The 242,542-nt window shown below is 31.4% G+C and overlaps 3 protein-coding genes across 11 annotated transcripts; 2 read left to right on the plus strand and 1 right to left on the minus strand.

The window, feature by feature from the left end:
* The first annotated feature begins 592 nt into the window (after positions 1-592).
* On the plus strand, positions 593-118,621 carry LOC134717621 (uncharacterized). Of its 6 annotated transcripts, none has more exons than XM_063580118.1 (20): positions 594-1,109; positions 61,316-62,195; positions 78,873-79,072; positions 87,358-87,422; positions 88,107-88,220; positions 90,067-90,146; positions 93,001-93,167; positions 97,642-97,682; positions 98,635-98,733; positions 103,673-103,828; positions 104,963-105,058; positions 105,778-105,879; positions 111,773-111,889; positions 112,479-112,653; positions 113,423-113,538; positions 114,064-114,157; positions 114,536-114,618; positions 115,554-115,692; positions 116,339-116,436; positions 117,075-118,621. In XM_063580118.1, the coding sequence occupies exons 1-20, from the start codon at positions 722-724 to the stop codon at positions 117,294-117,296; spliced, it is 3,432 nt and encodes a 1,143-aa protein (XP_063436188.1). In that variant the 5' UTR covers positions 594-721; the 3' UTR covers positions 117,297-118,621. The 6 variants fall into 6 exon arrangements, with proteins under 6 accessions (XP_063436196.1, XP_063436188.1, XP_063436223.1 ...); XM_063580153.1 differs by lacking the exon at positions 594-1,109 and adding an exon at positions 25,301-25,653; XM_063580138.1 differs by lacking the exon at positions 594-1,109 and adding an exon at positions 37,204-37,317.
* A 3,262-nt stretch (positions 118,622-121,883) lies between these two features.
* LOC134706870 (pleckstrin homology domain-containing family G member 7-like) lies at positions 121,884-197,291 on the minus strand. Of its 4 annotated transcripts, XM_063566205.1 has the most exons (18): positions 197,168-197,291; positions 196,152-196,288; positions 152,758-152,883; positions 150,513-150,589; positions 148,272-148,423; positions 146,308-146,348; positions 138,387-138,485; positions 137,236-137,388; positions 136,810-136,905; positions 135,902-136,003; positions 134,837-134,953; positions 133,422-133,596; positions 130,970-131,085; positions 125,888-125,981; positions 124,850-124,935; positions 124,325-124,439; positions 123,197-123,294; positions 121,884-122,188 (listed from the first exon to the last, which is right to left on the minus strand). In XM_063566205.1, the coding sequence occupies exons 2-18, from the start codon at positions 196,266-196,268 to the stop codon at positions 121,967-121,969; spliced, it is 1,986 nt and encodes a 661-aa protein (XP_063422275.1). In that variant the 5' UTR covers positions 196,269-196,288; positions 197,168-197,291; the 3' UTR covers positions 121,884-121,966. The 4 variants fall into 4 exon arrangements, with proteins under 4 accessions (XP_063422275.1, XP_063422265.1, XP_063422293.1 ...); XM_063566195.1 differs by lacking the exon at positions 197,168-197,291 and having other exon boundaries at positions 196,152-196,582; XM_063566223.1 differs by lacking the exons at positions 196,152-196,288; positions 197,168-197,291 and adding an exon at positions 172,492-172,613.
* A 40,369-nt stretch (positions 197,292-237,660) lies between these two features.
* On the plus strand, positions 237,661-238,861 carry LOC134687693 (uncharacterized). Its single transcript, XM_063548476.1, has 2 exons — positions 237,661-237,749; positions 238,578-238,861. The coding sequence occupies exons 1-2, from the start codon at positions 237,665-237,667 to the stop codon at positions 238,859-238,861; spliced, it is 369 nt and encodes a 122-aa protein (XP_063404546.1). The 5' UTR covers positions 237,661-237,664.
* The last annotated feature ends 3,681 nt before the right edge of the window (positions 238,862-242,542 follow it).

Raw genomic sequence — 242,542 nt, forward strand, 5'->3', positions numbered from 1 at the left:
CCATTTAAAGCTCTTATTTTGCATTGACCATAATGTACTAGTGTAAATTAGACAGTTATCTACGTGTAATACAATGAAGGAAATTAAATGCTATCACGTGACACTACAATTCTCGTTGTGTCCAACAGGAAAGCCAGTCATGCCAGACAGATTTCGCCACTAAACTATATAACAAAAAATTGAAACTCCTCGATAAAGATTCAAAACGTACAAAGAAAAGTGATGAACTCTTATTTAGGATGTCGTGTAATTTCAAATACAGTTTGACAGTATAAGAAGACAAAATTGTTTCCTGTTTCAGATAAGGTGTCTTGAAATATTATCATAAAGGAACGTTGGTCATTAAATGCGTTAGTTTTCTTATATTGTTCAAGCCTATGTTTTACAACAGACGATTTTTTGAGTAATAGTTGTTTAATTACGGGTAAAACACTTTTATGGTAAAAATAGTATCTCTCGTGATTATAAATCGTGTATTACAATTGAAAACATACGTCATTCAAATAACTGATTCTTACTGAATAGAAATGATAAAATCTAATTGATACGGCTTATCCATTTTCAGAAATGGATTGGAATGGTATAGTGGTGAAACAAAATACTGAAAGACCAACGCTTTAAAGGATTTACATCTTCATAAATTGTGAAATCCTAAAAAAAAACATATTTGAAAATTGATATATTCAGCGGATTACGTTAAAATATATAAGCAACTGTAACAATGCCACGTGTTCATCCGAACGAAAAGAAAGAGGAGAAAAGTAAACGATTCAGGCTTAAATCTAAATCTTCTGAGTCAAAAGAAGAGAGTTCCGAATCGGAAGAAAGTTTATACAACTCTTGGAAAAATAAACTGAAGAGACTAAAACGAAACAGAAGGATAAACAAAACTGAACAAGATAAACAGCATCAAGCAGAGGATATATCAAAAACCAATGGATGTAATCCTATAAAATCTAATGTAAAGACTAAATCGAGAAAGAAAAAGAAAGAAAATGGAGAAGTGGACTGGGAAAGCAAAACACCGTTTGTTTTTACTTTTTCCCCAAACAGTTTCCCGCCAATTGCAGAAGCAGAAGAAACATTCTTCATTGAAGACACCATTCCAGGTACGTTTTCTGTTGTTACCCGGCTCGTGCATATACATTTATTTACATATTCATTGAAGAATTCCTGGACTCTAATATGGAAAATCTTCTATTCCGTTTTTACATACAAGAAAAGGTTGATCATTCATATTTCTTTCGGTTTGCTTTGGGTGTTAAATGAATATACATCATGGGATTGCGTTTAAATCCCAAGTTCGAGGATATAGGTGTTTACCATTGTATGATAACTTAGTATTTCAAAAAGTATATGCCTCTCTGGAAATAATAAGAAAAAGGCATTTTCTGTGTTGTTTTGGCGGATTTTTTTTAAAGAAAAATTTAAACAAATAACGACTACAATTCATGCACACAGAAAAAAAAATGTTTAGTAGTAACAGTACTAGATATTAAACAATGTAGATGTGCATTTATCTTATGTCATGGATTTCCAATTTCTGAATTTTCTAACTAACTTTAAGTTAAATGTATTACAAGTATATCGTAGTTAAGTATACACGTAGAGTGCATGTCCGCACTAATAATTCAAGTTTCAACGACTATGTTTATGTCAAGTGTTTGCTAAAACCTTTAATTTTGTCCAAGCTTTGAAAATATACGATTTTTCATCTTTTGGACATAAGGCATTATAGTAGTCCCTAAAACACACACACACATCTTTTTATTATAAAACAGCATCCGATTTTTCTTTTATTTCTACCATTTTAAAACATTAACCACTGTACTCTTTGACATTAAATGCAGAAAATAATGACACTATACTGGATTATATTCTATTTACATTTAATCTCTTAAACCAGTATTTAAGTCGCAAAAGTAAGGCATTGTCCTAATAAAAATTGCATCTCAATGTTATGCTTACGGCTGTTGTTGTCATGCGAATATGATTTTAAAGACAATGTGCTTGTTTTATCCAATTATGTTAACGTTCGAAAATACTGATAAGTATATTTATCATATACTTAGCATTGATATGATAGCTTTTGCATATGTGTAATGAGCGGAAGTACACAAGCCATAATCTCCCACCCAGGCTGATAACCCATATCAGCCCGGGCTGATAACCCATATTAGGGGCGTCTCGTGCAAAAAACCCATAACAGTGCTTCTCGTGCAAGTTACCTCCGTTGTTTCTGGTATCGATTGTTTACTTTTCCATTGTGACGTGAGATATTTTTTATGACGACGTCAGATATTTTTTGATGACGACGTCAAAATTTACGGGATAGTTTAGTACTTGCTAACAAACGTCATTGACAATTAAGAATCATATTATAGTACAACAAAGATGGAGTAATAATGATCATAAAACTCTTCCAAATTTTCAATGTTTCAAAATGCCTCTATAGGAAATGTTACCATACATATTATATTGATGTAGTGATGCTGCTGTTGGACAATTATAGTATATTTGATTCATGATTTAACTTCTTTATAAAGTTTTTGACTGTTTTAGTTATTGCATTTGTTTATTTGCCTCTCATAAAACTATTGTCGGAAGTATATGATAAAGCGATTAAAACATGGCCTTTTCCATATCAGCCTGGGTATCATCCCTCGACCCATATCAGCACCTCGACTCCGTCTCGGGCTGATATGGGGGTCTCGGGATGATACCCAGGCTGATATGGAAAAGGCCATGTATTAATCTCTATATATCACTATTTGTATAATGTAGCATTTGTTCACCACATTAAGATATGATAATGTCATTCTTTAATTAAAATATAATATGGACAAAGTAGTTCTAACTGACTTCCAATTTGTATTGTGTTTGAGCCTGGCGCTCGGCAATGTGTGTAGAGACTAGTAAGGTACCCGCGGAAAGTAGAGAAATAGACATCAATAAAAAAATGGTTTGAAATTGCCGAGTTAGTATCTTTTCTATGTTATCATCACATTTGTAAAGATATTTAACCACAGCGTATATTATACTAGCTATAACCTCTTTTTAACAGCAATATATTTTGATTGACCAATGATCCTAAATCGAGATGGTAAGTCCCTTTGTGCCTGTACGTTGTAAGGCTCACGTTGAGTACTGAATATCACGTCACTGTAATTTCGCGGAGAAAATCAACTGATTGGATCATATGTATACGCAAATAAAGTAACAAAAATACAGAAGCAATTAGGCTTTTATTTACATCTCCTCATATACATAAATTAATTGACCACACATATTCAGATGTGAAAGGAAATAGCGTAGTCATGTAATTAGTTCAAGGGAAAAGTCGACACAAGTAGTGAATTAAAAACACAATAGTTTGTCTTTGTGCGAGTAAGGCCAAGGATGCTTTATTGTACGACACTGTCCTCTGCACAAAAGATAAATAGATAATAAAAAATATGATATATGATGACATGTTTATTGATAATGTAGACATAATAACTCATAAATAGCGATTAACGTGCTGAGAATAGGAAATCGAAGATGCATTAATTTAGACCTTTATAAAATGGTTTGACTAAATGCACCATTGGTAAGAGGACTGTTTTCACGTAATGATCGTTTACTTTAAAATTTGTTTTAACCTTAATGTTTCTAATACGTGATTATTGTCATATTCATAGAACGTATTGACATTTATTTGTCTAAAGCATGAGAGCGGATCCAAATCCTCAATGATTTCTCTTGATATCGGTTGCTATTTGCTTGGTTTTATCAAGATTTTGATTTTTTGCTAAAAGACTCCTGGTTTTGGTTTACGCGGTTATTCTAAAACCGATTTGTTACTTGACTTCGTTTGTACCATTTCGTCATGCTCTTCGTCAGCGTCCAGCTAAAAAGCAACCCCTCTTATTAACAAGTGTTTTTTTTTCCAATTGTGTTTCATCATCCTTAAGGCGTAATACCACCAATGATTTTCCCTATGAGTCTTTATTAAATTTGCACTTTTCAAAAAAATGTGCAGAATTTATCTTTTTATGCCCCACCTATGATAGAAGAGGGCATTTTGTTTTCTTGTCTGTACCTCCGTTTCTCTGTCTGTCTCTTCGTTCGTTCGCGTGTCCGTACGTCAGTTCGTCCCGCTTCAGGTAAAAGTTTTTGGTCAAGGTAGTTTTTGATGAAGTTAAAGTCCAATCAAGTTGAAACTTAGTACACATGTTCCTTATGATATGATATCTCTAATTTTAATGCCAAATAAAAGTTTTGACCCCAATTTCACGGTCCACTGAACATAGAAAATGATAGTTCGAGTGGGACATCCGTGTACTGGGGACACATTCTTTTTTTTGAAACGAGTAAAGTTTTACCCTGTCCAGTACTATAGAAAAAAATTTCATGTAACATTTTATTGCAAATAAGAAAATAACAATCACTGGAAGTTATCCAATCCAAATACCCCCTTATTTAACCTGTTGTACAAGATTTAGCAACCATGTTAGCTCAATTTTTCAAAATATTCTATAGAAACCCCAGACAAAAAAATAATAATGGTGCTCTGAAATACCTAAGAATCATGTTTATAAAAATGTTTTACTGCAATAAAATATAGGATTAATTACCTACAACTGTCAAATTCATGAAAATATTTTTCCGACCTATTTTCGTTTACAAACGGATGTGACGTACCATGATTTGGTTTATTACACATTTAACAATATTTCAGAGGAAATAAATTGTTGCATGATACAACTTTTAGAATTCTCTTCATTATTAGAGGAATTAAAAAAATGCATGTTAGCCTCCTCGGTACAAGTTAGATTTTCGACAATCCCCAAAAAATCAGATAAGTCACTTTTTTTTCACCATTCCTTGAATGTATTTGTGGTTAATCTCATAGACTTAAAACATTACTTCCGAATCGTAATGAATTCCAGGAATAATAAGCAAGACAATTGAATACACGAAGAATTAAATACCAGACAACAAGGATATTGATATAAATTTTAATTAGAAAATGACTTGTCGTCTGTGAATTCTAACGCGGCATCCATCTGCAATGATTCAACAAGCGTCGCAAGACATCTGTTGGATCCCAGGGAAAATGAGATGGTTTTTTTTCACAAGGTTCATCAAGGTATATTTTTTGTTTGAAAATTACATAAAACATTTGATAAATGCTTGACAGAGGAACTTGAGATTCTCTAAACATGGATGTACATATGACACGTCGACACTTAGAAAGAAATAAAATTCCTTTTAGTTTAAACAATATGTTTTCAGATAAATCAATATTAAACGATATTATAAAAATGAAACAATATTTAAGGTTAAGAAACAAGATTTTTTTTAATATCAATTGTCTGTTTTATGATCATTTGAATTACAAGAAAATGAATCTTTATTCACCCTGGAGGATACGAAAATGTGCATCTGTCTCTGCAAATTGGTCCATTAATTGTTTCACGCAATATCTGTCAAATTCCTAAATTTAGTTTTACTCTACGGACAATCGTGGATCATCTAATAGGAACGTTGAATGTAATGCTTCAGAATCAATGGCGTTTTGTTGTATTTCTGTGAAAATTTTTCACATAAACGTTTTGATTGGTTATAAACACTCCACCAATGACGTTACGGTAATTTTGGAGGTACGAACAATGAAGTTACCCATACTGCTTTGGATTCTGAAAATGTCAATTGACCTAGTGCATTTACATTTAAAGGTTCTTTATCCTAACAGTACATGTTAATTCAAATTATTAATGCAACTGTGTTTCATATAAAACTATAAATATCTTCAATGTGAAAGGAAAAACATTTCTTATTCCAAAACCTCTTTGATGTTAACCAAAAGTGCTGTTTAGTTGATCAATTAGTTATGAGATTCTCCTCTTCATCAAGTGTGAAACGATGTTTCTCCACGCGAGATTTTCAAATAAAGACGTAGATGATAACGTCTTTCTTCCCCAATACGCTGCAGTAAGTACCGATTATCAGGTTGTCTGCGAACTGAACCATGATATGCAATTTTATTAAAAGCTGAGCAAAATGATATATACAGTGGGACGCCCGATAAGATGTGTTCTATTATTTTTATTTGACGTCAAAAGGGGTATGATCGCATATTTTTTTTCGTGACATATTGGTTATTTCAGTGATTAGCAAAACGTTATTATAATCTTATTTTGAGTAATGAAGAACTAAGACAAAACGAACCATCAAACTATAAATAAGCCACCCACAAGAGAAGCGTCAATATACATATTTCATTGAGTGAGAGCAGATGCAAACAGTTGGGTTTTCTGCTTTCCTATGGCTTTGTTAGAGATAAGATCAGATGATTCTATAATTTGTCATTACAAAGGTATATTTAGACGAGCATGTGGAGCATTATTTTCACCATTGTTTTTTTTTCTTTATTTTTTAAGATGAATGTACTCTTGAAGGATGAAACCTTCAAATAACCTTCGAAAACATTGTAAGATGATAACAATGTATTAGATGATTGATATTGCGTATTACCTCTGTTGTTTGTTTTCGATGCTTGCAATAGAATTTATAGCTGTAATTTTTATTTTTAAATGCCTAATTATCAAAATTCTGTTCCATCAGAGCACAAATTATATGAATCAAAATAGAACGTTAAGGTAAAAGTCATTGCTCTACGCTCTTTCCATGAGTTGACGGAAGGATATATACCCAATTCTGTTTTGAACGTGAAAAGTACAATAGTTTTACAACCCTTGAAAAATAAATTGAAACATCTTATGGCATTTAATTGGTTTCAGTCTGACAACCTTTTCCATAAATTGATGGAAAGTAGTCTGGTAAAATATTGCCTCTAATGTTAAACAGAATTGAAGACCTATTTGATTTCAAATCTAGTTTAAATATGCTCGATTAACCAATAGTTCGGAAAGTTTACCTTGTTATGAAACTGGTTTAAGTGTAAATAAACCATTTATAAGATGTTTTCTGTTTTTAAAGAAAAGAAACAAGACAAAAATAATGAAAATAGAAATACTTCACTGGTGTTGGTTGTTTATTTTTTGCTATATACCATATGAATGAATTGATATAACGAGCATACATGTATGAAAAGCATACATATTAGGTAACTGAAAAACGGATAGCAAGGTACTCAACGGCACATCCAAGAGATCTACAATCATGACCAAAAGAAAACAAAATGTATTATATACAAGGTAAGTTCACATTTTTGGTCGAAGTCAGTACGTTAACATTAGTGATATATATAAACCAAATCATTTGTAAAAAAAATTAAAAACTCCATGGAAGTCGCAAAAAAGAAATGCATATCTTATAAATCTAAAGAACTTCGAATAGTGAAGAAAGGAAATGGGAGATTTATCCAAACATTGTAAGGGAACTCATAAACAAAAATCAGGTAGAAAGAAATTATATTCATAAAATCATTTCATTGACAAATCCTTTACAAATGACGTATTTTAGACTATATTTGAATGATTATTGTACACCTACACATCAGGTTATACGGTTTCGTTGTTGAGCTTCAAACGATTCAAAGAAGCATGCGAGGCAAAACAGTGATTCTTCCCTTTGTATTATGTAACAAAACCCTTCGTCAATGTGTTTATAGACACAAACTAGATAGGAAACTAATACTATAGATCGAAGGTTTATATTATATAATAACGACAGTAATGAGCAATTGTTATGTTACTGACATGTCAGAACAATACAACAGCTGACTCTTTCTTCTTTGTTTACATTGCTGTTGCCAACATAAATTGCATGGTTTTACGTCTATGTCATCCAATTGTACCGTGTTTTAATAATTTTCCTTTTATGTTTGCAAATTAGTTGTAAGTTCTGAAGAGTTGTGTTATTCAATACTTAGATTTGTGCATTGCTAGTGAGTTATTCAAGTCGATTTATGGAATAAATGCATTAAAATGGCAATGCAAAGTATGGGAGATGTAATAAGGTGACAGTTTGTTTGATCTTTTATTGTTTTATGTATGTTTTAATAACAATCAACAAGGTTCTTTTCTATCTTGCGCTGTGGAGCGTGCTTTATCATAATCTGAACAAAAAACTTATTTCAACTTAACTTTAACCCAGTTTACTATGTGAACAAAAATCAATAAAGAATTGCCACATCGTTGAAATGCAGTAAGGGCGTTATCATTTGATTTGTAGGGGGAAAAGAAGGGGGCGCTAGGATAACATATTTTGTTTTAATCTCAATCCTGTCTATTTATTTTTCACTCTTTTTGGTGCAGTCTTTTTTTATATGTTAATCAATAGTTACCAGGATTATAATTAAGTACGCCAGACGCGCGTTTCGTCTACATAAGACTCATCAGTGACGCTCATATCAAAATATTTATAAAGCCAAACAAGTAAAAAGTTGAAGAGCATTGAAGAACCAAAATTCCTAAAAAAATGTGCCAAATACGGCTAAGGTAATCTATGCCTGGGATAAGAAAATCCTTAGTTTTTCGGAAAATTCAAAATTTTGTACACAGGAAATTTATAAAAATGACCACATTATTGATATACATGTAAACACCGAAGTGTTGACAACTGGGCTGGTGATACCATCGGGGACGAAACGTCCACCAGCAGTGGCATCGACCCAGTGGTGTAAATATTTATCAAAGGTACCAGGATTATAATTTAGTACGCCAGACGCGCGTTTCGTCTACATAAGACTCATCAGTGACGCTCATATCAAAATATTTATAAAGCCAAACAAGTAAAAAGTTGAAGAGCATTGAATAACCAAAATTCCTTAAAAAATGTGCCAAATACGGCTAAGGTAATCTATGCCTGGGATAAGAAAATCCTTAGTTTTTCAGAAAATTCAAAATTTTGTACACAGGAAATTTATAAAAATGACCACATTATTGATATACATGTCAACACCGAAGTGTTGACTACTGGGCTGGTGATACCCTGTGGGACGAAACGTCCACCAGCAGTGGCATCGACCCAGTGGTGTAAATTGTTATCAAAGGTACCAGGATTATAATTTTGTACGCCAGACGCGCAAGACTTTTTTACATAATTTATCATCCTACTTTTGTTTTGGCGAAAATGCTCATCTTCTGCATTTTTTTGTTCAAATTTGAACCTTGCCCCTCATAAAAATCAAATGATAGCTCCCTAAACATCTGAAGATTCAGACAATTAACGTATATGGTATTATTAAGTCTTAAGTTATAATATACAAGTATCCTTCAAATTTTAAAATAACTTATTTTTCAAATGGCACAACTTCAGGCTCAAAATGTACGTGTTTAACTGTTGTTCTATTACTAGTATTGCATTTCTGTGTTTTAATGTAATATAAAAGGCATGTTATTATATAGCTTAAATCAGTATTTAAATTCATAAGACAGTAAACAATTGAACTATGATTTCGGAAAATCATTTTCTTGACTTTAGGCGATTGGTCCGTTTATATATTGTTGGAGTCCGTAATTTGTCCCTAGGCTTTTGTTGAACTCTAAGACTGCGATTATTTTTTTTTGTCTATTAATATTGCTGTTCCATAGACGACTATCCAACATCTCCTCTCGCCTTCTTATATTAAGTTAATAACGTGGTTTCATAATTTACATCCATTCTTTTTTTTCGTTGTGCTGTTTGATGTAAAATTTTCTTTTTTACCCAAACAACTGTCAATGTGGAGACAAGCGAAAAGAAACCTTGATATTTTGATAAATGGTGAATTCATGTATTACTTTGGAATGTTCACTCATGCATTTTCTTTCACGTAATTTCCTCCCCATAATTGTGCTTAAAAGTTCGCCCGAAAAGACCGTCGAAAAATTTCAAATCATTTTCTAGTTTTCATTTAAATTTTGTCTAGGTATACATCTCGTATTCATTTTCAATTAAAGTATGTGACATGACAGAACCAAACCATCTACTAATTTTTTTTAAATTTTTTTTAAATTTTTTGACTTTATCAAAATTTAAATTTTATCCGTTAAGTTTAAATAGTATGCACAACACAAATGTTATAACAATCTTCAACAAGTCAGCAGTAAGATATTAGTGAAGCCAAATATTTTAAAAATGCTTAGATTAAAAAAATCCGAAATTGGTTTAAACTAAAGTAAAACAGTCTTGCATTCAGGCCAAACCTTCTTTTATCGCTTCAGTACGTCTACTTCGAGCAGTGAGGCTAGATCCCAGGTTTACATAAAAATATCATTCGACAACTGAGAACCAGAATGCATCGCCTATTTTGTTGATGAAAAGAACCATTTTATCTTACATTCTACCATTTTGCCTTACAAATAAAGATGAAATGTATTGCAGGTATAAAGATAAACATTAAGTAGTGGATACAATCAATGCAAGGTAAAAATATATACGGTCAATGTTGGGAAATAAACAATGTATTTGTACTCGTTACGAAACAGGAGTAACACTTGACGAGGCTCGTAAATTTCATCATGTTTTTAAAGCTCGGAGAAATAAATTATTTATTTTTTGAACATGCTTGTGTATTGTTCATCTATTATCGAATGATTATTATGCTTATCTCCCAAATAGTGCATTGCTACAGCTATAAACACCTGAAGTTGTAAATGCAAAATAAAATAAATAATGATTTCCCCTTACTTCAACTTTAAATTACATAACAAAATGAGTTTTATTTCTTATTGAGATTTTATTGACAATTTATTACCTAAAACCAAGAGAAATAATTGATCTTGCTATTTCGAATATTCTTTCAGTTGCTATTAAGTAAATCTCTTATCAGAAATAAAAACAAAGAACTGTCACAAAAAAGTGGTTTAAATAGCATAAATAAAACTGCTTGGGACAAATGGCATCCGCCTGAATATCAAATTGAGATAATATTTTCATTATCTATCAGCAGCACCTGGTATCAAGTCACTCATTAATGCTGTTTTATGTTTAAGTTGTGTCGCGCTTTTTTTCTTTTTATGCTTCTGGAGATAGTGTATCTGAAACATGGCTTGTGACTTTTATGCAAAAAAAAAAGAAATCCTTTTATTAAATCCTTGCACGCAATTTGAAATTATTTTCTTCACACATATTTAAATGGATCTTAAAATATTACTCATTCGGCAATACTAACGTGAAACTAAATTGCCACAAACAAGTAAAACATACAGTCAAAAAATAATAAAAAAGAAAAGAAGGATATTACACCATTCGAATTTAAACAGTGATATTAACCACATTTGTGACAATCCTTCTTGCACTGATTCTCATCATGGTTTCATATCAAGCTTTTACACCTCTGTCTCGGATAAGGGAATAGACCTGGAGAATTGTTTGCCACAATCTGTTAATGTCTGTCCTGAGTCAGTAGCCTTTCATTCAGTGGTAGTCGTTGCTGGCTGTCTATCGTATTTGTTATTTATACGTTTGTTGTTTTATACACAAATCAGACCTAAAATATTTTATAAAAAAGTTCACAACGACAATTGTCAATACAACAATATCATATTCAAAGAAAATGATAAATACATAATGCCTCATGAATGATTGCTTTTCAAAGCCTGGCATTTGTATAATATAAAAAACGCGAAATTCCGTCAAAGCCTTATATTCAACATTTTAATTAACCTGATTTGATAAATATGCCAATGAAAGCTGCCTCATAATGAGTTCCAATACAAATAAGTCTTCGTTCAATATTAAACCTTATCTTTTGGGTTGCATAGTAATTTAGACTTCAGATTTAGACACTTATATTAAGGTCCTCAACCTTGACTTCTTATAATTGATTTCATTAATATTTTGCAATATAATGAAATTTACAACACGAACAGTCCATTTTTTCATGTTTGACATGATTGATCAAATGGTAATACAAACGTACATGATTTTGAGGATTGAAAAAAAACCAAACCAAACTTTCATTAATAATAGATAATTTGATTATAACCGAGGACAGAGGTTTACGAACTTCTATTATTTAATAAAGAGGGTCTTACTATTAGATATTGTTTCGGATTCAAGAATCAAACCATTAAAACGAGTGATAGTTGTCCTTAAATCAAATAAAAAATATGTTACGTCGTAAAAACGCTCGTTTATAATCACTTTTTAGCAATGAAATTAAACTTCACCAGTCAACAAATAGAACTATTTTCTTTTGAGTTCTCAATTTGTCCCACGTACTGATAGGACAAGGATTGATATACATGAAGCAGAGACCGATGGTTCATAATGGTTCACTCACGACAAAAGTAAGTCATTTTATGTTTTTCTATTTCTTTCTTTTATATCCTGGAACTGTGGTGTAAATCATAAGAAGAACGGTAAACTTTAGTAGCAAAGGTTTAAATCAAAAGATCGGTACCCGGCACAAAAACAGTTAAAATAAAAAACCAGAACAACAGACCACCGGAATAATGAACTCGGAGTTACTGAAAGCCAACTCAAACCCAACTACAATTCAGGCATACATCATATCCTTGTTTAGATAAAAGAGGAACACAAGAAGATACCAGAGGACACAGTCAAAATCATAAATCGAAAATAAACTGACAACGCCATGGCTAAAAATGAAAAAGACAAACAGACAAACAATAGTACACATGACACAACAGAAAACTAAAGAATAAGCAACACGAACCCCACCAAAACTAGGGTTGATCTCAGGTGCGCGCCACGTTCTCGGTACATTGAAATAACGAATTATTGTTAGAACTCTTAAAAAGTGCGTAGATGTATTTTTGTAAAGCAACATAATTGCCCCTGTGCTAAAACTGAAATTAAATGACAAATGCAAGTTTTAAGTCTTTCATCACGATAAAACTAATTTGTACATAAAGCATTCCTATCACTTTTATAATTCAGTTGTTCTCGCCCTAAATATGCTTGAAATATCCCCAAACGGACATTATGTAATAACAATCGATATAATATGACACAGCCAGACTGATTATATTGATAGAGACTTCGATCAATACATGTGAATGCATTTTTTTTTTATTTAAACCTGTTTCATTATTATATTTTGATAACCCATTGTACTAGTTGCAATTTTAGTAATGCCTGTTAAAATCTAATATTTTCTATATTGTTATATTCTGCATTAACTCGTTTCAAAATCATTTGTTTGATAGAAGTTAAACATGCATGTTTGTAAATAGATTTATTAAACGGTTAACACAAAGCATTATTCCATTAAACAGAACAGTTTGATTGATCTTTTTCACCATTGTGCTGGTTTGAAAGACATTTTATCAACATATGTGAAATCAATAATCATACATTTATCTTTTGTTGTGCTGCTGTACGCATCTGTATATCTTGGGCTATCTAAATTTTCAGCTTTGTACGGAACTGATTTCTCGGTCTTTTTTGTCCAAATAGAAATGCATATCGACCTCAAGAAATCAAATATATATTTCCGCTACATTTTTGTGTCTGTTCCAAGTTAGGAGCAATTGTCCTTTGTCAGTCTTTAATGTCTTTTTTAAAATTTCGGTCCATCTATATGTTTCAGAGTTTAGTTGATCTGTTTTGCACCGAACAAGTACACATTTTTATTTAGGGACCAACTGAAGCCCGCCTCCTGGAACGGAAATTTCACACGGTGTTGAAGATTAATTGTTGTGTTTGACTGTTGTATATATATGCTCTTTTAGTCGGATATTTGTCTCTTTGACACATTCCCTATTTATAATCTCAATTTTAGTTATGTCTTTTCTAAGATTAACTTAGTATACCACCTGCTAGTTGTTATGCTTTGCCACAAGAAGTGATTTAGCCTGACATTATGGTGAAATTTGAGCTGATTCAATGTTTAAAGAAAACAGAAGGCGTTGTTCCCTCGAACAAATTGAACATATATTTGATAATGATAATAGCACAGATCTTTTGCCTTTTCTGTGTTGTTTTGTTGTGTTTGTACTGAATTTGTGTCATGGATAGATACCCGATATCCTTTGTTTTTTTCTTTTATATTACGGACTTGACACTCTTTTTAGAAGTGTCTTTTAATTTCATTGCAGAAATTATATGAATAGAAAGACGTGTTCTCAAACACGCTGATTTCTTGTTTTATGATATAAGGTCGTACAAAGTTTAATTGACCTTACTCGTGCCTAGAACGTTAAGTATTTTCTACTTCAGAAACTCTTAATTTTACCAGTATTTTCGAACAGATTGAATTCATTTATGGGAACGAAGTATTTGCCATATTGAATACAACCAGGACACTTACTTTATACAATGTAATGCTTATTCAAATACAGCAATTTCCGATAAGAAGCTGTAGATTAAAGAAGAATCTGTTCTTCCATCTTTCTGAAATCCCACAGTTGTCTGATTTGTTTCCGTTAAGCCTGTATAAGGTTGATCTATATTAGAATTGTTAAAATCGTGAGTATCGGATCGAGTTTGTGTTTATTTTTGAACACCTTCTGTTCATGAAATTACTCAACATGGTCATGCTTTATCAAATATTCTCATCAAAACTACCTATAAATGGAATCGTTCTGCATAAAGCATACTGAGAGAGGAATAACAGCTATCCCTGTAAATAATACATTGTTTTTAGCGTGAACAGTGAAGTATTTGAATATGGGCATTTCAAATAATCTACAGAGTTTAACCTGAATAAAGACTTTATTTAATATTTATTTAATGAAAATAACTTCTCTCTATTTAGACTTTGATCGAATTTTGATAGTTAGTATGTTCTACACGCATGACATCGGGTTCAATGGACACAACAGGTGAATCTGGAACACACTTCAAAACGGTAAAATCTAGATACTAAAATTTAAACAAGATGGCATAAACAAAAAGCTTACTTTTGAAACGTCATCCTTTATCTTAATGTTTTCCAAAAAGTTAAAAGATTCATAATCTAAAACATTACATTGAAGATCTGTCATTCAAATATCTCAATCTTTTTGCTAGGTGGTACATTCAAATTTAAATGAGTCAGTAGATCAGATTGAATCAAATAACTTTATCTGATACTTTTCATACTTTTTCAATTTTAAAACAGTTAAAGTTAGTGGCAAATTTGCAGTTTATCATTTAGATTTGAACACAGTTGCTGCATAGTTTATTTACTATGTATGTATATTTAACTTGTTTGTTTGTGTGCAAAACCTGTATATTTTTTTTAATTGAGGTTGTAAGTTTTGCTAAACTGCTTTTGAAAAACAGTAACACGATCTAAAATATTCAGTATTGTTATTAGACAAATTATGCCTCACTAAGAGATTGAAATGTTCATATTTTGTTTTTTGAGACAACAACGTAATTACATTGCGAATTGTTTTATTGATTGAAATGACGAATCTCTGCATCTTAGCGTTGATTTTGTAATCTGGGTTATCCCGCTTGTCATGCCTTGAAATAACAAAATAATATTGAATATTGATAATGCATTTATAACCGTCTTTTTTAGTATCACACAATGTAGTCAATTCCTTTAGCAAACACATACAGGTCGTATCTACTTATCTTGTGTTTAAGATAAGTAACTTGCTGCAGATAGCAGATGAAAGTATTTTATTCACAATTAACCACGTATTTCAATCGGCACATTACTTATAATTTTTAAGAATAGATACACAACTTGTATTTATGTATCTTTATAAATAAAGGCAACAGTAGTAAACCGCTGTTCAAAACTCATAAATCACTCACAAGAAATAAAATCGGGGTAACAAACTAAAACTGAAGGAAACACATTTATGAAAACTGACGACGTGAAATCCACGGCTAAATTTGTGCAAACGAAATAACCTTCAAGTTGGTATTCGGTTGTAAGCGTGTTTCGAAATCCCCGCAAATGATCATTGATAGCATGAATCAATATATTTCAAGGTCATCACAATAATAAAAAATGAAAACTGAAACTAATGATTCTCATGAACTGAATTTGATTGAATTTGTTTTCGAAAGATACTTGCTTATTTCCATTAATACACCATGCCTATTATTAACTGCAATTCTAAATTAATTGACCATACTAGTTTACTAATATCTTAATCATGGTTCAACCGTGTATTCAACAACTATATTCATATATTTTAAAGACATATATTCAATATAAGTTTTTGGTTAAATGGATTTAATATGGTAAATGTATCGATGGTCTTGAATAAGTTACGGATTTTTTTAAATAAAGCTCCCAATTTGTTCAGTAAAATATATATTAAGTGGAATTCAATACATTAATGTCTAAAAACTTATAATGGGATTGATCTATTCAAAATGGCAAGAATTGGTCAGAATAGAGGCTAGCAAAAAAAACCAATGGAAATCACGAAGTTAAGCATAAACATATAACTCCAATGGTTGTAGAGTGCTGGTCGTCGGTTGGTCTTTTTCCGTTTTTGCCATGACATTGTCAGTTCGTTGTCGTCTTTAAGTTTGACTATCCATTTGATGTCTTTCATTGACTACCCAACAGTGGTATCATAATTCTTAAATGGTGGACTTAAAATGTACTGATAGTTGATACTAGAATCATAAACCCTTTAAAATGTATGCATGGACAGAAAATTGATAAAAATTCACAAAAAGACTTTAAAACAATCGTAGTTGAGTTGAAAAAAGAGAGCAATGCAAAGATACAAAAGAAACCAGTAATTATAACTTTTCTGGAAGGTTAATAACGAGGAATAATAGATACGCAATAGTAAAAGTAGCCCTACTCTGACAAAAAAAAATAGTGCTTTTGATGTCATTGTTTAATCCAACTCAAATTTTGGTGAAAGGGAAATATATTTAGACCCTTTTGAGCCATAACTCACTTGTCTATGAGTTTACATTAAATAATTTTGTCAATCATGACAGAAAATTAGTATTGATTTTAATTATTAGATTGTTTATGAATTTTAAGAAAAAAACAATAATTAATGAACTAGATAAAAATGAAAATTATCATACTGTGGATTCATTAATATTCGTTGGATACCAATTTTCGTGGATTTCGTGGGGACAGGGGAACCACGAATTTAAATGTTCAACGAATTACAAAATTCCTAAAGGAATGTATGCAGACTTTGCCAAAACCACGAAATTAAATATCCACGAATATTCAAGTTTTCTTCAAACCACGAAAATTGGTACCCACGAAAATAAATGAATCCACAGTATATGCAATTACGTTTTTAGATATATTAACAAAATGTAATGTTTTAGTTTTTTCAACATTTTTTTTATAAGGTATAACAAATGAAAAAGGACACAAATTAAAGTATCAAGTGCATACTAAATGTGAGGAAACATACAAATTTCATCACAAGTGCATGAGGTTTAAATGAATCAGAAAAGGCAAAAAACAAATCACAACAATTAACTCAAGTAATTAAAAGAAATTGAAATGTAATTCCTTATTACATGTCAAAAAAGCAATGGCATTAATTACTTTCAATTACATGTAATTGAAAATATGCTCAATTACACATGACATTGCATTTCTTTCAAAACTGTTATTACAGCTGATAACAATTACATATTTTATAATCCTGGTCTGTAATTTCAAGATCAGAATTTTCTTATAAGACTTTAAACATGGGTTGAAATTTGCCATGAAGAAAGGTGATACATGTACATTCAGGATATACCTGGGTTCTTTGAAGTTAAACTTAAGATAAAATATTTAGAAAGCTGTGGAAATTGCAAAATTTGGTTGAACATATAGGGATTTTTAATTGGTGGTCTAACACTTTTTTTTGTAAAATAGACATCCATACAATTTGAACATGAACGTACACGACCAAGTGTGAGGTTTGTACAATGTACGCACGAAAAGATTTTACTAAGGCAAGTTAATTTGTTAATTTGTTAACTTGACCTGTTGATACCATTTGTAATGCTTTTTTTGTTATTTAATGTTAACTTATTATGGGTTACATGTGGTGTAAATACCAGCTTTGATAAGTGTTTGGATTTACTATAAATTTTCATTTTATCATACTATGAACATCTTAATTAATTATTTTCTTTACTCTATATAAACTATATACCTAGTAACCTAACAGCAAAATTATTTTTATTTACAAGTGTATAATATTATTGCAAATGGAGGATTTTTGTTCAAGCTTATTGTTGTTTTCTAAAATTGTTTGACATCTCACAGCAGTAGAAAATTTATAGATTTTGTATTTTACATTGTATCATAGATCACATTTATTCGTTCAGTGTATTTTAACTTGTGTGGTGATATGTCTTATGATTGAGTTAAGCCATTTCAATTTTAAAGTCAGAAATTTGATGTTCATAAGCGTCTTTTGTTGATATGGTTCATAAGTGTTTCTCGTTTCTGTTTTTTTTTATATAGATTAGAGTGTTGCTTTTCCCGGTTGGATGGTTTTACACTGGTAATTTTTGGGGCTCTTTATATCTATAGCATGCTGTTCGATGTGAGCCAAGGCTCCATGTTGAAGACCGTTCTTTGACCTACAATGGTTTACTTTTATATATTTTGACTTGGATAGAGAGTTGTCTAATCGGCACTCATACCACATCTACTTATATCAAGTTATTCAGATGTGTTGTTCATTGTTGGCAAACATTCTTAACAATAAAAGTTTTTGCTACGAATCATAATTAAAAAAAATCAATGCAATTGTTTTCGGAGGATGTTGTTTGGTAACTGTCTCAATGACCACCCATATATCCTTATCTATCAATCATTGTTACAGAAACATCAAATATATATAGAATATACATTGCTACAGCTGTACGTTATTACAAGTACATTAATCAAGTAAGCTAATTTCATTACTGCACCAAGTTACTTTGAGGGTAATGAATTACTGCAAATGAACGCACCATAATCTGTCTGCTATCGGCCATTATTTAATAATGAAAATTGAAATGATCACTTCCTTCCGGGGTGATGTATTAGTGATGTCATTAAGTAATGTCCCACGATAGTTCATCTGGACTTCTCAAATGCCTTTATCGTGTCGTACATGTTGGTCGAACAATTCCTGGTAATGGTTGCCGTAATCCTTTAACATTTGGACGGAAAATGAAGTGAAACTTTTATCTTTTTTTTCACACCGATAAAGTCTAGACGGACAAATGAAAATTTTAACTGCACATCAGCCACGTGACATCAGCATCAATCATAAAATCAATTTCGTCTTTTATCAAGTCAATCACTCGAAATACGAACATGTTACATCATGAATAGTGATGTAAGAAACATAGAACAACTGCAAGTGTCATGACATTAAAATTGTAAAGAATGAGTCTAATGTAGACACTTGAAGTTACAAACGTGTCAACTCATCCCGGTATTAAAGGAAATGGTGTAGCGACACATAGAATGCATAAGGTAAATAGGCCACTTGTGGAAGGTCATCTAGCGGTCAAAAAACTAATGCGATGTTCTGGAAATTGAACATTAAAACAATTAGACCATCTTATTTTCATTTCCGCCCCGGTGTATCTAGAAATTGGAAATGAAAGACATTGACTTGCAAAATAAAAATTGACTACATCGTCGAACCATTTAAATTCCTGTAGAAAATAACGATAACATCAAGACGATGTTTTAAAGTGTAAAATTATTGATACAAACACTTTCCGTTTGTAAAATAGTCAAGAATTGGTTCTTTTTGTTGTAAAAAATCAGTTTTTCAACAACCATGATAGTAGTTATCTTTGTAGTTTAAATGTAGCAACGAGGTGTACCCACAAGGAGAGAATTGTGGTTTACTCTGTATTTTTGGTTTGTTGCGTAAATTTTGACTTATTCATTATACAGTGTATATTCCTATAGTTAATCTTCCTTTTCTTAATATGAGTGGATGGAAATGAAGGAAATAGTTAATGATACAGCGAACCAACAACGCTCAAAACATAAAATACTTTGTGTTGGTGATCATTGTTATATCTACATTTCAAAGTGTTCGTTTTGAAAGAGTTTACAAAATTGTTGAGGTTTTAAGTAACGTCATAAATTAAAGAAAAACAAGCGCAAGGTGATCAGTATTAACAATGATTCTAATTTAAATAATATATTTTACTGTTTCCACTATTTCATTGTACTTCTTCTTGTAAACTTTATAATAGATATACTTTTTCAATCAAATCATAGTTTTGTTTGATTAGTTAAATCAATGATGATTGATGACAGCCAGACCAATTTATAGAGAAATGTAAAAATAACCTGATATAATTGAAATCAGGTCCTCCAAACTTAAATCATTATTTTCACGAAATTTTAGATTACGGTAACTTTTATAAAACCGGGAGAAGACAGAACATTTTTCTCTCTTACTTCTGCAATTTCTAATCATCTTAATACACTCAATTCATTTCTTCATATTGAGATTTTTTTTAACAAATTTTCTCTTGTCTTTAACGAAAGAAAAATGTGTTTTCCAGCACTGTTGACTGCAAAACTACATAGCAAAACTACTTTTTTTTCGGTAGATCGACCGATTTATATATCACCAGATAAAATACTAATGAGCTTGTTTTCATGAACTTGTAATCTTCGTTGATACGATATCATGTAGTATTGCTTTGCTTCATCTGTTTTAATGAATTCCCACTTTACAGAGTTGCGTGTCTTTATTGACTTATTTTGAAATAAAATAGTCATTGATACCTTGAAGACTTAAATCACCCTTATTTATATATGAAATTGAGTTGTCAACTTCTACGCGCATTTTACTAATGTACTAAATGTTTGTGTATTATTCAATAATCTAGAAGTATTTGACACTGACAATGACCTGTTAATAAGGATAGAAGAACCCTTAAACCAGTTGTTTGGTTCAAATCAAGGAATCGAGATATTCAATGGTGGTCTTCGATGTTTTGACACTAAATATCATTCCAAAGAGATTTTTAGTTTCGATTTTTCTTCAACTTTTTGAAGATTTCCGCATGGTGTGAGTTAAGACCATCGATGAAGATAACATTCATACATATCGGCAATTGTCTTATGCGGATACAACATCAATTAAAAAAAATCATTTATGAAGCAATACCACTTCAAAACAAGATCGCAGCGATAATCTTTCAATCAAATCATAGTATTGTTTGATTGGTTATATATCAATGATGATTGATAACATCCAGACCAATTTATAGAGAAATGTAAAAACTAGGAGATTAAAATCGAGTGCCTAAAATTGAAACCGAGTTGATTGATATTCATGCAAGACTATGTAAATTTTAATCACGCATTCAAATATATACTGCACTTCGTAATTGACGTATAACATCAACTTACATATTGAGATTTGTGGATAAGTTAACTTTGGTCATTACGGAAGAACAACGTGTTTCAAGCACGGTTCATTGTATATCTATACCAACTATACTGTATTCGTTACAGAGCGACCGATTTCTATATCAACAGATACAGCTATTTTAAGTTCCTATGATTTAGTTTTCATTAACTGTTATCCTACTGTGATACGGTATCATATAGTATTGCTTTACTTTAGTCAGGGTGTTGTCTCTGACATAATCCCCATTTCCATGCCCATTTTTTATTTTGTACTTTTAAAAAACAAAGATTTGTTGACTGATCCTTGCTAATATTTGATGATCTATTTTGATTTCAATTACATTTTGTTTTTAATTTCCGAGTACCACATACTTTATGTACATTCAGCTTTGTCTGTTCTCTTGTTTAATATTAAAGACATACATATTTTAACCTCTGTAGATATTTTTGCTTTTATTGCAGAATTTGGTTGCTAACTGAATGACGTACACGTCATGGATTCTTTTATTAGTATTGAATTATAATGAAGCTATCATGCTATATGATACGAAAAACATATAAAACCATTCATGATATTTATAACTTCTTTGTTGCCGTTAAGAAACATGAATGATGTCTACGTAATATTATATGTTATAAAATAGATGTGACTACTTTTAACCAATTGAAAATCCTCATCAGAGAATTGAGAATTTAAGAACTTAGACAAATTCCTTAAAAAAACCGTCAATATTGTTTTCTAATATTAACAGTAGGTGTTCATTCAAGTGATGATTTTTATTAGTTTAAAGACGAATCATTTGATACCGCCATATGTTTTAATTTCGTATGAAAACCAAATTGATTTGCAGCATGAAAGCAAGCCAACTTGTATATGTCTTTGGACATGTAGACAAAACGCGCGTTTGGCGTATTAAATTATAATCCTGGTACTATTTGGATAGTTTATTATATGCATTCCATATTGTCGTAACTATCATTTGTGGGAAAAAAGTAAAATCACAAAAATACTGGACTCCGAGGAATATCATAAACAGAAAGTCTTTAATCAAATGGCAAAATCAAAAGCTAAAACACGTCAAACGAAGGGATTACAACTTTCATATTCCTGTCTTGGTACAAGCATTTTTAACCGGATTTTTGTGACAAAAATGTCGGTTATTGATTTGGGGATGTACGGCGGTCGGGCGGCCGGGCGGGCGTCCACCAAATGTTGGCCGTGCATTTACTCATAAACCGTTCAACCAAACCTTTTAAAAATTTTAATATGTTGTTACTGACAACAAAATGAAGGTCAAGTTCAATAATGACGATTTTGACTTTTACCGTTCAGGAGTTACGGTTCTTGAAAGTTTAAAAAATGTTGTGTCCGTGCATTTACTCATGAACCGTTCAACCAAACCTTTTAAAATTTAATATGTTGTTACTGACAACAAATTAAAATGAAGGTCAAGTTCAATAATGACGATTTTGACTTTTACCGTTCAGGAGTTATGTTTTTTTGAAGATTGAAAAATGGTGTTTCCATTCATGTTGTTGCATTTACTCATGAACCATTCAACCTAAGCATTTCAAATTCTAATATGTTGATACTGATGACAAAATTGAGGTAAAATTTGATATTGACAATTTTCACTTTCACTGTTCATCGGTTATGGTTCTTGTGATATTGGCAGGACACAAATAAATGTTAATAAATCCGGTTTGCTGTCGTTGTGACAGCCTCTTGTATCTATATTTTTTTGTTTATATTACTCATATGGCAATCGGAAGGTATTCGGGGTCAACTCGACGGTTAATTAGATGGAGCCTAGACCCGAAACGAAGCTACATATTATCGAGCCCATGCCCGGTATATTTTGAATTTTATACTTTTTATAATTTGGATACATTTTTTACATTGTTTTAAATCAAAAATAAGAAGTTGAGTCAAATATGAGAACATGAATTTGACAGCTAGTCACCTTTAGATTCTAATGCAAAGTTATACTAACCTATCTTTTTGCATTGATACCGTTAGATATGTTGGATAAATTGATCAGGTCATAAATAATAAACCTAATATGATGGTTAAAGTTTCATTTTTACTCACACCATGATGTTCTTTCTAAACCGGAAATGCTATAAGAAAATATTATTTAGGGATCTTTACATCACACTGTACTTTTATTGGTCATTCCCATGTTTGCCAGTTAATGGCAGTTTTCAGTGTACTTGAATATCACAGTATTTTGCCTTTATTCAGCGACTTTGAGATAAATTCACATATTTCTTATTTAGTTTTGCAATTAGTCGATTGTTCAGATGTTGAGATGACCTGTTACAGGCACATTAATCACTGAAGTTAATAGGATATATCATTCAATGTGTAGAAATCTGATCATTAGGTAATACAAAATGTCATTAACCACATTACAATTGATAATTCTGTGGTTAGAATTAATTTTATTATCTGTGCTTATTAATTGAACCTAACTGCGCAAGAGGCCCAATGATACATTTTGTAGAAGTTTAGAGTCCAGAAGTTTTCTTTAAGAAGATTATTTCTCAGCAACGCATTTCGCATGAAATCTTACGAAAAATAAATACTCGTATGTCAGGAATATTTCAGGATAAGTTAGCATCAATATTTTTGGAAAACATTTTGTGAAAAGAGTCCAAGGCCGTTTGTGATATCTTTTGAATTGTTACATATTTTTTTCGGAAAGCCTTTTAAACTTATTTACAATTGAGGCCCTTCTCTTTGTTGAAGCGCATACTGTGACATATAATTCATGCATAACACATATTCTTATTTTTATAGAGTTAAGGTTTGTGATATATTGTATTGGCATATAATTGCTTATATCTACTTCAATTGATAACAGGTGGATAGTTGTCACATTAGTTATAATATCTAACATAATCATTATCATTAAATAAATACAAAGCAAAACAAAGCAGTAAAGCAAATGTCCCTACCATAGAATGAAAGCAACTATTAAAACCAAGCGAAACGTACTTAACCTGTTGATATGCTGTTAAGCCCTTTTACACATAATTAGCGACGTCATTAAGAGTGCATGTATCGAAAAATGATCGCAGCTATACCGATAACAAGCGACAAGAACTTAACCTATTGATAACACATCGTTCAATCCTACATATTTTTTCTACCTCGACGGCTACTGACGCAGATGCGTGTATCAAAGACTGATCGAAGCTAAACGCTAAGAATATTACTTATCCTGTTATATGATAGCATGCACTCCTACACTGAAACTATATTTTGACGGCCACTTTTCGGATAGCATTTCATATGTATCAACGTCAACGACATAAACGGTGCACGTATCCAAGACTGATAGGATCAACATAAAGCTTGACCTGTTGATATGACATCATTGGATCCTACACTTCAGTATTATTTATTACGACGGCTGTTGAAGTATATGTCATATGCCGCAATGTTATTATAAGTTCAGGTATTTAAATGGTATCGCAGCTACTAAAAAGTACTTTACCTGTTGATAATATAACGACGGATATTGAAGTAGAATTTATATGCCGAAATGTCACAATGACTTCTAGTGCATATAGACATCAGAGAAAATTAATAAATTAGAAAAAGTTGTCACTCTATGGTTAGAAAAGGGTTTTTGACGCATATAATTTATATAGTTACCTCAACTCTATTAGTCAAAGTTGATAATAGATGGTTTAGGCAACTATTTTTGAAGGTCCTTTTGAACATGTTTGTTTCTTCTACATTAATGGCTTTCAGGTTTTTGGCTTTGAGCGTTCCTACTGACGATAAACACAGAAACGTGTTTCGGATGCATACACACTATAAAGTTTCATTTTCATTTATTTTGTTTCAACTATACATTATCGAATACTTGTTTGTCATGATATATATTACCATGATACAAGACATGTGATTACAAAACAAACGTATCATTATAACTTATTTATTTTGTGAGTTTGTGTTATTTAGTCGTTGCCTCATTGGTGTCTATCTCAGCATCATTTTATTCAATAGCAATTCAAGAAATGACATAAATCCAATAATTACAGATAGATACATTTTTTTACCCGAAAACAATTAACGCAAATCAAGACTGGCATTTATCAGATACAAAGATAACAAAGCATTATACATAGTATCTTACAAGTGTACTATTACAGACCACGTAATCTTCACAATCCTCTAGAGGAATTGCATTATACAAAGAACATCTTTTCTGAAACGTCACTTATTTCCAAGTTCTTCAATCTAATGGCTTAAGAAGTGAAGTAATGAAGAATATGGAAATTTACAATATCTACTGTGATTTGATTTATTTAATCGGATTTTAGTTTCCATGATTTCAATTTTATTTGTAAAAGCATAAAAATGATGTTTGAATGGATTGTCAATACCAAACTTAAATCAAGACTCTGGAGAACGCTGACGAATAAAAGTGAGTAAAATTCTACAGTTTAAAGTTTTAATAAGGTTTATATACACATTTGATTTATATAACAAATAATTATTCATTGGAACTTTATGAATTTAGATAAATTGAAATCTTACAGCTAACAATTTTTACAGAAGAGAAATTTGTTCTTCTTTGCCTTTTTTATGCCGTGGTATTTTCTGATTTTTTGTTTGTCTTTTGATTTGCTTTTTAAAAAATTTTAAAATCGTATTGCCTCATATGAATAAAAAACCATGAATAAGCAAGTATATACCCAAAAGTTGTCATTATGATACAAGGTAGAGTAGCTGTAGCACAGTCGAGTTTGAACCTTGCGTTTATCATAATTTAAAACTTATATCTGAATTGTGTTTGTTTAAAGGTCGCTAGAAATACTACAATTTTGAAAGATTTGGTATATTTCGATGATTTAAACAATAACTGAATAGGAAATGCAATAGAATAATGAAAAATTATCAAAGATACCAGACTGTTTATTTTGCACGTCAAACGCGCGTTACGTCTATTTACGACTCACATGAGACGCTCTATTTAAAACAGTTTAAATAGTGTACAAAGTTGAAAAGGATTCAGGACATAAAATTCAAAAAGGGTTTACCAAAATGGTACACAGTTAGTTTATAAGTATGATATGTCATGTCAATACATTTATTTATTTGTTGTCTTTAAAACAAACCTAACGAACTCAATTTGAATTCGTTCGCCATTTAAATAAAAAAAATCATATGGAATATATAATATATATCAACTACATCCTATTAAAACGACTCTGACTTGTAAGGTGTAAGTTTAATTAACACTAAATTTCTTTTTAGAGTTTACACTAGTCTTATTTTAGAATGTATCTACGTTTAGAAAATGCCCATTGTTATATTATAGTTCGTTTCTGTGTGTGTTACATTTTAATTTTGTGTTTCTGTTGTGTCGTAGTTATCCACTTATATTAGATGCGTCTTACTCAGTTTTAGCTTGCAACCCGGTTTTGTACTTTTCTCAATCGATTAAGGTATTTCGAACAGCGGTATACTACTGTTTCCTTTATTTAGCCATGGAGTCTGATTTGGCAGTTTTTATCTTTTTCATTTTTGTTCGTTTCTATGTATGATGCATTGTCGGTTTTTTGTTGCACTTCAGTGTTTCTGTTGATCCGTTGTATTCCACTTATAGTTGACGTGTTTCCCTCGGTGTTAGTTTGTAAACCGGATTTGTTTGATCTCAATTGATTGATGATTTTTGAACAGCGATATTCTACTGTTTATGAAAAGTTCTCGAGGAGAAGATCTCGTATTCCGTCAACTTTCATTTCTAAATAATTCCAAAGGTCACTTGTAAGGAATAAGTACAAAATGTATATTATATGGTTACATCTACCCTCGAACAGTGAAACCTGTGAGTAAGAGTTCGCTCACTATGCCCCTCGTTTGCGCTCTGTAACCGAAACTCCTGTGAAACAGTGCCAAGAGTCAGAGAATCTCTTAAACACCGTGACATTGCACACTGTTTGCTTAATGTATTTTACTGAAATTAATTTTGTGTTTCTGGAAGCATCTTATATCCGTAGCTCCTCCTTAATCTTTGAATTATTCCGGGTGAAAGTCTTGTAAGCTTTGTTTTAAAATGCCATATGTGCATCTTCATTTGAATTGTTGATTTTTGATACTTTCTATAGGCGTGCATCTTTTTGATCGTTTTTTTTAAATGTCATGTACCAAAGCTAGGAAAATGGGAGTTGTTATCAATTTGCCCGGTTTTTTTGTATGATGTTTTAGCTTATGCTTTTGTTACATTTTAGTGATTCTGTTGTTCCGTTGTTTGCCTCTGATGTTTTCTTTCGGTTTTGGTTTTACCCCGGATTTGTTTTCACTCAATCCATTTTGAAAAGCTGTATACTACTATTGCCTATATGTATGCACACATTGTTAAGAATAAACCAATAGCTTGGGTAAGTTAATACAATTTCTATTGTTGTGACCAAAAAGTCAGATCATTCAAAGATAAAAAATAAATAGTTAATCATATGCACAATATATTAATTCTGATACAAACTGCATGAAAGGTATGATAAGGCATTTTTAGCATGCTCATTCTAGTATCACAAAGTCTATAAAAACAATCATTGCATGTTAACAAGACATTGGTATGCTCGATATCATCAACAATACATTTGTATTTGTTGTATACCGATAGTTGATTTACGGTCAAACTTCTAAAAAAAATACTGAAATTGCCTCAGTGACGTTTTGGATTTAAGAAAAAATATTTCAAACGGAATAGCACATCCAAATTGTTGTGGTGTTGTTGTCTATCGAGCTCGGAAATTTAAATAGGATCCTTGAACACTTATATCAATCCTTCAAATCTACGTATTCTGAAAGTTAACCGATTCAATGCTGTAATTAGATCTTTGAATAATTTTTTTATTGGAATTAATATTGATTTTGTTATATGTTAGAACCGTTAATAACATTAATGTTATACACATATATTTTCGCATTGCACAAGGTCAAGTTTCGCTCGCACTGTTAATGGCCTTTCTTTACTTAATCCATTTTATGTTTGATATGTACTGGTTGGTATTTCAATCTAAGATACATGATTGTATTATTACTAGCTGCAGTAACTGTGATTGCTATCGCTCTGTACATTGTGTCTTTTTGTTTTACAAGATGTTTTAATACCTGGCCACGTCTTGTTTGTTTGTTAGATGTTTATCTGCTTTGTATCGATCTGATTAGATGAGCCTTTTTCAACCGATTTTTATATTTAAGTCTCTCAAACAAAGTTTTTGGTCAGTTCTTCTTCTTCTTCTTCTTCTTCTTCTTCTTCTTCTTCTTCTTCTTCTTCTTCTTCTTCTTCTTCTTCTTCCTCTTCCGCCACTTTAAAAACGAACTTTTCCGCAGCGGTTCTCCTAAACGGCGTGTCAGATTTACTTAGGATTTTATAATATGTTAGACTAACATGTCTAAGGGAGTCATCAAACTTTCGTTTGCGCATTGGGGTCTGTTAAGGGGTATTTTGAGGGGCATAAAGAGGGGAGGGGTTTACTATAGAACCTTATGGGATTTTATTTGTAAAATTTTTCAAATGACTATAACTTAAAAACTGTAATTGATGAACACCTGCAGTCTTCAGAAACCCCCACCTCTTTAAATTTGAGAATGTGCTATTATCTTGTAAACGGTCCAGATCCCCACCCCTAAATAAAAGTGAAAATACAATGTTTTGCTACGAAGTGTTGGAATTGACATATCTTTATCATTAGAATTTGGGTTAAATTTAGACATAAATCATTGCGTAAATGACAATTGAAATTTTGCTCCACGTTGGATTGGACTATATAGTCGTATTTTTTCACCTATCAGAATAATAACGTATTTTGAAAGGATTGAAGAATAAAACCATGTTTTTTTCTTCAAAGCATGGCCAATCTGAATACTGATTCTTTCTGTAATATGCAACCATTTCTAATTCACTATCTGTATTTTTCAAAATAATTGGTACAAGTAATGTCCCATACGAGTCTTGTGACTGGCTCAAAGATTCTAGCCCTCTGACGTAAGTTTCCATTTGATCATAGAATTGTCTCAAACTGATAAGATGGTTTCGTGGTGATGGAATATCTAATAATGCTTGTATGTATGCTTGCGTGATTTTGTGTGTTTGTCCGAATCTTTCCTTCAATAAAATAATGGCGTCCGCATAGTTTGCATTGGTGAGCTCCCAGAAAGTTTGCCACTCTAATATATTCCCTGTGAATATTGGAAGTGAGAGTTTGGGTAAGTAGTGATTCTGACTGCTTGCGGATGTATACGAATTTATATTAGTACTCACTGCGTTACTAGCTTGAGAGAACGGATTTTGTGACGACTGCGTGCATGAGTTTTCTGTGAGGTTTGCTGAGACGAACGGTTGAGAGTCAACATTTAATATCTGGGATGAAGTTTCACTCTGACGTGTCTTTGATGTGGTATGAGTATCTTGAACAAAATTTCTTATGTGTCTGATCTTGGTTTCTAACGTAATACAATACTCATCTGAATTTAGAATTTCACTTTCAATATCTTCTGCTTCCGCTAGGTTGAGTATCTGCTCGTTCAAGTTGGTCAGTATCTTTTGTTTCTGGAGAAGGTTTTCAAATGTTGCTGTCAATTCTTCTGGATCGAAATCTGTGTCTTGCTTCGCTGCATCTATCTCCGAATAAGTTTTGTAACAGCACTTCTGTTCCCGGATCTTATCGATTTGAGCTTGCTTAAATCCTGGTCACGGCACCATAAATGTGGAGGTTAAAAGAAGGATATTTTCGCTAATATAAACAAATACGTCTGTTCAGCCATAGCTTTTAATAACAACTCAAATAGCCCACGGCGACGTCACTGAAGTCGCCAACGTCGCCAATGGTAATGTACAAACTTAGGAACGTCGTGATCCCGCGGTAATCTCGACACCATGTTTTTTTTTCAAAGCATGGCCAATCTGAATAATGATTCTTTCTGTAATATGCAACCATTTCTAATTCACTATCTGTATTGATGAACAGACCAGTTTATAGCTAAAATTATTATTGCATTGAAGCACAATATTAATTTTCTGTCAGTGTAAAACGCTAGATGAATAAAATTCTGACAAATCACTGCAATATTCCCATTTTTTCCAATCATTTCTTGATGTAACCAACTTTTCAAAAATGACATTGTACGTGGGAAATCTATATATCAGTTGGTTAAATCACTCGAGATATAGCAGTTATTGAATCTGATGACGCTATAGCGTATCATCAGAGTCTGTTTCGAAACAAGAGATGATATTCACAAACACCAAGTCGAGTGCGACCTATCTAATTACACAGTGTGTCAAGGACAAGAGAATTGCGACACCAACGCTTCCCCATTTATTTATTCTGTCTTCTTCCTAAAATGCCAAAGTGTTTCTGAAACAATTAAGTATACAATTTCCTTTGTTGCTAATAAAACGATAGCTAGAATTGATAATGAGATTTTCTCTTAATAAATGAATGGTTCACATCCAATATGTATTCATTTTCCTTACTCGTTTAAGGTCTCATCTTGGTTGTTCACTTCCTTAAATCTAATTGAAAAGTAATCAAAAAAGTGGAAAGCAATATTGTGTCATTTCCTTCGACACAGTCATACAGATTAAATACAAATAGGTCTATGACAGGAAGTCTATGACAGGAAGTGTCTGACCAGGTATTTTTTTATGGCTAATGAGAATGTTCAAGCAAAACTGTCTAACTTGGGATTTGTATAACTCACAAAATACTGTTGATTCATTAATATCCTTTAGATACCAATTTTTGTTGGTTTCTTGGGTACAGGTCAACCTCGAATTTAAAATATTCAAAGAAAACATATATTCAATAGACTGTGTATGCGGAGATTGACAAAACAACGAAATCAAATATCCACGAAAATGAAAGGTTTTAGCAATCCACGAAAATTAATATCGACGAAAATAAATGAATGCACAGTATAAAGAAGTAACTAGTAACAGATAGTATGCACAAAATATACGAATTACGCAATGATGTTTGATAACATATACCTATCATCATCATGCAACTATTAAATTTGTTTTGATCGAAAGAGGCAAATACCTGATACATTATCTTACGGTAAGCCAATGATGAAAAACATTGTCGACTTACAAAAAAAACCCTAGATTTGAATATCTTCGCACAGTCGTTGTTGGAACTTAGTATATGTTGATATGTACGTTTTTGTAAACAATGTGACAACTAGACACGAACATTATTGTCCTTTAAAACATAATAATTCAAAGTTTGGCACGTTCTTCTTGTCTTAGTTTTTGTGGATTCTAACACATGATAAATACGGCAATAAATTTACTAAATACTAGTAGACTGAATTTATATAAATAAGCACCGCTTTTTGAAACGAAAAATTAACAAATATAAAAAATCCAGGTAAAGAGATGTATGCAACCAATGACACCCAGTTAAGAAATGAGACAATAAAAAACATATACCGAAAACTTTAGATTGAACAATACGTATCTCTTCAAAAAATGGCAAATCTATAATATTTAGTTTTATTTTTTTGTTGGTCTGACAATTAGAAAAAAATATAGGAGGTTTTATAAATAAAGCCATGCAGAAAACAATTTTTCACTATGCATAGAAAAAACTTAAGTAAAAGCTGTTTAACTTAATATAAAAATGTTTCTGATATTGTTGTATTTTGTTAGTAGAATAAATGCATCGATTTACGGACATCTAAAAAAACATATACAAGAAAACGAAACAAACTTAACTACAGTTGTCTATAATTGTTGACAATCACTTTATTTGAAATTTGGTTGATAATTCTCTTGTTGGCAATCATTTCACATCTCATTATCCTTATATTAATACAGCTATTCTCTATTTCTTGAGTTAGGATGATGAAACATTAAAAATATTATTCATACACAGTTAAGAAATATATGCAGTTCTCTGAATGCATATAACGACCTCATTGATATCAAACCCAATCCTGTATATATTCTATCTGAAACTACTTTATTAAGTGACCTTTCCACTATCAACTAATACAACTATGTATTATTTTAAAATTTGGAATGATTTTTCCATCCTTTGAACTCATTAATCAGAAGACACCTTCATGACGTAGTTCTATGATTTTGTGTTTATTTTTATCTCTTATGTTTTAAATTTGACCACTCTTTTCCTTTTGTTTAATTTTCCTTAAGTTATTTCACTTACTTCATTGGAATATTTTTACAATGGATGGTCAATTTATAGATTGTGACTACCGAATTAGACTATTTACCGGATTTGTTATAACATGAGCAACACGATGGCGCCATATTTGGAGCAAGATATGTCTTCCCTTCCGATGCACCCCAGAACACCCCCTGTTTTGGGTATGGTTCATGTTGCTTAGTTTTTAGTTTTCTGTTCTGTGTCTTGTGTACTATTATTTGTCTGTTTGTCTTTTCCTTTTTTAGCCATGACGTTGTGAGTTGTTTTTTATCAATCAGTTTGACTGTCCATCTGGTGTCTTTCGACCCTCTCTTTTAATTCACGCTTAATTCATTTGATCGAATAGTTCTAGTGCAAATGACTTTAAAAGAACATGTGTATCCAGAATACATATGTTATTGACGTTCATTTCAAAGATTATACACATATCATTATTTTATCTGCAGATTTTCATGTCAATAGAGTTTCAGAATTTTCAACTTTTCGTAAATTGCTATTATAATATCTTTCTCAAAATTATTGTAACTTTTTGTATGCTATTTTTTTTTCTATACAGACAAGTTACAATTTGTTATTGTAATACAGCTACAAAGTTATGACAATCAGTCATACGAATCTGTATTCCCATAACGTCGATTTCTTGCTTGAAAGTTCAATGTCTCATCTCAGAAAAAACTTTCCAACTCATTGCATTTGTACAACTATCATTTCCCTCTCTGTTTTTGTCAATTGTTAACTGTATTATTAACCTTCGACCACTGGACATCAGACCCGCTATACAATTGTCTATATGATCAGTAGACAGAACTGAAAACTGAAACCGGCTAATTACAAATCTTTGCGATAAGACAGACTGACAGGCAATCAATAGTTCAAACATGGTCAATGTTTATGCATAGTACTAGAAATTTTGGCAAGATTCTATGAAGTAACGTAAGTGGTTATAATTATATACACATGCATAAAGTATATTCATGTTTATCTCTTTTTAATCGAGTCCTCCTTTAAAATAAGAAAGAAAAAAAACCCCAATAACATCAAACACCTGTTTGTGCCAAATTCTACTACAATAATACAGATATACTCGTGAACTGTCTTACGTCGTTGAGTCTTATTCAAATTGAGCTTTGAGGTCAATAACGTATTCTGTAAATACACTGAGACTTTTAAATAGGTTGTTTCGTACTTTCATCGGTTGTCTTGTTAATATAAAAATTCCTTTTAATAACATACATGTTAACAGGTGTCTGTTATTCAAAGTCAATATTGGTATTCCATTTACATTATGGCACTTTAATGCAGTTATTTCTATTACATATTTTTTCAAATGCAAATACATGAGGTAAAATTAAACGACTGGAAAAGTTAAATTGCAAAAGCATATGCTGATTAACGTTGAAGTATTAGCTCTTTTTGCTGCATTGTGACATTAAGCTCCCAGGGAACGTTAAAACATCATTAACAAAATCTCATTGCGTTAATGAACTGTAAGGCAGAATTCGGTTGAAAAGACTTTGCAGGGAAATCAATTTCAATGAAGTTTTCCCCAGTAGTTTGAATCTGGAATATCGTTTAATTCAATTTAATTGTTTTCACAACTTGCTCGCTTTGAGTTTAAGTTAATCTTCCAAAAGGTATATAACAGGTGTACCGAGTAAACATGTTTGAAATGTGTCATTACGTACTATTTAAATTGTTTTGACAAATTTGACGAATTTCAATTATCACTATAAAAGTATTTAGTAATCTGTAATATCAATTAACTACAAAATTGTGAAATTCGTCGTGGAAACTAATCAAAGATACCAAGTTTATAATTTGGTACGCCAGACGTGCCTTCGGTCAACACACGACTCATCATTAACGGTTGCATCAAAACAGGTTGAGAGCCAACTGAAATAGAACAGCATAGAGAATCGGAAATTTTGTTTTACATACCGTGTAGAAATTTGAATTGAAATAACACTTTACAAATTTAATGCGTTCCTTGTAATGAATAGCTTGAATTATCCGAGGTCCAATGTGCCTGAGCGAATTTAGGGGCGGATCCAGTCCAGGATAATACTGGTTGGGATGGGTGTAGGTTCATCCGTATTTCCCCGTTAAAACTCAATGATCGCCTAAAAAAAAGGTTGGTCGAACCCCTGGAACCCTCCCACTGGATCCGCCACTGGTATTGGAATCTACTGTTTCCTATATCATGTATATGTGATAATGAGCCTTGTATCTCATGAATTCTGGAAACCGTTTTGACATTTTTGAGAAAGAATGATAATTATAATAGATATAGTCATGCTCTATCATTGATATTGTAAAACCAATAAATTTATAAATTAGCTGTCTACAAAACTTTTGACTTTAAGCGTTCCCGATTGAGGTTAGTACAGAAAAGTTCAACGGACGCATTCAATTTTCAAAGTGTTATTGCATTTCTTTAAAAAAAAAAAAAAAAAAAAAAAAACATCGACGAAATCCAAAAAAATCCAAAAAAATCCAAAACAAAAACTAAAACATTATTCAGGAAACTTTTTTAATTGATTCAACATGAACCTCACAAAAACAAAGCATGATAAAATGAAGGGTTCAAGATGTATCTGCAATTCCAGCTTCACTATTAGCACTGATCATGAATTTCCTGTTGCATTCTGCTGATAAGTCATATCCGTTGATAAGATATTATCAATTACGGGTTGGTAGTTATTACCCGGTTTGTACTTACATAAGCAACACGACGGGTGCCACATGAGGAGAAGCATATGCTTACCATTCATGCTGGCGTTTTGTGTAAGGTTTATGTTGCTAATTTTTCAGTTTCCATGTTCTGTATTTTTGTTATGGAATTGTGAATTCGTTTTCGACTTATCTAGATATAAGAAGATGTGGTATGAGTGCGAATGAGACGACCTTTCCACCCAACATACAATTTTACTAAAAGTAAATCATTACAGGTCAAAGTACGGTCTGCAACACGGAGTCTTATTTGTTTGATTATCGCTTTGATATCATCCGCCTCTCTTTTACATCTAATTGGAACATTCCAGTGCTAATCGGTATAATACTGAATACAAATTCCTAATATTGTTATAGTTTAATCAATTCGTACATGTCAACACAACATCTAAGGAAACAACACTTGCAAGAAAAGTTATTTACTTTACTATGTAGCTGTTTTCTGAAATTTAATACAGACATTTGTGGCAATTGAACAAATAGTTCTAATACAATGAATTTTTAATATCTTTTGTATATTTAGTTCTTGCAAATTATCCAAATTATAAAGTACAACATTTTTTACAAATCGTGATTTCTACTCAACACATTCCTTTTTAAGGAAAATCTTGTAAGTATACTGCATACTATGGTTCAATGGTGGGAGAATTTAAACATAATTGAGAAAAAAAAAATGAATTTATGGATTGAATAATTATTGTAAGCAATTCATATAAAATTCGTAGTCGTTAACAATCAATCGTTATGTATTGGTTACAAATTTATGTATATTTAACGATATAATTAAGTTATTTATAATTCTAATGAGAAAATGAAAGGAAAGTTGCAAACTATTTTTTTTCTCTCGATAATATAGATGTTTGATCATCAAGAATTTGCAATATCGAAACAAAAGAAAGGATTTCCTTTAAATAGCCTTCCGTTCACGGAACAAGACTGTGCTTTAATTAAAGGAAGGTTCACATAGAAGTTATCAAAAATAAAAATAAAAAGACAGTTGTAATGGAGACAGGATTATATGACTGGAGTTATTATTTTCTGTAAAGTTTTACAGCGATGAAGCAAGTGTCACGAATGTACAACAAGATCATCAATTGAAAGTAGATAACAATTCATTAATTGTTGATACGTTAACTTTGAGTAAAAGAATATGGTCTTTATACTCTACCCGACGTAATATTCGTGAAAACCGTTTATTCATTGGATAAAATAATATCCAGATGAGGATAAAATGATGTTATAGGGAATAATGATCGAAACTAAGAGGTATGAAATACCATTCAAATTGGATAATAAATTATTAATATAGTCAATACCTTACATATGAAAAACTTTTTTGTCGTATAAAAATGAAATAAAACAAAATTTAATGATCTTCTAGTTGTGATTTAAACATTGTTGGAATATGTAAAGTGTGAAACTATGCTACCTATGATTGTTAACTTCATTGGACAATCATTTAACAAAACTCAACTAAGAGGCGAAGTTAAAAGGCTGTTTTAATAAATATCTTTTTATCACGCACAAGAGCTTCTTAGTTTATTATTATTCTTAACCATTTGGGGTTATGCAAATGCATATTGTATAGATAACTAAACACAGACATGAATGATATGAATTAAAAACAATTTTGAAATAAAACAGCACGAGAAACGTTAACTTAGACAATTATTAGGGAGGAAAATGACATTGAAAGTGATGGTTTTTGTTGATTTTATTGTTTAGGGAAAAATAACATATGAAAATAATGTTGGTATCTAAATGATTAAGAAAACATTTGCAGCCAAGGAAAAGCTATTTATTCTACTTATCAGTTAATAAAGTTAGATTAAATAAGTTGGCTTTCGTTTGACTTGATATTGTATTTGTCCGGACACTATTCAGACAAACAGATGATTTACTACAACAAACGATATACACATAAGAGAATTGGTAACTATTCATTTGTGGCTGAATCAATATAGAATATATAGGAATATTTACGTGAAATTTGTCATTTCCATTCCTGGATGATTTGTATCTTGTGGTTAAATTGGCCTTCGTCATATGCCAGCAATCTCTTAATTTGAAAGGCATAATAAATAATAGTTGGAACAGCATGGACAGTGTCAGTTCGGATTCTGTCCGGAAATTATATAGCCAATTGTATACTCTAACATTGGGACACTCGAAAGGTAAGCAATGAATTGTTTTTATGTAATTCAAAAATGCATTAATTACTGTGTATGAAAAATAGATAGAACTCAAACTTCAGACATGAAAGATTAAATGGCAAACCAGTATATTTGTGATAGCCTGTAATATACACCTGAGTACTACCTCATAATTAAGTTAATTACGTATAGCAACATTCGACATAAAACAATGCAGCTATTTCCTCATTTGTCTGTTGTTAATTTATTTCCCGCCATGGATATATATATTTGCCTAGAAACAGAGTAACCCCCTCCCCCTCCCCCCAAAAAACAACGTAAAAAATATGTATTTAAAATAAAATTCTGTATCATTAATGCAATTGTGTATATGTAGGACTGTACTTAAAATATTTTAACATGGAGAAAATAGGATAACAAAATTATAGGAAGTATTAAATTTTACTTTGCCATACAGGTAAGAGGTTAAGCTATGAAAGTTTTATCATATTCTATATAAGGAAATGCCTGTAACAAATCAGGAAATTGACATTTGTATTTCATTCGTTTGATGTGTTTGAGCTTTTGATTTTTCCATTTTATAAAGAACTCACTGTATAAGATTTTTTTTATTTTTTTTTTTATTGTTTTAACATTTTGCTGGGCATTGATTTGTTTGCAATTTATATTTTCTTTCCGATTCTCAAAATTTTATCCTTATCATTTTCAAATTTTTCAAAATTGTTTCGCATTGAAAATACTGCAGTTAAAGAAAACGATATCTACAAAACAAAGAATATTTAAAAATATTGAAATATTCTTTCACCTGTTAAAATCATTATTTTTTTTCTAACTTGAACATTTTTGTATTCTCTTTAGACACACCCTTATCTTCATGTTACAAACCATGCGTTGTAAGTAGTAGTATAATCTAGTCAGTTACCTCCCTTGCATTTAAAAAAGCTTAACTATAGAAACCATGTAAAGTAATTACTAAGTCCGTCTGTATCAAAAAGAACGCTGTCAACCAAATAATACTGCCATGTTCTACATAGTATTTGATTAAACATATCCTAGTTCAAAGAATAACAATTTCAATAGTAAAATAGATCAGCAATGAAATGGTAGCTATTTATCAATTTAATCAAATTTGATATACCGTGGTAAGGATGTAGAGTATGAAACTAATGACACAACACTTACATCAACATATCTCCTGACCATCATTAATAACCTTGTCTAGAATGGGACTGTCATGAACTCACTGCGAGATGAGAGTTTTGCATGATGTTGAGAGTCTTACAGTGACATGGAGATAAAGAACAGGATTAAAAGAAAGGTTCATTAACTTTGTTGCTGAGTGAAGCTCACTCAAAAGTTCAGCGATCTTTTCAGTATCATCAATTTAAACACCATGAGCCTGCTCTGAATAGCTGCGAGCATTGATTTCATTGATATAATATCTTTTTTGGTAAACATTTGGCTTTTGTTTTACCGAAAATTAAGTTGCGTTGATATTGTAGTTATATATATATATACATATGCTGACTAGGAATGAAGCTTTTTGTTCGTACTTGTATGTCCAAATTTATTGCCATTTACTGTCTAAATGCCATATACATTTAACATTTCTATTGATTCATATGTGTTTACTTTAATAACATAAATTAAATATTAACTTCAGACAATTATAAAAAAAAGCGGAATCTAAAACATTAAAATTTACATATTTTGAGTGTTTATTTTTGTGTGTAATAACATTTCTTTCATCAAAGGTATTTGACAAATATCTTTTATAACTAATTCACACGTTACGCTGAGCTTGTCATATATTGTTCTATATTGAATAATATTTACATCATGAATGTGTGTCCTTGAAAATTGTTTTGCATACAAGATTTAAATCATGTAATAATCAAGCGATTGAGATGAATCTGTAGGGTGTATTTATTTCAATTTTGAACTTTTTTTTTATTACAATAGCAAGTAGGTAGTGAACGAAAAAAATAAAGTGGTGAAGATCTTTATTTTGGACATTTATTGCACATCTACAAATAGTAGACGAACTTCTTTATCTGTTACTATTATCATTAATATTCTTAATCTCACGTTAACACTTTAGTAATTAAATTGACTTTCTTCAAAGACATTATGCCTAATAAAGAACATAAATAATTTAAACGTTAATTTGTTTTCTCAGCTGAAACTATCGTATTTAAAATCTTCTCGTTTCAATAGTGTAAATAATAGTCTGCCAATGTCAGATACATAAGAAAATGCCTGTACAAAGTCAGGAATATGACAGCGGTAGTCTATTTCTTTGGTGTGTTTTAGCTTTTCGTTTTGTAATTTGATTAGCGTCTTTCCGTTCTGGATTTTCCTCTCAGTTCAGTTTGGTTTGTGATTTTACTCTGTGATTCTGTTTGTACTAAGTATATGACATTTTTTTTAAATTCATTTGATGTGCTGGAGCTTTTCTTATTGTCATTTGTTAAGGGATTTTTCATTCAGTTTTTTTTATTATTATTTCCTTTTTAGGACCGCCGCTTAAAAACCATGTTACCTCTGGATAAACTTGTCATTAAAATATGTTTTGTTTTATCCTTTATCTAATTAATATTATCTGTGTTCAATTGATCCAACATTTAGACAAACTCTTGATGGTCCATTGAACTAGTTTTTGTTTGTTTTATTACGTTTGTTTGTTTTGAGAAAACATTTCAATAACACATGAAAGAATAAAAATAAGAAAATGTTGTCACTTCACTTAGAACTTTTGTTTTTGTGTAATGAAAATTAATTTATTGTTGTTTTTATATTGAAAAGGAGGCATCTGTAGAAAAAAAAAGGGATGTTCACTATTTTCATTATGTTAAATGGGATGTGCATTCATAATTTTAGGATATTTGGATTGTTTTATTTTTTTAACCTGCTATAAAATCATTTCATCCACTACGTATTTCTATAATATCCTCCATCAAGTCCGTTTGAAACAAACGTTGTCAGACTCGTATGTAATTCAAGAAGCTCATATATATATAGTAAAAAGTGTTAATGAGAAGTACAATTGAACACATTTTGGCAGGGCTATATAGGTGAATGCTCACTGCTACATAAGTGCCAGGTGTAAAGTAAAATTCATTTTCTAGATAAATGAATTGTATTAGTGTTAAATGTTTTAATAAAAAAGTAGGGTGGTATTGCTACTGTTTGCTTTAAAGTGTTTTTATTTGCCATTTCTTTTCTACGTATTTTCACACCCTTTACTTTAATTTTTATAGTTTTGAGCATTTCTGATTAAGTTTAATCGGATGTACGAAATACGTAATGTTTTACTTTGGTTTACTTGTGCAAACATTTTTGTCATTCTTTTATTGTTTAAGAATGTTTGTGAGATTCATGACAATATATATAAAAAGCGTATTGCATTTAAATTATAATAGAAAATCATAAAAACTTCCTTAAACGATAACATGTAAAATCATCATGTATTAAATGCATCGTATAGGAATGTCAACTTAAGTAACGTGGTACAGGATAGATCACTGAACCTTATTCAAATTTAAGACTGTGTGAGTAAAAATGATAATGAGTTAAAATTTGCGTTCCGATAAGGATTGACGATGTCTAACTGAAGGTAACATTATAATGTATCAAAAGTGTTATTAGAACACTTCTAGGTAAATTGAAACTTATTTTGGAACGTTGGGTCCTCAATGCTCTTCAACTAAAAAAATATTTGGTTTTCTAACTATTTCAATCTGAGATTCACTGATGATTATTATGTACAAGAAACGCGCGTGTGTCGTATCAAAATACAAGCCTAGAACCTTTGATAACTATTAATTTTTTATGTATGTTATTCACAACCTTCAGTATGATATCTTTGTCCAGTAGGGGATATATATTAAGGCTTGTCACCTGTTAAGGCGATATTTAACCAGTACGGGAGATCTATCGCCTCAGTCTATGAACAGTTTCTCGGATTAATTTGCACTTCTAATGAGCCCAATTGGTGCAAATATTTTTAAAGGTAAAAACATCAAACTTAGTAGTAATATTGAACACGTTTCTTAACTTTGAACTTAATATGTTTTTGGTAACTGACATAGATCAAAGAAATGTGGACAATTAAATACCAGAACTTGAGGACATTAGTGTTCTCGTTTACAAACATATCACATCTCCGATGAAAAACCAAATGTAATTATTTCGAATGATTTGTATTCTGCGATAACATTTAAGATGCCTCTATTACAATCTTACCCATTTTGGTATAGGTTCGCAATGTTTTTTGTCATCGTAGGTGCCAACAACAAAAAGTTGAATAAATTATATCATAATAGGAACAGCCAACATAGTTTTTTTTTATTGCAAAAAAATGTATAAATATCATTGTCGGTTGGCGTGGTCCTATTACACCATTTTTGTAATTAGCAAATTGATACTGACAGAATAGGTTGTATATTTGTGGCAACATGACAACTGTTTGATTGGTTCCTTCATTGCCACGTCAATTATCAATGTATCTTCATTCCTGTCTCAGGTGTAGAGCATTTAATTTGTAAATATATGTGTTGTTTGTTGCTAATTGGAAAGCAAGAGTGATTGAACCTATATGTGAGGTGCACACAAGCCAAGTGTACCTTTGATTATATTTTAAATTGTAAATTTTCTATTTTGTGATAAACTTGGGTTTAGTTTTCTGTAATTAGTTAATATTTCAGTTTCATTATGTATATCTCTTTCATATTCATTTGTTAAAATTAACTGTTTGTAATAGCATTAAGTATTCTATATAATAAGGATGTTCTTATCCCGTGCATAAAAACAATGCCGTATTTGTCAAAACCTTTTCAACTTTTGATCTTCAGTGTTGTACAACTTTGTACCTTTTTCACGTTCGATCTTATATATCTAGGCGTTATGGATTCAGGTTTAGTTTTCTGTAATTAGTTAATACTTTAGTTTCTTTGTGTATATCTCTTTCATATTCATTTGATAAAATTAACTGTTTGCAATAGCATGAATTGTTCTATATAATAAGAATGTTCTTATCCCGGGCATAAAAACAATGCCGTATTTTGCGAAACCTTTTCAACTTTTGATCTTCAGTGCTGTACAACTTTGTACTTTTTTCACTTTCGATCTTTTATATCTGGGCGTCACTGGTGAGTCTTGTGTGGACAAGGCGCGTTTTTGGCGTATTGAATTTTAAACCTGATGCTTTTTGTTATCTATTAATCATGTTTTTCTGTGTCTAATATGTTCTCCTATTTATTTGTATTGTAGTCCTGTAATATTATGTTGTCATTTCAATGTTATATTTAACTTTGCCATTAAAGTGCGAGGTTTGGCATGCCTTAAAACCAGGTTCAACCCACCACTTTTATCCCCCTTTAAAAGTGTCCTGTACCAAGTCAGGAAGATGGTCATTGTTATAATATTGTTCGTTTCTCTTTGTGTTGCATTTTAACGTTGAATCGTTTGTGTTTTCTCTTATTTTTGAGATATTGAGATAAGACGTGGCACGGTACTTGTCTATCCCAAATTCATGTATTTGGTTTTCATGTTACATTTGTTATTCTCGTGGTGTTTTGTCTGATGATTGGTCTGTTTCTGTGTGTGTTGCGTTTCGGTGTTGTGTCGTTGTTCTCCTCTTATATTTAATGCGTTTCGCTCGGTTTTGGTTTGTTACCCCGATTTTGTTTTTTGGTCCATGGATTTATGAGTTTTGAACAGCGGTATACTACTGTTGCCTTTATTTATATTCGAGCGTTAAAATGTCTATGTTTTATCAGTATTTTGATACGTGAGATTTACATGTTTTCCTAGTATTTTATGATCTATTGTGCTTAAAAGAGATTGATACTTTTATTTGATTTAAGATAAACTTCACTACAATCGTAAACTAGACCAAGATCTCACCACAGATAAACAAGTTTCGTTTGTCTATGACTTCTCTTGGCTCGACATAACATCTATAAATCAACCACCACATACGGCATATAACGCTAGTTCTTTTTTTTGTGAATGTAATTCAAAGTCTGATTTTCGCTTTGTTATTTGCCTCCCTCGCAATTTGAGAGTACGGACACTGGCAAAGTATGGTCTCAAAAGACATATTATGTTTTTATCGAATCAATTTGATTTAGAATAAAACTCAGTATTATATCAGTATCATTTGTAAAAAAAAAAGAGATCGCAATGTCTCATACAAAAATGAGTATAGTATGAATGAATAATTTTTAATTTAAGGCAATGCTCATATCCATTGTATAGCAACGATTTAGCCTTTGTTCTGCTAATGCGGCGTAAAGAAATTACCAATCAATCAATCAGTCATATCAATTTTATCATACAATATTTGTTATCAATCCGTATTGTTGATAAATAAGGCATATGAATGTTTTAACGTTGCGTTATAATGAGATGAGCAATCGGAGTATGAAATCAGTAGAATGGTCATGACCATTATGAGATCAAATCGATAACAACTTCCGTCTTTTTGCTTCCGTTTCCGGTATACCAAAAAAAGTCTTAGTTGTCTGGCATTCTAGCTCAATGTTCGTCAACATAAGTTAAGTCAAATTTTGTTTGTAACAGATGCATTGATAAAGAAACACATAATATGAATTCCATGAAGTGTGTACTGATAGTTAACAGTTCTGGTACGCATTAAATGCCAATCTTTCTTTATTTCTTTTTTGTCTTTTTACATATAGAAAGGAACAATTTGTAACGTACTTGCGTTAAAGTCATAAAATACCTTAAATTAAAAAAAAAATATGCATATGATTTTTATAAGTAAATGGATAGTTTGCATTATACAACTTATGTACATATACTTTTTTCGGAGGAAAATTCTTTAATTTGTCTACAATTAGAAAAAGTTTACTTATTTTTAATTGCTTGCTTCCAGGAAGCAATCCGCCGACATATTTTCCGTATGCATAGTGACCCGAGCGTAATCCTCCTCGTAAAAATTCGGTGATCGCAAAACGCATGGATCTGTCATTAAAGTAAACAAATATATATACATGTTAAGGTGGTATGGGTGTCTTTCGCCATCTTGGATTGTAAAAAACAGAGAATCTAAGGTCCATATTTTCTATCAAATTAGCAAAATTTGATGCAAGTATGCAGATTTTTCATGTGTTTTTACATTTAAAAGTTCCAATTTATAAGAATATAACTTATAAATATAAATATATGTACAAGTGTAGATTATTTTTGGTTGTTTTTAAATATTTTGAAATTGTCATTTTATGGGGAGGTAACTCTAAAATAGTGCATTTTCTGTTAGTTTGTTCATGGAATTTTCCTACTTTGTATTTTAGCCGGAAAAAACGCACGGTGACCCTATCTTTTCTTTTGATATTATCAAAGCATTGTTTGAAAGCTATATTTTCCTAATTTATTTTACAATTCTATCATTTCGTTTAGTTTCTATTCACAAAATGGTGTTTTTTCCTGTATAATCCATACAAAATGTGTCATTTTGTCACGACCCGTAGCTTGAAAAAATGCACGGTGACCTATCATTTTTATAATATTTTTCAACATGTATCAATAGATACTACATTTTGGCAAAGTATGAACAAATTCTATCATTTTTATTTTAGACTCCCATACCACCTTAAACACGTGCTTAAAACCCATGCTTTTTGTGATTTGTTTACTATAAGGTGACAATCGGTAACACTCTGCTTCAAAACACGGCATTTAATGAACAGCCAAACTTGTTAAATCATAGCAAACAGAGAGGAAAAAAATTTGATGATTATATGATATATTTGCGAAAATAATGATAAAATTGTGAACAGAGAACTTAGTTTATGATATATACATGCATTAGTTCAAGAATTGTATAAACATTATTTTTCACCACTCACTCGTTTCATATGACTTTAAAAATAAATACGAAAGATGCCGAAGGATAATTAAAACTCATAATGCAAAAAAAAAAATAAAAAAAAAAAAAAAAAACCGACGCCATGTGACATATCTGCTTCAAATTGTTAACCTGAGTTTTATAACCACCTCGTGATGCATATGGCGTCTGTGAAAGTTTCGAAAGGATGTAAGGATGTTCTCAACATCACGACTTCGAACTCTTGATTTAAAGGCTTTATTCTATCAAGGAAATTATGATAGGAAATACAAGATCTGAAATATAGAATCAACTTGGAGATATATTCTCCGTATGCAAGCGCTCCTTGGATGTTGCTACATTGAAATGGAAAGTTCACAACTGCGAAGTTACAATCATCTCTTTTATTGTAAATTCTAAAATCTAAAATCTAAAATCTAAAAATAGCAAGGACGGTGAAAATGCAATTAAGTATATACTGCTGTATTTTGTAAATTCATAACTTACGGTTTAGCGCATTAAACTGTGGACGCTTTAAATTATTTGTTTAATTTTGTTTGTTTGTTTACGTGAATAAGGCTATTTGAAGTGTAAAGATATACTGACAAATTGTGAATCTGAAATAAAAAGAAATGAACATTATTGAAAGATCATTTGTAGAGTAAAACAAGGGAAATACGTTCTCAAAATTTGCCTTAATCGACCTTTTCTATTTCTTGATCATTGACAGACATTCACGCAAAAAATAGTCAAAGAATTTTCGGGTAAACGACAAAACAAGTAAAAATTGTGGAATCTAAAAAATATGTTAAACAAATAACTGCCCTAAGATAGTAAGACAAGTCAGTACTTTAATTTGTTCTGTAATGTATTTATCCATTCCTAATTTAACTAAGTGATAAGAAAGATCGAAACAGTCCCAGATTAGTCATGATTATTAATATTCCTCGAAAAATTAATGCATTATATGAGTGAGAGTAAGAAGTAATATACATGCGTTACTCTTGGTTTACTAAATCAATATGCATATGAAAAATCCTTGCTAAACACAATAAAAATTCCATTATTTGTTTGCAAACGACAAATGGTTAATTAGTTCTTTCTAAGCAATGCTAATAAGATGTGTATCATCATTCCAGTACTGCAGGTGCATAACTATTTATTTATTGCTAAGTAGACATTTTTGCACAGAATTTGGTTATTAATACGCTGTTGTTATTAATCAGTCATTTCATGTCATGTCAGCAATCGAAATCATACTCCGATGAACTATTCATCAATCATTGATTTTAAGCTTTATAAGCGATATGCAGATTAGTTTTGGGTTTCTAATAAAAGTGTTGGGGAGGCACGTGATAGAAACATATATATTCACGACTGATCTGTATTCGTAACTGGCATCATGTTCACTTCTAACGTAGCTAGTTTCGATCAATTGATGTTAATGATAATTTTACAACTTTGAACTAATTGACCTTATCTTTGAAAAATAATTAAATCTTTAAATCTCAACACACGAAGCTTGTTAAACTTAAATGCATGTGAAGAGTTGAAGGATTTGTAGTTGAATGATCTTATTAAGATGCCGTTTCTGTTTACGACACCAGTAACCTGTTAAATCAGGCTTTTTGTCTGTTCATAAATATTGCATTTCATTCGGATATAGAATAAAAACTTTTGAAATACCTCGTCCAATCAAAATAACGGAATTATATGCAACACATTTGAATTTGATTTTTTCTTGATCAAAATAGATTTTTGAAATCCCAAATTAGATATTGTTTTCCCAACTTCTACAAAAGACCAATTTATGAATTTTCCGCTGTACGTCTGTTTAGTTACACGCTTCTGGTATTATTCAAAATGCAATGTCATTAATGGTACGGGGTGTGAAGGCTACGATCTAAGGTAGAAAATAAAATTGAGAAAGGAAATGGGGAATATGCCAAAGCGACAACAACTCGACCATAGAGCAGACAACAGAAAAGTCTTGATGCAATCTATAAATACTGACTTTCGATCAATCCTGTGTTGGCCCCAAAAACGAATAGACGTGAATTAATCAAAATAAGATGACCATTGTAGAATGATCCAAATATATTTATTGTTCCCCGTGCAACGAAACTCGCTAGTTAAAATTAATCTGATACACAAAATTATAGTGGTGGTTTTAAACATATATTCTAGTAGTGTATATCAGAATAAAAGTTAACACATGGACATTATACCATTCATAACTCCCTTATTTTTTTTTAGTGAGATATAATTTCCTTGATCTTAATACGTTATACACTAACCTACCGGCGAAACAGAAAGGGCGTATATGTTTGCTTTTCGTACGTTCGTCGGTTCATTAAACGTATGTATGTTTCATTTTTTTGAACGTTTATTGCACTTGAAAAGCTTGAAAGACCAACTATCATGTCTTTCGTTTGACCCAATCATAATCGAAACCACGATCACACAAAGACATATTCGATGCGACCTTTTTTTACCACAAGTACATTGGGACAGTTAGAATAATAAAGGTGAAAAATGCCATAACCATAATTAAATATGTCAAGAAACATGAAAAAAATTAAATTTTGTAGAATTTCCTATTTTTTATCTTCGTAATAGAGCTGCCATAAAAAAAAACCTCTCAAATAAATAATGGTACAAGAGACACACGATATATACATTTAGAGAAACTAAATTTGTTTTATTATCTATGAGAACAATTTCAGATTTTCACAGACAGGAGAAAAGGGTATCTCATTTGTGTAAGAAATGTCACCATTGATTAAGAGTTTATAAATACATCGATTTGTCTCAAAAGACTTGTTATCTAATTCAATATAATGATATGTATTTACTTTAAATATTTGTTCATTCATTAAAGACTATTTCATCAAGTTGACACATTCACAAATGAAATCTTCATATAACAAATTAAGTGACAAATTCGTTTAAAATGTTTTCCTGTGCTTAATACATGATGAGATATTTCTATATCTGAAAAGATATACACATAAAACATTGGAAAGTCATTTATAAAGGACTCAGATATGTGTCCTTTGTGTTTCATTGAATGATACTATCAAACAGATTTGTTTTCATTCAAACATTCTTGTTGTTAGTTTTTATTGTTTGGTACCTCTTGTATAGTTTATCAGTATCGATATGTGCATTACATCTATGTTACTTTAACATGTACTGTCTATTTTGATAGAGCTGGACTTGTCTGCGTTTGTACATTGATGTGTAAATAACTTAATTTGTCTGGCTGAACGGCATTAATTCTGTTTCTACATTTTATGTTTGGCTATGCATTGAAGTATGCTTTTATTTAATTAAGCAATTATAAACTTCAAAAAGATGACCTGTACATATTTAATGAACATGACTGGAAATTGACTGAGGTTGAGGGTACTGTCCCTCGAATATTATAGATCAGACGTAATTTGAAAGCCATAGAATTATGTATTCACTGTCTTCAACACTTTGGCGGCATTCAATGCTGACATCGCACATTTATGGTATTATAAAATTAACCATGGATATCTCCTTGTATAGATTTCTGAATTCCGTGAAGGTAAATTTGGATAACATTTCTGTCATTACAGGAATTTTCCGATAGAAGGTCATCTGTTACTGAGGTTAAATATTCCATTAATTCCTTAGCCACTTTTGAACTGCTTTTCAACACAATATTGTGTTTCGATGAATTGTATTATTTCCCCGGATCCATGGTAAAGTTTATGACATTTTGTTATCAAAGTGAACAAGCAATCTCAACATAATTCCTTACGTAATATTCCATTTAGTGCCATTAAAGCGAAAGTAATCATACTACAGTAACAGTTAAAGACATTAAAAACAATTTGCATTTGTGTTTGAAGAGACGTTATTGCATTAATGAAATAAGAATTTTAAACATATGGATCAAGTCAATGATTATTATATTCTAAAACTTTCTAAACGATGTAATGTCCTCTATTGATTGTCGTTATCTTATGATACTTTTCATGTAAGGGTAGGCTGGCAGACGGACGAAGAGCAAACATGTACGTTCTTTCTGTTTCGTCGGTCGGAGGCTTATTTCATTACGTGTCAAGCAAAAGTAATAATATCGAAATATTGAAAAAAAATATTTATGAATGGTCAAGTATCCACCCGTTAACAATTTTGCTGAAATTCTGAAATTTAATAATAGGAATTATCATTACAATTGTGTGTGTCAGTATCATTTCAACTAGCGAAGTTTTGTTGCACGGTTGGACAATAATTCTACTATGTACATCATATTCTTATTAATTCGATTGTACTAATTAATCTTTGGCAACAACCAATACATTGCTAAAGTATGCCATGTAGTTATGATTTAGATCAAGACGTTTCTTCCTTAGATCGTAACCTTGAGATCAAACCCAATACCAATAATTGCATTGTATTGTATATAATAACAGTAGCAATATGTTTATATTTTATAATCGTAAAACTTGAGCAATAAACTCAAGTATACTCAATGCCTACTGTTGCAAATTCATGAAATTTGTGAAAAACAAAAGCTAAATTTGAATATTGACAGATTTAAATCTTTTCTGAACAACAAGCAAAAAAAACCCCAACATTTAGAGGTGAAAAAAAATATATTTGAATATTACACACAAGAAAATAGCACGTAAATACTAGTAGTAGATTATCAAAATTAGTAAGTTTTAAAATCAAAGGTTTGTTTATTGTATAAAAGACGTCCGTAGGGTTCTATTCTTATCATTTGTACACGCACAGGTAGTAATCAATAAATGGAGATCGGTAGTTTTTGTTAATTTACTTTTTATGCAATAGTTTAATAGCACATTAAGTTTAAATCCAAATGAATCTGTCTTTAAAATTAGGTTCATTTCTTTAAAGCTCATCCAAGATATCATGATCATAATGTGTAACGCTATATATGTGCATTTCTGCGGCATAATACTAGCATTAGTATAAGATAGTTGGATAATCAAACAAAGATAATGAAACACAAAAAGAATCCTCATGAAAGAAGGAGATAAACCTCGCTGGTCGTGTTTATTGTGTGTAATTATAATTATAGATCAAACTACATAACCAATATATAAAGAAGATGTAGTATGATTGCCAATGCACAGGGGACCAGATGACACAGAAATTAACAGCTATAGGTCACCAATACTTGTTTTTGTAGGTTTTTATGTATACAAGCTGTCATATACGTGCCAGAAAAAAATAATAGAATAGCTGTATCACTATGAAAAGAAAAAGTAGATATATAGAAACTCAAAAATGTGTATTATATGGTAATTACTTCAGATTTTGTCAAACAGGAAAAAAAGTCATCTCTATTGTATAAAGAAATATCATCATTGATTAAGGCTTTACAAATACATTGTAGTGTGGCAGAAGACTTAATTTAGGTGGTACAGTATAATAATATGTGTTGACTTTAAATGTTTATCCATTCATTAAAGACTATTTCATCATGTTGACACATTCACAATTGAAATTCTCAATATAACAAATTAAAGTTACAAATTGTGTTTTAAATATTTTCTTTCACTATATATATAATAATACTTTTAAAGTTTTCTGTTGATGAAGGATTGAAACAAAATAGAATATGGGTAAGCCGTTTTAATTGTTTCAGTATTCGGCACTTAATGACATACACGGTGTTGGACTAAGACCTTATTAGGTTGTGTTTCTAGGCTAATTTTGATCCTCATTGCTCTTCGACTTTGTACTTGTTTGGCTTTATAAATATATTTTGATATGAGCGTTACTGATGAGTCTTATGTAGTCAAACGCGCGTCTGGTGTACTAAATTATAATCCTGGTACCTTTGATAACTATTATAATATAATGCTGGTTTACTGCACACACAAATATTGATATGAATACTTCTCTAAAGAGTTCAACAACACCATTATTCAGTCAGAATGAATATTAAATATAAAATACAAAATTTAGTTATAGATATTTTGGATAACAAACATCTTTTACAAGTACGAGTTCTATGTTAAATGTTTTGATGGAGTGTTTACAGAGATGTTTAAATAGCTCAGTCCAATTATCTGTAAATATTTGTTTAATTGTACTATAGTTTTTTCACTGGTCTTTTAATGGAAATATATTTTATGTTTGACTAACCATTCATGTATCTTTCTATGATAGAATTAAAAAATAATAAACTACAAAAAGATTATCTGAACATGACAGGCGAATTGGGGTACTGTCCCTCGGACAATAAAGAACAAAGTGTTTTACGAAAAAGCATCTGATTGTATGTTTAAAGCAACACTGACATCTGATGAAAATTGATATACATTTAAAAAAAAATTGACGTCAGACACTCAAATCAATCAATGTGTTCGTAGATAGTTGATGTTTTTGTGTTCTGTTAAATTGTTCCTTTTAAAATTGTTATACGATGATGACTGATGTACCCATATTTTGACTATTTTATTTATTTGTTCCGAATTGATTTTCCTCTAAGTTCAGTATTTTTGTGATTTTACTTTTTAATTGAGAAAGATACGTAATGTGTGAAGGTTTTTGGAAAAACAAGTTAGGAATAAGCATGGTAAGTTCAATAACTCTGAATTGACATAAAGAACCCACATGGAGAATAATGTATTTTAAGCAAGTAATTATGTCACATAAATCATAAAATGAAATAATGAACAAAAATTAAAAGTTATTATAAATCATGTTCAATAATAATAACAATATCGTTAAACGGACATTGAAAGGGATGGCATTTGGCCATGTAAGAGAGAAACTATTGACCTGTACTTATTTGACGCTTGTAAATGTGATTTATGTTATATTTAATGTATTGCTAGTTGAAAGCTTTAGAGAATCTCTCAAAAGTACACGTCTAAATTGTTGATCCCTTAATATATCCAGTGCGGATTCGTTTTTTAAAAGCGCGGTCCCATCACACGCAAGTCATATTAATAGAGGCCAGGGTTCCTACCACATGTTCCCAAACAAAATCATAAGAAATCAAACACAAAGGGTATACTCTATTACTATTAGTTATGAATAATGTGTACCTAAAAATATCTGGATTGTAAATGAAACGAGTATATTAACATGTTTGAATATAAATTTTGTTTGTTCAAATGAGTATGCATTATGGCCCTTTTTGTGCCGCGATGTATTTTCTGATTGTTATTGCTATGATTGAAACTTATCTAACAACAGATTTGAAAACCCAAGCTAATGCATATACATTTCATACAGAGTTAAGTAACACATAACTAATAGTAAAATATAAAAAAATCGTCTCTCGAGTTTTGACTAATACCATAGATTGCACTTCGTTTAAGTTAAATATTTTTGACATTAATTATGCAAATATTCAAGCATCTTAATTTATAGCTACGTACATGTACCATCTTTTATATAGATTTCTATTTAGATACCTTGAACTCATGATAATAAGTTGAAACTAGATGGTTTAACCCTCTAAAAAATCTCGTTTATCATTACAGTATACGTATGAGCGTATGACAAATTGTGCACAATTAAAAGTCTTTAAAATTGTTTTCTTTTAGGCGTATATGAAAACGAAAAAAAGATGCAAATCAGGAGTCAGTTATCATCTTTAAGTATTGTATTTTATTTTTTTGCATAATTTATATTTATGCAATGAAACTTAAACTAACCATAAATCATAACTTAAGTCATCTAGAAATGTTAATTGTAAACTGATATATATTTAGGTATATATATAGATATGTATATAGGTATGACAATTTTATATATGAGTGAGGCTGTAAAATGCACGTTGGGCTTTCATGTAATTCATGGTTTCAAATGATTCGTTTTCAAATGTTGCAAAAAAGTAAGTAGCTATGATTTGAATTATTCACACTGATTGAAATTGATATTAGAAGAGTTGTCTTTCGCTTATTATAGTCTACATAAATTATACCGTTGAATTGTTTAAAATTTGTCATTTCGGTGTTTTGTTTTGCTGACTATGCGGTATGGACTTTACTCATTGTTGAAGGCCATTCGGTGACCCGTAGTGTTAACTTCTGTGTTATTTGGGCTCATGTGGAGAGTTGTCTTATTGACATTCATAACACATCCTCTTGTTTTTATAATTACTTATATGTTATAACATCATTACAATTAAAAGTTTATTTAAAAAAAATTAATTCTGTATTCCATCATTGTCCGTTACTGTTAACCTTACAACAATATTTTTTTCATTTACCGGTATATATTGTTTTCTTTGGCTGCATGTGGTCCAATGTTATGGTTGTCTTTCTGATACCATTTAACATCTCGCCTGTTATTACATTTATTCGTACATAGCATGTGCATTTGTTTGTGTTGGTATATCTTTTGATTTAGTTAAGCCATTTCAATTGATATTTTATAGTTTTTTCTTTCTATGTTGTGATGTTAAACTATCGTTTCAGATAATGGTGAGAGTTGGTTCCTTTTAAAACGTTTGAACCGCTGCATTTGTTTGCACCTGTCAAGAACCTATATTCATTGACGTGTTTGTCGCTTGTTGGTGTGGTTCATAAATGTTACTCGTTTTTTTTTTATATAGATTAGATCGTTGGATTTCCAGTTTGAACGGTTCTACACTAGTCATTTTTGGGCCCTTCATAGCTTGTTGTACTTTGAATTATAATGGTTTACTTTTATAAATTGTGACGTGGATGGAGAGTTGTCTCATTGGAACGCATACCACATATTCTTTAAATCTAATCATAAGTATTAATATAATTAATATAAATCGACCTAAATATCGGTACGAAAGTTAATTCAAATACAGAATTATATATTCATAAATAAACAAAAGTAAACTTTAGTTTAAATGCTTTTAACAGTCTAGCCACATTAATCTTTTCCATTCAGGCGTACTTCTTTAAGAATTCTTTTGTGAATACAAAAATAATTTAGTCTTATTCATCATGATACAGTATTTCATAGATGACAACTGATATTTGGTTATAATAAACTCATGTCACACGTATTTATGTTGATGATTATTTTATTCAGCAACAATTTAAATCTTTTAATACCTATATTTGGGGTCCACCTTCTGTATATGTATCATTTCTGTAACCTTTGTGTGATTCAAGAACAGATACTATTTCGGGTGATGACAACTGTAAGTTATTTTTTTCCTTTTGTTTCATATATCTATATATTAAAATTGAAAATGTGATTGCTACATTATATATGTGTCGTATATATTATTGTAGGATTAATTCAAGACGTTTGCAATTTTATGGCAACACAATTGTTTCTATGTTAAACTTAAAGCAATTGAAATAGCTTTAAATAAGATAGTCCGCATCGACTGTCCTGAAGTCTCGTGTCATCCACGAGTTCTCTAAATTTTTTTTCTTATCTCACGAGATCACAACTTATGTGTGGTTGCTGCTTCTCTGACAATGCAATAGTATTAAGGAGTTTAACCAAGTAAAGTGACATAATTCTTTTGCGGACTGTTACCAATAGTTGCGCTTTAAACGTTGCAACAAGTCTGTAACTGCTTGTTTCCCTAACCTTAATTTCAGATGTAGCTGGGATACGATATTGCAAAATACGTTTTAAAAAGGCCGATATTATTCTGAAAGAATGTTGGTGACCGAAAGATTTATCAATATATGAAACAACGATGCATTGCCTCGGTGAATGAAAATAATCATTGCTGAAATTAAAATGTCGTCTAAGTATTTTTTCTTAATTAAAAAAAAAATGAAATTCCATATATTAAAATATTCAGTAATTGTTATGACTGGATGTATAGCTTTATTAATAATAGTAGTAGACATTTTGATAGTACGGCGTCGGTTAAACTCACTAAAGGCTCCCACAGTACTGTGTTTGGATTATAGCTAAGTGACACAGTAGCACAGTTTATATCAAATTGTACACTAATCGTCCATGAACTTTTGTGGTCAAGTATACACATTGTATTTAAGCGTACGGATATTGTAAACGACATTTTGATAACATGTAGATTTGGACATCACTTTATCAAATATTTAGATAATTACTTGATTATGCTTCTCAATATATTTTTGTTACACTTACAAAAAGGGAAATGAAGCCAATGGAAAAAAAATTACTTTGATTGAATTGAATATTTTCAGACAAGATGTTTTAAGTTTTTAGAACTGTCATTTGATGAATGGATATTTTTGAGACCTAATTCTGTCTTTAGTTTTTATACGACCGCAAAAAAAAATTTGCGGTCGTAAATCTTGGTATGAAGTTGGGGTCGTCGTCGTCGTCCGAAGACACATTGGTTTTCGCACTATTACTTTTGTTTAAGAAAATAGAAATCTATGGAATTTAAACACAAGGTTTATGACCACAAAAAATGAAGGTTGGGATTGATTTTAAGAGTTTTGGTCACAATAGATTAGGAATCAGGGGCCCAAAGGGTCCAAAATCAAACTTTTGTTTGATTTCATCAAAAATTGAATAATTGGGGTTCTTTGATATGCCGAATCTAACTGTATGTAGATTCTTAATTTTTGGTCCCGTTCTTAAATTGGTCTACATTTAGGTCCAAAGGTTCCAAACTAAACTTAGTTTGATTTTAACAAAAATTGAATTCTTGGGGTTCTTTGATATGCTGAATCTAAACATATACTTAGATTTTTTTTTATTATAGGCCAAGTTTTCAAGTTGGTCCAATTCGGAGTCCAAAATTAAACTTTGTTTGATTTCAACAAAAAATGAATATATGGGGTTCTTTGATATATGCTGAATCTAACCATGTATTTAGATTTTTGATATTTGGGCCCGGTTATCAAATTGGTCCACATTGAAGTGTAAAGGGTCCAAAATTGAACTTTATTTGATTTTATCAAAAATTGAATTCTTGGTGTTCTTTGATATGCTGAATCTAACCATGCATTGAGATATTGGATATTGAACCATAATAGGTAAATGTCCAAATTGAAATTTTTAAGTTTTTAAGTTTAAGTTCTTAGACCACATTCATTCTGTGTCAGAAACCTATGTTGTGTCAACTTTTTAATCACAATCCAAATGCAGAGCTGTATCAAACTTGAATGTTGTGTCCATACTTGCCCCAACTGTTCAGGGTTCGAACTCTGCGGTCGTATAAAGCTGCGATCTATGAAGCATCTGATTTTGAGTACATGCACTTGAAATTTCCAAATTTGTTTTTAAAAGAAGGTGCTGGTATATTTCAAATCATACGTGTGTCAAAAACCGATATTCCTGTGTAATTGTCTTGCTTCTTCTGCAATGACCGGGCTATATAGTAAAAACTGTTATGGCGGGGCGCCTTTTCATTGCAATTCATTTATTCAGCATATGATTGGTTTATCCGTTATTGTTGAATAGACACCGCCTGCCTTGTGTGATCCTACGTCGGAAGTAAGTATACATAAAAGATGATTAATGATTAAGGCATAACATTCGAAATCGATGGGAATGACAAAAAGGACAATCGGAATACATTTTGTTTTCCGAATTATCCCCCTACTAACCATAAGGGGGGATAAGAAACTACAGTTTACACACTACCTTTGGAGTAGAGGGTCTAAATGAATAACTTGATCTTGAAGACGAAGACTTGACACACAAACACATGTTGCCTCACAACTTAAAAGATATAAGTAGATGTGAGTGCCGATGAGACAACTCTATTTCAGTCACAATTTGTAAAGTACAACAAAAAATGTAAGCCATTATAGGTCAAAGTACGACTTTTAATACGGAGACTTCGCTCACACCAAACCGCAAGCTACATTTATAAGGGGCCCCTAAGTTTATATTAGATATCATTAAATGACTCTACATTTAATATTTTACAACACTTTTTTATATTCTACTTATTAGTTGTAGTGTAAGTGAGACTTAAATAAAGAATTTAGCTTGAGGTAAAGATAAGCGGAGTAAAATGTCTATGTATCATAATATTGTTATAAATCGTTTCTTTTAAAGGATTAAATTTTAATTTCCGACGAAGAACGATAAACTAAAGAGTTTATACAGACATAATTTAGTCGATTAGTCTTGGTTTTATTTTTTCTTCACTTTAAAGTTTATAAATTAATTCTGGTTTTGTATCTACTTTGTTAAGTACCTTCTCAAAGATTTTAAACAATATATGTAAGGAAAACATTCTAATAATAACAAAATAAATATTTATATTACCGTTTTTCGACTCTTTACGCTTAAAAAGTCAAGTTCAGGACACTTTATTTAGCCAATTAAGCCAAAATAATAACACGAATTTGTTATTAATTTATCATAGTGATAAATGGTTAAGAACTTTGGCTCTGAGGTTATATCTTGAGTGCTAGTGATAAGAAGATAATGAGGCGAAATAGTGAACCAGTATTGGGTAATTCTGAACAAATAAGGGTACCTAAGAGATCGAATACGTTAGTGCATAGACTATCTAAACCACTAGGAGTTAGAAACATCAGATGGGAATTATTAACTATGCCGCGTTTATCTGAAGGTAAATATACTGCAATCATAAGACCAATATTAGTGCGATTCGTATAATAAAAAAAAAAGGATACGAACCAAAGATCAACCATTTTCGCATTCTCAGTTTCTGTTATATGAGAGTCAAAGACAATTTATCATAACAAATAACTGAGAGACCACTGCTACCCAACTCTAATCATGTGCATGGTACAATACAACCGATAGATAAAAACATGCATTTATGTATGGAGAAAACCATGCTAATGACTAAATATGATGCCTCGTGCAAGGATACTGCCACGGCCTTTACACGTTACGAACTTTGTGTTTCAAGTGTTTCCCGGTTTATACTCACGCAAGCAACACGATAGATGCTACATGTGGAGCACATTCTGCGTATCCTTTCGAAGCACACGATGTCAACTCATTTGGTTGGGATCGTGTTGCTAAGTCAGGCTTAACTTTTTTATGTTGTGTTTTGTGTACTGTTATTTGTCTTTGGTAGTTTTTATTTTTTGCAATGGTATCGTCAGTTTGTTTTCAACTCACTCACTCACCTTTTTCAGCTGGACTTTATGATCTTAGAACTGATTCTAGGAAATGCAATTCATTATTTATATTGACTTATCTCCCTTATCTTACTTAACTCAAAAACTAAACAATGTAATAAAAAAAAAAGAACATGATTATTATAAAAGGAGAAAATATTGGTTTTGCAATGATTTGCTATTATAAAAAAGAAAATATTACTTAATTACTAACACCTAAATATACGATACTATTCGTGATGTCGTGCACGATTATGTATAACGTTAAGCTTCCTGCTGAGACATATTTAAGGTGGTACCTAACACTACAGGGAGATAACTCTGTAAAATCAGCTAAACGTTTTAATTACGTTGTGTTTAAAAGGGAACATTAAGCTTCTCAATGATCAAAATAAGTATTTGTCAAACTGCTATATGACCAGTGTATTTTTTCTGATAAAACGGTTGGTTCAAATTTTTTGAAATTTTTATATTTTTGTCAAAGGGTCAAAGTTAATACTTTGTCAAAATTTTATGAAAATTAAACGAGCCAAATTAATTTTATTTAAAGTGTTGGGTACCACCTTAACAGTGGCGGATCCAGAAATTTTCATAAGTGGGGGCCCACTGACTGACCTAAGAGGGTGCCCACTCCAGTCACGCTTCAGTGATTCTCTATATAAGCAACCAATTTTTTTCCCAAAAGGGGGGGGGGGCCCGCCCCCCACCACCTAAATCCGCCTCTGTTTAACTTAGAATCATCAAGGACAATAAAAAAAAAGTCATGTACATCAAGTGTAATTTGGCTCGTGGATATTTTATAATGGTCAATATAATACCTCCATGAATTTATATTACTTTCTCGATACAAGCATGACAAATGAACCCTTTCAATTTAACAATCAATTAGTTTTGAAATATGTTTCATAAATTCAAATAAATGACAATTTTTATTTTCAAATATATATTTTATGTTTTATTTAAATACATTTTGTAATATAAACCTGTCGATGTATTCTCGTTAACACCTCTGCTTACCAATTCATCAAGATACACATCAATGATTTAAAGTGAGGGTTTACCACAAGCAAAACCATACGGATTATAATTGTACGCAGCCACCCATTTTCAACAATAAAAATAAACAATCTTTTCGCAGTAAAACGATAATATAGAATTTTCACACTTTTCCCAAATCATTGTGTATTTCACTATTGAACCAGATATTTGTTACAATTTCAAATCTAAAGGATTAAACTCGTTTGAACTCGGTCTGATACAAAAGATTTTAACAAGCTAATCTTTCCGGCTATTGTGGTCTATAATTTTAAGTGCGATGTGAAATTAAATTGTAATGAAGTTGAAATGACCTCTTTCACTGTTATACCCTGCTAATGGACGAAACTCTCGTAGCTGTTTATAGCCAAGACAGCCTCGGGTAAGGAATTAATCATTCAAAACATAAATACTGCAGATATGTGATCACTTTATGATATGATTTCCTTTGTATAGACAGTGGTGACACGTAATACACTCTTTCTTACACGTAAAAATAATTGGATTATTAAGTCATATTTCATACTTATTATTAGATGAATTATGACTTGTTTTATAAACTGTTTCATAGTTGAACGTATACGAAAAGCAACGGACATGGGACAAAAACTATATGGTAAGAACTTAATTTTGAAAAGTATTGAAATTATAAAAATGAAAAACTCTTTCGTTCGTACAATTGCTTGTAAAATGTTGACGGACATACAAGTTTAATGATGAGTAGATTACAACGTACGTCTATAGTAACACTTTAGAAATCTTAATACATTTTTTAAGTTTTGTTTTAATTTTTACCTCTCTTTCCAATTACAAGCAGATTTGAAGAAAAACAATATACAATGATCCGTCTTATGCTATTACATGTATATAACGTGAAATTAATATTAAACCGGAAAATATATGCTTATAATCGTTTATTTAAAAGATTAGTTTACAATCATTTGATCAGTAAACAAATAAATGCATTATCTCCTGTGGTATACTGGATACAAGTTTTGACATAAAACTTCTAGCCAAAACATGTAGACCATTAATTTTAATCATTGTGTATAATTTGCACCCGTCGATATATACTAGTACATGCAGTAGTGTTAGTTGTAATATGCAATCAAAATGAAAGATTTTTGTTTGGATAAAAAATCTATTTGACTGATCTCCCTTAGTCTGCTTTTTCAAGGAATAATAGTTCCTTAAGATTCGTTCCAACTGGAAACAGTCATGCATTTCATATTGTTTATTGCTGAGTAAAGCATGTATTATAATGTTTCCTAACATAGGAAGAGATATAAAACAAATGAATTTTTATTGAGTTTCATGAGAAACTTCTCGTAGGAAATATACAGAAATATAAAAATAAAATGTTTTTCTGTTACACATCAAGATGTTTTGTTTTATGTGTACATGTCATGCTGCCCATCAAGAGACCTTGATTTGAATAATAAATATTCTTATATTCTTTTATTCTTATATATTCTTAGGAAAAACAAATACACGTTAAAACATAACACCAAACAAGTGTTAGACTGAATAGAAAATAACTAAGTTATCAAATAACTTATTTACTACATGCTTTTAGTATCAGGTCCGTTCGATTGGTCAATTTAATTGAAATCAGGCTTTTAATTATTGAAATATACTTGATTTATATGAACCTACACTAGAAGGAACGGACAGTGAACCACAAACCATAGAATATATATATATATTAGCTGTCACACAAAGTTCAAATTTTATCAACTTTTATTTGCATGTTAACACCTATTAAATCAAACAATGACCGTCAGTCAAGATACCGTCTGAATGCGGGTCTAGAGGGCGGTCCTTGACTTCTATATTTGTCATTAATTACGCTCTTTTCCCATATTATTTATATTTTTTACCCATCATTCTCTATAGTTCTTTATATTGAAGCACTTCATCAGTATTCTTTATTTTTTTGTCCGTGTTTCTCTAGTCTCAGGCGTTTTGCCCATAATTCGCTTATCTGTAACCCCATCCACATTCTCTTGAATCAAATGACAGGACAATCAAATGACAGGACAATCAATTAGTACTACAGCTATAATTTGATTATAGCTTGTTGCTGATTTTATAGTAATGAAACCTTATCATCTTTTTACAGAGAAAGACAAACACAAACAGTCAGACGTTTCAAATCCTGCATATGAGGAGGAAACAGTTGAAACGGATAGGCCACCACCTTTGCCTCCACGAAAAAGAGTTTCAGATGTGGATCCAAAGTTGAAACGTCATTCCGCACCACCTTCTCCTTCGTGGAATGCACAACAGGTATATCCTGTAAATGGTAGTTCCTCGCGAGCACCTTCTAAACGTAAACGGGACAGTTTTCAAAAGAAAAAATACGAATATAAACAGAGAACAAGAGCGCACAGTTCTTCTTCGTCGTGTTGCTCAATTGAGGATTACAATGACAATAAACACAATTTTGATGAAGAAACGAGTAGCAGATCAGGTTCCCGGACACCAGATCCGGATCATTATAATAGGGATATATTACTAAAATCTGCTGAGTTGTTTGCGCAACCAATGCAGAAAATGACACAGTCAAAACCATCACTTAAATATTCACCTAGTTCATTATCATGGCCGGAAATGGAAAGTGCAAATCATATAGATTCAATTGACAAACTAAGGAGTCTAGAAAGGATATTCAAAAACAGACGGTCACCAACTTCACCGTTGGACAACCGAAAAATGGAATTTACAATAGGACATAAACCAATACAATCAAATTCAGTGGATTCAAGTCCTGCTCAAATTCACCGGGACAAGACAAAAATACTGAGACAGCGGCCACATTCATTTGGTCTTTACGGACAGCAAAGTCATGATGGAAATATGTTGCTAGATTTACGAAATGCGTTAAAACAGCAAAAGAAAACGGACTATTATAAAACCAAACGAAAACCTCTAATGGTGCATGAAGATCCTGGTTCTGTGTCTGATCTTGAATGTATTATGGAAAATATCAAAGATCGCAAGTAAGTTATTAACATGGTTAATTCTTTATTACTTTGCTAATAAATTGTAGGTGTGTAGTTAAGAAATGAAAACCGATGGCTTCATTGCTGAAGATCGCTTGAAATTTCTGTATATTAGAAGGTTGATTTTCACCCTTCAACACACATCTCTGGTACCCATACCAGAGTTTAAACTAGAATGGGTACTTTAGGGGCCTCGGTTGATCGAAGTGGCCTCCGTCTTTGACAAGGACAGGAATCTTAAGATATCTCTTCAGTTTGTTTATTTCCACCGAGTTGCCCGGTGGTTCTCGCAGGGTACTTCGGTATCCTCCACCATAATAACAGACTTCCCGGTGTCCGACCACTCCCATGGTGTTGGATTTGGAATTTGGTGGTGGGTTGAACATATGTTAGTGAACATCTCATTTAATTCTGTTATGGAGTCTAGATGGATACCACTTTACCCTCGCAGTTTTAGAGCTGAGCACCGAATAACGGAGTTATCAACACGAAAATACTTGCATCGCCTAAGCCTTAAACAAGCTTATTAAAAATAAAAAAGCGAGAAGTGTACGAGAAGACAATCAGTACTAAAAATGATTTGAAAAGGTTCTAAAAGATTATAAATGTCAGTTTGAAAAATTCCTATACGAAATTGCAAAATTAAAAGCGCAAACACATCAAACGAATGGAAAACAACAATTAGTACAGGCATTCCTTCTATAGAAAATGATGGATTAATTCTGGTTTTATCGCTAGCTAAATGTAAATTTCTCACTTGTATGCCAGCTGCATAAAATTCCAATCAAATGAATTTGTGTATAGAATGGACTTCATGACTGAGTGAATTTCAATGTCAAACAACTGCCATCCGGGTCAATCTACAAATATTGGGCTCGACGGTAACATTCAATCGTGATGACAAAAAGCTATCTTCTTAGGCAATCAGAGATAAATCATTCTAGCCGTTAACCTAAATTCGATTAATTTCGACTTTTGGTTTCCACTGTTAAAAGAGCTTTTGACGTCATCATTGAAAAAAAAACCACGCGAGCAAATCAATATGATGTGGTAGAATATAGTCTGACACAAGAATTAATGGCAGCATACCAAAAATAGTTGTCAACATTTAAAACATTGCATAATGCCTCATCTTTCCTTTGATAAAAATATCTATCTATTATTTTTAGAACTGAAGTCAGATATTGGTTCAAATATCATTAATTACTTGCTCTTTTGCAAGGTTTCAGTAGGAAGCAGATATATCATAGTTAATCGTCTAAGTTTCTTATTTATAGCTTAAATTCACGAGGTTATTTCTTGAACATTCAGATGGATTTCTATAACACAAAATGATTTAGAAGCGTAAAGTTCCTTCCAAAGATTTACGAAGCCATAGGAAATTGTAAAAGATTTTACTTTTATGGCTTGTTATGCAGTATGATTATTTGTAAACAATTCATAACACCGAGTTATAAATAAATGTGACACCTGCTTAATCAAGTTAATATTATATCGGAAGTTTTCAATAGAAAAAAGGAGATTTCTAACGTGACATATATTCACAAATCAACAAACACAAGAAGCGAAGATTAAATATTTTCAGGTCACCGTAAGGCCTTCAACGATAAGAAAAAACCCAATACTATGTGTAAGCTAAATAAAGTCACAGATATATTTGTTTGTTAATAAGTTTAGAAGTTTACAAACATATTTTTTAAAATTAGTTTTAATAGAGACCAAAAAGGTTTAAAAAGCTTTATTTTCATACTTGTATTTGTTTGGCTTCATGAGGTCTTACGAGAGCTGTATTTTGGAGATGGCAAACTTTATTTTTCCTATTGGATAAAAATGAATTTGCAACCATTGCGAAAGAAAGAATATATATTTTGTCGTAAATAATGTAGTGTGCCCAAAAAAATATATGTTTGAATATTTTAGTGTATTTGATATCATAACTGCAGAAATCATTTCAAAATACTGTAGCAAATCAACTATGACGAAATTGTCATTTCGGACCTATTATTGACAACTATGCGATAAAGGCTTTACTATTGGCGAATGCCTTAATATTGTGACCTATAGTTCTTTTTTTAAAATCCACGTATATTGAGTCTGGTTGATAATTGTTTCATTGGCAAATATACCACAACTCATATAATATACTTCGCCAATAAGACAGCAACCCCCTACACACTTACCCTCTTTAAAAAAGAACGTATTAATATACTTCGCCAATAAGACAGCAACCCCCTACACACTTACCCTCTTTAAAAAAGAACGTATCTTTCATCAGTAACAATCTTACTTTATTGTGTATAAACTAATTAATGTCTCCATATGTCCGATTATAGATGACTATAATACGATTCATGAAGAAGTCGGTGTATTGTACCTATTGACAATACAAGTGCTTTTAGTTCTTAATTAGTTACGGACTATCCGCATTATCAGTTGAATGACCTTGTATTTCTACGAAAGCTACCCATGCCACCAGTGTAAAATTATTATTGTGTTTAATATTGCAATGCAATGTGCTTGCGTATGATATACTACAACAAACTGGCCACATTTCATGTCCATGATTGAAATGCTTGTAAATACGTCCAATTTAAGAAGGTTAATTCGCCACTCTGTTTCAAAATAACAAGCGTTTTTTGAAAATCAATATAAATAATTGAAAGTACAATTCATGAAAAAGGGGTAAAAAATAGCAGGAAAAATCGAGTGTACATGTGCGCGTTTTTGAGATACACATGCAAGCCATTGAAAATTTGGCGGGAAATGATTCTCTCTAGATGTTCCTTACATTCAACTTTGGCGCTTTTTATGTGTTAAATACTATCAAGTCCTCTTTTTTCTCCGCCAGTCTTAAAAGAAGGGATACTGGGTCGAAACCCATTTGCCACACTTATGTTAAAAGTAATGACATAATGTTATAAGTGACTTTTAAAAACGGTATTGTCTACATACTTGCGTTTCTGACTAAATTCTGCAGAAAAGGCTTTGTCTGAAAGTTGTTGAAAATTACTTGAATTTGCGTATTACAGATTTTTAACTATATTCTTGAATGATTTTTCAACAATTCTTTTTATACAATAATCCTTAAAAACAAAATATTCAGCGTAAAACATTGCAGTTGAAATCAATATTGATATGATTATAGTGCAAAGAGTTTTGTATAATTATGCATCGAAGCACACCCTTAGCCAACATTGATTAATTCCTTAAGCGATCTGAAAAACAATTAAACACAGTGTATTTCCTTTTGTGCTTTAGTTTTTGGTAAATAAGCTCCTTATCATTCTCTGAAAAACCCAATTTACAGTTCAAGCCTTTTTATGCCGTTTTAATTTGATTACATGTTCCGATATGCAACTTAATGTTCATAGAACAGCAAACTAAAGGAGTGACTTAAGGGCATACGATACAGTTTTGATCCTGTATTTACAAGTTCATGAAAATTTGCATATAGGCTAGATTTTACCTGATTGAATCAAATATGTAATAAAAAAAATATACCTTCATGTGCTACTTTTTGAGTAAAATGAGATCGAAATTTTGTATATTTGCTCAAAATTCAGATTTGTGGCCGTAATTTCTTTTTCGAAAGAAAGACATAACTTTTTTGTTATAAGAGATAAACACAAATTGTTTTTGTTAAATAATCGGTAATTTCTGTATTTAATAAATATCCTAAAAAAATATGCAATTTTTTTTTCAGAAATAACTCATATTTATCAAATGTTCATGAATTGAGAAAAAAACGTCATTTTTTACTGCCTGTTTATCAAAATTAAAAAAAATCCTCTATTTACAGTTTTATAAAATTTGGGTCACATAATCTCCATGCAAAATGAAACAAAATGATGTTTTGAAAAATAGGGGTCCATGAACTCGTTTTCAAATTAAATCAGTTTGAATGATGAAAATCAGTCGAAAAATGCACCTTTGCCCGATATGTCACAGTTTGACGTCGCGAAAATAACAAATTACGTTAGCAACGTCATTACCTTCCCTGTAACTGTATCGTATGCCCATAAGGTTGTATTATATACTAGAAGGCGTTTTGGAAATGACCCTGGTGTGACACAAATTCAGGGGTCCTTCTTTACTCCATCAGGCTTACGACCATGTTTTAAGTGAATAAAAAGTCGAGTTATGAAAAAATAATCTCTAGTACTAATAAACTCGGGGAAACATAATTGTGTCTTGTCTTGTCTTCATATATGTTGTGTTGTTTAAATAAACCATACAGTACATTGTTTTTGTTCGAATGGTGCGCGTTTCTGTGTATATCACAGTATACCAAATAACACAGAAATTAACATTATAGGTCACCATACGGCCTTCATGAATGAGCATATTACCATTACAGTACAATTGACGTATATTTATAGAATACCATTATTTTCACCTTTAAATTTCATCCCAGTGTATCAACTCAGTTTTGTTTTAAAAGTACCCATACGTAAGATAGAAACGACTAACAGTTCTGTTCCAATAATGTCGATGTATACGCCACATGATAAGCTCTCTTATAGTATGCATATGCAATTATGTACTGATAAACTAAAAGATTGATTGTTGCTTTTAAAATAATCCTTCAGTGACAATTATTGCACACATATGCTGGACGAGAAGAAACTAACAACCAAAACAATAGATATTAAAAAGAAGATGTGGTATGATTGCCAATGAGACAACTCTTCACAAGAGAAATGACACAGAAATTAACAACTGCATGCCACCGTTCGGCCTTCAACAATGAGCAAAGCTAATAAATAGTTATCTATAAAAGGCCCCGACATATGTATGTTCTTCATTTAGGTGTTGAAAATTTTAATTCCCTTTTAGGTTTTGCAGCATATATAGATATTCAACAATAATTAATTTTTCTTCTTATCTGTCATGTTGTCGTTGACATGCATGTTATAATCATCTGTTTACAGACAATGTGATAAGAATTTAGAATGAAAGACAAAAGTTATTATAGAAATGATTCAGAGAATATCTATAGCCCTAAGATAAAATGTCCTTTATACCACTAGAGACTCTTAGATATTGTAAATGTTTGACGCAATCGTCTAAAATTTGTAGACATGTAAACTTGAAATCAATTATTGTTGCTAAACTTCAGACCCGAAGCAACATATGGTTGTTATTACGCCACAGTTCATTGTAGTATCTCACTTATATTATCAGCTCAATAGATTTATTTATTGGCCTGATAAGTGCAAATCATAATCTTGTAAAACTCTCATCACAAAACAATTTAACACTGTTTGCGAACGATCGATTTTAATGTTATAAAAAGTATGAATTATCTACCTCAAACTAATGATGATTTTTTTCAACATCATCTTAACGGAAGGAAGCTAAGTAATAAAATGAACACAAATTGTCCTTAGATATATTAGATAGGACTGACCATTCAAATCACCTTAGGGAGCAGACGACAGGAATTGGCGGAAGTTAATATGGTTTTTTTTATCATGTTTTCAAGGTACAACTGTTTTCTACTGTTAGATTGCTATCATGGAATGAGGTGCTCTTTTTTTATAAGGTTTAAAAAGATTTACTAGTTGTTGAATTATTTTGTTTTAGAAAATTACTTAAAATTGTGAATGTCTGCAATATTTCACAAAATACCCCATTATTGAACCTGGATAATCATTCTCTTGTAAAACAGAAGTAAACTTACTGAATATGTGCATATGATTGTGGTATCTTAGATAACTAATAACAGTACAATGTCTTCATCTTAGTTATTCGTCGAGCTTTGGCCTACGTGGTATGTCTGTCAAATGCTTCTTGAAGTAAACAAGCTTGTATCCTTTTATTACGCTAAACATTTATACATATTGCTCATGATGTCCAAGTAGGCATTTGTCTGCCCTCCCATTTTTATGATTTTTTTTTATCATTTTTGTTTGCCTTGTCAATTTAGTTTGATGACACTCTCATAATTTCTTCATGTATTCCGCTGGTGCCAGGGTACCTAAGTCTAGTACGTCCTTTCTGAAATATGGCATTAGTTGTTATTAATGAAGAAAGAACAATGGCAACGACATATATTAAACAAACAACAATTTAAAAAAAAAACCAAAACCATAGAATTAATACATGGTTGTTAAACGTCCAGTTTCAATTATTACAAACAATTAAACATTCAAGATGAGAACATGATGGTTACATATAACTCTTCTTTGTTCAAAACTGACATGTAAAGTCTGATTTAAACGGCTAATTCAAAAGCAAATTTCTTTGGACAGATTCAATAGACACGTTGTGTAAATAAAGTGGTTTTATGGATTTTCAACCCATGAGTAACAATATTCCTATGTATGTGAAAGAAACACTATCGAAAGTTTACCCTTACATTATTCTCTATACGGACCGACTAATCTCTTTTCCTGAATGTCACATACTTAGCAAAGAAGCAGACAGATTTGTTAGTCTTTACACAGAACATATCCTCAGTTATGAAAACATCCTACTTATGATCAATTCCCTATAAAATTGAGAATGGAAATGGGAAATGTGTCAAAGAGACAACAACTCGACCATAGAACAGACAACAGCAGAAGATCACCAATAGGTCTTTGGAAAAAAGAGGGCGTGTTATGATTGCCAATGAGACAACTCTCAACAAGGGACCAAAATGACACAGAAATTAAGAACTATAGGTCACCGTACGGCTTTCTATACATATTTACCGATTATGTATTCGCATTGCGGATGATGTCTGATAGCAGATGATGGCTATTCTGTGGAAATACCCCTTCTTGTTCCCTTATTAGTTCATGGGATTCCCGTCAGGAACAATATATGAATCTTTAAAAAGGGTTTTACGAGTTATTAGCATCTTGACCTTCTGCTGCCGGTTTAATATTTATGACAAGTTCAAAAATTCAAAATTTAGAAAACAACGGGGGGGGGGGGGGGGGGGGGGGGGGGGGGGGGGGGGGGGTGACTGTTAAAGACTTTCAATTATCCTGTAATTTTATTTATGGATATTTGGATCTTCAAAGCATTATCCATACACTACATGTACCTCATTACAAGGCACTTTGGAAATTGGAATGTATTATGAAACTTTAAAAATTCACCAACTATACGATTTAGAATAGAAATGGGGATTATATCAAAGAGACAACAGCCCGACCAATGAGCAGATAACAGCCGAAAGCAATTAATGGATGCTGCTCTGTTTAACAAGGTTTTATCACCACTGGTTCATATATTTAATATTTTTGTTGATGTAAAAAAAATAACATATTTAATAGTTAAGATGTATTTAAATTTTTCACCAAAGCCGTCAGCGATATAGAATTATATTTTATCTATTTTATTCAAGAAAAAAGAAATTGAGGGAAAAAATCGATCGGAACCAAGGGCAAATATAGAAATAAATCATTTGGTAGATCAGTTTGAAATTAATCATTCAATTTTATAGTACACGTTTTCACTGTTCCTATGGCCACGTTTAATATGGCAAAATAGCCACATAACATAATTTGAATTAATACGACAAATCAAATAATGTTTTACAAAGATGGTTTCGTTGCTGATTTACGATGCCATGTTGTTCTATATTAAAGTTATTGATTGGTTCACTCTTTCCGAAGACTCTGTTGATAAACATTAGAGTGACTCCAATCAGATATTGACAAAATGTGACATCTTTCTAACCACGTGCGTTAATTTTGACTGTTCAAAATGGATTATTTGATTTCGATATTGTTATGATTTTACATATGCAGAAGTTTGGGACATGTTGTGTTTCAATAAGGTAATTAATTTTTAGAAAATATTATGTAATTCATCAACAAGTACGAAGATAACCACATAATTGTACAGTTTTAAAACTTATGTATAAGAAAAGGATAAATATTTTTATGGTCTCCGTTTATTTTCATTTCAATTTCAAACTATTCTCCAACATTTCTATATAGCTTATATGATTGCACCGTCTTAATTTTGTCTGAGCACCTTTCATTGCTAATTTGAAAATATATCTTCTTTAGGTTTTGGGAGATATTGTTGCGATTTAATATTTTATTCGAAAACGATAACTGTACGTTTTGCAGTAAGCATTGTCATCTATGTTAGTTACAAATCTAAAAATACTACATACATATATATTTCTATGTATTCATGTTTATGGTTCATGCTCATTTAGATGCAACTTTTTTCTTTTTCTTCTCTGTTTCTGACTTTTTATCAGGTGACATGAAGCACTTGTTTGTATCACGCTTGTTTTCATGGATAAAGTGTTCCTGCTAATATATTTAAACGGAAATCCATTCGTATCGGATCTTTAACTTTTGTCAAATATATATACATTGGTTATATTTATAAAATCATTTATTGAAACTAATAACTAATTGATTAAATAGTCCCCATGTATTTGATAAACATGTAGTTTCATCGTTTAATTATAATTCTGATGGGACATATACAAAGACATGTAATGAATATTTTATTATACAGCGGTACATTACGGGTTCATCAAACAAACCAATTTAGTTTTAATATTCGTTTTCTGTTTAAGTAACGATTATATATGAACATGGATTGATTTAAAATTGTTTAAATCGAAGGCTTTCCGGCAAGCTGCGGTTGTTTTCATTTTTTATTGTCATGTCCTCGATTCGTTGATGTAAAATACAGTTGTCTCATTAGTAATCATACCACATCTCCCGATTTTTATATGAGAACGATGTTTTCCCTGACACTGACGGCTTTCCTTACAATTGATGCATACCTATGATAAAACGTATTTGCAAATGCAACTGATTGCTTAAGTTTAGTTGTATATGAAACTGTGAGACACAGTTATCTACTAACGTGATGAATATGTTCTTTTCAATTGTGAATCTCCCATTTCTGAGTTCAATAAACCATGGTATCATTAGACATAGTGTTTACTAGTCTAGTTGAATTCATACATAAATTATGTTCTGTTCTTACACAGGATTCGGCTAATTTCGGATTTCATAAACTACTAATTGTGATCAACGAACAATAAAACGGGTTCAAAATGCATTACAGTGAATATTTACAACCTCTTAGCAAATGATAATTAAATGCAAAAACCTAATTTTTAAAGCAATTTTTGGCTTTATTTTTGTATTGTCAGCGTATAAACTGGTATTTTTCAATTTGGTGCATGTATATGTCGTGTACAAGTTGCGATTTTGTACAGGTTATAACATGTACAAAAATGTTGTACATGTTATAACTTGTATAATGCAAAAATACAAGTTATAACATGTACAAAAGTACCTCATACATGTTATAACCTGTACAAAATATTGCTTAAAAATGGTTTTAACTTGTACAAAATTTAAGATTAATCTTAATGAAGTCAAAAATACATTTAAATTCACTAATGCATAAAGAACAACTAAAATATTTTTTCTGTAGAGGACAATGATCACAAAATTTCAGAAATATATGTTTTATGACTTATGTTGTCAAAATGTGTTTTTATGTAATTGTATGTTTTATTCGTTCCATCATGGCTTAAATAAGTGTGACACTATTTACTAAAAGCTTGCATTTCCCCAATGACAATTACATTATATACTACTAACTAAATTCATTCAAAAAATTTAAGAACAATGACTTATTATTTTGGGTAATACTCCTCCCTCTCCTTTTATAGCATGCAAAGACTAAAACATTTTCTCATATGCTTACTCTGTGAAAGCAAGAGAAAGCTGAAATAGTTTCATTGGACCACGCTCCATTGACAATATATTTGGATCTACTCTTTAACATTTTTGGACTTCAGCATGACTTATGTAAATTTATAACTCAATTTTTATTTTATAAACTATGAGCTCATTGCATGAGGCGAATGTCATTTTGATTGTTTTAAATATATGTCCTCTACTTTGAAAGCATTTATTTCTGGCCTTTGGATATTGTCTGCTCCATCGGCGGGTTGTTGTTTTTTTAGACACATACCCCATTTCCATTCTCTATTTTATTTGTAAACTAATCTATCCTGGCTATCCTCAGACATATATATCTTATGACAGGTCTTAGCAATGCTTCAAAATACCGACCCCTGGACATTAACTGTATCAAAAAAAGGACAAAACACACTAGCATGAAGGAATAATAAAAAAGTTATGAAAATATTATTGAGGTTAATAACATATGTTGCAATAATAGAAACATATCCTTATTTTTCAATTTTGTACAAGTTGAAACCATTTTTCAGCAATATTTTGTACAGGTTATAACATGTACGAGGTACTTTTGTACATGTTATAACTTGTATTTTTGCATTATACAAGTTATAACATGTACAATATTTTTGTACATGTTATAACCTGTACAAAATCGCAACTTGTACACGACATACATATTGATCTGTCACTATAACGACCTTGACGTTTTTGTATACCTAAATGTATCAGTCAAGTTTAATTGTTTTACGAACTGGTGGTTTTTCGTCATTTAATTTTGAATCAAAATGAAAAAAAGTTTGGAAAGTTTTGCAGTCTATTTTGTCCTATGCAATATCTCCATAAGAGATCGGTAATTAATTCTATAGACTGGAGTTTGTTATATAGTCAGAACCCATTATTGTTACTACCAGGCCCGTAGCCAGGAATTTCCAAAGGGGGGTTCGTTGGACTCACAAACTCGACTTTAACAGTCACAATTCGAACAGAACATTGACTTTAACAGTGCTTATTTGGTTTCAGGGGGGGGGGGGGGTCGTCCGAACCCCCCAAACTCCCCCTGGCTACGGGTATGGTTACTACAATGTATGAGTCCTGATGTAATTCGATCGATGTTGCTGTAGATGCAGTTTTTTTTATGGAAAGTCAAAATAACTTTTTGTTTATGAGGGAATGAGGTCACCACGTATGCCCCGGATGTCGGCTCGCATGACACATGTATCCATAATAATTATCATCACGCGCGCTCTAAATAAACAAATTTTGACGCCAAAGACCTTTAAAAAACTTAGTTAGAAAAATGTATATTTTAAACAAAATTCAAAGTATATCGTGCAAGTAGTACATCTCGCTTCAGACTTATAGTATTTTTGTTAATGCAGTCTGGACGCATTTTACAATGGGATGGTAGAAGTAATAAGAATAATTGTTACGAGTAGCCTGCACGCAATTCTAACCACAAGTCGTAAGACAGGTCTATCGCTATCTCTGCAACCTTTCTCGTTGTCTGATATAAGGTTGTGTTATCTAATTACTTTTAGCTGAAGAAAACTTCAATATAAGAAAGAAGATGTGGTATGATTGGCAATGAGACAAATCGCCACAAGATATAAAATGACACAGAAATTAAGAACAATATATCACAGTACGGCCTACAACAATGAGCAAAGCCCATACTCAATGTATTTTTTTCAGTTCTTGCTTCGAGTAGAATAAAATTAAGAGGTTAAGGTAAATTTTTACGGTCGATTTAAACACATGCTTTTGAGGAATGGAGTTTTTGGTTAGAGACTTATTTAATTTCAGAAACTAATTCCGAAACTGTATCCAGGAAAAATAAGCCTCATGTGAACTTCAAGTGGCGTTGAACATCAATTCTGGACAGTTGCAGCATCATAGCATTTTGTTAAGTAACCCCCTCCCCCTTTCAAAAAATGGTTGTTGACTTATTGCTGTTAATAATATTTTGATACATCACTAGTATGGCATTTTCTGTAGCCACTTATGTTTATGTTTTTTTTTTAAATTCACGAGGAAGTAGCTTTTACCGTTAGAATCCTTAGATCTTTCAGGTGGAAGACGAGATCCAATTATTAATTGGATATAAGAAGATGTGGTATTAGTGCCAATGAGACAACTCTCCATCCAAGAATTAACCACACATAATATCAATTATGGCACATATGTTTAAGAAAATGAACAAAAATTTACGTATCATCAAAAGATAGAAACGTATCATGGGGAACTGTACATGTCTGATTTCAAGTTTATGTCTCTAGTCTATATAACTTAGAAAAGACAATTCTAAGTAAAACGAAAATGTCATTTATTGAGTAATAATGCATATATTTTAATGGCCAAAGAAAACAATTGCATTGATGTGGAGACGTTTTTAATAACCACAAAACCAATTGAGCTCGATTTAGAGAAAATTCGATTTTTCAGGAATTGACAACTAGTTTTATGGCCGAATAATTTAACCAATTAAACATTAAAACATTTGCACTTAAATTTTAATGAACTTTAGACAATAAAACCAATAACCGCTAGAAAACAAAGAGAAATTGTAATTTACGAGGAACATCTTGTTTATGAAAGCAATGTTGATGTTACGCAATGTAATATTGAAAATTTTTGTATGCAGAAACTATGTAAACTCATGAATAAATGATCAACTACCAGTCAATATTTGAATCTGTTGAAAATAAAAGTGCAGGTAACCAAAAAAAAACAAAAAAAAACCCAAAATCCAAAACATCCTCATAAATAACTTACACTACCGCATAAAAAAACGTGAGTAAAAGCGAGGCGAAAGATACCAAAGGGGGAATCAAATCATTAGCTGAAAAAAAAATGACAACGTCATAGCTAAAAAAAAAGGCGATCAGGCAAACAACAGTTCAAAAACACAACATAGAAGAGAAAAGACTGAGCAACGTGAATAACATCTTGACTTAAGAGGTGATTGCGAAGGCTCTGAATCCTGCTCCACATATGGTCCCCTAAGAATTGAGACCGATTTTTTCAATCCATTATGGCGGAATACACATTCAGCTTTAAAGACGCATTGCATCAATATTAGGTAGATATCAGGGGCTCAGTGTTATTTCTTTATTGACATGAATCTTTTTGTTATGACATGATGCCATTGCTATTGAGTTTGCAATGTGACGCAACAGTCCACGAACACATTCACTGTATTATTCATTCAATTTGAACTATCCACATACATATACGTGTAACATTGATATTACCAAATACATGTTAGAATGTTTGTTAATAGATTAGCTACGTATTTGTGTGACTTAAAGTTTAACGTATTTTGTATCATGTCACAATTGCTATTGATTCTATCTAATTAGAATACTACAATATCTTAGAAAATTTCACACGAGACTCTCATTTAACATATTTTGGCTGTAGCATTGTCGTCTTAATATAGAATACATGGCTGGCTTAAAACTTAATAACTTTAAAAATGGATTCAAATCGTAAAGAATGTTACTGGCTTGGTTTATTTTCAAAAGCCAGCATTTGAGAAATTGAATGCTTAAGTTGATTCTGTTCAAAACTCAGGACTTTATTTAACTCTTACACAAATAACATTATTTGCTCTCCTAACTTTTGAATTGTGTTATGAGAACGAAAATGATAGCAATAGTTGTGACTTCTACATGGTCGGTATCGCAGGTAAACGTCCAATCCAGAAGCCAATGAACCGATATTCACATACTAGTACATAAAGTTTATAAATCTAAAACATACCACGTGAACATACAGCATTTGATATTCAAACAAGGCAAATGAAGAAATATGAAAACAAAAACGTTTCGATGCTGATTTTAACTGTGATTAACGTTTTGACATTTGGTTATACAATTTTAACGTTGTAAGTTTCAACCGTATTTATATTCAATTGTCTGTCACGTTTGATTTTCTTTGTCTCATCTTTTGATCAAATATCTCATATTTCACATCTGTGTTTGAAATTAACTAAACGATCGTGACTCGTCGTAATTGAGAATTAATATTATTGAAATCCAATTTATTTCTGAAAGACAATTACATCTTATCTATTAATATCCTAAGAAGTAATTATTCACTGCAGTAACTCTTATATTTGACTTTTTAAGATACAATTCTATTTCTTTTATTTTAGATAAGTTATTTATTTTCTCAAGAAACTTGATATACATCACCATTGTAACAGCTTTTTGTTTGATAAATTCACACATTTGTATTATCAGTTGCAGATTACATGTTTGATTAAATTGTCCATAAATTTCTTTCAGAATTGACTTGTTTTGTTCATTTCAATTAAAAGTCAACTTTGTGAATTGTGTAATACTTGGAGGAACAATACATTTTATTTGTACTTTATATTTGTTTTAACATTGCAAGAAATTGAAATTCAATTTACGACGAAGTACGCTTTGGCAATCATACCACATCTTCCTTTTTTTTTAGTATATATATATACTGAGTATGAAATTAGAAACAACTTAACATATAAAAAAGAAGATGTGGTATGATTGCCAATGAGACAACTATCCACAAAAGACCAAAATGACACAAACATTAACAACTATAGGTCACCGTACGATCTTCAACAATGAACAAAGCCCATACCGCATAGTCAGTTATAAAAGGCCCCGATAAGACAATGTTAAACAATTCAAACGAGAAAACTAACGGCCTTATTTATGTAAACAAATGAACGAAAAACAAATATGTAACACATAAACAAACGACAATCACTGAATTACAGGCTCCTGACTTTGGACAGGCACATGCATAAATAATGTGGCGGTGTTAAACATATAAGCGGGATCCCAACTCTCCCCCTAACCTGGGACAGTTTTATAACAGTACAACACAAGAACGAACTATAAAAATCAGTTGAAAAAGGCTTAACTCATCAGATAGACAAAAAATACAAGTGGACGTGGCCGGGTACTTATACATCCCGACAAAAAAAGACACATTGAACAGATCTGAGTACTTGCAGTTATCTGACAGCTAGTCCAAAGCCACTAACAACTAATAAAAAAATCATGCCTCTTAGACTTTACACTCAACCCGTATACATCCAACATACGATGGATTTAGTGTAAAGACGTCATAAACAGCCAGAGAAAAACATGATCTTGTGCAATGCCAAGTTACATGTTTACCTAAGGAATGACAATTTTTCTTTCTTATAAAATGTAAACCACTGTAGAATAACAATCTCTATTACAATTGTTTAATGTAATTTCGTTTTTTATGGAAGATAAGAAAAATATTTTCTTTCATTTATTTGTTATAGTTCATGTATAAACAAAGCTGCGTGTTTTAGCGAAAACAGTAGCGTATTTTTTTTGTATCAATTTTTAGTTAAAGAAATATTCGAAGGAGAAATAGTCACCTTCAATCTCTATACCAATTGTACATTTAGAATGTATTTTACTAATGTTTATAGAAAGGTCAATTCAAAAAGGAAAGTCCATTAAAAACTAACAAAATCAAACATTTATCAACCAAAGGAACAAACACAGGCGTTTTACGAATAAAATTGCAGTTTTAACCTTGGTCTATAGAACTCCCTCTTGTATGACAGTTGTTTTTAGCTAGCTAGAACTCCCTCTTCTATGGCAGTTGTTTATAGCTAGCTAGAACTCCCTCTTGTATGACAGTTGTTTATAGCTAGCTAGAACTCCCTCTTGTATGACAGTTGTTTATAGCTAGCTAGAACTCCCTCTTGTATGACAGTTGTTTATAGTTACGGTATAAAACCTACAAACGCAGGGTATATATATAACATCAACTAATCTGATGCGACTATCATACAAGTGAGAAGTTTACCTAGCTATAAAACCAAATTTAATCCACCTTTGTCTACATAACAAAATTTAAAAAAACTGTACCAAGTCAGGAATAAGACAGTTGTTATCCATTCGTTTGATGTGTTTGAGCTTTTGATTTTGACATTTGATTAGGAACTTTTCGTTCTGAATTTTCCTAGGAGTTCAGTATTTTTGTGATTTTACCTTTTAACGTACATGTTATCTATTAATATAAAACAAAATCAATTTGACAAACTTTGGTAAAATTAACGTCACTTTAGATATCATATATATTCTACTATGTGATTTCCACATTAACCAAATAAAAACTGTATAGGATCAATACAATTGAGACTGGAAATGGGGAATGTGCAAAAGAGACAACAACCCGACCATAGAGCAGACAACAGCAGAAGGTCACCAACAGGTCTTCAATGCAACGAGAAATTCCCCAACCCGGAGGCGTCCTTCAGCTGACCCCTAAACACATATATACTAGTTCAGTGATAATGAAGTTTTCTCCAAAGTACTAAAACATATCAAATCGAAATCGAAAAGTTCATCACTCATCAAAACTGAGTTTATGTGTAATAATGAACAGATGTTTAAGAGGGATATGCGTATATTGAAAATCTCTTTAGTTGACAGAACCATTACATCTAATTGTTATTATCAGGACATTGTAATTGTGACTTTCAAGACACATTATTCTTTGGCGTGATTACATCATATTGCGGCACATTTTAGTATAATTACTTTGGTGAACTTTGGGAATAAAACATTGGTCTAGTTACGAGATCGGATGTGTGCAAATAACGAGACCGGATATCTGCAAATATTTACAGCATGCACATATACAAACTTGTAAAATGCAAGGCTAACATTTCTTTAAAAAAGGGATAGGTAACAAAAGGGGGAAATAGTTTCTTGTCTTGTAAAACACTGTCTATCTGATTTGTTTGGATAGTATATGAAATAACTATAAAGATAACAATAGCAGTGTTTATCATCATTGATACAAGATGCAGTCGCATATTACATGCATAATAAATATATTTAAAACGAAATATTGCACAAAAGAAATGATCAAACTTTAAGCACTAAATTAGGCAATCCTTAATACTTCTTTCAACTAAATAATAAGGTAATTTAATTTTTTGTTGTAGTTCGTTTGACGTTTCCCGAGAGAATAGTTTGGTATCTGAAGAGGAGGTATCTAGTATATGTAAAGACTTGTGTAGATTAACTGTTCATAACCAAACAGAAAACGGATATGTGAAAGTATTACCATCTCCACGTGTTTCCCCAGATATATTTAGTGCTGTCCCAGGTGTCATAGTAACATCCGATTCCGAGGATACTTCCGGTAAGATTTTAGTAAAAAAAAGTAATAAATGTTCGTTCATTTGTAAAAGTATAGAGGAACTAACATACGCAGTTTTTTTTTATGAAGGAAACATTAGTTCAGTTGCTATTGTTAACCAGAAATAACATACACATGTATATGTATATAGCTAAAATATTAGGACTTCAACAATTATTCAAGTGGATAACTGTTTGAACAAATATCATATCTGTCTTTTCGACGTCTTTTTAGGCTTCCTAAAGTACGGTGTGTTTACCTATTGTATCGCACATAGATTTATATCGAATCAAAATACATGCTTTCACATATTATCAAGGGTATAACTGTACATAAAAGGGAAGACTGGGAAAAAAATCCCACTGCCACCATCTGGCAATTTATGATGACATTACTATCAACAATTTAATACCAGTGGCTATTTTGCCATTTTAAAAAAATATATTTGTATGCCCATAACCTATAAAAAGTGCACCTTCGGTTCCCTGCATTTTGTTCGTTTTAAAAATCAATGTTTAACGAAAATTAGATTTAATAAAATCAAGTAAAACACACTGAAGTTTCATAACGACTTGTGTCCTACTTTGTATCTCTAATATATAACAGAAGTTTGCACAGAGGGTGCTTTTGAAGTCTGAATATTATAGAGAACTCCGATTAAAAACGGTAATAGAAAAGAACGCACAATGTTTTTATAAAAGTTTTGCGGATAAACGCTTCGAAGCAAAGATCTTTTATTGATTTTTTGTTAACTACAAATATTGAAATAATTAAAGTTTGAGACAATCATTATAAGGAGCAGCACGACATCTATTCTGTAGATTTGCAGGAGAAAAATCAACTTTCTTGAACCGAGATATATACGGAAATCTTGTCTAAGCCTCGAGTTCTCGCGTTATTCTCTTAAGTAATTTGATCAGAAAGATGTCTGTCATCATTATTACCTATTTTCTCATTAACTATGTTTTATGTGATCAAATATTAACAAGATTAGATCTGTCCTAAGCCATGGAATGACAAGCTGACACGATTAGATTTGTCGAAATTTAACGGAGTGTATATTGCATTATCTAATTAAATAAGTTTGTTTAGTACGGCTTTAACATCAAATACATTAAGTAGGGGAAAATCGGACATTCCGGATGAGAATTATGAAGCTTCTGTATCATATATTTCACTCTTCGATTACCTTTATATATTAGTATCTTGAGTGCTGTTATATCACTGCCTTCATAAATACGAAGCATTGAGCGCCCACATTCATGTAACCCAGTGACAATCGATATGTTACTACCCAAGTCAGAAGCCTGTTATCTATGCTATGTGATCAGGGTTGCGGATTGTCATACTCATTGTAGGGATATAAACCGTATTAGTTTTGCTTGTTGTTGAAAGTTACAGATTTTATTTTTGAAAGTTACAGATTTTATTTATCTGTTGTTTTTATAGCATCACCTTTTTTTCCTTTTTTTTTCTAAAAATATTGACACCAGGTTTTAATTGAGGTTAATGTTATGTAGACATTTTGGTGCTTCTTTTATTTCCCTTGTGAACGGAGATATATAGAATATTTTTCCTGGTTTATCTTGAATGCCATTGCAAGAACTGTGTGGACAAATGCAAAACTATCCTGTAGCAAAGAGTATTTGCAACGAGATTTAGTAGAATTTTAACACATGGTATCAATGGACTAGATGTCACATAGAATAATGACTATTTGTTAAATATACATTTTTCATGTCATCGATATGCAATATTGCTTACATATAACATGATCACACAGTGTGAAAAACAAAATGAATTGATTCCTGTTCCATGCCATTTTTGAAATTGAAACGGAAATGGTTTCTCCATATGCACTTCGGTTAGACGTATTACAATATAACCCAAAGTACGAATAGACAAACTGGTGGTTTTGAGTGCATTAAATCGTGACACAAACCAGAAATCAATTATTTATTCATTCGAGCTTTATAATGACTATGTGTAAGAGACTATTTTAAAAGGATATTTTGCGGTGACAGGGGAACTTATGCAATTTGATTTATCTCGTATTCGTATCTAATTTGAAAACGGATATCGCAGTATAGCGACACCATTGGTTGACCGATACGAAGTGTCTGTATTACAACTAGCGAAAGAAAGTTTTTCGTCGGTTAAGATCTTAAATAAAAAAAGTCGTTCTTATTGAAATAAAAATACCGTTTGGGGTGAAATCCCCACCCTTAAGCTCTGTCGGAGTCTCGCTAAAAATGGCCGGTGTATATGTTCCAGACCATATGAGTATTTGGACCGTACGCGTACGGTCCGGACCGTATACGTATACTCGTACGGTCCGACCATACGCGTACGGTTGGACAGTATGAGTATACGCGTACGGTCCGGTACGAGCTGACCATAAATGTTATTTTATCATATAGGCAATACATAGCACCTTTTCTAGTTCATGCAATTACCTCAGTTATTAATAGGTTGTATTATACATTCAAATTGGAATTTTACAATTTGATCATTGGTTAACTATTGTTGTATCTTATTTGTCTGAGAGCTTCCAATTGTAGACGAGAAACAGCTTCTTTGATTCATCGTTAACTGTTTAGTATTGACTATGTATATTTAAAAAAGTTTTTATTCGTACGATTGTTGTTTTTTTGACACATTCCCCATTTCCACTCTCAATTTTAATATAGCTCTTTTTAAAGTACGACGCAGTCAACACTGATCATGTACATGTAGATACTACGATGGTCATACAAAACTTCTCTCTACACACCCTTAAATATAGAATTAAACGTGCAAACAAATAAGAGAACTATATAATCATTGTTGTATTCGAATAAAGTAAATTTTAGCTTAAATACATAGTTTGTACCATTGGAAAACAACGGCGTTTTCAAAGATTTAAGTTCTTTATACAGGGAAAGAGTATAACCATACAACAGCAAACATGTTATCAAAACACAGTGAAGGATTTTTTAACGTTTTGCATTAACAGATTTCGCCCACTCATAGTCTTTAGTAGTATCAAAAGTGATAAAACGTGATTGTGCAATACTTTGCAATCAACATCGCGTCCAGAAAATGTCAATATCGTTTATTCGCATGGTCTGCAATGGACATTTCTTGCAAATTACACCGCGAACGAATGTCAGAAAATTCTTACGTTCTTACTGATATCCTTGATTAAGTTAGTAGCCTAAATGACAAGTATTATTTAAGTATTATAATTATAAAGACTATACTTTCACTAAATCTTTGGTAAATGTCTGCAGACACAATGCTCTGTTTTATATTGATAAGCAAATTACACGACACGTATTGATTATCAATACTTTGAACAAGGATGACAACCTGTACTTGTGGGCTTCAGTATTGTCAGCTTACAGAGATTTATTAATCAACTGCTTAATACATATATCCAACGTTGATGTCCATTTAAAACCTTCGTATCTGCTAGAATAGAAACAGTAGGTATGCTTATAGATGCTATAGTTTGGGATGGCGATAAGCTAACAACGACATACATTTCCTATTGACTGTTATGTCGACACTATTTCTAATACCAATGCGTGTTTTTATTGACTGAAAGTGACGATGACAACATTTATATGACCCGATGATGTGTTTTTCCTTGGTTTTAGTTTGTAACCCAGATTTGTTTTCTCTCAATCGATTTTTTGCTTTTGAACAGCGGTACGCTACTGCTGACTCTACGTATATTGCTGTCTATTTTGTGCGTTAAAAACAATTTTTCAATGAAATGATTTATATAGAGTCAAAAATTTGTCTGTGGCGAGACAATCTTGTTGGATAGTATTTCCTTAGTATGATAATTGTACACTGACTACTGATGTCCAGCAAAGATAACTAAATCCTACTTAGCACAGAGTCATGGGTTCTGTCGGATATATATCACGTTTATTGAACGAATAATGACGTCTAGACTGTTAGATATTCCAACTTGAATTAAAGCATTGTATATCTTGTTTAGTATCAATGGCCAATAAATGCCATTTGTTTTAATATCATGCACTATTTGTGTTAATTTAAAATGATAAATAAGGTATCCAACCGATAATATTACGCACAGTCGGATAATATTTATATAAATAATAAAAATTGAAGACATTTTTAAGAAACACAGATGTAATCACCAATTTATCTGTGTTTGAGCTTTTGATTTTGCCATTTTAATAGGGAGTGTCCGTTTTGACTTTTCCTCGGGGTTCAGTATTTTTGTAATTTTACTTATTTTTTTTATAACTTTGGGAAATACTTCGGAGCCCGGATCTCAGGAAAAATATTTACATAAAACGCATAACATTAATCAAGTTTTATATCAGCGTTATACATCTGTTGGTATGTTTCATGATACATGGTTTCAGTTCTTGTCCATTCGTTTTTGATGCGTTTTGTTTTTTGATTTTGCCATGTGATTATGGACTTTCCAAATTGATTTTCCTCTGAGTTCAGTATTTTTGTGATTTTACTTTTTAGTATAGTCAGTACTGTTGTGTTGCCATGAATAATCATTGATATGGTCATACTTTTAAATTATCTTTTTTCAAACTTTAAATTTTTTAAATAAAAGTTCTTTTCTACCACAGGAATAGATTACCTTAGCTGTATTTGGCAAAACTTTAAAGGATGTTTTGCTCTCATTGCTCTTCGTCTTTGTGATTTGTTTTGCCCTGTTAACTTTTATTATTCGAACGTCACTGACCATTCTTTTGAAGAAGAAACGCACGTCAGACGATAATACAAAATTTCAATCCTGGTTTCTATGATGGGTTTGTTATTGAAAAACTCTCTTTACTGTTATGAATAATATATACATGACTTTAGAATAATCTTATAGGACATATATTTCAAAGGAACAAACACATTTTTTTATACTTGTTTGCAATTTATTTTCTCTGCTTCTTAGCAATAAAATAAGAATAAAAGAAAAGGAGTAATAATTGGTAATGCATTGCATACAAATTCATGTTATAAACATTTAAGTTACACATTTACATTTTGCATTTTAGTATATCAAAATAGATCATATCCAAAATGGCAAACTACTTGCATGTTATTATATATAACTGCTTATAAACGACAGTTACATCTGCACAAATTCGACTCCCGATGTTTTCACTTTGTCTTGACCTTGAATCCATCGATAGGCTTCCGTTGGTTTTTATACGACCGCAAATTTTGAAAAAATTTTCGTCGTATATTGCTATCACGTTGGCGTCGTCGTCGTCGTCGTCGTCGTCGTCGTCGTCGTCGTCGTCCGAATACTTTTAGTTTTCGCACTCTAACTTTAGTAAAAGTGAATAGAAATCTATGAAATTTTAACACAAGGTTTATGACCATAAAAGGAAGGCTGGTATTGATTTTGGTAGTTTTGGTCCCAACATTTTAGGAATTAGGGGCCAAAAAGGGCCCAAATAAGCATTTTCTTTGTTTTCACACTATAACTTTAGTTTAAGTTAATAGAAATCTATGAAATTTTGACACAAGGTTTATGACCACAAAAGAAAGGTTGGGATTGATTTTGGGAGTTTTGGTTTCAACAGTTTAGGAATTAGGGGCCAAAAAAGGGCCCAAATAAGCATTATTCTTGGTTTTTGCACAATAACTTTAGTTAAAGTAAATAGAAATCAATGAAATTTAAACACAATGTTTATGACCACAAAAGGAAGGTTGGTATTGATTTTGGGAGTTTCGGTCCCAACAGTTTAGGAATGAGGGGCCAAAAAGGGACCCAAATAAGCATTTTTCTTGGTTTTCGCACCATAGCGTTAGTATAAGTAAATAGAAATCTATGAAATTTAAACACAAGGTTTATGACTATAAAAGGAAGGTTGGTAATGATTTTGGGAGTTTTGGTCCCAACAGTTAAGGAAAAAGGGGCCCAAAGGGTCCAAAATTAAACTTTGTTTGATTTCATCAAAATTGAATAATTGGGGTTCTTTAATATGCCGAATCTAACTGTGTATGTAGATTCTTAATTTTTGGTCCCGTTTTCAAATTGGTCTACATTAAGGTCCAAAGGGTCCAAAATTAAACTTAGTTTGATTTTAACAAAAATTGAAACCTTGGGGTTCTTTGAAATGCTGAATCTAAAAATGTATTTAGATTTTTGATTATTGGCCCAGTTTTCAAGTTGGCCCAAATCGAGGTCCAAAATTAAACATTGTTTGATTTCATCAAAAATTGAATAATTAGTGTTGTTTGATATGCCAAATCTAACTGTGTATGTAGATTCTTAATTTTTGGTCCAGTTTTAAAATTGGTCTAAATTAAAGTGCAAAGGGTCCAAAATTAAACTAAGTTTTATTTTAACAAAAATTAAATTCTTGGGCCTCTTTGATATGCTGAATATAAACATGTACTTAGATTTTTGATTATGGGCCCAGTTTTCAAGTTGGTCCAAATCAGGATCTAAAATTATTATATTAAGTATTGTGCAATAGCAAGTCTTTTCAATTGCACAGTATTGTGCAATGGCAAGAAATATCTAATTACACAATATTGTGAAATAGCAAATTTTTTTTTAATTAAGAGTTATCTTTCTTTGTCCAGTATAGTAAGCAAGAAATATCTGCAAGAATTTTTTTTAATTGGAGTTATCTTTCTTTGTCCAGAATCAACTTAAATCTTTGTTATATACAATATACAATGTATCTTCACTTTTTACTACCAACTGATAAATTTAAATAATCTTTACCATTCAGTGATTACAAGCAGTTTTTTTACATCTTAATATTTTATGATGTATTTAAATGAGTAGTAATTGTTGCAAACTCCATTAGAATATTTTAATTGAAATTAGTTTTGGAATAAGGGAAAGGGGGATGTGATTAAAAAATTGGGTTCAATTTTTCTCATTTGAAATTTCATAAATAAAAAGAAAATTTCTTCAAACATTTTTTTGAGAGGATTAATATTCAACAGCATAGTGAATTGCTCTAAGAGAAAACAAAAATTTTAAGTTCATTTGAATATATTCATTGTGTCAGAAACCTATGCTGTGTCAACTATTTAATCACAATCCAAATTTAGAGCGGAATCCAGCTTGAATGTTGTGTCCATACTTGCCCCAACCGTTCAGGGTTCAACCTCTGCGGTCGTATAAAGCTACGCCCTGCGGAGCATCTGGTTTGGATGTATCACAAAGACAATAAAATTTATTAGAGGGGAGGTTCACATTATTAAAAATTATTAAAATTCATTCTTGTGATGTGTTTAAGCATTTAATTTTGTCATTTGCTTATAGACTTTCCCTTCAGAATTTTCATCGGAGTTCGGTATTTTTGTTATTTTACCTCTTACACATAAATTTCCTTGACACTTTTGATTGAGGGATTAATGATTTTATTTTAATTTCAAATTTCGACAAAAAAATTTAGCAGCAATATTTATAAAAAATATACTTTTGATGATTTGATGAGAGATCACTGTTACCAGCCGTCTGGTGATATTTCTTTCATGGAGGCACACATATCCCACTAGACATGGTTAATGCTTTGGTAATTTCATTTTTATTTGAGAATTGAATATTGATATAACATGTCCCTTCAACAGAATAAATTGGCATGTTTATTTTTTTTCTATCTTTCTGGTTTGTTGATACACAAATGATGGTTAAGAAGAGCCGATGTATTAAAATAAAAGTTTATTTCACAGATTTCATTATTCTTCCATAAAGCTAAATTGTTAATAAATAATACATCAACAGTTGCTGTTAATAAGATATGTCGCAAACGAGCATGAAATTCTAGCTGCTTATATAACAACTGTTTGTTTAAGTTCACAAATTGTCATTCTGTTACCAATTATTACAAGGGTAACGTTCTTTAAAAACCTGTGAGTTTACTTATGCATAATGTCATCAATTGAGTTGAACAAACTAAAAATTTCTCTTGGGGATTCAATATCATTAACTATAACAGTGAATGAGCTAACGCTTAACTGTTCATTGTACAGAAGTATATTTTTTTAATTTATATTTATTCAAATTACTTTATGTTTCCAGAACAACAGAGTTACATCTTTTTTACCCCTTTTTGTACTGTCAAACTTTTGTTTCACCATGTTATCATTTTCTATCAAAGCTTTACGAAGTTCTATAACTGATTGTCTTTAAATTTTTATTGAAACTTGTTGTAATAAAAAGGGTGTATTGGGTATGAAGAACGATTGACTCTTCTCTGTTTTATTATATATTTTTATTTTGGTAGAAGTTTAAACAATTTGTCAAGTTTTTAATCAGATGATTAAATTTTGTTATTCTTTAGATTCTCAAAAAGGAAAATCAAATAGTCCACATCGAACACATCAATTCCTGTCGGTACCGAGAAAGGTAGGTGTTTTATCAGATGTAGTAATTGGTTGCTTAATAATTATAAAAAATTAAATGCTTAATTTTAAGAAAGAGATTGTCTATTGTACAAGAAATGTGTTCATTTAACTAGAAAACACATACACATGAATATAAATTAAATGTCAAAAATTAAACTTGTCTACTTTCTTTTTGAATTTGTTTATCTGGAGAAAAGGGTTAAAATTGAAAACTTCCAAACCTAATAAGAAAGAAAGTATTCCACAAACGACCATATAATTAAATTTCTTATTGCGAGATATTGATTACTGGGAAATTTATCACTTTTATTTTTCTTCGAAAATGTTTTAACTTAAGGAATGAGGAATTATATGTTATATGGTTGAACTTGATCTTAAATGTTTATTTGTTACATTCCCAATTAAGGTCATTCAATGTACGTCACTTTGGTTTATTTCCTAAACAGTTCTGTACAATCGGAAAACAGAAATAGGTCAATATTAAAAACTAAATGACTTGCATTTACGACAATAGTTTATGCCATGTGGCTATTTTCAAGCCGTAAGAAGATAAAGTTATCAACCCAAAACAGAAAATAATGAACTGGTGTAAATGCAATTATCATATTTTGAATAGTAATAAATGTACGAATAACCTTTTTGTAAATACCATATACCAGTTAAAATCTATCGTTCTGTATTGCAGATCAAAAGAAGTCGAAGCTCTGGTAGCGTGACCAGTGGGTCGGACGAAAGCGACAGTGAAGTATCACCACCATTATCCAGACGAGGTCGAAGAGCTGCAATCGTGGATACTAAGGTAAATCGGCCTACTGTTCGATTTGTTTCCCAAGTAACCCATGTGTTTATATAATATCTTTACCTACTGGTCTTGTCATACCGTACAGGACAAATTTATTAAAACATAATAGGTTTCGTTTTTCTTGTTTGTTTTGAAGTTTCTTTTAGCACAATATGATTATTTTTTTAAAGGGACTTATCAATTTATTATATAAAATTTGTTTTTTTGACAAACACATCTATTGCTATGATTTTCGGATTTTCGGATTTGTTTTTTTGTGTTATTCGGCTCTTAAAATAAAAAAAAATGAATTAGTAAGTCAAAACACAAGTTTGCCCAATTAGACATTGATGAAATATGTACACAATGTTTGTTTTATTAGGCAACATCCTTTCCGAATGCTGTGATTGTCAACTACATCAACCAAAGGACTTTCGAAGAGAAAATTCAATAATTCGGAATATATCTCATTAATATTCAAGTTGATTGTTTTTAAAGGATCAAACACATTTTGTTTTAACTTTTTTGTCCATTATATGTTATAGAGGGTACCTTTTTGTAGTATATATCATGTTCAACAAGATCCGGTTTCCTCATACCATCTTTTATCTTATCTGAATGGTTCCGCACTTATACAGGATGCACCTTCATTTTTTTGGACAATATCTGATTTTCTATTCTCATCATACATCCTTTGAAGAACCTAGTTTTATTTTCAAAGAGTGTCCCTTATATTGAAATATAATAATGTCACCAATTAGTCTATTCACAGATTAAATTTGTACTTTAAGCATCATTCATTATTTCCTATATAAATGTTTGAGTGATTTAAGTATTGTTTCTTAATCGGCTGCAGCCGGGTTTTATCTGTTTCCAACAGAAAGTATTGATTTTCTCATTTAGACATTAGTCGGTTATTACAATACAGAACTCGCCACCTGCAGAACTCGTCTTAGAAATTAATTGACATCATCTGGCTTTGTTAAATATCACATGGCAAAATATGCTTTTGATCATCTAAAATATTTCTTTCCGATCTAATATCGTTATTTCATTTCAAAACGGAATACTGAAAAATTAGTCGTAGCCTGTGATTGACCTCAAATAAAGGTAACAGTATTGTAATAGTGTTCAAAAGTCAATTGAGAAAAAAAAATCCGGGTTAAAACTCAAATCGAGGGAAACATATAAAATTTAACAAGAAAACAAAGGAACATCAGGAACACTGATGTGTAAAAAAACAACGCAATCATACATGTACATAGCAACGAACTATTTGATAAAAACTGCCATTTTCCATACTTGGGACAATTCATTTGACGAAAAATTTATATCTTGAACCAGATTTAATGGCTAACCCAAAATGAAAATTTGTTAAATGAAAAAAATAAGAAATTCCACAATTTTATGGTGTAGAAAATAAGATCACTGAGAGAGCCGTGGTGTAGCGGTTAGTGCATCGGACTACTACCACAAAGGTTCCTGGTTCGATTCCTGTTCGGGATGAAAATTTCAGGGACTCAAATTTCGGCTCTCTCCTGACATCATTGGAGAGTATGGTCTTGAGGAAACGATGATAGTCAGTCGGAAGGGGACGATAAATGGCTGAACCGTGTTAAGAGAGAGACATATCTCTAGCACGTTGAAGACACCCTTGTAGATTATTTCGAAAAAGAGCAGGCTAATGCCGCTACAAGGCAGCACTCGCATTCGCTAAGTGAAGAGGATTTAGATACGTTGAAAAACTTTTTTCCCAATCCACTATAAAATAAATATGTTAAAACTAAAAGATAAGATAAATAAATTCAATCATTATACTGATCCTGCAGCACGTATTTTAAAAAAAACATTTTTTTCATTGCAGAATTTCGGAGATGTTTCTCCGTCGAATTTGTCACCTGAATTATCACCTAGTAATTCGTGTGATGAAGGAGAAACCGCCAGGTATGTTTGATTAAGAACAATTACTTAATACCTGTATATAAGAGGTGAAGATAAATAACACAGCAAAACTCAAAACCGACATTCATGTTGCAATTATGTGGAGACCTCTTAAATGGGAAAATTCTATTTTATTTAATATTCGTATAAACCTTAGCACAGCATGGATACCATAAGGTAATTAGGATAAGACATTACAATATTATCGACACACACATTCGCTCAAACCGGTGCTCAAGGGTCGAATGGAATTAATAGTTAGATCAAAGAGATTGATTTTCATGGAAGATTTAGTCAAATAATTTAGACAAAAATCAAGCACGAAAGGTGTATACAGTATTTTTTGCAGTTCATCGACTCTTCGTCGATCGCAGGATAGCTTTATATTCATTTAAATTTAACAATAAATGCATAAAAAATATTCAGTGTAAAACTAAAAAAAATCGGTTTCAATTTGATCTACACAGCCGCAAAAGCTTTAAACCATCGACCAATTCTATCAATCATCTCTAGGAGTGCAAGCATGTGCTTTCATTTATACATATTTTTTTATATCAGGTCATTGGCATTATCATTAGTCCTAAAGTAAAGCTATAATTGCTACACTAAAAACCGATGCTTTTAAAAGATGTAACCTTTATCGTTGCATAACGTAAATTGCAAGGAGGATTTAGTTTAATTGATCGTTAAAGCATATAAATTAACCACATTAAAATAGAGGCAATTTCTTGAAAACAATGTCATCCTTAAAATATTTCAATTAGATTAAGATTTATTGATCCCATTTATGTGTTACGTCTAATCGTATAGGTGTACACATTATCCACTATCACATTAGAATAAAACTTGCTTTTCAAGCCATATTACCATTAAAACATTCATTTTAAATTTTGACATTCTAACTATTTTCAACCACTGCTCAATTAGATAGATTAAAGATTTTAAGTCATTTCCTGTACATACAATGGCTTACAAATGGTACTTAAACGGTTGCACAAATATAAATATTTAATGTTACAAGGCACATGATTCAGTAGAGCCATATCACACCACCTACAGCTTTTGACACAAATATTTTAAAACCAAGTAAAATCGATGTCTGTATTCTTATTGAGGTTAAGACTGTACAGTTATGTTTCTTTAACCTCAACCAAGTAACAAGTGGTTTATAATCACAGGCTTAATGTAAATTTGTTAGGTTTTATTTTTGAAAAAAAGCATGATATAAACTACATTTTGACAAACTATTAAAAAAATCTATGGATTTTCATTCCATCTACCTTAACGTCATTTAAACAATAGTCTAATCACAATTGTGACTACACAAGAGCTAGAAGCCTTCAAATACTAGTACTATTTATTTTGTTTGATGACTTATTTATTTGAGGAACCACAAATCAAATACTTCAAATGTCTAAATATTATCAACGAGTGACCGAACATTGTTTTAAACCTCAAGATCGCGCGTTTATAATTCTGTTAACAAAAAATAAATTTCATAAACATGGTAATACCCTGTGGTCATTATAAATGAACAATGTCTATACAAAGAAGTTATTTATAGAGTATCACCATATCCGTATTTAGGGTACCATGTCTTCATACTATTAAGACTCAGCACAAGTGTTTCAAAATCACCTGCCTTATTAATGTTACTGTGTCTAAGAGTCATTGACTTTGATTCTTCTGACGTTTAAGACGATCTGTCTTTTTATTCGGTATCTTAATTGGTTAGGAAACGACGACATAATAGCTAATAGTTATTAAATAACCATTCACTGCAGTAGACGTATGCTCTTCAGAAACAAAATAAATATGACAATTTACTAATTAGGTTTGTCAAATCGCTGCATTTTGTCAAATACAAATTATTTTTCATATCGAATTATAAGACGTAACATTAACCCTTAACATTAAGTAAATATAGGGGGATGGAAATAAAACGAAAGAAGAATAAACGGTGGAGAAATTTTTTTTCCTGCCCTATTGACAAGGAGTTTCTCTCAGTGTTAAGTAAGACACAAAAACTTCCACATAACTTTCAACGATATGACCTCAATTTTAATCTTAACTACATCTGATTGAGGAAATGTCTTGTCAGAGGCGATATCTACTAAGGAAACTATCATACGGAACTCAACCTCAAGATTATAGTATCAATTCCAAGATAGATAGTGAACAGAAAATGTTGCTACATACAGGAAAGAAATTATAGTAATTCTTTTAGTTCTCAGCTAGCCAATCCTCAGTGTAAATCGTTGTAATAAAAAGTAAAATTCCAAAACTACCAAAAACTCCGAAGAAATATCTCTAGGCAAATTGCAAAATCAAAAACTCAAACTCATCAAACGAATGGATAACAAAATTCATTTTCCTGACTTGGTACAGACATTTTCTTATGTAGAAAATGGTTTAACTAGCTATAAAACTAGGTTAAGTCCACTATTTTCTTATGTAGAAAATGGTGGACTTAACCTAGTTTTATAGCTAGTTAAACCTCTTACTTCTTCAACTTCGTATTTTTTTTTGGCCTATTTAACTTGTTTGGATTCGGGCGAAACTGATGAGTCTTTTGTAGACGAAACGCGCTTCTGGAGTAAATACCTGTATACATTCACCTATAAAACATGTAAACGGAAGAATGCGAGAGCATAAAGGGATCGTATTGCTATCTTTGCGAACAGGATACACCATATTAGCTGCATACAAATTTCAACAAGAAAAGACTTGGCTATGAAAAGTTAAAATCTGGTTTGATTTAAACTTTGTTTTGAACAATTGTAAAAGCAATACGACATTAACTTTACTTAAACAATCATGTGCATTTGATTTAATGAGATGCATACTTACGTTTCAGTAACCTGACATCACGCCTGCGGCGAAGGCGAAGTTCGGTCGAGTTGGCAATGAACATTTACCCCGGTGATCTTTTAGTTCAGGAACACCATAAACGATTACTTAAGCGCAATACAGTAGCTGATTTCAACACCTTACGGAACGGTTCTAGTCAAAGTATCAGCGATGGTGAGTAATATTTACGCTGTCAGATTTAAGAACTCACATTATTCAAAGCATTTCTTCAAATTTGAAGATAAAAGGATAACAATATACTCATTGATTATATACCACAGCTGGATGTATGACTTTGGAATTAACCTTTTCAGACTAAGAATGATAAAGAATTTGTTTTGATATCGAATTCAATGCCATTTGTTAAAGAGAAACAACGTGGATTCTGACGATCTATATTGTATTTATCTCTGATGTCTTGTTGTTCTTGTTAAATCAAGGTCTCACAAAGTATAAACATTCAGATTACTCTTAAGATGAAAAACTGGACCCTGGTTTTCGGAAAAGTAGAATAGAAAAAATGCCGGACTCCAAGGAAAATTCAAAATATCTAAATGGCAAAATCAAAAACTCGAACACATAAAACGAATTGATAATAACTGCCATATTACTGACTTGGTACAGGCATTTTCGTTGAAAAATGGTGGACTAGACTTGTTCATGTCTTGGACACAACATCGACCTGATTAATGTTTCTGGAACATTTTATGTTAATGTAAATCATTTATTTAATCACAAAGTAATGTCATTAAGGAACATGTTTGAAGATGGTTGCAAAAAGTATAAAAATGCTTTCCTTTTAAAAATGTGTCGAGGACATTTTTGTGTGATACATCCATGCAGTCTATTCATGCTTTTAAGGTCTTATATAACTTTGTATTTTATGAATATAATATTGTTATGCTGTCAATATCAAATCATAAATGTGCATTGTCCTTTTAATGCTTTTGTATGTCATTTTTGTGTAATGCTTACCTGTCTTAAAAGTTAAATCACAAAAATACTGAACTCTGAGAAAAATTTAAAACTGAAAGTCCCTATTTAAATAGCAATTTTCGTATATTCATATATAACGTTTTGAAAGGAAAAGAATGAGTTTGGACCAAATTTCCCCTCAAGATGATATACTGTTCAACAATTTAAGATTTAAAATAAAATACTTCACGAATTAAGATTGATTTGTTGAAATGTACATTAAGACTGACATGAACAGTCATGTAATGATAACCACTTTCTTAAGACAGTTTAAGTTGACAGTCTAAATTTATCACAGGATGGTCTTTTGTTGATATTAAAATCTATCAAAGGATACATCTAAACTAAACTTTTAATACTTTAGAAAACATGGTCAAAGGCAGTCTGAGAATAACAAACATCAAAATCACACTCATTATTCGATTGCTAAGTATAATAAATAAGTCATTTTTTTGACTAATGTTTCTAAAGCGACATCAAATTAAAATGTTTACTTTCAGACCAAAAACGAGGTTCTTTTATATGAGTGTTCCTAAGAAAACGGTTTATTTATTTTTAAATGGTGTACTGAGAAAAAAAGCTATTCTCTTCAAATTTTTCTTACCGTCTAAACTAAAGTAGAAAAAGGACAAGTGTCACCACTCTAGACATATCTGACAGAACTAATCAATAAAGTGGAAATTCTTTACACTTTAAAGGTTCCGTTTCATTTTATTTTTTTCTTCTTAGATACTTCATCCGTTCTGATTAACGTATTTACAGATTTATGTGTTTTCGTAATGAACATTTAAGCTATATATTTGACATGTCAAGTACGTTTTTGATTTTTGAACAACTTATACAAAGGATTCTCTCGATGAAGAAAAGACTGCGTTAGATATATGTTCAATCTAGAAAAAGGGACCACAATTCATACAAATAAAAGTGTTATGTTTTACTTTGACATTTTTACCTTTTGTGTTTGTTTGTTTTGTTCACGCATCGTTATCAAAATAATGAAATTTTACCGTCATACAAGTGAGATGTTAAGCTAGCTATAAAACAATGTTCAATCCACCATTTTCTACGAAAGAAAATGTCTGTTCTAAGGCAGGAATATGAGAGTTGTTATCCGTTTGTTTGATGCGTTTGAGCTTTTGTTTTTTTCCATTTGAATAGGGGCTTTCCGTTTTGAATTTTCCTATTTTTTGTGATTATACAATTCATTACTTAAAATACTTGCAACCAGCGTATTGACGACGTTCAGTCGAAAAATTTTCGGGGAAAAGTAAAATCACAAAATTACAAACTCGTCAGTGTTTTGCCGGGCAAAAACTGTCTCGTTAGTGTTGCCCGAAGCCAACATTTTTGCCAATCTGAAAATTTATCTGAGGACCGAAAAAAAATATATAATAAAAACAAAGACACAGAGCCAAAGCCCATCAAAAGATTAGAACTTTTAATAAAAAAAAAACCAAACTGGATCAGCTGTAACATGTTTAATTTGATTGCACTTTATAATTCTTACAACTTCTAACAAACAGATTTATTTCATGTATAAAGGTAGAAGATTTACTAAAGTGCATTTTACCTTGAAAGATCTCTTATAGAATGATAAAATTGATGTTTCCACTTAGTTATTTTTATGAAGACTATAGAACGAAGAATTTCAGAGTAGTTCTGCACAAATGTGCTAAGAAAATATTAATAAATGAATTCTGATAAAGTTAATATCTGTTATATAAAATTTAATTCTGATAAAATTCCATTCATCAACACTCATTAGCCGAATTCGGTGCGTTTGACAAACATTTAATTGCAACACGCATAGCCAGGAGTAGGGAAATCGAATACTCTCAAACGATACAGACACCCTAGAGAATACAAAATCAAGATTGTATACAAACATCCTTCAAAATTTACTTCTGTATGAAGCACTTGATATGGAGATATTATATTAAACATAATTATTCATAACTGTTTCCAAATGAAAGTCTAAATTCTAAATGACACTATTAAACGACAAATGAGTAATATAACGTGTCCATTGACAATGCCAGTTATGTTAGGACTGGTACATTTTTACGTATATAAGGCACAATCAAATTATCAAAATCTCTATATCCCGTAATAAATGTATCAAATGTCCCGAAAGCGTACTGCGCATCACTAGATACGTCTTACAAGTTCTGTTGCAATCCCCGAAAAGTAAAATGCAATTCCAATTTAAATCTCCCAGTAGTAAACCGATTTTCAAACGTTATAAATCGATTAAGAAGTCACATAAAGATATAAAATGAAAACTGAGAAATGGCTAAAACCCCAAAAGGAGTGTGACCTGGTGCACCGGAAGTGTTATCTTTGTTGGCCTGAGATTACTTTAAATTAAGAAAGTGTTGCATTTAATAATGGAATTTTTTAAGAATGGACAAGCGATGTTTTGTTTTACAATTTCAGGAAAATCTGCCAAAAACATATTAATCAAATACAGAATACAATTTCTGTGATACAAATGTGATACTCACATATTTGTATTATTAGCAGTTATCATTTCTTAACATATGCATGTTGCCATGTATACTTGTTTGTTGAAAAATTCTATGGTTTAAAAAAACCTATACATTTCATTGTCATGTTTCAAGTATAAAATAACATTTAATATATATCTCATTGCGCACGACAAGGTCTGAAACAACAACTAAATAGAACTAAAAGTGTCTCTAAGCAACCTTTTTATAAGAATATTATGGAAATGTAATGTTGCCGAAAGGCAAGGACTGTGTACGTAATACATAATCCTTTTATCACTTGAAGGTCGCTTTAACTACAGTTTATCTTTCTCCAATAATAGAAATGGTAAAAATACCACAATTATTCCAGGAGGATCAATACTCAAAACATCTGATTGTCGTAAAAACTTAAGAATAGCTACATAATATGGTTACATTGACATATCACTACATCATACTCCATTATGTATTATAAGTTACAGAATATTAGTGCCAAGCATGCTCCAGGGAAAACAACAATTTATCACTAAACAACAGTTTAATAATCACATATAGATAAATAAAATTGGAAGGAATTAGGCATATTTAACACGTTTAATTTGCGGTTTGTTTTTTTACCAAACTTGTCGCTCTTAATCAGAAAAGGTACCACATAAGGTGGACTGTAACCTAATGAGCCAGCAAATATTTCTTTGTTGCATATTTTTGTTTTATAATGATTAAGGTTAACACACAATGTTGGCTGCTGTACCCTAATTTATGACATTTTAACCTATAATGTCTGTTTATTTTGTTCACATATCAATGTCAATATGATGGAATTGTATGCAAATGTCATACAAGTGAGAGATTGAGCTAGCGATTAAACCAAATTTAATTCACCATGTTTTACATACAAAAATGCCTGTATCAAGTCAAGGATATGACAGTTGTTATCCATTCGTATGATGTGTTTGAGCTTTTAATGTTTTATTTGGATTAGGGACTTTCCGTTTTGAATATTCCTGTTCTGGTTATTTTTCTGTGGTACTTGTTTTTATATAAATGTGTTTTTATAAAGTTCTGTCAGCACCCATTTTTACTATGTTACGATTTTACTACGACCTACGAGAGGTAGACTTCCGCAATTCATATTTGTATTAAAATATATAATTCTACTTAATAATTGTTTCCTTTGCTTTTAGATGGAAAGAAAGGGAGACAGTCGTTTTCCTTACTGAAACTTGTAAGTCAATTATATGTTCAAAAGTTTAAACTTATAATCAGATTGAAAACTCAATTCAAGTAATGATCAGAATATGCTGATTAGTAACTTTCAGCAAATTGAATGTTGAGATGAAAGACAGAATGTAAGGAAGGAGTTGGTGTGCATGGTTAGAGACAGCAAATGCATACTGTAATTGTACTTTTTTCGCGTTGTATTTATTTTCACGAATTTTGCGGTTGGTTTATTATCGCGAAAATAAATACACGCAGATCCAAATCAAACATTTCAACAGACAGGCAATGATTATAAAATCGCGAAAATAAATACCCTTGAACGTGTTTTAAATACACAATTTGCGAAAATAAGTACCCGCGAAAAAAAGTACAAGCACATTATTTCTTTTTATGTCCGGATATATGAACAACTAAAGAGTTTGATATAATTTAAAAATAATTTTGCAACGTGGTTATCGTCTTCATATAAAAAAAACACAAAATAAACCCATTTAGACAAAATAGCTAACATTAACACAAGTGTGGGGATTAGGTTGACCAGCTAAAACAATTCTAATCAACCACGGTTAAAAAAAGAACATTTGTTATTAGTTAAACTTAAGTTTGAAAAAAGGCATTAAAACAATAACACAAACTTATAATTCACTTTTACTTGTACTTTTAATTATATCTGACAGACTGGTAAGTAAGGAAATCAGATCATGTGTAATACATTAATGGTGCTTTGTGATTTTCCAATTCTAAGATTATAATTCGCTTACTTGTAACTTCCCCTTGCAATGTGTCAATATAACAACACAATGATTTTGGTTAAAAAGCTCTTTACAATTTTATGCATGCATGAATTGGGAGCGATAAAAATCTGCTTTACATCAATAATAAAATGAAGAAGTAACCGGCATTGACATTTGTTTCTGATGTTAATTTTTAATTCCATTATTGTAATTTCTTTGCAGATGAGATCAAGAAGTAAAGAAGCCATAGCAAAACTAGAAGATCTCTTGAGCGTATTAAAGCCTTCAGAATTTAAAGATAATCACCTCTTGGCATATAAGGTTTGTAATGTTACATAAGTTAAGAAAACTAAAGCAGTGATTTTTTATTTGCCACAAACATTATGAAGGCAATATATTGTGTATAGAATATTAAATGCTTGCCATAACTTTTTTTGTGAAGTCTGATTTATCAATACTTAAATTGTAGCAGCACAGTTTCTATATACTTCATTTAGAATATGACAGTATTCACTTACTATAGTACGGTGACCAGACACAATATTTTTTAGATTTAATCGTCAAACATACTATATGGCTATATTATATATCATTGGATTCGGAAAAATGTGTACTTTTGAAATATCGATGTCGTCAAAAGGAAATGTGGTAACAGTTTTGCATAAAATAAGGTCAAAGATCAAATTCCGATATTATTATTTTTTCTCCATATTTTCAAAATTTTAAGATTTCTACAGCAATTAAGGTTAAATTTCAAAAACAGACATTTTTATAAATCAATTAGCAATGAATTATCTCGAAAATGTAAAAAAAAAAAAGAAATAAGGACGTTGATTTATTCTGAAAATTGGCGTTTTTCAAACACTTGTAAAATATCAACACATATTCTATTAAAGTTGCAGTTGTTACCTTGCTGTCTGATATTCAACATCATCAATAGATAATAAATATTATTTTTACCTGAAGCCTACTATCTTATGTATCATGAAGGTGTATTTTGCAAAATCTCATTAATGTAGTTTATTCAAACTAAAAACCACTCAATACCTCTAAAAAAGTTACAATTTAAACCCAATCAAAGAGATCCACACAACAAAATTGAGCCGTAGTATGCTCTGGATCTCTGTCAAGTAACATGATTCGAAATTATTTCTACATTATTCTAATCCTTTACAGGAGCAAAGCTCTGACCAATTAAGGTTTTGTTGTGAACCAACTAATGACTTTTACATGAACATTTTCCCTCACAAGATTCTGAAAGAATTCTGCTGACACCTGCCCTTTAAAATACACGGGATGTAATGAATCATGTAACTTGCGCCGATCGTATATATTATAAGCGTGACGGAATATGGGGTTCAGCAATGTGTAATGTGTTCCAAATATTAGTTTGAAACGAAGCACGTAAAACATGCTGTTTCAGTTCCGCTTCACAGGGAGTGAACCTGACTAAACTTACATCTTCATTGGTAGCAAGTTTGACGCACATTGTATAAATATCATGATGGAATGATTTAAAAGGACTTTAAACAGTGTTGATTTAAATAATTTTGACAATTTCAGGACTTACAAACGTTCCGGCTAAGTAAAGGTCACAATGAAGTCGAATCATAGGGGATTTGTCAAAGTTTTGACGAATAAAACTGCAAAAGAAATTAAGGAGAGTCTGCTTGTGTTCTCTAACAGAAAGAAACTTCTTCCAATCAGGAATACTTCTCCCTTAAATACTAGTAGTCTGATACACTTTGGGGGAAGCTGTAGTCTTTTTTTCGTAGCGGTCACACATATCTGTTACAGTGTGCGCTATAGAAAAGTATTGGGACATATTTTTGTGATTGTCAGCTGCAAGGTCACCGAATGTTTTACTTTTCTTATCATCAATACATTGAACCAATTCCATACCATCTCTGAGGTAAGTTTGAGTGATGGTACAAAAGAAGGTCGAGAAAGTGCACAAGCTGTGATCAATAAATCTTGAAGATCTATTGTAGCATGTATTCCACAAGAGATATTGATAAGACATGGAGGATGGGACACCACTTCAAAGGGATAAGTCTAAGTTCATTCAGATTGTTTAAAATGGCAATAACATGTTTTTTTTTCCAAAAAGGGAGAAGGTTGTGTACCATTAAAACGTTAAATCCCGCTGCAACTATTGGCACCTGTCCTCAGACAGGAATCTGATGTTCAGTGGTTGTCGTCTGTTCATGTAAATAAAGGCAACAGTAGTATACCGCTGTTCAAAACTCATAAATCCATGGACAAAAAACAAAATCGGGGTAACAAACTGAAACCGAGGGAAACGCAGTAAATATAAGAGGAGAACAACGACACGACAGTGAAATGTAACACACTCAGAAACGGACTAAGCATCAGACAAAATCCCACGAGAATAACAAATATAACATCAAAACCAAATACATGAATTTGGGAGAGACAAGTACCGTGATACGTCTTATAACAATGTGAATTTACACTCAAAAATAAGAGAAAACAAACGACGCAACGTCAAAATGTAACACATACAGAAACGAACAATAATATAACAATGGCCATCTTCCTGACTTGGTACAGGACATTTTAAAGGGGAAACAATTGGTGGGTTGAACCTGGTTTTTTGACATGCCAAACCTAGCAATTTAATGGCCATGTTAAATGTAACATTGAAATGACAACATTATATTACAGAACTACAATACAAATGAATAGGAGAACATGTGGTTCATAAGTGTTTCTCGTTTGTATATAGATTAGACCCATGGTTTTCCCGTTTGAATGGTTTTACACTAGTAATTTTTGAGAGCCTAATGGATTTTAGGAAATGTCTAGTAAGGGTCCATCTAACAAGCGCAGACTATTGATTTGTTATTTTTATACATCGCCACCGGATCCCCTTGAGGCTATTATAATGGTTTTTTATGTTGCCATGTCGGTCCATATACCGTTGAAATGTCTGGGAGTCTGTCTAATAGCAAAGTCACCATCTATAAAAGGTGCTCAATATTCTCAGAAAAGTGAAGCATATCGAGTATGTAAACTGGCATACACCGTCAGTAATTGATACAATTGGTTACGAAAGAATACGGTAAGATTTGAAAAGAAGTTTCAAACAGTTACCCTCTCGTTATATTTGTGATTCTCATCGGATTTTGTCTAATGCTAAGTTCGTTTATGTGTGTTTAACTTTTTTATGTTGTGTCGTCATTCTCTTATATTTAGTGCGTTTCCCTCGGTTTTGGTTTGTGAGCCGAATTTGTTTTTTTCTATAGATTTATGAGTTTTGAGCATCGGTATACTACTGTTGCCTTTATTCTGCTCTAACATTTGACAGCAAACTGTTTACTGCTTTAGGGAACACATTTCAGTATTCGAATATAAGTAATACAACTCAATCAAATGGCTTATATGTATAAGAGGCTGTATATAGGCTTCGAATAGCTCCCTCATATGAGCGTTAGGACTTGTGTCTGGATTGAATTGCTGAAAAAATGCTTCTGAGATAAATTAATTTGATATTATTGATTATTAAAGGTATGAAATATCATATAAATGTTGCCTATTTTACATTTTGCGTAAAAACAAATGATTAAATTGTATTGAAACGTTCTCTAGTAAATGCCCAATATTCGTAGTGTCAAAATTTTACAAAAACTCTTTAATAACGGATTAATTTTGCTAAACTTTGTTTGAAATGGTTAAAATCAGGTGTAACAATAAAGTATATATTAACAGAAACCATATCACGGATGTTCTTTTACAATGTGAACCTCAAAACTTTTTAAAGTCGATTTTTCTTCTAAGTAAATAACTTACTAAAAAGCCCATTTTACAAAAATTGCACCGTACGATTTTTTTGACGACAAGTCAAATTGTAAAGTTTAACCTTTAAACTACCAATACTGTGATTTGTAGCTATATAGCCCGAATGACGATTAAACTCCTTAAATAAACGACTTTTCCTTACTTGGTCACCGTACTACTAAGAGTATTGTAATAATACGTAAAAGGGGTTTACCAATGACATAGTTTTACCACATCACATACATACGATTTAACACTTTGCACGTGCTATATTAGTAGCGCTGATTATTTCACAATAGTTTTTTTCCTGGTGCAATGACTTGTCTCAAAAATCAGCCTCTTTCTTATTATAAACTCTATGCGTTGTATATGTTCGAATATATTATATTAGCGCTTCAATAGTGGTAAATGATGTTTAAAATGTTTGACATTGTTTTGATTCAATGTATTGACTTTCATATATACGATAATTGATTATAATGAACGCAATGGATATTATAAAAAAAATCAGATAAATAGGGTTAGAGAGTGTAAATCATAATTATTAATTAATATCTTTCATTATGTTTGATATAGTTATCATGTTTCCATTACTTTCAAGCTTTGATAATTCTTAGTTAAGATAAAACATCAATTATGAAATCCAAAACTTCTCGGAAAATATTAATTTCTTCTAATCAATATGAATAAATCTTCAGGCTTATTAACTTTCAAAACAAAAGCTATAGTGTTCTAATCCTTTTTATCATATGTCGTTTACTTTAGACTTTGAGTCCAAAGATTACATTAAATATCTACTGAAACAGGAAGAATATCAAAATGAAACACCATGTCGAATTATTAATTCGATTCAATACAATTCGTCGCTACATAAGGAAATATCTGTACAAATTCAGGAATGTGACACTTGTTTACCATTCGTTTGAAGTGTTTGAGCAATCGATTTTGGCTATTGGTAAGGAATTTTCCGATTTGATTTCTCCTATGAGTTATTTTTAACTCTATGCCTGTTTTGAATATATATTTTGCTGTATAGGTTGTACTTGGCTTAACCTTTAAAATTTTTGGTCATAAATGTTCTTCTACCTCGTTCTTTATTTGGTAATTTTTATTCTAGCGTCACTGATGAGTTTTTTGTAAACGAAATAAACGCGCCACTAGCGTACTAATATTGAAGCCTGATAACTATTATTAGCTAAGTAAGGAATTTTGATTGCCATTACATTCAAATATGTAGTGTGTGTCCGAATTCACAACCATATAACTTAACTTATCTTTTATAATTTTCAATATTTTTGTTATGGGTAACTATTATAATTTTTAATCTTTTGATACGGGTATCATATTTGATAACTTTGGCAATGCAAACGATTTATAAAATTGGAGAGTTGTTAAAGACATCAACTCCACTTATTCTTCTAATTCAAGACAGAATGATTGCATTCTTCGTTTTTTTTAGAATCTTCATTGGTCAGATCTGATAGCCTGCTCAGATAAACAACCGGACCACAACGAACAAGTTATAGGTATAGAAAGGAAAAGAAGGGAAGCTGTTTGGGAGTTGTTTAAAAGTGAATGTGTATTCCTAATAGACCATCTCATGGTGATTAAACATGTATGTATAATTTATCAATAATATTATGGTGGTTTATGTAAAATGCAAGCATGATAGGCACTTGGCCTGTAATTGTTTTTTATAATCTTATACATCGAAAACAAGTCTCTTCAACCTTGTACTTGTTTGGCTTTATAAATATTTTGATATGAGCGTCACTGATGAGTCTTTTGTAGACGAAACGCGCGTCTGGCGTACTAAATTATAATCCTGGTACCTTTGATAACTATTGACACCACTGGGTCGATGCCACTGCTGGTGGACGTTTCGTTCCCGAGGGTATCACCAGCCCAGTAGTCAACACTTCGGTGTTGACATGCATATCATAAATGTTGTCATTTTCATAAAATTCTTGTTTACAAAACTTTGAATTTTTCGAAAAACTAAGGATTTTCTTATCCCAGGCATAGATTACCTGAGCCGTATTTGGCAAAGCTTTTTGGAATTTTGGATCCTCAATGCTCTTCAACCTTGTACTTGTTTGGCTTTATAAATATTTTGATAGGAGCGTCACTGATGAGTCTAATGTAGACGAAATTATAATCCTTGTACCTTTGATAACTCTTATAAGGTATAGCGGCTTAAGTTTTCGCAAATTAATCCTTCGATCATTCAGAAAGATAGCAATATGTAAGATCAATGTCAATTTGTTACATTGTATTCTCAGGACTATTATATCACGTGAATACAAAAAGCATATAAGAAAGTTTCAAGTACTTTCCAAACCCGAGCCGAAATGTTTTAAAAATACATAACATATATGGTTGCAACCGTAGTAAGTGTTCGTCGCTTAAAATAAAGGTCTTACATAGCAGTGTGGTATACATGTTAAATTCACCTTTTAATTATGTGACCATGGGACATTTCTAAGTTTATTTGAATAATTAATTTAAATGAGAATGACATATAATTTTATTAGATTCAATTGGTTAGCTTACAATGATAATGGCAACTAGTATAACCGCGTTATGTGAGCAAATATGATTTTGACATCCTCGTAATCGAAAACGGATTTTAGCACAAACATATAACAGCAAATGCGTTGTGAGTACTTCTTCCGATATATTAAGTTTTTGGTTAAACAAAGAACGGTAATGATTGATCAGGAATAATAAAATCATAACTTTGTATTAGTGCTTTATGGAACCACTGAAGAAGGTACAAGTTGAAGGACATCTAATGTATGCTGAGCCACAAGACATTTTTGGAAATCTTGATGAAATATGTTATGTAAGTTTACATCATTTATTTCGGAAAATATCAACAGGCTAAAACAAAGATATAAAGTAGGCCTTTTTTTACCCCATTGAAACTACCAAAAGTTTAAACTTTCGAAAACTGTAGAAATTTGAAAATACATTGATAAGATTTTTTATTGTGAATAGAAGATTTGTCACATAGTTTTGGATAAAATTGAAGATGAGCAACATAATTTTTAACAATTTTTTTTTTGTATCCATGTATGAGACACTTTTTTGGCTCATGCCTTAATATTTATAACAAATAAAAACATTGATATTAAAATGTTAGGATGACATTTGCTAAAACATGCAAGAAAACAAATATTCATTTTAGTTGCTGACTTTCATTTTTATAAACTTTAACAATTGTTATAATTCAAAGACTGCAATAATGAATCTATGAAAATAAAGAGAACAGATATTGTGTAGCTGCACAATAGTAGAAGGAGAGTGTATATACCTCTTTGCAGTTAAAACACGTTTACAGGAATAAAACTAGTAATAATGCATTTCGCAGCAAGGGATTACAAACATGATGTTTTTCTTTAATTATTAGTATACACTGACCAATGATTAATTCATTTCCTAATTAGTTCAAGGGCGATCAAATTATACAAAAAGTCATTTGATCTTCGAGCATATTTGATTCCATATCATAAAATATAAGGACTACGTATTTTATTTTAATGCTACTTTTTTTACTTTTAGGTGAGTTATACGTTCTGTAAAGACTTCATTGCAGTTTTATTAAAAGATATGAGTTCGTCAGGATTTGGAAGTACCCGAGCATTGCTGAAAGCTTTTGACAGGGTAAATATTTATATGGAAACATGAACATAAACACTGTTATTTCGTTCATTTTTTTTACATAAATAAGGCCGTTAGTTTTCTCGTTTGAATTGTTTTACATTGTCTTATCGGGGCCTTTTATAGCTGACTATATGCGGTAAGGGTTTTGCTCATTGTTGAAGGCTGTATGGTGACCTATAATTGTTAATGATTTTGTCATTTTGGTCTTTTGTGGATAGTTGTCTCATTGGCAATCATACCACATCTTCTTTTTATATACTATACTTTTTATCCATATCATTGGGAAAAGAGTTATTCTGGAGAGTTTTAATGCTTTCAGTATCTCTCTCTGTATCAAGTCACGAATAAGATAGTTGTTTTCTATTCGTTCCGAATGATGATATAGTCGAGTTTTGATTTTGTCCGGTTTTACGTATAAGTAATTCTCTCTTGAATTTACCTTATAGTTTGGAATGTTTGTAACTAGTTATACTTTTATGATGTTATGTCATCTACTTGTATATAAACTGTATGATAAAAGTGCTTGTCACATTCATTTGCGTGTTTGTTATCTCTTGTTTAAATCATGAAGGATATAAAAGCATGGTTGATAATTACAGGAATTAACTTTCTTCGGTTTTTGAAATTTGATCAGCGCAACGGACAAGTCAATGAATTTATTGCATGCAGTAGTTAAAGTCAATTTATGTTTTCCTTATATAGCTTCTCATTTAAGATTCTTTATGATAGGAACTAGGTCAAGTTTATACTGATGGATGTCTTTTTAATCTGTACTTTAATTCTTGCTCGTTCTTATAGCTGGCTTATTAAAAGTATTAAGACACAAGTAAAACATGGAATATATCTGTGTTCGATGAGGTAATGCAGTATGTAGAATAAAAGAACACCCTAAACTTATGCAGGTCTGCTTGGATGTTAATAACTACTATTCAATCTCAAGCCGAGGGTCAGACTTCCTCACTGTAATAATATATCTTGAACATTAGAAAATATCAATAAATGTTTAATCTATTAAAAACAAAACGATTATGTGCATTACATATTAGTTTGTTATAAATCGAACAGATAAATATTATGCTTCAAGCAGATAAACGGAAAGTGTTGTTTTGATCAGCATTTGCCATTTAGCAGATATCTGTAACATGCCTGTAACCAACAATACAAACAGAAAAGCTTCAAAACCGATACTAGCTTTCTGTGGTTTTAACACTCAAAGACACAGTTTCAAATTTCATATTGTTTTACGATTATGAAAATTCCCACTTTGCTCACTTCAGAGAAAAATCAAAGTTTGCTTTGAAATTGAAAGGTAACAGTTTAAACATATTGTTGTTTTCGGTTTTTGTTTTGCGTGGTTTTGAAATACATATTTTTCTAACTGTATAAACACAACGTCAGTTTATATATTTATGTCTTTACTATGGATGTAAAACTGGCGTTTCACATGTTTTGTCGTCCTGAACATTCGAACAAATTGAAACATTAGTTGTTAAAATTTGATCAATCATGTTATCAAAATTCGCAAGCAATTTGAAAGGCAAAATTATATAGTGCAACTAAGACACAAAATAGCATAATTTCCTTAAACAGTTAAAAATATACTTAATTTACATTATACAGTTGCTATGCATTATCGAGTCTCGCGTTATCAAGTCTCGCGTTTTCAATAATGTGAATCTTCTAACGATCGATTTAAATTTCATCAAATTTCCGTTTCTGTGATTTATGAGACCATCATAATTATTATGTTATATTGCTTAAGTGAATATCATGGAATAATACAACTCGTTAGTTCGTATACGAAATAATAAAACACTATTGTCGAAATTGTATACGCAATCAATATGAAGAATAAATCTCATTGGAATTTCATTTTGCCAACACACGTATCAATAACCAAAAATGAAACCTACTAATGTAATTGCTACATAACGTTATTCGTTTATAAAGTTGTTCTCCTGAATATGTTCCATTTTGTTTAGAAACAGATATCACCATATTATGCTCGTTTGTGTATCTCATTGCAATGTGTTGATTAAACGTTTTTTTCTGCATATTATAAAACGTGTGAATAATAGAATATAATTAGTGAATTCAGTCTTATAACCATGTCCGACCGTTATTTAAATAGTGAAGAACGTACTTATGTTCAGCTATTTTCTCGAGACGTTGTCTCTTTGACGCATTCCCCATTTCCATTCTCAATTTATACTAGTATAATAAACGAAATATACTTCCAAACTATAACACATAAATATTGATAGCATTTGATCATTCGGCACACTTCTAGAGATCCAACTTCAGATTAGAGTATTGGAATCTATCGTGATTGTTCGTTTTGAAAATGAGCGTAAAAGTTAAAAGTGTAGGTAAATAGTCATTAAAGAGCATGAACATGCATGCCATTTTATAGTTCGTCATTCCGTCAATAAGTCCTCCTGTTCCCATGTTCGTCGTTCTGTTTTAATTTTGTATCCGCAATTAATCTCCAACTGCTTAACAAAATCTAATGAAATTGTCGCAGAAAATTATTAAGGGCTAACTTTATGGACATTGTCATATAACCATTACCTTCTGAGTTCCGAGTTCTACATTGTAGCGGCATTAGCCTGCTCCTTTTTGAAATCTACAAACGTGTATTTTACATGCAATATTGGTCTCTGTTAACATTGGTCCGCCATCCATCGTCCCCTTCCAATGGAATGCCATCGTTTCTTAAGACCATACTCGCAAACGGTACCAAGAGTATGAAATGTTCTCCCCGAAACGAGGGTCTTACCATGTGTTAGTAGTCTGATGCGCTAACCACTACACCACAGCTATTATATGTATCTTTTCTTATCATAAAGTTTAATCAAATATTTCAAAATCTAGATCATATTATGCCATATTGTGGTTCCCGTTTTGTTTTTGATCTATATTATTTTAAGGGTTTCCCCTAAAGTCTTTTCAAGAGGCGGACGTATATACGTAATTCTTTGAGCTATTCATGCAGTACCTCGAGTTTGGTCTTCTCGTTTTTATAATTGTTTGGTTCTTCGACCTTTGCTGTTTGCATGCACTCTTAGTATTATTTTACTTTAAGTAGAAAAAAAGCCACTGAAAATCATTACACAGCACCACTACCTCTTTTTAAGTTTTACTTGTGACTTGATTATAGTTTACATCTCTGTAATCAGTGAGACAAACTTAAATTATGAATCTATGAAACATATTATCTGAATAAAATTCGTCTAGAGTTTCTCTAATGGACATTAATGTAAACTAATTGGCGTACAATTCCCATTAATTTCGGATTGGTAGAGAATTCGTTGAAATTTCATGTGTTTCATTTAATAGAAAAAATGAAAATTCACTTTTGTTTGATTTGTTTCTTTTTCCTCAATTGCATAAGCAATAAGTATAATGAAGGCAATTACTGTTTTAACAAATCAAACTTGATAATTGAGGAATTATAGAATGAGACTTAAATTAATATGAAACCAGGGATTGGTGAAAAATTATGTTGATCCAATTCTTGAACCAATGCATATCTATATCATAAACTTAGTCTTCTGTGCACGACTTTATAATTTTTACGCATCCATAATGTAGTATCGAAATCAAATATCTCGGTCTGTTATGATGTAAAAATAAGGCAGCTAATTGAATGTGCTTTGAAGCCGAAGTTTATCGATTGTCACCTTTATAGTAAAAAATCAACAAAGAAGCCTGGATATTGAGCACATGTTTAACCTGTAGAAAACGGTAATAGTTTATTTTAACAGACAATTACAAAAAGTAAATTTCTTCTAAATAAACGAATTATAGTATTTTCCTGAGAAAAAAGTATAGGTACATAAGTTTATATTATGGGGACGAAGTCCCCAATAACAGTAGAAAATTCAATAAAAAAAAAAATTCGTGAAAATTTCCCGAATTTTTCATTGTACTAATGAACTCAAAATCATTCAATTTTTTTTATGTCATGTTTTGAAATCCCGGACCTGCGCAGAAATCTACAATGTACTTCCTTTTTCCGGTTTTGTTTGTATGAATCTTTAAGGAAAATATATATTTACCAGTCTAGTATAAATAGGAAGGAACGCAATACCAATTTCATTTTTTAAAATAATTCCTTGATATGAAAAAACGTCAACTGATGATAGCGTTTCTTTGTTTACATTGCATATGACGTCATAACTTAAATAACGTCACAACTAAAATCCCTAACAACAGAACCAAAATCGGAAACGTTACGGTATTTCCGTTTCTTCTTTAACAAATATTTAATATTCATACAGACTCAAGTTCGTCCCCATTTACAGGTAATGCCTGCCTCATATTAAAATCTAGCTTTACAGTTATAAAAAACGTATGCATCATTTTTTTTAAATTTGAAGTTTCATATGATATAAAGAAATGCGAACGAAATATGATATATTTTGAGAAACACTATTCGTACACAAATGACATAATATAACTACGTCATAATCTGTTTATTGTATAGAACAAAATATTAAGATGACACTCTTTCATAACCCTGTGGTTCTAAACCATACTTATAAACACATATCTTAATTCCTCAAAGTGTCAGTTTGATCTACATCATAATCTGTTATTTTGTCTGTGTGCTGCTACTTCATTCTTATGTTGACCTCAATATATTATGTTGTGACATATTGCGTTTCTATAGTGATTGAAAACACAACAGAAACTCTAACAATCCACGAACCAGAATGTTTTTTCTTCATTAAGTTGTCAGATTGGTATAAAAGAATTAGAATCAGTATTGTATGGTTTGTAAAATAATATTCATCTTGTCCTAGCGACTGCAATCGATAAAGAAAACGTTATTATAGCAACGCACAAGTAGTTGCGTCTTCCTTTATTACAGTAGTTTGGATGTTCAACTGAATTGATTGTCATTTAGCAGTAACAATCTGATATTTTACAATTATTGAAGTATGAAAGACCTGTATAAATGATAAATTGTGACATGGACCTTTATTATGTATCTATGTTGGTCGTAAAATAACAATGAAGTAAAATGTCAAGCCTTATAGCGGCATTAGACTACAAGGGTGTCTTTTACATGCAAGAGATAAGGTTCTCTCTTATCACGGGCCAGCCATTTATCGCCCCCTTCCGACAGACTGGCATCGTTTCTCAAGACTATACTCGCTAATGGTTTCAAGAGAGAGCCGAAAATTCAGTAACTGAAATTGTCTCCAGAAGCAGCGATCTAACAGGAACCTTTGTGTTAGTATGCCGATGCGCTAACCACTTCACCACGGCTCTCTACAATTCAATCAAAAATACTACATGTATATGTTTGGACTGCGTACTGATATTATGATTTTTAAATTTTTTGTTTTGTAGTCTGATTTATTTAGTTAATTGTTTGGTTTCGGTTTCCGATCCTCACTGGACCTTTTATGTCTGCATCCGTTTAGTTCTAGGAAAAAAGTTATTAAAATGCTTAATCCATTATCGACCACTAATTAATATTGGTACAATGCGATTTACCTTCAAAGACATTTGTTTGAGAGAATTAATATAATATCTTATAACTTGACAACTAATATTTTTCAATCAGATTCAATTCAAATGCTTACAAAGTTTAAGCACTGTGTAATGATGTTCCTCTCTTTCATTTTTCGTAAAAAAATAAAACCCATACTGTTTACATCTATCAAAACTGAATATTTTGAATTCAACATTATATGTTGTAATGTATTAAATACTAGGTGAATATTTTGAGTATTGCCAAAATAATATTCCTTACATCATGTTTTAGTGTAACTCAACAAAGTGATCGATGATTTATAGCTACGAAACTCCAAAATACAAACAGTGAGATTAAAATAGAGCTTTATTATATTTTATCGGATCTTTATACTTTTCATTTCAGTTCATAACACATTCAAAGGACGGTGGCGTGTACCATACTTACTGCCTTAATTATACAAATGCCCTCACATATATAGATAAACTCAGGTGTCGTGATGATTTTGCAGAATTTGAGAAGGTAAATTACAGATGATATATATAATAGCATGAACATTTATTTACTTGCCACACCGTTTAATGTTCAATCTATAATATATTTGCTGTGTAAAGCTGTATTTCTCTGTTAAAGTCAAATTACAATGACTCATATTTTGCTCTCATTTCTCAGAATATACTAAGCAGAGTACATTAAATAAAGTTCTTCTTCTTGAAATAACACATAATGCATGTTAGACATTTTAAGGTATCATTTTTCTGGGTTAAAAAAAATGTTATGTCTGAAAAACACGTCAACAAAACTGTACATTCAAACATGTTTTTATATCATCGAAGAGCTTAGAAAATATACCACAATATACACGGCTTAATCTCCGTCTTTAACTTTGGGTAATTCTTTATTCTCATTTAGTTGATGCACTCAGTCTCGCTTTGCTCAGACTTAAAAAAAAAACCTCTGAGATTTTATCTATGTATAAGTTCTATATTAAAAGGTTTAATGATTTGTTGCTTCTTATATATTGGCTATTTCTAAGAATAAGTTAAAGTTCATGTCTGATGTTTTAAATGTTATCGTCGTTCTTTAAACGCTTGTCGACTTTGTCTTTCAGTGGTGCGAGCAAGACCCGCGCTGTAAACGTTTACAACTTGCTGATCTTTTAGTGGCACCAATGCAACATGTAACCAAGTTCCCCTTGTTATTGGCAAACATTCGGAAGTATACAGAGAATGAAGAAGAAATCGCAATGTTAGCAGATACGATAGATAAAATGGGTTACTCATTACGTAAGTCACTTGACAGGTGGAATTCTGTTTTTCTTTCATTAACGTGCGTTTGCCAAGACATATAGAAGAATCTTATCTGAGGTAGGAAGTATTATTTTATCAAATACATTTGTACAGATTAATAAATATAACATAAAATCTAACTTATACAATCGAATTAATATGAGTATAGAGTATTATGAAAAACGAAAATATTTTAATATATTTAATTTTATCTTTAGAAAATAGAAGTTCCTTTTCTGAGGATCTGTCTCCTGTATATAATTTAAAAAGTGGAAGTTGATACATGTACATATTTTAGTTTATATTAAAGATAAAAGGTCAAATTTGTTAAAAGCATTACTGTTTTATTTCAAAACTTCACCGAAATGACAGAACATATAATGTAAAGTAGATATTACAGATTCAGCTCCGATAGGAACTCAATCATTTCAAATATTACATTCATTACCAATTTTCATGATTATAATTTTTCCTTTTGTATTCATCATATATATAAAAATATATTTGTTGCTGAGCATGCCAAAATTTTTATATACGTTTTGCTCAATACGTATTATGTTTGATAGTAGGAAACATATTTGTAATATTTGTAACTGTGCTGTTTCTACATCCTAGATAGTTATTTCAAATGTATTATTTTGTTATGTGATGATTTTCGCAACACATATTGTTTTAACTGGCTACATCTGTTTATCTGTTTATCTAGATTACACATGTTGTATGTATGCGGTACGAATATATAAAGTATGATATTTTTAATTTTTAGAACAAATGGAAGACAAAATGCGTTTGGCAAAGAACTATGAACGGTTGCAAGATATTCAAAGACAGTTAGTATGGCCACCTGTTACCGATTTTGACCACAGAATATTTATTCCAGAGGTACATTCATATTTTATACAAGTAATGCCATAAAAATCAACACCAAATAAAGAAAGATAACTGTTTTTGTAAATATAAAGTTGGCAATGTACATTTCTCAATTTTAATAATAATCCGACGTAGCAAGGTTAAAATAAGTAGATTACGAAAACTTAATATAATGCTTACTATTACCATTCGTTTATCGTGTTTACGAAGCCATGATGAGTCTAATAGTGGCTCAAACATTATTCAAATCCTCATCACTTCATTTCAGTAACTTTAACAACTTGCAAAACTTAAAAATTCATGTAATCCATTATATTCTACATAAGAAAATGCCTGTACTTAGTCAGTAATATGACAGTTGATATTCACTCGTTTGATGTGAGTGAACTTACGACTTTGCAATTAGGTAAGGGAATTTTCGTTTTGAATGTACTTGGGAGCCCAGTATTTTTTTATTTACGTTTTGTTCATTGAAATAAATTTTGCATATGAAGCTCCACATTAACTATTATATTACTTTCTATTTTTATATTGTAGTATTTGAAAACAACACTCTTACGACAACCCTGTGAAAAGTTATTATGTTGTCCGACCAGACAATTGATTCATGAAGGGCCATTAACTCTTGTTGGTTAGTAGGTTTAGAAATAAATGTATCGACACAGTATTTTTCGCTATAAATATTCACTGAAATTTGAGCATCAAGTGATATGTTCTATCTTACTATATTTTATATACATCGTTTGAACAACTGATGCAAAATGGATAATATGTATCTTCTTAAAATTTGACATTATTACTTATTATATAGTCATTATAAAATTGTAAGTATCAAATCGTTTCAATAACAGTTTTTTTTTTATTCATCTTTGAATCTGCGGACAATTTGAGGCATTATTCCCTCTATGATATATGGAAAACGAAGATAACACTTAAATATTGATTAAGCTCTTAAAAATTATACAATGAGCAATTTATAATGCTGAATTGTTTTTTTTTTTTTTTTTAGAGACAACTAAATCCACAGATGTGTACTTGTTTTTATTTGATGATATTTTGTTAATTACCAGAAGTAAAAAAGGAACCAGAAAAGTAAGTAGAAAAGAAGGTTTATCTCTCATCGATGTTGTTAATAGCATAGATGATCCTTTCAACGCATGTGATATTTGAAAGAGGAATGTGGGTTTTTCCCGATTATTTTCTAAAAGTTGGCAGGATTATATATGCTTACAATGTAAAGGTTATCATCTCATTGACATTGAGCGTCCATGACGAAGGTAAATCCTGAAAAGTGCTTCGAACGAATGAAATTATTAAACGTGTTAGTTTTCAATGTTTAACAGTACTGGTTCGATACCTCTGCAGGTGGACTATCATCAGCTCAGTAGTCAGTACTTCGGAACTGACATGATTTATAACAAACCTTTCTAAAATTGACCATTGATAAAATTTGGAATTATAAAGAAACAAAAGTGTCTACTCCCTAAGGCAACGTGGACATTAATTGGAATAATGCGATTTATTAGGTTTATTTTTGTCACATAGCTCTTCAACTATTTTAGTACTTAAATATTCTCGGCTTTAAGATATTTGGCCTTTAACTTTTCTGATGAAAGTTAATCCAGAAAAGCATGCAAAAATTAAGCGTCCTGTTCCAATTTGTTTTCTCAGTTTTTATTATGAATTTATCTGTGTCCATTGTTTAATATGCACATACACCAAGGTGAGCGACACAGGCTCTTGAGAGCCTCTAGTTTTATATTTCGAATCTTTTTTTAAGTGCCTTTTATCAAATATGAAATTGACTGATGTATTTGGAAGAAATATTAAAAAATACTTCAAATGAAAGACATGTAGATAAGAAATACGCAAAATGGATAAGTACATTTATGATGTTATTCATTTTATCTTAAAGTACAACTACATGTACATAATAGTTATCAAAGGTATTAGGATTATAATTTAATACGTCAGACGTTCGTTTCGTCTACATAAGACTCATCAGTGACATAACTTCTTTCTTTCAGAAACAATCAATTAATGAACCAAACCTGATAAAGCTACAATCCTCTAGTCAGTCGGATAAAACCCAATACACTGTACATCGACAACCCATTGCTCTGGACAGATTGAGTGTCCATGATGTCTCCCAATCGGAGGCTGCAGGTAATATCACTATTATTTGCTGCAGGTACCATATCACTATTATTTGCTGCAGTTAATATCACTATTATTTATTCATTGCTGGCTGTTTTATTTTATATTTGATGTTGCATTTTAAGTTTTCTACAAGCTTGCACTCTGCAAAAAAAAAACCTGCGTCAATGTTAAATGCATGTTCGAGGTGAAGATTTTTTTTTATTCGAACAAATGGCAAAAGATACCTTAAGGACCTTTAAACTCATTAGTAAGAAACAATTTGATAATAATGCTGTGGCAGTGGCAAAAAACGAAAAACGAGATAAAAACAAAGAATAGTATACAAAACACAACATAGAAAACCAATGGCATAGAATCAGGTAAGATATCAGGTGGTCCAAAAGGTATGTAAGTGTATCTTTAAATTTATGAAATGTTAAACGTGACTACCGACTGAAATAGTTGAAAACAGTAAATTATGAAACACAAAACCGACTACACAAATTAACAGTGGTAAATGTTGTCGTTAAATCGCATTGTGACAAAGAACCTGAGTAAAATAAATATTATTAATATCACATGTTTATATTCTTTGAATAAAAAAAAAAGAATTTCAACTTCACAAATTGAAATGAGTGAGGGACACATACATAAACTCAGTTTGTTATTTTAGCGAACGGAATAAAGTGTGCCTTTGTGATAGTACAGATTAGCAGATTTCAACAGATAATTGGTGTTTATACAATGAGCTGTCCAAGTGATGCCTCAAAGGTACCAACTATGATAACTATTTAGTAATGATCATTTGTTGAACCTTTCTGTGAACTAGTCAGAATACAATAGCGTACATGAGCTGTTCTGTTAGAGTTGGTTTTGTATTTATAAAAAGTTAAATCACAAAAATACTGAACTCCTAGGAATATTCATTCTAATCATATGGCTATTTTTTTTTTATATAATTGGATGAGTATTGATTCACATAGTATCATTTTGTAAAATTTATAAGCAGACTGGCGCGGTGTTAATTAATTTAAATGTTTCTCCAACTGCGATTCTAACAGCAACCTATTATTGTATGTATTTACATATATGATGTATTTAAATATGGTTATGTGTTCAGGTTGGTAGTTTAAACAATAATAATTGTGTATTACCGAATTAAATTTGATACCGACGGAGTTTCCACAACTTGAATTTTGATAACGAGAATATTCTGTGCACATAGGTCGATTTTTTGAATTGAAAGTTAATGGTCTACATTTTACTTATACAACACAGTCATGAATTTATTCATATTTGTTGCGTTTTGAAATGAGTGTTTCCCATTTATATAAATCAATGATTATAGTTCTAGCGCATCAGCATGTACATGCTTATGTTTTATTTTGAAATGAATTATTGTGTTTCAGAATGCATGGTTAGAAAAACTAGCGCAGGCGAGGGGACAGTTTTCAACTGAGGATTTTAGTAGCAGCAGTGGCAGCACGTTTAAAGACAATGACATGTCATCAGTGAACTCAATAGAACGATCTATATCTCATCCATCTACTTCTCCCGGCAGACATCAAAGACATATTGTATTACATAATCATCATACTAAATCAAACTCCGTAGATTCTGTATATATCTAAAACTTCCTATGGAAGACATTTTCATTCCTTATATTTTTGTACCTATAAGTGCTCCAATATTCATTGTAAAGTCTTGAGAATTGTATATACTATTACACTACGGAATATATCATATTTTAAATATAATTCGATGTAAATCAATTTAAACTGCTAATATATCAATATTATATATTCTAAAAGTAACCAATTCTGAATCACAAGCTCAAATTGTAAAACTTGTTTGTAAGATATATTTCTGCATTCTCAATTCAAATATATGTTATCTATGTACTAAGGATATATATAGGATGAGAATTAAAAGTTAATCCAGAACACACCAAAAAATATTTAAAAAAAGACATCACAAAGTTATTACACATTAAAATGGTTTCGGTGAAATAAAATAAGATTAGAAACAAACAAGAGGCAACAAACAGTAATGCCCCACGTACCAATTACTATAAAAACTATTCATAGTATATTATAAATCTTAAACTATGTAAACAGAACTAATTGGCGTATTGTCTTTGTCATCAATAATATATTTTTAAACTAGAGGACAGTATATATAAACTTATTTTATATAGATTATAAAAATAAAGATGTGTAGTATTTTTGCCAATGACACAACTATTAACTTAATTTCAAATAAAGTTGTTTTTAGGTTTTGATCAATAATGATCATTCAAATCGTTAAGGGCAATGTTTTATCGATTTATGAGTTTTGAACATCGGTATACTACTGTTGCCTTTTTTATTTATTGTAGTTGATCAATGACATTTATATTTACTTCCTTTGTTTTTGTAATTATTATCTTTTTGTTCTTTTCATACACTATAAATTGAAGAAATAAGACATTTTTTCATATCTTCTTACAGTTTGGTTTCCTTCGTATTCTACTTGTAACCCAGATAGACTCATAATCAATTAATATCTTTTTTACAGCAGTATACTACTGTTTCCCTTGTTTTAAAGACATTGGTTCTTTGAGTTATGATGTTTGTAACAAGGAAACAGAATAGAGAACTAATTTGTATATGAATTGTTATATTTTTTGTTTTAGTCCTTTGTACACTTTATCTTAGATTAAATAGTATTAATAACTTTACCTCAACAAAATGCTTATGTAAATGTGTTATTGCTTTCAAGAGACAAAATACCGCTCACTCATATTAAAGCGTTACCAAACTGTGATCTTAGCTTTCAAATGTCGTAATAAATGTTAGTTTAGATATAGGGACAAAGTCCCGGGTCCCTCAGTTCCGAATCAGGGATAACCCATTTGTACCTTTGTAGTTTGAAATACATGTAAATGTTATCCTTGTTGATATTTTTCATCCTTTTTGTTTCTAATTCCAGTCGAAAATTTTAAGTCATGGAAAAATTTCTGTACTTTTATTATTTCATGTTGAATTTCTTCAGTATAAAAAACATTTGTGACTTTTTAAAATCGTAAAACAAAAAAAAAACCTTTTTAATATATCTACGTTGTTGTACAGATGGCCCTTTATTTAAAAAAAACCTGTTTATTTTAAAATATCAATTTATCAGTTCATAAGAAATTTGGTATCAGATTGATGAATGTTTCTATAGCTTGAATGTGTGCACGAATGATTATTTCTCTTCATATTCATTTTTTTTAATTTATCTTATGATTTAAGTATTCTCTTTTATTAGGTCTTTCCACTTTTCTGTGGAAAGACCTATTGTTTTTCTTCTGATTATTTTTTTTTTTTTTTTTTTCTTCCGCCTTATTTTGTTCTTTCGATAAACATTTGTTTCGCAATATGTCGCTTAGATATTTTGTATATGATATCGAACAGTTTATGCGCTTTTGAAATTTACCCTGCGTAAACGAATACTTTTCTTTGTAGGAGTTATCTCCCCAAACACTGTTTTCCTTGTTAGCGCATCTCCTTCGCAACCGTAAAAGATTATGACAAATTTATTTTACAAAATTGCTCGTTATATCCCTCGCATGATTTGTCCTATTTTTACTGAAGCGATATGACCGCTCCATATGAGAGTTATTTCCCCTTATGCATCTGATATAAGTGATATGAATTTCTATCTTATAAATCATAAGTGATAGAGACCTAGGATCTTTTGATTTGAGGTCCTTGGTCCCAAAAAATGAAAATTAGGTCAAGGTCAAAGGTCAAGGTCATATTCTGATATTTGAATTTGGCTTATTTTCACTTATATCCAAAGACTGTATAAGATATCAACAAATTATTTTTACTAAATTGTTAGTTGCGACATGTCGTAAGATGTAAATTTTGATTGCAAGCGTACGTTGAATGTAAAAGGGAGTTTTCTCCCCTCTTGTATGTAAAAATACGCGTTTGGTGATATAACTCATTAACTAAATATAATCAAGACCTATGGTATTTTGATTTGAGGTCCTTGGTTTATGACCTTGAAATTGATCTCAAGGTCATAGCTTAATTTGACGTTCTAGATTTTGACCTTTGCTTTTATTCTATATGTATACATGATAAAGATATACAACTTTTAGAAAAAGGTATCAAACCATTTAACCTTGAAAAAAAACAACCGGAAGTGACCTTTTGTAAACCGGAAGTAGCCATTTTTTTTGTACTTTATTAATATAAAAGTATATAGAACCAGATATTTTTGGAATCAGTGTCAAGTAAATATTCAAATATAATCGGAAGTAATATTTTTCAAACCGGAAGTAACAAATTATCTCCCTTATTTAAAAAAAATGTATGGAAACAATATATTTTTGGAATCAGTTTACTAGGAGCTATCATTTGACGATTGAAATGACATTTTAAACTTAGTTTCACAACTTTTCATATCAAAATACATTGTTTTGATGGAAAGACCTTCAATTGTTCTCTGAACAATTGGTTTTTAATTCATATCTAGTTTGCTTTTTCATATGTGTCTTTCTTTTTTTATGAATGAATTGGTAATAGTTTACTTGTTCAAATCATATGTACATAGTAAAAGTATGTATATATATATATATATTATACTGGTGCAGTGACACCCTAAATTATTGTTATGAAAATGTTGTCTGTTTTCTTATTTTTTAAACATGACAATCTGTTATTTGTTTCAATTAAACTTGTACGAACAATTGTGTATGTGTGTTATCAAACCCGATCCCATTCCTGTGTTTAAAAGCTCTTGTTATAAGCTCATTAACTGGTCATTTGATAACTATCAATAATACTTGTAAATTTGAATGAACGTAAAAATAATCAAAGAGTCTGAAATCCTAACAACAAAACAGTGAAACTAAATTGTTATTGATAACATCTGATTGAAAATGTAAGGTACGAGTTACTAATGGTCATTTTCATAGTATATTGCATTTGGATAGACATGAAATCTTGAAGTTACTACGTAACACACGCTGGTTTTCATTGGTTGCAATGTGATGTGGGAAAGATTATTTCGTCTTAAAAGAGATAAGGAATGTGGAATATGCCAAGGACAGGAAAATATATTAGCTACGGACAAAGTTACAATATGCGTTTTCAAGAACCGAACCGATAGCCGATCCATGAGTAATGGTTTAGCTTGACTATATGATGCTGAAGCAAATTAAGGTTGATTAATAAGAAGGTGGACAGAGATGAACAAGTTTCTGAGTTAACAATTGACCTTATATGCATTAACACCAAATGATATTCAAATTTTTTATCGGAATGCAAGAATTCCTTGACAAATTGATATATACAAATAACAAGTTACGCAAACGGCACTTGAAACTAAAAAAATTGCTTCAGAGTGGTCATCAGAATGATCTGAAATATCTTAGAGGAATACAATCACATGGAATTAGTTTTAGTTAATCGAGTTGTAGAAAGTGTTCATGTAAATATTTTACTTTACCTTAATACGTCAGAAATAAGATTGGCTTATACTACAACAATTATGAGTATATACACAAAGGAGATATATCACATATATCTATGCTTATCCAACCACATAAACCACATCGTATTTAAAGGTATAGCAAATGAAGCACTCCAAAGCATTCAAGAAGCACAAATTTGTTTGTTTTATCACCAGTAGTACGAACAAGGAAATGATATTAATGGTAAGCCTTTTAGAAATCAGACAATGCTTAAGAACTAATCGTATATACACAAACAAAAAGTTGCTGATTCATTGTGAGGCTTGTAAATAATAAAGAAGTATCTTATATGTTAAATATTCAAATAGCAAACTGCCTATCTGACAGCCACACATACTCAGAAAATATCAATTATAAATTTGCTTAACAGCCTTTAACACGTTTGAAATTTCTGTCTTTAACGAAACTGTTGAAATTATTCAGGCCTATTGTTTGTACAATTATATTCGACATCAGAGTGTTTACATCTGCATAGTTCAAGTTAAAACACTTGCAATCAAGTCTTATACAGAACACCTTAACAAAAAGACATTTGAATAAGGGCAAAAGAAGTATATCACTGTTCAATAGTGATAAATCGCATAATTGAAACTAATCCAAGTCCCCAATCAAAACTGAGGGAAACACATCAACTATATGAGAGAAGTAACTGAAGAACAGAAACACCGAACTACAACAAAACCTTAAAATATAAGCTGTTATTTTCATCCATTTAATTTTAAAAACAAATACAAACAAAACATTTAAATATTTAACAATTTGATTGCCATAACAAATATCACAACACAGATACAGTTATATATACACCGTATCCATAGAAAGGGATTTTTTGTGATGTGTTTTCACCATTCTTTCCCGTCGTTGCGTTCGAGGAGAAACCTCTGAGTCATCACTTAGTTGTGTTTCCATACTTGGTATTTTGGGACTTTTCTCCTTACCAGAATATTTATGAAAAATCATACAATGTTTGCAGTTAAATTTGTCTTTTGCGTCCATAATTTTTTCAATCCATTTTTCCTGAAATTTAATAAAACATTATGCATAATGAAAAGAAATGATGTTTTACTATGTTCAAGGGCGGCGAAAAAGAGTAAAGGGGTAATCAAAGTCGACAATTAACTTATAACGCCATGGCAAAAACGGTAAAAGACAAAATGACAAACAAAAGTACAAAAACACAGCAGAAAACACTAAATACTTAGCAACATGAACACAGCCAACATACAGGGGGTGATCTCAGGTGCTCATTAAATGGTACGATGCATACTTTCATATGAATATAAATAAAATAAGTTAAATTTATGTATCTGACATTTAAGCTTAATACCGTTAATACGATGTCTATTAATTTTATAACTTCAAAAAAGGATTCATATGTTAAATATCTGGAGACAATTGAAAATCGGTTCATCTTAAGTCGGATCGTTTATTCAATATATTGATATTCGAAACTTTGGTGAGTTTGTTACTGTTTTTATTTTCTAAAAGAAAACAAATGATTTTATTCAAGCAATTTTAATATATAAATATCTAAGCAGTGCAGGTTGCACACAAAGGGTCCACAGTATTTTAAACATCATCTCTTGATCATCGGAAATCATATTAGAATAACTTGAATGGATTTGCATAATTTTGTAAATTAAATAAAAGCAAAAAAAGCCAACATTTCGAAGCATCAGACCCAAACTTACCGCGAACAGATCATATAAATTTCCACCTCAAAAATTTAACCTTATTACATAATATTGTCAATAAACTTAATTTCAATCAAAATGTATTATTTTAAATCATGCGGAGTGGGAAAGTTGACAGATTTAATGAACAAAATTGTGTTAATGAATTTTGACAGTTATATAAACATGGAAATATTGATAGAAACAGTGTTCCAATTATTAGAGAATAAATGCTACACTAGGTTTGATCAACTTGATTAAATTCATTGAAGTTTGTAAACGAAGAGTATAAACACCATAAATGTTATAACAATGTTATCTATAATATTCTGTTAGAGTTATGTTTCTTTACCTTATTATTATCACAGCTCGCTTGAAGCGTATAAACACCAATTATTTGTTGAAATCGACTTATATGCACCAACACAAAAATGCATTTGAGTCCACTTACTGAAATATATATATTGTATCAATTAATATTACATTTGGATATTTGTCTATAAGTTCCAATATTTCTTTAAATTTTCCAAAATTAAAAAGTTCTTCACTTTTTATTTTTATTGAAATTGTCAACGAACAGAATGAATGTTATTAATATGCAACACTTGAATGGTCATTCAAAATCTTGCTTTGCGAAGAACCACACTAATTCCAATAACAAATAAACTGGTGATGAAAAAAAAAAATCGATATTCCAACTGGTCATGTATTGTGCGCAAATATCGGCCGATTTGTGTTCGTACTCTTATGAAGCAGAATTCATTTTGCAAGCTTTTTTTTAATGTTCTTTAATTTCAGTTTCATATATATTAGTGCTGCTTTGTCATTTAATAATCTTGTGTTAATAATTGGTTACAGCTCATATGTAAGTGAACTTGAAATTAAGGATACTGAAATTAGAAGTTCTGCGCGATATTGTGATATTTTTGTTGATATTGACTCAGATGGACGCCTTAAAACTCGAATCTATTATACGCGTGATGATTTCAACTTTCTAATTGTCAACTTCCAACTCCGTATCAAAACATGTCATTCCTCTGCTCTATCATATGGCGTCAACATACATAAGTTAATATCCTACCTTCGTACATGTTCACACTACATGCACTTTATCAACAGTAGATTGATGCGTATATACAAACTGATCTTACTAAGTAATGAGGAAGAATGACTGACATATAAATGAATACATCGAATGTTTAACGGTCAACACCACGAATTAGTTGTCTGTTGCGATGTGTCAGTGTTTTAATTGACTTGGGTTATGTTTATGTGATCTTAGAGCTCTAGATACATATAAAGATGTCTTATCTGTCATTTTACCGATCATGTCTTATTCCAGATTGTGACATTTTTATTTTGTGCAAATTCAAAAGGCGGGTGATGCCTGTCTTGCTTCTTTTGGTGTACAAGCTATGTTATCAGTAACCTTTATGTGTATCTTCCTAATCTATAAACTAACGTCTCCCTAATTTAATACCTGCTGCTTCTGTCGAACCGACATCATGCATACTAAATCTATCTAATGCTATCGGTTGTTGATAAACTTCATAAAATGCATGGTCTGTTTGATAGTCATCTGCATTGGACAATTTCTGAAGATAAACCAAAGTTTTTTTGGTGAGTTGTACAGAAAGATTTACTGTGTAGAATAGGAACGAAAACTATAATGATTTTCAATGAATAGAGAAGAAAAAAAACATGATAAAAAAAAGATAAAAAAAAAAGAAAGATTTTTTTTTTAAACAAATACGTTTCATCGACATAGTGGAATATGATTTATATAATAATCTATTGAATTTGTTTTTACTGATATCGTCATACCCTTAAAGAGTTGACGGAACCATATATTTGGCATCTTTGGAACAAACATTTTCATTCCTTTAGCGATATCGTTTAGTATAAACAACAATTTAAAATATTAGAATAAAAATGAGTGTCAAGATCTCATATATTCCTAACAATTTCAATAATGATTTCAATATCACACTTATTTATTGTTCACCTTTCGAGTTGGTCGACTTTTCGTTTTGGTAATAATCAGGTTATCGTCAAATAAAAATAATTGTACTTCTACTGTTTTCGTTGATTCTGGAAAAAAAACCCAAAAAATCAGAAATAAACATGATGAAGGTTAATCAAGCAAAATTTTGCGTTAATCAAAAACATGTATTTGTAAAAAGCATGGTGTAAATGTGATCATATGTTAAACGTCTTTAGGGAAGAAGCACTTAGGTGAAAAGTTCATCTTTATTCTTTATTGTAATAATCAATGCTTGTTTATAAACCCCGCTTGTTTAAAGCCTTTTATCTTCGTTGAGGTTTTACAAACGATGTATGGATACCATTGCTGATTGCGTTTTCGTGCGCAAGGGTATGGCAATTCAATAAGTCACACGTCATGAGCTGACATAAACAAATCACTTGATACGTTCATTTTGTTTTTAAATGTACTGTTCATTTATGCATTGTGCAGCCTTATGTTATCTGTAGATTTTTTGTTACGCAATTTCTCTTACATTTATATAAAAGTCTTAAGTTATAAACCAACTTTGATCCACAACTGTCAGTATTTGATCTGAAAAGCTAAGAAAAGACTGAACAATAAATTATTTGGTTATTTTCAGTTTTCTCGTAATAACTTTCAGAATGTTCGGACGTCGTTTTTCAGTCATACACATCAGCAAAAGACTTAATAATGCTGATTTCACCACAAGCGAACTGCATGAACAGTACTGAAGGTCTGCAATTTGGACGAAAGCGTAGCTGATGAGTCTTGTGTAGAGGAACACGCGTCTAGAATACATAAATCGTATTCTGGTTATGTTTTACTATCACTTTGTCAATACTGGTTTCACATAAAATTATTTCCCGTCTTCTTTTCATTTGAATAGGAAAAAATCATTCATGTAGGAACAGTATTTGTACATTTTATTTCAATGGACACATCTGCTACATACAATTTTGTATGTACAAAAGGTAGTTATTTAACCAAAAAATAACAGTGTTTTATTTACACTTCTTATCTTTTTAAATTGCTTACGTATTAAAAGAAGTGGTCCTTCGTGTACGAGTTGGCGATTTGGTGCTGATAACAAGTTAGCTGACGGTTGACCTGTTAAACATTGTTTCAAAAACTGAAAAGACAAATGCAAAAGTTGTGTAAAATGCATAAAACACAATCTCACAAATAGGTATAGTCATCGCTTCTTTTTTTGATTTATGACGTTACGATTGCTTTAACGCCGTCAAATGTTAACCCCTACATATCAACAAATGGAAGTTTTTAACGACCTTGACCAGCTATACAGCCCGTGCAGGTCGGTAATAAAAATCAAAAAGTAGATTTATACTAGGTTCATGACGTCACGTTAACAATAGTGTTGTCGTTATCGATTACTGTTTTTGTTGTATTTTCTTATACATTTCTTGTGTAATATACAATTGTTATACAGTTCAATACTGACTCCCTACTCATTCATAGAGGTTATTGGTTAAGAAAACCAATAGGGGATTCTGAATTCAACCTCACCCTTATAGATTTATATATCTTAATGGATCTGTAGGTGTTTATTAAAACCATATACTTTATAATATATATTTATAATAATATGGATATTTAATGATGATAGATTGAAGTATCGGTTTAATCGGTTGAATACATTTTGATAATAAAGTGTAAGTTGACTTCGATCAACCAAGTATTCAAATAGTTCAAAGAAACACAAAATGTAGACAGGAACTATCGAATCACTATAAACTAGATCAATATTGTTGTTGAGTAAATGTTTTGCATCTGTAGTGTAATCATAGATGTATTATGCATCAAAATAATTGAACGGAGGACTTTTCACAATTTCAATAAAATGTAAAAACATCTGATTCCACTCATCTCTATAAAAGTAGTGAACCTAAAGTACTATCTATAAAATGACTTGATATGTTATCTGTTATAAGTCAACGAAAGAACTGATGAAAGAACGTCGATAAGTTACTTATTGAATTATGTCTTCGTTACAAAGAAGATTATTTCATTGACAATGCTATTTGATTCTTTCTCAGCTGAGCAATTGTTTTCTGAATGATATGTGTGTGAATGATTAACGTAATTTATCATGTAAATAATTGCAACTATAAAACCTGACCTTATACAACTTTGAACATTTCTTGAATGACAATAAGAATACTTGAATTGTTTTATTCAACAGATTTTCACTGAAATGACGTATTTTCTAATAACTTAACAAAACATGTGGTATGATTGTCAAGGAGACAAGTTTCCGCAAGAGAATTAAGAATGCCGGTTCTTACAACTATAGGTCACGGTGATCCTTTCATAAAAATCCCCATCCATACCGTAGTTAGTTATGAAAGGCCCATGCATATGTGAAATAGTCTAATGGAATGCAAATCAACCACCTGATTTGCAATAAACGAAAAACAGAGTCAACCACTTAATTTAGACTGATGACTTGAATCAGGCAATTAAAAATATTTCGGGGTCAAACATGAATAAGGACTCTCAACCCATCTGACCTTTAGAAATGGTTTAACAGTACTAAATAAGAACAAACAAGAAGATTCTATTGGAATGTAGTCAAAATAAAAATGTTTGAAATCATTGAGAATATAAACATTTGATTTAAGATTCTTTAGATGATCTAAAGAAATAAAAAAATAAATAAATCCAAATTTAATTGAGACCGCTAATTCAGTATATGTTTTATTGTCAATATGTTTTTTTAACATCTAGACAGTGCGGGTACATATTGTTCCTTATATGGACGTTAGTGACGTCTAAATATTACAGGATAAGAAAGAAAAACATGTTTTGACAGAAAATTCCTGAACGTGTTAGCTTAACGAATTATATCAACATTAAAGATGGATGAGACATACTCTGCAAGAATAACAGCAAGAATATCAACATTTTACTGCTATATTCATGATGAAAAATAAATAAAATAGTGATTTTTAAAGGTTAAATCTTTGTTATTATGTGTTTCTATTCATGGATGAAAATAAAAAGACATAGAAATAGAATTAGTTCAGTCGGTCATGCATTTTAGTATGAACTATACAGTCAGAATTTCGAAAACAATGTCTTTAGTCCATCAATTATGAGCATTTAACAAATATGATATTATATCAATTTAGTAATTGGAGGTCTTTTGGTAAAACATATATCTAGTAATGCGTCATAGTTTAGTCCCCCTAAAAAAACTTAGATTCAGTCGAATCAGAAAAATTGAAACAAGGACAGTCAGGTTTTTTTTATATTTGTACTTTAAACTTAAAACACAAAGTTTTAATTTAGATATCGTTCTGGTGAACGCCCATGTGTTATTATAATAGCCAACGCTTGAAAGGTTAAATATTGATATGCATCCATTGTCTGTTTACCCTTCCAGAGCACCTGAGACCACCCCTAGTTTTTGGTGGGGTTCGTGTTGTTTGTTCTATAGTTTTCTTTGTTGTGTCATGTCTACTATTGTTTGTCTGTTTGTCTTTTTCATTTTTAACTATGACGTTGTCAGTTTATTTTCGATTTATGAGTTTGACTGTCCCTTTGGTATCTTTCGTCCCTCTTTTAAGCTAAGACAATTGTTTAAGTCTAACGCTTGTAGATGATGCAAAAATATATCAGCATATGAAACATAAATTATTCAGTATTTTGTGATTTTACTTTTTATTACCATCGTTGTGCTATGCCACCGAAACATTGACAAGTTCTAAGATGAACAGTTCACCAGCTATAATGTCTAACTAATCAATGGTCCACTTGGTAAGATATTGAGTCCGTAGTGTAGGTCATTGTGATCTTATCGATATTGATATGGATAATGACAAAAGTATCAAAATCAGAATGAATATCTGTATTACGTGTACAAGATATTTAGAAAAGGAAAAAAACAAACTAACTTGATATGCTATTTGTTATTTGTCAAAGAAGAATTGATGAACGTGTTCTGATTAGCTACTTATTGAATTCTGTCTAGAGACTAGGAAGATTAATACATCGAATACGTCTACTTGAAAGAGTCATTCTCAGCAAGATAATTGTTTTCTGAATGATGAAACAGTATTACAAAACATACCAAACTTTCTAATATGTGTGAATAATTTACTTAATTTAACATGTAAATGTTTGAAACTCCAAACCTTTGCCTTGTGCTACTATTATTAATTGTTCTCGATTGCAAACAAAAACTCTTAAATTGTATTGTGGAACAGACATTTCAAGCATTAATTCATGTCTCAATGAATAAACCAACAGAACAACATATCCTTTGCATCCACAACAAATAGGCACAATTTTTCTGACCTAATGAATAGTGATGTATCGTAGAAATAAATTTTGCAACACGACAGGTCGTATTTTGACTGCTTCCAAATAATGATCAGGGCAACAAAAAGATTCCAAAGACGGCTCATTCATATTGGTCATGAAATAGAAAAAAAAACAAAAAAAACGAAGGTTGTTGCACCCGGGGGAAACTATTTGGAAACAAGTTTTCCAACTTATATTAATCCCATCCACCTTGCGGGTGCAAGTGCTGCCTTATAGCAGCATTAGCCTACTCGTTTTCGAAATCTTAAAGGGTGTCTTTAACGTGCAAGAGATTTGGATCTCTCTTAACAGGGTCAGCCATTTATCGTCCCCTTCCGACAGACTGTTACCGTTTCCTTACTTGAAAATGGTGTCAAGGGAGAGCAGAAAATGAGTTCCTGAAATTTTCATCCCGAACGGGAATCGAACCAGGAACCTTTGTGTTAGTAGTCCGATGCACTAACCACTACACCACGGCTCCATGCGAAGCGCCTTTACATTCATCCCCATTTCGGATTTTGAAATTTTGTTTCGGTGTTTTGTTATTGAATTTTTAATTCTGCTTTTCGTCAAGGAATTAATCGTTCTATTCCATTAAAAGATTATATTTTGCATCTCCTTATACTTTTATTGTTATTGTATAAATATTGAAAAGCCGACTGCATGCGTGCTGTTTCCTGTTTTGATGGCGGCGATGTCAAAGTTTGTGATTATTATGCAAGTTAGGAGATATGGTATGATTGCCAATGCGACAACTGTCCACAAAAGTTCAAATGGAGTGGATATTTGTTAATATAGACAACCCGTTCAGCCGTCAAAAGATGAGAAAACCCCATACTGTATAGATAGCTATAAAATGCTTCGAAATTAAAAATATGAACCAATGCAATTGAAAAACTAACGACGTAATCTATGACAACAATTTACGAAAAACAATTATGAAAAACATAAACCTACTACAGGAACTGAATTATAGTCTCCTGACTTGGGACAGGCATATATAGAATGTAGCGGGGGTAAACATGTTTGTAATTGCTCAACCCTATCTTATATTTGATGTGCTTTCCTCAGTTTTAGTTTGTAACCCGGATTTGTTTCTTTCTCAACCGATTTATGAATTTCGAACAGCGGTATATTACTGTTGCCTTTATCTATCATAACCTGGGACAGTGGCACAACATAATAACGCACTGTAAAAAATAGTAGAACAATGCTTGACTTATTAGATTTATACACACAATAGTACAGGACTTGACAGGGTATCCATCCTTCCATAACAATACAAAAATACACTCAATACAGAGTCCGCATTGTTACTGAACAGTTTATAAAACAACTTATACAAACATATTTGTTTATCAGTCTTAAATATCAATTAGTTCACACAGCCAACATGCATTGAACTAAGTGTAAAAGCGTCATTTTTAATATGAGAAAAGCATGTTATTGTTAAGGTTTCTGATTTATTGAGTTACAGGGGAACCATGGTATTACATACCTTTAAAACATATCTCTGCTGTTTTCAATATGTTATTCGTACGAGAAGATAACGTATAGTATTCGATTATTTACCAAAAAAACAAAAATAAAGTTTCTTCAGTTACATGTTTCTCCGAATTAGGAAAAATCTTATCTTACTATCTTCTTTTGTCTAACTTGATCGTATTTACATATATTTTTATCAAAAAAAATCGCTCAAACTATTTTTGTTGCTATACTTATTAACGAAGTAAAAGCTATTCATCTGATGCAAGAAATGATTGTCTAAATTCAATGCCATATTAATGATCATACCTCTGGAATGTATGCCTTCTGGTCAATATCTGTTATCGATGGCCAAATAAGATGCTCCTGAATCTCTTGTATTCTTTGATTATTTCTCTCTAACCTGACCTTTTCATCCAGTTGATCTATAAAATGACAAATATCTCTCATTTATTGTTATCTAATTATCCGATACTAATACTGTCTAAACTGACATGATACAAAGTAGTGGTATCAGAATCTGGTGACTGCTGTACATGAAAATCATATTAATCAAGGGATAAACGTCTACGTTTGATTGCCTTTTCCAAATTGAAAATCTTTTTAGTTCAAACGATATTTAGAATCAGTCGTTAGTTTCATTTCTGTTAATAGTATTTGCAATTTATCCTTAGATTCATAAACTTGCATATTGATTAACTCAGTCATTCGTAAAAATTTTGCTAAGTTTTATCAAATTTAATTTAGGCTCATTTAATTTTATAGACTTAGATGCCGTACAAAACATAGCTCAACTGGTTTAAGACATTGACACAGATTTATATTTTAAGAATTCAAAAACAAAGTAGAAAATAACGAAAAACAGGAAGTGTCTGCCCTGTAGATATTAAAATCAGGGTACAGCTCAACATTATAACTGAAGTCAGAATGTGGTAGTTGCTATCTTATAGTTTGTTTCAATGAATGTTGCATTGTTGTTAGTTTTTGTTGCATTTCTGTGTTCTGTTATTTCGTTGTTTTGCTGTAACAGTTGATGCGTTTCTCTCAGTTTTAGTTTGTAACCCAGATCTGTTTTCTTTAAATTGATTTGAATTATGACTTTTGAACTACGGTATCTTACTTTATTTAACTTTATTTCGCAACATTCCTTAACAATGAATATGTGTAACGTGTAAGAAACACCAAGAGACAGACAATGTCCTTGCAGTAAATCAACCACTCCGAAAGTAGTAGTCTATTTGTTAAATATTAGATGTCAAATGCATTGGTATGAAGTGTATTAAAGAATAGGTCCCACGTACATCCATTAGTTGAGTATCTCCTTTAGACAAAGATTTAAGTTACATGAAATAATTGCCTCATTAAAGAGTTTTTCGAACAGTAAATAATCATAGTCGTCCATAGTGGTTACACATAAGCGCGTTTACATAACACATTGTAGAGAAACCAAATATGTTATGTCAGTGTAACATTTTCTCTTTTCAGCGTCTTTTGGGAATATCATATTTCTCTTTCTAAATCAGGAAATGATATACTGTCTCTAAATTAAACTTTCAGTCCTTAAATTTCTACGCGGTTCCGAGACAGGCAATTATTCATATGAACATTACGATTGGTATTCTAAAACGATTTGATCATATATCAAGATAGTAATTTTAGTCTTACATGATCTTGGCATAATGATAAGTATACTTCCTTCCATTAATATTTATAGGTACTTCGTATACTCTCAAGATACTCATCAAATGTGTTTACACCTTAAACATACATGTCTTCACTAGACGATAAGTTGCTTATCTTTTAAAAACATTTGTTTTGAGTGGCAGAATTCATTATTTTTATTTTTCTATATATCACTGTTCGTAATATTTCAAATTTAAAGCCTAACATGAAAAATGTTATTCTGAGACCGGTGAATGCGATCAAATTAAAACTTCGATTAAAAAAAATACTCTTGTCAAGGGTTGAAACAAGAAAAGTTATAGCGTGTGGATTTTTATAAATGTAAAACTAGAAGTCCATAGACGATGTAAAACTTAGTGAACATAAACACACACTACCAAACCTTTCTAACTTATTATAGAAAATATATTCATCTGTAACGACATACAGAATTCGATACGAAAGAAATCTATGTTTTGCAATTTATTTTTTAATACTTTCGTTTTCTTGTATTTTAGGAAAATGCATGTACCAAATCTAAAATATGGCAATAATTTTTGATTTGTTCTGTCGGTTGTGAGAGTTTGATTTGTTCTGTCGGTTGTGAGCGTTTAATTTGTTCTGTCGGTTGTGAGCGTTTAATTTGTTCTGTCGGTTGTGAGAGTTAGATTTGTTCTGTCGGTTGTGAGAGTTTGATTTGTTCTGTCGGTTGTTAGAGTTTAATTCTGTCAGTTTTTGTAGATTTCTCCTTTTTGAATTTGTCTGGGAGTTGTTAATTTTTGTTACAGATAATGCTTTCTTTCTAAACTATCTGAGTTCATCGATGGTGTTCGTGCTGTTCAAGCTCACGTTGTCTTCGTGTCGTATAAATGTGTTCTATTGTTTATCTTTTATAATTTTGTGTATGCCATGATGTTGTCTTTCTTCGGCGTTTGTTAAATGTTAAAATTATAATAGTCTTAGGTATTGTCTTTATTGTAAGCCAGACATTAGATTAAATCACTTTTTTATCTCTTCTAACAAGTTTTACTTTTTTACCAAAAGAATTCTAATTAACTGTCTTAACATGCTAAACAAATAAAAGATAACAGATACATACGTAAAGACTCTTCTAGCTTGCCTATTGCTTCTGTAAGCAAATTCCTATCACTTTCTTCTGTTGTATATTTCCTTATTGGTGCTAGCAGTAGCGGTAGTTTTGTTGTGTGCTGAAGTGGCGCTACTAATAAATCGTTTAGTTTTAGACGGTTGCATCTTGGGTCCTGCTCACACCACTATTAAAAAATAAGTTGCGATGTTTTTAAATACATGTACCAAACAATTAAGGACAGAAAATGAATCTAGATTGATACGCGCGATTGTGACTTAGATATTTCTCTTTGCAATTGAAAGTTGAAAAAAACAGTAAGATCTAATCCACATATATAATCAGTTGTAGTTGAAAGATATCAAATAATTGTATAACATATAAGATTAAACAGTTTCATTGGAATCGTTTTTTTCTTATAGCCTTGAATATGCATAATGTTAATGAATGATGACTAACTTGATTAAAAAAACTAATAAAAACAGAGTTGAGTAGAATATACGCGTAACGAATTTCCAAGTATAATTTTTGTACAATAAATAAATTGACATTAACAAAAGGTGGGTTAAATATATCTGCTTTAACCAGGGATTTAACAGAGGGTTTAATTTAACCACAGGATGAACAACAAAAAAATGACCACGGGCTATGATATTTAACCCTTGGTTAAAATTTAACTGAGAGATGAACAACTGGGTCAAGAGTGTTAAAGGAGTAGGTCCGGTAAGGGCCGATTTTGGGCTCAAATTTCAGGTTTATCTGAGGAAAGATTTTGAGCACTTTTTAAACACTTAAGTGTCTATTTTAGTTGATTCAATTAGTTTATGTGAAGTTTTTAACTGATTTACTCATTATGCTCCGATTCAAGCTTAAATATGAAAAACCGATCAAATATGCCATACAATGTCACTTTTAAGATGTTTTTTTTGTCAAAAATGAAAGAAGCCGCTCCCGTGATTATCCTCAACCTTTATATATGCTATGTATTATCACCAAATACAATTTACATTTCAATATTAAGATTGAACACGAATGTGGCCACTTTCATTTAAGACGCAAACCGTATTAAATTTAATAAAATTCTAAGATTGTGAAGATTTCAGTAACTTAGCATGACTTGATGATGCCAGTATCAGATACATGTAAATTGTATTATAATAAACAGCCCATATTTATGTAGCAGAGGCATTCTACTTTACTATAAATAACTTAAAATTTACCTTCTAATTATATTGTAAAACTGCTATATTTTGGGGCCAAAAAGGGGTCTTACTGGACCTACTCCTTTATCTGTTATAACATGCCGACTTTGTGATAGGTGGACTTGTTCATACAAAGACAAAGCTGTGGTTTTATTTGATTTTGATTATTAAAAAAAATGTTATTTACTAAGATTTTGAAAATTTAAATTATCTGCATCAGAATACCTTTTCAAATTCACAGAAATCATCATTTTTTCTCAATTTTTCAAGAGCATTTGCTGTTTTTGAAAAGTTGACACAGTTTGTGTGGAACACTCCTCCTTCGTTAGATATCTGTGCAAACTGTAAAAAGAAAAAGACGTCTGTTATTATTGAATAATGTATTTGTCCTGACAACAAGATAGACGTACAACTCATTCCTAAAAGAAATTTAGCCTGCCATGACATACATAATCTTTATAAATACTAGAAAATAATGTGTGTTTTCAATAAGTAAGATAATCAGACTGTGAAGTGGAAATAAATCGTTTGCAATTGTGGTAGACAAAAGTTGATATACTGGAATAGGTAATAATCTCTCAAGATTATGGTTGCAATTAATGAATCAATTTTTCCCACTATATCACTTTTTCATAACTGAATTATATGAAATGAAATGAAACGCTAAAAATGTGTGTTCTTGCCCGGGTATCATACACATGTAACCGATCTTCTTCAGTATTATATTAACAGACTCAACTGACTCTTAATATCGAACGAAAATAGCATTTGGGAAATTCAAAATATGAATGTTAAAAAATACATTCAGACAAAAAAAAAAAACCCAGCTATAGCTACAAGTAGATATATCATATTGCTTGAAATGTTCCACAAGTGTAAACATTTCCAATCTCAAGTGTCCTTCGTATTGTTAAGCATGATAGATTGCGGAAATAAGTTTTATCCGGTTATAGGAAAGGGTAATGATTTATGTTCTATAGTTATGATACTTCGTTATTTTTATGACATACATTTCTTTGTTCCTTTCGACAGTTTCTGTTAAATTCTTTAACAACTTTTATTTTAAAATTGCTTTGAACTTAATGAGAGGATTTCAAGATGTCTAATGAGGCAAATTTCGTTTTGTTGTCTGTTTATATCCATTTAGATGACTGTTTATATACTGCCAGTCACATATCACAGCTTATAGACTTGACAACTATTTTAAATGAATATATTTATTTTAGCAGACCCTTACCAAAGCCTTTTGTGCTGCTTGTTATTTATGTCAAGATATTTATATAAACTTACCCTTTCCAAAGCTTCGACTAGACTTGATGTATTCCAAATAGTATCCGTCGTCAAGTTACGTAACAAAACAGCTATCAAATCTTTGCAAAATGTATAACTAATCTGCAAATATCATATAAAATGTAACACAAGTCGAAATTATCGTCATTCTTAGTAAACTTAGGTGTCTGAGGTACGTTGTTTTGCATCTTGTATAACTAAACATAATATTAACATGTGAAAAGTCAATCCCTATGGAGCTTTATTTTCGAATCAACTTATTCAAGATACATTTATTGCACATGTCGGAATGAGTATGTCTGTCTGTATAAATCAACCTCTTTTTGTTATTTTCGTATTGCACTTTGTACAATACCATGTAGAAAAATAAATACGTTACTTTGTCTTTTTTTTTTTTTTTTTTTTTATCTTTTAGCAAGTATAAGATTTATCTACGAGTAAGATACCATTGAATTCTAGAGTCAAAATGTTGACTTTGTAGCAATCCTGTTTACATAGCCTTGGAAAATTATATTCAAACGTGTTATACATTACATGGTTTTCTAATGTTTTGAGTATCCTGGATTATATTATGTTAAAACGTGTCATGCCTTTTACACTGTATATTTGCAATTGTCTACTGCTAGTGTTTGTATTCTGTTGTAACTTAAACTTGAAAAATTGGAAAAATTCCCGTTCACTCTAACAAATAAAATGGAGTAAATTGTCGTTTACGTTGCACATGAAGTCGTTAAGATTGATTTAATTTTTATAAAACTAGTACACAATTCTGTTTATGAGCCATCTGGGTTTTTCTCGCTGTGTTGAAGGCCCATTGGAGGCTGTTTTCTGCTCTATAGTTGAATTGATGTCTCTTTGAAACATTCGCCATTACCATTCTCAATATCATCTATAAATGTTAAACTTACATAACACAATTCATCTAAGTTACCAAATATTTCGTCTGGTTCTGCGTACATCAGATGGCCTTCAACTTGCACATTTTTCAGTGGTTCCATGAAACACTAAAAAAAAAATTTTAAACCAAGGTTACACATACTACATAGAAAGTTTGTTCTGCGTAGGTCTAATCATTTGACATGACTTATAGATGTTTCTTTACAAATATATAAAGACAAGTGTTAAAAATAGAGCTGTATAGAAAAAATAAATTATTCAAGTATCAAAAATACCTTCCCGTTGGTATTGACATCCAATGATAAAATAGATAAATTGAAACTTGAAAACAAGTTTTTTTATAACCCACAAAGAGAAAAAGAAATGAATTTGAACTTCGACAAATTATATTCTTATCTAAGAAATAATCAATATAATTTAAAAAAAATTATGCTTACATGTTTAAGTACCATCAAATGGTCAATAAGAAAGTTACATTCACATGTGAACAGTTCCCATATTGCCTCTCGTCTTTTCCGTTCTGTTTCTGTTATCTGTATTGGTTTAGTATTGTTTTCTGTTTGGGCAATTAGATCTGACCAGTGGACACTCTGTTAAAACATTGTCTTATTTTCACGTATTTAAAATGTGTATACAGGCCTATCTTTTATATTTAGCTAATCATTTAATACATCATTATTAACAGGAACCTGCATATATTATCTCTTTGTCAAGTATATCAAGCATTTAACGTGGAAAAGAGTCTGATTTATTCTAGAGCACTAGAAATACCCATCAGGTGAGTAAATCGTTGGTGTTGCTCAGTCTTCTGTTTTATATATTGTGTTTGTGTAAACATTTTTTTTTCTTTCATCGTTATTTTATTTTGCCATGACTTTTTTACCTAGGAACTTGACTATTGGTATCTATTGCCTTCCTTTTTTTTTAAGGATTTTTACCTGCAGATTTATTGTCATATGCTTTGTTAAACTGTCGGTTGTTCGCCTATTTTGCACCTCCCCAATTTGTTCCATGTATTTGTTGAAAAATATAAAAAGATGTCTAAGGATCTAGACAGAGGAAAGATTATATTAAAAATAAAGATCTCTACCATACTATATATATAAAATCATTTACATTCTAATAACGATAACATTACGGACAGTCTTCTGCTAGCCTTCTATTGTAGTGAATAATTCACCTTCAATTGAGACAATATTTTAATATATCAGTCTCGGTAACTTAAATATAACAAACTTGCTAAATTGACCAACACCTTACTCATTTCGTGGTTTCAAAACCTGTTACGCAGTGAAGAATGAAAATGCAATTGATAACAAAAGTATTTTAATCTGATTCAAACTAACTCAGTGAAGAAACAAATCATTATACAACATTAACTGTCCACAATGTCCAATCAAGTTAGAGTATGTATGAACCATTTCAAGGTTGTAGCGCAGAGATCAAGAATTGACGCTAACACTGCTCCATTCACAGTTTTACAGGTCACAAAACTTTAAAAAAAATAATCTATTTTGATAGCATTTGTACCAGTGGGTCAAAAAGAAAACAATTATGTTTTGTTACGTTGTAAATTGTATTTTCATACCTTATAAGCAGCCAGTTCTGCGTCCTGAAAATGAGAAGGCTTCAATTTTGAAAGAACATCTCCTAACTTGGTTAACGACTCTTTACTACGTGTTTTCATCTGTAAATAAAAAAAAATATAAACAAATAAGAAAAGTTATTAGAGGTGAAAGGTTTATGAAATAATACATAATAATGTGTACGATGTTAAAAGGATAATACGTATTTTTATCAAATACATATATCCTGTCAAAGATCAAGGAACACTTTTTACTACAGACAACGTATATTGTAAAAATGTTGTTTACGTCAACGTTTTATTTAATGTTTTGCACACTATAATATCGGGCACAGGACGTTTGCGCTTTTTTACCTGTAAAACGATAGGACATTTGCGCTTCAAATACTATGGACATTTGCGCTTTTAATTTTGATTCACCTGTATTAAATTGACCGGACATTTGCGCTTTTTACCTAAAGTGGTCTACCTGTAATCTTAATGAGAAGTAATCATTAAGTTAAAAAAAATAACTTATATTTGTCATTATAGTTAGTTCACATTTACACAGTCTTGAACATGGAGTTTAAAGTTATAGAGACTAGTAAATGAAAAAAATGTTTATGATTAGGTACATTAATGAACAGGCTCCCCAAACAAGAATTGAGAAGTAGAAACTCGATCATTTATTTAAGTACCAATCAGGACAGATAACAAGAGCAAGATTTGTTCACTCATTGGGCTTCGAATATCAAGCTATAACTGACCTGTAATTGTGATGACAGTACATGCATGGTTTTATTTCATAAGAATGTGTACTTTTAGCTGTACATAAACTTTTAAACAAATATCAACAATATGACATGTTTGTGCTATGAAATGATTTTTAAACTTTTAACCATAAAGAATGACTTTAACTCTGCCCGGTCAAACCTGCCGGTCCCAAGCCCGGATAAAAGAAAAGGGAAGTCATAGATATATATATAAAAAAAGCGCAAATGTCCTATGTGAAAAGCGCAAATGTCCATTTTTAAAAAGCGCAACTGTCCTATGTTTTGAAGCGCAAGTGTCCACAAAAAAAAGCGCAAATGTCCTATGAAAAAGCGCAAATGTCCCGTGCCGATAATATCATGCATAAAACTATAGCTGTTCGGATATATAAATACAGTCGTTGACTTGATTGTCGATTTGTTTCCGAATGTCTTCCAAGAATATCCTGTAGCTCTAAATGAGTCCAGAAAACAAATGGACATTTGTCTAGAAAAGGATGTAATTAGGTATTACTAATATCAAAATAAAAAAATCAACCATTAACAGTACGAACTGTCGAGAAAACAATTAGCCCTCAAACTTCTTTTGTCTGTTCTTTATAATCAAAGATATAGAAAAATAGTTTCCTAATTTATTAGTTGTCTAACGGAATGGTATCTATTAAAATTGATCGATAAATCTACAAATTAATTTGCTTAATATTGAAAGTGAGTCGTTTTAGTGTTCATTAAATTTCGTGATTTCTGTGTAAATAGGTTAGTTAATTATGTTTGGTGTACAAAATTTCAAACTACGCAGAGTTTTAAAGACTCTATTTCTAATAGAAAATGTTAATCTATGTTTTGGTAGATTTGATATTAAGAGATTATGATATGCTTCTTATTAATTAAATCCTAACTAAAAGCATGTAAAAATCAAAGAATCTGTATTCCTTAGTACGTAATCATGGCTGGAATCGAAACAAGTTCTTTTCCTGTTGTAGAGGGGTAATGTCATGGATAAGTAGTTATTAACTTCTTGATTCGTCGACTTAGAAAAAAAGCTAAATTTGTATAAATAGCTATATTGGTCGCACGAAATCTCTTGAATTAAGTAAGACAGCCAAGTTACCACCTGGTATCTTCTGTCGTTTTGCCTGTGATAGTATCATTATAAAATGTTAACTTCCGTCCAGGTATCAGCAATACTTTAAAATTAGTTTTTGCTTCTTCTCAGCCAAGCTGATAGAGCTTTACATATTGATAAACATGCACATAAAGACGGATGTATAATAAAACGGACCAACCAGGATATTAGAATCGAGTATAGCGATTATAGCCGTTTCGGAAGACTGAATAGCTTTGTCGTAATTTTTTAAAGCAGGCAATCTGCAAACCACATTTTCTCTCATTTTCCCGAATATTCACATAATACTTGAAAAGCTACGATAATCAACTATTGAGTCAGAAAAGGTATGAATCAACTGAAAACATTTAGATATGAAAACCATTTAATGCAAAGTTTTATTAAGATATGATATCAATTTAATACAAAGTTTTATGAGATATGACAACCAATTGTAAGATAGTTACCTTTCCCAATTACAACTGGTACATCATAATCATAGAATTATGGAAAAGGACAAATTTTATTTTCGGCATAATAATGGTTTTAGAATTTCAGTGACAAGCTATTTCATCTATAATTAAATACACATTTTTACGTCTTTAGAATCTTTAAAAATAATAAGTTAACTGTTGGATTTACTGTTGTTCTGACAAATAAAATGCATTAATTTAAAGAAGCCAGACAATTCACACTAATGTCCGTTCTCCCGAGATGATTTGATTACTTAGAAAAGGGAAAACGAATTTGAAACCAAGAAAACATCTTTTGATATTTCCATATTGGAGTATGAGGAATACCAACATTTGAATTGATGGAAAGCCAGAAAATCAAACTTCAACAAGAATATATAACATAAAAAACTGGTTACGGTGGTGCTTTGCATTTAATATCTTGATACTAGTAAAATGTATTAATTGTCAGGTGTACACCAGTGCACAACTAATAAAAAAATATATCCAGAAGGAGATAAAAGATAATTGCGTATTATAATAGATAAAAAAATATGTTGTATGAGTGCAAATGAGACGACTCTCCGTCCCAGTCACAATTTGTACAAGACAATTCCGAATTTAAATGAGAAATTGGCATACAAAATAATTATGAATGAACAAATATAAAACTGGAAAAAAAGGAACAATCAGACATAAATAGGTTTCAAAATAGAAAGCCGGAGCAATACGAGTTTACCTGTCATAAAGTGGAGCCTGTTGTTAACGGAAGATTGCCTTGAGGTTTATCATCAGTTGTAAGTGACGTGTTCTTATAAAAACATATTTTTCTTTTGTAGTGTTTTCAGTGCTGACATGACTTATCATTGATATGGTTATATTTATAAATTAGATATTTACAAAACTTTTGAATATTTGAGATTCTAAGGCTTTTCCACCTCAGGAATATATTACCTTAACTTGGCAACACTTTTAGGATTTCTTATTCTCAATTCTCTTCAACTTTGTACTTTATTTGGCCTTTTTATTTTTTTTGAATTCGAGCGTCACTGATGAGTCTCTTAAAGACGAAACGCGCGTCTGTCGTAAATACAAAATGTAATCCTGAAATCTATGATGAGTTTATTCGAATCTTACGCAGTATGCATGATTCATTATAATTCATTTGATACCCGTTTTCATGCATTTTGTTATTGCAAGTTAACCGTGTTCAAAAAAAATGTTCAAAGAAGTACCAATTACCTACAGAATTTTTAGCAGACTTTTGTCAAATTAAGAATTAAGATATCCACTAAAAAATATTTTTCAATGCTATACGTTTTGTGGTAGAATCATTTTAAAGTTGTGATCGGCACCCGTTTGCAACAATTTAAAAGACATTCTCAAACCATTATCGGATAAAATTGAGAAGCATATTATAACTAAATCTTAACAGAAATTTCCAAGCCTATTTACAACTATTTAGCACCCATTAAACTCTTTCAAATGGCATAGGGATGTTAAAAATGACACCAAATCCCAACTTTTGAAAGTATAATTAATATATAACTTGTGAAAGATGTTTATTTTTTTTGAAGAAATATAGACGAACAAGCTGTTTATCACGTAACAGCTGTGAAGACTTCGAATCAAATATTAAAACGGGGCCGCTAGATATTTATTAGTGAAGTGTGTGAAAGCTTTACAAGAGAAGAATGATACCAAAAAGTAAAGTAACGAAAATATCGAACTTTAAAGGCAGAGAGTCCCTTTAAAAATGACAAAATCAAAACTTCAAAAACATCAAATAGACATAAAACAACTGTCATATACCTCAATTGGTACAGATAATGTTTACGTACAAAGGGACATGGCAAAACTAAATGGAAAATAAACAAGAGTATACAAATAAAAACACGCAAGTCTGATCTGCACAAACTCTAACAAAAACCGTAGTTGATCTTATGTAGGATGATCAGATCCTGCTTAACATGATGCTCCCGTCGTGTTGCTCATGTAAATACAGACTCGTTGAAAAGTCTAGGTCGGTAGATCACATTCGGGGAAAAAGAGAATAGCAGAAGAGGTTATGACAATTGGAATATATCCAATGTCATCTGTAAATAAGATATTTCGTATCGGTAAACCAATTGGTGATGGGGTCCATAACATGGTTGATTTTAGCTTCATCACTACGTATAACTCTAATGGTATTTCATTTCCTAAATAATGAAAACTTTACAACCGATCAACAGAGAACAATTCGGACCTTCAATTAATCAAAGGGAAAACAGATGAGCAATGTTTGAAACAAATTTTGTTATATGACGATGTAAATGGTCAAAACTAACTAAACGTATCTTATCAGACCTAGTTAAAACGTATACTTAATTATGATATACATGTTACTAGTCGTATAATTGTTTTAGCGATAACACGAATAGAATGTTGATGAAAGAAAAAACGTTAATTGACAGTGATCAATATTCAAACAATGATATTATGGACAACAAAATATGAATTGCTGAAAACTAATTTAATCACTCATCTGAGCAAATAATTGAAAAAGTACGTGTCTAGTATTCTAGGAAATACAAATTGCTTACTGTGTGATATACGACCATTTTAGAGGGATATTGTCAAATAAAACGTATAAACTATCAACATTTCAACGTTTCACGCGATTAGGTAGTCTGCTGGGATACACCAGTAAGTAATAAGAGACTGTAATATTTCAAACATGACCCGAATATCTATGAGGTATAATATCCTTAAACGATGGAAATATATTGAATAAGGACAAATTATTGTACTGTTACGATAAACTAGAAGGCAAGTAAAAATAATAGCAAAACGTTTTATGACTTTGACTGTCCCTCTGGTATCTTTCGTTTCTTTTTTATCATTTAGTGTCCCTTTTTAATATATTACGTCCTCAATGCTCTTCAACTTCGTACTTTATTTGAACCTTTTAAACATTGTGGATTCAAACGTGCGTCTGGCGTGTTTACAAAATTTGATGTTGGTATCTATGATGATAGATATAGGAAGATGTGGTGTGAGTGCCAATGAGACAACTCTCCATCCAAATAACAATTTAAAAAGTAAACCATTATAGGTTAAAGTACGGCGTTCAACACGGAGCCTTATTTATTCGTTTATAAAGTATACAAAAATTAATAAACTTTTATGGTATACATTGTAGTGATACACAATATCAGTAAATTCTAAAGATGACCGTTCAGTTAAACTATGAGAAATTTGCAAAAGGTCTTTTTATTTGACTACACTAGAAAACATATTTTGCAAACATACTAATAATTTTAATTGACGTCTGTCATCCTGATGATAACTAAAAGGTCATATACAATTTTTTCTAAAGTCATCATAAGCAATCTAAGTAAAACGCACAATTCTTTTGACTTCTTGCGACTTTATTTGTTAGGATCAACATGCTAACATTTTAACTGGTTGGATAGCTTAATCATGTTATACAATGATATCAATTGCTCAATCAACTATCTAGTTCGCAACCCAGCAGTAATTTTTGAATTAAGAATATAAATGTCGATAAATGGTTCAATTAGCGCTCCCCTAACAAAGGTTACATGCTGAAAAACCTTGAAAGAACGTCAAAAGGTAGTTAATCAGATAAACTGCAAAATGAGATTTAAATTACACTGAATTGAGAAAAATAGGAAACATCGTACTCAGCATGAAACTGCAATGATTCTGTTGGAATAAATGAAATATGCATAGTTTCCCTAACAGATGCATTTTTATGTCATCCACATGAATCAGAGTTGTTCCGTCCTGAATCACGTTGACTCTGTGTTGTTTTCAAAGAATTCCCGGTCATCAGAGGTCGTTTTAGCATAACAAAGGTAAAGGTACAAGCAGCGTATCTTATGAAAACGTGATGCCGTATATGAACACAAGAAGGATTATTATTAAAAACAGAGGACTTTCTAATAATAAACATTTAGAAAAAAAATATTGCTATTTTTATCTGCTAGATGTTTCGGTATACTTAATTTAGTCCTGGTTTCTATGATGAGTTTATTTACAACCACTGGGTCGATGCCACTGCTGGTGGAGATTTATTTCCCCGAGGGTATCACAAGCCCAGTAGTCAGCACTTTTTGTGCTGACATGAATTGTCATTGATATTGTTATATTTATAAATTTACTGTTTACAAATTTTTGAATTTTTTGAAATACTAAGGCTTTTCTACCTCAGGCATATATTACCTTAGCTGTATTTGGCAAAACTTTTGGGAATTGTGTTCCTCAGTGCTCTTAAACTTCGTACTTTATTTGACCTTTTTAACTTTTTTGGATTCAAGCGTCACTGATGAGTCTTTTGAAGACGAAACGCGCGTCTGGCGTAAATTTAGTCCTGGTATCTATGATGAGTTTATTTAGAATAAATAGCGTACAGTCGAATTTGTTCGAATTATCTACCTTGTTTTCGTCGTTGTATGACAATAGCGAAATATAACAGCAAGCTTAATTTACCAACACCCATCACAATTAGCGGTTTTTAGAATCTGATGAAGATGGAGAATGACAATCATGTATTATTAATACACATCAAAAGTAACTTATATACAAATAGAAAGGGGAAACATGATTTCCAATGTGATAACTTTTCACCAGAGAGGTATGTTACGGGCTAACTGAGAGAAGAACGTATTATATTGTAAGCATTTACTGCATAAAATGGTACGTCAAAGAAAATAATATTCCGATCCATCTACGCTTAGAAATTTGAGGTATTAGCAAAGCATTATGTTTCTAATATCATGGTCAAGTTTTTCTCTATCTCATTTCTAATTCGTATTTGTTTGTTTCTATTATAACTGCGCTTGCGCGTTTACCTTTTCAGTTTGTTATAAAAGCTAACTTATGTATTTGATTATTCAATATTACATATATTTCATATATCATTCTGATCGTATGCCGAGACATATATTTGACTCGTCGCTTTGAGCTATTGACCTTGGTATTGACAATTACATTATTGAAGTTATACAATTACTCATTAGTTACACAGTTAATATGATAAAAAAATCAATTGAAAAAAAACGAGATTTTTATTTAAGAATTGAATGCTTCTTTTTGTAAATTTATTGGGGTGTAAAAGCGTTGACCGAAGTACATTTTGTATGAAGCGCTTCATTCTAAAAATGTACGCACGGTCAACGCTTTTACAACCATATAAAGTTACAAAAAGAAGCATTCAATACTTATAATTACATTTTTTAGCTAGGATCATGAAAACACGATTTTTATCCAGTTTCATTTAATTCACCTATGCACTTTATTATGGGACCTCGTGTCATCATGCATGATAAATGTTATTGTCTCATGCAACTGTTTACGGAATAACATGTGATGTGCTGTTAGCCAATCAGAATAACGTATTATAATGAAACATACATCTAATGTAATTATTTTTAAATGTAATCGAGCTAGACTTTTCTCAAGCATGAATGTTGGAAACTGAATATTTACTATTTATGACTCTTGGATTTAAAGAAACCACAGCTATAAAAAAAAGAGTATACCTTGAGAAATATGCTGTGTACGCTATTTTTCTTTCAACACATAAAACTATTAACAAAATAATTACTTACGAATTTCCTGAATGAAAATGACTGCCTGTTCTTTTTGGTATCTATGAAATAAAGCAAAAACAAAGTATTAAATGGTTTAATTTGATTTGCAAACAAAAAAGTCTATTAGCTTAGTTCTTTTTAGGTTGATAACATTTTCATGATTTGCCTGACGGATTGACAATACAAACAAACCATGATATATGTATCATTTATATCACAAGGTTACTAACGTAGATTTATTTCATATCTTCAGAAAATCAATCGTGAGGTTTACTTTTTAATAGACAAAAGTCCCTACGGTAAAGCTTGTAGCAGAACCAAGCATATTTAATTGCACATACCAAAAGTCAGTAAAATATACTGACAAAAACATTATTGTAGATGGAAATTATGAATTATTCTCTGTTATAAAATAGTCATTCAAATAGAACTCAAGATTCAAAGAATATTCAAATTTTATTTTCTTTTTTTTCTTTTCTTTTCTACTTCAATATGAATTATGCATATTCTGACTCTGGAAACAAATTTGAAATATTTGCATGAAAATGTCTTTGAATAAACAAAAATTAAATTTGACAATCATTTGGAACAGATTTGTTTACGGTTTGTTTGTTTTTCTCGTAAATTACAATAATGAGTGCTTATACAATTGAAGGTCAACTGTTTGCGTAAATAATTCAAAAGCTCATAATTTCATTTTTATTTTTTTTTCAAAAATAATTTTCAAAGCTTAGAAAAAACAGTCTTACAACTGGATATTATATAATTAGTGTTGCTTTATTTTAAGTATTATGTAATCAATTTTCATTAATGCCAAATAAAACCCTATAGCTACATGTTTGATGATATGCAAAATGGTATTATCTAGAGAACTGTAATTGTATTTCATTATCTGTCTTGAAGACGTATTCCCCCCAAAAGCAACTGACCAGTTTATGTTTCTCTACCAATCCTCATGTTAAATTGAATCATCGACTACATTGCCTCATTAAACAAAGCTTCGTCTAAAAAATATAGGACACGTAGATATCAATGTTTTGTTTTGTGGCCAAGATTGTTTTTATTGCGAAGAACCCAACTGATTCCCAAAACAACCAAGCTGAATGTTATATCTTGAAATGTTTGACGTTTTGATAAAAAAAAATACAATAGGAATAAGACAATTAGATTTTTAATTAAGTGATACGTTTAATTTTGTCAGTTTTCATGGACAGCCCAATTCCTATATTTACCTGGAAGTTCGATAGTTTTGTTACACTGTTTGGTTGAGTTTGATGGTTTGTTTCGCCAGATAGTTAGTATTCAACGAGGGGTAATTGTTTTTTAACTCGTTTGGAGAATATTTTTTACAAACCTTCTCAAAGACAAGGATTATCTTGCAAAGTTCCTTAAATTTGATTTCTAATGTATTGAGGATAATTAACCCAATAACCAATATTTCAATGAGTAATTACATCTCACGTATCACACTTCACTTAATAATAAGGAGACTATCAAAAGAAAAATAATAAATTAATATCTCGACTTAGATATGTTCCTCGATTTTGAATTGATTTGACTTCAAAATAGAATCGAAGACAAACGTGATGATTTCAACTTTCCAATTGCCACTGTACCATTTTGATTCAATAACATACCGTCTAATCCATCGTATGTCGTTTTTAAAAATCTCAGTTAAGATGTTATGCATGTGCATTTTCACATTATGAGAATTTTGTTGACAGGGGAGTGCTCATTTCACAAAATTACCTTAATTATAATTATTATTTATAAGACTGCGACTACAACAGATTTATGATCATAATCGAAAACCGAATGACAGTTACAATGTGTCGGTGTCTCAAATCACTAGCAGGGCAGATGCCATGGTGTTACATGGTGCAAATGTATTAAAAAAATATGTCTTGATAGTTTGGAAGCTTGATATTATTGATATGTCAGTATAAAACAAAATAGCTAAATCAAAATATTATTAAACACACCATCAAATTGTCCAGGTTGACTTTGTTCCCTTGACCTGTAGAAATCTGAAATTGTATTCCTTTTTAACAACTTCTTTCTCTTATCTCTAAGCATCTGTTCCCTTTGATAGTTATGGTTCTCCAAATCATCGGAACTTTTTCTACGATTGCGCCTGTAAGATAAAATTAACGATGAACAGTTTGATTTGGCAATTCCGGTTAAAAGTGCGTCTAACGGATACACATTCATAATTGTACCGTCTATCTGCTGCACAAAGTTATCGATCCATGTTACCTTGTTTGGCTTTACAACTATTTTGATCTGAACGTCACTGATGAGTCTTATGTAGACGAAACGCGCGTCTGGCATATGAAATTATAATCCTGGTACCTTTGATAACTATTTACTGTGCTAGCACAAACGTTGTTGGTGATATTATTAACATATGTTTACCTTTGCAATTAAATATTGTTCAGAAAATTTGTGGGAGTTTATCTGCTACAATCTCATCGAGTTAAAAATACACAGATGATATGAGTATCGTACGGTGGCAGAATGCGGCCATGAAAGAAAAAAAAAATATGTCGTTCCCTCAAGGTACTATGTCGTTCCCTCAAGATGCTATGTCGTTCCCACAAGATAGCTATCTTGTTCCCTCAAGATACTATGTCGTTCCCACAAGAAAGTTACCTCGTTACCTCAACATAGCAATTTCAATAAAAAGATGATATGTTGTTCCCTCAAGATACTATGTCGTTCCCACAAGATAGCTATCTCGTTCCCTCAAGATGATATGTCGTTTCCTCAAGATATCATGTCGTTCCCTCAAGATATTATGTCGTTCCCTCAAGATACTATGTTTTCCTCTCAAGATGATATGTCGTTCCCTCAAGACGCTATGTTGTTCCCTCAAGATAGTTATCTCGTTCCCTCAACATAGCAATATCAATGCAATTTTAAAACTCTGTTGAGGGAACCACAAAGTATCTTGAGGGAACGACATAACATCTTGAGGGAACAACATAATATCTTGAGGGAACGACATATCATCTTGAGGGAACAACATAACATCTTGAGGGAACGACATATTATCTTGAAGGAACGAGATAACTATCTTGAGGGAACGAGATAACTATCTTGAGGGAACGAGATAACTATCTTGAGGGAACGAGATAACTATCTTGAGGGAACGAGATAACTATCTTGTGGGAACGACATAGTATCTTGTGGGAACGACATAGCATCTTTATTGAACGACATTGTATCTTGAGTGAACGACATATTATCTTGAGGGAACGAGATAACTATCTTGGGGAAACGAGATAATCATCTTGTGGGAACGACATAGTATCTGGAGGGAACGAGATAACTATCTTGTGGGAACGACATAGTATCTTGAGGGAACGAGATAATTATCTTGTGGGAACGACATAGTATCTGGAGGGAACGACATAGCATCTTGAGGGAACGAGATAGCTATATTGTGGGAACGACATAGCATCTTGAGGGAACGACATAAAAAAAAAATCTTTCATGGCCGCATTCTGCCACCGTAGTATCGCTATCTATAATGGAACTGTGTTTTTTAGCAGTTTATTTGCATTGACTGCCTTTCCTGACGATTAAATATCACTGTCACATCAAATGTTGACTTATTTTTACTGCTTCTTTTCTATAATAAAATAAGATGTCCCATAATGGCATGTATTTTTGTATTCAATTTCTGTAAAAATACAAGATACACGTTTTTATTTGAAAATAAGCGGACCGAATCAATTGCAAATTAATTGTAATCTCCTACTTCAGAACAAGAACGTTTGTAACATTTTATCATCTAAAAGTAATTGGGATGTAAAAGCATTGACCGAAATCAATTTTGTATGGAGCTCTTTAACAATCCTTTGAAATTAGAAACAAAAGCATCCAGAACGTCTAACAATATTGTTATCTTACAACCATCTGGGATCATGCCTAAAACTGCGAGTTGTATCAAATATTTTGTTTCTTTAACTATATGCATTTCTATGAAGTTGTCATGAGATCACGAGAAGCACTGCTATCATAGATGTTGCACGTTATCCGAAAACAACTTTGATTGTTGTCAGCAAAACAAGACACGTACGGATTATTCTGAGACATGGATAATTTGTAATTATTTACAAATAAAAGCTTGAATAAGTTACTATTATAAAAATATTTTCAATACTGCACCCATTTACGATCTTCGACTCTACATTTATATCAAAAGTATAATATAATACCTGTTTTCGTCTTCGTCACAGGACGTATTTGGCGTGGCGTCAGATGACATTGGAGTTGGTGATACGTCACCTACGTTCTGTACAAAATGATAAATGGTATTAATACAGGTGAATATTTTATACATAAATAGAATAACATTGAGAATAAAACAAAATATTTATTCTACCCTAACAACTTTTTCTGAATATAGTTTTGATGTTATGTCTGTTCTAGAGAGCGAAACAAACTAACAAAAACAGAAACATTCGTACATCGTCATTTTTTTTATTGACTATATACATGAGCTTAATAAATATATAAAAACATCACCAAAACATACAAAATAAAAACAAAATACGCAAACTAAGCATTGAAATTCGTGCAAATTTAAAGGCAAGTAAACATATTTTGGCCTGTTTCCATTTTTTTGTCGGTTAAAGTCAGCTATTATACATTTAACAACGACGACATTGCTTTATTCAATCTCCATGAATATTGTAGAGAAATAAAATCCCAGTTACGACGTCCTATTGATACTGACATTTAATCTGATATCGTTGTAATCGTTTTTTTTCACATACATGTACGAATATATCAGTTTATAAAAAAAAAAAAAAGTTAACCATAATGCGGAAAGGGATCTGGTTTCAACGACTTATCATTTGTTTCCTTTAACCATATCGTGTATTATATAAAATAAATGAGGAGCAGTAGATGTTCAACTCTCGTCAGAATCTCGTGAATCCTTTTAACATATACAAGCCGTTACAAGTACTGATATAATAGCAAGTAAAACATGACTGTATAACGCAAATAACACTGCACGTTACTGTTTTATTGACATTTAAAGCAGGTCTGATTATCCGAGGTATAGTATAAATAATACAGGTGTGTCTTTATTGTTCTTTTATTAACATTAGCTAATACATTTTATTATACAAGTATGTGCGTCATTTCCTCAAAATAATAAAAAATCAAAAATAGCAAAGGTTGATTTCTTTGACAAATAACATACCATAGAAGATATAAACATTTCATTAACTTCTCTATTCGTTTGCAGAAGCACAAATAATTAGCAGAGAACATTCAGTTATATAAGAGATATGACGCTTAATTAATTCCAATATACAATTTACCCAATAGCTAATCCCGTTCATTGTAAACATTTTGGTTTTACGGAATTAATTTTTAGATCATGCAACACGGTTTTGACAGACAATGGCAATTTTCCTTAAATTAGAATTAGATTAAAACCAAAATTAAAATCCAGTGAAACATGAGAAAACATCGTAGAACCGACATAAGCATACAACATATGGAAATACCATACGATCATCGAGTTCTTTCACGTATAAAAGTTAATAAAACTAGTTTCCTTTGTCGGAGGAAAAAACAAAGAACAAAAATTCAAACAGAAAAGTTAATTACACGAATAAGCAATTTCGCATGTATAATTATACCACAGTCATCTATAATGCATATATTTTTTTTGCAGTTAGGGATATGGTATAATTGCAAAAGCGTCAATTATATAATCGAGTCCAGATAACGCGGGGTAGTGCAATTAAAGGTCACCATACGGCCTTCAACAATAAACAAACACATACCATCTATAGTCAGTTGAAAAAATACCTGACATTACACAAACGAAAAAAACATACAACGGCCAGATTTAGGACAAAACAGTCAACGAAAGAAATCTGAAAGTCGTTATAAACAAGTCGAAATTAGATTTTAAGGATATGTAGAACTTGTACTTATCAATTTATATATAGAGATTTAAAGACATAAATCTCAAATAATGATTGTATTATATATTTGTATTCATATGGTGAGACGAAATAAAACACTGATAACTTTAATCGCGTACACTTTCTCTATTTTTTTATTTAATATCACGACGACTTTCAGATAAACCCTGACATTTTCGGAATCTCTTAAACCATACAGCAGAAATTGTATTAAGATTTTTAGTATGTTTTATATTGATAAAATGATACATGCATTTACTTAACTGAAAGGGAACACTTAATGGCATGTTATTAATATCATTTTATGTTCAAATGCAAAGCATAAACCATGTCTCGAATAAATATATTACCAGCTCTGATAAATCGTTCGTAACTGAATCATAATTAGATTTACTGGTTATTTCATTGGAAGTTTTCGTGTCCCTTTTCACTTTTATGAAAGTACGTAAAATAAAAGGCTGCAAGTTGTTATATGCAAAAGTATAATTGTTTACTATGTAAAGCAAGTTAGTACCTTTGTATCAACTATGGCTAGGCGTCTTCCTCGTCGTGGAATTGGTGGGGCCGCAGACTCCTCGGAATGCTCAGATGTCAAACTTGACAGACTAGAAGAGGCTCGTCTCACTAATGGTCGCCTCTCCTGTTAACAAATAATTAATCAATTCAATGTAATATAAAAACTCTTTGAAGATTCAGAAATTAAAACCTCTAGAAGGAAATTATTTTGTATGACATCAATGAGTAACCGTTTCAAACGTTTTCATTATAGCTCAGTGATTAATCAAAGGTAATAATCATCTTACAAACAGGATATTGAGAGTTTTGAAGTTATCCATAACTTGTTTATACATAGATTCAATTTTGTGTTGCACAAAAAATTTCTTTATATTGCCATGATCTATCCAACAAGGCAGTTCACATTTCATGCAAAAAAAGAGCTCGCTAATGTTGCAAGATTGTATGTTCATTAGATACATATATTCCTTTAAGAATTGAAGAAATACAGGACATTAAATCCTGCTCATAATTGGAGAGTTGGGCTGGTTAATACGTCTTTGTCACGCCCTTCTCACTATTGTTTAATAAACTACATGACAATATCATACGAGCGTTGTTTATTTATTGATATTGCTAGTTTTTATTTTCAAAATGTTGATATACATGTATCTATAATGGTAAAACACAAGGTTTGCTTTACGATAGTGTATTAGCATTGTTCGAAACTGTACGTGTACCAAGGTCTACACATGGACAACAATCAGTAGAACATGTTAAGATGGACAAATACTATTTTATGTTACGAAGCATCTTATATTTCATGCGGTCTAACATCAGTGTTCTGTTTGGGTTCTTCATGCCAGAATCTTCAACTAAATTGACAAAAGTAACAGAAAAAATTACAAATAATAGTTTGAATACCAATCACTAGGCGGTTATATCTGTATTTATTCTTTATGACGAACATAAATATTTTTGATTATCAAGTAAATTCTAACTATTTAAATCGGTAGATATAAGTGATAATTTTTGAAGATAATCATGGAACATAATTACGTGCTTTGCCTTAAGTGTATCTAAGACTAAAACGCATAAACTTTATAATGTCAAGGACATTATTGGTGTTGACTAATTAAGTTTCATAACAATTTGTTTACAATCTTATATCTTAACTATTCCAGCAAATGCATAAACAACGTCTGTAAATTCATAGCATCATAAAAGGAATTCATAAAAGCCTTTCACTTCCAATTTGTCCAATACCAGATATTTTATATAGAAACGTTTTTAACGACAAGTGTTGTTACTAATGGTGGACAATAAACAAGAATATGGTTATATTAACGGATTTAACATGGTTTCTACTAACCCGGTTACAGCTGGGAAGTTAATGGTAAATCGTTTTATAGTAGTGTTATGGAATTAGTCTTAATTTACTCCGCTTAAATAACAGGGTTACTGTCCTTCAAAGAAAATCCTATATTTAGTGTACAGGAATAAAATATAAAAATGGACAAATAGAGTTACATTAGTTGTAACTAAATTGTGAATTTTGTAACAGACTCGTTTGGTAGTCAATATAGGTTAATTAACACTAACGAATACACTTTGTCATACTAACGATCGAAACAATTACACATGCAACATTTCAACTATAGATAATGTAATAGATCTAATGAACAGACATTATATTGAACTAGAATTTGCTTATTTAAATTGATTCACCGGGTCATAAGTTGCAGGATTTCCTTGCCTACTCTCCAGCTCTATATCAATGTAAATAAGAGCTGGTGAATAACTTTTGAATACAATTAAGTTACCGCGAGTACTTATATCAAGGTATTTAGTCTCGTAAAAATCAAGCCACACAATCTTTTAAATATGATTCCATTCATTCAACTAGGAGGCTAAGCTGGTTTGGGTGTAAATGTGTCAAAGAGACAAGAACCCAACCATAGAGCAGACAACAGCCGAAGGCCACCAATGGGTCTTCGATGTTAATTTAGTCGTCCGTTCTTTTGATTGATTTATACGTTTTACTTTATTCAACCGTTGTAGACAATGACCTATAGTCTTGGTATAAATAGGGCCGTAATAATTCTCGTTTGAGTTGATTTACATTTTTCCTGTCGTAGCCTGTTAACAACCAGAAAAACCGGAACCTTTCTCAACTGATCAGAATAATTTGTTCTTATGTTGTGCAGTTACTCACAATTACTTATAGCTATTTATTAGAGTAAAATATAAACATTGATGCGTTAAATTACTTTGATTTACCATTACTAGATTCATACACGGATCATGTTTTTCATGTAATTTTAGCGTTTACGGACATTCCTGATGACTGTCAGTTAAGACATAATCATTAATATAATGTTATATTCATCAAATGTGAAATACAAAAAAAGACGTAGTAACGCAGGTCATCAACAAATGCATTGCAAATTTATATTAGAATTGTTAACATAGATAAGAATGTGTCGGAAATCGTCTAATGGAACCTATCAGAAAGACAAAAGAAAATATTTCTATTCAATATCGCACAACATTTTCTATTTTCTGTGTTTGCATTGTGTATTGGAATAGAATGTGTCATTCTTTTAAATACAAATATTACAATGAACCTTTTCTATATGAGAACTTAAATATCTTATAGTATCAAATTCCAGTAAAATGCAGATTACAAAAATAACATATATATAATAAATTGGAAGTTATTTGTAGAATACTAGAGAAAACTGACATTAAACAAGTACATGTAATAAGGAAGAGCTATAGTCTTATATAATCTTGTTTTAAAGAGAAATTCAAATTAATTGACAACGTCATGGCAAAATAAAAAGGACAAACAGTACATAAAACATCGGGGGTATATCAAGTGCTTCGGAAGGGGTAGAAAATCCGTCATCAGTTTTGTTTCGTCATCAGTTCAGTTTCGTTATATGTTTTCAAGTTGCACCACTGTCCCCCAAAACGCTCAGAAAAATATTTTCCTTATTTTCTTTCAAAATCGTACGAGATTAGAAAAGTTATTTTTTATTCCAATTCACATTTAACCAGCTATTGCAATTGATTGTATATAACATACATGCTAACAATATTCTTTTACACTCTACTTTACATATTGAACTGGAAACCAAATTGACAAGTACAGAAATACAATTATTTTTTTGCCTAATCTCAAGGCGCCATCTATCCCTTAAGTTATATCTTTTTCAGTTTTTATTGATTATTAGGGAAACGGAGTACATGTCTTGAATACATTTTGAATATCTGTTATATAAGGTATTGTAAACAAGCTGGAATCTCCATGATCGAAAAGGCGCAATTTAAGTAAATGTAACACATTGATGATGTAACCGAGCCAGAACAGAAATCATAGCTAAAGATAATGGAGACGAGTCCTAATAGAGAAGTATTTTGTGAAATCATCTTTAGCAGACGAAACGCGCGTCTGGCGTATATACTAAATTTAGTCCTGGTATCTATGATGGGTTAATTAAAACAAAGTTTGTTGTATTGCTCATTATCTTACACAATCTCTATATGTTTGAATCAAAAATGAGAGTTGTGTACATACTGGAAACTTTACGTACGTGAAACAAACAAAACGCATTGTTTCTACTATCAGTTTCCGAGTGTATAAACAGCTCAGTATTAAGCACTTCGTTCTTTACATGATTCATTAAAATCTTTCTCAAATTATCCGTATAAATTGTGTCGTAACTAAGTTTTAAATCTCTCAGAAAAAAATGACAATAAAAGGATTGAGTTATTTTTGGTCATCTACCTCTTCAACTCTTTTTTTTCTTAAATACCATTGGCCTACAAATATTGAGTTTTCAACGTTCCTGATGAAGGTAAATCCATGATTTTAAATGTATAAAAATGATAGAGTATTTTAGACACTATAACAGTTGGGTTTGCAAAATAGTTTTAAATTTATACATTTGTTGCTCGTGAAATATGAAATAAAACGATTACTACGATAGTTTGTTTCCATAAAAATGTAGTTTAATTGACTGTAAAATAACTGCTTTTTTCATTTTGGCCGTAGAGAATATTACTTGTACATCTCCTTCTTTCGCCTCGATCACCCTGCTCAGTCACTCCCTAATTTTCGTATTACAGCTCAGTCACTCCCTAATTTTCGTATTACAGCTCAGTCACTCCCTAATTTTCATACATGTATCACAGCTTTGAAAGGTGGGCACAATTTATCGGCTCCGTCATAATGTCTAATGAGAAGTTATCAGCGACGTCACAATGTGTGAGGAAATATAATTAGGCTATTTCGTGAGCAGAAAACTTCTTAGGGTGCGGAAAAAGACAAGAAAAAGTTCACCATTATGAAGTTTTCTCCGTATAGATACAGTAATATATTATCTGTTCGACACAATTTGTCGTTCACTGAGCTCACTAGTAATACCATCCATTAAATAGTTGATAGCTTTAAATAAGGTAACAATATTATTAGTATATTGATGTTTTGGGAGGCGACTTTCCTGACAAGGTAACAATATGTCTTAGCTGTACGATATATATATATACAAAATTGTCTCGTGTTAGTATTCTTATGCAGTGAGACCATAAAAACGTTCTATCAGTGATAAGAATTCCGGTATCAATAAAACGATGTGGGGAAAACGTTTTTAGAATTCTAATATAATTATATTTGCATTATGGCGGTCTGTTTTGGGACTGAACTTAAGAAGTCAAATTGTCTAGCCGGTTTATGATTGAAAGCGGATTGTGGAGAAATATCTATGGCTACATTTAGAGAGTAATATTATCAAACGATAGTTTTATTAGACTGTTACAGTGGAGTACTTAACACATAAAACAGTATAATCTATAGATATAAGAAGATGTGATATGAGTGCAAATGAGACAACTCTACATCCAAGTCACACTTTATAAAAGTTAATCATTATAGGTCAAATTACGGTCTTCAGCATATATACATATCGAAATAATTATATTTGAACTATATTTGAAATCATTAGAGATGTTGATATCCAACTATTCAGTATTGTATACCAATATATTGGCATTCCTAGCTGCATGACCATTCGTTATTGATAATTTGAAAACTTCCAGTGGGTCTATCTAGAGAAAGGATCCAAATATCAATAATAATTTACAAATAGTAATCATTGCTTTATAGTAAGACATCGTTATCGTAACACATAAATAATTCATGTGTGATATTTCCATAACAAATCCTTTAAATAGGCGGCTTTAAGACTATAGACGGATCCGAGTTGAACAATTTGTCCCTAACGAGTGATATGTCTCACTGCAAACCGTCTAATTTCAATTGGGCTAGTTAATTGAAAAAACCTCAGAAAATCAGTCTTGATTCATACATATTAGTATGTTCACATCTTAAATATGGGACAAGTTGTTTTTTCGTGGAGGGAGGTTTTCGACTCACACACATATTAAGTCCATCACATTCTTTATGTGCCTGTCCAAAGTCCACAGCTTGTAATTCGGTCGTTGTGGTTGGTTCTTGTCTGTCATATTTGCTTTTCGTAAATTGTTTTGTTGTTAATCAGGGCATTAGCGTTCACAATTAATTTGTTTCATATTTTTCATGTTGGGTCTTTTATATCCCATTCATCTTTGTGTAGTATATGCATTTGAATATTTTTTTTGTACTGTCGAATATTGGAGTACTGTTGGATTAGTTCGTACAAAGCATACATCAAATTATTGTTTACATGAGTTCAAATTATTTCAGATATACAAATATGAAAAAATGACAATGTGCATTCTTGGACCTGAATGACTGTTACTTTATATACTATGAGGAGCTTTTATCCGAATGTCATGTTAAAACAAAGACACATTATCACATAGAAATTCCTTGCATTGAAGTTTTGCATGTAAACAGCTTGCGAGACAGATATTTTCAGGAAACTATCTCTTATTTCTGTGATAAATATGATCGAACTGATATATTGGAAAATTTCAATTAGTCTATCTGACAGTTGTGATATAAGTTAAAAAATCTGCCAATACGGGATAGTGTTTACATAATTTTTTTAAATTGCCATTTTAAGGGGAGGTAACTCTTAAATAGTGCATTTTCTGTTGGATTCTACATGGAATTTTCCTATTTTATATTTTAGCTGGAAAAAACTCATGGTGACCCTATCTTTTCTTCAGAAATTCTCAAAGCATTGTCTGAAAGCTATCTTCTCCTTAAGTATTTAACAACTCTATCATTTTGTTTAGTTTCTAACCACAAAATGGTGTTTTTTCCTGTAGAATCCTTACAAAATATCTCAATTTGTCGCGTCCTGTAGCTTGAGAAAATGCGCGGTGACCTATCATTTTCATTATTCATTTCAACATATATCAATAGATACTGCATTTTGGCAAAGTATGAACAAATTCTATCATTTTTATTTTAGACTCCCATACCACCTTAAAACGGATATGTGATATATTAATCAAAAGAACAGACATATTTGTCCACATAACCACAAATATTTTATAAAGAAATGACTGTAATATTGTTTCTGTCTATGAAGAAATAACATAAAAAATTTAGTGCACACTGAATAACCCGTATAGCGGGTTATTTACCAGTGTGCACCACATTTGTTATGTTATTTAAAATAGACAGAAAAAATATTACAGTCATTTCTTATAATTTAATTCTAAATTCTATTTTAAACTGTAGAAAAGCATTAAAAAACGTTGATGACGTCACGGTCATATGACTTTTTAAAATTATGTATATGGGTTGAAAACAAAATAACGTCAGCCAAACAGAAGACGTGTTACATCAAAAATTAAATTATTGCACTATAATACATAAAAACACTTTAAAGTCAAGCTTACGTATGAATTTCTTTGTGTCGAATAGTCTAAAACAATATGTTATGAAATAATTGCTCGAAGCTATCAATCTTCAAATTTTACAGTATCATTTATATCATCAAAAAATCATGTCTCAATAAATCATCATATCTAAATTTAAAGTTTGATGTTACTACAGTGTATTATATTTGAAAATACTATTTTATCAAAGTTTTAAAGATTTGACCATTACCATTGTGTTTGAAGATCCGAGAGGGAAAATTCACGACCCTGTGAGAAATAAGGGACGACATCAAAAGATTGATGTAGGATAAAAAACTTAAATCAAATAGTTTGGGAATGGGGTGTCAACATTGCTGCAAGTTTTGTTAATCCTAAATCGATTTTACATATATTCATATAGGTAAATCAATTTTTCCCAAATTAAGTTAAGAAGGGGGGTAGGGGGGTCAGTGCAAAAAACTATGTGAATTAAGTTTTTTTTATCCTACATTGAACTTTTGATGTTGTCCCTAAGATGGTTTTTCTTTTCCTACCTTTAGTAATAATTTTCATCCCATTAAATGGCAAAAAACTTTTAAATATTACCAGCTGGATGGAGGTTAAATATATCCACCCAACTATGCATACTTTATTTACATATTTAAGATTTAAACCTATCTGATTAAAATTAAAGTGATCGTTCTAGAACTATAGATAGCTGTCAATCAAAGATGGATACTTCTGTGTTTTGCTTTAACAAATAACAATGTCAATGTATAATACATAACCTCATTAAGAATGCTTTCATAGGCTATGCCTGTTTCCTAATCCAATTCAATGTATTTGAATAAAATAGTGTTTAAACTAAATTAAACATAACTCAGCAACACCATCATGTACATATGTGATCAATTGAAAATTCAGTGAAAACCGAAATGAAACAAAAATTCAATTCTCATTTGCAATTTAACCGTTTTTATAGTTTAACATTCGTGAACATGTCAACATGTTACTTTAAATAATTTAAAATAGCATATCGTGATATATGACATCATTGATATCACATAAATTCAAATCATTTTGCAATAAGAATCATCTTCTAGTGACGTCTGTTCTGCAAATGTTTAGGATAGGTCTTGATTAGATGTTTTTCATACTATTTTTTTTCTCATTGTTTTAACGGAAATTATTTTTAAATGACAAACATGGCCACTTGAGGAAACTTTACAATGATACATTGCATGTTACAGTCAGGAGAGGAAACAACCTTAAGGAAACTGTCTATTATTTTGTAATTAATATGATCGAACCGATCCCGTGAACAGGTTCAAAATTGCTTTATAAAAATAGAATGTCTTATCGATGAGTAGATTCCCTTTAACAAAGTTTAATTACATTATATTTTATAGAAATTAGTTTTTCAACATAAAAATAAATGTTAATTAATCTGAAAAATGCTTGATAAATTCGCTTTGCAGAAATTAATTAAGATTTCAACTCCCTTTGGTAAAGTTAACCTTGGATGCATTTTGATTTTCGTTTTAGGTCACTTTTGATTAAAAACATAGTAAAGTACTTGTATATACTTTCACAGCAAAAATCCGATGGTTACAAGGAACAAATATTGTTCACATCCGTGTTGGTTTGTCTATGGTGAAATGTTGGTCAGGTCTTTATCGGTTTGGTTTTGGTAGAGAGTTTATTCATGGCAAGCATACCACATTTCCTTCTTTTGTTATTAGTTGGTGATTGAAATAACTGCCAGTAGTTTTCAAAGGTACCAGGATTATAATTTGATACGCCAGACGTATAAGACTCACCAGTGACGCTCAAATTAAAAAAATAATAAAGCCAAATAGGTACGAAGTAGAAGAGCATTGAGGACCAAAATTCCAAAAAGTTTTGCCAAATACGGCGTAGGTAATCTAATCCTGGGATGAGAAAATCCTTCGTTGATCGAAAAAAGTTTTGTAAACAGGAAATTTATAAAAATTATCATATGATTGAGATCATTCAGAAGAAGGTTTTTTGTGTTTTGTGCAATGTTTTTTTGTTGTCGTAGTTTTGCGTTTAACAATAGTGTTGACATACTTCGCAAAATTTTCGCTCCTTCTCCTTGATCTCTTTAATTTAGACTGACAATGTGTTTAAAGTCAAGAATACACTGTAACAATTTAATTATTCTTCATAATGTTTATGCAGAATAATTATCACTTTTCAAAGGAAATTCGTCCTTGCTTTCGTTTATAATCTTTGTCACGGCATCTGCTGGGAAACCTCTAAGGAAAAGAAGCGGGAGATTTAATTTACAATCTTAGTATATATCGCAGACGGTCAAAGTTAAAGAAGTGCAGGCTGTATAATAATATTGGTGCAATGCCTAACAAGTGAAACTGCGAGCTACTGTTCACTGATGATACCCCCGCCGCAAGTGGATAATATAAATAGTGTCAAAATATGCAAGTGTTCGGTAAACAGGAAGTTGTCGAGTGATGAATCTGAAAACGCAATAGCTGACTTATATAAATCCTGAAACCAAATTTCAGAAATCCTTGTATTGTAGTTCCTGAGAAAAATGTGACGAAAATTTTCAACTTGGCTATCATGTGTAAAATCATATAAGTGTTCGGTAAACAGGAAGTTGTCAAAAGATCAATCTGAAAACGCATCACACGGTATAGCTGACTTAGATAAACCCTGAAACCAAATTTCAGAAATCCTTGTATTGTAGTTCCTGAGAAAAATGCGACGAAAAAATAAATAGTGTAAAAATATGCAATTGTTCCGTAAACAGGAAGTTGTCGAGTGATGAATCTGAAAACGCATCACACGGTATAGCTGACTCAGATAAACCCTGAAACCAAATTTCAGAAATCCTTGTATTGTAGTTCCTGAGAAAAATGCGACGAAAAATATTCATGGGACGGACTGACTGACGGACGGACGGACGGACGGACAGACAGACAGAGGTAAAACAGTATACCCCCCCCCCTTTTTTAAAGCGGGGGTATAATTAAAGACACAACCTTATTTAACAGTGTTTCTTTTAGTATAGCAGTACTTTAATTATAATTATTTCCAAGAAAAAGAATAGAAAACAGTTACAATGCGTGACGTTTTTTAATATGCCATTTTATAACAAACGTGTTTCTTTGTCAAGATGCAGAACAACAACAAAAGTCCTTTGATGTTTATTGTTTTCCAATTTAATTGGTCTCCTATGAACACCCGACCGATATCCAATATTTTCTAACCGAATTCTTATATTCTCACTGAAATAACAACTTCCTGTGTTCAAAGCTGAAATTTGTGGTTTCTATAAAATCCGTCGCTAGATGTAATCTTAGTTTGGTCTTCACGTGTATGAAGGATCTAGTTTATAAAACATGTCAAGTTAAATGATAGAAATTATGAATATGATAGTATTTGAACGTATGTTTCTCTTTTTTACGTTTTTTGTTTGTATCTTAAACTCTACAACTATTGATATTTAACGTTTCTTATATAAGATGTCTTATGAAACTACAATGCAAGTTCGTTCATACGCATTTAATGAGTTATTCGAAATAAGAAGCTGTATATGAGTGCCAAAAAGACAACTCTCCATTCAAGTCACTGTTTAAAATGTAAACAATTATAGGTCATTAGGTCACACCGAACAGCAATTTTACAAACATATTACTTTTCCTGAATCCCTTTTAAAGGGTTCAAGCTTTCTGTTATTTTATTGTATAATAGCTTTATTACGCACAGCCATAGGTCAAGCACATATACATATATGTTCCTTATATGTATAAGTGCCTTTGAGATGTCATACGCCAGTCATATACATATATATATATATTATTGACAAGAATCACGGATAGCCGTATCCTCGAAGAGACACTGAAACTATAACAGTACTATAGGGAAATCATATATTATAACATTATTTACATTGAGCTAAAAGCATGAAACACGATAATCGAAGACTAGACAATTGTTCGTAAATACATTCAACACTTTAAATAATGGTTCAGTCACAAAAACATGGGATTTTAGAAACAGTGTCAACAGTTTTTATGCGTTTTATAATATTGATAGTTTTTATTTTCAGTGTGCGTAAATGAAAATGACATGGTTTGGGCATTTTTTGTTCCCTTTAAATTTGATGTTTTCATATTTTGGTTTCTTACATTTGGACTTCGGTACGTTGTTGATAAATGTGTATTGCACACTGAATAACTTTATATTAAACTATTATAAAGTTTATTTCTAATGAAATATCACGTCGTTATAACTCGATTATAAGATCTTTTTGCATGTATCACAAATCATTGCAGTCAATCCTTTGAAAAATTTCCCTAATAGGTTGGTTTGCTTACTACATTGCATGACATAATTTGTTGAAGGTTTATCTTCGTTGATAATACGGATGAGCATTACCCGAGATAAAACTCAACTCCGACAGACTATAAGTGGTTTTATCGCAATGTTTATTTGTACCAGTCGGGCATCATGCATAATAATATACCCGCGTTAACGCTAAATGTATCTAAAACAATATTTTTTGAAGTCGGTAAATCATCAAATTAAAATAAGATAAAATTCAAAGATTTAAATTTATGATTATTGTGCTCCTTTTCTAATCTATATATTCAAGACATACTGTTCATAGAGCTTAATCAAAATATTTGCGCACACTTCCACATTTAAACTTGTAAATCATGACTTTACTTTGTAGAAATAAGACTTAATAACATCTTTTGAAATATTTTGGGTTCCAAAATTAGCATTTCACAAAATGACTTTAACATTTACTGCGCGTAAATATTATATCAGTTTAAAATTCAGCCAAAAAAAAAACCCGCATACAATAGAATATATATCTTCTTGGCGTCGTTAGTTGATGGATTTTAGATGGTCTGTTTAACCCTGCTGAAGAAATGACTGTCGCCATGTCACCAACTTGGTCCCTCCAATACTGCATTATCATACACGCTATGTTTTTTATTACTGATATAATATTTTTTTTTATTTTTAAATAAAACGAAAGAACTCTACATAAATAATCATCAGACTCATCTTAATAAGACTATAAATGCAGCATAGATTATACTTGATGACAGAAACCATACGATTGTCAATTTTGTTTTATACTTATAAGAAGAATCGGTTACAACAGCATCACTATATTATTTTGTTTATTTTAAATTTGCTATGCAGAAGAGTTGCGTTAAAGAAGAATGCATTGTGATTTTTTGGAGAAATACATGTTACAAACAATACCCATAAACGTTTGGCAAAAAAGAAGGACAAAACTGGTAAACTGAAAACCTGATATTCCATATTAAGCACTTCAGGAAAGGAAGAAAAAAATCAGAATGACTGTACCTGAAAATCAATAGTTACTTTAAAAAGAAAGAAAAATCAGTATGACTGTACCTGAACATCAATATCTTCAACCTCTAATGATAATTCCTCTATTGTGCTTCCATGACGTAAGTTTTTCAAACGTTCTCTGCGTAAATTTTGACGTCGTCTGACCGACATTGTTATAAAATATGTTGTGTTATTTTTCCAAACAACAAAGTTTAACTTTCAAACCATAATGCCATGTCCAATACGTTGCTCTCTCAACGAATTCATGATAGTTGATTATACTTATCACAATTAATCATTTCTAATATTAATATCATTCCAATCACTTAAGCACACAGTATTAGTTTATTACTTATTCTAGTCCGTTTTGTACATTGTGCCTAATAATACTAGTAGCACCATCGACACAATTGGTCTGATTAAAACTGATGGCGCGTTAGGATATTACAAAGCTACTCGAATGGACACAAATCGCTCCATTCGGATTGAAATGATTGGCTTGAATTTGGTACTTATAGGCCGATTACTTATTGTACAAACAAGGTGGAAAATCGAAGATGCTACATTATCATAGAATCTGCCTATTGGATTGTCCGTTACATTGTGATTAAATCACAGTTCGTGGTATATCGGTTTTTCTGAAGAATTTATCTCATTATTAACATTATACTTTATTTTGCAAAGTTGAATTCATTGTAAAATTATATTCAGATGAGAAATGGATGATATGATATGTTTGCTAATCAAGGAAATTGATAATGTTTTTTTTAATATGAATGAAACGAGGTCAATTTGACAACAACAAAACCACAAATAAATTATAAACAAGTATCTATCCATGAGACTGGCGAACTTGAATGAACATGACTGTAATAGATACAAACTAATAACGCATGTTTAGGGGGAGGGTTGGGATCCCCCTAACATGTTTAACCACACCACATTATTTATATATGTGCCTGTCCCAAGTCAGGAGCCTGTAAATTCAGTGGTTGTCTTTTGTTTATGTGTTACATATTTGTTTTTCGTTCATTTTTTACATAAATAAGGCCGTTAGTTTTCTCGTTTGATTGTTTTACTTTGTCTTATCGGAGCCTTTTATAGCTGACTTTGCGGTATGGGCTTTGCTCATTATTGAAGGCCGTACGGTGACCTGTAGTTGTTTTAATGTCGGTGTCATGTTGGTCTTTTGTGGATATTTGTCTCATTGGCAATCACAACATATCTTCTTTTTTATATTACAGATACAAACTGTAAACGGTCACCAAAGATAAAGCTTGAAGTCTCGTCAGTTTTTACTAATATACTTATCAAGTGTGCTCGGATCCAAACAGTTGAATGGTCAAAACAAAAGAAATAAAAAGCAAATGATCAAATGACAATGAAAAAAACGACAAAAGTTTTACTTTTTTAAGACTTTCTAGATAATTATTTTAATGTAGAATATGATAATTTGACCAATAAAGATATTGAAACGCGGTTTTGCAGTTTTTAAAGCGGATCTTGTATTTTAGTTTGATTTGTTCTCCGTTTAGACATATATTTTTTAGTCCTTTTACAAGTATTCTAGAAGTTACAAATTGTAACTGCCTATGGGGAATACCATAACTAACATTACTATCACAGACATCTCCTGTATACATGAAATAGAATGTAAAAGGCAACAATTTAAAACTTTCAATATGCATGTCTTCCATTCTGTAGATCCTTATATAATCTCTCACTTATTTTCTTGATCTGTAAGAGAGAACCGATATTCAAAAGAAATAAAATACTTTGCGTCGATGGTGATAAACCATAAAAACTGTCATAAAATCGCAAGATCAATGAAATGTGTCAATCACAATTTTTACCGTTAAAGTTCAAAGGAATACAATGCAACTCAGAAGTGCCAGAGTTAAAAATCTTGAATGGATTATTTTATGTCCTGGATGATATCAAATCCTACAATAATGTATTGCTATATAGGAATATTTACATTCTGGGAGATATACCGTGACTATCAGATGATAACTCAACATATTTACTACATTATTCAATGTCATTTATTTAAATAACTATATAAAAAATTGGGTAAAATCGATCAAACTTTAAAAAAACACCTTAAATAACAATTATTCATTAGGATTAAAATAACCTGAAACTTGTATGCTCTGTATTGTTATTGAATCTATTGTCTAAATCTCTTGAGAATAGCATAGTAGTTGCAAATTTAATTACCATGCATGCTGATTAAATATTTTAGTGGTTAAATGATCCAAATGTTATCGTTGTCTAGAAAAATCAACTTAGTTATTTGTTATATATGTGCAGAATAAATGTCAAATTCTGGATTGTTCCATTGGGACAAATTACTGTAAATAACCTTGAATGAATATTTACAGGTTAGTTAAACATTTGACATGACATTTAAACCAGTAATCAATGCTTCTGGTTTCTTTCATGATTTACATATATTCTTTTGTAAAAAGATACAAAGGTGATAATTATACCTGTAGTCGAAGATAGTCGAAGACACAATCACCAAGAGATAAAAGGTCGAAAAGACTTTCCGTCACATAACACCACCACCAAACGATAAAAGGCTAATAAAATTTCTGTCATGCAACAAAATTCGATCATCAAACGATTGAAGGGGGAAAGACTTTCAATGAACAAAACACCATCACCAAACGATAAAAGGCATTCGTACTTTCAGTTAACAAAAAAACCATCACTTAACGTCAAATGGTGAAAAGACTTTCAATGAACAAAACACCATCACCAAACGATAAAAGGCATTCGTACTTTCAGTTAACAAAAAAACCATCACCTAACGTCAAATGGTGAAAAGACTTTCAATGAACAAAACACCATCACCAAACGATAAAAGGCATTCGTACTTTCAGTTAACCAAAAAACCATCACTTAACGTCAAATGGTGAAAAGACTTTCAGTCAACAGAACACCTTCAACAAACGATAAAAGGAGAAAACACCTTAAAGTAAAAACGAGAACCATCCATAATCAGGAAATAAATACAGAAGAGCACGGACGATAAATATATAATAACTTAAAATACAAAACAATCGCCAATACTATCACAAGATAAACAATCGTTGATAAAGTCATATTCTCCAAGCTGAAGAGTTTTGCAATATACGACATATACTGGTCTTTAAAATCCCTATTACAAAAGAATACTCAAACCAAAGTATTTTGCTGTATTGGATGTTTTTTTTAAAAGGTGGTATTGGTGTCTTTCGCCATCTTGGATTGTAAAAAACAGAGAACCTAAGGTCCAGATTTTTAATCTAGTTATCAAAATTTGATGCAGGAATGCATATAACTAAACGAAGATGTTATAAGATTATAGCCTATAAACATTTACATTTTTACAAGTGTTTATTGTTTTGCTTGATTTATAAGTTTTAAAATTGACGTTTTAAGGGGAGGTAACTTTATAATAGTGCATTTCTGAAGGAATCTACATGGAATTTCGCTAGTTTGTATTTTAGCCGGAAAAAACGCATGGTGACCCTATCTTTTCTTTTGATATTCTCAAAGCATTTTCTAACATTTATCTACTCGTATTTTATTTTTTAGTTTAGCTTCTAATCACAGAATAGTGTTTTATTTCTCTGTATAATCCATGCAAAACGTGTCATTTTGTCACAACATGTGGCTTAAGAAAATGTGCGATGACCCATCATTTTTATTATCTTTTTGATAAATATGTCAGTATGAACAACGTTTTGGCAAAGAATGAACAAATTCATCATTTTTAATTTAGACTCCCATACCACCTGAACAAAGTTGCTTATACAATGTATGTCATTGATGTCATTATTCTTATATTCGTCATAATCATGCCATTAAATCATTTCAATATGACCATCCTTAGATAATCATCATCATATAATACATTGCAAAATGCTCTTCTTTATACAATTAAAAACATTATCAGCTGATTTACACATGCAATTGTACATGTATAACCAATCTTTATGACGTAAGAAAACGGCCTTTTCAAACTTTAATGTGTCTCTTCCAAACAATTATAGAAAACCAGCTCAATTTACACGTTGTTATTAACAGCAGCTGTTTAAAAAATACAAACTTTTACACTAGGCATGCGCCTTTGCACTATAATTCTTAAATACTTGTTCTTTGAATTATTTAATCTTGGTTTGTAATGTTTTGCCGACACAACATAGAAACTTATTTCTTAGAAGGCATGTTCAGTAGTTGTCGTTTGTTCATGTGGTTTATAAGTGTTTCTCGTTTTTATATAGACTAGAACGTTGGTTTTCCCGTGTGAATGGTATTATACTATTTTTTTGGGCCATATACAGCTTACTATTCGTTGTGAGTTAAGCTCCATGTTGAAGACAAAACGTTCACCTCTTATGGTTCTGACTTGGATGGACAGTTATCACATTGGCCATTATACTACATCTTATTATATCTATACAAATAGAACTGACATGAAAAAGATGAAACAAATCAATTAAAAACTTACGGTCTACTTTATAACAAAACAATTTACGAAAAAAGATATTACGACAAATATGGACCAACGACATCTAATGAATGTGGTAGGACTAAATATATTTGAAGGCGCCATCCCACCCCTAACATCGGACAGTGATGCAACTGTACAACATAAGAACAAACTATAAACATCAGTTGAAAAGGACTTAGCTTATCAGATCGATATAAAGCAGAAAACATTTAAAGAAAAATACAGACCGAATGTGGTAGTTTACGTATTAATCCTTAAAACCAAACAAAAAGTCACAATTTAAGTACAGATCTGAGAGCACTCACGGATACTGACAGAAAGTTTAACATATGTATATCCATTCCTGGTCAATGAATTGTTAATTAAGCAAAAAAAATATGATTTATTCCAGACGTCTTACAATTGCAAAATTTAACGAAAGTCCTATGCAAAAAGTAAAATCACAAATATACCAAACCTCGCGAAAAATTCTAAACGGAAAGTACCAAATCAAATGGAAAAATCCAAAACTCACACACATCAAACGAATGGATAACAGCTGTCATATTCCAGGCTTGATACGAGTATTTTCCTATGTAGAAAATGGTGAATTAAACCTGGTTTTATACCTAGATAAATCTCGCACTTGTATGCTAGTCGCATCATATTCAATTATGTTGACAGCGATGTGTGAACAAAAACAAACAGACATAATAGGTAAAAATGTCAAAAAGGAGCCAACATTGTGTTATAATCTTAATCCCTTTAAAGATAAACAAATATGTAACATGGAAGAAAAAAGTTCATATAGAAAAAGCGTATTAGCAAAACTGAAAGACATTAATACAAAAATGTACAATAGCACAATAACACAATAACTAGATGTATAATTACGGAGCCACGTCGTATGTATCAAATAAACACAAAAATGCAACGGGGACTATGGTTTGATGTAATAAATAAAGGCATCATAGAAACCAGGATTGAAATTTCATATATACACCAGACGTTCGTTTTGTCTACAAAAGACTCATCAGTGACGCTCGAAAAAAAAAAGTTAAAGGCCAAATAAAGTAAAAAATTGAAGAGCATTGAGGACCAAATTTCCTAAAAGTTTTGCCAAATACAGCTAAGATAATCTATTCCTGAAAAGCCTTAGTATTTCAAAAATTCTAAATTTTGTTAACAGTTAATTTACAAATATGAACATATGAATGATAACTCAATTCAACACAAAAGTAGAATGAAGTAGTTGGTTGGATATGCATCAATGGGATGCAAACTTATGACAGACACACTATGAAATATAGATTGAAATGGCGTAACCAGCTGATATATGTTAGTTAACAAAAATAAGTAAACATACACTGAACGGATATGTGTGATCTATGAAAAATTCTATGATGAGTCTTATGTAGACGAAATGCACGTCTCTGGTGTACTAAATTGTAATCCTGGTACATTTAATAAATTTTTACACCACTGAGTCGATGCCTCTGCTGGTGAACGTTTCGTCCACGAGGGTGTCACCAGCCCAGTATTCAGCACTTCGGTATTGGACATGAATATCAATTGGTCATTTTTATAAATTTCCTTTAACTTTACGATTTTCTTATTCCAGGCATAGATTATCTTAGTCGTGTTTGGCACAACTGTTTGGAATTTTGGATCTTATTAGTTCTTCAACTGTGTACTTGTTTGTCTTTATAATTATTTTGATATGAGAGTTACTGATGAGTCTTATGTAGAAGAAACGCGCGTCTTGAGCGTACTCAACCATAATCCTGGTACATTTTTTCTACACACCAGTTTATTTTCGCGGATACTTTGTTTCTTGTTAAGCGCTTTTAAACTGATTTGGTTGAAATTTAGCATTATTTATTCTTAACTTCATAACGTATATTTTTATGAAGATATTTTTTTCGTACAAGTGTTATTTGTCTACTCCTTCGCGAAATTTCGTTGGTCTACTGTACATGTAAAAATACACGTTCCAAGTAAGGAATATGACAGTTGTACTCCCTTCGTTTGATGTGTTAGAGTTTTTAAATTTGCAATTTGTTTAGAGACTTTCCTTTTTGAATTTTCCTCAGAGTTCAGTATTTTGTGATTTTATTTGTGAATATATAGCAAAACATATTTTGTTATGTATTAACACATAATAAAAAATGGAAAATAACACGTTTTATAATTTATTGCGTCCGAGGCGCTTTTCTGGATTTACCTTCATCAGGAACGCTCAAAGCCAAACATTTGAAATCCGAAGATGTATAAGTACCGAAAATCGTTGAAGAGCTATATGTCAAAAATACCTAAAATAAATAGCCAAATTCGTCTAAAGCCAACTTTGCATGAGGGAGTTGAAACCTTAGTTTCATAATAATTTCAAAAATTTATAAACCGACAATTTAAGTAAAGTTTGTTAAATCATGTCAGTACCGAAGCACTGACTACTGAGCTGATGATACCCTCGGGGACTGATAGTCCACAAGCAGAGGTATCGACCCAGTGATGTAAAAAATGGATAAATAATAAAAGTTAATGTGCAGATTAGACAATATTCAAAGATCTGTCGGCGGTGTTGAATTGATACCCTTAAAGTATCTTTGAGTTTACATTAATATTAAAAAAATGTATCAATATTTAAGGACTTCATAAAAAATACCGTAAAAGTTAGGATGTTGTATCAATCATTTTATAAGATTTCTTCAGGAACAACCAAACTTACAAAATATAATTTTTGTTTCTAAGATAGATCAAATGTCTTATAGTAATAATAAAGAGAAGGTTGACATATCAATGTTTTAAAATCTCAAAACTTAATGTTTGATAAGTTATTGGACTAAATATTGCATTAAAACGCAACAGAAATGCGACATGCGTCCAATCTTTCATGTATGATATATGCTACATGTAAATAGGGAAAGCATTCGTATACTTTTCCATCTTATCCTCATTTACAAAATTATTGTTTAATATTATATTATATATTAGAAATAACATACTTGCAAATACCATGAAAAAATGTGTATTATAAATTTATAAATTTTAAGATCAAGATGTTAAAACAGAAAGATGAAACAACCTTACCTGCTTCGTAAAGGCAAAGGGTACGTCTCAATGTTAAGGAATAAATGTAAATAGTTTACATTATCCTTGTAGATATTTTTACATTTCTATATCTGCAGTTTCTCTTACGCACTAAAGTTATTAATTTGGCGTCAATAGGTCAAGAAAAAGCATGTTAACTAATACATTCGGTAATATAGATAAGCAAGCAGTGGGAATTTATAATTGTATTCATACAGTTTATCCTCATTTATAATGTATATTTTATGGATCTATCAAAGCCCCTGAGATAAAATACTGTTAAGTATACCCTATTGACTTATAAATGACGTACATGCATACAAGTTATCTATTTAAAGAAACAAATGTAATCCTTTTATATTTTTGAATGATAAAAGAAATTCGGGCAAACAGAAGTTCAATTAAAAATGTATAACAAAAATATTAAACTCCAACATCAATTCAAAAAAGGGATTACATAAAAACTGCCACAATCGAACGCTACCGTTCTATAATAATTTTTTGTCGAAGAAACTAGTGAGCTAAATCTAGTTTTACGGCTAGCTAAACCTCTAATTTGTAAATTTGTTTATAGTTCCGTTATTTGAGTATGCAACCAAACTAGACATACAGATTAATGTGTCGGAAATTTGAATTCAGCAGTCAAAACATTCAAACATCAAAGACCCACAAAACAACTGACTAAAACTCGAACTGGCGAAAAGATAAGGGCCATGAAGGTTTCAATTTGCAGATATGTAGAAGTCCATGTTTTAGGAATGGGAAACCGCAACAGGGTCTTTGATAACAACAAAAAAAAAAACATCACCAACAGCCACAAAGTTTAAGACGTCACAAAAGAGAGAAAAAAGATACTAAACGGACATTCAAACGCATAAATATATTGTGGCAAAAAAGACAATAAGACATATTATGTAGACGAAACGCGCGTCTGGCGTACTAAATTATAATCCTGGTACCTTTGATAACTAATAACAATATAGAAAACTAAACACTGCAACATGAACCCAACAAAAACCAGGGGTAATCTCAGTTGCTCTGGAAGGGTACGCAGATAATCCTGCTACACATTCGCGATCCGTCGATAGATATTCTTGTGTTGTTTAAACTGTTTTATTAAAGGGCATAAACATTCCATAAACTTTGTGCCAAATCTATTTAAGACAATATGATCCATTGATAGAAAACAAACTTACTATTTCGAATTGTTTTAATATTTTCTGAACAGAAGTTGCTTATTTAAACTTCGTTTAAAAACATGCAAAATTACCGGTTACTCTGTTTTACTTGACGTAAGTGTTCTAATTGTTTTCTAATGTCCTTTGTAAGAAATTAAAAAAAAATCTTTTTGCTTTTTAATTTGTTCTCTATAATGAGCTGTGAATATTTGTTTATAAAGTGTGGAAATTATTATACATTCAATAGAAACATAACTTTAGTACAACACTGAATTAGAAGGTAATACAAACAAAATATCCATGATAATGAATAAGCAAATTGTGCATTGTGTCAACGAAACATGAATTGTGTATTATGCATTTGTCCAGAAAAAATCCAAGATAGTGAGACTTAAGCAATACAACAGAAACACAACTGGGTTGAAAAGAAAAACTACGAATTGTGGTTTACATACCAGTTCATTTGACGTAAGTGTTCTAATTGTTCGAACCCAGGATGAACTTCCCTGATGAAAAACAAACATCAGAAATAGAATTAATTAAAATTCAGAATAGAGAACAGTTAACAAGATAAAACATTTGAATAGGAGCGACTCAAATAAAGTTCATTACATTGATTAAGCTAAAATTAGTTGTATAGCCTTAAAGTTTACATCTCGTTTTCGGAATCGTCACAAATTAATATCCCAATTATATTAGAAAATATGCGATAACTGATAACTAGCGTGTAATGTTCTACATATCATTTAAAAGTATATTAACCAACAAATTAAAAAAAAACCATGATTTTGTGTTTGCATTATGATTTAATTCAAAAGAAAAACTGCTCATGCCAATGTTTTTAGCTTCATTTTAAAGGTGTCTCGCTGTTATAAATTTATTTTGTGCGCGTCTTTAAAGTCATAGTTCGGATGAATAAGTGAGCTGAATATGTTAAAATTTTGCTCGCAACATTATCGTGAACTATTGACGAAAATTAGCATCATGGACAGTTTTTACAATGTGAAAAAAAAGATTGTTTTAGATTGGAAATAAGAAAAAAAAATCCCAATCAGCCGCCTTCATTATCATTAAAGATAAGTGATATAAGTGGCTTTCGATAGTATCAGAAACTTTATGCATGTCCTTTATGTTAGAAGCTATATGAAGTCAGCTCTGTTTAACTGCATGTTACTTTCAAAACAGCGTCAGTTATGTAGTGTCAATTTTTTTTTCCCGATAAACAATTGCAACATTTGATATTTTAGAGGCGTTTTATCAAGGATTTTTTTTTTCAACACTTGCCAACTGATATGAATGAAAAATACATAAGAGTTCCATTAAAATGACATGAAATGGACTTTTCTTGAGCCAATTTTGAAAGATAGAAAATACGAAACGATCTAACAGAAGTGTAAATACATATCCCGTTACTGTTTGATATCGTTATACTGTTCATGACTGTTCGTATTTATTTGGAAGAAAATATCATTTAATTTCATAAAATATTCATATCGTGCAATGTAGGTTTAATATCACGTCAAGTTTCTACACAATTTGTTATTCATTAAGCCAAAGGGATGGTAAATAAGTTACATTTCTGTGTTTACAGGTTCATAAAATATTTGTAACAATTTATAGCTGTAGTATAAAAACAGTAATATAAGGTCAATGTCAAAAAGCTCTTTCGTAATCGGCATGAAATCACAAAGAGCTCCAAGCTTTTTCTATGCCTCGTACAAAACATTTACTGTTTCTTTGACATTGACCTAATATTGAATATATATACATATCTTCAGTTCCAAAAATTGTCAGTAAGATTATTTATAAATCAGTCAAACTTTATAAATTACTTAAATTGTTTAAGGAAAAAGTCGGAATTGTTCATCCTAAGCTCCATGCAAGTAAAAGTCAGATATTTAAATTTCGAGTGCTCACTGCGAGTACAACAAATTCGAGTCACATACCTAGCAATCTCCATGTAGCTAGATGAGTATGTGAATTTCTTTGTCATAAAAGTGGAAGTTTAGCTAGCTATAATATCAGGTTTAATCCATCAGAAAATGCCTGTACCAATTCAGTAAATATAACAGTTGTTGTCCATTCGTTTTATGTATATGAGGTTTTGATTTTGCCATTTGATATGGGACTTTCCGTTTTAAATTTTCCTCGGAGTTCAGCATTATTTGAAATATAACACCAACGAGCTTTATTAATATAAAAATATGAAATTAAAAATATGGAAAGACACACAAACAGTTGTATCCCCTTATACCCAGTTTCTTTTCAATAGTCTAGTCACGAAAATAACAGATACCGCATTATCCAAGAATAACGAGAGAATAGCTTTCCCAAATATAAACAGACAACATAAGTCTATGTAATCCCTGAAAAAATTACAGAAATAATTTGACATAGATTAAGTGACAGACCTTATTAATTGCCAGAAAATAAATTAGCTTTAATCAGTTAAAAAGGGACACGAAAAAGATGAAGAAACACTTTAACACAATAAGAATATAAGATAAAAGATGTATCACATGCATGTAGTATGCATTAACTATTCATTCACGCGCAACATTTAAAGATTATTATACTTTACGTTAAAATGTCAGATCTTGATTGGTTCTTACGAGGGAGACAATTTACTCTATCCTATGGTTTAGCGGGACATATTTTTTTTGAATGTCGCCCTCTCATGTGGACCAATCACAAATCGATTATTCAAAAAACAATGCATTGCATTTACATCAATGATTCTAAAGACAAAGCTACAGTTTTACGTTTTTCATTGATTGTCACTTTAAAAAAAGTACTACTTACTTCGCTTTTGTTATTCAGTTTGTACAGCTGATCACAACTGTAACGTTGTTTTGTAAACATCTTCATAGATCATTAATTTTAATTTAAGTTTGACTGACAATAATGATAGTATATTCAGCATAATAAAGTAAGGGAACACATAGCTGAGAGTCGGAAATTCAAGTAAAGATATTGTATTTGAATCAAAATTAAAACTATTATTATTGAATTTTCGAATCCAAGATGGTCCATCATGACTAATGCAGTTACCAGATAAAATAAGAACACATTTACTGCTTTCCTGTCGTTTTTCTTTATTAACATTAAAGAGGTACAGTCTATAAATTCGTCGCGTGAAGTCAGAGAACAAATCATGCATATATTTTTTAAAGTTTTCTCACAAAAATGAATTACATTGTATATGAGTCTCCGTATTGTTTATTTATACTAAGAAAATGTGGTGTGATTGCCAATGAGACAACTCCCCACAAGAGACCAAAATGACACAGAAATTAACAACTATAGGTCGCCGTACGGCCTTCTCTCATATCCTCGGCTAATAACGTACAAGTTGGATGCATTCTGATATCATAAGATGAGGTTAACAAGTAAATATAACAAAAGTTACTTGTTATTCATTTTTTTACGTTTTTAAACGCTTTAAACGTTCTAATTGAACCTCATAGTTTGTAAAATTCAATGCTCACATTTTTCATAAATGAGATGCCATTTTGAAACAACCAAAACACTATAAAGTTAACATAACTATTTGAATCATCTTCCAAACTGTCGAACGCTTTTCGCAAATTGAATTACCAGTCGTCAAATGAATTAGCATTTTGAATCGAATTGTCTTTGTTTTGAGATAGCTAAGTCTTTCAAAGTGTCAGCTGATAATTTGCAGGCTGTGTGCATGTGTGTTCTACTTTTTAATGCAGATTTGTATGAACTCAAAAGAATTGTAAATCTAAAAAAGTCATCCAATGTTAGCATTTGTAAAAAAAGCAGGAAAATATGAAATCGTTCAAATTGACAACATAAATAAATAATTTTCTTTAAAACTGTTTGGAAGTCTAAAAATAAAGATGTAATGTTTCTTTGTATATGTTAGATGTTTATCTAACGGCACTACACAAACGCTTGAAAAAATATCAGTTGTTTGTGTCAATGATATGATGCATATGAGAAAATAATTAGTATAAATATTATTAGTTACTGTGTGTCTTTATTATCGGTAATATGTAAACAGCGTACCAAGTTCATAAAACAAACAGAGAAAATCCGGTAACACAGTTCTGAAATCTACAGCTTGATGCTACATGTATATCGAGATTTATTGACATGTAGTATAGACTTATTGGTCAAATTTCTATTGTCAAAAGACTTTCCAAAATAGTCACGTGAACTTATCTTAACTTCAAATAAACAAATTGTCGACTTTATCAATTAACAAGTTGAATTCATCATGTCGACTTCTTGTTACAATGTCATTACATTTATATTAGCAAGTCGACATTGCAATGCAATTATTCCTTCGTCATTTCAACAAGTCGACTCCACTTAATGATTAGATTATAACACACAACATAACTAATAATTCCGACTTATTAGCAACAAAATAACTTTACAAGAGGTGTTCCATATAAGCTTCCATAGTTGTTCCTTCAATATTTACTTCCTTGTGAGAATATGTTTGTTTTAATATTAACTTTAATATATTATATTATGTTAACTTCATACATCAGATTTCTACAATGACTCAAATGGTATAAGTTGACTCTGTACTTTAAAAGACCCGTCAGTATGATATTTGTCTATAATATGTCATTATGATATATTTCTATTATGAATTACTTTATACGTTGAACCACAAACGTCAAAATCAATCAATGGCGTAGTGGAATTGACAATTTTTGGATTCTCATAAATTCTATGTATAACTTTTGAACTAGTTTGAATCTCGGTCTATTTCTGTAATTTGTTCTTACATACTTTTGATTTTTTAACTCTGTATGCGTACATTGCCTATGAAAAATTTTTAAAATTGTTTGTATGCACATTGAACATCAAATTTATGTGACGTATATAATTTTTCTAACGTCAGACACTCAAATCAATCCATGTGTTCTTAGACAGTAGATGTTATTGTGTCCTGTTAAATTGTTCCCTTTAAAAAGTTTTGGATTCTCATATATTCTATGTATAATTTTTGGACTAGTTTGAATCTCGGTCTATTTCTGTAATTTATTCTTACATACTTTTGATTTTTTAACCCTGTATGCGTACATTGCCAATGTAAATTTTAAAATTGTTTGTGTCCTGTTAAATTGTTCCTTTTAAAAGTTTTGGATTCTCATAAATTCTATGTATAACTTTTGGACTAGTTAGATTTCTAACCCTGTCTGCGCTCATTGCCTATGTAAAATTTAAAATTGTTTATAATCCAGGTACTTTTGATAACTATTGTATGCACATTGAACGGACAAATTTATGTGACGTATATAATTTTTCTGACGTCAGACACTCAAATCAATCCATGTGTTCGTAGATAGTAGATGTTGTTGTGTCCTGTTAAATTGTTATACGATGATGACTGATGTTCCCATATTTTGACTATTTTATTGATTGTGACTATTTTATTGATTGTGACTGTTTATTTAACGCATCATGTAAATGTAACGGAATTTGATGAGACTGTTATTAAAGTGAGAGGGTTAGCGCTATAGAACCAGGTTTAATCCACCATTTTCTACATTTGAAAATGCCTGTACCAAGTCAGGAATATGACAGTTGTTGTCCATTCGTTTTTGATGCGTTTTGTTTTTTGATTTTGCCATGTGATTATGGACTTTCCAAATTGATTTTCCTCTGAGTTCAGTATTTTTGTGATTTTACTTTTTAGCAACATAGCTGATACATGTAATCTTAATTTGCAGGTTGTGTGTACCTGACTTTTTTAATGCAGATTTGTTTGAACTAAAAAGACTCTAAAATCTAAAACAGTCATTCAACGTAAGTATTTGTGAAAAAAGCAGGATAATATGAAGTCATTAAAAATGACAACCTAAAATAATGATTTTCTTTAAAACTGTTTGGAAGACTAAAAATTAAGATGTTATGTTTATTTGTAAATATATTAGTTATTTATCTTACGGGCCGCTGTACAAACGCTTGAATAAATATCAATTGTTTGTGTCAGTGATTTGATGCATATGAGAAAATGATTAGTATAAATATTATAATACTGTTTGTATTCATTAACTGTAATATGTAAGCGTGTGCCAAGTTCATAATACAAACTAAGGAAATCAGGTAACACAGTTCTGGAACTGACAGCTTCATGCTATATCTTAATTTTATTTACATGTAGAATAGACTTATTGGTCAAACCTCTCTTGTCAGAAGAAAAGGTTTAATTTACATGTAGAATACACTTATTGGTCAAATCTCTCTTTTTAAAAGAAAAGAATTTATTTACATGTAAATAGACTTATTAGTCAAATCTCTCTTTTCAAAAGAAAAGGATTTATTTACATGTAAAATAGACTTATTGGTCAAATCTCTCTTGTCAAAAGAAACACTTCCCTTAAATGTGTTGTTGCTTGAATCTCTACTTCCTGATGAGGATAATATTATGTTTTAATCGATTTATATATGAAAAAAAAACACTTTCAAAGCTGTTATTTCTGCATGCCCAAGAATAACTGTTCACAATTGAAAATTTGAGGACAATCATTTAAATTGGGCTATTATTTTACTCAACAAAATATTCATTTGTTTATCAACGTTACTTAACTCTACATAACGCATTGCTTCATACTTTCCTATGATACTGTCTGCAACGGTGCCCCTAGCAGACCTCCAAACAGAACTCGTGCACAGTGTCTGAGAGACCTGGCAAATGTTTTGTAAAATTTAATTTTGTTATCATCTTTTAATCGGTTGAAGGGTGTGTTTATTATTTAAATTTATAACTCATTATCACGTTTTATTATATTTTGTACTTAATGATAACTAAGTTATTTCAAATAATATTGAGTATCTCTTTCTAATCCTTGATTGTCAATTACAGGGTTTATATATGCTAGCAAAATATTAAGCCAACTCCGCCACAATAAAAAGCTGGTTTATATATACATGTTTTATTGTTTGTTCAGTTTTGAATAGTTCATTACATTGGTTTTGATTATGGACACTATGGTTTTTTTCAAAATCAAGTCCGAATTCAAACAGCTTGCTAGGTTAAAAGCTAAATGCAACATCGACATTATTAACTTTATTTTGCAATTAAGCATTCTTAATTCGAAGCATCACGGATTTTCACAGTTGCAAATACAGTTCCTCCATTAACTGAAAATATCGATAATTGTTCCACGTTTTCCAATATATAACTAATAATTCTGATATCAAATGACGGACTTTAGATAAATCAACACATTTCATCTTAAACGTTGTATTTGTACATATGAGAAATAGACAAAAATCAAATAGGCATCATACAACACGCAACTTTTATTGTTCTTTTAATTCATTAAAATGCTGAGTTAAGTGACGATCTTTATCGAATCCATTAACAACTATTTGCGAACCATTGTGATAATTTGTTACTGTTAAATTGTGCAATAGCAGGTCAGAAGTAAACGGTATCGATGAAATCTTCCTAAATGAATCTGATTATCCAAAGTAGACAATGCTAGGAAATTATAATGTTGTTTTGTTGTTGATTATTGTTAGAGTTTTTCGTTATTTCTTTTGCTTTTGACCAATCTAACAAAGGATGTTTTTGACAGATGGAATATTTGTTTATTTTTTAAAATCCGTTTCTATATGTACGCAAAAGATTGTTATATGGTAATGTTATGAAGTTATGAAAACTTAATTTGATAAGTCTGTGTTGTTGGAAAGATCATTATTTATGTATGACGTTTTCTAAAATACAACATACTTACTATAATGTAGTATACAATCCTGTCGCAATTAATATGCATTTATATTTTGGCATTTCACGCGGCCGTTCGTTCATCGGATACTTTAGTCTTGGATACCACGCGTAATTTTGTTATATTTTGGGGGCTTTGAAATAACATCTAGTAACTGCGAACATTGTGTTTTGTGTTTACGTTAGTTGTTTTATCTGTTTTGATGTTTTGCTTCACACCACTGTTCTGGGTTCGGAAGACCTCAACTATTAGAATATTTCAGAAATATATGAATTTTCATGAAAACAGTACATGTAGTTTCATCTGTTTTGACGCTTTTGAACTTAAACAACCAAAGATTTTAGTTTTGTATTACTTTGAATTTGTTAATAAAGGGTTATAAGAAAAGTGGGGCATCAAAAATAAGAAGAAAATTAAAAAGTTAATCAAAGTTTATTATTTTTATAAAAGTTAAGGCCTTTATAACAACCTGTGCTTTAAGTAGATCGCCTGTTTGGTAGTTTGATACCATTTTAGTTGATTTATATGTCGTTTTATGATTCATAAAGCAGTTGGTAAGAGCTTACATAAACAATTTAAAAAAAAACATGTATTATGTCAATGTTTATGACATACGCATGTACTTTGACAAATTTCCCAGGGATTTAGAAATACAAGATGCCTATAAGATTTCCAGATTTATCCATGAGGACCATCCATAAAGACGGGGGAATGATTTAAACACTGCAATCTCTTGAATGAAAAATAGCTTTAACTTGCAAGGTGCTGTTTACATAAAAATTTCTATGTAATAAATCAGTCTTTATAGGGAAAATAAATGATGATTTTAATATGCTACAAAGAGCAACAGGGTCAAGTTTTCAGTATAGATTTTAAAGAGAAATTATGTAATAACATTAACAGTGTCAATTTTACTGAATGAAATTCCGATTGCACATTTCGACAATAAATGTTTTTTTCGATAAAATATTGGAAAATCATTATAACTTATTAAAACAATGACGAGCGTATAAACCAAAAAGGACATGTAGTCAGAGGATTGCAAAAAAGATATATATTACTTGATTAAAAAAAATTAAATAGCACAATATCCCTTCTATCATGCCAGTACCGAAATGTATAAAATCGAGCATATAATAGTTATGTTCAAATTATTGACTCTGTCGAATGCTATCTGTAAAAGGCGATATATTTGTCAACACGATTCCATAACCTCATCTTTGTATATAACAATCTCATACTAGTACCGTTGTGTAAATCTTTAAACTCACATATTTTATTTCCTCATCGGCACAGTATCGGCTTCTTTTGACGTTCCGGTACATAGTAAATTTGCTGGTTGGTCCATCTTTTTTAACTCCTCTAATATATATGATATATTATAAGTTCCCAATTTGTAGATAATTTATCGAACACATACAAACTGTATGGTTTGTAAAGTCTCTTACTAGTCGGATTCAAGTTCAAAATGGTCAGATTTTGATGAAAGAAAATAATAGCAAAGTTTTTAATTAGACATCACTCAAAGATAAAGGATTTCTGTTTTTGATTTCACCACAAAATATATCATATCGAGATAGTCACATGAAGCATAAGCATGTACGAATAGGTCCAAAAACATTTTACAACCTACATCACAGAGAACGTAGTGTCCCTTACCTTTGCCTGGTTTCGTAAACCGGGACGATGTCACAATGGTCACATGCTGATAACTGATACTCTAAATTCAAAAACGATGGTGATCTCTTATCTATATGCATATGTTCTGGAACATTTATTCGCAACCATATGGGGGTTAGTAAGAATTTTCTTCCTATTCATAACAAAAACGACATCTAAACGGTTTAAACAGGACCAAGGAGGTTAATATAACCTTGAACAGACGAAGAAACTATATGTCGTATAAGGTCATACACACCATGTAACTATTTATATATATATAAGCCTTTTCAAATGCTTGATCTTGTTTGATCAAAATATAATAAAAATAGATAACGATCTTATTCAACAAGTACTATTAGTAACATAGTGTGTTAGTGACCTGGCATGGTATATATTGGGTCAGAAAATTCCATATAGGGTGAGAGCGAATTAGTACCGTAGCACGTCACTAGCACACTATTTAACTGATAATATTAAGTGATTAAGGCCTTTATCTACTTTTATTATATTGTGATCAATGTAACCGACAATCTAAACGTGGGAAATTTAAATAGCAGGGCCGGATCCAGTCATTTTAAAAAGAGGGGTTCTCAACTCAGAGTGAAAATGGGGGGGGGGGGGGGGGGGGGGTCCAACTATATACAATAAAAACTTGTTAGGTTTAAATGTGTTTTATGAATTTCTTTCAATCATAATCATCAATGTTTTTGTCTGTTGAAACCTTTAAGATAGTTTTTCTCAGTACCGTTTTGTTTTTAAAAATGAATGCAACACCACTACCAATCTCAGGCACAGAGTTCATATCCGTTATAAACATGCTCCGCAATACTGCACTTAGTATTGAGTGTAGTGTCACAAAGAATTAAACGGAACAGATATGATCTCTGCGTCGGAGGTTGCACCACTACTAGCCGTGTATGAAATAAGCCCCGCCTCCCTTTTAACCTAATACGGAATATAAAGGGAAGTCACTCTACTACTGACCGTGTATGAAATATGCATCGTCTCCCTACTAACCTTATATGTAATATGAAGGGACGTAACGCCACTACTAACCATGTATGAAATAAGCCCCGCATCCCTTCTAACCTTATATGGAATATAAAGGGACGTAACTCCACTACTAACCGTGTATGAAATAAGCACTGTTTCCCTACTAACCTAATACGAAATATACACGGTCTCCACGCGGACGCTTTTACCCATTCATATCCCTAGAAATGTTAAGGAGGTAAGATAAAGTAAAATATGTTGCATCGTTATTCACTCCTTATGTATGTAGGTATAATTTGATATACACTCACAGTTCTTTTATAGATATGTTCAAATTCTATAGAAAAAATTACGTTGTGCGTCCTTTTTCAATTTCTTTGATTTAAATCGGGCTTATAATTCTGAGCCATATTTTGTTCACTTCCGTTGAGATATATCATAAATCTAAGCGATATCTTGCGATTCCCCCTTCAAAACATGAAAGTTGCGGAACAAAATCAATATAAAAAAATAATCTAAGACTACATAATACTAATCAGTATAAACCAGACATCCACTGTATTGAGTGTAAAGACGTCTTAAACAGTCGATAAGTTGACCAGTATCGTTTTTAAATTCCCAGGCAGGGTAAGCAACATTTCAACAAAAATGAGGATGTGCTATTCTTCAGGTACAACCGAACTTAAAATCCAAATATCAATATCGAGGAGGGAATTTATGAAATGTATGGTTGCTAAATTCCTGGTTAATAATTTACCAACAATACATAGTTTACGTTTGTAAAAATCAAAAACATCACAGAAAGACACCTGCATAGCCAAAGCCGGGACATCAACTTCCAGAAAGAGAAAAGTAACAATACGGAACGACAAATCCCTTTTGTTGTAAATGTTAGTGTTCAATACCCCGCGAAATAAAAGCATTCTTTGAATTTATTATAAATTTTACTAATCATAAACCTAATCTTTCCAACTCCAATGCACAATTAAGATCATACAGTAAAACTCGTATTATTATATGGCTCAGAATTATCACGCCGATTTAATTCAAAGCATTTACAAGGACGCCATATAATAATACCATTTTCACTGTATGATCAAAATTGTGCGTTCACGACTTACATTCTAAGTCTGATTCGGATAAATATTTTACATCCAAACTGTTTTACATTTGAAAAAAAAATACAATTCATAAAATCTAGTTCAAAACGCCATTACTTTATAATGTATAACTTTATGACCCCGAACACGATGATTAAATTTGACACAATATCAACTCGTGCCGCTTGCCAATCGTCCCACACAGAATCGCTACTTCAACCCACTCTTGTTTACCGTCTCGATCCAAATTATGAAAAAGTGTAAAGTAAATACCATAAGCATATCAACACACGACACATACCCCTCAACCAGCGCGACTGGCTACCAACTCTTTAGTTATTTAACATATCTAAAGGTTAGCAAGATATTTTCATAATTTGTGCAAGTAGGCAGACCTTTATTCAGTGGGATGTTAACCCTTTCATAAATAAGGCGAGTTGTCTGACTGATTTTTCAATAGTATTTTACCCATTTCCTAAGTGGGGCAAGTTGGTAAACAAGAATGGATCATTTTTTTTGAGAAAGTAGCGATTTAGTGTTGGCCAATTGGCCAGTTGGACGAGTTGACGTGGCTTCATATTTAAACATCGTCCGTGTTTGGGGATCATAAAGGGTATATATTATATATACAGTATATTTTAATGGTTGAGTGGCGTTGTAAACTAGATAATATGAATTGTAACTGTTTATTTGTCTAATCTAAAACAGCTGGGATCTAAAACAGCTGGGATGTAAAACAGTTATTCCACTCGAACTTGGTGTGTCCTCGATGGATAACTATTTAAAACTATCTATGACAGACGTTGAATAATGACACGGGTACATACTTCTTTGGTAATGTGAGATTAACACAGATCAATTCAAACAATATTAAATATCAAATGCTGCGTCGATGAATTTTTAAAATACAAATGCATTAAACAATAATTTATAATACTATCAGCAAATTATATAACAATTTTAAAATCATTCATTAACAACTTGTAATACCTGTGATATAATACTCATGCGTTATCTCTTAATTTGTCAGGATTTTAAAACATGCGTGAACAATGAGACATTTGAATGTCTTCAAGTGTAAAATAAAAATAGTTAAATGAAATAAGCATGCTCCTTTGTTCATATGTGTCCAGCTACGTGAAAATTAAACTCATGTGAATTACCTTATATACAAATAATTCAATTATAGAAATTAACATTTTTCAAAATGTCAAGTGAACATTCGATGGAAGGACATTTTGACTTACTTGCATGCATATTGGCTATGTTCGGTAAACATTTCAATTGTTTTGGAAGACGTCATCATATAAATGTTTCCAGCTTTCGTCTTTTAATGAGTGCGATTGATAGTTGCGCAGAGCTTATTTTTTTGTGCTTTGAGAATTCGAATTCTTATCTAACGGACCGAGCATCAATATATCTGTTTGGATTTAGTGTTTCGTTAGCCAGCCTATATTTGATAGCAGTTGTAGTTATTGCTTATTGCTGGTTAAGTGAAGATAAAGACAAACCTGATAGTATCAATTTTGCAGTAAGAATTGGGAGCTTTTATAAACTTTACGGCTTTGTAATTGGAATACTAATGGCTAGTTACTCTGGATATTTATGGGTTAACTTCGAGGGGAGTTCCTTCGTTTTTATAGTGGCCTTGATTGACACTATTTTGGATCTAATTGAAATTATTGTCCTCGTTATATATTTGTTGAAAACATCTAACGAAGTATCTCCGAAATAAAGGTTGCAAGTTAAATATACACATAGTTTGCCGAATAAAAAGAGTGGATCTGCTCTTATTTATTCATTGACATATGATTGAAAAAACAATTTCAAACGTTTGGAGTTTGTTTGTTGTGTTGAATGAATTTCATAAAAAAACTATTTCGTGGTTTCGATTTGAACTGTGTATGAGGTTTAAAAAATCTTATAAAACAATGCATATGTAGATTTACGCTCACCTGCTTACATTTGTTTATTTTTCAATTGTATCTTTTGTCGACATAAATTATCATTGCTGTTTAAATTAAACATATTTATAAATTAACTGATAACAAAACTTTGAACTAAAATTGAGAATGGAAATGGGGAATGTGTCAAAGAGACAACAACCCGACCAAATAAAAAACAAAAAAACAACAGCAGAAGGTCACCAACAGGTCTTCAATGTAGCGAGACATTCCCGCACATGGAGGCGTCCTTCAGCTGGCCCCTAAACAAATATATACTAGTTCAGTGATAATAAACGCCATACTAATTTCCAAATTGTACATAAGAAACTAAAATTAAAATAATACAAGACTAACAAAGGCCATAGGCTCCTGACTTGGGACAGGCGCAAAAATGCGGCGGGGTTAAACATGTTTGTGAGATCTCAACCTCCCCTATACCTCTAACCAATGTAGAAAAGTAAACGCATAACAATACGCACAATAAAATTCAGTTCAAGAGAAGTCCGAGTCTGATGTCAGAAGATGTAACTGTTTGTTATACTAAGTGTTTCCTACACAGGGAATAGCTTTCTATATCTGAATTTGGAGAAACCTAAATGTATTTATGTTAATGCTAATCAAGTTCGTCCATCACTTTTGTTCGAGCGTCACTGATGAGTCTATTGTTGACAAGTTAAACAATTATGAACCCTTTTAATGCGATTGTTTTGTGAGTTTGCTGTCATTTCTATACCTTCTTGATGTTATGATTTAAACTAATTAGTTTTCGCGCACATATTTTCAAAATGTTGTAATGTACTATTTTAATTATAAATTTAGACAAAAAGATGTGGTATGAGTATCATTGAGACAATACTCCATCCAAGTCAAAATGTATGAAAAGTTAAAAGTCATAGATACACGTACAGCCTTCAACACGGAGCATTCACTCACACCGAACGCTTTTTAGGACACAAAAAGTGTAAAATAATATAAGAGGAAAACCAACGGTATAAATCATATGAAATACGAGAAACACTTACAAACCACTCACTCTTAAATGTCAGCTGAAAAGATTATTAAATCCATCAAAAACGCATATTAACAATTACGAGAAAACATACACTTAACGAACAAATTTGATCTATGACACAATATAACTATAATATGTATAAAAAAAACAGAGGAGATGTAAAGCAGTTGAAAAAGGTAACTATAAATCTTTCGACAAAATGACTTTGTATGGAACACCTTGACTGCCTTATGTTGATGATCATCATTAAATGCAGTGGTCACATCATATGCAGTGGTCACATCATATACAGTGGTCACAACACTATATGCAGTCGTGTCAACAGTATATGCACTGGTCGGAACATTATATGCAGTTGTCACAGCATAATATATATGTTCCGCACCATATGAGTATTTGGACCATACGCGTATGGTCATGACCGTATGGGTATATACTCATATGGTCCGACCATACACGTATGGTCGGGGTAATTTACACTCTGTTACAGTTTACTGTACGTCTCAACTCTTCATATGGTATGACTGTTTATTAAAAAGACGATGTCATATAGGTAATTTTATATTAATTCATATAATCATAACTAGGGCATCAATATCTTTTTTACGTAGTCTTTGAATTATAAAACTAATACATTGTCACGTAACCATCATTGCTTTTTTAGATAGTTTTTGTATTAATACGTTTATAATGTAATTTGAAAAAAACAATACCTATATGGTCAAAATACTCATGTGGTCCAGCCCGTTAATAACCAAACGAGTATATACTCATATGGTCCGACCATATGAGTATACGCATACGGTCATGACCATACGCGTATGGTCCAAACACTGGTCCGGAACATATGCATTTAGTCTTACGTCCATATTTTACTAAACTAGTATACATATTTGTTAAGGGGCCAGCTGCAGGACGCCTTCGAGTGCGGGAGTTTCTCACTACATTGACGACCCATGGCCTTCGAATGTTGACTGCTTTATGGTCGGGCTGATGTCGCTTTGACAAATTCCCTATTTCTATTCAAATTTAATGCAGTCATGATAGCACTATATGCAGATGTCGGAACATTATTTGCAGTTGTTACAACATTATGCGTGTTTAGTGATGAAGGTAATGCTGATAATTGATGTAAATGTATGTAATGGTGGTAGTTCAGATGCGGTAAAATTAGGATTTTTTTTATCGGAAATTACCAAAGCCAGTAATAATTGAAAATGCCCCTTAAACAAATAGAACAGCTATTGAGTTCATATTATCATTTAAGCATTTATTAAAAAAAAAACGCCTACTATTGTTTGCAAATTGGACAGACATTATTTTCTTCATTTAGAAGTAGTTCATTCCGATGAAATATACCATATATCTGTAGGACTCAGAGGTGCGATGGGGACGCTTAAAATGCGATGGTTCACGCCGAAGTACGATGGTCCTTTCGCTGAAGTGCGATGGTTTGGCATGACGTTTGCATATTGTGACGTTTAAAAAAAAAACGTCGCTAAAATACAACAGACATTCTCAGGCAGGAGGAAAGCAAGTCCTTCGATACGGCCGTTGTAGTCAAGCTCTATCAGCAACAATAGCAGGGCGGAATTATTAAGGTGGCGCTACAGTCGTCCGCCAAATCAATCGGCTAAAAGATAGGCTAAACATGGATAGGGTTTTATAGATGAATGTTTCATGCTAAAAAAGGAAAGGAAGGGGTTGATTGATTGATTGTTGGTGTTTCAACGCCACTTTTAACTGCTGCATTTTGGCTATTTTGTGGCGGTGAGTTTTTATAGGTTGAGGAAGACAGAATTCCCGCAGAAAACCACCGACCTTCGATAACATTTTAACGTTGTGTTTCCGATGTATCGTATGTTTTCTTTTAGTTTTGAGTGTGAATTCATATTGCTATAAGACGTGTCACGGTACTTTTCTATCCCAAATTCTTGTATTTGGTTTTGACGTTATATTTGTTATTCTCATCGGATTTTGTCTAATGCTTAGTTCGTTTCTGTGTTTGTTACATTTACATGTGCGTTTTGCAGGATCTCGATATTGACGACTTCAAGTCTAAACCTCCTGATTGCACTTGTGCTAGTTCCCAATTCACATATAATCCTGCTGGCCACGTTATTACCGGTGACCTTAACATTGTTAATAACACTTCTCTACGAAAAGTGTTATAGAAAGGTCCGAAATATCGTGATCCTAAATCCATCAATTGGAAACACAATTTTAAAATTTTGATGGATTCAGTCGAGGATTATGCCAGGCAATGGGCTAAGCGCGAGAAGGAAGACCTACCGAATTAGACTATTTACCGGATTTGTAATCACATAAGCAACACGACGGGTGCCGCATGTGGAGCAGGATCTGCTTACCCTTCCGGAGCACCTGAGATCACCCCTAGTTTTTGGTGGGGTTCGTGTTGTTTATTCTTTAGTTTTCTATGTTGTGTCATGTGTACTATTGTTTTTCTGTTTGTCTTTTTCATTTTTAGCCATGGCGTTGTCAGTTTGTTTTAGATTTACGAGTTTGACTGTCCCTTTGGTATCTTTCGTCCCTCTTTTAAGGTTGTGTTGTTGGTCTCCTCTTATATTAATGCGTTTCCCTCAGTTTTAGTTTGTTGCCCCAACTTTATTTTTTGTCCATAGATTAACGAGTTTTGAACAGCGGTATACTACTGTTGCCTTTATTGAGCAGTGCAGATAGAGTTTACATAAATATTTTAAACTATGGCAGGCGGCAATTCATGTGGAAAAAGCGGCAAAACAATGAATTTGGTTTGTAGATGAGCTGACCAGTGTTTGGAAGTATGTCACAAATATTTTCACGAAAAATAAAATGTCTTGATCTAAATGTTAATTTTGACTTCTCTTCAAGTAAGCTTCACACGATATTGTTTGGACAATTTCACAATGAAATGACTTACTAGTTTAAGCAATGTTTATTGGGGTTTGAACTAAATAGTAATTAAAAGCTACTTTGGTAGAATCTTAATGATGTTATTTTTTTTAAACAGCTCATTTACGTTTTGTTTTTACTCATTGTCACAGGCAGACCATCGCACTTCAGCGTAACCTTCATCGCACTTCAGAGTAACTACCATCGCACTTAAGCGTATTTGTCAACAAGTTAACGTCACAATGTCACCATCGCACTTTGAACAGCGTGTTAACCATTGCACTTCAGCGTGGACCATCGCACTTCAGCATGACCATCGCAGTTCGGAGTGCCATCGCGGGTCCTACATATGTATCTAAACGATATCTTGCAATTTTGTTCCCCTTCAAAACATAAAAATTGAAGGTCAAAATCAATATAAAAAAATATTCTAAGACTACATAATATCAATCCAACATCTAATGTAATGAGTGTAAAGACGTCTTAAGGGCATACGATACAGTAGAGATCCTCGTTGTTTTTTCTTGAAATTTTGGTAGAAGGTCAATTTCAATGTACACTTTTGAAATATTCAATAGAAAAGTACCTTCGTGTCAGACTTACTTTTTTGTTATAATTTGGTTCGAAATTTGTATATTTGGAAGAAAATTACTGAAATTTCATAAATAAGGACTTTTACAGAAAGTACCAATACTTTGGAACAAAAAGCCATAACCGTTTTTTTTTTTGGTAAAATGGTCTCTTGATTAATGGCATCAACATGCTAAAACAAGTTTAAGGTTAAACCAGATTATTTTTTTTCCCGATTAAGTTGCTATATTCGAAATAAAGAAATTGATCATATTTTTGTGACTATTCGGAAGTGCATAAAAAATTTGATCATTGATTTTTTTCTACAAATTTTGGCGGAGTGATCTTGACACAGTACTTGATTGATTGCAAAAGAAATTAATAGGGGTCCATGTGCTTGTTTTTTTTTTAAATTTCCAGGCACAATAAACAACTTATCAACAAGCACGAGGATATGCTATCCTTTTATGATATTTTAAAAGTCTTCCACAGGTTCAACCACAAATCCAAATATATATATCAATGGAGGAATTTAGTTAAGGTTTGTGGTTACGAAATTTCTTGCTTAATAATTTACCAGCAATACATAGATTGCGTTCGTAAAAATCAAAAACATCAGAAAAGACACAGGCATAGCCAAAGCCGGAAATATCACCTTCCAGAAAAAAGTTATAAATGTTGTTGATAAATTTCCCATGAAAAACCGAAATAAAAGCATTCTTTGAACTTATTATAAATTTTACTAATTATAAACATATTATTCCCAACTCCAAGTGCACAATTCAGACCATACAGTGACACTCGTATTAGTATATGGCTCAGAATTATCAGGCCGATTTAATGCAAAGAAATTGAACAAGGACGCACAACGAAATTGTTTCTATAGAATTTGAAAAGATCTATAAAAGAGGAACTGTGAGTGTATATCAAAGGACACCCTATATGAAATATGTATAGTCACTTTTATGTTCCCAACCATTTAGATAAGGGATCAACGTCGATTTTAAATTAAGAGTATCAATTCTCTGCATGGGACCATTTTGACATTTCCCGGTTAACGAAACCATGTAATAAATATGTATTCATATGAAATTTATTTATCAAAAAAAGAAAAAGTGATTAAAATCAGGGCATAACTTATTTTTAGGCTGTTTCTTCTACTTAATCTACAGAGAATCTACATGGTGTTTCTTATTCAATACAAACAGTCTGAATACAAACAAGGATAAAGAACGTTTTGAATCTATTAACAAGTGAACCTAGTTTTCATGTAATTTAGAAAGTTCAATTGAAAGAATTTTGAGTGAAAAGCCTGCACCTTTCAAAATATATTAAACAATTTTAAAAATGTGTCTTATTTCTGCGCACGGCTGGCCAATGTTACACCTAGCAGTACCATTCATAAAGAAATAAATAGGTGATAAACCAATATAACAGCTACCTAATAAACCAAACAATCTACGAAAGTAAAACTGACAGATGAAAGGAGATTAACCAGTGTAAGTAAGACTAACAACAGTAACTGACAGCTGACTTTCTGTTTGTCTGTAAACAACTTTCACTTGATTCTGTCTTTATACTATGCTTGTTAATATTTACAACGACATTGCTCGTCATTAAATAAATAAAATGTATTCATACAGAATGCTTTGAAACTGAATTACTAATAAAATATCAAGTTTTAGAAATTAGCGCCAATACTGGTCAGCTGGAAGTCAGAATGATATGTCTTTGGAGTCACATAACTTTTCCGGGACATTAACGTTGTGAACAAGTAGTTTTTGTTATCTAGAACTATGCTTAAAGAACGGTTCATATGTTCATCTATAATAGACTCCCAAATGACAAATATATACAACGAAATAACAGGCTCCTGTCTTTGGACAGCCAAATACAGAAAATAACTGGGTTAAACATTATAGTGGGCTCCCAACCCCTATCCCCTTATCCTGGGACTGTTTAGATTCTAACGCCACAGATAATTCTAAAATAAACAGTCTGCGTATAAACGTATGGTGTACATACTAAATTCAAAGTCTCGGATCTTTAAGGAGTTTCTAAAGTGGTTCCACTTTTTGTTAGCCATTACACAATTTTAACATCCACTAGATGAAGGCAACAGTAGTATACCGCTATTCAAAATTCATAAATCAATTGAGGAAAAACAAATCCAGGTTACAAACTAAAACTGAGGGAAACACATTTAAGAGGAGAACAACGACACAACAGAAACACTAAAATGTAACACACACAGAAACGAACTATAAGACAACAACTGTCATTTCCATGGCTGAATACAGGACATTAAAAAAATGGTGGGTTGAACCTGGTTTTGCGGCTAGCCAAACCTCGCGCTTTAATGGAAATGTTGATTTCAACACTACAATAACAACAATACATGACAGGACTACAGCACAAATAATGCGAGAACATTCAGGACAGCAAAATACACAAATAAACATTTAATTTTACAATAAGACATTTAGGAATTCCATTATCGAATGTGACTAATTATTCGTTTATTGTATAAGAAGATACACGACGAGTGACAACTGATGGCATGCCACCTTTTCGGTTAGTTTCGTGTTACTCATTCTAAAAGTTTTCTGTTCAGTATTTTGTCGAGTATCTTTTCGTTTTTTTTTCTTTTTGTATACTGTTGCTTGTTCTGTTAATGGATTGATATTGTCGCCTTGGTATATCTCCATGGTAAAATAACTGGTTGATGTTGATTTAATAACTTTGAATTATTGAACACGGTGTCGACAAGTCAATTACCGGATATATATGTATACATATTGCCATGCAAACTTTCCAAAAGGTATCGCGCCAACGAACGCAGTGTTGGAACAGACATTGTATATACGCATGCATTATATATTTCTTTTTATTAAAGGGCTTTGTATGACCTTTGATTATTATAGATAATCAAGTCCCCAATCAAAAGATGATTGAATATAAAGATGGACATTTTAGATAAATTGGATGCTGATTATATATAGAAATTAATATAGATTCCCTATAGTATAGAAGAACAAATTACAACTTTAGTTAGAAAATTGGCTTAGATGTGATTTGTTTCTATGTTTTTACGTCTTTCATTTTTTTTCTATTCCATATATACAATAAGAACGACATACTTATTTTTTTTTCTTGATCTGCAGGAAAATCAAATTTTTGGATTGAAATAATTTGAAATGGAATCCGTTAAACGGTTTGTATTACTTTACTTCCGTTTTTTACTGTCCCTTAATGAATGTAATTTGACGTTGTAATGTTAAATTTGTTCATTCCAATGACATAAACATAAAACGTAAGTTAGAAAGCAACGTCTCTCTTTGCTTTTTATTAAGCAAGCGCATTGGATATTTGCGTGAATGAATATAAGATTTAAAAAAAAATTGTAAGCCGGTTTTTATCGTTGTTTTCAACCCTATTCCAGATTGGTTTTCTTGTCCAGGACATGCATGAAATAATTTCTTCCCGTACGATAGGAAATAAAAAAAAACCATACAGCTGTCAATAGATCGAAACTATTTATTTACTTCCTTTCTAAAACTTTCTTTTCTTAATAGCGCAATTTTTCCTAAGGGAGTTAAAACCTTAGTTCTAAAATAATTTTTCATTTATAAAAACACATTTTAAGAAAGATTTGTTATAAATCATGTCAGTACCGAATTACTGACTACTGAGCTGATAATACCCTCGGTGACTGATAGTCAAACAAATTGTAATGTTAATGAAGCGCCTCCTCTCGAGTTTAACCACAGTACGTTAAAAAATAGAAACAAAAAGCTAATCTGAAAGAGCTCCCACAATTTTTCAAGATGACGCAAACTAAAAACAAATTTAACGATTAATACAATATGACATTTAAAAATAAATGATCAATCGAATTAAAATTTATTTTAGTAAATTTATGAGCAATTTTTGAAATAAGCAAATATATTTTCAAAGAGAAACAAAGATTTAATTGAACCTCTATACTTTAAATTGTCAACAATCTAAAAACCAACTACATCTATTGAATATTGTCTAATGGATTTGTCTACATATCTCTCTGTTGTGAAAACAAAATAATCATACTAAAAGCTTCGTCTTTCATAAAAAAATATTTCCATTTAAAATCAAATTACAATAACTATTTGGAAGATACCCGCAACACATTAGTTTATAGAACTTATCCGATGTTCATTACAATTTTACATTACAGTTAATACAACCATATCGGATAATGCCCCAGAATGTCTTTGATTAATCACAATGTCCATAACACCTTTAATTCATATAAGGTTACCAGATGTTCAAAACAAAATTGTAATTAACAAGTAAAGACAAAACGTTTCATAGAGTCTGCTTTAAATGGAGAGTCCACAATTATTTGATTTTTTTTGCAATAACATTTTTTATGCTTTGAATTCTATATTGTTTACTATGATGATTTCTCTTTTTTATGCAACTACATTGTAAGTCAACATCTACATATTTTTGTAATAAGTACCACATTTAAAATAATGTGCCAAAGAAAGGCAGAAACCATGGCCAAATATTTTTGTTAACGTACAATGAAACAAACATTTACCTACCTTACATATGGTATCCTCAATATCAACACTAGACTCCAACGCTAATTCCTCTATTGTATTACCGCGCTGAAGCGTCCATCGCTCGCCCCTCAAACATGGGCGTCTACGTATAGACATCACACAGTACAGTTAAAGCTCTGGAAACAAGCAAAGATCAACCTTCATTACATTATCTCGTGTTTGTCTGAACTATAGTATATAGATAAGAATCATAAAGTAATTAATAACGATAGATCCGTCTGGTTACAAATCTTGTAATGAAAGGATGACAAGAAAACATCCCTTACCGTCCTCTAAAGTATTAGTTTGTGATTGTTTCCTTTTATTATGTTGTCAATCGCTATATTATTGAAAGTTAATCGGAATTTTGTTGGAAAACTACCAGATTTAGAACTGTCGCATTAGCATTATCATTTGATGTCATTCGTAATATGTTGTTGTTACAAATCTAGAAACAGAATATTTGACACTGTAACTGCTCGTTTTGCACAACAAAATAGCTTGTACTTATAACAGCAATGACTTTTATTGTATAATTATACTCTTCTCAAAGCATTTATCCAATAAAGTGTCTTTATAAACTATGTAATATGGAATTCTTTTAGAAATATGATCATCTGTTGAACAACATCTTTCGTTTGTAATCACGCACAAAGTTAATAACTAAACTTACAATCAACTTCTTAATGAACACAAATCGGAAATTACCAACAGGGGTCTAACATTATTCCATTACAGTTTATTCTATAATGCTACCACAATGTAATAAGTTTAATTTATCTAAGAAGCAGTTACTGATATAAGCGTCGCTCATTCTGTGCTTTAATCTGGTCCAATTTAACTGACATCATTCGGTTATTTCAAGAGACTCCTTCTTTCCCTTCTGACAGAACAATTTAATTAAAAGAAGACATTTTTGGTTCTGTTTTGCTTCAAACCGTTACCGACTTAATCAGATAGACAAGAAAGACCAGACAATAATATTATGTAAATTGTAAAATAAAAGAACAACTTACCTAATCGCATTATCGTGTCTCAACTTCAGCTCTGAAATATGCCAAAAAATGATACTGACATTTATAGAGACATGCAGGAAGATTTATGAAATTTCCAATTAAATAAGCACTAAAACCCTAGCCACATCAGGTGTACAACATAATTGCAATTTGAGTATCTCTCTTCAATCTAAACAGCAAACGTGTTTTAAATAATTACAGGACTTTGTCAATATCAAAGAATTATGCATATGGTAGCTAAAACTGCTTACCAATAGTTATAAGCGAATACGTCATATTGAGTGGTTCTTAAAATATATTTGCTTTTAATACCTATGATTTAGATAGAACTGACAGTTTCGTACTTGAAAGCGTGCTATGAATGAAAGGACTAGTAAAATTATTCCTTGTGAAGATAAATTTGTTACTGGTATAAGACTAATTAGTCATGAATGTTTAAGATTGTTTGCATTCAAACATGATGAAATATAGGAACAGTCAGAGAAAGAAAAAATAACTGATACGATGAACATGATTCCTCTGTGGGATAGATAACAAGTGGTATTTCACATCTAGCTTTTTATGGTACTATGATTTATAAAGTAAACCAACTACAAAATGTAGTTTTGGGATTTGACACGTTCTTTAAATCTTTATTTTAGTTCAATAGACTTATTAAAAAAATACTACAAATTGTAGATTCTAATACAACGTGCTTCTTTTGCATTGTGAAAAAACCCATGCTCTAAATCCAATAAAATTTATTTGCACATGCGTATATGAACTTTTCAGAATAATGAATTTTATCAAATTATCCTGTACTTAATATTTTTCCTTAACTGAATTTCGAACACTTTCCAACTTTTACAAATGGTGCAAATGATGTTACTAATTCATTTATTATGACTGTAATGTGTTGCATTCCGAAATTGACATATTTGACCTATAAATACGACAACCGTTCATGCTGGCTGTTCAAACCCCTCCCGCAGAAAAAATCACCGGCCAGCCGTTTTTTATTACAAACAAGGGAGGTTCATGGAAGAGCCTACACACATAGAAATTACATTAATTGTCCTATTCAATATCGATATAATTGATGCAAGCTATACTTTACTGTAGTTTTAACATAGGTAGGCATTATAGTCGTGTTATTTTAGAAAAAAATAATTACGAATATAATGCCTACCCATATTAAACTACAATAAAGTATAGCCTGCCTCAATTATTTCTTAATTTAAATGAAACGCCATTTCATCTGATTCTGAAGAATACTTGTTTTAGGTTCAATCTTTTCCCGTGATTTTAAACTTCATGTGGTCCTTTCATTTTGTCAAAATGCTTTTGATTTGTCTTTTTGGAAGTTTTTTTTATTCCGGTTAATTTATAGTTCGGACCATGTGTTTTTTTTTTACTGCATTGCCATTCTATACAGATTGTTCTAGTCCTTTTTATTTAAGCGTGGCTGTCCTGTTTATAGTGTTGCTATAAGTTATATTCTATATATAGTACAGCTACCAATAATATCAAAGTGTTTAACGACATTACTTAGCATTACAAGGTAAATTACTTTGCGCTTGGTTTTAGTAGCTGCAGAAATATTGATTGGTAAAACAATTTTTACTTTTTATTATTTGTATTTTAGCTTTATTTTCCGTACTGTCCTTTTATGTTCCTTTATGTATGGTTTAATAGTCAACTGATCGCTTATAAACAGAGGAGGAAGTTACAACAGATAAAAAAATCCTTAACCAAGCTAACGATATTCATGTGCATGTCAATGGTTTCTAAATATAAAAAGAAGATGTGGAATGATTGCCATTGAGCCAAACCTCTACAATAGACCATAAGGAACAACTAAAGGTCACCACACGGCTTTCAACAATGAACTAAAACAGTTTCGCAACGCATGTATTTCCTATCATGACTTCCTTGAAGAGGACTGCTGCTCACATGGAGGCTATTAAACCAAGTGGTATTCCAAATGTTGAAGTTAAAATCATTCCTTCGTAAATTTTACGGACGCCATCACGAGTTGGTTGACCATTATGGAATAACCGATTCACAAATAATATCGGCTATGTAAGTTCTTTACATCGTAACTACAATCCACTTCACTTTTCATGAATGTGACCTACCGAATTAGAGTTTTTACCGGATTTGTAATAAGATGAGGAACACGACGGGTGCCACATGTAGAGCAATATCTGCTTAACCTTCCGGAGCACCTGAGATCAACCCCAGTTTTTAGTGGGGTTCATGTTGCTAAGTCTTTAATGTTTTATGTTGTGTCATGTGTACCATTATTTGTCTGTTTGTCTTTTCATTTTTAGCCATGGCGTTGCCAGTTTATTTTTTATCTTTGAGTTTGACTGTCCCTCTGGTATCTTTTGCCCCTCTTTCACATTAATTCAATTGTTTACACACCAATTACTTAATACATCTTATAGAGCCTGTAAATTATTTTTATTTTCAGCAATAAATACAATGTCATCAGCATATATAAAACAAGCCAAATACCAAGCACGCTATTTTATAGGAGAATAGTTGAAAAAATCCCTCTCATAACCGTATTTATATTACATAAAAGATCACAAGGGCCCAACTTATTTCAAAATCGGAATACCACTTCCTCATTGTTACGGTGGTTTTATTTAAAGCCCATACATGTACATTTAGATACGGTACATGTTAACTCATAGATCCTTTTAATTGTCCATTCAATACCCTAGTAGGAGCTTTGGATATTGTTTTTATTAGTACAAACGTTACATGTAAAACCGATGTCTCGCGTATGCAGAGAAACACATACATATGTACGTCTAAGTCAAAGAACCTATGCTATAACTCTTTCGGAATTCACTAAATAGCTTATTGCAAGGCATACTTTCTAGCACGATGTAAATGTATGTACCTTTATTGTATAGAGGTAGTTCACTTTTCTCAATTCTGAAGAGCATATCTATCATTTTGATTGTTAATTTGTGAATATGCATGAACTATTTGTTAATCCAAATTTAATGACTAATTGTAGTTATATACACATATTTATATAACCCAGCGTTGATAAAGCTACACCTGCTTATATATCAGGAGCAAGGTAAGCCATCAAGTTTCAGGTTCAAACTAATCACCCGAGCCAATGCACCTCTTTAGATTGTGAAACAACAATGAAACAGCCAAGGAAAAAAGGCTACATATGCTTAAAGATCTGGATCGGTTTTCTTGTAGATAAATGATTACAATGTAAAAATATATAAAAATACGAAAAACGGAGTTGTTTTTATTCGTTTTTTTTATACATTAATTTTATAGTAACTACTTAATATTTTTTGAAAAAAAAGTGTTTCCCCCTTTAAATTCCAAGTTTAGGGAGATCATAAGTATAAACATTTTGATACAGAATTTTCTTATAATTTGCCAAATTGAAGATTTTACAATGCTTTTTTTAAAAATATAATCAAAAGTATTGGTCACGGTGCTATTTTTTTTTGCTATGATTCGTTAACAATTGCCTAAATTTTGTAAGATTGTACATGAAAAAACGCATTTGTGTGCATAAAAGTCTATGAGATCAATTTTTTAAATCAAGTGTGAAAAGATAGGTTTTATAATTTGATTTATGAAAATAAAATAAAAAATGGAACTTGTTAAAAAAAAATCCCTATTAGTACAGTGTAAATTTTTACTATAAGTGTTTTCCCCCCTTTAATAGCTTATTTGGAAAAAAACACATTCTAAAAACAAAAATAAATGGCGTTTGTTAAAATATTTAGAATAATACAATGCATCACCATGTTTACCATGCTTTTATATCAATAAATAGTCTAACCATTTAGTTGCATATCTGTGTCCAATTTGCAAATAACTAGACCGATTTTGTACTGGGATTGTGCAATCCAAGATGGCGGTATACCATGAATCTAACTTAATTGGTATATATATGTCGTGTACAAGTTGCAATTTTGTACAGGTTATAACATGTACAAAAATATTGTACATGTTATAACTTGTATGATGCAAAAATACAAGTTATAACATGTACAAAAGTACCTCATTCATGTTATAACCTGTACAAAATATTGCTTAAAACCGATTTTAACTTGTACAAAATTTAAAATAAATCTTAAAGAAGTAAAATATACATTTAAATTCACAAATGTATAAAGAACAACAATAAAAAGGCCAGCACGTGTCTTTTTCTGTAAAGGACAATGATCACTAAGTTTCAGAAATATATGTTTCATGAATATTGTTGGCAAAATGTGTTTTCATTTAATTGTATGTTTTATGCAGTCCATCATAGTTTACATAAGTGTGAAACTATTTACTAAAAGCTTGCATTCCTCAATGACAATAATTTAGATATACAAGTTTCTAAATACTTCTAAAATATTTAAGAACGATTTTTAATAATTTTGGAAAATACTCCTCCCTCTCTTTTTTTTTTATCGTATGCAAAGACTAAAACAATGTCTTATATGCTAACTCTGTAAAAGCAAAAGAAAGCTGAAATAGTTTTTATTGGACCACCCTTCATTATCAATATCTTTGGATCTACTGTTCCACATTTTTGGCCTTCAGCATGACTTATGTAAATTTATAAGTCACTTTTTGTTTATAAACTATAAGATCATTGCATGAGGCGATTGTCATTTTGATGTTTAAAATATATATCCTTTCCTTTGAAAGCATTTATTAGTAGCCTTTGGATGTTGTCTGCTCCATTAGCGGGTTGTTGTCGTTAGACACATACCCAAATTTCAATTCCCAATTTTATTTGTAGACACATCTATCGTGGATATCCTCTTATGTCTTTTAGTGTCAACTAGAATGAAGGTATTTTACTATTGCCTTCAAAGTGGACACTCAATTGTAATTCATCAAATAAATAGTTATCAAAGGTAACAGGATTATAATTTAGTACATCAGACGCGCGTTTCGTCTACATAAGACTCATCAGTGACGCTCAAATCAAAATATTTATAAAGCCAAAACAAGTACAAAGTTGAAGAGCATTGAGGATCCAAAGCTCCAAAAACGTTGTGCTAAATACGGCTAAGGTAATCTTTACCTGGGAAAAAATAATTCTTAATTTTTCGAAAATTCAAAGTTTTGTTAAGAGGAAATTTATAAAAATGACCACATTATAAGATATGTCCATAGATAGTCATAAGAGGATCATAAGACATGTTCTTAGATATATATCTTAGGTATATACATCTTAGGACAGGTCTTATGAATGCTTCGTAATACCTACCCCTGGACATTAATAAGGAATAATAAAAAAAGTTATGAAAATGTTATTGAGGTCAATATCATTTGTTGCGATAATAAAAAAATATCCATTTTTTTCGATTTATTTGATGAATTACAATTGAGTGTCCACTTTGAAGGCAATAGTAAAATACCTTCATTCTAGTTGACACTAAAAGACATAAGAGGATATCCACGATAGATGTGTCTACAAATAAAATTGGGAATTGAAATTTGGGTATGTGTCTAACGACAACAACCCGCTAATGGAGCAGACAACATCCAAAGGCTACTAATAAATGCTTTCAAAGAAAAGGATATATATTTTAAACATCAAAATGACAATCGCCTCATGCAATGATCTTATAGTTTATAAACAAAAAGTGACTTATAAATTTACATAAGTCATGCTGAAGGCCAAAAATGTGGAACAGTAGATCCAAAGATATTGATAATGAAGGGTGGTCCAATAAAAACTATTTCAGCTTTCTTTTGCTTTTACAGAGTTAGCATATAAGACATTGTTTTAGTCTTTGCATACGATAAAAAAAAAAGAGAGGGAGGAGTATTTTCCAAAATTATTAAAAATCGTTCTTAAATATTTTGGAAGTATTTAGAAACTAGTATATCTAAATTAATTGTCATTGAGGAATGCAAGCTTTTAGTAAATAGTTTCACACTTATGTAAACCATGATGGACTGCATAAAACATACAATTAAATGAAAACACATTTTGCCAACAATATTCATGAAACATATATTTCTGAAACTTAGTGATCATTGTCCTTTACAGAAAAAGACACGTTCTGGCTTTTTTATTGTTGTTCTTTATACATTTGTGAATTTAAATGTATATTTTACTTCTTTAAGATTTATTTTAAATTTTGTACAAGTTAAAATCATTTTTAAGCAATATTTTGTACAGGTTATAACATGTATTAGGTACTTTTGTACATGTTATAACTTGTATTTTTGCATCATACAAGTTATAACATGTACAATATTTTTGTACATGTTATAACCTGTACAAAATTGCAACTTGTACACGACATATATACCTCGGGAGTCCTTAAATCAAGAAAATTATTCTATCACATTTTCTTTTGTGTTTAGTTACTTCAAGACAATGATCTATGGAATCCCTTAAAAAGAACGAATGACGTATTAAGTAATACATGTTAATATTTTGTGTTTGTGAAGTATAATCGCGTTTGGAAGTAAATTAATAACCTACATCTGTGACGAAGAATAAAAGACATATACTATAACGAACACAATCAGAAATGTCAACATACTTTGAAATAATGACGTATATTTACATGATATAGACTAAAACAGGAAAATACCCCCCCCCCCCCTCCCACACACACACACCCAATTGCTGTTATATTGCATTTTGGATAATGTATAATTGTCTCTTTATAAGTTCCGTGAATACACCTTTCTAAAAAGTAAATATTACAACAATTGTACACAATGAAAAACCACCAATTGGTTTATTAAACAATACTGACAATCAACAATGACACTTCTTAGGAAGGGTTGATTTTAAGTTAAATAGGTAGTTTCAATTTCGTTCTATTCCCGGAACAATGTTCCTTTAGCACACCAACAAAGTAATTCATGGCTTACTGTATATCATACATACTGTTAATACTGTTTATATCAAGATATTGAAAATTACAAATGTAGGGCGGTAGAGAACAAAACTTTATGAAAAAGAGATGATATCTATTTTCTGATTGTTCGCATCAAATCATTCCAGTAGCGCCTACACACAACTCATCAGTACCCGGTGCTCGAATCAAACTGTTACAAAGCCAAATGAAATAGGATAAAAACAAAATATACTAGTCAACAAAAGAAACGATACAAGACTTTTTTTTCAAATTAAAGATAAAGGTTTCTGTTCATTGGACCAATGATGAAGATAGTAATACTTAATCATTTTGGAAATGTAAATCCGTTAAAAAAAATTTTTTGGGGGCTTTTTTGACGTATTTTCGCAAATTATTTTTTTTTTACAAAATTTACAGAAAACGACAATTTTGAAAACAAAAGTTCCAACTAATGATACCAACCTCTCATTTAAAGGTGAAGACAGTGTTTGCCATCAATTTGTTTTTTAAAATCACACAGTTTCTTCGTTTATTTGTTATGCAAAGTTCGGTCCAACGAGAAATCGTTTTAAAAAAGTATACATTATCATTTGATTTACCATAGACAGTATGTGTAAAGTGATATTCAAAAAGCAATAGCAATCTTAAACATCTTTCTAAAGTATTGACTACTGTTCTTTCTACAGTTAAAGATGGGCTACAAAAATATTGTGAGGAGCTATATTCTACCAGTGGTGTTAACCAGATGTGGATTCTCAAAAATTCGAAAGATCTACTGCTTAACCTTCGATCACAATCTTTGCAATTTTGCAGCAACATAAAAACTTTTGATTTTTCTACGCTATATACTACTATTCCCCATGCTCAGTTGAAAGATCGACTTCACCAACTCATAAAAAAGAGCTTTTTCTATAAAAATGGGAATCGTAGATACAAATTTCTTGTTTTGGGATACAATACTTCATATTTTGTGAAGAATCACACTGAATCTTCCAGAAAATATACTGAAGATGATATTATTAAAATGCTGGACTTTTTGATCGACAATATATTTGTTGAGTTTGGAGGATTTCTATTTCAACAGACAGTCGGTATTCCAATGGGTACTAATTGTGCACCCCTGCTGGCTGATTTGGTTTTGTATTCGTATGAAGCAGAATTTATTCAGAACCTTCTAAAAGACAAAGAGAAAAAGCACCTTGCGAAATTCTTTAATTTTACTTTTCGATATATTGATGATGTTTTATCGTTGAACAACCCATACTTCAGCCAATACTTACATCTCATATGTCCCAGTGAACTTGAAATTAAGGATACTACTGATACTAGAAGGACTGCTTCATACCTTGATCTTTTCCTCAATATTGACGTAGATGGACGACTTCACACAAAAATCTATGATAAACGGGACGATTTCAACTTCCCAATTATCAATTTCCAATTTCTCAGCAGTAACATACCCTCTGCCCCTTCGTATGGTGTTTACATATCACAATTGATACGTTATTCACGTGCATGTTCACACTATACGGACTTCATATACAGGTGTGTGCTCCTTACGCAGAAACTGCTCCAACAAAGTTATGAGGAGGACAGATTAAAATTGACACTCCGTAAATTTTATGGACACCATCACGAATTGTTTGATCCATATGATGTCTCTTTAACCAAACTAGCTAAGGACATTTTTACCACATGGTAGATTGTGGTTTGTCATTATGTCGTCTAATCTTTTAATTACCAAACGTGACTTATTCCCGATTGTGACCGTTTTGCTGAATGTGAATTCGCATTACTATAAGACGTGTTTCTGTACTTGTTTATCCCAAATTCATGTATTTAGTTTACATGTTTAATGTTATATTTGTAATTCTCATCTGACTTTGTCAAATGTGTTGACGTCTTCTTATTATATATTTAGGTATGACGTATAGAAAAATTAATCACCTCCTCTTTATTAATTATAGTAAATTTTGTACGATTATTTACGTTTGAAGTTGGATTCATAACAAACTGGACATATATATATATTACAGTTAATTGCTATTAATAAGTATTGCAATATGCATTTTGTTTCAATGAATTATCAGTATTTAGTTCTAATTCAATCCTAATTCTATCTCATTTTTGAATGAAAGTTTTCATATGTGACGTCATGCTGTTTCTAAATTTCATAAATTCAAATGTGGCATAACGTTTCTGCCTTTTCGCCATCGTATGTGACGTCACAATTTTTTTAATTACGTTGACGCCTGGACTGATTCGGATGTGTGTCTATTTTGTGATTAACTTGGGTTTAGTTTTCTGTAATTAGTTAATATTTCAGTTTCATTATGTATATCTCTTTCATATTCATTTGTTAAAATTTACTGTTTGCAATAGCATTAAGTATTCTATATAATAAGGATGTTCTTATCCCGTGCATAAAAACAATGCCGTATTTGTCAAAACCTTTTCAACTTTTGATCTTCAGTGTTGTACAACTTTGTACCTTTTTCACGTTCGATCTTTTATATCTAGGCGTTATGTATTCAGGTTTAGTTTTCTGTAATTAGTTAATACTATAGTTTCTTTGTGTATATCTCTTTCATATTCATTTGATAAAATTTACTGTTTGCAATAGCATGAATTGTTCTATATAATAAGAATGTTCTTATCCCGGGCATAAAAACAATGCCGTATTTTGCTAAACCTTTTCAACTTTTGATCTTCAGTGCTGTACAACTTTGTACTTTTTTCACTTTCGATCTTTTATATCTGGGCGTCACTGGTGAGTCTTGTGTGGACAAGGCGCGTTTTTGGCGTATTGAATTTTAAACCTGATGCTTTTTGTTATCTATTAATCATGTTTTTCTGTGTCTCATATGTTCTCCTATTTATTTGTATTGTAGTCCTGTAATATTATGTTGTCATTTCAATGTTATATTTAACTTTGCCATTAAAGTGCGAGGTTTGGCATGCCTTAAAACCAGGTTCAACACACCACTTTTATTCCCCTTTAAAAGTGTCCTGTACCAAGTCAGGAAGATGGTCATTGTTATAATATTGTTCGTTTCTCTTTGTGTTGCATTTTTACGTTGAGTCGTTTGTGTTTTCTCTTATTTTTGAGATATTGAGATAAGACGTGGCACGGTACTTGTCTATCCCAAATTCATGTATTGGGTTTTCATGTTACATTTGTTATTCTCGTGGTGTTTTGTCTGATGATTGGTCTGTTTCTGTGTGTGTTGCGTTTCGGTGTTGTGTCGTTGTTCTCCTCTTATATTTAATGCGTTTCGCTCGGTTTTGGTTTGTTACCCCGATTTTGTTTTTTGTCCATGGATTTATGAGTTTTGAACAGCGGTATACTACTGTTGCCTTTATTTAAAACTAATCAGAAAGGTTCCAAATTTACTGCGTGTTGTTTTCATATCTAAAGCATTGATTTAAGACGAAAATTAAAATTATTTTTTTTGCATTTTTTGAGATTTCAAAAAACACTTTATTTCCCAAAAATTTGAAAAAATCAATATTTAAACCCATTAGTTACATCATAAACATAACTTGATTATCATATTGAATATTTTTAAACAAATTTGAAATTTAATTTAGTGCTTAGAAAATTATGTGTCGATTTTTTTTTCAACTTTCCGCAAAACTAATTTGCAGTTTTGATCATTTACACGGAATTTAGATACTTTCCGACAAATTTGGATTTTCATTATCACATGTGCATACATTGCAAATTAAAGGTTTTTAAAATAGTGTATCTCATGTTGTTTTATATTAAATACTTTTTGATGAATTTTATTTTAAAGTCGTGTATCGCTTCTTTTGTTGACTAGTATATGTCTATCTTAAAATCATTCCAATGATGAATACAATATGTTGTTAGCTATATATGGTTGCGATTAATTATTTCGTTGCTTGACCGATTACCACTTCGTCTTTTTCAATTAGTTTCATAAGAGAACGACTGCAGTAAGCCTAGACATAACGTGTATAATCAGTCGTTGAGGGCGGACTTTCTCAGCCTAGAGACATTATCATATTAGTGCGAAGCAAGCGTAATAATAAATGACAGAATCAGTGTTAATCAAAGATGTTTTTTTAAGTTTAGTAAATGAACATTCTAGAATAGATACCATTTAAAAGAAAAGAATTCATTGATAAATATCTTACTGACTGACAAAATTAAAATAGCTATGTTAATTTTCAAAGATTCTATAAGATTCAAACAAACATTACGTTTGCAATCTTATTTACAAAACAATGATTGCTAAAGTAGTAGCAAATTCACAAGAATGCAAATGGAATAAAAATGATCTGAATAGGTTTTTGCCAGGATAAAATATATGGGGTCTTTTGTGCACTACCTGATGTGCCAGTGGGTATCTTTTAGGGATACTCAATGATGAATTGTTACTGTTCATAACCAAAAAAAGTTTAATAACTAAAATGTCGACATAAAATAAACCATTGGTTGATTAAGGGGACATTTAAGACTGCTTTATGTGAGTCGCAGATTCGATCAATCTACAAAATTATAGAATGATAGAAGAATGTATAGACATGTATTCCACGTGTTTGCTATTCTAACACAATTTTAACACAATTTTATTATTATTCTTGTCAATATTCAGAAAAAAAGTCATCGTAATCTTATTTTTGAAAGTTTTAGCCAATATTGTAACACCCCCCCCCCCCCCCCAAAAAAAAAAGAATTGTGTTACTCTGTTTCTTAATTTGTCGCACTGACAAAACTTTAAAATGTAACCAGCATAAATACATATCCAAGACATCGCGTGCAACTCATTATTTGACTTTATAGTATTATTGTTGGGTTTTGAAATAAAGTATAGCGTCAACTGATTGATGTTCCGATGAGACTCATTTTGCATATTTTCAAGAATCTCAGTTAATGAATTAACTTCATGCAATACCAACATACATACTACTTGATAGATATTTTCAATAGTTTCAGCAGATATTTTACCTATTTATTCTCTGTTATCACTCCAGCCTTTAAATATACAGCTTCAACTCTGTTTTGCTAAATCAAACATCAAATGACAGTTTGTTGTACTTCTGTAACAATACATAAATTATTTGTTTGTACTCATACAAAATAATATATTTCAAACTAGTTACCTCTCTTTTTGCCTATATCCCTGATGGTAAAATTTCACAAGCATCTTATTATGATGAGTACATTCCATGTATTTGCAGTCAACTCTCAGATTTAGATTAATACATAGAAGTAGTATAATTATTAATAATGGTTACAAAAGGGATACGCAAGACTTATGATTAAACCTGTTACATCGGAATATATTGGTAATGTATGATTCAGCTTGCTGAATTTTAGAAAAAAAAGTGGCACGTCATGTCCATCTTACTGCGATTATATTTCAAGAAACCTAGCAAATTCAGAAATTGCTTCTGCATGAAACCTAGTAAGTCTACTTTTAAGTTCAATATCTAGCAGCTTTTGGAAAAGGATAATCACGATAGGAAATATAAGCTCTTAATTATCATATCAATTGTATCGCCTTACACCATATGCAGGAATTTGCAACAGAGAAATAGAAAATTCACAATTAATTAGTGCAATCATTTTTTGATACACGTTTGTTTTTTTTATTATTGTTGTGGTTTATAAATTACGCATGTAATGTAGAGTAAAGAGCTATGTGTGTATCAAATAAAAAACATAACTAAGATGTATAAGTACTAGGATAGACGATTGCCTATTAGACAACATAGGACCTACATGAATTCAACAAATCAATCGTAGGTCATCTTTAACAGAGGATTACAACACAGTTTCTGTATATTTTCTAAATTTGCCAAAGGAAACCTATGATATTTATTATCTGTCAGTACCAAAGAAAAGACTCCTGAGAAGATTGCCAGTTAACTTATTGCGTTTCCCACTAACATCGATTAATGACAAAAATGAAGTGTTTCGTAGATATCTGATGACTGTTTGAAAAATTCCTATTATCATTGAAGAGGGACGAAAGATACCAAAGGGACAGAAAAAGACAAACAGAAAAACAATAGTACACATGACACAACATAGAAAACTAAAGAATAAACAACACAAACCCCACCAAAAACTAGGGGTGATCTCAGGTGCTCCGGAAGGGTAAGCAGATCCTGCTCCACATGCGGCACCCGTCGTGTTGCTTATGTGATTACAAATCCGGTAAATAGTCTAATTCGGTAGGTCAAATTCATGAAAGGGAAGGGGATTGTAGTTACGACGTAAGGAAAATATCCGATATCATTTGTGAAAGGGTTATTCCATAACGGTCAACCAACTCGTGATGGCGTCCGTAAAATTTACGAAGGGATGATTTCAACTTCACCATTTGGAACTCTTGGTTTAATAGCTTCCTTGTGAGCAGTAACCCTCTATCAAGAAAATCATGATAGGAAACGCAAGCACGGGAATATCGTATCAATTGGGAGATATATACCCCGTATGCAGGTGCTGCTGGAATGTTGCTACTTAGAAATGGAAAGTTCACAATTGGAAAGCTGAAATCATCTCTTTTGTCGTAAAGTTTTGTCTTCAACCGACCCTCATTGTCAATTTCTAGATGTAAGTCAAGATATGAAGCCGACTTAACTGTATCTGTAGTATCCTTTATCTCCAATTCGATGGGATAGATGCGATCCACATAGTCACCAAATTTTGAATTGTTTAGTGAAAGAACGTCATCTATATAGCGGAAAGTAGAGTTAAAGGATATGATTAACTTCTTATCTTTCTTCCTAAGAAGTTCCTGCATGAAGTCAGCCTCATAATAATAAAGAAACAAGTCAGCAAGTAGAGGGGCACAGTTTGTTCCCATTGGGATGCCGACAGTCTGTTGAAAAACACGTCCTCGGAACGTAACAAATATGTTGTCAATCAAGAAATCAAGCATCTTGATAATATCGGTTTCAGAGAATTTTTTGTTTGAATCAGAGTGATTCTTTACAAAGTAGGATTTATCCCTCCCTAAGACAAGATACTTGTATCTACGTTGGCCATTCTTTTTTATGAAGCAAAGTAATACCAGCTCTTTTAATTTGTCTTTTAGTTTGGAATGTGGAATACTTGTGTAAAGAGTAGAAAAGTCAAATGTTTTAATACTGTTACAAGATGAAAGAGAGTTAGATTGTATGTACTCTAAGAGATCTTTGGAATTTTTAAGTATCCACATCTGATTGACGCCACCTCTGGAATAGGCAGTTTCACAATAACTTTGAAGCCCGTCTTTGATTGCTGATAAGATGGATGTTAATAATTCAGAAAGGGGTTTCGTGGAGCACTTGGAAGACCCAGCAATATACCGTTGTTTGTAAGGACACTTATGTAGTTTAGGTATCCAATACAGTGATGGAAGATCCAGTTCTTCATCTTTGGTTGAAATACCAAAGGAACAAAGAACAGACCTATGATTATCTAGGATTTCCTCTTTGGTAAGTGTCGTGAGGGTATATGTTGGGTTTCCAAGTGAATTGTCTATACCTAATTCGTTTATCAAGCAATTAATGTAATGACTTTTACAGACAAAAACGATGTTATTTCGGGCTTTGTCTGCGGGGACAACAACATATTTATCATGGAGGTCAGACAGGTGTTTAGCAACATTTGGATCTTTGAAGATTGACGTAGCATGGGCATTGATGGACCCATTCAGTTTCTTAATTCTGATTTGTATTAACGACCTCACTGCCTTTATCCATTCGGATAGAGTGTCTACGTCTTCCTTCTCGCGCTTAGCCCATTGCCTGGCATAATCCTCGACTGAATCCATCAGAATTTTAAAGTTGTATTTCCAATTGATGGATTTAGGCTCACGATATTTCGGACCTTTCGTAGAGAAGTGTTATTAACAATGTTAAGGTCTCCGGTAATAACGTGGCCAGCAGGATTATATGTGAATTGGGAACTAGCACAAGTGCAATCAGGAGGTTTAGACTTGAAGTCGTCAATATCGAGATCCTGAATATGCCCTTAATTTGAGTGGAACATGTTTAAAATTTAGATGTATGTTCTTCGCTACATTATCCTTTCTCTCTTATTCCTGACTTGATATAGGCATTTCCATATAAAGTCCTTGACGGCAGACTTACTCAGACTGCAATCATTCGCGATAATAGTACTAAGGCAAGCTTAATATTTAATAACGATTAGACGTACATGTATCTAATCAATGTTAATCACAGTTTTTGTTGTGTTTTGTAAATATTAATGAACATACAAAAAGAGATACAAAATGAAAGGAATACATCGAAGAATATTAGATTGTCTTATACTGACAAGATAAACAATAGATATCTTCATTTTTCAAAGATTTAATTATAGTTCAACCAAACATTACGTTTGCGTCTTTTACAATATTTGGTGATGTTTTTGTCATATATGATTAATTGTAATTTTCTATATCCAAATGAATTCATCAACTAAAATATATAGTAAAACATTGGTTGATTGATATACGAGGGGCAAACGATAATAGAGAAATATTTAAAACTTATAGATAAAAAATGAACTGACAATGCCATGGCAAAAAAGAACAAGACAAACAGACAAATAATAGTAAGCAAGACACAACAAAGAAAACTAAGGACTTAGCAAATGTGTCGGAAGAGTAAGCATATCCTGCAGCACACGGGGCACTCATCGTGGTACTCTTGGTACAATAAAGTCCATGTGAGCAGCAATCCTCTATCAAGGAAATCATGATAGGAAATACAAATACAAGCCCTGGAAATAACATAGCAAAACTATTATACTGTATTAGACTGCTTCACATGAGCTGCAGCTTCACTGACTCTATAAAATGAAAAACAAATGGTAGAGGTATAACATTTGTATGAATATGTCACCATGCGTTTGCTACCATAAAATATACTAGTACTTAAATAATTGATATGCAGAATCATTTCACGTAGTTTAAGCAAATATTTAAAATCCAAATTAATTTACTTACTTATCTTCCAAATATACAGGCTGCTGATTTCCAAACCACGTCTTTATTGGAGATATCTTGTATAGATATTTTGTTCCGCTAATCTAATGGTTTCCGGATATGATCTCCATATTGTGTCTAACAAAGACAACTTGGGAATTTAGCGATCACATTAACTTTACCTGTCGAAAGAAAAGGGAGAGAAGTGCACAATTTTAGTATAAGTTTTAACTATTGGAAGTTCAAGGCATATACATGACGATGAACATTCCTTTCAATATCAACTATAAATAAATAAATTAAGCCAACAGTAGTATACCGCTGTTTGAAAGTCATAAATCGATTGAGAAAAAAACAAATCCGGGTTACAAACTAAACCCAAGGGAAACACATCAATTATTAGAAGAAAACATCGAAACAACAGAAACATGAAAGTACAACAAAAAAACAAACGACAATACAACACACACAGCAACGAACTTGAATATTGAACGAAATTAAGATAACAACTGACTTTGTTCAGAACATTTTAAGATAAAATGGTGGATTAAGCCTGGTATTGTGGCTAGCCAAATCATGCACCTTTATGGAAATGCTAAATGTAACATTAAAATGACAATATTATACTAAAGGACTAAGTTCAGATCAAAATAGTTAGAAAGCTAAACAATTACAAAGTTGAAGAGCAAATTCTAAAAAGTTGTGCTAAATACGGCTAAGGTTATCTATGCCTGGGATAAGAAAATCCTTAGTATTTAGAATAATACATAATTACAATAAATGCAAACAATAAATTTATAAAAAAATGACCATGTAATTTGTATTCAACGTCGAAGTTCTGAAAAAACAAAGAATAAAAACGAACACGTAAAACAACCAAGTACAGCACACAAGACAGCACAACACAACCAATAATAGTCTGTCAGACGCAATGGGCGTTACATTATTACTTACGGTAGCAACTACACATGTACCAAACATATTGAAAATATTAATAATTGGATTGTATATAAAAATATCATATATGATCTGTAATGCGTTATTTAGAAATTAAAAATCACAAGTATTCGACCAAGCTTTTATTAAATCTCACCCACAATTGTCACGAGATGACTCTTGATTTTACTATATCAGAAGACAAGCTATTGGCAAATGGAATACTTATTGAACTAATGTATAGGAAAAGCGCCAATATTCATCGCCCATTTATACTTTGTGACTACACTATGGTGTTGTGACGTATCTTTGGCATAACTAATTGACGTAAACAAAAGTTATCATATGTAACAAGGCAGCAAATTATAAAACTTATAAAATAATGTACCCTGGTCTGCGTTTTCGATTAAAAAACACAACCTTCATTTGTAATAAACATACATGTCTCAGTTCATTCAATACTTTAAAAGGATTCAAGTTTTGATAAATAGACAGAAGGATTTAAATTGATAAATATTTAATTGCAAAATGATGTAATTTCAAAGTGCAAAAGGGATACCTACAATTTTATATAAATAGTTCTTTTAAAAAATGTTTTGCAATCTAAGTCACTGCAGGAAGATTTTAATAATCTATTAACCACCTTTCCATAGTGAATTAGACATACAAAGCAGTACTAGTTCGATACGTTGAATGTTCACTGTAACAAATGAGCATCAAAGTTTTCCTTAAAAATTCTATTGTATTCTAATGAAATTGTATTTATTATTTGTTCTGAATCTATTGAACGCTTACTTAGACGTACAATCAAGTTAAAGTTCTGTCCAAGAAACTTTTTACTTTTAACCCACGAGGCATGGCTTTGAAATTGAATAACAATGTCTTATACTGAACACGATATACTTTGCACGACATTGCGTGTAACTCACTGTTTGGCTTTATGACATTTATGATCAGTTTGGAAACAAAGTATAGCGTAAACTGATTGATATTCCGATGGGACTTATTTTGTCGCCTCTTGTCGCATATTTGCAAAGAATTACAGTTAATGGCTCAACTTCATACCATACAAAACTTTATCTGACTTGATGAATATGTTCAATAGTTCCATCAGATAATAATCCGGTATACTTTATACAATCCAGACACCAAATATAAAACTCAGCTTAGGTTTACTTAATCAAACGTATATGATATTTGTACTTTCTTATGATCAACATTTTGTTAATGGTAGTATGCGTACCCATTTGATGACAGACCTGAAACATGAAATATATGTAGTTTTTTGTTTCCATTTTTTTAAATTTGACAAATTTTAAATTTTGTCATCATTGTGTGGCCCCTGGGGTGTTGGTCATACACTCTCTGATCAATCAGTGATGGCAGAATCGAGGAAAATAGAACAGGATTCAAACATATCCTCCAAAATCATTTGTGAGAGAGATATTGCTAAACGTTAATTAACTAGCCATAGCGGTCGTTAATCTATAGAAAGAAAGATTTAAATTTCATCATTTGAAACCTTTGGTTCAGTAACTTGTAAGCAGCAATCTTTTAATACGGAAATCATATAAGAAATGAAAGCTATGGCATACAGTATCAATTAAGAGATATGCACATTATCATTACACATGTATCAGGCGCATCTGGAATATTGCTTCTAATCTTACAATTAGGAATTGCGACCATTCATTGTTATACGTTATTTCATTTTTTATTATACTGTAGTGGTCAATCTTGTAATTTATCTTATTTCTTAAACCGGTGTTGTAGAGAAAGAAGATATCGCTGTACAGAAGAATGGTACATAATATAAAGAATAACAATAACAAAGATGATGTAAACGTATAAGCTATAAGACTGAGAATAACATAAACAGAATTCACTGATACCCGCGTAGGTCAATTTTGAATTCGTTAGTATATATAATTCTATAAGTTTTACGGAATCAACGGAAATTCAATAAAATATGCTCTAAAACCATGGCAGTACCGAGGCAGTGACTTTTAACCAGACGATCTGACAACGAATTATAATTTTACAAACAAATAGTCAAATTCGGTATGTCACATTCAGGAAAAGAAAGGGGATTGTAGACGTATTAGGAACATATCCGATATCATTTGTGAAACGGTTATTCCATAACGGTCAACCAACTCGTGATGGCGTCCGTAAAATATACGAAGGGGTGATTTCCACTTCACCCTTTGGAACTCTTGGTTTTATAGCTTCCTTGTGAGCAGCAACCCTCTATCAAGAAAATCATGATAGGAAATGCAAGCACGGGAATATCGTATCAATTGGGACAATTGGGACATATATTCACCAGGTGCTGCTTGAATGTTGCTACTTAGAAATGGAAAGTTCACAATTGGAAGGCCGAAATTATCTCTTTTGTCGTAAAGTTTGGTTTTCAACCGACCCTCATTGTCAATTTATAGATGTAAGTTAAGATATGAGGCCGACTTAACTGTATCTGTGATATCCCTTATCTCTAGCTCAATGGGATAGTTGCGTTCCACATAGTCACCAGATTTTGAATTATTTAGTGAAATAATATCATCTATATAACAAAAAGTAGAGTTAAAGGATATTGCTAACTTCCTATCTTTCTTCCTAAGTAGTTCCTGCATAAAGTCAGTCTCACAATAATAAAGAAATAATTCGGCAAGTAGAGGTCACAGTTTGTTCCCATTGGAATGCCGACAGTCTGTTGAAAAACACGTCCTCCGAACGTAACAAATATGTTGTCAATCAAAAAATCAAGCACCTTGATAATATCAGTTTCAGAGAATTTTTTGTTTTAATCAGAGTGATCCTTTACAAAGTAGGATTTATCCCTACCTAAGACAAGATACTTGTATTTATGTTGGCCATCCTTTTTTATGAAGCAGAGCAATACCAACTCTTTCAATTTGTCTTTTAGTTTGGAATGTGGAATAATTGTGTAAAGATTAGAAAAATTAAAAGCTTTAATACTGTTACAAGATGAAAGAGAATTAGATCTAAAAGCTCTTTGGAATTTTAAAGTATCCACATCTGGGGCCGGTAACAAGAAATTTTATTAAGAGAGGTCGTAAGTATTGAATTAAGGGGAAGATAAGATAATTCTAAGATCACTCAAAGAGTGTAAATCAAAGCTCTCTCAGGTTGTTCGTAGATCGCTCTTATTTCTCCCTTAAGTTGCATCGTAATAGTTTTCAAGTTACGAGTTCTTAATAATTTTCTGGTGTCTCCGTTTTTGGTTCCTCGCAAAGAAATTAGAATCACCTTAAATAAGTCATAGAAACGTTTTAATAAACGATGAAATGCGCATAACAATCAACTACCCATTTAACCTAAAGAAAACAAATCTGGCCGCAGTCCACCATTGTTCTTCCGGCTCTTTTTTTTTAATAAAAGTAAAATTGAATTAAAAAATTTGCGCCGCTTCAAACATGAAATTATTTTAACTGCTTATATAACATTATTATTTTAATAAAAATATGCTTGTCTCAGAACAATCCTTTTGGGGCCCTATTATTCACCAGGCTAATGGTAGGATTTGAATCGTGTATAAATGACGAATCCCAAATGACGTAGGCTTATTTTTCTATTCTACCGTTCATTTCGGTCAAATCACTACTAGAATGGTTTACTTTTATAATTTGTAGTTTGGATGGAGAGCTGTCTCATTGGCACTCATACCGCATTTATATTTTTTCCCTTTAAACAATATTTTTTTCTCTCACTTTTTAAAAGCCTTCTTACGAAAATAAAATCACAAAAATACTTACTCCGAGGAAATTTCAAAACGGATATTAGTCCTTAAGTAAATGGCAAAATCAAATGATTAAACACATCAAACGAATGGACGACACTTGTCATATTCCTGACTTGTTACAGGCATTTTCAAAGTGTAAAAATATGATGGATTGAACCTGGTTTAAAGAGATGAACCTCTCACTTGTATGACAGTCTTGTCAAATTCCCTGAAATTGATAACGATGCGTGAACAAAAAAAACACAAGAGGCAAAATGTAAAAAGTTTACAACAACAACACCAAACCCACTAAAAACTAAAGATGATTTTAGATGATTTGGAAGGGTAAGCACATCCTGCTCCATGTGTGGCGCCCATTGTGTTGCTCATTATATTAAAAAGCCGGTAAATAATTGACCAACCAACTCATGATGGCTTCCGTAAAATGTAAGAAGTGATGATTTAAACTTCACCATTTGGAACTCTTGGTTTAAAATTGAAAAAAGGTCACAAATTTCTCCTTGCTTTATATATTTAACACTTAACATCCTCCACATACATGGCCAAGAAAACACTGATATATAATTTCCTATTCAGATGAATTAATAATTAGAATAAAAAAGATCTAAGGTTGACGAATTAACTTTTTTAAGCAACTTGTTCTAATATTAACAAGTGAATGAACAGCTAAGAGAAGTCGGGACCACGCTTACAAAAAATGTCAAGTGAAGCTATTGCGAATTGTTCTTGGTACACCCCTAAGTTGCTAAGTTTGTTTTAAGAACACTTAATAACTGACCAAAATTTAAGAATGATTTTGTGTTACCGGAATTAGTAAGAATGCTTTAAGGTAGACGTAAGAATCGTTCTTAAATCATGCTCTTTTTCAAAACATTAAGGGCTGTCAATCATTCTAAGATAGGTCTGAGGTAGGGTCTTGTTACACTCTTTAATCTTAAGACGCCCTTTTGACGTTCGTAAGACATACGAATGCTTCTTGTTACCGGACCCTGATTCATCCCACCTCTAAAATAGACAGTTTCACAATAACTTTGAAGCCCGTCTTTGATTGCTGATTAAATTTATGTTAATTATGTTAATAATTTCGAAAGAATTCGTGGAGCACTTGGAAGACCCAGCAATATACCGTTGTTTGTAAGGACACTTATGTAGTTTATGTATCCAATACAGTGATGGAAGATCCAGTTAATCATCTTTGGTTGAAATACCGAAGGAACATAGAACAGACCTATGATTATCCAGGATTTCCTCTTTGATAAGTATCGTGAGGGTATATGTTGAGTTTCCAAGTGAATGGCCAATACCTTATTCGTGTATCAAGCGGTTAATGTAATGAGTTTCACACACAAAAACGATTTCATTATTCTACTCATCGTGAAGGAGGTCTTTTATCACTATATGAGACCTGCATATGCCCCATATTTGAGTTGAACTTGTATACCATGCTGCACATTTGTTGCTCCTTAAAATAAATTCAATAAAATATGTTCTAAAATCTTGTCCAGTCAGTTTTGAACTGATGATCAGATAACGACTTATGTTTACACAAACTCAATTGAATTAGGTCTAAGAAATATTTCGTTGTTTTAAATAAATATAAAAAGATGTGGTATGAGTTCAAATGATAAAACTCTCCATCCAAGTCTTAATTTGTAAAAGTGAACCATTATAGGTCAAAGTACGGTCTTCAACACGGATTCTTGGCTCACACCGAACAATATTAAAAATCAACTTTGTAGTTGTAAACGTTTCATTTAAATAGTGTTTAATGTTATTTTATCCGTATGATTTTTCACTATCAGAGGCCTGTATATGCCCTGTAATTGAGTTGAACATTTATACCATTTTACACATTTGTTGCCCCTTATTTTCTTTTTTCTTTCTCAGAATAGAAAATGAATTAGAAAGAAGATTTAAGGAAAGCTTTATTCTATCAGAATCCATAATTAAATGCCAATCAAACTTGACACGGAAAAAAGTGCATAAGGATGTTCATTTAATTCCTTCATTCAATATTATTAGAAAGAAAATGTTTTGCAGTTCTCTAACCAGTAAACATTAATATGAGGCAGGCATTAACTGTGAATGGGGACGAAGTCTCTGATTTTTTTGTTTAAATCAACAATGATCAATAATGTTAAAAAGAGAAACAGAAAAACCGTAACGTTACCGATTTTGGTTCTGTTTTTAGGGATCTTAGTTGTGACGTTATTGAAGTTATGACGTCATATTCAATGTAAACAAAGAAACGCTGTCATCAGGTAACGTTTTTTAATAACAAACATTTTTTTTAAATGGATTAGTATTAGTTCCTTTCTTAGACTGATGAATATACATTTTATTCAAAGTATCATGTAAACAAGATCGGAAACGGAAGTAGATTTTTGCGCAGATCCGGAAATTAAAAAACACGACAAAAAAAAATTGAACGATTTTGAGTTCATTAGTACAATGAAAAATTCGGGAATTTTCCCGATTTTTTTTTTATTGAATTTTCTACTGTAATAGGGGACTTCGTCCCCATATTACTTGATATACATCTTTATTAAGTGATAACTTTATCATTCATCTTATATGGTATATAATTAGCTGAAACAATTTAAGTATCAATTCGTTTTGAAGAAATGCTTTTGTATTATTGAAAGTATTAATAAATGTATTATATCACTGAAACAGATTACGAAATTAAAGACAAACCTATGCATTACAGACAGCGATTCGGTGTTTTTACGTAGTTTTTCATAAGACAATAGTGTTATTTGTTCCCTTTCGACTTATGATATAGCTTATATTCTTTATATTATTACGTTCCTTGGATTGTAATAAAGCAGTAAAAAGTAAAATCACAAAAATAATGTACTACTAGGAAAATTCAATACGGAAGGTTCCTAATCAAATGGCAAAATCAAAGCCTCAAGCTCATCAAACGAAAGGATAACAATTGCAGATTCCTGACTTGGTGCAGACGTGTTCTTATGTAGAAAAAAAACAAAAAACAAAAGAGTAGCTTCAAACCAAAGACAAGAAAGAATAAACTTTTTATCATTTGTTTGTTTTTCTCTCTTTTCTGTTTTAGATTTGCTTAGTTTAAATACTATCCTCAAAAGATTTTTTTTTAAATTTCATTTGATTTCATTTAATGTCTTGCATTTTGTACATAAATGTACTCCTAAAAAAAAGACAACTGAACTAAAATTTCATTGGATACATTTAAAAATAAATCAAATACCATCATTTTTGTTTCTATGAAGGAGTCGTTACAGTGTGGTACTGACAAAAATAGCAATAAAATCTTTGACAGGCTCGATTTATTAATGACCATTTTATTTCTATAATATATATGAAATAGAATACAGCCAACATACATTTTTATCCGTATTTGTGTTGGGATAGACGATATACTACACTAGGTTTCTCTGGCCATTGCAAAAAAGCAAATGAAATCAAGATAGATAAACATGTAATCAAATATTGTTTCAAGTTGGAAGTTTTGTCACACTTTCAAAGGTTGAACGAGCTGACCAACCTTTAGAATACTTATTGGAAGCTTATCAAGATGTTGTAATAGTTCACGGTTTAAAAATAACCGAGACTTCAATGTTACTCTAACATTAAATGCTTCTCAAAAAGTATCGATGGTCAGTTTATGTTTTGGTTTTCTCTCAATTTTGTGCTATTTCAAATTTCTTGAACGGTGGGAGTAAATATTTCTCAACACTTGTGAAATATCTGTTCTGGGCAATTCTTCTAAACTTTCTATTGTGACTTCGTGAAAAAAAACCCGACAATTCCTGATGACGTCACTTATAACGAACATGATTGATTGCAAATCTTTAAAAAGGAATGATAAAAAACCGTTAGATAAGCCATCTCTATAACTCGTGTATTTTGATATTTCTCCCGTTTCAACAGTAAAATTATAATAATTTAAAACGCTAGGCATTCCTCACACTAAAGATATTAGAATCTTACTGTTTTGGATGGAGAAATATCGTAATACTGTTGTTGCAGTGATGAAATCTACTTGTCTTTTGTCCTGTAAACTATCATGTTATAGTTTTACTGACAAAACAATTCATACCATGGAAATAATTTGCTAAATTCTTTGTACATATAAGAATTCTATTTAGATGTAAATTTCCCAGAAGATTTTGAAGATGACAGTTAATAAATAATCACCGACATTGACCTGGTAGCACTTGTCAGACTTCCTCTTATTTTTATGTGATGCAATAATTACCATTGATAATAAATCTGTTGGGGATTAAATCGAAACAGTTTTGAGAATCAATTTGGTTTTTTCTTTGACAGTTTTGTCAAATAAGACGATAGGTTATTCACAAGAAATATCGATATCAAGATAAACAAGTTCTAGAGCTGTGGCAGTAAAATACGAATCTCCACAAAAAAAGTTGTAATTCCGCCAACTATGGGTCAACAGGAATCAACGAAAAGAAAAAAATCAATTTGCGTGTCCAGATATTAAGTTGTACACTGTTAGTAATTTCTATTCAATTTTAAATGAGTATTCGTATAAACTTCACTACGCTTTATAAACCTTGTATAATTTTGTATCATACAAAAAGTGTAGTTTTACTTTTAGGAATTTTGGTCCTCAATGCTCTTCAACTTCGTACTTTACTTGGCCTTTTTCACTTTTTTGGATTCGCGCGTCACTGATGAGTCTTTTGTAGACGAAACGCGCGTCTGGCGTATATATTCAACGTAGTCCTGGTATATATGATGAGTTTATTTATGCACTAGTTGTTTACCAATGTTCAAATATCATAAATCGATAAATAAGACATCAAAACTATAAACAACAATTGATTCAGGAAATTGCACGATATACAAAAGGACCAAGAGTGGTTGTATCGACAGTGTTTACTTTCCAACTATCCATCAAAAACAAATGAATACTCAAGCGGTCAAAATGTTCAAAATATATCGAAAATAGGATGCATTTTGTACAACTGTTTTGGTACATGTACAAGTAAGTTGAGAAAAAGTAATATATCAGTAAACATATTTGTGGTATTGGCCGTTAAATCCCTGGAATGACATTTTAGTCGTTTTTATTATAACTCGAGTATTTTGTTTGCAAAGCGCACAACACTGAAGTCGAATAGTGTGAAAGTGCAAGTGTGTAACGTATTAAAAGAGGGACGAAAAATACCAAAGGGACAGTTAAACTCATAAATGTAAAACAAATTGACAACATCATGGCTAAAAATGAAAAGACAAACAGACAAACAATAGTACACATGACAAAACATAGAAAACTGAAAAATAAACAGCACGAGCCCAACCAACAACTAGGGGTGATCTCAGGTGCTCCGGGAGGGTGAACAGATCCTGCTCCACATTAAGCACCCGTCGTGTTGCTTAAGTGATAACAAATCCGGTAAATAGTCTAATTCGGTAGATCACTTTCATGAAAGGGAAGGGGATTGTAATAACGACGTCACTAACATATCCGATATCATTTGTAAAACGGTTTTTCCATAACGGTCAACCAACTTGTGATGGCGTCCGTAAAATTTACGAAGAGATGATTTAAACTTCACCATTTGAAACTCTTGGTTTTATAGCTTCCTTGTGAATAGCAACCCTCTATCAAGAAAATCATGATAGGAAATGCAAGCACGGGAATATCGTATCAATTGGGACATATATACCCCGTATGCAGGTGCTGCTGGAATGTTGCAACTTAGAAATAGAAAGATCACAGTTGGAAAGCTGAAATCATTTCTTTTGTCGTTTTGTTTTGTTTTCAACCGACCCTCATTGTCAATTTCTAGATTTAAGTCAAGATATTAGGCCGACTTAACTGTATCTGTAGTATACTTTATCTCTTGTTCGATGGGATAGATGCGTTCCACATAGTCACCAAATTTTGAATTATTTAGTGAAAGAACATCATCTATAAAGCGAAAAGTAGAGTTAAAGGATATTGCTAACTTCTTATCTTTCTTACTAAGAAGTTACTGCATGAAGTCAGCCTCATAATAATAAAGAAACAAGTCGGCAAGTAGAGGGGCACAGTTTTGTTCCCATTTTAATGCCGACATTCTGTTGAAAAAAGCGTCCTCCGAACGTAACAAATATGTTGTCAATCAAGAAATCAAGCAAGATTTTTTTGTTTTCAACAGAGTGATCCTTTACAAAGTAGGTTTTATCCCTCCCTAAGACATGATACTTGTATCTATGTTGGTCATTCTTTTTTATGAAGCAAATCAATATCAATTTAGATATGAAATCGTAGTAAATCCAAAATATGTATGAATAGCGCACAGACGCTTTTGGTAATGACTAATGATTATCATTTTCAATCGTTTTATGTTGCCAATTCATCCCATTTTTCAGTAAAATATGATATCTTCTGTTTATGCATCGAATACTAAAGCAACTGTAGTTTTAATTAGCTGTTCCTTTTATTTTCATTACAAAAAGATAATGGGGTTTCTACTTAAACGTAAAATGTTTTTAATAAACTACTGCAAAATAAAAAAAAAATGTGATAAACTCATCAAATATAACAGGGTCAAATGTGGTTTTACGCCAAACGCGCGATTCGTCTACAAAAGACGCATCAGTGACGCTCGAATTCAAAAAGTTAAAAAGGCCAATCAAAGTACGAAGTTAAAAAACATTGAGACCAAATTTCCTCAAAGTTTTGCCAAAACAGCTATATATGGTACTCTATTCATGAGGTAGAAAAGCCTAAGTATTTCAAAAAATGAAATGAAGTGTATATGTAAATGCACGACTGTTTTTATCCTTTTTGACTATTTTATTCAGCTAATTTTATTATATTTCTATCGTCCCAAAATTGATTCGCACTTTTTATACTACCGAAAATGAAAGAAACATTTAACGATTTATTAATCCCTTGGTATTGGTTCCAGACAAACGTTGTTCGCACATTACTTACAATACAAAAGATATAATAATTATTCCCATTAATAGAAACCAAATTTATCACTATTCATTATTCAAAAGGGCTAAAATTGCATTCAGTTAATGTCAATATTTCTGCCATTTTTCCTCGTTATATTCTCTTATATCAAATGAAGTAATTTCTTACTTGTCACAACATTACCTACGGTACATGAGCTAGAATTGAATCATAAACAGTTGTGAAAATGTCAGTTCCACTTAAACAAACAAAACGTTCTTTTTTCTGTGTTCCTAATAATTAAAGGTAAATGTCAAAACCATTAAATTGTATTTCCGTGTGTCCTGCGACGTACGTAAAATCAATGTCCAACTAAGTACTTTAGTGCATATATTGTTAAACAAGTCAGCTGAATATTTTATACATAATCTAACAAAAAAAGTAACTACTGTTAACAATTAAATATCACTCGTAGAGTAAATAGCATGTTGAGAATATATAACTGTGGCACCCACAATAATAACAAGAAGGTTAACCACCTAGCTGTCATTAAACAATATTATTCAATATTTAGCTAGCTCATTCAAGGGCGTGCAATGACCTAAAGTTGCTTCAGTAGTCTTTATTTGTACTCTGACAGTTGTTTCATTAGCCAAAATTTCATTTGACAAAACATATCTCTAATAGGATGACGTTAATACAAAAGTGGTTCCTGAGTTTGGTATCCTTTTCAGAATAAACCAAAAACACACGAGAAGTCCATCAACATTTGAGTAATATCATTAGCTCTATTGATACTGATATTTAATTGTGAAAATATAATTAATTCATTCTTATAAGTTGAGTTTATGTTTGTTTGATATTTTGTTATTGTCATTTACTAATACTTGGTTCAAACCCCTCTGTTAGACTACTAGTATCTGCGAGTGTGATCAGTGCCGTAGACACTCAGTGTTCTTTTAGTAATGACATGCTTATTAGCAAACATTTTGTAAATTCTTCGTTGATTGATTTAGAAACTATAAAACAACCAGTTAAGGTTCAAGCAAAGTTGACCAGTGATGCCTTTTGGCTATGTAAAATTTAAACTTGATGTTTGTGTTGGCCATCTTCCAATTTACAATCGAAGCCAAATGTTCATGAAACAGACAAACATTGTCGACATCGGTACATGTAACAATCGTTCTGAAAAAGACTAGGAGATGGTTCTACTGTTCCAAGCATGACATGATTCAATTTGCAAGAAGGATAATGTCGACCATTTTTTTTAAAATTCCTTTTGAATTCAAATTAGAAAGTACATACCAAATTGTTTTTTGATGTACAAGGTCAGGTTTCGATTTTTGTTTTAGTTATGTCCGACATTTGATCTCCTTGTGTTATATTCGACGATACATGGTAACAATTGATTTTTCTTCTGACAATTCTAAATTATAGATTGTTTTTTTTTTAAATTTCACTTGAGTTTATCCTTCATTTGACTCTCCAAATCACCGAACGTATTTTGTCTCGACCAAATACTGTTCAAAAATAAATTTAAAATAAGGAAACCATCCATTAGTAAATTCCCTTGATCTAAATCAGACGTTGAAATGAATTACTTTTTTTTTTGATTTGTTAATTGTATCAATCCATTCAGTTCAGTGATGTTCATTGGTTCAAAATTGATACCTCTCTAACTACAGCATCAAGTGACCTAAGAAATATGGACATGTCAATACTAAAATGATAGGTTATTTTAGTTGTAATTCGTACATATTAGATACAAGTATATGATTAAAGACGGGAATTCATGAAATACCAATAGGCCTCATTATATCTACAAACGATTAAAAATATTTTGCTCAGTTCCAGATTGACATTCTCTTGTTCAAATTGTATAATTCCAAGTTCCAACTTTCAAGTTGAAATCTGACATTTCATAGTTCTAATCCGCCATTTCCAAAGTTCCAATAAGACTTTTTCATGTTCCGAGTTAACATTTCCTACTTCCTTTTTGACAGTTCCCAGTTCCAATTTGACATTTTCCAGTTTCAATATGACATTTTCTAGTACCAGTTGGACATTTTCCAGTACCAGTCGGACATTTCACAGTTCCGATCACAAGTTTCATAGATAAAATTTTTTGAAATACTAAGGCTTTTCTACTTCAGCCATAGATTACCTTAGCTGTATTTGGCAACACTTTTAGGAATTTTGGTCCTCAACGCTTTTCAACTTCGTACTTTATTTGGCATTTTTTAATTTTTTAGGATTCGAACGTCACTGATGAGTCTTTTGTAGACGAAACGGGCGTCTTGCGTATATATAAAATTTAGTCCTGGTATCTATGATGAGTTTATTTTACAATCACTGGGTCGATGCCACTGCTGGTGGAGATTTATTTCCCCGAGGGTATCACAAGCCCAGTAGTCAGCACTTTTTGTGGTGACATGAATTGTCATTGATATGGTTATATTTATAAATTTACTGTTTACAAATTTTTGAATTTTTTGAAATACTAAGGCTTTTCTACATCAGCCATATATTACCTTAACTGTATATGGCAACTCTTTTAGGAATTTTGGTCCTGAATGCTTTTCAACTTTGTACTTTATTTGGCATTTTTTAACTTTTGGATTCGAACGTCACTGATGAGTCTTTTGTAGACGAAACGGGCGTCTTGCGTATATACTAAATTTAGTCCTGGTATCTATGATGAGTTTATTTTACAATCACTGGGTCGATACCACTGCTGGTGGAGATTTATTTCCCCGAGGGTATCACAAGCCCAGTAGTCAGCACTTTTTGTGCTGACATGAATTGTAGGGTTACAATTAATAGCAGTTAAAACAAAATGTGATTCAAAAAGTTATCTGTCTAAGTGTATTTCAAAAGAAACTTGTTTGCAACGTATTAGCTTCGTTTTACACAGTCTACACTAAAGTGATTTTTTTTTAATCTTTTTTTTTCAATTTTTTGTACATTCTTCCGCGATAAAACGTATATCTTGTAAATTGAATAAGATATGTTACTTGAGATCGATTTAAGATAATTTTATTGAATCATGTCACGTCATGTTATCTCTCCCTTTGTCTGTTTTATTTGATTAAGAAGCTTACTGTCATGTTTCCTATCTAAATCAGGAATAATCGCACAATAGGTACGTTAACGTGAGAATACCAAGAACTTTTTGTAGCCTAATTTGATATGATGTACCAAAATTAAGCAAGAGAAAAGGGAACGAAGGAATATAATATGCACCTTAATGAACCTTGTGTGAAAACCCATCTCATTTTTCCTGGGATCCAACAGATGTCGTGCGACGCTTTTTAATCATTGCAGATGGATGCCGCGTAAGAATTCACAGACGACAAGTCATTTTCTAATTAAAATGTATATCAATGTCCTTGTTGTCTGGTGTATTTACTTATCAAGTCTAGCAGTCACTTTAATGACAAAAATGTTGAAAATGAACCCCAGTGTACAATTTTAGCTTAATTCGTTTCAACATAAAATACTATGTCTTTTCTAATAAAAATAAAGAAATATAGAAAATAGTAAAATAACAAAATAAAAAAAACGAACTCTGATAAAAATGTTAAACGGCAAGTTTCTACGCAATTTGCAAAATCAAAAGCTCAAACGAATGAAAAACAAATGTCGTAGACCTCAATTGGTGCAGGCATTATTGACAGAAAAGAGAAATAAGAAAATAATGATGAAAGTATGTTCCTACAAGTATTATAGTTTTCTGTATTTAACTTGTTGTTTAATGGGACTTTTTTTTTAAATTTTCAGTTTATGTTACATGTATAAAGTTCATGTCAAAGTCTAATAATACATATGAATAGTTATGTCTTTTTTTTAATGAAATTTGAACGATAGGTTTCTAAGTTCAACATTTTAAACATGCCTGATTCAGATATCATCATTACAGAAGTTGCCTTAAGTTTCCCTTCATTTTGTACAATGTCATATTTCCCATATATCTGAAATCAATTGGCATGTAACAATCAGTAGTTGACGGATTGTCCTTCAATGACCCACCAGTTTTTATTTACATTTTTCTTTTTCTTGAAGCAATACATTTATCATGAAGTCCCAGCTAAAAGATCATATAACACTTTTTATGACATATCATACAGCAAAATGACACTAAAGTATACTTAATAACGTAGAATTACTGATACAAAAAAATAAACGTATTAAAAATGTATATTATGGTCGATTAATACATCTAGTCAGATAATTGTTTTCTACAAAATGTCTGTATGACACGCGAGATAAAGACAAACAAATACTTTCATTTTCATGTTCCCATACAAATTCATAAGTATCTAAGCGTCTGGCGTTATAAATTATAATCCTGGTACCTTTGATAACTATCTATACTTATTATCAAAAGTTTACATGTACATATTCAGTAGAAGCTTAAGTTCAAACTTAATACCAAGAATACTAAGAAGCATACCAATAAAGTCGTATAGTGTGGAAAATAAACTCATCATAGATACCAGGACTTAATTTAGTATATACGCCAGACGCGTGTTTCGTCTAAAGTGCACGTGCATAATATATCAATGGATATATCTAAACGAAATACGTAGGAGCAGAGATAATGTTGCTACTTAGACATGAGAAGTTGACAATTGAAAAATTGAAATAATTACGTTGGTCAAATATATAAGCTGGAAGTGAGTCGTCCATCTGTGTCACTATCGATTTTGTCCTATATGTAATGGTGTTATTTTAATATTATATTTAACATTGCCATAGAAGCGGGAGGTTAGGCATGCCACAAAACCAGGTTCAAACCACCATTTTGATTTTAAATGTCCTGTACCAAGTTAGAAAATGGCTATCATATATAATAATTCGTTTATGTTTGTGTGTTACATTTGCATATTGTGTTTATGTTGTGTCGTAGTTCTCCACCTTTATTTGATGTATACTACTGTTGCCTATGTTGAATGTATATAGGTCTAGCAGTAACCTTTGAACGATCAAATGAATTATCATTAATATGGTCATATTTATAGATTAACTGTTTACAAAACGTTTGAATTTTTGAAATACTAAGGCTTTTCTACCTCAGTTAAATATTACCTTAGCTGAATTTCGGCAAAAGTGTAAGGCATTTTGGTCCTCAATGCTCTTTAACTTCGTTCTTTATTTGGCTTTTTTTATAACTTTTTTGGATTCGAGCGTCACTGATGAGTCTTTTGTAAACGAAACGCGCGTCTGGCGTTAATACAAAATGCAATCCTACTATCTATGATGAGTTTATTTATTAATATGAAACGCATTTGATATTTTCATAATTAAAACTATGCCTTTTGATATAGCTTTTAAATCTATTTTTTATATCGCTGGGCCGTATTGGTATAGTGATATATTGAAAACCATCAAAGTCGTTCCTTTTTTCGTATTCCTCTGTTTGTGTCCATCGACAAGTTTTCATAATTCGTCTGTCCTCAAACTACCATGAAAAAATTACTTCCAACGATAAAACATAGAACATTATTGTGAAAAAATTCTACATGAAGATGTTAGATGAATACAAAAAGAATATAACGATATTAGGGTACAGCAGACAGGAAATATCTGTCAAAATAGTCGCATGACTTGAAGACATTGTGATGGAAACATTATTTCTACATTTGAAATACAGATTAACAATAGAGAAATGTATGCAATTACCTATGCTATTGCCTTTACGAATCACGCTTTAACTAAGCATAGTCATTTCAATCCAAATTTTGTAATTTTATTTAAATTGTCACGGAAAGCATGTCTAGAAAGTAGTTCCATGCATTGTCAGCTTTGACCTTTAAGTCTATATATTGTATACATAGTCAGCTTTGACCTATACGATAAGGACAAATGAGTGCAAAAAATAAAAAAGGAGAAGAGAAATGCGTCGATTGTTCTTTTGTAGATAGTATAATTCCTTATGTTGTATATGTGCAATATTCATTTCAAGAGTTGTCTAGATTTAAACCGATATATCAATTGTGTAATCAATGATATTTATGTATTGATTATTTGTGTGAGTATGCATCTATTGTCAGGTATACGAGATATGTTTGCACATGCAAAGCTTGTGATTTTCATATATATATGTTGTCCACGAAGATCAATGAAGAGACATTTAATGTCGAAATACGCATCTTGTGCAGACAGTTTGTTACCGTTTATATTATAACTACCGCTGGGTTGATGTCTCTGCTAGTAGACTGATAGTCACCGAGGGTATCATCAGCACAGTTGCCATTGCTCTGGTAATCTTTATAGCATAAAAATACGGATTGCTATTAAAACTTGCTGAAAAGCTTTCATTCCTTGTCTATCTTTGGCTATACTTTTTTGTACTTTTATGTGTATTGCTTTTTATATTTTTCTATAAGCTTTTGACTTTCAAATATTTTGAACATCACTGAAGAAACATTGATTGTCGAAATGTGCATCTGGTACAGAGAAATTGGTACATTTTATGTTATTGTAAACCCTTTGAACACGCTGCAAATGAAAGGACTGTAACAACATACATACGTACACTTGGAACATCTTAAACGCATTGAAATAAGACTTTGTGTAACTCAGAAACAGTTGTTAATCTGTATAAACTTCCAAATCACAAAATACACAGTATTTCATATTCCTTGAACCATACACGACATTGTTCCATTCAAAATGTCAGTTCTCAGAATGCAAACCTATTTTGAGTCCTTCACATTTTCAATTTTTCAATTTTAGTATTTACTTTTAACACTCTCATTTCGAAGTTTTGCACACCAAACACCATTAAGCATTGCACCATATACATTTAATTGAGTAGATAATGCATTTCGAGGACAGTACAATAAATGTGAAGTTTATGCAAAATTATAGATACTTAACATTTTTTTAAGGTGAATTTCACAGGAGATTATATATATAAACCAATAACGTCATAATGTCATACCACATGTTCTGTTATATATATAACAAAGCCAAAAGAAGTTTACCACTGTTTAAAAGTCACAAATCAGTCGAGAGAACACAAATCCGGGTTAAACTGAAGGACACATTAACTATGCAAGAAAAAACAAAGAACCGAAACAAGCAAGTGCAAGAAGAACAAACGCTGATAAACATAGCCACGAACTATTTGATAAGTACTGCTCTATTGCTGACTTATTACAGAAAATTTAAAGTAAAGATGAGGGGTTGAACCTGGTTTTATGATTGACCAAATATCCCGCGTATATGACAATGTTGAAAAATATCGCTTAACTGTCAACACTCATAAATACACCACCAACACACGCAAGAACACTCAGCACAGAGAAACGAACACATAAGTAATATAAAAGTCGTTACAACATGTAAACGAACATGTTCCATTAACACCAGACAACATATCATATCACAGTAATATATTTTAGGTCACCAACAGGTCTTCAATGTAGCGAGAAATTCCCGTACCCGGAGGCGTCCTTCAGCTGGTCCTTAAAGGCTATTTACAATAAATGCTGTGACGCCATCAGAATTATTTTGACTTGCGCAATACTTTATCCATAGATGGCGGAAATTAATTCGGCTATACTGTAAAATAATACAAATTGAAATGTATCGACATTTTATGTATCTTGTGTGAGCACGCCTGTGTCCGATCTACATTTTAGCTCGTAAAGGTGTTTAGAAAATTATTATCTAACAAAAAGAGACGTTCTATGCCAATACTACATAGAACACACATTAAGCTTTATATACTTTTGACAATGGATTAGGCAAATACTTGTTGGCGAAACATGCTTTCTTATAGGTCCTGTCAGCAACTAAATTCGTAAAGAATTTAAACACGTAGGTTTAAATTTGTTTCACGCTTAATGGATTGAAAAAGTTCCATGCGTTTAGTTTTTGAGACTTATATGTATCTCTTTTGACAAATTAGTAATATTTGGCATATACTTGTATTGTCTACAGTCTTGTGAATAACGTTTATGTAAGTTTGGCTTATTCAGGAAAAAGTCCTTTAACAATGAAAACAATAATTGTATTATACAGTCTGCAATGAAACACCCCGAATAAGGTACAACCCTATGCATACATTTTCGATAATGATAGAATTGCTATGTAGTCATGAGGTTCGGTTTTGTCTGTCTGTTGTAATGCTTGATGAGTGTCCCTCGGCTATGGTTGGTAAGACATATTGTTTACACTAAATCTATTTATGATTTTAGAACAGCGACATACTTCATTTACTGGCTTTGACTATCTTTGATATTTTCATTTGTGTTGTTTAAAATTTATTTTTGTTCATGATTGTTGAAGGCCGAACGCACGATAACAAACTTGATTATGTCAATGTTCTCTTAATAATAGTTTTGTCAATTATATGTATGATAAATCCTTATTTTCGTCTGAAATTATTCCTTTCATCTTTACATTATTGATGTGAAGTTTCCTATATTAATCAGTTCAAGTTTCAAAATGGAAACGAAAAGATTAGAATGTGACTAGAGACGACATCACTTGACTGAAATTGACATCTCAATGGAGGACATTCCTAACAATAACCATTACATTTCCTCAACGTCCACGGGAACGGTAGGTGGTAAAATAACGGCCTTTACAAATAGAAACCACCTTGGATAGAGTATGATGGTCCCTAATTGTTTTACTTTCAAAAGCAATAGCTTTCGAATAGACATAAGATATATATGGTTTTCATTTTTATATAAAGGAATAATTAATGTTGCTTAAAGAATCATCGCAATCATAACGTTTAATTCCTTAAAATTCGTTTTCTATTATATCGTATATCCCAAGGTTTTTTTCTGGTTTTGTGAGAACGTGAGAACTTCATACCTTGAATATGGTTAATGTGGTTAATATGACACTGAATATATCAAAGGTAAAATGCGCAATTGTCCAGTCAATCTAGTTCAAATGTGACTGAAATGTTCAGGCAGAGATAAAAGAATGATAACTCGACAATCCAAATAATAAAGAAAATGATTTTATTCATGTCCTTGATAAAGAAGATTCTATTGCATTTTAAATCATGATTAGCTTTTGCCTTGCAGTAAAATTATAACTTTCAGTTTTTATTTCTTATTGAGTCAGGACTTGCAGTAATAAAACTTTCTAGCACGACTATCATACTTACACTAAGAAATCTAACAATCGAATGTTAGAATTTGGAGGTGTTATACTCTGTGTACCGAGTAACGTTTTATTACCAAGGACGTCGCAGAACAAACTTTTCACAAACGTAAAAATGACCATCGTAGTGTATATAAATATAAACCAGAATTACCCGAAAATCAAAATTTGACATTCTCACATTAGAGTAAAGCAGATCTCAATTGTGGTAAATTTCTATTCCCTGCTAGAAATGTTGGCTACATCAGACAAGAATTTCTTTAGAACGGATGAGAACAACTCTCAAAATAAATATGATGTTTCAGACATAAGGACCGTACAACTTGCAGCAACGTTTGTTCGAATCAGACAAAACATAATCTACCGCAAATTTGCATCATTCAACAAGTTAAAGTACGTAATTTAAAAGTCAAGGAGATCATCTGATGAAAGTACCTTTATCATTCCGAAACGCTCAACACAAAAACAAACGTAAACAAAACAAGGATGTATAAGAACCGAAACATTTTAACAGATAAATGTCAACACAAAGTATGATGCACATTTTCTCGGATAAACGTGTAACATATATGAAAATGTAAGTTGAGGGGTTCTACTGCTTTCTACTTTTTGGTCGGGCTGTTTTTTAGACACACTCTTCATTTCTATTCTCAATTTTATTGTTAACACACTCTTAATTATGGGCAAGCTGAAGCACGCTACCGGGTATCGGATGTTCTCGCTGTGATGAAGACCAATTCTTGTCTTTCTGCTCTTCGTTAGGGTTGTTGTCTCTCTGAGAAATTGCCCGAAATTTTATAGATGAGTCAAAACAGAGACGCTTCTGTTTATGTTATGAAAGTACCTTACATTAAAAAGTTTCGAATTTTATAATGCAATTTATTAAGGTTAAATTTTTCAATTAGCTTAAAAGTCTTTTGGGGTGTTTATTTTCTTCAAATTGTTAACTTGAAAAACTTCATCATTTGTGCATTACATTGTGCAGCTTAACAAACTTGTGTCTGTCCTCAAGTCCTGTCATCAGAAACCGTCAAATTGTAAGCGAAAATCCTCTTCTTTTTCTAAATTTTAATCACGGTGCTATAGGTCAATATTCCAATCTCGACATGATTAAGACATCAAAAGTGAATTTTAAGCGCGTACTTGTGCAAATAATATCATCTACTGATGTGACGCGGTTTTTTGTCAATGTTCTTCGATCTTTAGAGCTTAATTTGGGCTTTTATGATGTATCCTCTCCTTAAAGTATAAACGAATTCAATAACTTTTACAATCAACCAATTCAAACGGTAACCTTTGAACATTCTACTAGACATAGTTTCACATTTTTCTGAAGTACAAATGTAGTTTTTTTGTAGTTATTCATTATCTTTATATAAATTCTAATTATTGCATACAACACTTTTTTTTATAATTTTATTTCGTTACCAATTAAATGTATCTATAATTGTAGAGTTTTGTGTTCAAACCACGTCTCCTCACTACTGCCCTATGTGTTCTCTGAAAGAAAAGTATAGTATTTAGTACAATAAAATATGATTTCAATTCATAAAACGAATTGATATTTAAAAATAAACATTTTCATGTCCTTGGTTTTAATTAAACAAATGTTCTATATCATTATCAACATAAAGTTGAATAAGCCTTGAATTAAACATATTGTCTACATAAGACTCATCAGTGAGTGACTCAACAAGTACAAAGTTTAAAAACATTGAGGATCCAAAATTCCAAAAAGTTGTGCCAAATACGGCTAAGGTAATCTATATCTGGATAAGAAAGTCCTTAGTTTTTTCGAAAAATTCAAAGTTTGGTTAACAGGTAATTTATAGAAATTACCACATTAGTGATATTCATGTCAACACCGAAATGTTGACTACTAGGCTGGTGATACCCTCGGGGACGAAACGTCCACCAGCAGTGGCATCGACCCAGTGGTGTAAATAGTAATCAAAGATACCACGATTATAATTTAGTACGCCACACGCGTGTTTTGTCTACAGAAGACTCATCAGTGACGCTCATATCAAAATATTTATAAAGCCAAACAAGTACAAAGTTTAAAAGCATTTTTGTCAGAAAAAAACAATTGATAGACTGAATTATTACACTATAACAGTTTGTTCATGATAGTTTACCGCAAGTTATGTCCGAATACCGTTTTGTTTATTATTTCAGACATAAATTGACATACTTTGACCTATAACTGTTTACTATTTACATATTGTGTTATGGATTTATTTATCTTTTAGTAATTTTCCCGTTTTTTATGTTCTTATGACATTGTTTAATTGCTTAAGCAACCATACGCTTTTGTTAAAGTGCGCATGCCGTGCTGAGATGAATTTAACCTCTTCAGAACCATAAAGAAGAAAATACAAAAGGAACATTCAACTCTCATTCGGCACAACTTAGCAAACATAATAATCTAAAATGGATGTAAGAAAGTAGAAATTACCGATAGATTCAACTCTGTCAGCTGGAGAAAAAAATAGGCAACACTGGGTCTTAAGCAAACACAGTGTACAACCCAATGCTAAAAAAAACCCTTAATAATAGTAATAAAAACAAATAAGTTCATCTACCTGGGTTTAGAAAGCATGATAAGGCAAGACCACAACACAAAAGAATAACAATCTGCATCAAAACGTTTGCGTATTTGGTATACATTTGTTGTTTGGAAGATACTAAGGTGGGCCATTTTTGGAACTAACAGATCGTAATGACTATTTTTTAGTTGGTGTTTAAGTTGTCTTCCTGGTAACGTTTTGTCTCATCGTTCAAACCTGTTATACCAAATAATGAAAGTAACAACCTTACAGAAAAGTGCATATGTTATTATTGTTTCAAATATTCTCCACTTTAAAATTTGAAAGAATAATTTGGTCATTCATGTATTGAAATATGCAAACACAATTAAATTACTTTACACTGTAAATTAGATTGCACAAGAACTAAAACACATACAGAGTATGTAAGGCGTAAATAAAATTTGATATGCATAAATATATGTCAAATGAAGAAAGCTTTCGTCAGGATCTAGCTGTTAGGATAAATGTTTTTTTCATGATAAGTGAATAATCGTTCTCTGAGGCAAAACACTACATTGAAAAATACATAAAGAGGTATGTCAAATTGCTGCTGGACCTTAAATGAAAGTAGAAAATAAAATTCAATGGATGAATTTCGGAGCCTATTTAAACATGCATTGCTTTATACTTTTATATATAAAAAAAATCATTATATATTAATTCGTCTGTATTATCTTGCATGTTTAATTAAAGTAAACAGAAGATTCAAAAGATCAGTTAGCTTTAAATTATCCATAGTATTCCGAGTTATCATTCTTTAAGCGTTTTGATAAAATTCATCTCATGCTAGGCAAAAGTTTGCACACAACACGGCGCCTTATTTCCGGTTGACGTCCAGGGATATAAAATATAGGATTTGTAAATCTATTAACATTTTGAATATTGACATTAGACTATATGAACACCTCTAAATAATAGCGGGTATAGACAGTATACGTTTTCAATAGACCTCAATCTGCCGCATGTATACATACGTATATTCATACCAAGCTTTAAAAAAACCGGATACACAGCAGACGGTATGACAAGATCTTGATCGTCCCAGATCCAGTTGCACTCTGACATAGTTTCTGTAAATGTATTGTATGTAAATTCAGCTTATTGGCCGACAATTTTCCTCATTGCAAATAGTATCGAAAACATAGACATAAACCTTATTATCCTGAATCCTCTTTTGATTTATATCATTTGATTTAATTTACGCACGGCATTTCCTTTATTTAATTTTGTTAAGTGTGTAATGTTATATAATTATTTTGTTTTAAAACGTCTGTTCGTGCAGGAAGTCATGATCAACATCAACAAAAACAATTTAATCATCAAGATATGTTAGTATAAAAACAAGCACACCAAATTAAATACCTAACGAAAAATGTACACCAAAGAAGCAAATAGGTTGATGCTGATTGTTATACTTGCATGTTTTGGTGGTGCATTATCATGCTGTCTGGATCCAGGTAGGTGTAATTATTTGCTAACATTAATATTTTTTTATTACTAGCTTTGTGTTGTATTTTGTTTATCTTCAGTTATACTGTTGTTTGTCTTTCTCCGACAAACATATTTCAAGTAATCGGAAAACATTGGCGGATTGCGCTACAATACATTTTCATATCTGCCAAGGTATGTCAAATTTAAATTGAATGACCTTCGGAATTATTTTCTGTTCTATTGTAAAACATGGTGTAGCATATGGAATACCATGAAGTCATGAGTAAAACTATTTTTACGTGTTTAAAATTGCAGTTGTTGTTCAGTTGATTGAATAAATATGGCGTGTCTCTCATTGATAAATTGATTCAAAAACGTAATGCTGCTTCAATATGACAAGACGTTTTTGTTAAACATTTTTGAGTATCAAGTACTCTCATTGATATCAAATACAATAAGGTAGCAGGATGGAAAATGTACAACTTAATATAACAAATATATGTTTCTGGCGATATAATTAGCTGGTCATGAAATGATATTAGGTCGATATAAATAAAAACGTCGGATGCTATTCTGTTACAAGATTAACCTTTACAAAGAACGTGCATACGTTATATGTTTACACCATGACGTTGTGTGTGTAAAATCATTTTTGTTTAATGCTATCTTTACGTTAAGTGATTTTGAATATTAACTTAATTTGGTTTTATATTTACATGTACGGTGTATGGATTTATCATTATGTTTTATTTTTGCATCTTTACGTCATGTCGTGTTGTTTAACTGACGATCCTTTTCAAATTGCATTTTATAACTATTCAAGTTAAGTTTAAATTTCAAATATTTCTATTTAGTACCACAGCCTCCAATCAATTTACAGCTTCTACTACGCAATACAACTAGCATTGCAATTGGTTGGGATGCTCCAGATTTTGATATACCCGTAAAATTCAACATTTACTATGGGATAACTCCTTCAATGAATTACAATAAATCAGTCACAGCGCCAGGTAAAATCTTCAAGGCTCATGGACTAAAGGAAGGCACCGAATACAGGTTCCAGTTAACGTCCTGTTCTGCTGATGGGGAAAGTCAATTTAGTGATCCATTATTCATTAGCACTTTGAAAAGCTGTTAGTATCAACGTCGTCTTTTTATTTTAAAGAAATTGCATTATGCATTATGCTTCGAATTTAACACAACATAAAAACGTACACAAATGGTTTAGGTGACACTTTTGTTCCAGTGAGTTTAATGAGAAGTTGCACTTCACTAGCTAACTTTACTATTGATTTTTGCAAAAAAAACCCAACTAATCCTAATCCAATTTGATGTATAGAAATTCTTGCGAGAAAGCTCTAATGCTTCCAATAAAAGGGGGACATTTTTATCTGGCGGTATTTTTTGTATGACCAGTTAGTTTACGAAAACGTTCACAATCTGTTTAAATTAGTCATATAACCTATGTCGTTTTCGGTTTGACTTTTTTATTGTTTAAATTTCAAGATCGTTACAGCTTAATCTAAGTAGACTGATAATTGATTCATTCAACACCACAATCATATAAACCGATGAAGGATATCTGTTATCTGAAATATTTATAAATAATTACATTTATAGTTTCTTTTTATGTTATTGGTGTTGTTATGTACACTTTTTAGGCGTTTATATGATTTATTTTGTTGTGTACATGTATCGTTACTTGTAACGATCCAGCCCTCTCGTGGGAAAAATCGTTGACTATTATTCAGACGTTTTATATATATGACTTCAACTATAAATCTTCCTCTTATTACATATATATTTGATCACATAACCAAAGAACTGTGAAAAAAACAACATGTAAACGATTTTTAAACAACACTAATGCTTCACTGTATGTTAACTATACGCGAAATTTCACTTATATATATTTATGAGCAGACACATATTCATAGCTCTAAAGTCGGCAAATAAATTTAATATCAGTAAAAAAGTTCTTCAGTGTTGAATATTTATAGTTTAATTGGTCTGATTAATGAAAAATGAAATTCTATTGAATATTACTAAACCTGCCACATGTAACTTGGATTTTTGTAAGGCTTCGTTAGTTTTATGTTGATGATATTAGAGAGCCTGTCAGATGAACAATGTACACATCAAAGATGTTAAAGGGACTGTTTCATGTATTGTATTATAATTTGTTAGTTCTATCAACAGATTTTGTGAGTATAAATTATGTTTTATTTTGTAATTATTTTTTTTTTCAGAAAAAAAAGAGAGATGAGATGTTTGAAAACACTATATGATAACAGTTACTGTCTGTCGTTGTTTTTCCAAAGCAAGAGGTCAACCCATTCCCAATTTATTTAATGAAACAAAACAAGAGAATAAAGTTATTATAAATAGGTTAATAAAGGTAATAAATAACTACCAAACACCTTATTCCTTAATAAAAAGAGCTGAAATGATCGCAGTCATCTTTTTCTTGCACGAAGAATGAACTCCTGAATTTCACTCCACAGAGTGGGTGTGGAAAAAATGGTATGAAAAAACGCGGGAATGAATGTGATTTCTTCAGTAAAATACAAAAGTAAGTAGGCAAATATTTTTTTTATTCGGCATATTGACAAACAGTACAAAACATAAGCCTTAATGAGCTTTTCACCGAATATAAAACATTTTAACTTTAAACCCGAAAATGTTCCTTTGATTTATATTAAATTTTATTTCACTCTTAAGCATACAATATGCTTTCTAGTTTCTGATGTTAACGGTTGACGTCAAAGATTCGTTTATTATTATTATATCAAAATTCAAAACTCAAAAAAGGGAATACAGCAGTCAACAGTGTGTTATAATCTTAATCACTATAAAAAACAAACAAATATATCGACAAAGAAAAACAAGACGGCATATACAAAAAAAACAGACAAATGACAGACAAAAATACAAAAAAGAACCATATCACATAACACAATGGGCGGGGTGTATGAGGACCAAGTCTTGCCGAAAGAATATAAAAAAAAGCAAAAATAAAATAATTAACAAAGACTACTAAAATCACACAATGTTGCAATATTTCAACAACGTCTAAATATGGAGTCAAACTGACACAATACAATACGCAAGTGTTTACGTTAGCTATCATGATTTCTTTGAAATAAGGCTGCTGCTCACGAGTAAGCTTTGAATGAAGAGTTCATTAGGTTATGTTGGAATGATCTCTTATAAAATTTAATAAACGCAAGCACAAGTTTGTAAACCGTTATGGACGATCTATTTCACAGATAATGATTACTCTTTGTTTATTATAACACCATCCCGTTCTCCGTTTCCTTCACCTTGACCTACCTAATAAGCCTTATCACCGGTTGTGTACTTACATGTGTGTTGCTAAGTCTTTAGTTTTTTTGTTGTGTTTTGTCTACTTTGGATGTGATTTTTTTTAGAATGGTCGTCAGTTTTTTTTTTTTATAGAACACTAAATCTTTAGATGATAAATACTTCAGGACTAACTTCTGAATGCAGCAGTGTGGCTGAAGTTTTAGTAAATGAAAATAAATTTCGCGTTTCCTTAACGGTGTTCTGAATTAACCTTCAGCATTTTTAATAATAGTTTCCATTGAGTCCTAGTTTGTGTTACCTTCCAGAGCACTTTAAGTCACCCCCTGTTTTTGGTTTGGCTCGTGTTGCTAAGTCTTTAGTTTGCTATGTTCTGTTTTGTGTTTTGTTTTGTGTTTTTGTATTTGTCTCTATGTCTTTCTTTTGTTAGCCATGGTGTTGTCATTCATTTTTGACTTATTAGTTTGAATGTACCCCTGGTATCAGTCAACTCCTTTCTACTGTCAAATTTTGATTGAAATTGTAAAATTGCATGGCGAATGATGCATTCAAAACAGGTGACGCTTGATTTAGACACACTAGTCTTTCTTCGTTTGAAGTTTGTGCGATGTTACCTTATTAAAAGTAAAGATCCTAACTTAAGGTGTTTGATTTCAGTCCCCTTTATGCGAGTTATATCATTTCTTTAAAATCAACTGATTTTACAGTTACCTTAGTATTTAAAAGAAAAAAAACTATTGCGCTTGACCTGACGATTTTTCATATAAAAATTTACACCAAAACGTTCTTCAACTGGTTTACAACTGCTCTTCAAATTCGTACTTCATTTGGAGTTTTTAACTTTTTTGAATTCGAGCTTCACTGAAGAGTCTTTTGTAGACGAAACGCGCGTCTGGTGTATATACAAAATTTAGTCCTGGTTTCTATGATGAGTGGATTTACACCGTTCATTTTACTTTCAAATTTTGATTTGCATTTTATTTATCATTTTGTGTTTCATCAAGTGCATACACTAAATGTATGCACTGTTATTTATGTGTGTAACTGACAACCTTATTATTTACTCATACCAATACAGACCATTTATTTCGACGGTTTGTAAAATTCCCCTCCCCAGACTTTATAAGGTTAGGTCATGTTTTGCTCATATTCATGAATCGAGGTCTGCAGCTTTCAGAATAATCATTTTCAAAACATTTCATGCATGTCTGTTTCTTATATTCTTTTGCATATTATCCGTTTATAAAATTGTATTGTATTGTAATTTTAGTTTAAAGAACATATATATGTCTTTTGATTGAGTTTAGCAATTTCAATTGATATTTTACAGTGTGTCTTTTTATGTAGTGATGTTACACTATTGTTTCAGAAAAGGACGAAGTTTGGTACCTTTGGAAAGGTTTAAACCCGATGCATTTGTTTGCACCTATCTGATTTCAATAATTGTCGTTTGCTGATGTGGTTTACGTGTTTATCGTATATTATATAGATAAGA

This window comes from Mytilus trossulus, chromosome 1, assembly GCF_036588685.1.
Source record: "Mytilus trossulus isolate FHL-02 chromosome 1, PNRI_Mtr1.1.1.hap1, whole genome shotgun sequence".
In the NCBI taxonomy this organism is placed as follows: Eukaryota; Metazoa; Mollusca; class Bivalvia; order Mytilida; family Mytilidae; genus Mytilus; species Mytilus trossulus.

Bases quoted from the DNA above. Each gene is read 5' to 3' on its own strand.
- LOC134717621 (XM_063580118.1), top strand. From the start codon at position 722: ATGCCACGTGTTCATCCGAACGAAAAGAAAGAGGAGAAAAGTAAACGA. The intron at 97,683-98,634 runs GTAAGTCAATTA...ATTTCTTTGCAG, and splicing joins CGTTTTCCTTACTGAAACTT to ATGAGATCAAGAAGTAAAGA. The intron at 114,619-115,553 runs GTAAGTAGAAAA...TCTTTCTTTCAG, and splicing joins GTAAAAAAGGAACCAGAAAA to AAACAATCAATTAATGAACC.
- LOC134706870 (XM_063566205.1), bottom strand. From the start codon at position 196,268: ATGTCTATACGTAGACGCCCATGTTTGAGGGGCGAGCGATGGACGCTT. The intron at 133,597-134,836 runs GTATTCTGATGC...ATTTTTTAATAG, and splicing joins ATTTCTGTGAATTTGAAAAG to TGGTGTGAGCAGGACCCAAG. The intron at 124,936-125,887 runs GTAAGCAATTTA...TTTTTTTTCCAG, and splicing joins AGGACCACTTCTTTTAATAC to AATCAACGAAAACAGTAGAA.
- LOC134687693 (XM_063548476.1), top strand. From the start codon at position 237,665: ATGTACACCAAAGAAGCAAATAGGTTGATGCTGATTGTTATACTTGCA. The intron at 237,750-238,577 runs GTAGGTGTAATT...ATTTCTATTTAG, and splicing joins ATCATGCTGTCTGGATCCAG to TACCACAGCCTCCAATCAAT.